Raw genomic sequence first — 234,713 nt, forward strand, 5'->3', positions numbered from 1 at the left:
CTGTTGGGAAGAAAGGGTTAAAACCAGAGGATTGGCAAAGAGGACGGAATAGCTTCTCAAACTCACCTTGCAGCTGAGAATGCCAGTGTGGGAAAGCTCTGTATTTTATTGCTAGTATTGTTCTTCCTCTGCCTGCTTTGAGAGGTGGAATTCCTGTGTGGAGATAATTCTTGGGCTAAGCTTGAGCTTCCTGCTGGGGGAGAGAATAAGAGAGAGCAAGAGAGGGATCCTAAAGGCACAGCCTTGTAATAAATTGTGTGCATGAGAAGCCCTTTGGAGCAGGCAGTGCCCACCTGTCTTGGTTTGAAAAGACAGGTGTCTGCTAAGGAGAGGCAGGCCTCTCCAGGAAATGAGGAATTCAAATCCTTCCCTCCGTGTTATTATAATGTGAAAAGTGCATATTATATGGCTCTACGCAAGATATTTATTATATGTGTTATGTTGTGCTAATTGTTAATGTGGTATTAATATTTTGATAGTATGGTAAATGTAGTTTTGTAGTTAAAATGTAGTTTTTATGTACCAACCACAGGAAAATGTAAATCTTTCAAAGAAGAAAGAATTTACTACTTTCTTATCAGAAGAGACCAGCTCCTCCTGCTTCTCTCAGCCTGGTGGACGCCATAGAGATTAAAGGAAAAAAGTGATACTAACCAGAGACAATTCTTAGTTAGAATGGAATTTATGCATTATATATGAATTGTATGAATATTCAACAGGCGATTGCTTTTAAGAGATAATCCTTTGTTAACAGGGGTCCTTCTTCAGAGCTTGTGGCTCGGGAGAGGCACCCAGACGTCTGTAACTTTGTTTTTATTGTCTTGTATTGTCCTAACTCTAAAACTGTTCAATTTTTTTACTCTAATTCTATTTTTATAACCATCTTATTTACTATTAAACTTTTAAAATTTTAAAACAAGTGATTGGCGTTTATCACAATAATTTGGAAGATTAAAAAAAAACTTTTTAGTCAGAGCTATGGGGAAAAGGAACAACAGTCCTTTACTAGTAAATATAACAGGACAGAAAAAAAACAACAGCAATTATAACAATAGTAGAACAGAACCAAGAACCCCGAGGGCACACGGTGGAAGCTCCGGCGCTGATGGCTGGAAGCCAGGCGTGGCAGACTGTCCTCCGCAGGCAGGGGGTGTCCTCGGCAGGCAGAGGTGGCAGTGCCGGAGAAGCCGCAGCGGCGGGACCCGGGCTCACCCAAAATCCAGCAGGACAGCGAAGAAAACTCCAAATTCCTGGGCGCTCTAACAGATGGTAGAATTCCCAGGACCAGATTCCTCCGTTAACCGTGGACTCCAGCAGCCAGCAGCCCCTGATCCCTGCTCCCCGGAAGACTGAGAGCCGCGAGACCCCCACCCTCAGCTCTGTCTCCAGGAGCTTTTCTCCCTCCCCCAAACTAAGTGATCAGCTTCTTTTTGTCCAGGTTAAGCACTCAGCATTTAGTCTCCTAGCAACTTGGGGGGGGGGGGCGGAAATTCTACAGGAAACTTAACCCTCAACACCACCCCACTGCTCCGCTGCTGTGTGCAAGGATGAACTGAACCTAAGAGAGCCCGTGTCCCCATGTGTCTGCTGTCCAACATTGGTAGCCAGGTAATGAAAAATCCCAGTCTTTGTATCTCAGCTGTGGTTTGGTGGTCACCGTGGTTACCTCTATGTGTTGATTCACACAGTCACGCTGGTAACTGTGTGCCCATTAAAATACTCTCAAGATATTTTCACTAGTGTACACTCTCAAGGGAAAATAATTTTAATTTGTTGTTATTTTTTGTCTTAATTTGCTTTCTTAATTGTTTTTTGTTAGGACAGGTCAGTTTGGGATAGCACCAATAGGTTCTTTACTCTAGCTAGACAACTGCTGTCGAAGAAAGTGTTACTTTTTTGACAAACCATAAGGCTAGGGTGAAGCTCCTGCTAGTTTGAGGGGTGTGCATATTACACACCCGTGGTCAAAGTGTTCTGGCTCTTACAAGTGCTGCCAAACAAGAGCAATATGCAGCTGCAGAGATGCTTGTGTGATGCTCTTCATTACAGCCCACACCCCAAAAGCCAAACTCCTCTTGCTGAATCTCTGCCATGGAGGTATTAGGGGTAATGATAAGATAATTTTTCCTTTGGCTAATATCCTTCCACCTTCCTGAGATATTTCTGATCAGGGATGGTATGTAGGAGGAATAAGAGGAGGAAGCTCAGGAAGTCTTTTTGTACAAAGCGCCACTAGAAAAACACTTGCAGAAGATAATCTAGAAATAATGATTTGCGGTGCAGAGTGTGCATATAGTTATGCAGAGAGAAAATTTTACAAATGAAGGAATGAAACTCTACTACTGTGGGATTAATGGAAAACTCCAAGGAGACATTAACTTTGCCTGCAAGAGGTGGTAGACACTTAGCATGCTGAAAAGCATTTCTATATTATTTTCAAGGAGCAGCAAAAAATATTGAAAAAATAAGCAAAGGGAATTGAAGATTAAGTTTGATATGTAATATTCATAGTTAGAGAAATAGTTAGAGAAAATGGCTATTATTATTTATGTAAGAAAGATAGACAATATAGGACTCTTGTGGACATCCAGCAATTTGTCTAATATTGAGAACTAATTTCAATCTTCTTCTAATCATAGAGAAAATAATCTCAAACATTTCTAATACTCAGATGAAAAATAATGAGCAAACAACAGAACAACCTATTTCATACATATACACCTCCTTCTGTATCCTTGTCTCCAAAGACTGAAAAGGTTTTGGTTTGTGACCCAGCAATCCAGCTGTATTTGGAGTTGTCCCTAGAGACAGCCTGAGCAGCTTGGGGTCACCCTTGGCCACCCCAGGCTGAGCACTTCATCCTGCCAGTCTCCTCTTGTGCACTGTGGAGCCAGCAGGTTGGAGATCAGTGCTGGAGGGGCACGGTTCAGCCAAGGAGTCTGGATCACAGAGAAGCAGCAGAAAGAAGACGTATAGAATCTAGATCCTAGGTCATCCTGTTTCAATGTCCACACTCTTTTTTCCTTTTCTTTTCTTAAGAATTTGGAATTGAAATTTGATTTTTGGCTGAAGAATAATTTGCATTATTCTTTTTTTTTTATTTATTTATTTTTTTCCCAACATCAGCACTTTCATCTGGAGAAAAATCTTTACCTGGTGAGCCCTAATTAAATGTGAAAGTTTGTTTATTTGGATGAGTAACCAATATGGTTGCAGAAATCTGGGAGTGGTGCAGATGGTCACACCATGAGGCATCTTCAGGAATTCCAGCTGCTCAGGACGATGTAGTTTTAGGATAGCACTAATCCTGTGATCAACAGTTCCAATCTTTGTGCAATTTGCATACCCCTAAAAATCAATATTGTCATTGAGGGACATTGTTTCCTTGAGGGAGACATGCCAGGTATGTGGCTGAGATGCTAAAAGGTGTTGGAGTTTTGCATCTGGGTGACACAGATGCACGCTGCAGCACTCATGTAGGCAAAGAGATATCAAAGGTGAAAAACTTAGGGCTGGATGAGCTGCTGTCAGAAAGTTGAGTTGTACCTGAAACTGTGTTTCCCACTCTTCCATGGAAATACTCGTTGACAAGCATAGTTTGGACAGCAGAAGGAGTACAAAATGTGGAGAGATCAGACAGATATCAATATTAAATATATGTCTTCTGTATATCAGGGATTGAAAGGAACTGACTCTGCTTACATGGAGGGAATAAATCACCATTTCTATCTTTGGGGTTTTATTAAATGCAATTTAAGCCCACAATGAAAACTACTTAACATCAGAAATGAAGACGGGCAAAGGCACAGTTCTTGGTTAAAGACCGTCCCTGCTGCACTCACACTGGCCCTTTGGAATTCTTCTGAGAGTGAAGCCTGTGTGAAAATCAAGTCACTTCATTGAGTGCTTGAAATAAAGTTTTCCTTTCAAATCTTCATTTTACGCCTAAGTCTGTGATAGATGAGAATATGGCTAAATATCCTTCCCATATAAGAACTCTCTGACAGCTTGTGGGAAGGGTTCAGGCAATTTTTAATAGATTGGTATCTATATCACAAAAACCACAAAAAAGTTTGATCATTTGACTTGCTTAGAGCAACATGACTGCAAAGTTAAATGGCTCCATCTGAAACCATTTGTTACTAGAGAAGGCCATCTATCCTAAAATGAAAAAATAATGCGAGAATGAATAAGGAATAGAGTTTATAAAACGTACAGAAAAAATCTAATTAAAAATGCATGGTATTTTATAATAAAAATCATAGATTATAGCATTTTATGCCAAACAAAAAACCATTTATATTAAACCCTGAGAAAACAGTGTCTTAGTAAGCCCTTTAGTCATATATGCTACAAAATTAAACACTGACTATGTACAATGAACTAGAACAGGCTTATAGCAGAAGCAGGACTAGAAAAGTTCTCTAAAATTAGTGACATTTTGACTATAAAAGGACAACAATGCAAGGCTATGGTTAAGCCAGAATATCTTTGGGAAAATCTCTATGGTAGAGGAAACACTACAAATATAGGATAAGAAAGGATAAGGTATTTCCTTTGAAAAGAAACCTTTAAACAACAGTATCAATTACGTTATTTACAAAACAATAAGTGAAATAACTAATAGTGCAAATTGTATAAAATTCTTGAATTTCCCAACATCAGTTGATTGGAAACTGCTAGCAGCAAAGGTAAGAGTAGGGTAGCACTGTGATTTCTTTACTAATTGTTCGATGAAGGACCAGGAAGCAGTAGTGATTTCGACTCTGTTTCAGTGGGTCTGAAGTTCTTGTAGAAAAAGTGGCTGTAAAAATAACTATGGATATGTTGAGTTCTTCATGTTGAATTGCAATATGAACAACGTCAAATCCATAACTAAATTAGAGAACTAGGGTTTCCGATGGAAAAAAACCCCACACCTTAGACCATATGATGTAATAAAATTTAGGATGTAGGAAATTCCTCTTCCACACCATTAAAAGAACTGGAATGTGAACTGGCAAGTCCAGTAGAAGGCACTTGGTGAAACCATAAATGTTGCCTGAAAGGCTGCAAATGTAGCACGTATCTTCAGAGAAGGACCAAAACATAATTCTGAGCCACACCAGGCCTTTCAATGCAACTTTTACTCTGCAAAATTTTAGAACAGATTTTGGAGGAATGCATAAATAAAAGCAGATAGGCAATACAAAGTAGACTAAATTGCAGCATGATTTTGTTAAAGATAACTCAAAACAGACTAATTTATTTTTCATTTAATGTCAAATTGGTGAGTTACTATCTAGAAGCATACAGCAGATATAATCTAGATAGATTTAAGCATTTTTACAACACTTCATATAAAATCAGTATTTAAGTTGAAGATATGAGGGTTTAATGCAAAATGGATAAAGAACAGTTAAAGGGAAATAAAAAAAGCTGCACTAAATCATATTTTGGAAAGACTTATTGGGCTGACAGTGGTTACTACCTCAATGCTCAGTATTTGGAACTATGCTCTTCATATGAGTGGCCAAGGAGACAGAATCAAATTATTTGCTAAGGGAATTTACAGATGGCACAAAGTTGGGAGATATGAACAGCAAGAAAGTGGAGTCACACAAGAAAACTTTTCTGCATAAGATACTGAAATACTTTGGAATATAATGTTCTATTCTTACCAATGTAAAAGAAAAGTAAAGCAAAACAAAACTAAATTGGAATAAGAACATAGGAGGCTTTGGAAAATGGAGTTTTAATTTCATAGGGAAAAATGAAAAGATTAGGGTTTATTTACCTCAGGCAAATAAAAATTTGAAGAGGTTTGACAGTTCCTTATATTCAGAGGAAATTGTTAAAAAGGGAGAAGAATTGCTTACGTGAATTAAAAATTCTGGTCTAATATCAAATGCTATAAAACAATCATGAGTATTTATTAGCCTGGAAATTTAAAAAATGACTTCTAAACACCCCAAAAATTAAATTCAGGAGGAGTTTTCAAAAAAAAAAAAAAAAAAAAAAAGGGTGATGAGAACCAGAGTCTGAATTTATTTTAAGATGGAACCTGACAAATTAATGGAACTGCTGTTTGGCAACATAAGATGCCTCACTGAAAACTGAAGTCTTTGATACTTGGTATCTTTGATATTAGTCTTTGGTACTTGGTATTTTGGGATCTTCAAGAGACTATGAAGGATGGCTTGCTGGTTGTTTGCATCATATTTACACTGTATCTACATGATATACATGTTATTCTATATTTAGATTCAGGTTATATAAATTTAGATTTATTCATATTTAGATTTATTTATGAGGGTCATTCTTAGTAGAAGAAAGGAAAATGTTGTTATCCTTGATAAATATCCTCCAACCTCTGCAGTGGAATGAATGGAAAAGGAGATAATTTCACGTTTTCAGGCAACTCTGGATGTTGAACAACTTAAGAGAATGTAAATGGAAGACAGTGGTGGTTCTAGCATCATTAAATTCTTAGGTGATTGATTGATCTATCCTGTTCTAATTCTCAATGATAAAACAAACATCAGATTTGGAGTCATACTGGTGGTTTGGGGAAATTGAAGTACTGCTCTTTCTTTTGTCTACTCTGCAACATATGGCAATAGGCCACTTCCTAGCATAACATTAGAGTTTTATTTAATATTTACCTTCCAGGGACACTGGTGAGTTCCTGAAATTCTTCCATTTTTCCTATGGTCCATTATAATGGAGCTTGTTCTTTATCTAACATAGGCTTAAAATTTAGGATGCTGGGATGCATTTGTATACTGCCTGATGCAGATTAGGAATTTCACAAATTAACAGCTGTTCCATGGTTTTCTTAACTGGACAAAACAGAACTAAGTGACCCCTGTGGGTCATCATTGTTACTATTTATTCTTATTCTTTGTGATTATTATTATTATTATTATTATTATTATTATTATTATTATTATTTATGTTCAATCAGTAGTAAGGAGAACAAGTAGGTGGGTTAATCACCTTTGTTGCCCTCTGCCGGACTTGCTCCAAGAGCTCTTTTTCTCTTGAGTCCTGAGAAAACGAGAGCTGGACACAGCTCTCAGATGTGCCTCACCAGGGCTGAATAGAGGGGCAGGACCAGCTCCCCTGACCAGCTGGCATTGCTCATCCCGATGCATCCCAGGACATCATTGGCTGGCTCATGGACAGCTTGTTGTCCACCAGGACCCCCAGGTCCTTCTCCTCAGAGCTGCTTTCCAGCAGATCCATCTTTGAGCTGTACTGGTGCCTGGGGTTATTCCTCCCAGCGGCAGCACCCTGAAATTGTATTTGTTGAATTTCAGACAGTTCTTCTCTGCCCATCTCCCCAGCCTGTCAAGGTCCAGCTGAAGGGTTCACAGCACTCTGGGGTATCGGCCACTCCGCCCTGCTTTGTGTCATCAGTGTCCTTGCTGAGGAATCATCTGCCCCTTTCACCAAAGTCATTGATAAATAAGTTAAAGGATACTAGGCCCAGTATTGAACTCTAGGAGAAAACACTTGTGAGAGGCCTCCAAGTAGACCCTGTGCCACTGATTAAAATTGAAACTAAGTAAAAGATGAAAATAATGATGATGATGATAATAATAATACCAGTAGTAATGATAATACTACTAACAATAATTGTGATTAAAAGGAGATGGAGATTGGGAGAAAAGCCTCAAGAAATGTAAGTAATGCACAATATGGTTGCTCACTCCTCCTCTCACCTGATGCCCAGCCTGTCCCTCAGCAGCATTTGGCCCCTTCCAGGTAATTCCCCCAGTTTATACAGTGGGCAAGATATTCTGCAGTATGGAATATTCCTTTGGTCAGTACAGGTCAGCAGTTCCAGCCATGCTCCCTCCCAGCTTCTGGTGCAGCTCCTCACAGTCAGCACATGTGACACAAAAATCCTCGACTCAGGGTAAGCACAGCTTAGCAACAACCAGAACATCGGTGTGTTATCAACATTACTCTCACACTCAATCCAAAAAACAACCCTGTACCAGCTACTGCAAAAAATTATCCAGGGACCAGGACAGCTTGCCACACTAGGCACTTTCCATTCTGTATTTTGAGATATAGACTCCAGTTGTTCTTTTTATCCAAATCTGTAATCATCAATTCTCTTAGCATGAGACCCACAGCCATATGCCAGATGGGTGTGGTGAGATGGGTACCATTTAGGCTAGTTGCAAATCTCTTCACAGCTTTAATTACTACTGTAGGCTATATCCATGCAGATATTTGCTGATATTATTAGTGAGAGAAACAATAGTAGAAAGGTTAACAAATCTGGTCATGATGCTCATGGAATTATTATTGAAGCAGACAATTGAGAGAACAGATTACCCAGTCCTACTTATCTTAGAAATTGTTAAAATGTATTGGCAATATTTCAGGACCAACCAGCTGACAAAATTCATTATCTTTGCTCTCCTATCATATTTTATGCTCCTAAATATTTGTTCCAGTAAATGAATTATTGGGTTTTACACACATTTATTTTATAGAATATAGGTCGTCTTCTACCCACAGAAGAAGGAGGTGAACTTTGTGTTTCCCTAAGAGTCCATGCAGATTTTTGCTGGAGAACTCAGGAGCATAGTTTCTCTGAATCTTAGATTCTTTTTATCATCAGGAGGCAATAATGCTCTGCCAATCCCATATTTATGAAAATCCAAAAGCCTAAAGGGGGAGATTTACAGATTTCCTTGTCTGGTTCTGTACTTCATTAGCTTCTGCAGGAAATGCAGCTCATAGTTACTGCAGTATTAAAAATTCTGCAGGAAATGCAGCTCAGTTACTGCAGTATTAAACTAAATAATGGACTTAATAACATAGCAAAGTATATACAGAGCCCTACGATGTAAAATATATGTGATTATTTCAAAGACAGGACAATCTGAGTCTCTGGAGAAAACCAAATGTAATTAAAATTATTTCTACTCCAAAAATTCACTCCTCATTACAAATGTTGTCATGGAGTATTCCCAAAGTAATTTTTATTCAGAATTAGAGACAGAGATATTAGCCTTCCTGGAAACTGTGTTATCTAGAATAAAATACTGTGTGCCTTGCCTTGAGTGAAAGACAAACAGGAAGTAGATGCTAGATTGCGTCAGATGTCTTTCAGTCTTCACATTTACGTGATCTTGGCAGAAAACTGTAGTCTTTGCTGATGCAGAGATGAGAGACAATCCCATGTGTCTTCAGAGCACAATTATATACTGTTAAAGGAAGTAATTGAACATATATGGAAAACACTGTGTAAGAAACGAAGGAATCTGGTCATAAAAGTAATATCTGCTAAACAAAATCCTCAACTTATTACCTGACTGAGAATACTTTATGATGTGGAATCAGGGCCAGCAGCAGCAGGTTTTTTGTTGTTGTTGTTTTGTTTGTTTGTTTTTGTTTGTTTGTTTTGTTTTATTTTTTTCTTTCATTCACTTACATTTTATTTTCTTAATTTAAATGTTCAGAGAAAATGAGAATGAATTAAAGATATTCATAGGGACTGTGAATATAAAACATATGCTTTTCACTATTATAACAAAAGAGCTTGCTGAGGAAGAAATGTGCATATACCTTTTACTTGGATGGGATATTTAGACAGCAGTCAGTAGAAGAACCACATGAAAATATACCTTAACAAACACTTGTTCCTCTGCATATAATACATTGAAAATTCTTCCTCTGTGTGACAGGAACAAGATCATGATTTCTCTAAAGAGAGACTAGAAAAGGAGATGTTGATACAGCAAGGAAGAGCTACAAGGCAATAATTACAAAACAGTTGATACAACTATAATTGATACAGTTAAAAATACTTTGCCTGTGGGAACTCTGAATAAGCTTGAGTTAGACAGATGGCTGTCTCTGAAAAACAAAACAAAAAAGCCAACTCTGCCATTTCTAGATAAGGCAACAGGTTTAGATTTTTGGTGCATAGCTGAAAAGTGAACTACGTACTAGTCCAAATGCATTAAAAATACAGTATTTTGATGCAGTGATGTCACAGAGCTCCTCGATGGCAACTCACTGAAGGACTGGCAACAATCCAGCAGCAAATATAAATATAGATATTAGCAAAAAGATTTGGCAGAGGTCAAATGGGATTTCTATTCTCTTGTTCCCCAGCCAATCTTGTCCCGTCAACCACCTACTCTCAAATTCTGCATTTTCTGACCATTGTAATTTCGCTGCTAAGTAATGAGTAAGCACTGTCTGCAACCACCTGTACAATTTTTCAATGAAACGCACACAATTGTTTCCCCCTTCCCACTTCTCCCTTATTCTCCAGGGAACAAGATGAAAAGACACTCCATCACCTGTACTGGCAAGTGACTCGCACAGATATTGCAGCCCAATACGCACTTTGTGCTTCTACACTCTCAGTATTTCCATCCTCTTATTTTTGGAGGAAGAATGTGAGTGTGAAAGAAGAGCAAATGAGAGCCCTCGACTGTGATTAGAATCAGCTGCCTTCACCACAAGCAACGTCCTTCAGATCAAAAGGATGGAAGTAAATGTTGTCTAGACTCATTCAGCTTCTTGTAGAGAGACAAACATCCTCTTGCAGAAGGATCAAAGCCTATGTTACTTTGTGTTTTACTGTAGCCTTCTAATAGCTGCCACCAGACATATAAATCAGATCATTTAGGAAAAGAAGATAGCCCAGAAGTTCCAGCACTATGTGGTGGAAAATACTCATCTACCAAAAAAAGATGCAGTTGGTGTTTCCCTTGAGAAGCACATTGATCAGGCACCCCTGGGCAGTAGGGGAAGGACAGACCTTTTCTCCTGACTGCCCTGTCTCTGTGTCCTTATCGTAAGACTTTCTGTCATGCAATTGCTGTGGCCCTGTTACATCAGTACTTTTAAACATTTAGAAGAAACACACTAAAACCTGGATTTACCTTCAGTCAAGATGCCTGCAAAACCAGCACAATGCCCAATGATTTAGAAAAAAAGAACATCAGTGCACATGCACCATTTCTCCAAAGTCTGAGAAATTCTTGAATTTGTGAACATTTGAAAAATAGATACTTACAATACATACCATTAATCTTTCAACAAAGACACATTCTCTTTGTTCATTAAGCTGGAATGCAGGAAAGAAACTTCAATCTCTTTTCTTGGTGATAAATGTTATATGGTATTGGGGCTGTTGGAGAACCTGCTGCTTCATGCATTGCTGCTTTTATGGCAAGTGGTGGTTACAGGTATGCTTGAAGAAGTCTTAACTTTGCTGCAGAGAGCTCAAACTGCCTGAAGATGTGACATGAAAGAAGAGTATCATCATTACCATCCAGAGCAAACTGACGACAGCACAACTAAGTGGGCAGGTGATTCACAGCTCACTCTGTTCCAGCTGTAAGAGCAGTACGTACATGGCTTACAGCATGGCCAAGAAAAACTCACAATACTGCAGACACAACCCCCAAGCTCTGGGAAAAACAGAAGCACAGCAAGAACCAGAGTGCTGCCAGCATCTCAGAAAATCTTCTTCATATGACTTCACATTTTTGTGAAGAAAATTGGATGAGAGAACTGCAAAAAACCAGTACTGACATGTTTAGGTGACCCCCATCAGATAATGTTTGACATTAGCACAGAAGCAAACTCAAATGAAATGAAGACACAACACGATGTCAATGCTTCTGTTGTGTCATCAGGCAGACAAGAATTCTATTTAATTAACATTGGATGTTGATTATTTACTTCCTGTAACATGAAACCCTTTACTTTGTATATTTAAGACTTGCCCAGTTTATGTGTAGCTTGTTACCTAAAGACGAAATTCCTGAGTGTGTTTATTTGCATGTAGATATGCTGGTAGGTGTGATTTGTGTGCCTGCTGAATTCTCTACTAGAAAAGCACATAGGTCCAAGACTATCATGATAAATATGCAAATATGCAATGGGAACTGCACTTCTTTACCATGAGATGTTAATGCAATGCAGAGCCCAGTTATTATGAGTCACAGATGAAGGAAATTCTGCTGAAGGATTTGTTCATAGATGTAAAATTTAGCCTAATTAAATCCCATGTGATAGAAGTTACTTTAACAATAGGTTACAGCAAGCAATGATCAATCAGAAAAACTTGTGTTGTGTTTTCGGAGAAATTGAATCTTGTGAATGACAAAATATGATCTGTAATGACCACAAAGTCACTGAGCACCAGATGAGTCCTCTGCGACCAACAGGGTTCCGGTCTGTAGAGCTAGCAGGGCTGGGAGGGTTATTTCGGAAACTCTATGGTATAAAAGTAAATTTCAGACTGAATGAGTAAAACCAAGATATAATGGTGTTCATGGCAATGGACTCCAGATGACCTTGCTTCACTATACACTCTCACAAGCACCAGACAGAACCCAGGATTTTGAGAGACAGTGGTAGGGTAACACCAGGAAAAGAGTAGGAACTGGAAAATGTCTATATAACAATTTAACGGTACAAAATCATCATCATCATCATCATCACTATTATTACTATTATCACCACTATCACTATTGACAATTCCTTTCTGTGTAAAATATGACTTTTTGTAAGTATTTCTTTCTTTTTCCGCAATACTTAAATCTGGGACAATAATGATTCTTAAATTAACCTATTGAGATTTCTATTGTTTGAACGTAAATTCCTGATTTTACATGTTTCCTCTTTGTCCATAGACAAGCATTTAAATTTAAATCATTGTGTAGCCTTCTGGGACAATTGTTTCAATGCTTCTCAGAAACAGTGTCTATGTTTTTCACTAAATTATCTAAAATCCAGTACTGCTGGGTTGCAATTTTGATTTAATTTTATTTTATTTCTTTACTTTAATTTACTCAGAGGCAATACAGAAGAAAAAGCAGTAGAGGCACCAATCATTTTATCCTGCACCAACTCAGCATTACAGAAGCTGAACTTTGTTGGATAACACTTCAGATGGAGAGAGCCATCTTTTCTTAGGAATGTAATTTTTCCAGAAGGACAAGAATCTAACCTTGACATTACAAACAAATAGCTTGCAAGTATCAAAGTTTAGAACTGCCAGAAAAATAGCAGGCATACTGTTTTTCAGGCTTATTTTTTGCATGTTGTTAAATAAACTTTGTCCTTAACTCTACTTGAGGTGTAGATCAGAACCACTTCAGAGAATTTCAAGCCCGCCCTGGGCATACTCACAGAAACAGTGAAATCTTGGATCATAAGTAGCACAACGCTTACCTTATTTCATTTTGTGCTACTGCAGCTCTGATTCCTGATGTCTCACACTATGAAGTCAGAGCTCTGCTTACTTAAGCCCTTTGGGATAATAGTAAGGCCACCATATTTGATGCAAGAACACTTAATAAAACCAAGAGAGAGTATATTGCTCTTGAAAGACTTCTGCACATAAAAATAGAGAAACTACCCCTCAAGCCACAGATACGAACAGCATACAGATTATTTTCTTCTGTGAACAATAGAGGGATTCAAAAGAACAGAGGTAAAAAATAGCTAATGGTCAGTGAGATAACTTGAATTTACAGGCATAAATTCAGATCTTCACTGATATAAAAAGCCCATCATAAACTGAACACAGGAAAAATGTTTCACTCATCTTTATTTTCACTAGGTGTCTGAATAATGAAAGCTAATTGTTGACAGTACTGGAATTGCTACGGCAATTATTTGAAATAGAGTCCTTAGCACATCTGATTCCCCAGAAGTCAAGTGGCTTTTTGGGAATAAGGTGGCTTAACAACCCAAACCACCTTAATTTAAGATTGCAAATGGATTTGCCCCAAATGCAGTGGAGTAGTGTTACTCACTATCTTGTTATTTCATTAAATTGATACACAATATCTGCAATTGGCTCATGCTACACATCAACACATTTTCAGGAGAAAAAACTGACAGTGGAGTGTGTATTGCATGCTCCATTTGAATTAATATGAAATATTTAATTACTTAGAGAGTTCCTAAGAAGCCAACAGTGACCAATATGTCCCTCTTATGGCCTCACTAACTTAAAATGTTCGTCAAGGCACGGTTGACATGATGGGCCTTGTGAGCTGATGCACCACTTAAATGCTGCTCTGCTCTCCTCTGGGAAGGAACTTACTAGAAATGGCTCTAAGATCACAAGACACACATGCTACTATAGCTCACTTTTCTTTCTGCTGGTTTCAGCCAGGAAGAAAATCTCAGAGAATCAACATCTGACCAAGAATCACAAGTCACCATCTTAGGATGTGAATTTCTCCTTAAGGAAGGAAAGCATGATGCTGGGGCACCATTGGAAGCTTATCTTCAGGAAACCAGAGAACCTGAAAATATCAGTAGAATTTTGAAAGAAATTATTTTCAGGAAAGCAGGAAGGTCTTCACTGGAGATTTTCTATAAGCTTTTTATGGCATAATGGTAAGAGGCATGTTAAGATGTGGCTTGCCAAACATTTTTGAAAGATCTATTCAGCCCTCAGTCAGGGAAAGAGTCCTTGCTTCTGACATGGGGTGAACTCACCATGGGGCTGAAGGTCACCACAAGGCAACAGTGATACCTCTTTTGGAGGCCTTCTTAATGGCATGGCTTGCACAACAAAAGAGTAGTTTCAATTTTGTGGAAGATACCATGTATTTCCTCACTGGTGACAGTGGCACTACTTTTCTCACACCATATTGCTGTGCACTACATTGTCTTTCTGATACAGCGTCATCAGATAAGAAAAGAAATTTGTAAAACAGATACACCAGTGAGCATCATCCATGTTGTGGTAGGAATCTTGCATCTACATTCTGCAGCTAATAGGTATTTAGCTCTAAAGGCTTTTTAGTGTAGTTCTGGTACAGGCAGAGGTGAAATACAGAATAAAGGCCTTGAAACTTAAATTACAAAGACTTAAGAGTTCACTTGGAGTATAAACCGCAGCAGCAACAGAGGAGCAGTTCAGAGCACAAAGGAAAAATGAAGCCGTCTTATGAGAGAAACTGAAGGAGGCAGATGGCAACTAGATGTCAGTAAGTTCTCATTAAAAGTGGATGGTTTCCAGACTCAGTTATAAGAAAACTCTTTGAAAACATCTTTTGGAATAGCAGAAAGAAAAAAGAAACATTAAACTCCTTACAAGGTGGTTGTGTATTATAAAATATATATATTTTCACTTTTATTTGGGAAAAGAGCGGAAAAGTTATATGTGGAGTCTGTACTTCTGTCACATAACTCAGATTTCTGCTGCTATAGGCTTGCAAAACAGATGTGTTCAAACTAGTAGAAAAAAAGCAATAAAGTGGAAAAATAAAAGCATAACTAAAAGATTGTTCTTTGCTTTCTTCCTGTGTGCTAAAAATAATGAAGTCATTATAACCGACATTCCTAAAAATAACCTGCAGTAACAATCTTGGGGAGAAAACAGATTCCTCACCTGTAAGACACAAAGTTAAAGGCTCGTTTTGCATACCATCCTCAACAAATAATGCTGTGAAAGCCATTAGGCTCAGACCATGGTTGCTTAGTGTAAGTCCTAAAAAAATCGTATCAGTAATGTAAGACCAGCTCAGGCTACTATTCCTTCAGCTACATGAGTTGAACCAAGAGCATCCACATGGATGACTGAAGTTTGTTCCTGGTCTACACACAGAATGTGTTCATCAGGGCTGAGCACGGGTCAGGACTGTGTCCCTGTGCACTGTGACTTCCAGTGGGTCTGGCTGTGGCCCCACACTGAACGCAAGCTGGACATGCGAATGGCCTTCAGCTCCTCTGTTGTGCATGCTGCGAGGAGCACAGGGTGACTGGCTGAAGGCTACCAGAACCCTCTGAAGGCTACCAGCACCTTCCACATGGGGTCAAGGAGGAGAGAAGTGAGCAGTTCCCAGCTCTCCGTTGTTCCTGGCAGGCATTTCTGTGTAGCTGGGACAACAAATGGTAAGTACAGAACTGCTGGGCATAGCCTCCGCCCCAGGGCCAAGAGGACAGTCCCACAGCTTCTGCTGCTCAGTAGGATGCTGGCATGTGATGGAAAAATCTACCACAACGACTGTCATAGATGTCACTGAAAGAATCTCAAAGGACACCAAACACTTGTGATTAGAGAGATGAATTGATGCTGGAACCTCTACACATCAGTCACAAACACCACTTGTATTTCTGGGCTTACTGCATGTTTCAGAGCTTCTCCATTGCAATGTGTCAGAGAAGGGCACTTGGGAACACCTTCACCGGCTTTGGTACAGCTGCATAATGTCTGCAAGGGCACTTCAGTAATGTACTCAGCCTGAAATGCTGCTTGGCACTGCTGTCTTCCATGATCTCCTCTCCCATCCTCTCCCCCAAGACTTTTCAGCAGCTCACACAACGCCACTTGCCAAGATGGGCACAAAACAACCTACAACTTATTTTGTGCTTATCTTTAAGACGGCATAATCCAGCTTTACAATAGAATGGAGTTTTGCAGTTATGATAAAATGGGCTGGGCTAAAGAAGCAAAATGTCAGGGGATTGAGGGAGGTTTCACAGTCATACAGACGGAAATGGAAGAACTTCATGTTCTCTTACTAACAACAATGAAGGAACCCCCTCCCTTGTCCCCAAATAGACCATGTTCACCTTCACATAACACTAGGGGCAGAGAGAGACAGCAGGCACCTTTGGGCACAGGGATCTTGAAAAGGGGCCAGAGGCACAGCTCCAAAGGGCCTTGGTGAGCTGGGGTTGTTGCTTCTGCTGCTGGGCAGTAATGAGAAAGGTGCACTTCCTCCCCAGAAACCAACACCTCTCACATCCCAATTCCTGCTCAGATAGCAGCAGTGCCTAAGCTGCTCACATGTGCTGCTCCCCAAGCCAGTCTTTTCTCCTGTTAGGACAGGAAAAGAAGTATCACAGGGCATTATTTGGGTTTTTTACATCACCCCAGCAGTCTGTGACCTATCCCTGGAACTGACAGCAAGACCCATGTACAGCCAATTCAACCAGTGTGAACAGAGATTTCTGTTCTCCTGAGCTGTGGGTCAACTAACCTGTGCTAGATACTGCCCTTGAATCCTCCTCTACCTTCTATGCCAACCTAATCTAAATCAACTCCATCTACTTTCCTGGGATGTTGCTTTGTGGGTGTGAAAAAGTAGGAACTGAGGGCTTGGCACTCTCAAAGCTTGTTTTCATTTGTAATCATTAGTTTAACTTAATACACCTGAATGACTTTATTTGTACTTAGCCTAGGTTTAGGGAGCACTGGCATTCAGGAAGCACTACTCCAGCTACTGGAGTGATTTGATTAGCAGTGCTGAGTGATTAGATTAGCAGAGTGGCCGAACAGACTGTTAATTACTTATTGTCATTCCAGCTGATGTGTCCCCACAGCAAGAGCAGCTCGAGCTATTCATTTGCATAGACAAAACCCGTGCATGCTTATACTCGATGGTTTGTAATTCATAGCCTTGCCTGCAGCCAGTGCTTCTGGTCCCCTAGCTTACATATCAGAGGTCTACACCAGCTGGAAACTCCATTATTAGGCTGGACTGGGATCATTGCATGGTGCTGAAAATGTCAGTGAGAGAAGCTATTGGTTCTTTGTCATCACTCCGGCAGAGACCTATTTCAGTTTCTCTGGGTAATGCTGTTTCTGGAGTGATGTTTCTTGGCATGCAAAAGTGCCTCATTGCAGAATACTATCATTTTTAATGCTGTTACAAATAGCAGCAGTTTTCACCATCTCTGAAGACCTCCTGTGTTCCAATTATGGCAAAAAAGCTTCCTAGGAAATAACACTGGTTTTAAGTCTGGGGCTCCAGAGAAGTATGTGTTCACATTCTATTTGTGATCATTTCTGTTCAAGGACAAACAAAAATAAAGTGAGTAGGAAGTGAAAGTAAGATTTCTCTCTGCGAATCCAGTCCCCTGTGAGCTACATGTTTAAGCTCATTGGTCACCTGGGCTGCTGAAGGAAAGCAGATTCAAAACACAGCATTCAAAAAATGCTGCTTTTCCTCCCTTTGGTGACTTCTAGGAAATGCAGCTTTATTGAGTGCTTGATGCTTTGGTAGATAAAGTTCAGTGAGATGAATCCTACCCTTCCTGCTCTCTGCCAAGAGGAAACAGACCTACGCTGCTGCTCCTCTGCCAAGAAATAGCAGACATTATGTTTCCCCATATGGAGCAGCGCTCTGGATTATTGTGGAATTCCCTTTCTATTACAAAGCAAACCAAAATAACCTGTTCAGAAATAATTGAAAGATTTTTAGGAACGCGGAAGAGGTGTTTTTTCCAGGTTACCAGAGACAATTTAATGTTCTGTTAGATTGTTATAAATTCCCTTGTCCCTACATGTAGTAAAATCATGAAATGTACAAAGGAAAAACAAAAAGTAATGCTCTCAAAATATAAAACTAATATGGAAAAGTGGCATGAGAAAGAGGATAGGGATGTGATGCTTCGCACTACTCCTAGCAGTTGATTTTTGCACAGTTAAAGCGTAAAATCCTGCAATACTCGACTTACACCTCCTCTGCACTGGAAATTTCACTATATGAGGCAATGAAAAATCAGGGCCATAATATCCTACTGAACTTCTGAGTCATCTTATTGCACTGAAGTAAAAGCACTTTAGAAAATACAAGCCATCTGTGATGTTAAATGCAATTATCTGATTTGCCTTAATAAAAGCTCACAAATCACTGCCAACCACTTCAGTTTTTCAACACTGTTCTGAGTCATTCATAAGCAGGTAAAGGTCATTGTGCTCAGACCTTATCAACTCTGATCATTATCAAGTTATTATTTTCTGCAATAACACAACTGCTTCCCTCCAAATCCAGCACATAAAAGACCTTAAAAGGAGATGCAATTTTTTTTTAGCTCTGTCTTGGTTTCAGCTTCAACCATGACAGCTCTGACATTCAGAGGATCACATTAGGTATATTACATCAAAATCAACATGGTATTGGCTATTACTTATAGCTTCTTCCTCACTGGCATCAAGGTAAGTGACAAATATTACTATTGTTAAAGGTCAGATCCCAAGCTCTGCATTTCAGATTCCTCATGACTGGAGCTTCTGCACATCAGGAATTATCCAGATATGTGTCTCTTCTATTTGCACAGTAATTCTGCCCAAGTGTGAAAGGGGCACTGTGTTTGTACAAATTATATGTTCTGGTTGTAAGTGCACTATGCTTGGGATGTGGCAGAGCCATTGGGCATACACAGATCATGTTCTAGGCAGGGTCTGTACAGATGCACAAGTCTCACACTGCACACGTTCATGTATTTCTTGCCAGGGAGACCTAGAAGAGCTATGGTGCTACCTAAAGCTTTACTTCTCAGAAGTTATTTACACCTGTAACAAAAGCTACAAGTATGAACTTCAAATCTGTGTTGCATAGGTGTAAAAGTTTGCAGCAGATCATCAAGAAAAGCCACATGCATTACCCAAATCTGAGCACGCTGAGCACAAATATCAGTGCACACACTAGCCAGTGTCTAATGGGTGAGTGTAGCAGGAGTGGTTTGAACATTCAATCAGTAAAAATACAGTGAAGTAGCTCCACTGCAGACCTGGTCCAGGTTCCTCAAAACAGCAGAGAAGAAAATTGCTATTAGCAGCAGAAGACACTGTCCAGGCATGTAGAAGTGGTGTTAGGAATGCCAAAGCCCACCTGGGGATGTATCTGCATAAAGGACAAGAAGAACTCTACATCTATGTCAAGAGGAAAACTGGGGAAAAATATGGGCCTGGTACTGAATGGGTAACAGACTGTGTGACCAAGTACATTAAAAAAAGCCAATGTACTCAATGTCTTCTTCACTTCATCTTTACTTGTAGGACCAGCCTTCAGGAATTACAGGCCCTAGGAGCAGTGAGAACACATACCCTGGGGTGGATGAGGATTAAGTCAGGGAACATTTAAACATACTGGAATAAACTCACAGGGCTTGATGGTTTGCATCTGTCAGGTGGTGAGGGAGTTGGCAAACCCTACTGCAAGATGACATAAGTATCTTTGAAACTTCATGGCAATTTGGGAAGATTCCTGATGACCGGAACAGAGCAAATCTGGACAACTACAGGTCAGTTGGTCTGGCCTTCATTCCTGTGAAGGTGATGGAGAAACTAATCTGGGAAACCATTTCCTGTAATTAGGATAGGAATGCCACTGTACTAGAATCCATGGCCAAAAATAGATTTGCACTGGGGAAATCAAGCCTGACTTGAGACGCCTGACCTGACAACCTCCTATGATGAAATGACTGGCTTTCAATTCTGTGTGCAATAATAACATTGTCTTGGAAAACTGATAAAGTACAGACTAGCTAAGTGGTTGGTGAGGTGGATCAAAACTGGCTGATACACTGAGTGCAAAGGATTGTGATCAACAGTATAAAGTCCATTTGGAAGCCAGACATTAGGTGGTCTACTTCAGGGGTTCGTACTGGAGCCAATACACTTCTGTCATTAATAAACTAGGATGATGGAACAGTGGGCACCTTCACCAAGTGTGTTGATAATTTCAAACTGGGAAGAGTGGCTGATACACAGGATGGTTATACTGCCATTCAGAGGAGCCTGGACATGCTGGAGTGTGTCTATTGAGGACCATGAAGATGATTAGGTAGTACCATCTTCAGGAGTATCTCTTATTCAAGAAGAGGCTAAGAGAGATGGCCTGCTCCGCTTATAGAAGAAAAGTCTTAGGGGGCATCTTATTAATGTGTATAAATATCAGATGGTGGGGAGTAAGAACATGAAATCAGATTCCTCTCAACAGCGTCTCAAAAACAAGGCAATGGCCACAAACTGAAATACAGAATATTCCATTTAAATGAAAAAAGAAACCGAGGAGAGATCACACACCAGAGCAAGTCGCCCAGAAAGGCTGTTCAGTATACACCCCTGGCAATACTCAAACCGAAATAGACATGACCCTGAGCAATGTGCTCTAGTTGACCCTGCTCTGAGCACTGGTTTAAACTAGATGATCCTTAGAGCTGCCTTCCACCCCCAATAGCTCTGTTATTTAGTACTTGCAGTGACTTACAGCACTGAATTGTTCCAGTCCATATCAAGTTGCAGTTCAGCAAACAACAGCATTAGTCAGGATTGTTTAAACAAGTTACCCAACTGTTTGCCAACTGGTCACATGGACCTGCTATAGTAGACTTCTCTAGTTCTGTTTAAATACACATCCTCTATTAGGTATGGTTCTTCCATTTTTATGAGAAATGCTTATGTGATTTCAGTGATTCACACTCTCCAATCCCAAGCAAGGAAGGCACGCAGTGTGTTACTTTTCTCTGCAGGAAAGGGACACAAACACTTTTCAGGACAGCACAAATCTCATTCATTGCTCTCAGATCCCCATTACAAACAAATGTATCTGACACTATCAACAAAACAGCCAAATTCTGCATCAGCGACACTATGCTCACATGTTCCCACCTCACAGCATCCAATTCCCTGTTCTATCACACTGTTTGGCCAGTCACCAGTAAATGAGAGCAGGTAACTCATGGGTGTAGCACTCACCAGGCTTTGTACCAGATTTCAGAAGAAAGGAAGGCTGTTTGAAGTTAATGGCAGCAGGAAGGTAATCCACCACTTTATATAGGAGTTCTAGTCCAGGGCAGCTAAAGGCATTCATGAGACCACAGGATGATTTGGGGTGAAAGGAACCACAATGGGTTTGTCATCCAGTCTCCTGCTCCAAGCAGAATCAGCTGCAAGATCTGAGCAGGTTGCTTATGGCTTTGTGCCAGTGGAGGCATGGGAATCACCAAGGATGGTGGCTGCAAAACTTCTCTGAGCATCAACATGTTCCTATAAATGACTGCCCACCAGGTGAAAAAGGGTTTCCTTATACACAGTCTGAACCTCTCTTTTTTTCAGTCTATGCCCAGTTTGTCCCAGCATCGCCTCATAAACGAGTGGAAAAGCCTGACTCAAAAAGCTGCCATGCAAAGCAGCCACAGCTGTGGTCTCTGCCTGCAGCCCTCTTGCTCCTTTTAGACTGTATTCCTGGGAGAGTTGTCACAAACTTGCTTTGGGAGGAAAATCTGTGGCATGTTTCCACATTTGTGTAAAAAGTATCTTTCATTTACCACAAAGCAATGAATGGAATAACCCATCAAAATATTTGATGATGGCAAAAGTCAGTACCATTCTTTGTGCATAAGACAGAGGTATAACTGGAAAGTGGAATTAACCTCACACTTATAACAAGTGACATTTTTATATAGTTCTGTCTGCCTCAGACACGTACAGATCATATTAACCCACCTATTTCCCTTCCCCGATCTTCTATCAAATGAAGTAAAACACAAAAAATTCTATGAATCTTCTGGGTATTTTAACACTCACATACCATTTTTTCCTTGAAACTGAGAGCAGGAAACATAATTATTTAAGAATATTTTAATTTATTCTTAAAAATAAATAAATAAATAAAAATAGAGAAAACACCAGATAATGCCACAGTAATGATAAAATACACCTTTCAGACATCTTGTGATTGTTCTTGAGTTTCCTACAAATCCCTAAATGCACTTGCTTTAGTATTATGGATTACCATGCAAAATATTTTTGACAATTAGGAAATGTTGGTGTGTAATATAAGCAATACTCCAAGTATATTTCAGCAACAGTATAAACAAAGAATATTAATTACATAATTAGACTATTACACTAGTAAAACCCAAATTTCATTGCCTTAGTGACATTTAAAATCCTATTAAATGTTACTTAAAATCCTGTTATTTTATAGGACATTATTTTTAATATTTATAGGCTATTATTTTAAGTACATTTATCTATATTTTCCTTGCCTAATAGCTCTTCTGAAGTCATTCTCAGACCGCAGAACACTACTTCTGAACATTAGCACTTACACTTTGACACATATCATACCTTGGGTCATTCTGTGATAGTAAGCCTGGATCCACATTAGTATAAGAATCTGTTTCCATGGATCAGAGCATGTGACTTATACCAAAAGTGTGTTTTTCCCCTTTTCTCAGTATATGCTTACATGGGTTAAAAATTTAATTAAACAAACAAAAAACCCCCAACCAACCAAAACAAAAAACAAACAAACAAAACAAACAAAACAAACAACCCCCCCCCACAAAACACCCACAAAAAAAAAAAAAAAAAAAAAACAAACCCAAAAAAACCCCCCCAAAACCAACCAACCAACCAAAAACCCCACAAAACAAAAACCAAAAAACCATCCCAACCATGCATTTTCTCACTGTGCCTTTCATGTATCTGCATGAGCCTCAGCAGGTTTCTTAGGAAATGCCACTTCCTAGAGAAAAAAAAAGGGAATGCAGAGAAACTCCACACCTCCCTCCTCTCACTCCAGGTCTGGCACCCACTATTCCTCCGGCTTTTTTTTTTTTTTTTTTTTTTTTTAGCTATGTGGCTGATTCTTACAAAGGCAGGGGAATTCAAAGGAAATTTTCTACTCACTGCTTCCACACCTGAATTTCCACCTACCTCCTTCACTGCAGTCTCCACAAAACTTTCTTGTTTTTCATTAGAAAACAAGTGCTGCTCCTGGCTTAGGGTGTGTGCTGAGAGTACGTGTGGACCACTACAGCCCTTTTCTTCTTCCAGCCCTCTGTACTGGCAGAGGCCTGCAGTGGAAAGCCCTACTTATCATTCCCCATCACTATCAAATCTGTATAGTCCTACACATGCTCCTCCCATACCTTTTCCCAATTTCAACATACTTATCATCAGTTAGCTTTGAAATACACACTCATTTCCACATATTCTTTCCCAGGAATATGCAAAGCAATGTAAGAGTCCAGATACCAAAATTTTAGGCATATGGTGCGGTCCTGTTTCTGTCATACTTGAGTTTGACAACAAACTTTGAATGGCTTTAATCTCACTGTCACAGTTCAGGCCCACTCAGCTAAGCAAATCACAGCCAAAAATACTCAGACACGGCTGTGCTGCTCTTTACTGCCAGAGACACGTGGTGTCTGACTTGAGGTCAACGATTTTCACATGTTTCTTCACCTGTCCCTGAAAACTGCTCCTGTGCATGTGGTTTGGGCACCCAAAATAAAATAATCATGTTTGAAAATCTTGGGTCACAATGATATAGCAGAAGTACCTTGTTAATAAGATCATCAGATCAGTGAGGTATCATCTCAGGTAAGCGAGAATTTCACTGTTTTACAGAAGAGATTTAGGAGCACAAGGGGTTGCTTAAAGCTTAATGACTGTTGAATTTCTCTAAGGTGAAAGGGGAATAAAAAGAGAAAAAATATGATGGGTGATAGTGTAGTAAAGTATATTAAGTCTAGAATCTTGTTTAGACTTTAGAACTCTTGCAGTAGAGCAATGTTGTTGATGGACATTCATCAACTGTACTTTCATCTGTCCTATTCAGACATAATTAGAATGGCTAAGGAGCCTCTGGTCAGAATTGCCTTTTCATCTGGTGACCTAGGGCAAATCACACAGCAAACTGACTGTGGCTGTGACAAACCAAGTCTGTTTAAAGGAGTTTTGCTACACTTTTAAGAGAAAGTTTAGAAGAAAGCTCTCTGAAGTGAGGCAAGGTAAAATGGGGAGCAAGAAAGCAAGGCAGAGAAAGCAAGAAATTGCTCCATCTGAGCAGAGAAAGACGGTTGCTTTCTACATTATAATTTAGCAGGGTATTTTAAGAAAGTTAGCTCACTCTCACCTGATGCTTCTGAAAGCTCTTCTCAAAACAGATTGTACTTTACCATAAATTAATTGAAGCAATTCACACAACACCCTTAATCAATTCACAGCCCCTTTTCTCTAACAAACAACATATATTAAATTACAGTTTGTCTAGTTTTGACCACAATTTCTTAAATTTCTGATGGTTTTAGATACTGTTAATATTAGGTTTCACTAGCTATTAGGTATCACACGCTACACCTTTTAACATCTGTCATGCCCTATTTGCTATCGAGTCACAGCCATAATTTTGCTGTTCTTCTGCAGGCAGGAAGTTGTAATTAAAAACTACAGGGCTGTTTAAAGGGCTTAGTAAAACTGTACTCACCGGGGATGTCCTCAGGGTCCAGAGCTGAAATGTAGCTACCAGTCAGAAATTCAGCATACTAAGGGGGATAGGACTCCAGCTATCCATGTCCATGCTGCTTCAACTTTGAGCCTTGATTTACTCCCTGTATGGCTCCCAACTTATTCCAAACAAGAAAGCACTGCTTCACATATGCATTACCCAGGTAATTACTCCAACATACCTCCAAATATTGTCACTGCCAAATAAATGATTAATATTTGAATACATAAGCTTAATACAAAATGTCATCAAAATCACAGAAGCTTATTATGTATTGAAGGCTGTATGTGTGTACTAAATATACTTGAAAACTGTGATATTTACAAACATCCTATTTTCTCAACAGAAATCATGTGAACATCAGTCCATTCTGCCAGCATACAGGATCAGGTGTGTGACTTGTATTGTACTTGGGAGGACCAGCATAGCCTCTCAATTTTTTTTACTTACAATGCACTGTGAGTATGCCTACCACTTTGCAAACACACAAACAACAAGGCTGCTGCTCTGGGAAACTTGTATCTGGACTCATGTCGAACAAAAGCTAATAGTTCAAGTGCTTATGAGAGCAAACAACGAGTCAGGTTTTCAAGGCAAAGTTGATTATTAGAAGGCTTAATAAAAGAGTTGGGTTTCAAGACATTTCTTATAGGCTCTGAGTTTCCTTCATGAAATAAATAATGAAGACCCAATTTTTAATTAATTTAGATATTTCAAGGATGCCAAAATTCCTAGGATTTGTGAAGACCATATTCACTTGCATATTGTATTATCTTGACTCTAATTCAAGTTTGTATTGCAAAAATAATGTCACAAATAACACGTATTAGCCACAACAGCCACTACTGACAAACAGAAAGAGCATGTGGCAATATTTTCATGCCCTGTCTGAGTTTGCTTTTGTATACTCAATCCCTTTGCTGTTATCCTCTTGATTTTAATAATGTCATAACTTCTGTGAGTAGAGTTACTCATAGACTCTTTCTGGGTAGTTAATATTTACTGATACACTTAAAATTAAACAATGCCTACTTCTGAAATGGGAAAAAAAAAATCTTCAAAATCTTTCTGATATCTCAAAAAAACCCTGAAAAAGTGCACAAGCCCACAGCTGTTTTCCAGGACAGATCTCGAGGGTGCCAGGCTGTTTGGTGTAAGATTTCTGGGGACCTGAAACAAGGGCCCCGCTACTGTGTCCCGTTCTCCGTTTTCTGGATTTGTTGTAGGACCGGTCAGAGCGGGTAAGATGGACCAAACCCGAGGGCCTCACTCGGGGGTGAGGTGCTGAGGCAGCTCCCGGTGCTTCCTGTGCCGCCTTCTTTCCCTTCGGACAAAGTCTTCCCGCCGGCCAGGGAGTGCGGTGAGGCGGGACAAGGACAGGACGGGCTTATCCTGGAGCCGTCAGCCTGCATGTCTGAGACGACTGAAATCCTGGAGAGAAATATCCCAGAGCCGTGAAATGAAGCTTCCTGGGGCAGGGGGCCCGCGCAGTCCTTCTCCCACACGCCTCCTGGGGGTTCCCAGCCCTGCCGCCTCTCACAGCGCACGGCCGCGCCCGTGCTGCTCTCCCTGCTCGGCGGACACGCGGAGGCGCCCCGGGGCCCCGCCGGCGGCAGGGAGCGCCGGTGCCTGGCCGGGCTCCCGTTTCCCGGGACTACGTTTCCCAGGGATCCGCGGCGCGGCCCCGCCCGCTGTCAGCGAGCGCTGCAGGTTGATCGCCGCGGCTGCAGATGAGCGGAGCCCGCGCGGGCGGGGGGGCGGCCGGGGCAGCGCCGCCGGGGCCGGGTCGGCGGCCGGCGCACTATGCGAGGCCGGGAGGATGGCGGTGGAAGGTAAGGGCTTCGCGTCCCCCTGCCCGCCGCCCCCGGGGTCCCTCCCCTGTCTCCTCCCCCGGGCACTCACCTGCGCCGTGGCGGGGCCGCCCCGGCCCGGCGGGAGAGCGGCGTCCGCCAGCGGGGCCGCTCTGCCGCCTGCCGCCCCGGCCTCGCCCGCGGGGCGACCCCGGCCCCCGAGCACCTCGGCCCGGCCGCCCGCCCGCGGCACCGCGGCTGCCCCGGACCAGGTGCGGTGGAGCCGGGCCGCGGCTGCCGCCCCCGCCCGCGGCGAGGTAGGCGGTAGGGGCTGCCCGGAGGCTTCGATCGGCAACTTCCCGGCGGGCCCGGAGGTGCCGCCTCTCCCGGCGAGGGTGACCGACCTGCGCCGCCTCCCTCCGGCGCGGCCCCGGCGCCCGCGCTCAGCCCCGGGCGCCTCCCCCGCCCCGCTGCCGGTCGGGCTCCCGCGGGCGCCGAGACGCCGCCGTCCCTCGCTGCTGCCCGGATCCCCGAAGTGCCCCGAGGCCGCGGTGCCCACGAAGCTCCAGCGTCCCCCACATGGGCGCTGAGCTGTGCTCGGCCCTTCCTTCCCTCAGAGGGATGGAGAAGCCAAAGGGCCGAGATGCTGAGCTCCTGGGCAGCCGGGAGCTGCGAGCTGTTCATAAGGCGCTCCTGGGGAAAGTACCCCGGTATCTCAGGCGATAGCCACCAAGACCTGGACAGGTGGATGCTTTGGGTCTTCCAGTAAATGCTGGGCTCCCTTTAGCCATCTACCATTGGCTGTGTGTTCCGTTTCCATTGGGTCTTTTGGGCAGTTGGAGGAGAGAAGTGTATGAAGAAAAGGCAAATCTGCATTCCTGCTATCTGCTTCCAAAATTCCCTCGGTTTTATAGTGCTTTAGACTGAGGCAGTGACAGTCCTGGGATTTGTGCCTCATCTTGCTTTATTTGGGGCCCTTAGGAAAATTTAAGAATCCTGTGTAAACCAGCCATCTGACCCCTTCTCCTGTGCTTAATTTAGCATACGTCAATATTTTTGTGTGCTCATCTTGTGACTACCATGAGTTTTGTTTCTCAGTTATGCTGAAATCTACAGTTCTATCAGAGACACTTGCTTTATTGCTGAAAATCATGCTGAAGCTGTCTTTTGCTAAGTACCCAAGTGAACAGTGCAAATGATAGTCCAGCAAAAAGTTAAACGTCCTGGAGGCAGTGGGGAGCTTAACATCCCCGAAAACCAGCTTCCTGTGCAAATTCAATAAAGGTAAAGAACACCACTGTGTCTCAAAAGGTGTCTGTCAACATCTGAACAATGAAGTTGTTCATTTTAAGTGTAAGCCTCTCCATGAGGCAGATATTTCTTAGGCATAGGCTGCTTTACCAAATTGCAGTTTTGAAGACTGAAATGATATAAAGAAGGAAGGTAGTGGTCCTGAATAAAAGCATTACTTCTTCAGTGGCAAAAGCATAATGACATGAACTGGGCATGCGTGCCTGGTGGTGGGTAAGTAAATGAAATGGACTGCTGTGCACCAGATGGTTCATATGCCAGCAGCAACCCCTGTTTCAGTGTCCTCACTAATGTCATCTTCCTTTATTTACTTGAAGTCCTTCTCAGTCTGTTTGCTAGTTCTTTACAGGTCTGTAATAATTCGTGTCATATCTGCAGTGCCCTCCATCTGAGAATCTCTAAAAGCTTTGTAAATATTAATGAAGGAAAGCTCTGCTAAAGCTTTGGGAAGCAGTGCCTTTCCCTTTTCCGGAGATGGAGTATTTTTCTTTAACTCCTTCTTCCCATTTCCTTCCCCCAGTATGCATCCTACCAGTGTGTCAGAACAGGCATTCCTGTCTGTGTGTTCTGCATTCCTCCCATTTTGCTTTTTCTCCCTCAACTTTCTTGCCTTGACATAATTCTGTTGCCCTCACACTAACACAGCAATGTGACTATTTCAGCACAAGCAGCCATGTGGCCCTGACTCCTTTGTGTGTTTGTAGTTAGTGCATTCACATTTCAAGCCTTTTATTATTAATTATTTCCTACTGGAGTATTGTTTCTTTGTGTTTAAAAGCTTGTGCTTAAAAGCTTGCTTTCTCTCTTAATGCATCTTCTGCCATATTGGAGCCCAGGGTGTGAACTGCTCTGTTCCTGAAGTGTGACTTTTAGCAAAGAACACGTGGCATTATGGCTTCTGTTTGTAAGGCAGAGAGGTTACTTGTTCCTCATGACTCCGATCATCACAGTGTACAGACCCTGCTTTAGTCTAAAGCAGAGTTGCCATTGAATCTTCTAAATATATAGTTTTGTAGGAAAATGTCCTGGACTCAGCAAGAACAGACAGTTGGAATGTTTTTGTCTTCCATTTGAATTGTTTGTTTTCTTTGGAAACAATGCTTTCTTGGTTTGCAGCTTGGGATCTTGAGAGCATAACCTGCTGTACAACAGTTCTGGAAGCCTAGAAATAAGGTTTAAACTGAGGTTGTCTGGCCTTCCAGTCTCAGCAGTAGTCAGCTGGGAGCTTGGCTAGGATGGGCTTCCTGGGCTTTATTTTATAGAGTGATGCAAGGCCTTTGAATGGTTGGGCCAACTGGCTTCTTGTTCAGACTTGCAAGTGTCTGGCTCTGGGATGCAACTGGTGGGGAATGGCAAAGTCCCTGGGGCACAAGGGAGGCATGGATTCTGCAGCACAGGAGTTCCTGACCGGAGCCAACATCCGCTGCCCCACCAGCTCCAGCAGGGCTATTGTTCTATGGAAACTGCCTGTTTGTCAGCTTCAGCCATGAACCCAGAGTCTTTGTTTTGTTTTGCCTTTCAGAAATGCTCTTTGTGGCTAAGGTGAAGATATTTTGTAGCTTATACTCTTTGGAAAATCTTTGAAAATTTTATTTATTTTATCTAACAAATTGCTGAAATTTTCCTCAAATCTGATAATTTTAAAGCTGTCATAGCATGGTGTTCTTGGGTTTAGCTATGGCAACCAATGTACATCACTTTACTTAAGGAAAATATCCAAACATTTTTACTGGGATAGCTGACAGTGGTAGACTTGCAAATATGAAGTGGGAATTTGGAGACTACTGCAGTTCTTTGCCAGTTATATATAATACATACTTTAGTGTCCCAAAAGAGTTTGTGTGGACTGGGAGGTCCTTTGGACGGTATAGTGCCAGGGCTTCCAGACTGATGAAAGGATTGGTGTATGTGTGTATGAGGAAAGTGAGTTTGCACTCCTTAATATGAGCCCATTGAGATGGGAGCACTGCCAAGGTAAGTCTATTTTTAGACTCAGCAGTTTTGACAATGTTCCTTTAAGTGTTTTTTCTCCTTCTAGTAAGAATGAAAGAACTAGGTCAGAGCAAGTAGAAAAAGGCTTTTGATCTCTGCGACAGATTTTTTTTTTTTTTTCTTTTTTTTTTTCTTTTTCTTTTTCTTTTCAGTTTGCTCTTGTGCTGCAGAGGTAAAGGGGAAAAGAAAGAAGTGGTGATTTCTTTCCCTCCCACCCCCAGTGTTTATTGCACAGGAAAGTGAGAGACTGACAGCACCCAGCACATGATGTCTGCATGCAGGTGATCCCACACAGTTCTGTTGGATCCCCTACATCTCTGATCTATGGTGTTTTTTTGAGATTCCTTCTCAAAGAAAAGTGCTAATTATATCAGGGAGTTCTTTCATGGTAAGTGTTTAATGAAGTTCGGACTAACACCTTTCTTGCTGTGTATAGGCTTTGGAAAGTGCCACATTTGTTGCAGGTCTCCACCTGGAAGTTTATGTAAACTTCCAGTCTTCTATTGCTCTTCTTAGAGGGCTTATGCTATTGAGACTCTGGATCGTCCTACAGGGTAGTTTTTTTTACTAAGAAGTAGAGCCTTGCTGGCATAAAATGACAATTACCCCTTGTTAATCCTTGGAAACCAAGACTCAGAGGAGGTTAGGTCATTCTGTGGGGTGGCATCCAGGTTAACTGCTGCAAGACTGATGTTATTTGCAGCTTCTAACCGACTTCTATCAGAGTGAATTTTCAGCTGTGTGATGTACCTTGGTTGAACGCCTTCTGTGCCTAGCAACTCCATGGATATTGAATGCTGCCATGTGTTTCTTCAGAGACTTGAGATATGGTGAGCTCATAGATGTGCTATGCTAACTCTGCCAAGAATGTCAAAGCAAGTTCAGGATCACCCAGAGGACAGCTCTGAAGCAGCTTTCAGTGTAGGTACCTATCATGCTGTGCCAGGGTGTGCCCAAAAGTACAGCTCTTCTGACAGGTACTCAGATATTCAACTTCATCTTATTTCTACACCCACTTTGAGCTCAGACTGGATATGTCTCCATATATAGGTTTCCAGGGATTGTGATCCAGTAGATGTAGTTTCTGCACACTTACTTGCCCATGGAGCAAAGAAGTAACAAGCCCTGTGATTCAAAAATAGCACATGCTTCCATCATGTTTTTGGTTTTTTCAGTAATTTCTGACCACTTCTTAGCTTGACGGATTCAGATGCGTGGCTTGGGAATAGCTGCCAGTCGGAAGCAGGGCTGAGAGACACATCTCATTTCAACTCTCCAGTTGAAACAGTCATATTGGGTCATAGCAGAGGAGATGGATAAGACCAATGTGAAGGTGTATTGGACGTTGAAGCGTAAGATTTGAACTTCAATCTATCAGGCTTTGGTCTTGTGTTCTGTGTATTACTTTCTGGCTATTTATTGCAAAAATGCATCAGCAATTATGGGATTCCACAGGAACATAGATCTTCCCCTATCCTCATTCATGTCACAGCATTCATGTTGGGCTGTAACATCTGCCCCCTTACTTCGTGCTCAACAGCAGCTCAACATCCCCCCCACCCCCACATTTTGCATACAGCCTGGTGGTTGTGTGTGCTTTTCTGCTTTGAACTGCTCGCTGCCCAGACATTTCCAGTCTATGTTGCTACATTTGAAAGGGACACTGGGAGCTGAAGTTCATAAACTGTACTCCATTCTGGGAATTGGAGACCCCAAAATGAAGCTGGGGCAACAAAGAATTGCCCTGCAATGGGGTGTCTTTAGGTGTATTCGTCTTGAGTAGAGGGTGGATAATATGGAAGTTATGTGGTCATTTTACCATCCCTGCTTTTACAAATGAACCTATATTAAGCAGGAATCAAGGCACCAAGTGTAGACTTGTTGTGACATTGTGTTTCTTTTGGATGAAATTTCGTTGTAGGATAAGTGTGTTTCTGGAAACTCGGAAGTACTTCAATGTCAGCCAGTTTAGATACAGTTCCTTGAGTGTTTGACCTTACCCTTTAAAATACTTGGAAGACCTAGAAGTTCAAGCAGGATGCTGATTAATATAAATTTACTGGTTCAGTACAATTGAATCCCATCATAAGGTTAAAACTTGTCAGGTAGTGGTGATATATGGGCAAAGGGAAGGAGTAATGCTTTGAAAGTTTATGTGCTTTCTCCACCAAGAAGGGAATCTGAGTGAGCAAATGACAAGTTAGACTTTGGATGCATTTCCTAACATGCTATTGGAAAATATTGGCAAAACTTGTAGTGACACTGTAAGAGCTCATGTTTACTGCTTAAATGGAAACTATAAAATAGAACTGTTCTCAAGGGGTTTTGAAGGGTTTTTTTGTTCTTCTGTTATGTCCAAGCATGGCAGGCAAGGAGGTTGTGTAGCTTTGTTCCTCTTGTGTACAGCTGAGTGTATGAGGTCAGGGCAAGCTGCTTAGAGCCAGTCTCTAGTGCTTCCCAGTATTGCTCTGTCACAAGGGCTGTGGCAGGAGAACAGCAGTGACGGGCTCAGAGCAAGGCACAGTAGCTGAATGGTGTCAAACTTGGCAGGCTGGTGCTGGTTGTTGAGGTGATAAGCGTGGAGAGGTTTCTGTCCAAAACATCTTCTGTGCAGGCTTGCTGGTGGGTGCAGAGCTAGGCATCTGTGGAGCACTGTGAGTTTTTGTTTTGTGCATTGGTCTCTGAAAGTAATCCAGCTAGTTTGCAGAGGTAGCAGTGCTGTTAAAAGGCTGCTTTTCAGTTCACTGGGTATTGAGTCTGTGGGTCTCTCAAGATACTGTGCCTGGTTTTGGAGCCAGTTCTCTCTGTTGTCCTGGCTGAGACAACTTTATCCTCTTGTGCTCTGTTTTGCCTCTTGACTCCCTCTCTTTTTGTCCAGACTGTGTGATCTCTAATGCAATGCTCCTTTCTGTGAACAAGAGATACTCAGAGTTTAAAACTGAGCAGTCCTGTTGTGGGTTATTTCTTATGAAAGCTGTTGCCTTTGAATGGGTACAGGTATTTACCCTTGCAAATTAACAAATGAACGGCTCGGCCCTCAATTATCTGCTCAAAACATCCAGAGAATGTAGAGGGAGTAGTTCTGGAAGGTGCCAAAGGCAAAGGTGGAGAAAAGGGTTGAAAAATGGAGTAATTTTTGAAGTCTTCTAAAACTGGTCAAAATAGCAAATAAGATTCCAAGAACCATGAGGAGAACTCCGAATGAGGCAAGGGAGGTCTTTGTTTCTATATCATTGCGTATTGCTCCTGTGTTGTGAACACTCTGGGTGGCTTTTGCTTGCCACACCCTGAAAGAAGGAAGGGACTGGAAGGAATACAGATAAGAACAGTCAGCTGGTCAGAGACATGGTGTGTTCTCTGAATGCAGGTTACAGATATAATTCTTTAGCTTGGAAAAGAGATGGGCAGGTTACAAAGATTATGATTCTTTAGCTTGGAAAAGGGATGACCATGGACAGAATCCTTAGGCCGTGATGAACGGTATGGAGAAGGTGGAAAAAGGAACTAGGTCACAAGGCAGAACAATGAAGCTGTGGGGTTTTGTGCTTTAAATTAAAAAAGGAAATAGTTTTTCATACAACACAAGACTTCCCCAGGTGCACTTTTAACCTTGGGGTTCATTCCTAATATGCCAAGGCTGGCTCAATTCATGTACGCCTTGCTCTCACACTGTTTCTTAAGTGGTGGAATAAAGGGCTAGACTTCTAGTCTGACCCAGCTTGATAACTTTTATGACAAAGTCTAGCTCATCTGCTGTGTTTCCAGAACAATTCCACTCAAAAAAAATTGATTTACATTGAGTAGCTGAGAGGAAAGTTTGGTCAGGACAACTCAGAAACAGAGAGGAGATGGGGAATTAGGCACTGAGCTATAAAAATATTAACAGGCAGGGTCATGATGCATAAGATACGCAGCTTTCTTTTCTGTAAGAACTGATAATGCTCTGTAAGAGGAACTGTGTGCTATGTCTGGTCAGTGGGATTTGGGGAAGCAGGAGCCCCGCATTAGGTTGCAGCTGTAGAAATTCCATCCTGGAAAATGCTGATTCTCCACAGCAGGTAGGGTTGGAAACACCTGTACAAACCTCTGTAAATGAGGTGAACTATGGTGTGAGAGAGACGTTCAGGAAAACCTGAAGCAGATTAGATCTACAGATGTCAGCCTTAGTGGCTTCTGCTTTGAGTAGGTTTTATGTTCCCTCACCTTTGTGTAGGGTCCTCCTTCTCTCTCCAGAAGTGTCCTGTTGCAAAAGGACTACAGAAAGAGTGAGGTAGTTGCTGTGAATAGCAGCATGAGCTCAACTTGGCGTTAAAGAGCAACTTAATTACTTGAAACAATAAGAATTCACCCTAGTTTGTGCTCCTCCTGGATGAAGCAAGGAGGTGTGCAGGGGTCTGAACTACGAACTCTTAATTCGCTTACAGGATCTAATCTGCTTGCAGGGAGTATGTGATTGAAAAAAACAAGGGTGTGAGGAAGACTGTGGAATTTAACTGGTCTTTAGTGCAGCCCTATCCATCTTTATATAATGTGCTAGCTTCTGTTCTTCATCTGAACATTCAGACTATTATTTCCCTCCATTCACCCACTCATTTGCTCTCCTTTGCTCTGTCATTGTCGCTCTTTTTTTTGTCTTTATATTTTATTTTCTTCCCCCAGAGGGGATTTTTCTTGAGTTGATTTGTTTCTCTGCAAATAACCTAGTAAAAGCAAGAAAGAGACTTTTAATAATGATGTTTCATAAACATAAAGAAAGAGAATTGTAATGTGCATCAATAGAAGCTTTCTCTCAGATTGTCCTCTGCGTGCTCTCAACTGACGCTTTGTTGCTACACAAATCATCTGGGGTACTAGAGTGAGTAGGGTACAGTGGTATGAGCAAGCAGTAGGAGGTGAAGAATTTTACTGGGGGAGGGAAAGAAGGTGTTTCCAGACTCTTCAGTTAAGTGTACAAGGGAAGGGGTAGCCTTGAACAGTGATAAAGGAGGTAACTTTTAGGCAGTTGAGAGAAAGCCAGGGCTGAAAACAGAAGTCAACTGTCAGATTTCAAACTAGTTATGCTAGTGAGAATGAATAAAGATATTTTCCTTTGCATTTTGATGACTGTGCTTCATTCATGGGACAAGAAATAAAGCCCAGATCCACAGCTGAATCGCAGCCATTCCTGTGCCACACGTTCAGCAGACACCAGCTTTCATGAGTAGGGCAAAGGCAGAGATCTGTGATGCATGTGTGGGACAGAGCACCTTTGATGCCATAATAATGACTTAACTTGTTTGTGTCTGAGCTGTTCTTTGTGTGCTGGATAGGTATGTTAGCATTTAAAAAAGGTTTTTGATGTAATGTTGGCTGATTATAGAATTGAATAATAGTGTTAGGACTTGAGAAGAGGCATTCTCAGAAATATAACTTGTGGTGAAGCATGACTATCCAACTTCCTAATCAGTGACTGCAAGACAAGTTTCTTCCAAGATCAGTGTAACTGATAAGGACTCATTGCATACCCATGTGTGTTACTACTCCTTTTTATCTCCATTTTCTCTATGAAATCCTTAGGGCAACAGTGGTACCTAGTTTGGACTTAGTGCCTAAGTTGGTTGGTGAATGACAGTTGTAATATATGGTGAATACCTTTCCTTGTGACAAAGAGTTATTTTAGGTCTCTGCCTCTCTACCAATTGATTTTCTTTGTTTTTCATAGTTATAATTCTTATCTCTTGTAGCACCCTCTTTGTGTGCAACTTCGTGCAACTCACAATCTTGAAATCCAGAGCTCCTCACTGAGATTCAAGAGAATCTCTGTAGATGCTTGTACAAGCCTTCTTACTGACTTACTAGTTTGCAAAACAAGTGACCAACTATTTTGTACTTTAATCCATTGCTTAAATTGTTTTCTCGTGTGCAGGTGATGTGTGTTACTTACTGACCTTTACTATTTTGTTCACTAAGATCTATTTTGCTCTAAGTTAATTGCATAGCTCACTTGATCCCCTTATGTATCAATATTTTCCTGATCATCTATGCCTGTACAGGATTTGTGGTAACCTGGCCTTATTTATTCAATGAATAGGTTCATTTTTCAATGAGCCTCTGTTGCTAGCGTGAATTCAAGAGCTGCCTGTACCTAGTGTATTTTTATTAGAACAGAATGAGAAAATGCTTTAGAAATAATTTGGCTCTCCAATCACTGCATCTACTTTTTATAATGAAATCTTGTTGCTGTTATAAAGGCTGAACTTGCATTACTGAGGCACCAAGGTCTATCTAGTGTTGTAATGACATGCAGTCTGTCTCCTGAAGAGCAGGTGTAAAAGAAACTGTTTACAGCATTTGCTAAAGTCTGTGAGAAAAGAAATTTTAAATGGACATTCCCATACATAAAATAAACAGTTTCCAGTAGGAAAACTGTAAAAAATGCATAAGGAGATTTTTTAGGTGAAGGAACTTAAAATTACGTACATATTGAGGTGGGATGAAGGTCTTAGAAAGCAAACTCAACCCATAGAAGAAGAGAATTTCTTATTCTCGTCTTAGTGTTTCTGTTCTGTAAAAAACTAAGGCATCTCTTCTCTCTACATTCAAGATTTGTTTAGCCTTCAACCAAATTATGAGTTTAGTTTGATTCCAGATATGGAAGTGCTAAGTTACTCATTCTGATTTCTTGATATATTTCTGTTGCTGTGCAAGACTTTATACCATCTTGCAGCTCAAGTTTGTTAGAGAGATGTATGTGAAGTGTAGTAGCTTGTCTCAAAACATACTTTTTCTGTGTTCTTCTTTGGCTTTAGTTTTGGGTAGTTTTTCATTGTTTCTGCTGAGAGTGAATGGCTTATAGTAGTAATTGGCTTGAAACCATGGGATGACTAGTCCATTGTCTAGCTAGAGATGTTCAGTGATAGTTGTATCAGGAATGCCATTACCTTAAAATTTCTTGCTAATAATACTTCTAAGGAGGTAAAAAAGGATAAAGCCCCACGAGTCACAGTTACAAATTAAATTGGATGCTCCTCCTCTGAACAGTTTACCCCTTCTGCCTCTATCCACTTCCTACACCTGTGTCCCCTTTGCTCTGCCCTTTCTGCCCTCTTGACCTGGTTCAGTGTCCACTTTCTTGCTGCTGAGCTGTCACTTATCTTGCCCTTCAAGGTACTGCCTAGCTGTTGGGCATGTCCCACTGCTTTAACAAAGACTTGGTTGCAAAATTCATGTCTTGTAAGAAGCCTTTTTTTTTTTTTTAATTGATTAATGATTAGTAGTCATTATAACAAGAGGCTAGAAGGACAAGCAACTCACTGGAGGGGCCTGCAGGTACAGGTGTGTGTCTGTGTGCCAAGCCTTGCTGCCTGTGTCTGTCTGAGCTTTGTACTCAAGGCTACGCTCACAGCTCGTAGCAGTTTACAGTGCACAGCTCAAGACTGGCCTGCCTTTTGGCACAGCATGTTTGGATTTGCTTAATGCTGCTTTTTGATGCTGACCAACAGAAGCAGATAGCTAGACACCAATATTACTTCAGTTAAGTACTTTGGGATTTCAGCCTTATAGGAGGTTTGTGATAAAATCATGTGGCTTGTACTGAAGTAGAAAAGATCCTGACTAATTTGCTGGGCTTCGTTGCTCTTTGTGAGTGCTGCTGATTTTGTGGCCATTAGACAGACAGGTTTGAGGAACAGAGTGGGCAAAATCTTGAATTTACTTGCTCAGTAGGTTGCCAGCAGTATTTACTAGGTTGCAACAGAAGCAGCAGATTGTGTTCATGTGAAACTTTGGCTGCATTTTCAGCTGGCTCCAAGTGATGTGTTGGGGAACTGTGCAAATTTACATAAGATGGAGAGAGGACTGTATGGAGAAGGAGTTCTGGTAGGGGAAAGCCAGACAGTTTCTCAAAACTAGAAGCTGATTGTAAGGCAGAGGGACCATCCATAGGAGTTACAGAAACTCATTACTGTGGAAGAAATTTCTGCCAGACAAAGGAGTCAAAATAGTCCTAAATTTTATAGTACACATTCAAGCCATCTTTATTTGCTGTTTTTAATCTTGTTTTTTACTGTTGCAGAAGTGGTACTAACTGCTCAGGTCAGATACCTTTGAAATAATCCCATGTTTTTCTAGGGATGTGCGGAACTACTAATGAAGTATAAGCTTCTTGAAATATGAGAAGGACTTTGCAGTGCAGATCTGTCTTGCTCATTTGGTCAGTGTGAGGAGGCATCTCAATCTGAACAAGACTTCGGTGTTTTCAGTGTGAATGACTCCTCTCTGATCAACCTAGGTAAAGCAGGTTGTGAATAAAGGCAAACAAAAAGCCTGTCAGACTACTCTGGATTGAAGTGCAGCATCTGGAAGTGTATCGAACTCTCATTGAAAATGCTGACTGTAAAATTTGGTGTGGTTGGAGGTTTGATTTGCTTTTGACGAAGAAATGGGCAGAGATGGAAGGAACCAGTTCAGTGCGAGCTGCTGTCCAAAGGTCTTTTTCCCTAGAAATACTTGATAAATCTTTGTAGCTACTTGTCTTGGTTTTGAAAAGACAAGTGTCTGCTATGGAGAGGCAGGCCTCTCTAGGAATGAGGAATTTGAATCCTTCCCTCCATGTTATTATAATTTGGAAGATTAAAAAAAACCTTTTCAGTCAGAGCTATGGGGAAAAGGAATAACAGTCCTTTACTAGTAAATATAACAGGACAGACAAAAAACCAACAGCAATTATAACAATAGTAGAACAGAACCAAGAACCCCGAGGGCACACGGTGGAAGCTCCGGCGCTGATGACTGGAAGCCGGGCGCGGTGGGCTGTCCTCCGCAGGCACGGGGTGTCCTCGGCAGGCAGAGGTGGCAGTGCCGGAGAAGCCGCAGCGGCGGGACCCGGGCTGACCCAAAATCCAGCAGGACAGCGAAGAAACTCCGAATTCCTGGATACTCCAACAGATGGTAGAATTCCCAGGACCAGACTCCTTCGTTAACCGTGGACTCCAGCAGCCAGCAGCCCCTGATCCCTGCTCCCCGGAAGACCAAAGACACCCGACCCCCACCCTCAGCTCTCTCTCCCCGAGCTTTTTTTTTCCCTCCCCCAAACTAAGTGATCAGCTTCTTTTTGTCTGGGTTAAGTACTCAGTATTTAGTCTCCTAGCAACTTGGGGGGGGAAAAATTCTACAGGAGACTTAACCCTCAACACTACTGAAATGATTGCAAAGATATTTGGACCCTTTTTATAAGGTCCCTGCTATGTCCAACCTGAGTTTGTTACTGTTCAGGTTATATGAATGAACTTTTATCTGTCCTTTTCAATGATGTGGCGTTTCATGGTAGGAGTAGCAGGTGGATTGCATGGACTTATCTCTTAGCATTGTGCAGCTAAGTCTGTGGAATGAGTACATAAAATGGAGCTTACAAGGTTGCTAGTATTCGGCACATGAAAGTTTTGTAAGGATTGTTAGAGGTTGGGTGGGTATCTCCTGTGCCTGCTTTTTGTCTCTGAATAGCAAAAGCTAGCATATGACTATGATGCACACAGAACAGGGCACATGAGTAAGAAGATGCTATTTTTACTCGATCACTTTTTAGAATAGAACAATTGTTATTGCATGTAACTCGAGTACTTGCCAAATATGCTTTAATGTAGCCTTAATTGATCTGCTTAAAGTTTTAAGCAGCCAGCAGTATTCCCACTGAAACACATAGTTATGAAATGTTTGACACAGTAGGCGGTGAGTGCACAGAGGTAGCGATTGATCATAGATTTATCTGCTAAGCCTTGAGCCTACAGATGGAGAGACAAAGACTTCCATCTGTCCATGTAAAACTTTGGATATATCAAGGCTGTGTTTTGAAGAGCGCCTTCAGGCTTTTTTCCAGACAGGATTCACAGAGTACCCTCTAGGAAGACAAGGCTTGCCCCAGATGCCACTAACTTACGATGGCTCTTGGTGACTTCTGTGTACTGTCAAGCATGCTCAGACAAGCTGTCTCTTGGCTGCTTGCCATCTGGGAGGCAGGCATGCATGGGAGGAAGGTAGCCAGCGGGCCGGGGCAGGCAGAGCATTCTTGTTGCCCTGCGAACTCTTCTTTGAAACTGCATATGCACCCTGGAAAGAGCTGTGTGGGCATGGAACTGGCTCACGTTTATGGGCCAGCTCCTGCAGGGCAACGACTCATCTTGCTCTGTATTCATGGAAAGTTTGTGTTTAAACCATATATAAAATATATACAGTGTATTGCATCCTAGTTTTTTAGGACAGATGTGGGGTCATTTTTCCATTTTGGATACTCCGCTTACTATTTTTCTCACAGAGCTTTTCACTCTCATAACTTTGCAGATCTCAGCAGTCTTTTTAGGTTCTGGAAAAGTGGGTATTTTCCATTAGATTCAGCTTCACCATTAGGTTAGGAGTACAAGAGCACTTAAGTACCTTTGTTTTAAAGAATAGTTTGTTTCATAAATGTAATCTGTGGATCTATGTTATTATGTCAGCCAGCACCATTCATTATGTGCTTGTTGCTGTGCAGTCAGAGCTCTACAGAACATCCACCCTCCTTCCTCAAGAGGAAACAAGTTCCCAGCACAGAAAGCTCTCAATACAAGTTGAACAGCAGTTGTTGGGGGGAACATGAAGAGAGATTACTCAACTGAGGTGGGGTTTTCAGCAGACAAAGGAGAATGTAAATGATCTGAATTTGGATGAAGGGTTGTATTACTGAGATGTGGATGATATATGAATATTGAGATTGTATGGAAGAATACTGGAAGAGGATCTATTTCAAAATCTAATGATACTGCTGATAGTGGTATCAGGCTGATACGGTGAGCTGATTTGGAGGGTGTTTGTTGTCTTGATGTACTGTTAAAATTTGGGACTGATGAGGTCGACACAGTTTGGTAGAATAAGGAGGTGCTGAGGCAGTAGGGATATTGTCAAAGGGACTGTGGGAAAATGATCCGAATGCAGAGGGCAGGATGAGTTAGCATTAACCAATACCAGGGTAAGGAGGAGTAATGGTCTGAACAATATTTTAGCCAGAAACTACTTTGTCTGGAGAAAGATATTTTTTTCCAGATGAATGCCATTAAGTCCTAAAAGAAATTTAATATGTGTCAGCTAAGAGAGTCAGAGCTCTTGGGCTGTGGTGCAGTTAGTGATTTGTGATTATTTTCTAAGAGCTGTTTAGACTCAATTCTATGGGGTGTTAGCCCTGGCTGCTGTCAGCCCAGGTTTAATTGTTGATCCTGGGTTTAGAGCTGACCTTATGTAGTTAAAATTATATAAGATGTAGATTTAAGACGAGAATAAATTATTGACCAAACATTGACCTCTTCTGCTGCCTTTAACAGACCTTGAAAGGGAATAATTTTGGTTTGTATTGACATTTAAAAGGAGGCAAGAGGTCCACCTCTGTCTGCCACAAAGATGGACCTTTGTATTCTGTGTGGTAATAGGAAATAACAGACCCATGCAAGAAAATATTTCTTGCTCCTATTCTGTGTGTACCTGAGGGTTGGAAATAGCACTAGAAGAAAATAATGGAGCTGGCTGCCTAAAGATGTGTCATGACAAAGAGGGATAAGCTTTGCCAAGTGGTTAAGATACTTATTCTTCTTAGGAGATTAATATTCCTAGAAAATAAAAAAGTTCTCTCTCCCACTTCACCCCCCTTCCCCCCTTCAATATTAGCAGCTCTGGAAAAGTCCCCTAAGGCTGCCTGTGTTTCTTTTAACCACTCACCTGTTTTCAATTAAAAGGCAGGGGGCATCTGTATAATTGCAAGCAACCTTTTCCATTTTTTTCTCTTTTGTGTCCTGAAGGAGCCAGTAAAAGGCATTGCTGAAAAAGCACTAGCATTCATTGCTCTTGAATGCATGATGGGCTAAGAGTCAAGCAGCATCTTGCCAAGTGACTTACTTAATTTTTAAGCCATCCAGGTGCTTATAGATTTACAAAACCATTGAAGTTGGAAAAGAGCTTTAAAATTAAGTCCTACCCTTAACACAGCACTGACAAGTCCACCACTAAACCATGTCCTGAAGTGCCATGTCTGCATGATTTTTTAAATACTTCCAGGGATGGTAACTCCCCCACTTCCCTGGGCAGCCTGTTCCAATGCCTGACAACCCTTTCCATGAAGAATTTTTTCCTAATATCCAACCTAAACTTCCCCTTGCACAACTTGAGACCTTTTCCTCTGATCCTGCCACTTGTTACCTGTGGAAAGAGACTGACCCTCAGCTGGCTACAGCCTCCTTTCAGGGAGTTGTAGAGTGATAAGGTCTTCCCTGAGCCTCCTTTTCTCCAGGCTAAACACCTTCAGCTCCCTCAGCTGCTCCTCATCAGACTTGCGCTCCAGACCCTTTCCCAGCTCTGTTGCCCTTCTCTGGACACACTCCAGCCCCTCAATGTCCTTCTTGTAGTGAGGGGCCCAGAACTGGACACAGCACTCGAGGTGTGGCCTCACCAGTGCTGACTACAGGGGACAGTCACTGTCCTGGTCCTGCTGGCCACACTGTTTGTGATCCAGGCCAGGATGCCATTGGCCTTCTTGGCCACCTGGGCACATGCTGGCTCAGTTCAGTCACTGTCGACCAGCACGCTCAGGTCCTTTTCCAAGGGCAGCTTTCCAGCCACTTTTCCCCAGCCTGTAGGATTGTATGGGGTTGTTGTGACCCAAGTGCAGGACTTGAACCTCATACCACTGGCCTTGGGCCATCAATCGCTACTGTTCAGATTCCTCTGTGGAGCTCTCCGACCTTCCAGCAGATCAACACTCCCAACTAACTTGATATCATCTGCAACCTTTCTGAGGGTACCCTTGATCCCCTCATCCTGACTGTTCATAGCTATTAAATATAACTGGCCTGGGGTACATCACTTGTGATCTGTCACCAGCTTGATGTAACTCTGTTCACCACCACTCTCTGGGGCTGGCCAGAGAGCCAGGTTTTTACCCAGTGAACAGTATGCCAGTCCAAGCCATGAAAAGCCATTTCTCCAGGAGAAGGTTGTGGGAGACAGTATCAAAGGCTTTACTAAACTCCAGGCAGACAACAGCCACAGCCTTTCCCTCATCCACCAAGTGTGTAATGTGGTTATACATAGAAGGAGATAGGGTTAAGTCATCATGCTGCCATGTTACTGAAACCTGTATCGCTTGCTCCCTCTAATGCATGGTAAATTAGTGCTCGTTGTACTTCCCATGCCACCCTTCTCCCTGATTTCTGTTGTTTGGGGGTGCTGGGAGGGAAAGAGTTGCAATTCACAGGAAACTTGCTGCTCGCAGTGTTCGTCCAGGCAGTTTTAAGTCCCACTGTGCTATGTAATTTCTCTTTGGTGAGCACTGGAACTGGGCTGACAGCCAAAAACTGCTTGTTTCTGAACGTTGCTGTCATGTGTTAGGGTTTCAAAGGTGTCTCTAGGAGTCTTCCTGTTCAGCTAGGAAAGATCCTTGCAAAAGACAGTTGGAGGGGTTTTTATGGCTCGCATTCGATACCAAATGTCTTTTCACTGCTGATCAGCCCTTGCTGGAGCAAGCAGGGTGTGCTAGGAGTACTTTCACAGGTTGGTTAAAACACACATTTTTTGTACGGGGGGAATTAATTAGGTTACTAACAGAACAGATTTCATTCTCATTGTGCTGTGAAAATAGTCATTCTTGGTGGATCACATCTATCTGTGATCTGGAGGATAGGCAAAGGAGTTGTTAGTAGTTGTTTTTTTGGGGTAGGTAAATATCTAGAGGAGCTACATAATGGTAGGTGGATGTAATCTAGGAGAAAGAGAATTTTTTTTTGCTGTCTTGAAGCACACTGATGTAAATATAAACCACAGAATCAAATTTCTTTTTAAGTTCCCGTAGGAGGTGTTCCTGTCCCTGGCTTGTAGATGTAGGTATTGTAGTGGTTGCAGAGATCACTTATCTTTTAGAAGCATTTGAATGTTTTTAAAGATCCCAAGGGAAAATTGTCAACATTTTCACCTCTGATTTAATTCTGTATCAAGGAATTGCTGTAACTTAGGCTCAAAGTTTTCAACTAATACTCTAGGATTTAAGCTGAATAGATTTTCAAAAGGTGCTATAGTTAAAGAACCTTTTGCTTTCACTGGAAGCCTGAGCCAGTTTCCTGTGAGAGGCTTTTGAGGGCTGATCTGTAGCTGGTAGAAACTGGTAGTTCTGATTCCTTCCCCAGCTCCCCACCCTTTGCTTCTAAACCAAGCAAGCGTTAAAGGGCAGCTTTTATTTTGGCTGTACATTGTAGTTTAGGTTTCTATTCAGATCTGTCAAACATTGCATCACAGTATCTGAGCAAAGTTCTTTTGTACGCAGGGGAAGTTGGAGCCATTAATTACAAGTAGTGCTAAAAGTAGCCCAGTTATGCAGGAACATAAATGCAAAAGTCAGTCACATAAAGGGGAAGTTGCCTCAGGATCCACACAATTTTAAAATCACTACTATCTGTGTGAGTGCTGAAACTGAAAATTTGGGTAGAAATCAAGCTACTGCCATAGTTCTAAATCGGCTTTTCTGTTGTATGGTTTGCATTAGTTTTATTTTTTTTCTCTGGATGCTTTCCTTATTCTGCTGTCATTAGTGCCTATCTCATTATATACTCCCAGGGAGTACATCTCTCTTGCTTGTTAGGATGGTGTAGGTGGTAACTTGCAGTGGTACAAAGGACTGAAGGAGAGATAATCAGCTGGATAAGTCATTACTCTGTGCAGAGACTGACTTGCTGATTTTTTTTGTGCTCGGCTTACTTATCCCGCATTCTTTAAGACCTAGAATATTGTAGGAATTGAAAATGTAATAGAAAACCTTCCATTTGTTTGCCTAGAAAGGGGAAAGAGGTAGAGTTGGGTGATGAACATTTAATAAAAGCTCTGAGTTGAGGGTCTTGGATGCTTCAGTGAATCCAGCAGAGCACAATTCCACATGAGAGCCTGCACTAAGTAAATTTATACAGTGCTGCATTCCTCTCATTTTCTTTCTCAAATATTTCACCTTGAATCCATATCAAGGTACAGATGGTTCATTTGCTTTGGTCTGACATAGCTCTGGTTACCACATGGCATTTCTCAGTAGTTCATGCTAAATGTTTGAACCATTGGGTTCTTCTTTCCTAAAGCAATGTTTCTCATATTTTGTTCCCAGCTATCCATTGCAATCTGAATCCAAATGGTATTGATCACCCTGTCCCCACAGAAGGTATTAATCTGCAGCTTGAAGGCGAAGGAATTGATTCGCCTGCCGTTAAGAACACTGGTACTCCAAAAGGGCCTGAGTCAAAAGACACACCCAAGAGACAAGTGGAACCGGAAATATCTAAGGTAGGTAGGATTGTCTTCTTATTTATTTTAGTGAGTCTTTAAGAATCCAGGCTTCTTGAAACCCTGGCTTCTGCTTAAAAAGTATTTATTATCCTGTTGAAGACATAAAAATGTGTAAAAATAGCAGTCTGTGAAGTGGATGTTACAGAAGCAAGGTACTGCCGTGGAGTTGTAGCATACACACATCTCAGATGTTGCGCTATTCTATTTTTCTCTAAGTGAAGATAATTAAAATAATGGGATCTCTTTTTTTCAGGCACTTTGGAGACTCTTTTTTCCAAATGACTGGGTAACAGGCAGAATGGGCACAGATATGTTTTTCTTGAGCATTTATTTATTTACTTATTTTTTTTTCCTTAGGGCAGGTAAAAGAGGAGAAAAGTTCTATGGATATATGAATATGTGGATTTTTTTAATGCGTGACTGATTTTTATAATCTGCTAACTCATTTTAGGTAAAATACCAGGCCAGTTCTTCCATGTCTGATATGACAGTGGGCAAACATAGTTCAGACTTGAGTTCCTTAAAACAAATGTTTTTACTCATAAGCTTCTACTTCTTGTATGAGTGCAGCAGATATGACCACTAACTGCAAGTGAATGTGTGTACTCCAGATACTTTGGTATAGGGCAGTAATTTGTCATATTAGATATGTTTTTAATTGGAATCACAGAATATTCTGAGTTGGGAGGGACTCCACAAGGATCATCAAATCCAGCTCCCAAATGAATGACCGGTATAGAGACTGAATCCACAAGCTTGGTACTACTAGCACCAGGATACTAGTGCCTCTACCCAAGGATGCTGGTCTCAGGGTCCAAGAAATGATAAGGGAATGTTATAAAATAATTAGGAAACATTCTTTAAAAGCCTTATCAGACTTTTTGATTCTTAAAGGCCTAAAAACAGGAGTTTGGGATTAATTTCTACAGTGTGGAAAATTGATTTTTTACTGAATCTGACACTTTGAGAGTTATTAGAGCAAATAAAATTAGTGCCTTTTTTTTTACAGGTTCAAAAAGGCAGTAGAAATTATTTCAATGACTGAAGTATTCAATGACTAGAGTATTTCCTACATCCAATAGTACAATAAACCTAAAAAATAATCCACATAGGGGTGTGATGTGTTTCACTTTTAGGATAAAATAGTATAAAATGTTTTGAGCAGTTGCCTCGATAATAGAGGCTTGGTATGAATTCTCTATTCTAATTTTTATCTAAAATATCTAGTTTAAAATTAATACAGTTTAGCTCATGTCATTCTGACTTAACACATAAAACTAGATCCCACATTACAGGCTTGCAGCACTTAAAATTACAATTACTTGCAATCTGTTTGGTGCCCAGTTATCAAGCACCTTGCTGATTTGTCATGAACTCTTGGAGGACAGGTTTGTGGTTACTGCTTTGGAATATCCATTTGGTCACAAGACCATCACATTTTGAATGGGTTTTGAGCTCAGCTAGTAAGGCATTTGCCCAGCTTTTCACAAAGGCAAGCTAACCTTGCTCATGTTTCAACATCAGCAGAAGAAAATCTGCCCCTCATTGAAAGCTGAGGAAGTGTGTTAAACTCAGAGATGTTACGAGCTTGGGAGTGAAGGACCCAAATGGTGCAATAGGGCTCCCAATTGAGAATGGGCTTGTGCATAGTTGATATGGAATACAGTCACATCAAACTTGTCTTTGCTTGCAAAAGACTTATCCTAATGAGAAATCAGAGTGAAATACATCAGTGATTTAATGTAAGTGAGCCTGTTTTCACTGTCTGAGCCATGATTGTTGGACTGATGAATATAAAGCAGGCTGTCCTTGCTGGAGATAGCTGGGGAAGAGGGGAAGTGTGGTGCTCTCAAAGTACTGAAATCAACTATTGAATTTCCACATCTGATTGCAGTGGCTTTATTTAGAAAACTGGGCACGCTTCAGATTTAAAAACAAACAAACTGAATTTTTGCTTAATGGAATAAGCTTAGCCTAATAGCATCCAGCAAGTGGAATGGACTATTATTCTAAATTTATTGCTCTCTTGTTAATAACTTTTTCTTTTATATATGTATTAATTTAGTGATGTTTTTCATCTGGATTCATGCTGTAGCCTGAGATGGCCTGTCTTTTCTGGCTTGCTCTGCCTTAAATTTCAATATTTTTTTGCTTTGTCCTCTAAGTGTAAATATGGAGTGTGACTTTAGCTTGTGTAGGTTTAAGAGTTAAATTAAGCTACCATTAGGAAACTTCATCCATGCAATCATATATGTACAGTGGAAAGATGAACAGGAATTCAGGAAAGTTTTGTAAATAAAACATTGTGAGCAAAGCCATTTGCTTTGTATTTCCATTGCACAGTTGTTTTTAAAAGGATTTCTTTGCAGTCCTATGTATTAAACTAATATTAACACATACCTCACAGTAGTGAGACCTGTGTTGCACAAAGCAGTGCAGTATATTGACTATAATTTAAGATGCCTCCTAGGCTCTTGTTCCTGCTTTCAGCTTTTTAATTTGTCATCAAAATCACTTCCAGCACTTTAAACATCTGGTTTTGCTGTTCAAAGAAACAAACAAAATCTCCTTTCTAATGAAATGTGTCCTTTCTTTTCTGTCCTCAGCTGTGGGATTAAAGAACAGTAGTAACTCATGGGTTACAGGCAGATTTAAAGTTCCTTTTTATGCAGCTACTGTAATGTAAATATGGGAGTACAAGTGTTTGTTTCTATATTTGGGATGCAGACAACAGAAAGTGTAGCTCCAGTGAAGGATTACTCATTTTTAAGTTCCTGATGAATATGGAATCTAGTATTTATAGGCTGACTGAGGTAGAATTATAATGGAAAATGGAACAATGATCTTAGTCTCCCTCAGTTGGTTCCCCGAGGAACCACCCTGTTACAAATATGAGCAAGTCCAAACCACCAAGATTAATCATAGCTAAACTGATGTCCATAATCTAGTCAGACTCTGATAATGTACAGGATAGAATACAAATTAAGGAAAATATATGCAGTGTAAAAATGCTTTATTTTTTATTTATGTATACCAATATACACATTTTCTTGATCAGCAACTGATTTTTCAGAATTCCTGGTATATAAAAACAATTCAGGCAGTTGAGCAGTCACTTTTACACAGCAGTAAAAGTCACTGGAGAAAGCAAGGATGGTTTTTTAATATACATTTTAAAAATATAAATTATTTCTTTAACACCACCTCTATTTAACCACTGTTATGTGTGTTTTCTGGAATTCTTATCTTTTTTCATTGAAATGCTACTTCTGGCTCTTATGTCTGATCTGTTTGGTTTGAATACCATAGTCACAGAGTAGAGTTCAATTAAAAACAAGCTTACAAAAGTTTTGCTGTACTTTTGGAGTCCTGTGCTTCTCTGAGCATAGGCTTCAAGAGAAGGCAGCTTTTCTAAGGAGATTCAGGAAATGATCTCTTACAGCAGTATTGACTTTTATCAAGTCCTCCCACATGATGCACTCACAAAGCCTTGTTGATGGTGAGTGTGAGACCCAAATCTAGGCTGTCACTCATTAGGAGGTTATTTATTCAGGGAGTTTTCTTTCCTAAGTAAGGTGTGCATATCTAGTGACGTATTTTGTCTCATTATGTGGTAGCAGCAATAGCAAATAATAAAGGCTTTTTAATGGCAACTACTGCTGTTAAGCTTTTTATGTTGTGCTAGCAATTGCAGTGTTTTTTATCCAACTTGAGAGAAATTAACAGTCCTTTAAAATGTTCACACAAACTATGAAAAGAAACTGGTAAAAGAAGTGAGAAGCTTTTGTCTTGTTTTCTGTTGATAAGTGTTATATAGATACCACTAGACTGTGTTTTGTTGCAGTGTAGCTCATTAGTTCTTTTGGTTGCTTTTGATTTCTTAAAAAAACCCTTTTTTCAAAATTATATTGAACAACACTGAAGGGCTGACTGAATTCGGTACCAAGAGGATGAGAATTCATCTCAGCTTACTGGGCTTAGTGCAGGACTGACTGGGGTGGAAACAGCTCCCCTGGCTTCCCTGGGAGGGATCTGCTCTGATCATAAAGTATTTGGGAAGGGTGAAAGGTGTCAAGAGGGTGGTGAAAAGTCCAAGCACAGAAGAGTAAGGCTTTGAGTAATAAAGGTGTTATAGAATTCCTAGAAATACTAAAATTTTGTCAGTTATTTAGATTAAAAAAATGTCCTGGTAGTGTTCTCTAACAAGAGAGTAGGAAAAGTAGTTTTCTAGAAGAAATCTGCAGTGTTTTAATCAGTGGCTTCTGCTTCACGGTGTTTATCCTTTTTGGTCAAGCTTATCAGATGGATTGGATGAGAATGACAGTATTAGGCCAGTCTGGGTGAGACTCTAAGCAATCTGATCCCATGGCAGGGGTCTAGAACTAGATGACCATTATGGTCCCTTCCAACCCAAACCATTCTATATCCCCCCACCATGCACCCACTTTTTTTTTTTTTTAACCTTTTTTTGCAGTTGAGAAACACCAGTGTCCTCTGAACTGGGGCAATGAGGTTTTACCATTTTGTGTTGTCTTCCTGTTATCTTCCTTTTATGAGACTTCTGGTGGCCACAGGATATGGCAAAAAGAGCCCAGATTGGACTCAGTAAATTAAGAAACATTTTTGTGTTGAAGTGCAGGTTCAGCAAAACCCCACCTGGGCTGTTCAGCTCCTTCCAGATTTTGCTTTAAAGTTGTGTGTCAGGGTGCTTGAATGGCAGATCTCTCTCTGTTTCTGAGTGAGGTGCTGACCCTAGATGGGGAAGTGTTACTTTACTGGTAGATAATTTGCTTTTCTTAGCTTGTTTTTCTGGAGAAGCAGTTAACAGATTACTGATGTCCACATCAAATCACCACGGTGAAAGTCAGTAGATACGGTGTGAATGTGATTTTTTTCCTCCTCTCCCAAATCTGACTGTGATAGTGACAAAACACCAGTTACTGCATTGGGTCTTCTTTATGACTAACAAAAATGGGAACAGAATCTCAGTGTCTGAATGTGGGTTTAAAAATATTTGGTAAATGTTACTATCACATAGCTGAAATAATTGCATTTCAGGACAATGTGCATTTCTAGTGTCTCATTCTGTGATTATTAGTAGTACACAATAATTAGTGTGCCTGCTTTTATCTTCATATTCAATGCACTTTTTCATGTGTTGCATAGTTATAAATATCCATGTAAATTGGGCTGAAATGTTTGATGTGTATGTATCCCTTCTTCTCTCAGCCTGTCATTCAAAACTGTGACCTCTGGCTGAAGCCTGAAGTTTCAGAGCCTATCAGTAAACAAACCTCTTATCCTGAGCTGTGAAACCCAACAGTGCTGGGTGACTTTGTGCATTTCAAGCCACTGAGAGTGATGTTTCGTTTATCATTCTGGGTTTTTACGGGAGTGAATGAAGTGCTGAAGTAACCCTACCTGTAGTGCAAAATACAGCTGCTTAGTTCAGAATCCACACTCTCACAACCAAGAAAAACAAGAAACATCTCTCTGTTGGGGTCCTGTAAGCCAGTTTACTACTGGAGGACAAATTCTGATTCAAAATCCAAGTATATTCCTGCTGTAGCATGATTTTTGCCATTGCTGTATCATCCATTCTTGCTATAAATAGTTTAATATGAAGGCTCACATTTTTATAGCAAGGTTTCTCTGTTCAGCATAAAAGATCTGTCTTCTCCTGTTCATTCTGTTCACAATGACTGGGTGCCTGGGGATCCTGAAAAATGTCATCTCCCCTGACAGCATCCATTTGGAAGCGGGAGATCTTGACAAATTAGTGTGTTGTGCTCTGTCCAGGACAGTGAAGGAAAGGAAGGGCAGGTGGAAAGGACCATTTGTTTCCTTCTCCTTTGCCCCTCATCTCAAAGTAGGATTATTTTCCTATTGGTTTTCTCCCCGCAGGAAATCAAAGTAATGAACTCAGATTAATTCTTAGCTCTTTAGGTGGTATAAGTAGAACAGGTGAAATATATTCACAAAGACACTATTGACTGACCTTCCAAACAAGAGGCCTTTGTGACATTCACCTGTACAAGCAAGCTCTATTTATGACTTCAGTCCATCAGGTGATATTAGGAAGAGGAATTTATTAGGCTTTTTACAGCTGGGTTTTTCAACAGTTGGACTGTGGCTTTCAGAAAAAAAGGCAAGGATGAAAACATTTTCAGTACTTGCATGCATGCAAGTGCTTGCGTGTGGAGGACATCAAGGTGTTGGCCTCTGGGAGGGGGTGCAGTCTGTGACCTTGAGGTGTGCTTGTGGCTGCACAAATGCACTGAGGTGGCTTCTGCTGCAGAGACAGGCCTGGTATAGGGCTGCCTTGAGCAGATGGTTACAAAGAGGCAGCTGAGAGAGCATAAGGAGGGAACTGTAGTCTGATCTGGCTCCTGTTGTCCTGTGAAAACTATCAATGTGAAATTTGTGTTCTTTCCCATTACACTAGTGTGAAAAGGAGCAGCAATTGCAGTACATATTAGCAAACATAAGCAGTAAAAGGCTGTGGTATTCTGGAAATAAGTGGGATGTCTAATACTATAGGCACATGTAGACACAGACATCTTATTTAAAACAACTTCACTTCAGGGGAAAAGAAATGTAGATAAAAAGATGGAGTGGCTTTTAGAGGAAAAAGCAATTCCATACAGCATGTGGATGCATAATGTACTTACAGTGCCAGTTTTGCTGCTTGCCTCATTGTGAAGCTGTTTCACAAAGCCATCCAAACTCTCTGCTTCCACTTTGGAGCTACTTTAAGGGCTTCAAAATAAAGCAGTATTTTAACGATGCAGCTGCCTTGTTGCAGATGGAAAATATAGAATTCCCTGGTCAAGAAAATAATAGCATTATGATTAGAGGGATTACAAAATGTACTACGGAACCAATTTAGCCTTTAAAATGGAAAATGCTCCACTGCTGACACCACCGGTCTGTGAATGGTGTATTTCACTTGAGTTATAACTCATCAATAATAAAATAAGTTATTTTATTAATTGGCCTCATGTGTTTGCTGACAGTTGCTGTAGTCACTATAGAATCATAGAACAGTTTTGGAAGCAGCCATAAAGATGATCTTGTTCCAGCCACCCTGGCATGGGCAGGGACACCTTTCACTAGAACAGATTGCTCAGAGCTCCATCCAGCCTGGCCTTGAACACTTCCAGGGACGGGGCATCCCCAGCTTCTCTGAGCAACCTGTTCCGGTGCCTCACCACCCTTACAGTAAAGAATTTTTTCCAATATCTAATCTAAAACTATTGTCTTTCAATTTGAGGCCCTTTTCCCTTGTCCTGTCACTACATGTCTTTGTAAAAAGTCTCTTCCATATTCCTTGTAGGCTCTTTTCAGGTACTAAAAGGCTGCAATTAAGTCATCCAGAGCCTTCAGGCTGAATAATCCCAATTCTCCCAGCCTTTCCTCACAGGAGAGGTGCTCCTTCCTGCTAATCATCTTGATGACCTCCTCTAGGCTCACTTCAACAGGTCCAGGTCCTTCTCTGCTGGGAACCCCAGCCCTGGATGCAGCACTGCAGGTGGGGCCTTGCCAGAGCAGAGAGGCAGAATCACCTCCACCTTTCTCTACAAGTGGGAATTTTTGTCCTTTCCATTTTGAAAAATAGCATCATTGTGGAGAACTGGGAGTGAGAAGTGTCATAGTCATGAAAGGAGTGTGGGACTGTGGTAGCCTTGATAATGTGTTGTCCTAGGTTATAATGTAAGATGTGCCCAAAGTATGTATTCTATCACTATCTACATGAGATGTTGAAGCTAGGTTGGGCAGTGTTTCCCGTGCCCCCTCCCTCCAGACTATATTCTGTTAATGGCCCATCAATGCCCTGCTGCATGACTCATAGATAACTCCCTCCAGGAGCTATCTCTGATTAATGGGCAATCAAGGACCCATTGCAAGACTCATAGAATGATATCAGCCCATTGTGAGATGCTCTGCCCAGGGGGAGGAGCCAAGCATTCCCACCTGGATATAATCTGGGATTTGGGACAGCACAGGCAGCCTTACCCACTGGATTCCCAGAGGATAAGAGCTGCCAGACCTTCCTGCAGGAACACTGCTTCAACAAGACCACTTCATCTGGACTGCTACCACCACGGTGTCAGGTTGTATTCTGACTCTGTCAGTGATCTTTTGTACTATTGCATGTGTTTTATTTTATTTTTTTCTCTCCTATTAAGTTGTTTTTTCTGACTTGGAGTCTCTTGCTGGTTTTGCCTTCAAGCCAGCACATGTGTGGAAGGAGTTTCTTGGGTTATCAGCCCTAAGAAGGGAAGGAATTTCATTAGAAGAATCTGGAAAAGGATGGCTTGGGGCAGAGTGAGGTCTGTCTTTCCCTGAGTTTCTATGGGTAGAGTTCAGTTTGCCATGAGAGCAACTTAAAGTACATGTCTGTGTGTAAGCTAGGTATATAAAATCCTCTTACATTTGGTGGAATCTAGTCAGCATGCTCAGAGGAGCACAGAGAGGGATCAGGCTCAGTCTGAAGTGAGCACTGCTCACCCGAAGCTGTCTATGTTTTCAGGGTTATTTTGACATTTGGGTTTAGTGTTTAGATGTTTGGTGTTTGTCCTCTACCTTACCAGCTAACCAGCCTCTGTGTTTGATATTGAAATGGTTATTCATGTCTGATGGAGGTGAAACCTTGCATTAGAAGGCTGTTTCAGAAGCTGCATTTACCTCAAAAATTATACTTGGAACAGTTGGGATAGACTATTCACATATATATGCTTATGTTCAAAATTATATTCTGGCAAGCAAATGCTGTGTAATCTGAAAAAAAGAGTCTTACCTCTTGAATTAAAAGCAAATTATTGCAGTGTGTGTTTCATTTTCACCCTGTTCTATGACTTTTAGAAGCCTGGTGCTCCTCTCTGGAAGTGAAGCTTTTGCTGTCTGGCTCAGTTTACCCTAATATAGAAGAATGTTGATAACTAGGACCAGTTAAAACTATTGTTTCAGTAGAAATCTGAGATATGGAATAAATTTGCAAACAAAATTTTGTCTCTTGCATGTTTGTGTACGTTTTATTGATTGTTCAGGTCAGGCTGTCAGAGTAACAAATGCAGGAGCATGTTTGCTGCTGCTCCCATTCATCTCCATGGGACTGATTCTCTAGCTGTTTTCCATGGTGGGTAGTGGTAGAGGCTTATGCTGTGTTTTGTCATGCCTCTGGTTTTGATTGGAAGTATTTGTTGGATGGAGACTGAAGTAAACTGGTGTTTAGCTCTGAGGGGCCTCTAGGCGCTGCAGAAATGCCAGCATTAATGATCTCTGATGTCAGGGAAGATTTTCAGTATTTTCTCATGCCATGCTTTGCAAATACCAGTTCTTGTTAGCTGTTTCTGAATGTGGACTTGAGTCAGAAGTGTTTTGGTTTTTTCTAAATTCTACAGTCAGCTGCAGATTATTGTGTTGCTGAGTACCACTGCAGGAAGCAGGGAAACAACTCTCAAGTATTAAAGCATACTTTTTCTATGATGCTATGTATCATCCATGGGGCAAGCAAAAGATAAGGCAAGTGTTGTGTTTAATGAGAGAAAATTCTTCCCTTTTCCTTTTTTAGTTTTTTTGACCAACTCATTTTTAAGTAACATGGAGTTTCTTTGGCTGTACTGGCATTAAGTGAAACGTTGATATAGTAATTCAGCCTGGGGAGGGCTGCAAGTGCCTGTGTCCTACTTCTAGTACTTCTGTTCTTCTCGTAACATTGATGGTGTGCTTTTATATTGTCATTTGCTGCTCCTGGGATTCACAGAGTTAGTTCAGAAATGAGAATGATGTCCAAGTATGACAGACTCGTAAACTGAAAGAAGCATTGCAAGTGCACAGTGAGAGGGCAGATGGAGTGAGGAAGCAGTACAATAGCATGTTTCTTTGAATTTGGGAGGCACTGATGTGCAGCTGAGGCCTTTGGCTCTTGTGGTGAGGAAACTTTCCTATCTAACCATCCAGGAGCCACTCTGGGAGTCACACTAGCATGACCTGAGCTGGGACGTAGCCCCTTCACAGTCACACCCCCCACACTGAGATGGTCAGGCGAGGTTTCTTACTGTCTCGACCTTGGCTTTTCTATAGCAGAGTCTCAGACATCCGGATGCTTAAAATAATTTCATCGTGGTGCAACAAGAAAATAACAACTCGAGCTGCTGCCTCTTAGGAAGGAGCCCAAACAAAGGAAACCCTGGGCTTTTGTATCCTTATGGTCTAAGCCCTGGAAAGTCTGGGCTTTTCCTGCTGAGTCACTGGCTCCTGCCGTATCTCTGAGTCACCTGGCTGGTGCCACAGATCCATGGGCCCTTTGCTGTGCAAAGGTTTGGTTCCAGTTCTCAGCCTCATGCTCCTGCCAGCCAGAGCTCAGTCTGCAGCTGCTCACTGAGCTATCTGTACTAAATGCATTCCTGAGCACTTGGAAATGACAAATACTATTAGTGATAGTGGCGTGAAACATCACAAGTAAATTCCCTTTTAGAGATTAGGGCGTGTGTATCAAATTCTATCAACAAACCAACAGTTAAAGAAAAGAGATTACATCTTAGGTTTTCTACTTACTTTAGCTCTTGAACTGTCTCTCGTTCTGTTTGTGCAAACTTGTGATGCTTTCCTATTCTCTAAATATTCCAGCTGCTGTCTTCAGTGTGCCGTCACTGTCAGACTCTTACAGATTGACACATAGCCATCTCTTGCCTGTCTGTTCAGTCCTTACTTTACTTGCCAAGCTGATTCTGTCACCCCTAAAGCCTAGATGAGGAGTGTCTTTCTTCATCTACACCCCCATGGAGAGCAAAGAGTTCACTTGCATCAGGAATATCTACAACAGTTAAGACCAATGTAATACTCAATCTTGCTTTGCAAACTGTTGCCTGAAATGGGAGATGCTGATCCTCATCCTTGTGGTGCTACTAAACCCCACCACCTATTGCCTGATTCAGAATGAATAACCAGCAGAATGTGCTTAGGGCTTCCCACCAGTCTGACTGCGAGTGTGCAGTGGGAGAAGCTCAGCATGGGTTTCGAGAGGCAGCTGTGCCCATCTCGTGTCCCTCAGCAGCTCACAGATGTGGCTCTTCCTGCAACCTCAAAAGCTGCAGCAATAGAAGCAAGGAGAGTGTGCAGCCCTGGCTGCTGGGGAGAGGGGCAACTCTTTGGGTTACAGGAAGCTGTTATATTGGCCATTTTTGCTAATGTAAACATGGTATTTCTGTTTACACAGCTGCTAGCAGTCACAAAATGGTCTGGAGCATCAATTCTTCCATGTCCCTTACCTTCTAGTTCCTTCGCCAGAGATCATAGTTATTACTGGTAAGGGCTATGTCCAGAAGATTTACTTGATAGAATGAATATTTCTAATTCTACCAATGTCTAGGAATTAATATTGTGATGATGCATCAAGCTGCACTTCTAGGGTTAAATGTATCAACATGCATATCTAAAAATAGAAAACCTTCAGCACTGAATAAGGTAGAGTTACTGCATATCCTGAGGCCTTTTTTCTATCTTTAACAAAGAAAATCTCATAAATGGGTATTATGTTCTGCCAATTTTCCTTTGTCTTCTAATGTCTGTAAGTGCATCCATCAACTACTGATGCCTTTGCTGACCTAGACACCATCTGCTTTTTTTGCATTTTTTTCCTTGCTTTAAACAAAAGTATGACAATAGGGTCTGTACCTAATGGTTTTAGATCTGCTATGAATCTGTCTTTCATTCAAGGCTGATTGCTTTCAATCTTAGCAGTACGCTTTATATTGTGAAAGATGTTGTGAATGTCTTTTCATTATTAAAGGGTAGATGTGACTGAACTTCAGCACACCTATGCTGAAAATACAGTCTTCCCACTAAATAAAGCTTGTGATAGGTTTGAAGATGTATTTTAAAATAATCAATAGAAAAAAAAATTCTGGAGGTAAAGGCTATCACAATAGTATGTTCTCCTTCAGATATGACTGTCTCAAACTTACTTCTCTTATAGTAAGTTGGAACTTCTGCTTTTTTTTTTTTTTTTTTAGGTTTGTCCTGAAGAGCAAATAGCTTAATTGTTAACATTTCAGCACTAGGTGGTAATGTGTGAAGTTGATGAGGAAAACTGAGATTGTTATTCAGTGTACTAAGCTTTCTTGAAGCCTTTATTTTTGACTGTAGAAGAAGAATCTGAAGTGCTTGTTAAGGTTCATGCTTATTTAACTGTCACCATGTTTTTTGTTTGTTTTTTTTTTTTTCTGTAGGGAAGGCTACTTTGTGGCTTGCAAACTGTAGTTAATGGTCCATAGTGACTGTTTGCAGATTATTTTGGAAAAGTTTTTTGCCTGAATAATTATCAGCTTTGTTTATCATAGCTGCTGTTTCATGTTCCCTTACTCTCTGTTGAAATAATGTAGTATTGGAGGGTCTCAGGTTTTAAAGAGTATTTTTTTAAGGGAAAAAAAAAAAAAGAACAATGCCAGATAAAATGCTTAGGTCAGGTAAGTGTTCAGCCTGTTGATTAAACTGTCAAATTCGGATGAAATTCAATTAGTTGAGTATGTCCATTGTATGTACAGCGCCTTCTGCCTTTTGCTGTGAAGAAAACCTTTTAAGGCACTACCTATCTGTTTGATTTTGGTTGGGTTTTATTTGTTTTGTTTTGGGTTTTTTCATGTTGACCTTTTATTTCGCGCTCTGATTTCCAGATTCCGAAGGACACAAGAATGCTGATATAAGCCAAAAAGAAGTATAATTGAAAAGGAAGTTGTCTTAGCTGTTGATTCAAATAGAATACTGTACAGTGTAGTCAGGTTATGTGAGCAGGACTGACTTTTGGGGGGCAAAAAATCCCACACTAAGAGTGCATGCTGTTATGGTGCTCTACAATATTTTATGTGAAATGTGATTTCTAAAACCATGAAATAAACTGAACAGATGAAATTGAATTTGAAAATTAATAAAACTGGGTCATTCTTGATGAAATTCTTACTTAACTCTTTTCTACATCACCTTCTTCCTCCCAGAACCCTCTTCCATGGTTAGGTTTTTGTTCTGGATTTGTAGATTGTTGTGTTGTCATGTCCCAAAGGCTTCTACAAGACTGGAGAGGAGATGGGATGCAGTGGAAGTGTGTCCTAGCTAATGATGATGATGGAGCACCCCATTTAATGATGTAGTACATTTCTGCCCCAAACCCCTACTTGCTCTCGTTTTACTGAGTTGGCAGCTCAGCTCTGACTTCAGTGAGTTGGTCAATTTTTCATCCACCTGAATGATTTCATTTTGGCTTTTATTAACAATAGGGTACTCTGAACTGGTGGGTCAAGCAACCAGTGAGAGCTGTCCTCTTTGGCAACATTTCCTTGTAAATTTGGCTTGTTTTAATCACTTTGCCATGCTGGCAGTAGTTAAGGAGAGTACTGGTTTGCTGCTTTTGCTTTTGAGAGGAAGCTCTCTGGAACTGCAATCTGAATAGAGCTAGTGGATGGCTGAATTAGATTTGGAGGATGAACAGAGGATATCAGTCTTAAGAGAAGTAACATTAATAACTAAATATATTTTGGTTTTACACCATTTCACCATCTTTACCAAATGCTTCAGTTTGTCCTAATGCAGAAGAGATGAGAAATGGATGATCTTACAATGAAACTTTGCAAGTATTTTTTTATTCAGAGAGTTGTAGCAGCCCTCTGCATCCATTGTTACAATTATGTGAACAATATAATGGGAAACAGTGTAATTATCCATCTCATACACTTCAATATATGATTGAGCTCAAAGTATCAAAAGAAAAAGGAAAGCATAGGCTGCCTGCAGGGATAGTGGGTGCATGATGGAGATGGGACAAGGCAAGAGGTTATGGGCAGCAAGAGGGAATTTGACTGCAGAGAATGAAATAGAGTACAAAGGAAGAATAATTTCTAGGATGAGTCTGAATACCCCACGGTATTTATAAATCTTAGAATTGAAGAGGAGATGACAACACAAAATTGTTGCTGCTGCATGCAAATACACAGGAAAATTAAAGCTGCTGTGTGGACATAAGCAAGTAGGACTATGAAACAAGGCAGAACTTGAAACTTTCCTAGCTATTAGGAAGTTCCTCTCATGGTTTTGTTAATTGCTATTGATGTGCCACATATATAAACAGATTGCAAACAAAGCAGAACTTAGCAACCTTAGCAAAAGAACCCTTGGCACAACTCCTATCAGTTGTTTTTCTTTTAGTCCTGGTCTAAATATTCTAAGGATTATTTTGTAAGAGCAGTAAATTGAGTTTCATTGACCTTTGGGAGCAGCATGAAATCTAAGAACGTAAGTGATAAGCTTGAGGTGTGTTATTGATGTTTTAATCAGTGAAGTAACACAAAGCAAAAACCATACGCAAATATTTCTTCCTCTACTTTCACTTTTGAGATTGACTGTCACACATGGTTTTTATGATTATTAGTGAAAGTCTTTAAAACCAGTGGATTTTGTTAGAAAAGCTACTCTGATTTCCTATTTTATGCTCTTGAAGCGTATATATATAAAGGATTTAGCTGCAATGCAAATCTCACATAAGTAATTGCAATAGTGCTAGCAAGTGCTTTCAAATGATGTGCCAGACTGTTTCAGTACATCTTTACTGTGTTTTATGCCTATGTTTAGAAGTGATCAAGATGCTAGATAGCATTCCTATAGGTTATTTCTGATGATACTGACCAAGAGAAATTGTAGATATTGATAATATTTTCTTGTCTGTCAGGAAAAAGCCTTTTCTTATGTGCATCTGCTAATAATTTTGTGTAGTAAAATAATAAAAGATTATAGTACTGTGTTCAAAGAAATAAAACAGCAGGATAAAGGTGAGGAAGAAATATCCATCTCCATGTAATCTTCTCCATGAGAACATAGCAGGATGTTTCGTTGCATGAAGTAAGCCTTCAAAGGAGGTGATTGCTTCTCCTCTAGGGACAGTTCAAATGTGTTTGAATAATATGTGGAAAACCTTTGTTGACTAAGGTGGTTTTGGAAATGTCCTCATAAACAGCTGGTAATAACATGTTAATTTATAATTGTAAGATGGTAGCATAGCAGCTGTGTACAAGACATTATCATCTCCATATGGGAAACTTCAACCACAAAGTGAAATGGGAAGGTGGAAGGGCTGACTGTGCTACTGTATCTCAGAGCAGCTGGGCTCTGGCAAGCCACGAGCAGAACAGCTGAAATGTATTAGGTGAGACAGGGCAGGTGAGAAAGAAAATGTGAAAAGTACTGCACACCTCTTAGAGAAAGTTGAATTCCTAAAAGCTGAAAGATACTGGAATGCAGTGCTGTGCAAAACTACCTGGGGCTGTCAAAGTGCTGCCTGTCAGTAGATGGTGCTCTTTCTATCAAATATTTACTGTTGCTGCATGCGTTTGGCCATGCTTTCATCTAAAAGGTCTGGTAACATTCCTGAACAGTTAATTTCTCTGAATTCTGATGTAAGGGAGATTAGAAAATTGAGTCTTTTGAGGGACTGCCCAAACAAACAAAAATAAAGAAAAAAAGTGTTTTCTAGGTGCCTTTGAAATATCCTCCACCCTTGAATTTTTTCAATGACCTTTGCTTGTGTTTGTGTAGTGTTTTGAATTTGGACAAATTCAGAAGCTTCCAGCATAAAACCCTTGAACAGACATTGTGGGTTGGAGAATATATAGCAGACTAATTCGATTTGGCAACTGACCTCTAAAATACTGCAATAACGTGGTCTAAAAAAAAATTGCAAAGCAGATTTGTTAAGCCATTTGCGATTTTTAAGTCTTCTTTTGCATGTTTATTTTGTAGTTCTACCTGCTGTTTCTGGATAGATAGGAATAAGTTTATTTTTAAATGTAATGCTTCTTAGAAAGACTTAAATGAATCAGTGCAACTGTGAGTTTTACCTGGAGTCATTTATGCATCAGTAATTGGATGGATATAAAAACCTGCATAAAAATGAAGATTTCCTTATTAATGCGGTTGGAGTATTATTGGACCTGTCTGTATATTTTATTATTCAGAAAATATGCCATCTCTGAAGGAAAATATGTTAAATATGTTAATTGTTTAAAGATATCACTTGCCAAAGGCTGCTGTTGAAACAAAAGCCCTGATCTGGGCAGCAAAACAGCATGGCAGACCTAATGGGAGATTTGAGATGTTTATAAAGTTATGTGTGTCTTTATACTGTGGTCTTACAGAACATCAGCTAATTAGCCAAGAGTTAAATTTTGGCTTGTGAGATGGATTTGCCCCTGGAGTGAATCTTGAAAACTGCCTGCTCTTCACTGCCTGAGCTACTGGTCTTTCTGCAAACAGAAACTGAAGAATTAGTGTGAATTTTTCATGCAATCGTAAACTGCAATCAAATGGTCCAGGAAAGAGAAGGGAACTGAGTTTCTTTCAGAAATCTAATTAAAATACTTCTACTTCTTGTTCAGGGCCAGTTTGTCTTCCCTGGACATTAATTAAGTTATCCCTTCGCAGGTCTCTCTCCAGAAAAGATACAGGTGCAGTCAACGCATTACAGCAGATGAATATTGTTCCTTATTATGCTTAATTTACCTTCCTTTAGCCCTTGTCTCACTTTTATCTCCTTACAATGTAAGTTCCTTATGTTATGGTCAGGTGTGCATAATATTTATTGAAAACCTCAATGCCACATTTCTGTGTTGTCACATCCCACAGGTGCCTTCTCCAGGAAGATGTTGCTGGGACATTTTGGTCTTATTTGGGCTTTATTTTTTAATGATACTTGGAACTGAAGTTGCAAATCTTTGCTGGCATTACTGCCCCTCTTACCCTCCCTGTGGTGCCTGCTGGGTGTTCCTGGGAATGTCCCGTTTTCCCACGTGTGCTGGCTTTAACACCACAGGAAATCAAACTCCAAATGAGCCATTCCCCATCCAGTAAAAGAGGGGCAAAAAAGGAAGAGACTATGGGTCTCCTATAACAATTTGCTAAAAGCCCAAAGCAATGGAATAAGACACACACAGTAACAACAGTATTTGTAGCAAAAGGGCCTGGCTTTTATGGATTCCAGTGTGGGAGATAAAAGGTCTTTGTAGTGCTCAAGTTCTTTTTATGAATATAGGACTTCATAAGGATGATAAGTGAATACAGGAATTCCCTTATTAGGGAGAGAAGATTAGTTTCTCAAAAGTAATTAGCAATAAATTACATTGACATCAGAAGTGCTCTGCTTGTTTTGAAAAATAAGTGATGAATCTGCCTTCTAGATAATTTATTTGAGAAATCCATTATGACCTTCTATACACAGGCATTGCAATGCTGTTGCATGAATCAGATGAGCTAATCTGACTTTTCTGTCAACATCTGCCTTTTGTTCTCTGGTTTTTGCTGGATGTCTTCTTGGGGAAGAAAGAGATTGACCTGTCAGGTCAGGCTCAGATGTTTTCTTATTTGTACTTACATACTATAAAGTTGTTCTCTTCAAAATGTATTTGGCTCAAGAAAACATAGTTAAGAGTCAACTGGCAAAGATATCTGGAAAACTTTGATTGCTGCTGGGCTCTAAAATGCCTTGGCTGCTGCACCTGCCTTTTGCATATGAATGAGCCTATCCATAAAGACTGAAAGTTGGCATGGAAAGGTTATGCTGTGTCTTACAATGCAAGCCTCTTAATTGGCACATCTGCTGGAAACAAAGGTGCCAAAAATGTGATTTCATTCGGAAGGAGTAGACCTTGTAAGAAAGCCTGTCATTTAAGAGGGATTAAGATCCTCTCAGGATGTTGGATGTTCTCCTTGTACAAATGTACCATTGTTGAGCTAATGGCGGAATTAACCTCACTGCTTGCTAACACTGAAGTAACAGCTTTTACAGCTCTTCTCATATAGAAATGCTTCACTATTTGTGGTTTAACCTGAAGAAATGAATCTTCTACCTCTGATATACAGCAGCTATTAAAAAATACACAGCAAGTACTGAAAGCCTAGTGTTGAGTATCTTCTCAACAGAATACCGTAATTATAAACGGAAGGAATGGGGCGTGGTCTGTGCTGCACAGATTATTATGCTAGGGAAATTCCATTAGTAAATCCCAAAAATAAAAAATAATAAAAATTGACTGTATTATTAATGACAGCTCCCCAGAGAAAGGTAATACCACTGTGGCAAAAGGAATATTCTGCCATTGATGTGTATTTCTTTAAAAATCATGTCACCAAAAACTACACAACACCCACTGACACTCTTAAGTACATGTTTCTGAGGTCAGGGTTAGCCTGTATTTGAACAACCTTTTGATTAGAATACCGTGAGCATTTTGTTTGCTACCAATGTCGCCTGAAATCTCTGGAAAGACTATGGTACTGCTCTGTACAACTTTTTTTTTTTTTTTTTTTCCCCTATTAAAGACCTATTTGTATTGTAGTTGAATCGTTAAATCCCTGGTAAAGAAAATTCATTTTGTAAGCCTTAAAAAATTCTGCTATTAATCTACACATTATAATTTTTAATGGCCACATTTTAGTTTGTGGCCATGTTAATACAGATAATGTGAATATGAAACAAGTTCATTTAAAACTGTCATTGCTGTGTCTAGTTCTTCTCATTTCAGGGCAGCTTGTTTTGTGATTCGTACTAACAATTGGTAATTGAGCTGTACTTGAAAGGATACAGTTAAGTGACTGAAGAACTGTAGATAAGGTATCATCAAATACATGTACTTGAGTCAGGTGCAGTCTCATGGTTTACAAACAAATACAAGCTGACCAACTTCCTTTAGCTCTTTTTACTAAATTTGCAAGTGTAAATTCAAGACTTTGTTCTGTCCTTCAGATCTCTACATTTTTAGCTCTTGGTTTTGGCTGATCATTTTTCTATAAGGAAAGGGCGACAAGATTTTAGTGTGTTATTTCTAATTTTGTGCAAATTAAGCATTTTTACAATCTAGTTTGGCCAGTGGGTTTTGTTGCTCTACAGGATGTATTTTAGGTAATAAATTCTTCTGTGTGACCGTTTTTAAATAAGTGAGAAGTTCCAAGAAAATCACTGTACCTACTTATATTATCTGTTTTGTATTTATTTTAATGGAATTCCTGATAAGCAGTTAATTTAGTTCAACTGTAGATGCAGCTGCCTAAGCTGTAACTTGCAGAGGTGCCAGAATTGGTTTACAAAAAAGAAAAAGTGAGAATGGAGGCTTATTTGTGATTGTCAGTTTTGTAGTACAGGTAAGTTTTGGGTGTTATAATTTTTTAAATTTTTATTTTAATCTAGACATGGAGAAAATATTTTTTACAAATACTGAACTTCCTCAGAATTGGAATTTCAGTTGCTGTAAAAGTATTTCAGAGTTCAGGAGAATCTGCTGCGAAATGGGGAGCTACATTTCATCAACATCTTAATTATTACATATTCATGTTTGCTTCCCTGTATGTATCTGAATAAATTTGACCTTACAGCCTCATCAAGATGGGGCACTCTCCTGTGGCTATTCCATGTCTGAGCTGAATATTCTGTGATGGAAACTTATGCCATGCGTCTTCTTCATAGTGGGTGTAGTTCTTAGTCCTTGAGACAGGATAAAAGACAAGCTAACCTGCAAGTTGTGTGTGCCATGTCAAGGATGAATGTCTCAAATTTTCATTTTTGCTGAGGTGGATGGTTAAGTGCAGTAAAAAAACATGTGCTAGTAGTAAAGTTTAGTTAATTACTTGTTGTAAATTAATTAATGGTGCTGAATTAATAGTAAAATGCATTCTGTTTCTTCTTTGGCTCTGAAGAGTGGAAGCAAGCAGGCTAGAGAAGGTCAAGGAGGAACCTTTTCTCTTCATAGCTGTACAAGGCAGGTTACACCTGCTGTGTAAGCAGAAATTGTCTGTTCTCCAGACGTATGCAGGATACAGAGTAAATTTCTGTTTGTAAAACAAGAAGGATTTGTATCCATTTGTGAAGACTGTGATCTGTGATACGAGATAGTGGTGGTCAGTCAGGTTTGGACAGGTTTGAATTGTCTGAGGTAGCGAAGGGGAATCGGAACCATATGAATGAAGAAGTGTCAAACACTGACATACTTTGTGAGGTAGCAACCCTGACCCCAACAGAGCAAATCTACCTCTCTTCCTTTTCTGTTTTCTCAGCAAATATCCAAAAGCAAATATTTAATTTTTGGACTGGAGGGAATCCACTGAGGTGAGTGAAAAGGCTCTTAAATGTGGCAAGATTAAATATACAGTTTTTTTACATGACGTGAATTTTAAAACATTATATGCTTTGATTTGGATTTGGGGGTCAAAATCTAAAATTGGTAGTACTCCTGGTCCTACTTGTGATTTTATTGTTAGCCTGTCTGTCCCAGTTGTGGCTTTCAGGATTTTTGATAGCAATGAGAATGATGATAGCCTTTTGACAATGCTGAGGAGTGCTCCGTCTTCCCCTTTTTCATTCTGACATTTCTGTTCTTCACAGTTTGCTGATAGTGCCACTGCCATTTATATCAACACCTGCATCTGCCAGTCATGATTCTTGCTTTCAGAGTTGGATATTTCATGGAAAGACAGAGCTCTTACGGCAAGCATGTCACCTTATTTATCTTGGCCTGTTGTTATGGTTCTGTTTTTATCCTGATCAGGATAATGCTCAGTGATATTTTTGGACATCTTTAGCCTTTCCTGTTGATGGTTATGCTTGCAACAGCCTTCAGAGGGGCTTAACTTCCTCTACCAACTTCCTACTTTTCAGATGAGTCTCGTATTTCATAATTTGTTCCACCTCCCTCCCTTGCAGTCTGTAGTACACCTGTTTGTGGCACTGGTACAGAAGGTGCTGGATTGGGTCAGTCCTGCTGTTGCTTAAAAGCCAGGGAAAGCCTCCCTCTTTGTTCAGTCTTTGAACAAGTGGCGCTACACGGATTTGGGACCCTGGGGTGGAAGTTTCTGCTTGTGCAGAGCTGGCTTTAAACACCACCAGAGCATTGTCTTGGCAGGGACAGCCCTTTATAGTCCACTGGAGGGAACAAAAAGCAGCCAGTGAGTGAGTTGTGCCTTGGTGATGTGAAAAGATGGAGACACTCAGGAAGAGACAGGGGGCAGGAACCACTGCTGCTAATGGAGGAGGGAGCCCTGTAGCAGTGGCATTTTTTTCTCTCCGTTTTCTTTAGGAAGAGGAAGGATAGGAACAGAAAATCTACTTCACAGTACTTTTTTCACTTCTCTCCTACCTTCCATGACTTCCCTGCCAGTCTCCAATCTTTCACCTACCTGGTCCTTTCTGAAGAGGGCTGTCCTGGTCCTGTTCATTGAGTGCTCAGAGCCCTGAGCTGGTACTGCCCCAGCATCCTCATTTCCTTCTCTTTCTTCTTTCCCCCCAATACCAGAAGACTGTCACCATCTGTTCAGTGGCTGGATTTCTGATCCAATTCAAGTTTTAAAAATTCAATCATTTATCAACAATCTTTTTAACATTAAATCTTACAAAAGTTAAGTGATCTTACAGTATTTTCCGTATTTGTTTTTTTTTTTTTGTTTTGTAATAAACACATTTCCTTTGGTTTGTTGTTTCCATGTCTTCTTAGTATTAAAATTCTCAACAATGCAGATGGGAACCCAATACAAGGGAAGTTTCAGTGGTTTTATGGCATGTCTTCTTATTACTGTAATTTTCTTCTGTCTTTCCTGGAAAAATCTATAAGTATAAACTATCTGACTACAGGAGAAAATGTATTTCTAAACCAAAATGTGCCCTTTCCAGATTTTTCAATATTTTAAGATAATACATTCACAAATGTGGTTCATTTTTTTTTTTTTTTTCCAAAATGCAAAGCCACGTTTATGTTAGCCGTCGATTCTGAATTCTGTATAAGCAGTTTAATGTTGGAGAAGTAATTTGGAATATATGATATTTTCTCAGCTTCAGAAATATAACTCAAGCATGTTTTAAAAAAAAATCATGCTTTTGAAATTCTTACTTGGCACTGCTACTCCTGCTGCTTCTTGTCATAAAATGATGAAGATGATGCTGTTAGCCTTGCTTCTGGAGCAGCCTGAAAGATTTCAGAACTTAGATGGCTCCTGGAACTGTGTAGTTAAGTTCCCTGCTTTATGTATCTGTGTCAGATACACATAAAATTTTATTTTAATAATTTATATATATATCATTGACCATTTGTCATTTGCTTGCAGGAAGCATTATGTTTTGATTTAAGATCTCAACTTGATGTATGAAACAATCGCAGTTCTTTCCTTCCAGTCTCTTCCTCTGAGCACAGGCGTGTCAGTGGTTTTCCGACCCATTTTGGTGTTTGCTGCCCCAGCTGACTCTGTATTATTCTTGTGACAGCCACCCATATGGCTCTCTCTCCATCCCTGCTAGGTCACAATGATCTTACTGGTTCTTTCCTTCGCTTGTCTCATATCACCCCTCGCAACTGTGAGTCCCCTTTTCCCTCAAACTGCCTGACTGGGTTAACATAATGGCTCAGCACTGAGCAGTTGTGTCTGAAGCACAGCTGGAAGAACCTATGCTGCTGGTCTAATAAATTGTGGTATTTCTTGCAGCCTTGCCTTGCTTGTGTTCTGTCCTATTTTCAGCTGGGATAGACTTGGTTTTCTTTTTAGTCACTGGTACAGTGCTGTGTTTTAGATTCAGTAAGAGAATAATGTTTGTAACACATGGATGTTTTGGTTGTTGCTAAGCTGTGCTTGCCCTGAGTTAAGGACTTTTCAGTGTCTCATACTTTGCATATGAGAAGACATAGCAGAAGCTGGGAGGGAGCATGGCCAGGACAGGTGACCCAAACTGGGCAAAGGGATATTCCATTTCATAGGATATCATTTTTAGTATGAAAACCTTGGGTGGGTGTTGGCCAGTGTGGTGGTTTCATCTGGGGTAAGAGTTAATTTTCTTCACAGTGGCTAGTTTGGGGCTCTGCTTTGGATTTGTGCTGAACACAAAGTTGACAATATAGAGATGTTTTTGTTATTGCTGAGCAGGCTTGCACAGAGCCAAGGCCTTTTCTGCTTTTCATATGGCCACGGTGGGGAGGAGACTGGGGGTACCTGGGAGGCTGGGAGGAGACACAGCCAGGACAGGTGACCCAAACTAATTAAAGGGATATTCCAAACCGTATGGTATCATGCTCAGGAGGGTATAAAGTGAGGGGAAGAAAGCACAAGGGAGGATGTTTGGAGTGATGGTGTTTGTCTTCCAAAGTCACTGCTGCATGTGATAGGGCCCTGCTCTCCTGATGATGGCTGAACACTTGCCTGCCTGTGGGAAGCAGTAAATTATTTTTATTTTCCTTTGCTTGTGTGTGTGGCTTTTGTTTTCCCTTTTAAACTGTCCTTATCTCAACCCATGAGTGTTCTGGCTTTTACTCTTCTGATTGTCTCCCTGACCCCACTGGTGGGAGAGGGAGTGAGCAGCTGCCTGGGGCTTGGCTGCTGGCTGGGGTTAAACTACAACAGCCAGAAGGAGCCAAGCACTGGGGATGAGATGGGTATTGTTGGGCAACTGGTGAACAACTGTATTGGCCATCACTTGTTTTACTGGGGGGTTATTTCTTTCTTCCCTTCCTTTTAATCACTATTATTATTATCATCATCATTATTTTCATTGTTACTATGGATGTTAATATTACTATATATTACTTTGTTTCACTTATTAAACTCTTCTTATATCAGTCCATAAGTTTAAATTTTTTAATCTGATTCTTCTCCCCATCCCACTGGGAGATTGAGTGAGCAGCTGTTTGGTATTTACTTGCTAGCAGAGTCTAAACCGTGACAGTCCTTTGACCAACACAGCTGTAACACAATTGGTTCTGCTTTGTCTTTCTAGTTAAGCTGAAAACCCCAGAGCAGAGTCTCTCAAGATGTATGTTGAAGCAGAATCTGCCTTAATGCTTTCAGCCTTTTTTATCCATCTGTTTCATACATGGAACTGTAGGGTCTGACTTTGGGTAAATTTGAATGTAACTATGTGTTGACTACGCTTACAAGTCAGGATCAGTATGCTGGCAAACTGGATGTTACAAACAGTACAAGACAGCCTTATTCCAGCAAACCTGTAGCCCTGTTTGAGCACCCTCATCTCCACAATCCCTGACTTTCGTAATCTGTGCTGGTTTGTAAGTACACAAAATGTTACAGTTGGAGAAGCACTTTGAAATAGCTTGTCTCAAAGTATGTAGCGTAGTTTAAATTATGAGGTTAAATCCTTTGTCACTCAAAAATACAGAGGCCCTTTCTTTCTGGAGTAAAATATAATAAAGACAAATTCTGGTGAATAAATTGACCTTCAAAGCTGGCAGACTTGGTGAATTGCACCTGGAAGGTTAGAGATAACATCATTGCTTAGGAAGAGCAGGGCTTGGTACCTGATGCTAATCTGAATACTGAAATATGTTCTCTAGGAATGCATAGGCTGTAAGTTTGGCTTGTTTATTTATTTATTCTTGAGTTAGTGATGTTGAGTACTATCTTCCCTGCACCATGGAACAAAGAGCATGAAATTTTATCGTACAGTAAATATGATAGTTATGTTATGTAGTTTTTCTTCTTCTTGGCAGTAGTTTTTATATTTTTAGATATACATGACAAAAGCCGGGGTTGGGCAATCTAGAAAAAAGTTTGTCACAAAATCCTGAAGAAACAGGTTTTCCTTCAAATGTACAAGAAAATACCAGAATACTGTAGACTTTTATTCTCATTAGATATACATCTGGCACAAGACTTGGCATAGCATTTCGCAAGATTAAAACTATTACAGAGTTGCCAGCAAAGGGTGATCTTAGGATAAATTTACGTCAGGAAAATTAAAAGGAAGGCCAGACCAAAGGTATTTTTTTAATACATTGTTTTATTTTAATCATTTTGGGCCTATTCTTTGACTGAGCTGAGAAACTGAAATCAAGTAAAACATAACGTTTTTCACCTGTCTAGGTAGTTAATGGCAGGGGTGTCTTTTAGTAGGTATGTTTAGGATACAGGTAATTTTCTTTGGTTTACTGGGAGATTTTTTTGTATGAGATCTAGCCTTCAGTGCACGGAAGAAACTAAGAAATGAGGTTTGTGGGAGGAAAGCATATTTTTAAGAGCCTTTCATTTGGAGCATCTGGTTGGAAAATATTTTGGGTAAGATGTTCCAAAAAAGGAAGGTGAATACATACTTTGGAACCAATTGCTTTAAACCCCCTTTATTCCTCTAACTCATCAAGTCCTTAGGAATAAGAAAATTAAACCTAACATTTGATGTCATCAATGTAAAAATGTCCTCTTTGGACTGCAGTTACAAGCTTAAATGTTTCTATCATAATTTTAAACATTGAAGAAGTCAGCATGTGTGTTATATATTACACGGCATAAAAGCTATATTTGAGACCATCTTTCAGTTCTGTAGGCACAGAGGGATGTGCTAAATTTGTACTGTAATTGCTAATAAACTTGTACTTCAGATATTTAACATGATGGTGCTTAAACCTTTAAAGAGGACAATAGTTGCTTAGAACAGCCTCTGTTGAAAAGAACAGCCTCTTGGTTTAAACAAACATTGGCACTGCTTGTGTACTTTCAGCTAGGAATAAATGGATTGTTAGTCTATTGCTAGCTGTGTATATTTGTATACAAATATTTATAATTCAAGTATTTTTGAGATGTACAGGAAAAAACATTAACCCTTTATTTTTTGAAGGCTGACAGGCTTTTCTCTAGTCTTCAAAAATTCCAATGCAAAAACCCCTACCCCTTTAAACTTAAGCAGTAATGCTTACAAAGGTAGACAGTGAAGTCTTGAGCCTGTTGTTCGGGGATTTCTATGGAATCAGAGTGGCTGCTTGTGTCACTTGGCTGTTTTCACTTGTTTATTTCTTCGATGTAATTTGAGAAGGACATGCATTTATATCTGTGTGTAACAAAAAATCAGCTAGCTGATAGCATAATATCGGACTCTTCACTGAAATTCAGTTTCTTCGACTTAAATAGGAGTAACAAGACCAGGAAATTTGAGGGCCCTTTGATCTTTTGAGTTGCAGGAGGGAGTTGCTCTCTTTACAGAGGTTGTACCTTCTCCAGACCAATGTGGGATTGGTCTGTGTGTGTAGAAGACTGATGAGGTGCTCAGAAAGGGTAGTACTAGGGCAAGTGCTATCCTGGTTTTTGTGCACCCTCAACACCTCTGAAAGTTTCTTTTTCTGTGCAGACCAAGTCTGTCAGTCAAGCTTCTGTATTTTGGTGGGTGGCTGCAGCAGATGAGACTGATTCTTTGTGGTGGTTTTGTGCATTATTATGATACTTCTAAATATGAATGATGCCTATTAGCGTGTTTGAAACAGGATTCCTGTTTCTGATGAGTCTGTTTTTCTTCAAATCAAAAAAGGCTGAGCTAGGGGATGTGCATTGTATTATATATTCAACCATCATTTTCCTATTGTTTATTTAACTTCTACACAGGCAATAAAAAAAGAGATAGGGACAAGTGAATGTGGGAAATTCAAGACACATTTACCTGCTGGATTTTTAGGTCTGCTGTAATCCCTAACTTACTGTCTTTGCATGACATACTTTATGGATTTAATGGGACAGGCAATGCACTAGCTTAAAACTACTTTGGTCTTTAAGGCTTCTAGTAATGAAAGATTTTGAAGCAACTTTGTAAAAGTCTGTATGACAAAGTACATCTGAGTAAATGCTGAAATAAGCCCTGGCTAGTGACACTGAGGGAGTCTGCCAGGAGTCCTAATGGAGAACGTGGGTTGAGATGACATTCCCCTTCACCTCAAATTTGTGCAGAGAAACTTCTCTTGAAACTTTTACACCACAAGGGAGCTGGAGGACAGTATTCTGCATAGCATTGAAACACTTTGATTTTATTCCCTAGACTCATTCCTTGACAAAATATGAAGTATACATTGATGTTAACACCCACTTACATCAGCAATGTCCAATGTGAAACATTTATTGTTGGTAATAAATGCCCATCTGTTTGAAGTTTCTTTAGTCTTCTGGGCAGGTTGTGTTGCAGAAGAAAAAAATTATTAAATCACTTACTTTTTTTGGTTTTTTTGCCTACTTTGACAAGAGGCTTTAAATTCCTGCAGTTGAGGTAGCTTAGAATTCAGTATTCCTACACAGTTAAAAACAGTGTATGTGCAATGGTGAATTGTTTGATTAAATGAAATGTGACTTTATTCATATAATAAGGCAATCAATTTCTGAATATTTATTTATAAAATGCTAATCTATTCTAAAACTGAATTCTAGGGAAAGTACTGAACAGTGTTCTTTTTAAAAATTATTACTCAGTTATAAAGGTTCAACTGATTTAACTGGGAGTCCTACTTATTTCATGTAAAGGTGATTGTAAGAAAAAGGTAGAAAGGAAGCAGAAAAATTATAGCTGCTTGTAGGCATAATCTGAATTAGGAGTTTTGTCAGCTTAAGTGTTCAGTATGAATCCATATCACCAGCTTCCTGTCCATTGGTGTGTCTCCTTTTCCCAGGCAAGACCAGTCTTCAGGCTTCTTGGCACCAAAGGCTTTTGTTGCAAGATCTTTTGCCATGCCTGGCCTGAGGGTACTCCTGGTCTTCTGTGATAATATACAAACTGGGGCAAAATGTACATCTCTCCTCTGAGTCTGAAGTACTCAAAGTGTGCATTTATTATCCTTTGGCTGTAGTCATTAGTCACTCTTAAAACTAATTATTCAAGTGCAGTATGGTTCTGTGATGCAAGGAACATGAATGCAATGGAAAATTATGTTAAAGAATCTTTCACTGTGTGTGATTCCTGTGTGATGTATTTGAACAGCAGGGTCTTGTGTAATGGGCTGGCTATTACTGGACATCTGTCAGAGCAGCTCCTGTTTTGCATCTGGTACTTCAATATCGTATATTATCGTATATGGAAGTCACAGATTGATATTTCTGAAATTTGTGTACAGACTAAACATAATTTCTGTTCTTCATTCTGTGTTCCTAGTCTGGGACTGTGAAGCTGACTAAGCCTGTGGCGTTATGGACCCAGCAGGATGTCTGCAAATGGCTGAAGAAACATTGCCCTAATCAGTATCAAATCTACAGTGAGTCATTCAAACAGCATGACATAACTGGTAAAGTATGCACTATCAGAAATATTTTACTTACTTAAAATGTGGTGAATTGTTTTACTTTGTTGTTAATAGATTGTGACTGTGTACTGAGGGCTTTTTGTTGAATGTGTGACTAGAGAATTGCAAGGTTTAGAGCAGAGGGAGTGTTCCGCCTTTCATAGGATGGGGTAAGTGATATCCTCATTTCTTGAAAAATTTCAGATAGTTCAGGGTGAATATAATAAGGAAAGAAGTCAGTCTGTATGTGGGTAAAGGCCTCACCCTGTTCATTCCAAATAAAAAAAAATCCCTAACCATTAAGAATGAGGAAAATGTAATTATGTTAATTATCTCTTTCATTGAAGTATTTGACCTTGAATTCATATTATTTTTTTGTGCCTCTCCCCACTCTTCAAAAAAAAAAAAAAAATCTTCATGTTCTTAACATGTAGGATGGGAAGTGATCCCAACTGAGCCCTTCCCTTAGCCTGAAACAGGATCAGTACAGCAAGTTCATTTCTGACGGATGTTTGTCTAGCTTTGTTCTGGAAAACTTGCAATGAAGCAGATTTTTGCATCTCTCTATTCCAGTATTTTATGGTTCTTGAAGTTGGTATTTTCCTAGGATCAGTCTAAAATCAATCTAAGCTATTATTTCCAGCCAACAAAACTGATTTCTGTCCCAAATGTAGCTTGAGTACAACCAGCCACTCTTTCTTATGGCCTTTCCTTCACTGTACAGGGTGTGCCTTCTCAGTTGCACGTATTTTCCTTGCCTAGTCTAAAAATTACTTCTTTTTTCTATCATGGTTACTCCACAAATACACACAAGACCTCCAGACCTTCAAAACTGGGTCTCTTTTCTTAAAATAGTATATCGAAAGCAAAATTGTATTGTTTTCTTACTTACTTTAGAAAATGATATTGATTCTGTTGATCTGCTTGACTTGTTAACTCCTACTCAGTTTGCTATAGTTGTCTTTTGGCTGATCACTTTGACTTGGCATGAGTTTAGCAAATATAACTTGGGAGTTAAATAGCATTTTTGTTCATATACCGAACAGTAATTAATCTGCAAAAAGTTGAATATGGAACACTGATTCTTTCTCTGCAGTGGTGGTATACAAAACTGGAAATTGGCATTCAGTTAAGCAGGAATTTGAGTTTCACATACACAGCTCAGTCTTAACATTAATGTGTTGTTAATTAATGTGTGTTTCAGTCAGTGTCTGAGCATGTATACATGTACTTGTGTTGTTTCCAATTTTGCCTTCATTCCTGTTGCTGTTTTCTTTCTGATCATATGTGAATGATTGCAAACATGACAAACTGCCCATATTTGTTTACTATGTAGCCATGAGTACATGTACACACATGTAAAAGGTGGTTTGTATTGTTTTGCTAAGGTTTAGTACATAGCCATTGTGCCCCTTTCCTCTCAGTCGCCATCTGCTGAATGCAGTCTGTGTCTCCACCCATGTGTACAGAGCTGACTGTAACCTGAGCACTACCATAAGAAAAAAAAAAGCTATTTTAAGATATTTTCTAGTACTGCTTTACTATATTATCTTTCTAGAATTAAGGCACTGTGAGATGAAGTTGAAAGGAAGGGCATTTTCATTTCAGCATAAGCACTGATGGAAACCTTGGAGTTTTCATTGCAGATGTGCTAAACTTTGAACTTTATAGACGTCTATGGAAAAGAAGAATTGAAGTCAATCTTTCTTACTTTACACAAAAGGTATAGGGAAAATATTGGTATGAGTGTTAGAAAGTAAATCTGCAGAAAAGAAAAGAAATTCAGTTCAGCAGCTACCGAATAAGAAACACAATCAATATCTGTACAGATTTTACAAAAGTATAAAGTGATAATACTGGGAGTGGAATCATTAACTCAGGAGGATATTTCCCGTACTGTTGGTCCCCATGACTCTGATTTTTGAAATCTAATAAAGGGAAAGAACAGTGGATTTGTGGCTCAGAAAAAACTAGAGCATGGAAGGAGCATGGAAACTGATGTAAAGATTAAGCCAAAGTAGTGTAACTATTCCCAGATATGGCTGTGAAAAACTAATGTGATTCCTGAAAATTTCTCAGGAATTAATGTGACTTTATAGGCTGTTTTGTTATGTAAAAATATGATGGAAAAGTTCTTAAAGAAAGTGTTAGGAAAAGTATATTCAAACTTTATTTGAAGATAAAATCTAGGGCATGGTCATAAGCCAGGAAAATAATCTTGAGCAAACATATCTAACTGTCGGTAACTATAAGTGTTGAGAAGTGTGGCTTTTACTTGAGACTCTTACTGATTACAGTTTATTGAGCTGTGGACAAAGATGCAGCCAAAACTATCCTTTTCTTTGTAGAGATTTATACTTTTTTACTACTTCTGACAAAGAACAGCTGCAGATGTATAAGAAAAAATTCTTCATCTGGAAACCTACCTAATAAGAAAAAAGATCTTCATATTAACAGTGATCTTGAGAATGTCACAGGTTGGGCAGAGTGTACTCTCATCAGATTTTCAAATGACAGTAAAATTGTGGCTATCAGCCTATAGATCAAGTCTGTAGGGACAATCCATAGGGATCTAGGCATGGGGACGAGACACAGGCAGGAATGCATCAATAGGATACTTACGAAATTCAGCAAGGACAGTTGCCAAGTTGTGCCTCTGGGAAGGGCAAGGCTCTTGCACTCCACTGAGACGGGGGCTGACTGGCTGGGAAGTGGCTCTGGTGAAGAGGACCTTAATAGTCAGGAAGACAAAATGAGCCAGTGTTGTGCCTTGCAGCAAAGAATGCACTAGCAGCAGCCCCCACTATATGGAAGGAGGTTGTCCAAAAGATGGAACCTGACCCTTCACAGTGGTGTATGAGAGACATGAGGCTGAGGCTGAAAATAAGGAGGAACTTTCATCCCCCGTGAGGACTTTTGAGCTGTGGAATGGGTTGCTCAGTTTCTGTTCTAGGAAGGTTTCAAGCTGCAGCTAGATAAAACCTTGAGAAACCTGAGCTGATCTCTTAGCTGACCTTGTTTTAGGCTGGAGGTTGGACTAGAATCTGCTGAAGTCCCTTCCAATCTGAATTCTTCTATGGTCCTATGATTTGCTGAGTACTTATTGAGTACCTCAGAACCAGCCAATGAAATGCATTTTGCAGACAGTTAGGGAGAATTAAATATGGAATATTGTAATAAGAAATAAGATTTTTAAATACATTAAATCCTTGGATTCAAGGAGTGGAGCATGTGGTTGACTTATTCAGTGACAGGTGAGAAGTATTTTTAAGGCGTTGTACCCGGAGACAGAACAGAAAGAATTTGAAGGAATAATAATAGTGAGCAAGATCTAAGGGCACCTGACAGAAATTAGCAGTGGCCGGAAAAATAAGAAAAGGGAGGAAAAAAAGTGGCAGTGTCCTGTGCAACAAAGAAGACAATGCCATGGTAGGGTTATGTCACTGGAGGCTCTACCAACAGGTGTTGGTATTTACAGCAGTAGGAGGAGACATAAAAAGTTGCGTTTACCTGCCAGTTTTTGCCACTCATTTTATACTGGTATATTCCTGGTGATTCTCAGGTGATAAACCTGAGAAATGGACCTTGCTCTGTGTGCATTTGTCACTTTGAATTTGCTGGGCAAGTACTTTTAGATGACTGGGGAGTTCCAGAGAGATGACTTCTTTGATGGTCTTGTCCTGTACCACTGAAGCACATGAAGATCGTTCCAATGTCTCAGCATTAATAGGAGCAAGACTGGGCATAGAATGACTATGGAATAGCTATTTTGGGGAAAATGGTCCATTGACAAAGAAAGCAGATGTCTATGTAATCGTTTATGGCTGTATGATTTAGAGGGAGGAAGCCAGGAAGGAAGGCAGGAAGGAAACCGTGCCTCCCTGCTTTATGTTTTGTTTTTACACAGTGTTCCCCAGTGTGCTACTGCGTGTCTTCAGAGCAAGAGGTTTTAATGCTATGATCATTAAACAAACCTCATTCTGTCAAAGTAATACCCAAGAGGTACCTTGGTCCAATTGAAGGAATTTGATAGGAAGTACTTGAAAGGACTCAAGCCTTTTTAAATTAAACTTTTAAGAAGGAAAGGAACAGAACTCACTGAAATCTCATTTTAATTTTAGAAGGGACCAGAATTTCTGAATATTCATTAAGTACCAAACAGCACCTTAGAAAATGAAATACGAACTGCTACTGAAAACCTGCTGCAAATAGTCTTAAAGTCTGGCTAATTCTAGGTCTTCTACAGATGCTTGCATTAAATAAACTTTATTGACATAAATAAGCTTTATGACATGAAATTCATATAAAATCATGCTTTCAAAATCAGCATTGAATAATTTTTTTGCTTCAGTAATGTATTTATAGATGTTAGGGTTTATCATATCAGATGAAATGCTCAAGTATTTGAGCATTTTAGTGAAGAGATAGTCTCATGGTTTAAGATACTACACTGGAATCTTGTCTGTATTCCAGTTTATTCTGCAAGTACACTGGAAGTTTACTTTGGAAGCATACTGAATCCTCAGGGTCTAAGTTATTCTCTCTATACAGAGAAAGTTTTTTTTTTTTAAATCAAAGTGTTGACAGATATCTTTCCAATTTTTAGAACATATATAATTTAATTCTGCCCTTTGTTTCATGGACCTCAGGTGAGTTTTGTGATGCAAGCAGTGCAGTGACTTGGGGATGAACGGTGTGCAGTGGACTGCAGGGGCCTGTGTTTCATTCCTGGCTCCATTACAGGAATGGTGACAAAAACCAGGTGGGTTTATTCACTGTGGTGGGACCTCCTGAACATATTCATCCTTTGCCATATGTTTTCGTTGATGTGCAACAGAGATAGAGATTCCAGTGTTGTTAAATGTGTTGTGATATGTGTATAAAAGATACTGTTTGAGTCAACCAAGCCTTCCTGTTAACAGGTCTGTTTCGTTTGGAACAACTTCTGCTCACTTCCTGACCCTTCCCTTGGCAACTGATTCCAACATTATCTTTCATCCTTCCATTATTGATGAATATTACACTGAATCAAAATATCTCTTGTGCCAATGACATAACACACCTAATGTGAGGCTTGATGCAAGAAGCAAAATGTGGTCTTCTGTAAAGTGGCCTTTGTAGGTGTTCCCCAACTGTTTCCTGACACTTGTCCCTCGAGTCTTCTCACAAATCCTATTGTTATTACATTGCAGAAGACTACATAAACTGGCACCTTTTCTTAGGTTATCTTATTGGACATCTTACTATCCCTTAAAAACTGGTCACAGCCTACCCTTTAGGTTGTTATTGGTAGAGGTGTGTTTATGATCAGGTGTAGGGCTGATGCCAAGCAAAGAAGGTCCTGAGTCAGGGCAACGTGTTGTAGGAAAAGTACTTAAGCCTCCTTTAAAACTTTATTAAAGCTTCTCTTTGCTTGGTCCCAAACTGTGGCAAGTTTTGAGCATTCTTCAGAACTGTCATATATCTCAGAAAGCACCTTCATTGTGTCTAAATTGAGGGTATTTCCAATAAAGTACTGGTTACCTTCCTTGTTTTGTATGTGACAATGCTCTTTGGCACAGCAGTGCCAAAAGCAGTGTTAGTCTGATAGTGGAGAGCAGAAGCAACTTTCATCTCCAGCCATCTCTGCAAAGCCCTTCCCTTCTCTGTGATGCAAAGCTTTAACCAGCCTTACCCTCAGGCCTTATTTATGCTGCCTTTCCATGCTCCTTCTGTGAGGTCTTAACAGCAATGTTGGTTGGTGGGCTGTCAGATCAATCCTGACTACATCCATCTGCAGTTTAAAAAATAAAATAATATCACTGCTTCACCCTGGAAAGAGCTTTTACTCTGCTGTCTGGATAAGGTCAGGCCTATTTGCAGCATTCTTTGTGGAGCTGTGATGCTTGTTTTGGAAAATGTGAGGGACTGAAGAGTTTTCCCTGTTTCATCCTTGGCTGCTCTCAAATTTTTAACATGTGGAGCACATCAAAGAATGGTGAGTGTTGGGATAAGGCTTCTGTTTGCATAATATGTGGCAACTGTTCTTTTTGCGTAGAAGAATATCAGAAATATATTAAATAATATAGCATAGAATTGAAAGAAATTGGAAAAGTAGAAATCCTTTTTCAATATTCAGCCTCCTACTGACATAGAAAATTTTGTTTTAAAGTAATCTTCTCTCATATCTCAACAGTGCTTTCTGGGTCTGTCTTTTCAGTCAGATGATAGCTCATAAAATACATGGCAAAATTCCACAGCATGAGACAAAGCTGTGATGGCTACCGAGAGATCTGGCTTGACCAGGAAGGCTCATCTGCAGTCGAGAAAGGGTCAGTGAGGCATTCAAACACTTCATGGGAGTTGTAACTTAAGTTTTAACAGAATTGGTTATTTTCTGATCAGTTATCTTTTCTGTGATAATCTGTGGAGTTCGTCAGTTTGTAATGAAATAGATATTTTTTTCTCCTCTGTGCAGAAACCACTGGGGAATGTTTGGTGCTCTTATTTGTTTCATAAAATTCTGTGTGGAAGAAATAATAATATAATCTGTTCTGTTTGGTAGAAAAAGGAACTTGATAAAGGGCAATGGAGGAATTTTGGTCTTGCTTGTCAGTGATGTTAAATTCCATGTCTGCTAAATTCAGAATGAAGTTTCCATGCTCCTAATCCATTATCAACTGTGAGATCTACTGTTCAAGTATCTGAACATTTTGCATGGTTTCCTGTCTTAGTGGATATTTTTTTGAATCAAGCAGCTTTTCCTTGGTACACTGTATCCGTTTTACCTGGGAAGATCTCTCATGGTCTCAGTAAACAGTTGCTCTACAGCATACTCAAAAATGAATTGTGTATTAGCTGCCTCTTTTTCTTTCTTTCAGTATTCAGTAGAGCTGTGGTAGCCAGATTTGTTGTAGCTGTTACTCCTGCCTGATGCAGAACACATAATCCAAAAAATCTTTGAACTGAAAAGTCCAGTCCTTTAGCTTTAGATCTGAAATTCCCTGTCAACTTAGTGTGGATGAGTTCTTCTGTACTCTTAGAGTGTGAGCATTTAGAGGAGAGGAGAAAAAGGTATATTGTTCTTCATTTGAAGCAGCATTTAATTGTTCCTTGGAACTTACTCTTCATGTGCTGTCAGATGGGGAATTAATGTTTCATAATTATACATGCAATGATAATTGGATTATTCCTTCCCTCTAACACAAGGTTGTGGTGTTGGGTTTTTTTTTTCTTTTTTTTTTAATTATTCTTGTTATATTTATTTTAGTAAATTTTTTCCTAACTAGAGATCATATCATGTTTTACTGTACTCCTTGGAAAGATCTTTGTTGTACAGTCCTTGTAAACCTGATCCACTATATTCTCTATAGAACGCTAATTCACATCAATATTGTGGACAATGCACTGCCAGAAACTCTCACCATGGCAGCCAGTTTCAAAATCAATTTCTCTTTCTTGCTCAGAAGAGATCTAAAAATGTGAACTAGAGTAAGATATGGAAAAGTGTATCAAATGTCTTAGCAAAGCCTATTTCAGGAATTCTCAAACTATATTTGTGATACTTCCTATTTTGTTGATAAGGCTGCACAGTGTATCTACAAGAAGAACTGAACACTGGTTGTGAGCCACTGACAGAGCCAAAAAGCTTAAGAGCCACTGGTGTAGCCTTTGGGTGCTTATCCATCTATCTTAGGTAACCCAGGCATCCACCTTCAGTGGGATTTCTAAAAGCAAGGGTAAGAGGGTAAATTACTGAAGTAGTAAGTGGAGAGGAAAGGATTGCCTCCAAACAGGTGAATTTAGTGGACTTAATAGAGCCAAGAGAAGATGTTATGGAAATATCCCTTTTATGTTTGCCCTATTTCCTTTGTCCACCTTTTGTTTTGTGACCCTTCTTATGTTCTTGATGATGCGTGCTTTTTTATCAACTATTTTGTCTTTAGCTGCTTTACAGGGATATTGATTACTTTATTAAAAGTTCTAACATTTTGGCCAATATCAAAGCTCTTCCCTCTCATTATATTTCTTTGGAGTTTTTTTCTATACATTTTTGAATCTATCACTAACCGTTAGTGATTACATTATTACTTTACCATGTTCCTTAATCAGTAAAGGCTGGGGGAGAGCCCTTTATCTAGAAGCTGGGAAAGGTGAATCTCTGTTACTTGGAAGACCTCCAAGAAATAGCCTGAAGCCATGGAAAGCAGCATTTTTAACTCTGCTGGCACTTCTTTATTTCCCTTTGTTCTTAATTTCCCCACTTGATTAATACTGATGAACTTCGAGATGATGTATAATAGAGTTTGGAGTCTCTCCACTCAAAGGATGGGGTCCTTAGTTTACAACTGCCCACTGAATATATGGACCTTTGCTTGAATTGTGTTGTGCCCTGACTGAAATCTAATTAAGCTCTTACTCTGTGTTGGTTTTTTCCAAACTCCTGCTGTATTTGTGGAGTCTGGAAATTATTTTTCCAGCTTGGTTAAACTGATGGTTAGCACTACTGAGTTCTCACTTCCCATCAAGTCAGGATCCTCTGCAACACTTCAGAAGTTTTGGATCCCATTCTGGTATACCAGGAAGAGAAATGGGAGATATTGCAAGATCTCCTTTCAGGTAATTGGTTGGGAAGAAATATTTGTTGCCTTTGCTTTGCAGCTACAACATCAATTTTATGGCTCAGTTGTAGGTAAGGTAAACTTAAATGAGGAAAACTAGACTGATTAAGTGGAGGAGTTGTTAGAGAACCATACAGTTATTCATTTTGAAAAAGTGAATTAATTTGTTGTTTAGTGGGTGTGTGTTTGTGATATCAATGAGCAGCTAGAGCTGATTCTTTCTTTCAGCTTGTTACTTGCCAGCATATGCTATTCATGACACAGGGATTTAGTCTTAGTGTAATCTTTAAATTATTTGGCAGTGTTCCTCAGTCTAATACATCCAGCCTCATGGTGAAGTGCAGAAGGAAGCTTTTGATGTCTGAACCTGGATGAAGCCATGGCTGAGAGTTTGACTTCTATTTTGAAAAACGGGAAGAATTTCCTCAATGAAAGAAGGTGGTCAGGCATTGGGAATGAGCTGTTCAAGGAGGTGTTATAGAGTCCACATCCCCAGAAACGTTCCACATACCCAGAAAAGTTCAAGAAATGTCTGGAAGTGACATTTAGTGCTACATGGTTTAGTTGACATGTGGTGTTGCTTGGTCAGACTGGACTTGATCTTGGAAGTCTTCTCCAACAATTCTAAGTGTGTATTTCATCTCTCTCATCCAGCTGGTCTGCAATATCCTGTGTTCCTTCTCTCACCTCTGACTTGCTGTTGCTTCCAGATACTCTCCACCAATTATGCTGTGATTCCAGCTTCTTCATGGTCTCTGGTTTATAATATATATTAGACAACGACTGCAGTCTTGCACCGAGACTCTGACAACTGGGTTTACCACATCTGTCACAGCCCTACGTTCTCAGCTATGTTCTGGTTCCTCTGCCGAGACTCTAGGCACAGCCCACCGGAATTGGTCTGGCTTCTGCAGCTGCCCCCTCCCGAATTCCCCGGCTGCCGCTGGGCAAACAGGCTCCTGCGGCGCTCAGGACTTCCCTGCAGCGCTTCAGCACCTCAGCGGCTCCGGGCTGGTGTTGGATGGGGCCGGGGCTGCCCTGGGCAAAGCTGCGGCTTTCGCCTCTCCTCTGGCGCGGTCCCGGCCCCGCGCGTGCGGCCCCGCGCGCCGCCTGCAGGGGGCGCCGCCGCACCGGGAACGTGCGGGAGCCGCGGCCCCGGCGCCGTCCCGGAGGAATCCGGGAGGAATCCCGGCGGAATCCCGGCGGAATCCCGGCGTTCCTGCAGCCCCGCGCAGTCCTGCCCACTGCGCTCGGCAGGGCCGTGCTCACCCGAAGCCTCCCCGCTCCGCTAATGGGCTTGTCAGCGCCTCGTTTGTCATGTCCTTCCTTTATTCTGTTTTTGGAAAGAACAGTGCAGCCGGCTGAGACTTGTGGAGAGCAAAGAGACTGGGGAGAAAGGATTTCACCCTTCTCTACTTCCCCCATATTACGATAATAAAATCCAAAGTGGTTTCTTTCTTTTTTTTTTTTTTTTTTTTTTCTTCTTGGTTGCTGACATGCTAAAGCAGCTGCCCTCTACTAGTCAGGGTTTGCCAAAGGAATAGCTTTCGCTAAAAAGAAATGTCTCTTGGTGCTCCAGTAGAAATTGTTTGATTTGATATAGTTAATTGAACAGGTTGAAGGTCTAACAGGGTCCAGGGCAGTGCACCTGACCCCAAGCTTCATCCTTGTTATAGCAGAATGCACAGTGCAGGGAGGTCACAAATACCTGGCTCTTCTGCAAACATGTAAGGATCCAGCTCCAGAATTTTCCTGTGGATTCTGTGAAAGGAGCTCTTGGAATGAAAAAACTATAATAAAAGGCTGGATTCCATCCAACCCCTTACTGCATTGAGGAACTGATTTTCATCCCTTCACCCAGCAAGGTTCTACACATCCTGAGAAGTGTTTCTCTGATTCCTTAGATCCTAGTGGTGGCCAGCGCTGAACTGATGCAGAAGAAGGCTTCCTGTCCTTCTGCGGGCATCTAGACAAGTGCTTGCTGCTTGGAAAGAGGAATCGACTGCAAGAAACTTGTATCTTTTAATTGCTTCTGTTACCTGTGAACCAAAACCCCACACTTACAAATGTGAGTCTACTGACACAAAACCATACGATTGGTCTGAAGCATGTACATGTGGATTTATCTGTGAACTTTTTTAACAAGGTGGACTAAGGACGTGGCTTCTTAAAAAACCCCATGACAGAATACAGTCTTCCCTCTCCTGAGGTTTCATTATTGTTACTGAACCCCAAAGTACTTATTAGAAGCAAATACTTGTTATATTCTTAGCAATCAACACTAAGTGTTTGACCTCAGATGAAACTTGATAGCTTCTTGTTAAGTACAGCTGCTATCTAATGTAATCTAATATATGAGTGCTCATATTTGATAGCTGTGTTGCTGCTGAAAATCAGGTGGTCTCTGTTCTTCGGTGATTGCAGCGTGCTGTGGATTTTAGTCTTTCTTTGGTGTGGATTTTAATCTTTTAACCCTGCTGAAAGGGATGGGAGAAAAAAATGCCACAAAGAAATCCAAATTAAAAAAAAAAAAAAAAACACCACAAAGAAAACTAAAAATCATGTCAAAACATGAACTGTCCCACAGAAGTTTTCAGAATCTCAAGAGACTGCAACCCGTCAGCTATGCAAACCTTACCCTGCTTCCCAGTATTTCTGCTTGAAGCATGAGAAATTCATGCCTGCCAGGTTGATAAGAGAAGCCTCCAAGTTTCAGAGACAAAAGTATTGCTTCTTAATCACTGAATAAAAAACCCAAATGCTCTCCCAAGGGGAATTTGAGGTTTTGGTGTGTTTTGTGAAATGCCGAACAATGATGCCCTTGAGGAAATGTGTATCTTTTGTCAGTATGCCATGTGTTTGAGACAAGCTGTCACTGTAATCCCAGTTCTGTCAGCTGTTCTGACAGGGCACCTGCATTGCACAGGGCCTGGTGACACTGTGCTGTGATTACAGGGAGGTCTTTTACTTAAATGTTTGATCCTCCAAACAAGTCTATGTGTATAAACCCCAGTCAGTCTCTGCAGGTTCTGTTGGGTGCAGGGAATTGCTGAGTTGAGATTATTTACCTGTTTGCAGGTCAAAATTACCAGATCCTGTAACTATTTTGGTTAGAAGTGTCCTTTTGAAACCATCTAGTCCAATGCCCTTTCTCAAGCAGGTTCAACTAGAACAGATTGTCCAGGAGTTTGTCCAGTTGGGTTTTGGATGTCAGCACAGTTGTTCTATTTAGTCAAGGTTTTCCTTTACTACAACTTTGAAGGTATAAATTTTAATGTTTGTTTTGCATAGGTTATGTAGATTTTATCTTACAGGACTTGTTCTTGATCTAAATATAACATCTCAGAACCTGAAGATGGATTAATAAGGTTATTCAAAAAACAGTGCTAAATATACAATGATCCCAAATAGCCTATAAGGAAATGTGTGTTGCATCTTCCAAATTTTTGTTGCTGTTTTAAGGTATAAACACTGTCTGGAGAAATGCCAGGAATGTGACAATCTGTTATGAACATATCAAATCTATGAAGTACTGCAATCCAATCTGCTGTCAAGCTCTAGTTGAATCGCCATGTGAAATTGCTCGTGTCCATTGGTTTATGGTTGTTCTATGGCTGTAGATAAAGCTTGTCATATATTGGCTTATCAAAAACAAACAAAAGACAGCTTGATTGTGATGAATGTCACCTGTAACCATTATCCTAGGCTAATCTACTGCTGAATTTGCCATCTCCAGATGTGTGCAGTCCTTTTTTATGTCCTATTAAGCCATATGCAGAACCACATTGTAGTGACTCATTCTAAGTCTGTCTCATGGAGAAAGCTTCTTTCTGTTAATAAATGATAGTCTGCGATTTTTTTATTACTCTCAACACAAGGAGCTTACAGACCTGTTAGCCTCTCGCCAGTCCTGCCGAAAGAATGGAACAGTTAATTTGGGCTTCTGTCAACAAAGAATTCCATTGTATAGGTAATACCAGTTATCTTGATGCTCAGCCTGTCAAACTAACCTAGTACATTTTTCATTCTTTCTTTTGCTTTTTTTTTTTTCCCATTGGCAAGGGTACAAGGTTAGTATTTAACAGCTACCATGCAGAATACATGCCTTTTATTGCCCCGAAAGCATACAGCTTAGGATCACGTGACATCTTAATTAAACATGTGCCTTTTAATTCTGTTTGCCTTATGCTGGAATGAGGCTGGTTCATTGACAGATGCCTGTACGCAGTAGGGAGACACTAATGAAAAGGGCCTTTATTGGTGTCCCCTGGTTTAGCTGGTTGTGCAGCATCATTCAGCCTTTCTGTGTTGGTTGCTTAAGTGTAGCAGTTGATGTGGTAGCAAACAATTAGCAGGGTGTGTTAATGGTACAGCTGTGGTATAAATAATCCAACTAAATTGTTCTGAGAAGATTGGTTTTATTGAGCCAAATGTGGCGCGGTATATGAGAAAACCTTTCATCCCACAGGTACAGCCTCTTCTCCCTTGGAAATCAAGCTGTCAAGGAAAAAAATGAGTTGGGAGTTAGTGTAGGTAGACACATTACATGCACTCTAAATGAAAAGCTAATTGGACTAATGTAATCTCTTGTTATAAAAGTTGAATTGAATTGCAGGGATTGTTGTAATGTACACAGGTCAGGCTGCTTAAATACTACAAAGATGCTGTGTCCAGTTGTGATGTTTTCATTCTAAGAGTAGTGTAGAAATAGATAGAAAGCAGAGCACATCCTTTTCCCAAGCCTGGAAGATGAACCTTGTGTTGTCGTGTTACAGGAGATGAAGCTGCTGAAGGGAAGGTTGATAGGTGACTTGATACCTGGATATCGGACTTAGCAGGACAACAGCGTGTGTTCAAAAGCTGAAATGGGAAGCTTGAGTGATTCAGTAATCGGAAAATGAATCCTGGCTTTGCAGGTCATTCAGCAGTGGAAGTACTTACTAGGAAAAAGGGTGGACTTTGACAAATTTGAGTTTTCAAAAGGTGAGAAAGGTGGGTGGAAAAATACATAGTAAGCATGTGTACATGCAATTCCAAGGCTGCCTGGTCACAGGGATCCTTCAGCAGAATTATCAGCAATCTCTAGATTCCAGTACACTCTGCAACTTCATTTTGTGAATTTGTGTAGGGGATGATTTATATTTGCAGTTTTATTTTTCTCCTTTTTCAGAGTCTATGCCTTGAGAAGCAAACACCTCTCAGAAGCTCACGTGAGCTTTGAATTAGGTGCCCAGCATAGCAGGAGAAACTTGTTAGCAAAATTACAGGTAAAATGATCTACCAGTTTTGGGTTTTTTCTGTGCTCTACACGTCTTTTTTCCTACTTGTTCAACCAGTATGTCATATTAGGTCTAGGGTAAAAGTGATGCGCAGGCATTCTCACTTCAGGCTGAATGTGAGCAGTCCTGCGTCCTGGATGTAGCCCTCTTGTAACCATCACCTTTGGGGCAAGTACTTGTACTTAGGGAACTATATGGTATTTTCCCAACAGCTCTCTCCAATGATTCAAATCTCATCTTTTCCTGTGTTTGACCAAAGAGAAAGCTAGGTTAGATACACATAATACTGAAAATCTAAATCTGAGATTGGAAGTTCTTGTGTGTCTTCTCTTGGAATTTCCCTGTGACTTGCATTTTGCAAACGTGATATGCAAAGACAATGTCTGTAAGCAATCTATTACACATTTCTTACGAACCCGGTTGGATGCTGATGCATGTTCACATACCTGCCATTCCTTTAATTCTCTTATTAGGCATCATTTCTGTAAAAGCCTGTTAATACCATCTGTTTTCAGTGTTTATGTACACATTATTCTTAGAGCAGATAAACATTTGTTGCTGAAGTTGCATGTGATGCTCTTTTGCTAGGACAAAGTATCAGAACTTGCAGTCTGGTAGGAGACTCTGACTTCTTGAGCTGTCGCCTGGGAATCTCTTTACTTTTGTTACTTCAGAAGGGGCTCTTGCACTGTCCTAAAAATTATAATGAAAAATAACTTTTGAAGACCATTTCTTCTGAACGTACAACACTTTGAGTGTGTTTTGTGATTCAGAAATGTGTGGCCATCCACTAATGTAGCCTGGATCAGATCAACAGAAGGATTTTAGCCATGGAACTGTCTCTAGCCTCTATACATTACATGTGGTATTGCCATAAGGTTTGCTGATCTAACTGTGTTGCTGGGATGGGACTTAGAGCTGCAAAGTGCAGACATCACATCAATCTGACAGAAAACAAGGTTCATACTGGCGGTGTTTGTTACATTTTTAGGCAAGAGTATATTCTTGTGCAAGTGCCCTTGCTTTTTTTTCTGGTTTATGGCTTCTTTGGGTTTAAATAGACTACATAATCCCAGGGTTGGAGTTTTTGCAAAAGCTCTTGAGGGATTCAGATTGTGAAGTTCAGGTGTCTCTGTTGTCCGTTCAGAATAGCTCAGTGACTGTAGGCTTCCAGGAAGTTTTACTTCAGTGCGCAAATTTTCTTTAACAAAAGCAGGAACAGTTACCTACTCTTCTTGTTTTGTTTGTTTGTTTGTTTTCTTTTTTTTTCTTGATAAGGCTAAATCTTAAACTACTGCATAAATGATTCAAAGAGAAACTGAATCATCTGAGAGTCTGATTTCCTGGAGCTTGTCATTTTTACATCTGCACTACTGCACCATGGTACAGCTTTATGTGAGCACAGCTCTCAGACTAGTGAAGGATCCCATGGAGTATTCATGAGCAGCCTTCTCTCTGGGCCGTGAGCGCAGTGGAGCTTTGAGGCAATGATCTGTGATACTGTAGTGGAGGAATATGCATGTGCACCTACACCTACAGACTGCAGCTTCAACTCAAAATGTTGAACTGCATTGATTCCCACATTGCTTTATATCAGAGCTGAAAGCAGTGGAGCTGTCCCTGACTGGTTACAGTGATTACAGATGTAGGTAATGGTTGCCAGTCTTCAGGGACCAGTCAGTGGAGGACAATGAGGTCTTTATTTTGCCAGTGAATTTCACAGCAACTGGCTGACAGTAGAGGAAGTGTTAAGTCTTCTGTTTCAGGTACGGATTAATGCCCATTCAAAGGATTGCAAATTCAGGACCTAACTGGGACCTTCCAGTGTCCTAGACTTAGTTTCTTTTTTCTTTTTTGAGACTTTTTGTCCTTTTGTTGAACAATCTTCATTTCCAGCAGTGGAAACCTTTCGAAGTACAGGCACGACAGTTCTCTCATTGTATCCTGCCCCACAAAGGCACTACCAGGCTTGGATGACTGTCCCTAAGCCTGGGGTTGGAGCATGCACAGTCTCTTGAACTGACTCTTTGAGTGGGTCTGTTGAGTGGTTGCGGACTGAAATGCTTTGAAGGTTCTAACATGAACAAATTTAAATTGATCTTCAGGGAAACAGCACATTGGCACAAAGACTTACTATCACGTTGTACTTTCCAGGTAGAAAATGTGGGGTATTTTTCTTCTTCCCAACAGCTACTTAATTCTTTTAACTGAACTGCAAGTATTTTCCCTGGCCTTGTATTGAAAATCATTGAAATTTTGGTAACAAAAATTAAGTCTAAAAATCAGTCTGGTACAAATAACTGACATGGAAACTTTCAGCCTCAGTGGTTGAAGTTCAGCAACACTTGATGATTATGAAAAGTGTCAAGCAGCTATAATCATAGTCATTGACACGTGTGCTGTATGTGTGTACCAAAATATGTTTTTGATCACGTTCGTAAGGCATGTAGGTAATGGCTCATTCTGTCCGTAAATGGAATGTGTGTTTAGAGGGACTGTTGCAATTCTGTGGATCAAGTTGTATACTTTTATGGAAGCTTTCATTTTCTTCTCATATTGCTTTATTTAACAATGAATTTTTCAAACTAGAAATGCATTATCATTCCTTATGTAGAAAATAATTAGCAGTAAATTGTACTTCTTATGCATAATATGTTGTATATGCAGTTTCTGAGTGTAATGATTTTCATGGATTCTCTCTAAAAACTAAGTATAGGTGGTTTTCACATTTGTTTTATATGTGTCTATAAGCAGTGACGTAGCTCTAGTTATGAGTGTGCTACGTCAGGCTGAGGATGCACCTAGAGTAGAATCCTCTCTGTCCAAAGGTAATGCTTAGGAGGGAGTGTGAATACGGGACAAGCATATTCCCTCCTAGTACCCTCCTGCCTTCCAACAGTTTGAACACATTATTATTTGAACACATAGCCCAAATCTCTGTGGTAATGTGTATGGATAAAGGACGTGGAACCTGAAAGCTGACATTTCCTGATTGCTGAGATCTGAGCAGTGCGGCTTTAACACTGACTTTGCATGTGGTGGTGGTGGTGGTGTGTATTGTACTAGAAGAGAGGAATATTTAAAGAAGGGAGTAATAAGAGTATTAAAAAAACCTCAAAACACAAAAACAAACAAACACCCAGGCTGATGAATTAGAAAACTGTGTGCCCCTTGAGCTTGTTGTTTTTCTTGCTATTTAGTTATTATTTTATTTTAAATATTTATTTTCTGGGTTAGCTGATGGCACATATACTCTAATGTCCAGAAAATTCCCTAAATGAGCAGAAAATGCAACCAAAATGCTCCTGTGAGCCTCTTTCACTTCTCATACATGATACAGGTTTGTGATGCTTGATTCATACAATAGTTTTGATTGTAAGAGTCCCTTTAAGGTCATCCCATAAGGATCTCAGAAGTCGAACCCCCCCTGCCATGGCCAGGGACATCTTTGACTAGATCAGGTTGCTCAAAATCCTGTCCAGCCTTGACCTTGAATGTTTCCAGGAATGGGGCATCTACAGCCTCTCTGTTCCTTCTGTTTCACCATCCTCACTGAAAAAATGTCTTCCTTATATCTAGTCTGAATCTATCCTCCTTTAGGTTAAAAAACAGGCCTTACTAAAAAGTTTGACCCCGTCTTTCTTATATGCTCCTTTTAAGTACTGAAAGGCTGCAATGAGGTCTCCCTGGAGCCTTCTCTTCTACAGGCTGAACAACCACAGATTGAGATATTTCTGTCAACATTGATGGAAGTTAGCTTTGAAGAGCATGCAGTATTTACTTACAGATTCCTACTGTTGCAATACAGTTCTGACCTTCAGAGACACCACTTCTGAAGAGCTCACAGAGCCTTTTTATTTTGTTGAATTTGATGAATGATGCCTGGCTTTCATTTCCCTGACAGACTGTTTATTTTCACCAGGTGTGCTTCAGGGCTGACTCTCTGTTTGTTTGTTTTTCTCCTTATTAGAGAGATAGTTAGTTGTCAGTAAAATAACAATTACAGTATCTGAACATTTATTGCTTGTTCTGGAATGCCAGATGTGAGAATACATCTTACAGAAAAAAGACGGAAACTTTATTTCTTTTTAGTCATAGTAGTCTTGAAAATGTAAGGCAAAGTAGAATATGGCTTTTTTACATTTCGTCTGAGTGAATCCTTCAGTAGTAAGCAACTATTTGCATACTCTTTATGTAAGCAAGCTCTAGCTAAACAACATCCACTAAATCTTGTGCAGTCTATTGCTGACTTGCAAGAATTGCCGGGAATTGTTACACCAATATGATCATCCATCTGGCAGAAAAACGCTGTAAACTGCAGTGCCATTAACACTTTTGTGTAGCAAAAGCTTTGATGTGCTGGATCCATTCTGTACCTCAATGAATAACCCCCAGTAAAAGAACAGTATGAACAACTGTAGTCTGAAATACTTGCTTATACAAACCTGCAGTTGTAATTGGTAGTGAGAGACTGTGGGAAACAGTATCTTTCGATACTATCTCTCAAAAATATATCAAAATGATTGAACAGATTTCCCAAAGAATTTGAGGACTTGCTAATACTAGACCAATATGTGATTTTAAAAAAGACAAGCATGTAGCTAGCTGATTTTCAATAATTAATGGCTTTCTTGAGTGCAGAAAAGTGAAGTTGCCAAATTTGATCTTGGACCAAAATCATGGCTGTAATATTGAACTTGTTTTGTTTAATGTAAACCACAGTGACGAGTCATGTAATTGTCCTCTGTATTGAGAAGTCGTTAAATTGATTGCAACTACAGTGGCCCAACATGGATAACAAATTAGTTTAACTAAATTTCAAATTGTGTTGCACTAACAAGCCCTGGGACTAAACTTTGCGTGTCATCTGGTTGTCAGACCACATTGGAAGTGGATTAACTTGGACATGGGTTGGATTTGCCCTCTACAAAGTAAGCGTCTTGCAAGCATACTAAGTGTTCTAAGTAGTTCCTTATAACCCATGCAGCCAATAATGCAGTAGCTCAGTGCAGACTGACGTGTTCTCTCCTGCTCCAGCGGCATCCAGGCAGGAATTCATCTCCAGTTTTAAGTATTTGTGTGCAACTGTGACCATCCCATGCGATTTAAGTTTGTGGGGAGATCACATATCTTTGTGCTGATTGGTCCCAGTCATGCCTCAGGCAACTGTATTGTGGTCATGTACTGGAAGTGCTCAGTGTAATTGACCCCTGGAGAGGGGAGCTTTATCTTTGCCAGGTGTCAGGCAGAAGTTTAACAGAGCTATAAAGTTAGCAGTCAGGCAGGTTCCGAGCAAGGCAGCCAGGGCTCTTTGCCTTTGTAAGTGGAATAACTGTGGTCACAGTATATTGACTATTGTCTCTCAACAGTACAGTGAGAGGTGTCATGCTCCAACTTAAAAATCTTCTGCATCTTATGTTAGAGGTGCCATATTGCTTTCAAACCTTGTGGTAGTGTGAATAATGTAACTCTTACCCAAACCCGTGTGCTGCTGAAGCATGTGGAGTCAATAGACATCTTTAGTGAGCCCAAGTTAGAACAAGAAAAACCTGGACTGCGTCTCTCTGCCTCAACCAATAATGTTTCCAATTCCTGTAAGTATTGAAGGCTATGTAGAAATAGAACTTAATGGAAGGAGAAATTACGTACTTAGAGCCTTCCTGCCACACTGAATGTAGCATTTAGATGTGATGCAAATTCTTTTTGTGATAAGAAAGCTGAGAAAAGTTATACTTGTCTTACCACTGTGTGAGTTTTTACCACAATCCAAAAATGATAATAAAAGATAAAAAAATAACAGTATCACCTGGTTGAAAGATCCTCAGGAAAGGTACTGGCAACAGCTCATGTGCTTTTTTTCATTGCAGAATCAGTCTGAGGAGATAGAAATGTAACTGATAGAGAAATAATTTACCCTCCTTAAGCAAATGCTGTTCTAGCTTTGGACAGCCTTAGGACTCTTCAATAAAAATGGTTTAATGTGAACAACTATTGAGGTTTTATTATTAAAAATGATAAATAATATCCTGACATGTCATTGTATTTGTCATTTGATGGTTTTATAATCCGCTCTTTCTGTTTTGAAGCACAACTGTCATAATATCCAAGCAGGTCCTATAAGAAACAGAAGAAGAATTATGTGGAAATAATTTGTACGTAACAGTTCATTAAAATGGAAGCAGTACAACATAAATGAGAGCGTGAATGCCTCAGTTATGTGTTACACTTTGTATGAGTTTACACTCATGTAGGTAAGTGTTGTCCTGGTTTTGGCTGGGATAAAGTTAATTTCCTTTTTCATCACTGGTACGTTGCTGTGATTTGGTTTCAGTGGGAGGGTAATGTTGGTAACACACAATATTTTGGTTGTTGCTTAGCAATGCTTGCCCAGAGTCAAGGACTTGGAGTGTCTCAAGCTCTGCCCCTGAGGGTTTGTACAAGAAGATGGGAGGGAGCATGGCCAGGACAACCATGAACTGGCCATAGGGATATTCCATATCATACAGAAACATCATGCCCATTATATAAACTGGGGAAACTGACCAGGAGGGGCCAGTTGCTGCTGGGGAATGAGGTGGGTGTCAGTCAGCGAGTGGTGAGCAACTGTACTGAGTATCACCTGTTGTCCTGGGTTTTATTTTTTCTTGTTACAATTATTATCATCAGTAGCAGTAGTAGTATATTTTGCTATGACTAGTATTATTATACTTTACTTTGTTTCAATTATTAAACCATTCCTGTCTCAACCTACAAGGCTTTTTCCTTCTCTCGTTCTTCTTGCCATCCCACAGGTGCTGAGCTGCCAGCTGGGGTTAGATCACCACAGCATACAGGAGCAACATTTTACTTTATCACACAATTAAAATTTCTTGTCTAAGAACATAGATTTCCCATTAACCCCTCCTGAGTCTGTCTCTCTCTCTCTCTTTTTAAAATCACTGCATTTCATAGTGCCTGTTTCATGTAACTGAGATGATCTGATACTGCATGTTGAAGTGCAGGTGTCTTGCTTTCAGAAGACTCTTTTTTGCATTGCAGAAGTCAGTCATAGCAAGAAACATTTCTATGTTAAGAGCCTGGTTAGCTGCTCTCTGAAAAAACATTTTCCTTGATTGTTCTGGGACTTGTTAAGGCAGATTTGAATTGATTCTCTTTTCTGGGCAAGGGTTCAGTGAATGGTTTTGCAAACTTGGGGAGTGCATTGAATGATTGACAGTCCCAAAATGCTGAAAATCCAGTGTGATCTCAGGAGATGCTTCTCTCTCTGTAGATGCAAATGTTCTTGTTGTCAGCATGTCTGTGGGTGTAAGTCAGGACCTTTATAAAGTCCCAGCAGTGTGGTACTTCTTAACCTCTTTCATCACCTTTCCAGATGATCAGAGTGGTGCTTTAAAGCTTGATGAAAATATCTGTGGTGAATCTAAAAACTTAAAGTGGGAAGTGGCAACGTTTCTTATTAACAGATTTGTACCATTCAGGAACACTGAGAGAACAAATCATTAGGAGCTGTCTTTGTATTGACCACTTTTTTGACAGCAGAGTAGTGTTCTTGTCTCTTACAGCAGTCCTGTAGCAGGTCTTCTGTTACCCAGCCACTCTGTAACAGGAGGAGGCTCTTAGCTAGCAAGGAGGAGATGCTTACCTCCTCTTTTCCAGTACTGCTGGGGAAGTTATTTTGTAGGTGTTCTGCGGAGTTGTAGGAAGGTGATTTACTTTGACCACATAGTGTTTACCCCAAGTCTAGAATGATGTCCCAATAATTACTGTGCTTAGGTAAAGACCAAAACCTGGTGCATATCTCTAGAAACAACAGATTTTTGTCAGTGTTCTTTTCCAGGATCTTTTATTGTCCTTGCTGTAAAGCTGTTCCTGTGGAGACTGTGCCAGTGCTCTAATTGTACTTGCGGGTGGGAGGAAGCCAATGGCATTTTTTCCATGTGTCCTGACAGTGCTTGAGAAACAGTACTGGCTTAGAGGTCAGGATTGCAGAAGACATTAAGGATGCTCCAAGAATTACAAGTGAACTGACATAGGCACACCCTACAACTATAATTAATGGTCCCTGTGGATCAGGCAGAATATATGTGTAAAAATCCTTGACAGCTCTTCTGACTTGTACAATGTGATATGCAGCATGTTGCCCTTCAGAAGTAATCCAAAATTGGACTTGACATTACTGCTTTTTGGGCTCTTTTTCACACATTGTCTCTTACAGGACTTCACAGAAGTAGCATTCCTTGAAGAAATGTGTTGCTTTCCTCAAACACAGTATCCCAGTCATTTACACCTCTTCTCTTTCTCCTTCTCATTTCTGGTGAAATATATTGGAAAATGTTGGAACAACTTGCTCATAAGACCTGAGACAAGGCCTAAAGCCTTATCATCAGAATCCTTAAAATGCCTAGAAGTGAAAATTAAATAAAATTGCCATAGTCATTAAAAGCTTTACTAGATATCTCTTTTCCATTGCTTTTCATAATTTTCACTGTTGAGAGAACCAAGTAATTTAAAAGTTTAGAACAGGTAAAAAACAGAAGAGGAAATACTTTCCAGCTGCTCTGGCTTGTGCCAATGGACACATAGAATTCACTAGGAAGGAGGTAATTTTTCTTTCCTCTCACCTCTGATTTCTGAGAAACCAGCTTATACTTTCACTTTTCAGTAAGAGTGAATGAATCCTGGAAGTCTTCTTGTCTTTTAAGATTGAACAAACCCTTATGCAGCAGATGTACTGTGTTAATAGAGCTGGCTGGGTTTTGACAAGAGAACTTCTGGCTCTGTAATGTTGCTGTGTTGATGTCAGTGATGTTTCTCAAACAGCATTTGACATTGAGGCTAATTAGAAAGCAATTACGACAACTTGTGCCCATGCTGCTAGGGGTTCTTACTTCTAAGGACAGGATGGCTGTGTTACGCCATCTGTGGGAAATAGCCCCCATTCCTGAAATATACCTGGAAGTTTCTGAGGAACTGTTAGGTGGTCCACGTCAGTACCATCATCATGAAATCTAAGGGATAATTTGGTAGTACAAACATCTGAGTCCCAGTGGCTAGACCTTGATGGCAGTAGTTAATTTAATGGGGTGGGCAGCAGTGGAGAATGGATGTTCTTGGAACCAGATGCAGTCTTCTTTTTCAGAATGGGCGACATCAGGTGAGGTTCAAAGGCCTGAAAAATCCTTCATGTTTTACAAGTCCGCCCTTCTAGCCTTTCTACTTACTGCATTTTCTGTAGAGAAATCCGATATCTGGGTGCTGCTACTGCTGAGGGATACTGCAGGTGGTGTACATGTGTATCTAAACAATTTTGAGGGAGTTTCCATGTAGGCAGGTATTTTTTCACCTGACTCCTGGTTTTGCACATTTCAGTTAGATACTTCAGTATAATTACTTAAGACTTTTGTATTCAGTACCTGCTAGTTGTGACTTTGCCAAGTCTGTTGAAGTTCAGGCCACCTGATTTGCTGCTCCGTACCTTCATGGAATAGAATCACAGTCACTGTGGTTAGAAGGGACCTCTGAGAGGGTCATTTTGTCCAACCTCCTGCTCAAAGCAGGGCCCACTAGAACAGATTGTCCAGGGCTGTGTCCCGTCTGTTGTATCTCCAAGAATGGAAACTCAGCAACTTTTCTGAACATTTGTTTCAGTGTTAAAGCACACTCAAAAAAGCTTCTTCATATTTAAATGGAATCTCCTTTGTTTCAGTTTGTGGCCATTATCTCTTTATTCCTTCTGTCAGGTGTTTACACATGTTGGAAAACTCCACCTGAGCCTTCTCTTCTCCTGGCTGAGCAATCTCAACTCTCTCAGCCTTTCCTTACCTTACAAATGCCCCAATCTATTAATCATCTTTGTGGTCTTTTGTTGGACTTGCTCCAGTATGTCTATGTTTCTCTTGTACTGGAGATTCTGGAACAGGATGAAGTATTCCAGATGTGGCCTCACCAGGGTCAAGCAGAAGCAAAGGATCACCTCCTCGGACCTGCTGGAAATGCTGTGTCCTACTGCAGCCCAGGAAACTGCTGACCTTTGCTGAAAGGGGACATTGCTGGCTTACATTCAGCTTGGTATTCACCAGGATCCCAGGTCTTGCTCACTGAATAACAAAAATGTTTCTTACATCATTATGAACAGATCTTATGTGATCTTATCCAGATCATTTAAGTAGAATGTGGCTGCTGAGAGCAGATACAATGGCCTGAGGCCATGACTGGGAGTACCCACGTCTTGCTGTATGTTGCAGGAAGAATCTTGGTTTGCCCATCTTCAAAGGTCATCAGAAAATTGCTTGGGAGCCGGCTGGAAATAACTTGATTTAGATCATCTTCTTATGCAACTGTGCCAAAGGATTTGTAATTGATACTTCGATCTATAGACAGCTGTGATCCTACATATCATCCAGCTGATTTAATTCAGGAGTATTGACACGAATTCATACTGTCAGTGCTCACATATAGCTTAACCAGGGAAGCTTTTTAGTTTGAGAAAACTGCAGAAAAGGACTTGTTCCAGTGGGAAGAAAACAGAAAAAAGCTGGTGAGGAAAACCAAATAAAATGTGTGTCGCAAAGATGACTCAAAGGAGAACATTACAAAGAAATATAAAGGAATTGAGTGAAGAGTATTTGCTGGATATCTGTATGTCTGGATATTTGATTTAGAATTTTAATTATACACTGGAAGATGAAGTAAATAATTTCATAATATCTGTTGTCACTTTTTTTTTTTGTTTGTAATGCTGCTATTCAGCTCTTGCTGTGTCAACATTGTTACTTTGTGGAGTTTCACAAGACATGCGTCTACAACCCAGGAAAGAGAGTTAAGCCTAATGTTTATTTATAACATAGAAACAAGAAATGGTCTTTTGTGCATAGCCAAGATAATATTTGAAACTAACCCTAAAATGATTTGGCTTTTGTATTGAAGACTGAGTGCAAGCTAATGAATGGAGATGATAAACAATTTAGTACTTGACTGAAGATTCAGTTTGGGGCTCAGTACTCAGAAAACATTCTCTAAACTCTTGTGGTTTAAGAAAGTTTTGCCAGGCTGAAAATGATGTTTTCTTCTCTGTTTTCTTTGTACATGTGTGTGTGTAAACCAGTGGAAAAATAATTTTGCATATTTTTGTTTGAACACTGAAATGAGTGAGAGCACCTTCATTCAGCCTGTCAGAATAGTCTCTCTCTGCATCAGTAAAGTATCTTGCTCTGCACTTAACCAGTGTGTCACTGGTTCCTAATGCATATTCTGTGGGTAAAAGCACTGTGCTTAAACAGTGTGACATCTGCTCACTGGGTGAGTGTTAGTCTGCAGTATTACTGTAGGAAATTTCCGTGATGATAGTTTCCAGTCTTTTCCTCTATATAAATTATTACAGGCAAATTGTTGATAGGGGTTATAATACATTCACTTGCCACAGTTGTTACTTTTTTCTTTAATCTGATTTTACTGGTTGATTAGTGTTTGTTCAACTCAGTGCTTCTTTAAAGAAAGACTTAAAGGTGGGTCATATCATGCATTCAAATGTGTTCTCTCCATATATTCTTTCTTAAAAACAAGGTGCAACTGAAGATTCATACATAATACAATGATTTAATGTTTGCTGTTCTCTCTGAAAGGAAAATTTTAATTTATAGTGGAAACAAACCCCACTGAAGCTATCAGGAAGGCAATATAATATAAAGCTAAAAAAACCACTGCATATTACCTGAGGTTTGGGAGTTTACTGGTACTTGTTTGATTTATATAAATTTCCTTTTCTTTCTTTTACTCTTTCCCCACACTTTTTTTTCCCAAGGCCTTTTCAAATGGTAGATCTCATGCAGAGATAAAGAGCCCTCGAGTACTGCTGCCTTCCTCTTGTACAGACCCCAACAACCTGAGTTCCTCTGAACAGTTTCTTCCAAACCTTCATTTCAAGACCACAGGGATTCTGAGAATCAGAATCATTTCGCTGCTAGGTGGCTCTGATTGTGAATTAACCTCGTTATTTAACTAGTGTTTCTTTTTAATTAGTTTGGGTTTACCTTGCAGCACTTTTTTCTTGTTTTGCCCCTTCCTGCTAAATCAAATCACATCAGAAATGGCAGAATTATTCTGCCATTTTAAAACGTTGGTGAGATTCCTCTCACAGGCAGCTCCAAGTATTGCAATAGTCACTGGAAGCCATCCACTAACCTTAGACTCAGCTGTAGCTAAAATTAGCCAACTTTGTTTTTGTTAATTAGTTGCTAAATTACAAGCTTTTGAAGAATAAGAGAGTATTTTGTCCCAAGCTCTTTTTCAGACATCTGCTGCTGAGCAGCCAGAGTGAATGACACACACAGATCCCATTATGCCTAACTCGGTATCTAGGTGTGATGCTCTGGATTGAAAAGTGAACTCCTAAATTATCATCCAGAATAGTCCCTTTTGTGGTTTTTGAAAAAGCCTGGAGGCACCTGAACATCCTGTTTCCCTTTTTATTTCAGCCATGAATTTACCTCAGTGCCTACCCAAAATTGTCCCAATCTGAGCAGAAAAGCAGAAGGGAAAAAAAGTCTGGCTTCCCCTTCAGCCTGAGGACTTTCAGATCCTGCTTTCATATCCCCCATATTGCCCCTGCCTGGGCAATTGGCCCGTTCCCTAGTAGGAAAGGGAGGGCTGGAGTGGGTTCTCTGTGTCTGGTCTTGGAAAGAGGCTGGCAGCTGACAGAGTTTGGAGCCCAAGCACCCTGCACAGAGATTGCCAAGTGCGTCACAGCGAGGTCCGTGCAGCCTCACCTCGGCCTGGAGCAGGAGCTGGGCCTGGGCGCGTTCTGCAGGGAGTTTGATGATGAGCTCGAGAGCTTCCCTCTCTTTGGAAGAGCTTCCTTGCTCCTAGCTATAGCAGTTATTTTTATAAAAAAGGTCACACCGTGTTTTCCTGCACTTTGTAATGGAAAACAAGCTTTTGTTTTTGCTTGGGAGAATGAGACCCAAGCGAGCCAGGAGCTGGACTGTACGTTCTGTTTGGGCCGCAGCGCTAGGCTGCAGCCTCTGGTAAGGCTCCTGCACATTAGTTTTGTATCATAATTATTAATACTATTGTTGAGCCAAATGCTTGGGGTATAGAATACAGAATTTTAAAAAATCAAGTCTAGATTCTGTTACAGGGATGAGTTGCGTGAAAACTAGGTACAGTAATTTGTTGCTTAGGTATCTGGGGTTTTTTTCTGATCCAAAATGACTGTCTCACAGTGTTTTACAGGTCAAGTGTAACAATTAAATAGAAGGAAGAGGGCAGCCAAATAAAATCCTTATGTCCCAATTCTCCTCACAGCTGCAGTAAATAAAGGCTGGAAGAAATGCAGAGGAGTTCTGCAAAGTTTGGTGTACTACCGAGCCAGCAGTGCAGCAACAGATTAGTGCCTGTAAGACGTTTAAGTGCATATAATTGAGTAGAGGTAACTTTTACAACAGGAAAATGATCTTTCCCTAGATTATAAAATGGGCAGCATAGACAGTAAGTTCAAGGCCTATCAAAGGTGATGTGTGCCACTTGATAGGTGCTAGGCTTCTAATTAAAGCCCCCAAGGTGAAATGCTAGAGCAAAACATGCATCTGGAGACATGTAGCTGGTTCCTCCTTCAGGTTAGGAGAGTTGAAGAAGTCTATAGTGCTTAACCTATGAGCATGTTGCTTTTAATTTTCCATTTTTATTAGTATGAATTATTAACTTCATGAATATTAACAAAAAACCTTTCTCAATTTCATTTTGTTAAAAAAAATGAAGTATTAAGCTGGCATGGGTGTGGAAGAAAGCATCACTGCAAGCTGCTTGGAGATAACAATGTGGAACAGGAGAGAGCTGGGGATACAGGCTGGGGAGTGTTTTAATACTGTATGTACCTCAGCATTGTGATATGAAATCTTCTTTTAATATTTAATAAAATTTTAATTTATTAATATTTTTCTTTTAAACAAAACAATGATCAGAAAATCTTATTAGAAAAGGTAAGTTCTCAGATTCTGTTGTCTTGGAGCTTTGATGGCCCACAAACCTTCTGCAATGCAGTACAGTAGGCTGTCTGCTCACATTCTGTTGGTCCTCCTTGCTTCCCACAAGTTTGGCATTAAAAGAAACTCAGAAAATGAATTAAATGTGTTTCGAATACTTCTTTGTGTAGGTTTTTGCCTAAATGCTGTGTGGCAGAGTAATCAGGAGGAAAAAGGGATGGCTTTCCCCAGCAGAATGAGTCAGATGGCCCCCAAGATCTCCTTCTGAGGTGTGACTGTGGTGGGTTGATCTTCACTTGACACCTGGTGCTCCCCGAAGTCTCTATCACTCCTCTCCTCAGCAAGGCGGGGGAAGAAAATAAGATGGAAAAAACCTTGTAGGCTGAGATACAGGCAGTTTACTGAAATAAAATGTGATGCTTAAGCAAAGGAAAAACTCCAAAGATTTTATTCTCTACATCCCATTAGGAAGTGATGTCTGGTGACTTCCTGGGAAGCAGTACTTCAGCATATGTAGTGGTTGCTCTGGAAGGCAAACACTGTAAAATAATGAATGTTCTCTCCTCCTCTTCCCATTTCTTAGCTTTTATATCTGAGCATATGTCATATGGTATGGAATATCACTTTGCTCAGCTTGTGTTAGCTGTCCTGGTTATGTCTTCTCCCAAACTTTTGCCCATCCCAAACCTGCTGGTGTGGGGAGGAGTGTTGGAAAGATAGCCTGGATGCTGTGGAGCACTGCTCAGCAGTAGCCAAAACACTGTTCTCAGTGGCTTCCCAGCTACTGCTACAAAGCACAGGCTCTGTGGGCTGCTGGGGGGAAAATGAGCTCTGCCTCAGCCTGACCCAGTGCTTGAAAACAATGAAAGATTTTGCTTATAAATGTGTGATTTCAGGGATTTCCCAGTTCCACTTGGGTTGGTCACTTCAATTAATGAGTGTTGGGGTCTTCTGGTGTGCATGTTTGTATGGTTATTTTTCTTGTGGTAATAAATGATCCCTTTTTTCTGCAAGAAATCTGATTTTTGTAAGCTCCACCATTAGGAGTTGCAGAAAATGTTCTTGTTTGAGACTTCAGTCAGTTCTAATGCTTTCCAAATTATCTTTCCCTTTCCTAATCTGTTCTGTGTAGAAGCTGTACATTATAATATATGAATGTATGTTTACTCCTTAATAAATTAACAAGACTCTAGCCAGCAAGAATGATCTAATGTGATTTTTTAAAAAATTAATAAAGAAATGGGATATATAGTGCATAATGTGTTGTGCAGGGAGAAACATTATATTAACTAGGAATTGAAGAATTGTGTGTCCTGCTGATGGTGAAAAAAATCAAATGTGTTGACAGATTCACTCACTCCATCATGAACAGGAAAGACCTTGAGGATGTTTTTTTGAATAAGGGGGCCATAAATCTAGCACACAGGTACCCACAAACAATAGTCCTAAGGTTTTTTCTTTAAAAATATGATGTGCAATATAATAAAAGCACATTATTATATGTCTGTATTATCTTTATATATAGCTGTAGATAATATATAATTTTGTATGTCCAGGAAGTAGGTTGGCAGATGTATACACAACAAACAATGTGGATTTATAGACTGCCTGCTAAAGGTATCCATTTATGTTTAATTTACTTTGTGGGTCCTATTGGGTCCTTCCTGAGAGCACTAAAAATGGTTGTCTCACATTTTACAGTACGCTTAAAAAGTACTATAATATGATTTGTGTCTGAATTTATATTTCAGAAGGGAATTCAAGTTATTACTATTTCCTCCTATTAAAATCATCAGGTGCTGAATATGTTCATCTGAAAAACAGAATCATCTAACAGTCTTTTACTCAAGACTTGTAAGAAATCAATATCGTTCCCATCAGTACAGTAAATTACCTACTGAACCACTTCCAGTAAACATGGTGCATAGTCTCTCATTAACCCCTTCCCTTCTCTGTATTAAGACTGATATTCTAATATCGTCTTAGAATGAAGATATTTTTGAATACAGCTGTAAATCATTTGACACTAGAGTAATTAATTCAAAATTTTATAACTAAGGCTCTTATGTATCTATAGCAGTTCTGTTTAAAACCTTTATTGATGATCTGGACAAAATCACTGAGGGCATTCTTGGTAAGTGTGCAGACAATACCAAGTTGTGTGGGAGTGTTGATCTGCTGGGGGGCAGGAAGGCTCTACAAAGAGATCTGAACAGGCTGGATTGATAGTCCAAGGTCAAATGTATGTTTCAACAAAGTGTAATGCCAGGTCCTGCACATGGGTCACAGCAGCCCTACCAGCGAAAATTTATATTGGATATTAGGAAAAATTTCTTCCCAAAAAGGTTTGTCAAGCACTGGAATAGGTTGCCTAGGGAGGTGGTGGAGTCACCATGCCTGGAGGTGTTTACAAGGTGTGTGGCTGTGCCTCTTAGGGCGCGGTTTAGCGGTGGTCTTGGCAGTGCTGGGTTAACGGTTGATCTGAGAGGTCTTTTCCAGCCTAAATGATTGTATGGTGTAAGGATGTGTGGTGCTCCCACACCAAGTATACAATTAAATACTTCCTTGGAAATGTGTGGGTAAGTCAAGGAGCAGGAATTGCTTGCATTATTTATGAGATGAGTTAGGATTTTCATCTTCAGTGTTAATTTTCAAGGTACCTGGACTCTTTTTAGCTACTTGGCCGGAAGTATCTACCAGGGGTAAATAAGCATACTTTTAAGTTGCAGTTCCTAAATTGTATATTCCAGATCCATGCTCTATTAACTCACTGTCTTTCAGTATTTTTACATGACTTCACCATTACCGCAGGTTTTTTCGTTTTGTTCAATGGCATAAATCCAACATGGTTGTGACTGGGCTGATGGACATGCTTGAGCCTGTGTAAGCCTCCAAGAGAGTGGCCTGGGGAGAAAGAGTTGGGGGTAGCTAGCTGGGAGACATCCTTGGGAAGAGGCAAGGAAAACTGAGTGTCAGAAAGATATCTCCTAACTTGAAATTTCAGAGACCATCACTGAACAGGAGATATATAGCTCACAGGACTGTAACAGAATTAAGAGAATAGAAAATGACAGGAGGTATGAGACGAAATATAGAGGAAATTGGGAAAGGCAGCACTAAGGTGAGAGCAAGTTACATCAAACTAAGTAATCTGAGTTTAAAAGCTTCGCAGATGCAACACTGACATCCTACTAAGTTTGTCAGAAACAAATTTAGAAACAAAGCCGTGTTTTCGTTGTTCCTGGTTTTATATTTGGTAATGCAGTTAAGTTAAAGATTCTGTTGAGTTATTTTTCTTTCATATTCTGTTCATGCTTCTGGTTCAGAAGTGTGGAGGAAGGACAGGATGGTGTGACCTGGGAGGGGTTTTATGGAAATAAAATTGTTTTATTGTAGATTTATTGGCAGAAGTAAAAATAGTAAATTTCCTCTTGTCAGAAGTATAAACAGACATGATGTTGAGACAAGGGCTGCAGATAATATTCAGAAAGTGCCTTTGTTTATATAGCTGCTTTTTCAAGTTTGATCAGACATTTATTGACCAGTATCACAGTGCTTTCTTTGAGAAACTCTGTTAACAGAGTGGATGTGTCATCCAGATCCAGCAAATAATGAATGAGAAGGAGACAGAGAATCATGTTTGATGGTGCTAACAAATAAAAGCATGTCCAAAGCTAATTTGATACATGAACAAACTGATACATGAGCCTTCCTATGCTTTCCTATGCTTTCACTGGAGACATACTGGGGTCATTGGCTTCTTCCTTTCATGTGTCTTACCATAAGGTAATTCCTATGGCCTCATGGAGGTTTACTGCTTTTGTTAACAGGATGAGAAAGTACAAAAATGCTGTCTCAGATGTTGGAGAACTTCATCAGCTGGAGATCTTTAATGTTCTTCAAGGTTAAATAGCCTTCTTTGCTCCTCCTGGTCTAAATCATTAGAAACTTGTTCCTTCTTCTTTATTTCTGTACCAGTATCCCTTGTGTCTCCTATCTATTTAAGCTGGTCCCCAGCTGATATTTGTTCATCACATCAGAAGTACCAGGCAGGTGCTAATAGCAATTTTGGGAGCTAATCTCCCAGACTGGCAGCTACCCTTGTGCAGGTAGATCAATAAGGTGTTTGCTGCTATGGTAAGTCTGATGAAAAATGAATCCATTTTTACTTTTAAAGCAAGTAAGTCGTCCCTGATTAGCGACATATTAGGAATCTGAAGGGGGACAAAGACGATGGTAATGCCAGCTGCAGTTTACCAAGAGTCTGCATTAGTCTTAGGGCTAAAATGATTAGTAAGACAAAACAGATCTAACTGCTTTTGCAAGAAAAGCTGTAGATTTGCCACAAGTCATTGATGACAAAGTGACTGATGTGTCTGGTTGACTAGTGATGAGACTGGGATGAGAAGGAGAGACTGGCTCTTAAATTCTCTTTGGAAAAGCAGAAAATGTAGGATTGTAGGAGATTTGATAGGTAATCCAGAGAAGCATCATGAAGTCATACCAAGTTTTCTCTGAAAATTGAATTGATTTCTGGTTTGTGCTGTTTCTTTTAAAATATATTTCTGAACTCAGCATCCTCAATTGTGTAATATCCATTTGTTCTCTTTTCAAATCAGTTCCCTAGTTTAATAGTTCTTCTCTTTGCCCTGTCTTCATCTCCCCTGACCGCCATCATGAGGCTATTCTCATTCTGCAGGGGACTATCCTTTTCCTTGCCTCCTCTCATAATTTTGCTGTTCCTCACTATGAAATCATAGCCTCTTTCTCTGCCCATTCTTGTTTGCATTCTTGCCTGAGTATATGATGAGAGTTTTATAATTGTGTCTCACTAGCACCTAAACGATGATATTTATGTCTGTGTCTCTGTCATGGAAATTTCTTATGTGGTATGTCCAAGGAGGCTTGCTTTTAAGCACTGCAGTCAAGAGAAGCCAACAATCAGCCTGTTTAAGCAAGAGAAAAGCTGTGATCAGACTATTTCAAGTAAACACAAAATCACCACATTTGAAAAACTGGAGAAGCATACTATTATCTATTAACTAAGAATGAAATGGCATTTGCAGCATTTAAGTATAAACTTGAAAATTTTTTCATCTTACATCATTTAGGGGCTTAGTGACTCTCATTTTCCCATTTTTTCAGGTTTTGAAGGTAAGTAAACTGAACATCTTTTCTTGATAATCAGATATACCTTTCATATTGTACTCAGAAGACAATGTCACCTGTCTTGGCCATATTTCACACCATCATTTGTTCCCACTAGTGGTTTATCATTTTCATCAGTTTTAAATTACTCAGTTTTCTTCAGGGTTTTGTATCAGATCAGCCTCTTACTAGCTATGTGTTCTTGTTTCCCTGTATTTCTTCAGTTCTTTCCCCATGTTAAATAAGCCATTTCTTACCTGTCCCTTTGTCTGCATCACAAGTGTTCTTTCAAGGCTTCTTGTGACGTGTCCCTCTGTGTCTGTGGACTGGCAGTTGGGGGAAGAGCAGCAGGATGTACCAGTGCAGGAAGGTCTGAGCATTTCTGATTAGGTAGAGCAGACTGTGCTGCCTTCCTTGCTCAAGGGCCAATGCCAGCCTCATTCAACTAATGCTTATACTCATGCTAATATTCTGTGGCATGCAGTGTTTCTCCCTCCATTCAAATTTTCATCTAATCCTGACTTGATTCAGTGAGATCTGCAGCAGCTAAGTCATATTAGAAAAAATTAGGCCATCGATCTATTATTAAGATGGAAAGTGTTTTATATTTTGTGTTTGCCCTCAGGGTGTCTCAGAGCATTCCATGGCTGATCTGCCCTGAGTATGAGTGGACTGTGCTTTAGGTGCTAAAAGATGTGTAAAATTACTGAGGGAGTTGTGGAGTTTTGTTTAAAACATTTGGTTTCCAGCCTTACAACTAGCCTGAACCAAGGCCTAGGTGTTTGTCACTGGGACCTTTATGGTTCTCTTAGTTTAGGTGCTTTTGAAAAAAAGTCCTGTTCTCTCCTAGGCAGGTAGTTCTATACCCAAGAGGTAGTGTCAGTCTGTAGTGCTGGGAAATTTTCCTGCAATGGTAGTTCAGTTTATTCTACTTGTGTCTTAGCAAAGATCAGTGTATACTCCTAGAAAATGTTACTTTTATCACATATTCTGCATTTGATAATATATTATATCTGTACTCTCTGAAAATTAAAAGTCTCCCCCCAATTTTTACTACATAGCTGTCTTTCTGTTTAACCATGTTGCTTGGTAAAGTGGCCATCTTTTGTGTAGCCTTAATAATTTCCTTTGTAAATCTTAGCTTTTTAAAAGAAAATAGATCCTTAGATCAAGATCCTTCTTGCAGTTATTTCACAGAATAATGTTGAAAGACACCTCTGGCAATCATCTACTCAAAGCAGGGACAAGTGCAGCTCAGCTCTTCCAAAGACAGAGAATCCACAAATTCTCTGGACAGTTGGTTTTGATGTTCAATAACAGAGTTCTTAGCACAAAATGATTACTCTTTCAGATATGCATAATACAGGAGGTAATAGAAAATCATTAGCTGATTGTCAGGATCTTGGCCTTAGTGTCTAATTGGCTTTAGTGACTGGTCCAGGCACTAAAAATATCTTTCCAAAGGCATGATTTAGTATCAGAATGAAAATTATTCCAGTTGTGGCTTGGATGTTGTTGTTCTAAGTGTTGAGGGGGAAGAAAGTATGGGGAGGATTGAATTTTCACATTCAGATCCCTTAGTGCATTCTTGAAATGCCACATTTAGATGTTTGCTTTCTCACCTCATCACTGCCTCAACATGTCACTTTGGATTTGGTGCAAGAAAGAGTTAATTTAAGGCAATTTGTGCAAGCTGCTACAGAGAGTATGAGTCAATAACATCGTGCTTTGAGCCTAAGTTGCTGAGGAACTTGCATGCCAAGAGTTGAAAAGAGACATCTCTGTTTTGTGCACACTCAACTTCCAAAGGCAGTAGCTGGGGTAGAAAAACTATTTCAGTATGAGCTAAGGAGTTGCTCAGAGGAAGGAAAGTGTAGTGACTTTATCTGTGGCCAAAAGGAGGTGGAGGGCACTGGATGAGATGCATGGCCTCTGTCTGTCCTTTCACATTACTGCTGCTGACTCCCTGCCCTAAGATAACACGTATGTTAGCATGTATCTTTAAACTGGTATCTTGTATTTTTTTTTGCTTTCAGTTTCTAATTTGACGTTACCAACCGTACTCATGAAGTGTTGTACATCCTTTATAAATTGCTTTAAGATGTTTCAGTGTGATAAGACAATGTAAAAATTGAAGTCATTATTGCTGCCTTTATCAGCAGGGGAATTGGGCAGCTGGCATTGATCTGCAAGAGACTTAATTTCCATAGTTTGTTATTACATTAACCCTTGGAATTCTTCTTGTTTGTGATTTCAAAGAAAGGTTTCCTAATCAAAAGGTTATGCTTTGTAGCATGTAGTGTTTGAGAGACACAAAAGGGCAGAAAATCTGTGAATACTGTTGTTTTTATCTGATCAATAACATTTTGCTTTATTAATACTGATATCTCAGTATTTTACATTGTGTCATATCAAGATCCTACGGAACTGCTTGTGAATGAAATCTAGTGAAAGGCATGTTTGTGAAAGGCATGCTGCTAACTCCTTGGTTTCGGGCAGATATTCTGTGTCCCTTTAAATTTTTGGCATTTATTTTAAGTTTTTAAATTAAAATAATTATAAAAATTCTCCTTGCTATTTTGTAAGGAAAGGGTTGAATAAGGGCCTTACCTTGCTGTTTTGAGTAACACTTTTTAATGAGCTAATTGTACCATTCATCCAAAAGCCACAGTAATGGTAACACAGGGTTTGCTGCGTTGCAGAGGGAATGACTTGCTCTTTGCTATCTTCTTCTGGTTTCAGAATAAGGCCTGAGAAGTCAAAGAAGGGACTTTTAACAATTAAAAAACAGAGGAGGTAAAAAGTTGAACCTGTTTAAAAAAGTGAACCAAACTTGTCATTTTCAAGGTAGTACCAATGTAGGCCCAGTTTGATTTGTTTTTATTGGCCAGGGCGCCTTTAGATAGCAAATGTATATAGTGGGAATCAAGAGTCAGTAGAGGGCTGCACAACACTCCTCCCAGTACTACCCCACGGCAGTGGGGAAGACCAAAGAAAGTAAGTTTTGGTTTCCTTCCTACGGTAAAATTCTGCTTGATGCTTTGGTTCTCTGCTTGGTTCAAACACTTCCTTACTGTTGGCTCAGCCAGTGTACAGCTTTGCTCCAGTTTATTTATAGCATAGCCATGCCCAAAAGATGGAGTCAGAGTTCCACTAGCAAAGTTGGGAGAACGTAGACTGATTGATTTTTTTTTAGCAGCTACAATCTGCCTGGGACTCTGTTTCAACATTAACCTAATAATAAATATAGGTCACAAACTGGGAGTAAATGCCTGCAGAGACCATGAGATCCTTATACTTGGGCAGAAGTCTTTTTATAGTTGGACAAAATATTTTTTGGGAATGATTTAGATATAATTGATAGAAATCTCTGGGGTCTGTTTTCCAATTTTGCTGTGATAGATTGATGTTAAGAGGGTTTTGGAAGGCTGAACCAAGAAGTCCAGAACCATCCTGGGAAATGGTGCTGCTAAACTACAGACATATCTGAATTGCAACAATATTCATCCTTGGTGTATCTTAAATTGATTTAATTTGTAAAACCCATGGTCATTGGTTTTCACTCATTTCTTAAGATGATATTTGAAAATAGGTGAGAGTCTATTTAGGCACCTTTGTCAGTTGTAGACTTACGGGTGTTGTCCTATCCATGAAAGACCAACTGGCCCTTAAGAACAGCAACTGGTTGTTTAAAATGGCACAAGATACCTGTTTTACCTGCCTGTATCTCACAAAGCACCAAAATAGTACGGAAAAACAACAGAAATGGGAGGAGTAGCACATAAATCTCTAACAGTAGGGGAGTACGTAACAGATGGAACCATATCTTCTCAGAATGAGGTATTTCAGGGCTGAGATTTTTTTTCTGTAGCAAATTATCGTGTCAGAGTGAGCCTATTGCACTAATGGAAGTCATTGGGTGATTTTTTTCTTTGGCTTTTGCTTCCAGGCCGTGCTTTGCTGAGACTTACTGACAAAAAGCTTGAACGAATGGGCATTGCCCAGGAAAGCCTGCGACAGCACATTCTGCAGCAAGTCCTTCAGCTGAAGGTGAGAGAAGAAGTCCGAAACCTCCAGCTGCTTACACAAGGTATGAGAAATAATTTTGATACAGACAGTTATTGAGATCAGATAGGAGAAGTTTGCCTGAGGGCATAGGAGGTGACTTGATGTTCTAGAGGAAATGATGCATGAAAATGTCTCATAGACTCCACATGCTTTCCAAGGGGGGAACAAAAGGTAAAATAATGCATAAATAAATAGAGATGTTCAGCTGCCTGTTTTGTGTGACGAATAGGCTCCATCTACAATTTGACGGTAGTCTTTCTTGTCTGCTTACTAAGATGAAAATAATTATGTATAAAGGGCACAGATGGAGGACCTGTCTTTAAAAGCATTGTCCATTTTGCGTTAATTGTTTACTTTCAGTGTTAGATAAAACATAGTGTTAGATAAACACGGTGTTGGTTTCTGTACCCATTTTATGGTAAGAGCTGTCTGTGGAAAATTACCTGTTAGACTGTTTTTTGCAGATGGCTGATTCCTTCTTCGTGTTGCAATAATTTTATTGACTTGAATAGAGTTACTTCTAATTTTTTGCTGCTAAGAAAATACAAAACTGGGGTCAATATGAAGTCTAGATTAAAAGACAGAGAAGAAGAAATAATTAAAAAGGTAATATATATTTTCCAAATGAGGTTTAGAAGTTTGATTATGACTTTTGTTGCTAGCTCTCTAGTAATGGCTGCAGTAGCATGGAAGAAAAGCAGTCATTGTGGCAATACTGCAAAGGAGCATTTAGATATCCTCTACTATAGATCTGCAGTACTTTCTCAATGTTAAATGTTGTTTGGTAGTCCAGTTGGATAGCATAAACCACATGCTTCTGTGGTGTTTTGGTTCAGTGCTTGTTGTATGTCACACTGTATGAAAAATCAGACTTCCTCAGCATATGCAGTGTATTTTTAACAAAATGTTGTTCATATATTACATTATGTTCCTAATTAAGCCTTGCTCACTGTGTTTGAGGGAAAATTCTGATTAGTTGAGTAAGCTGCACTTTACGTGAAAGAGCTGAAGCCTCAACTGATTTATTTCTTCAGGCTTGTTTCTTATGGATTGTGATGAGGAGTTTTAAGATTCCTTTGTTTTTCCATAAGCTGTTAATAGAAGCTCGCTTCATCTTGTTTCATATCCAAGGTAGTGCACATGCTGAAGCATGAATGTCTTCCCCAGATGTTTAGAACTCTTCTTTTTCCATTTATCCATTTTCCATCATTCCTACATCCTTTTCTCAGTGTTGGACAGGTTCTCTCTTTCACTGCATCTGAAATGTTACTTGAGAGTTTGATGGACTGTGAAGTTCTGGGCATCCAGCATCACTGTTATAGGCCTGCTTATGAAAGTTGGGATTTAATTGAGACGATGAAGACACATTAGCTATAAATTTGGATCAGTTGATCACTGCTGTCTAGGTATATTCCTGCACAGACTTTGGCTCTCTCTCTCTCATTTGGCTTTGAGTACTATGTATTTCCTGTGTTCTGTATTGTTTCTCTCTGGTTCCCCTCTGGACACATCCACTGGTGTATGACTTATCCTCAGTCAGGCAGCAGTGACTGCCATTCCAAGGAATTCAGGGCAGCACCTCTTGAGATTTATTCTTTTCCCATGTAGTTGAGGATACAAGTTTGGACTTTGGTGAGAGAATGAATAAACACATGCAGGACTGCGAAGGACAGATTAGCACTGGATGCATGGATGTGTGTTTAATGTAGTCTCTCTCTGCCGTGTAGGGGGGACGTTGTGTACTCTGATCCCGTAAAGGCAAGACATCGTGTGCTTTATGAAAGGCAGCACATGCTTGACAAAAAGCTGGAGGTCTGCAGCTCCAGCTATCTTCACCCACGGTGGTGTTGGCCATTATGCTGCCCTTCAGAGCCACTTCAATATATCCTTGGGGAAATGGCTCAGTATGAGAACTTCTGTCAAAGTAATTTATTTCTCTCTTTGCTGGGGTCTGTTACAATGTGGCCACGAGAGCCAGTACCCACCGCTGGTGGTACACTGGGTACAGTGGGTCAGCTCGGAGAGACAAAACACACTGCATTCAAAGCTATGGTTTTCAGGGTTGGGTGGCATGACCACCAGCCACAAGAGCTTGTGGTTGCCCTGTGTTCCAGAGCTAAGCTGGGAATGGCTGTGTGAGGGAGCAAGAGCTCTCTGTCCTTGTGGGGAATGAAACAGTGCCTCTAATCCAAACTGATATCAGTAAAACAATACAAATACCGTTTTAATAAACAAATCCGTGAATGGACCTGATGGAGTCTAAAACCTCTTGTCTGAAAGCCAATAATCTTCATGTGTTGTTGGTCCACTAAGGATAGTATGAAAGCAGGCATCTCCCAGGTGAATAAAAAGAGTGCTTAAGCAGATTCTTTCTTTTAAAAAGCTAGAGGAATCAAAACTCTGTTTACTTTCATCTTCTTAAATAGACCTGAAGTTATGGGCAGAACACAGTTTATAAGAACATTCCCCTGTGCAGCTAAGCAGTATTAATTGTATGATTCCAGGGTGAGGGGACAGTGAGTGACAGGATGACAGCAGTACTCCTGTCCCTTATCACCTTATTTATACCAAGCTGGAATGTGTGTCCATTCAAAGTGCTTGATGGAAGTACTGAAGTTAGATATTATTTCTTAAGCACAGTACAACCTGTAAAGTTCTTTGTATGTCAGTTGTTGTCCAAAACTGCTTCTGTCCCCTTTCCCAGTTTCTCCAAACCGTGTACACTCATATTCTTATTATGATTTATATGTTCCTAATCCAGGTTGTTACTGGAATAGCTTTCTGTAATTGTTTTTGTTTGTGTGTTTTGGAGAAAACTTTGAGAACATTTTTTCTCTGAAAAGCTGTTTCTGCCTTTTGGAAATTCCACTCACAAAGTCCAGTTCATGCTGTAGCCATTGCTATGCCATGCCTTACTGTTCTCCAAAAAGAGGATAAAAAAGCCCTCTGTGTCTCAGTGCACAGCTCAGGAGACTGTTAGGTGAAAGAAACTGTTAAAACCCATTTCTGTATTAATGTAGCACACAAGCTGGGTTGCAAGCAATGAGATCCTAATTCAGAACCCATTGATGTCAGCAAAAAGACTTCCACTGACTTCAGTACATACCCCAGTTGAAGCTGGATCGAACAGGGAAAGTTTTAAAAAAGCATTATATAAGTTACCAGATATTTTAAGTGGCTTTGTGTTCTGTTGTCTGCAGAGGAAGTTAACCTCATTTTTAAAACTCAATAGCATTCTTTTCTACTCCTGTTCAGAAAATGGCTTAAAACCATTTCATTCTTCTTCATTCAAGACGCACCATCTAGACTCTTAAAGCCAAAATCATACGTGATTGTGTAATTGAAGTCTTGTCTAGAGTTTGAGGAAGACTTTTCTTTTGAGCAAGAACTGCCTGATTGAGGCTATTATTGGTAGAAATGCTATTCCAGCCTCCACTAGGATAGAAGGGCACAGGCCCAACTACTGATCTGTGCTTTTTTCCCAGACTTAGGTATGTTGAGGAACTAATTTGACAAAATATCTTCCAATGTCTCTTGGGGAGAGCTGCACACTGTTGGAAACACCGTTATTATACTATTATCACTGTAAGCCTGAGTTGAAAGATCATTTTTTAATAAAAAGCCTTACATAACTACACAGAGAAGGAAGAAGTTATTCTGAGATTTTTCAGTATGAGCCCTGCTTTGGGCTAGCATAGAAGAGACTGTCCTCAAAGTGGTAGAACAGTGCTGTGTGTTTCTCAGCAAAGTATCCACAGACAGCAATCTGCTCATAAGGCTGATCGTGAGAAGCATTTTTTGATCAAATGATAACCTTTATTTAGGATGATGTTAGGCCCCCTTCTAAGTTCCTCTGTGAGTTTCATATAGAGCAAAGTGATACTTGAATATACTGCCAGGACAGTATTTCTCCTAGCAAAACATGTTAGAATAAAGCTTTGTGCTTCATTAAAAATCATCTCTGCAGTTGATACCTGTTAAAATTAGTTTTTCACTGAGTTTTCTGCTCATCCTGCACCTATTCTCAGTTACTGAGTTACTATGTGCCCATGCAAGTTGCATCTTCATCCAAATCAGGAGTGATGCATCCTAACAATAAAGAAATCAGACAAAAGATCCCATAAGGCGTTCCCGGACAAATGAGGAGCTCCTGGGCAAACTCAAACACAAAAAGGAAGCCTTACAGAGAGTGGAAGCAAGGACAGTCTAGGAGAAGTGCAGAGAAAGTGAGCAGCAGGAATCACGTTAGGAAAGCTCTGATAGAATTAAAGCTGACCAAAGATATCAGCAGCAATGGGAAAATCTTCTACAGGTACACCAGTGATAAAAGGAAGACTAGGATGAATATGAGTCTTCTCTGGGAGAAAATGGGAGATACAGTTACCCAGGACATGGAGAAAGCTGAGGTACTCAACAAGTTTTTTGCCTCAGTTTTCACTGGCAAGTTCTCCCAGACACAGAAGGCAAAGGCAAGGGCTGGGAGAATGAAGAACCAGTTGTAGGAGATCAGGATGAAGTATATCTAAGGAACCCAAAGGTGCACAAGTCTGTGGGACCTGATGCGGTGTACTCACAGGTCCCGAAGGACAGATGAAGTTGCTATGCCACTACCCATCATATTTGAGAAGTTGTGGCAGTCCAATCAAGTTCCAGTGATGGGAACCCTAAATTTTTAAAACTGACGAAAGGAGGACCGGGGAAACTACTGGCTGGTCAGTCTCACCTCTGTGCCCAGCAAGATCGTGGAGCAGATGTTAAGGGAACTTTTCTGTCTGACCATCCTTGGGCAGTCACACTCTTGCTACCAGAGATTTCAGTGCTGAAAGCAAAGCCCTTCCACAGTGGGTGGCTCCAAGCTGATGTGTGCACAGCTTGACTCCCTATGCACACACCACTCGCACTGGCAAGCAAGGTTTCCTTACCAGCTCAGCCCCGGGTTTCCAGTAGCAGAATCTCAGACCTCTGAATTCTTTAAATAGCTTTGTCATGGTACAGCTACAAAATAACAGCTCGAGCTGCTGCTTCAGAACAAAGGAAACCCTGGGATTTTGTATCCTTGTGGTCTAAGCTGTGGAGAGTCTGGACTCTTCCTGCTGAGTCACTGGCTCCTGCTGTGTCTCTGCGTGTCTGGTCACCTGGCTGGTGCCACAGGCCCCTGGGCCCTTTGCTGTGCAAAGGTTCGGTTCCAGTTCTCAGCCTCTTGCCTCAGGCTCCTGCCAGCCAGAGCTCAGTCTGCAGCTCTCACTGCAGCTGCTCACCAAGCTACCCATACTGAGTGTATTCCTTAACTCAGACCCTCCTGGAAACTATGCTAAGGCACATAGGAAGTAAGGAGGTGATTTGTGTCAGCCAACACAGCATCAATAAGGGCAAATTGTGCCTGACAAATTGGGTGGCCTTCTATGACGGGGTTGCAGGGCTAATGGGTGAGGAAAGAACTACTGGTATGATCGGAATTAGACTTGTGCAAAGCATTTGGGACGGTCCCACATGGCATCCTTTCCTTTAAATTGGAGAGACATGGTTTTGATGGATGGATTACTCAGTGGATAAGGAATTGGCTGGATGGTCACACTGAAAGAGATGTGGTCAATGGCTCGATGTCCCAAGTGGAGACAAGTGATGAGTGTCATTTGTCAGAGCTTGCCATTGGGACTGGCACTGTTAAACATTTTTGTCAGTGGTATGGACACTGGGATCCAGTGCACCCTCAGCAAGTTTGCCATAGACACCAAGCCGTGTGGTGCTGTTGACACTCTGAGGGAAGGGATGCCATCCAGAGGGGCCAAGGTCAGGGTGGAAAGGTGGAGCCTCATGATGTTCAGCAAGGCCAAGTGCAAGGTGCTGCACCTGGATTGGGACAATCCAAAGCATAAATACAGGTTGGGTGGAGCATGGATTGAAAGCAGCCCGGGGAAGAAGAACCCTTGGAGTGTTGGTTAATGAGATGCCCAGCATGAGGTGGCAATGAGCACTTGTGGCCCAGAAAGCCAAACGTGTCATGGGCTTCATCAAAAGCAGTGTGACCGGCAGGTCAAGGAAGGTGATTCTGTCCTCTGCTTTGCTCTCATGAGATCACACCTGGAGTGCTGCATCCAGCTCTGGGGCCCCAAAGAAGAAGGACATGGCCCTGTTAGAGTGAGTACAGAGGAGAACCATGAAGATGATCAGAGGGATGAAGCACCTTTTCTGTGGAGACAGGCTGTGAGAGTTGGGATTGCTCAGCCTGGAAAAGGCTCTGGAGAGACAAGACCTTACAGCAGCCTTCTATAGTACCTAAAGGTGACCTACAAGGGAGCTGGAGAGGGACTTTTCAAGAGTGAGGACAGGACAAGGAGTAGTGGCTTCAAACTGAAATAGGATAGGTTCAGATAGGATATAAGGAAGAAATTCTTTACTGTGAATGTGGTGAGGTACTGGAACAGGTTTCCCCGAGAAGCTGTGGCTGCCTCATCCCTGGAGATGTTAAATGCCTGATTGGAACCTGGTCTAGTGCAAGTTGTCCCTGCCTGTGTCAGGGGTGTTGGAAGCAGATGACCTTTATGGTCGCTTTGGACCCAAAATATTCTATGATTTTATAACTGAGCAAAGAACAAGTGAGTGAAGAACAAGTTGTGTTCTAGTGATGGATCATTCACTGGGTTTTAGAGGAACTTTGTAACAGAAAAATTGCCTTCAGTGCATGTGTGGTGAGTAAGTCAGGACCATGAAACCCTCCTTAACAGAAGTGTTTTACAAGGATTTTGGCAGTATTATCAGCCTGTTAGTACTAAAGGTGGGTTTGATGAAAATTTGGCATGGAGCCCTCCCAGTCTATCAGAAACATGATGCTACTTTCCTGTTTGCCCTATCTGCTTTGTCCATACGGATATTAAAGCTGGGAGGAACCTGAGCACTGTTGTACCAGGTTTCATCACTACATGTGAGATTTGTTGTCATTTTCCATAATCAAAACTTTAAAGTACTAGACTCAGTCGTATCTTCTGATTTCCCACATAATAAGACATTTGCTGCTGTGGTGGCTCCAGTACATAGCATGAATGATTTGGAGTTACACACCTGGCTGAAAAGGGAATTAGTGGTCAGAAATTTTGAGAATACAGGAACTTGCCAAGCACAAGCCTGGAAGGTCAATGAGTTAAGAGAAAGCAATTGCAGCTTGCTGTCCCGCTGCTGTAGACTTTGCATCCTGTGGTATCTGAACTGTTTTTGCCTCCTGTTCTTCATGTTCCTTGAAGAAATGTTGCTTGAGATCAGTACATTTCTTTGTTACCCCTGCAAAGAAGTACATTCTGTGTGCATTCTGAACTCAAGGTTTTGGCATCCAAGGAGTCTTGGTTTCATATACCTGTGGTGTTTCAAGGTCTGCAGCATTTGAAATCTTGACTGTCTTCTTACCAGACATCACTTATTTTGTTTTCAATTTTTTGATCTTACCTTTTTCTTTCACCTAATCCTGAAGCTTCCAGCTACTCAGGAAGGGCCTTTCTTCCCAAAGTACAGAGTACTATGTAACTCTTTTTGCATATGTTGCATACATCTATCCAAGGCACAGAAAAAAATACTTGCTCCTTCAGAAGAGCTCCAGCACGCTTAATTCCCCACTGGTTTCCTTTGCTCTATGCTCCTGTTATGCTCCAAAATCTCTGAGAGATCTTGTGAGTTGAACACGAAGTGTATTATGAAAGCACTGTTAGAAATTACCCAATAACAGTAGTTTATCCCTTATCATAGCATGAAAATTGTGTTCCAGAACTCAGCATGCTAAATTGCCTGATTACAGGTAAAGAACTCTTAACCTTCTTCGCAATACAGGTTTATTTTCACTAAATGTCCATATCCCTTTTACTCCTTTCTATTGTATGTCCTTTTTTCCTGTACAACTGCAGGAATCTTTGCACTTGTTCTTAACACTGCTTTCCAAGACAGTAAAATGACTTTGCTGCCACCCATTAGACTACAAAAGAGCAGTCTTTGTTGTATTTTTCCCATTCCAGTCAAGGACAGTTTCAGCACTTAACAGAGGATGTAGCTCTGGAATCAGAAGCCTTGGTTGTTTGTGAGAGGCTTTTCAGACTACTGTTAAGATGTCTGAAATTTTTTTTTTTTTTTTTTTCAGGTTACAAGTATGCACTTAGGGGTTCTGTATGGTTTTAATTTGTTTTAGCTGAAACACAATATTGTATGTGGAGTGTGTATCTGAGCAAAGATAAAATATCTAATATACATGCATCAGTGATGATAAATATCAAATTCCATCTGTGCCTTCAGTTATTTGAATTTCATGTGTCTGGTTTCTAACCTGAAGAATATACTTTGCAATGCAGTCAGTGGTCCCTGGCAGACCATTGCATTGCTGTGGGACTGTTAGTTACCTTTAAGCTATTGCTGTGATTCTAATACATATTCATATCAAATAACCAAGTGATTCATCTGACAGGTGAAATAAGTTCCAATACACTGGACAATACATTGTAATGCACTCTGGATAGGTTTAGCACAGAATTGTCCTTCAATATATGTAGTATATCAGTTTGGAATATGAATAAGGAAACACAGGACCTATGAAATTTGTATTGATGAACTTCTCTGGCAAGATTTTAGCTGTATAATACTATGATGATCTTGCATTTTTATGTGTTTCTATAAATAGCATTGCAACTCAGTCTACTGGTAATATAGTATTAGCTGTTTTGTATGACTGCAAGATCATGATTGCAGTTGTCTGATTTTCTCATTATTTTATTAATGTTGATTTTTTTTTTTCTTTTTTTTTTCATTCCTGCTTTTCAAGTTACTCAGAAGTTACCCTACTGTCAGTTTAATCTGGAATGTTTCGTCCTTCTGAACTAATGCATATCCAATACTGTCTTACATGTTTGGTTAATATATACTATATATATATATATATCAAACCACACATATATGTGTATGTATTTTCTCACTCCTGTAAATTGGAAAGAGAAAAAACAATTTTTCTCAAAGTTTAATTAAAAAAAGAGGCTTTTGCTGTTTGTGGTACAGCCAGTCATGAGAGATTTTTAGCTAAATAGGAAAGCTTTCAGCAGTCAGTCTGTTATTTAACAACAGCTGTTTGTGATCAGTGTCACTTGTTTTCACCCATTCGCATAGAACAGGCTGGTAAAAGGGATTCCAGGAATAGGTACACAGAGTTTAAATAAATCATATTGTAATATGGTGCCATTTACAGTGTAACATAATTGTGATTTCTGATGAGATTTTTCCAGAAATCAGACATAGAATAAAATTAAGATTGATCCTAGAACGGTCTGGGTTGGAAGGGACGTTAAGATTATCTAGGTCCAACTCTCCTGCCTTACAGGCACACCCAGCCACCTTCCTGTAACCCAGGAATGTGGCCTTGAATAATTCCAGAGATGGGGCATTCACAGCTTCTCTGAGGAACCAGTTCCAGTGCCTCACCACCCTCATCGTAAAGAATTTCTCCCTTATGTTCAATCTAAAGCTGCCCTCTTTCAGTCTGTAGCCACTACTCCTTGTCCTGTTGCTACATGCCTTGATAGTTGTTTTTATAAAAGAACTGAGGAAATCAGAGCCTTAACTATACTTCTGCTGACCCCTTAGAAAGTACATGGAAATTTCCACTGCTCTGCTTCTCTTTCAATCCTCACTGTTTTCATCAAATAACACTTTTTGTTTGTTTGTTTGTTGGGTTTTTTGTTTGTTTTTGTTTTTGTCAAACTGAGTGTTTAGCATTGGGAATAAGAAGATAAGGAATGCCATTCTCAGTTGGATTCAGTCTTACTGCTTGGCCTCTAACAGTAGCAGATGATGTTTAGGCAGATCCCTGGATCATGTTCCCTCTTTGTGGTCCCATTCCCTTGGGCTCTCCAGCATTCAGAATTGGTGCATTTGGAACAGTATTGCCCTGCCTAATTCTTTAGTATCCATTGAGAATTTGTCTGACAGTCTTAACAAACAAGTCATTCACAGGAAGTTTTTTACAAACTCAAATATCATCACTGGCAGCCTCAGTGGTGACAGAAGTGCCAAAGCCTAACTTGGCATGCCTCTAGTTGGGTACTTCTGCCTTCCACAGAGACTTTAAGCAATCCTACTATCATATGCATGCAGTAGTAGCTGCACATCCTCTGTATTGCAGATCCTCAAATGCATCAGATGAACTATACCTGTTGTTCTCCATTGATTATTACAGACACTTGGAATGGTTGGCAGATATATTTGTCTACACAGTAGATGACTAAATGTGGATCAGATAAATTCTCACTTGCTAAGCCTAGATGTAAACTCCTACGCTAAAAAAAAAAATTGGTCTGAAAGCTGGATGAATTGCCCTCTTCACTCAGATGAGTTTTGGTAACATCATCTTGCTGATTTTATGAAACTGGTATTGCTATGCCTACATGAATGTGTCCTGTTTGTAAAGTGTTTCACAATATTGGCAGTTCTAACAGACATGAAAGCCACTTAAAGCTTATTTGAAAATGTAGAATAAAGGTTTGCTGTTTTGAATCCCTGAAGATGAGTGTTGCCAAAGAGTTCAAAAGCATTTTTCTTCCTGTTGTTACTAGCATTTATGTCCTGTGCAATAAAAATTTCTAATTACTGGAAAGATTCAAGGAAGGCAGGAAAAAAACCTTCTCCTTTTTATGCCTTTGTGAAGTTGCTTTTCTGTGTCGTGTAAAAAGAACCTGTTTTATTTAAAAGCTTCTCTTTTTCTTCATTCACATTCTTTAAAAGCTTTTCTGTATTGTAATTTTAAAAATGAATGTGGTTCTATTCAAATAAAAGTTTACTCTTAATGGCATTTATACTTCATATGATAGAGCACCTTCACTTAGTTATACATAGGCAGTCAGCAGTGTTATGAACTGGGTTTTTTTACTCAGCAGTATGCAGATCTCTGGCATGTTCCACAAAGGAAAGGGTGGGTCATTTTAAAGCCTTTATGTGACTTGATCATAAAGCCAGGGTACTAGCCTAGTGTTTTATTACGTGCTCAAGTATGATTAATAATTTTAACTATGCTGGTTCCCCCATAAGATCAATATTATAGAATTTTTCCAGTCACAATTTCAATGTATTTTAATTGAAATTGATTTCCTATGAAATAATAAATTGAAGTGTATTAACAATGGGCTTGTGGTCCTTGACATGCAAGTTCTGACTTCTACAAAATTCTGAACAGGTTTTGAAAAATACATGATTTACATCTGTACAACATACATACTCGTGAAGCACCTGTAATTTTTTTGTGTTAATTCTAGTAGATGACAGCATAAATTCAGCAGCCTTAATTTGAAACAGGAATGTGAATAAAAATGTGGCAGAGAACTGTTGTTTTTAGAACAATTTATTTCTCTGTTGGCAGTTCGGCTACAGCTCTATTGTATGATCTTAAAACTGAAAAATATTTTTATCAGTAAAAGTCCATGCCAGTCACATTAATTATTAGAAGTTACCTGTACAAAGAAAAGATACATTGAGAAAATCTGCAGTGGGCAGCTCTATAAGAACTTCAGTTTTTCCAAAGGTGAAACTGGAGGGCATTGAGTCAATCTTTGACTATTTTTCTCAGGGTTGGAGTAATAAGTTCAGTTTTAGGCAGTTTGTACTTGGCAATACCACAGTTCTGAAGCTCCTCACTCCCACTAAGTTTTAGTCCACATCTTAGACCTTATTCTTGGTTAAAGTTTATCTACATTGTTGGAATAGTTCGTTTACGTACATTTAGCTTAATCAATGGCTTCCACCTGAAGACAACCTGATTAGAAAATAACCAGGCTCAGGAATGGCACAGTGGGTTATATCCAGCCATCCTGGTATAATGTGTCAGGACTCCAACTTGGCATATTTGTTCAGCTACACAAGAGGGCTGGTTCTCTTTTCTCAGGAACTGTAGAGATAAGCAAATGAGAGACTTTTGTATGTGAGCAAAAAGGCATTTTAAAGTTCCCCTGCCAGCTTGAGCACAGTCTGAAGGCATGTATATTGACATGGTCTTGGAGTTTTGAGTCCTCTCCACTAGAAAGAGGATTCACATCTTCCCAGTCCATTTGTCTGGCACACCCAGCTGCCATCAGCTGGCAGTTAATGAAATAAGATGAAATTGAAGCAGCCTCAACACCTAGACCTGGAAACAAGTAATTTTGTCATATTCTTTCTTTAGTGAGACCAATTAAGAGGTTTATTTCTGGTAGCATCAGTCAGCTAGACCAGAAGTAAGTCAGCTCCTCTTGTTTTTCCACACTGAGAGGGTACTGCTGCGTAGGACTTTCAGAAGCTGGATTTTGAGAAAAAGATCTGGAAGAAATCAAGGTCTGGCACAGCAAAAGGAGGAGATTCTTACTCACTGATTTTGCCTTCTTGAGAGATGCAAAGCTTCTGTTCTTAAAGTTTACTCTCCAAAGTTGTATTCTTTCCACTTTGGCATATGTCAGAGGTAGACATGGACAGGGAATGGTAATCTATTTCCTTCATTCTTTAAAGTGTTGGGTAATTCCGGTTCTCCTTAGGAAAAGAGGAAAGCCTTCTTTCTTACTCTGTTTCTTTTGGTTTTCATTCCTTTAAGAATTCCTGAGGAACTGAGGATTGTTGTTAAAGTTGGACCTAGAGATTACTATCTACTGCTGCAGTTTTATTTTATTTATTTCTCTATAGTCTAAATATTTAGAGGGTTGATTAGACTACAGTTGTCCGCTGAAGAACTTCTTTACTTTGTTCCAGAGTGTAGCTATGTGAAACACTTTTCAGCAGTTTCTTGTAATTTTCTGTCATAAGGTGCCAAGATGGTCCATCTGTATTTAATGAGTATTTAGAGAATACTGGATTGTGGAAGGAACAATCATCTTAGACAATGGACCAGTTTTTAAAAGTATCGGGCATTGAGGATGCAGATAAAGCTTTGAAAATTCCCTACACTGATCATTCCCAGTATCACAACGGTCATAATTCTCAGTCTAAACTTGAAGACTTTGAAGCAAACAAACTGTATTTCAGATGAAAGAGATAGGAAAGAGGAAGGGAAGGATACTTCTCTCTCTAAAGCTCCACTGATAAATCAGTTGTCACCTGGATAGGTTCTGAACAGATCTTTCTCTAGATTCCAGAGTTGCTTTAATGCCCATCTGCGTGGCTGCCATCCTTTCTGTTACAGCCGTTGTCTGTGACACGAACCACTGACATGACTTTTGTATGTCTCTGCTTAAACCTGGAGAGTTCTGAGGGTCATTGAAAGGCAGCCAGCCCTTACAGCCCATTAAGGTAATGAATGCCTTTTTTCTGGGAGGTATCTTCCTACATTGAGACACCTCTGAGATTTTTAGTCTTCTAGAAACGTTTCCTTTAGGTCTGGAGATTTAGCTCAGCATAATCAAAATGGTGGTTTATTTTCTTCTCATCCTAATAAGCTCTTTCCCAGTGAATTTTTTTTTTTTTTTTTTTTTTTGTATTTGTGTGCTAGATTTGTTTGTTGATAAGTTATCTTTCTCCCTTCTTAAATATCAGCTGCTGTGATAAGCACTGCAATGTGTGACCATTGCTTTGTCAGCAACTCATGTTTTCCTTTGTTACACTGTTATTGCTGTTCTTGACAACTTTTTTGTTTTCTCTTGTAATGGAAATGTCACTGTGGGAATTTTACTTTACTTCTACATGGCTTATCTGATCACAGGATAATTCTGGTATGAGAATATGTGTTTTACTGATTTCTTTACCATTTTCTTTTGATCCAGATGATCAGAACCCAGGCTGTTTAAGTGAGGAATGGAAATAGATGCTGGGACAGAAGAAAACTCCTTTTATCAGGGATGTCTCTAGAAATTAGGAGCACCTAAAGATAGTTTCTTCCTTAAGTTTCTGCTGCTTATAATTAATTTGTCTAGAGTCTTTGGGAAAGTCTTTAGCTGACTTAAAACTGATCCTTACTCTTTGTGCACACATTCTGCACAGTAAACAAATATCAAGAGTAGCTACTCTGCTAAGAAGCATCTAAATTTATGTCTACCACCAGCGGTGATTTGCTTTTATCCCAATTATCTCCCTTTGAAAACTGGAGACCTCAACTTTGCTCTTGGTTCTGTGTGGGCAAATGAAAGAGTAATGCTCCATTGCTTGCAGAGAAATTTAAACTAGTAAAAATGGGAACAGGATCAACCCCATTTTTCCTGTACAGCATGGGACTATAAAGCCCATTCAAATCAATGAAAGGTACCAATGCTTTGTTGACCTTTGGATCAAATCCATAAACCTTTTTATAACTTAAAACCACAAATACAGAAACATAAGGGTTCTATTCTCTAACACAGCGTAGGTATTTGTCAAATTGAAAAATATGATCTCTTGACATTTTTATTGTATCAAAAGTATAATTTTGATTTTTTAAATTATATTTAGAAGTTTTTTCTTAACTATATACGACCTATTTTTCACTTGGTCTCAAAATGTCCTTTGACAATGTGCACTGCCTGTGTTATTTGCAATCCAATTCCATAATCACTGCTGGAAATGAAAGTAAAAGCTACACTTCTATCTTATTCTTCATAGTCATGCTCTGTACTAAAATGGCATAATTAAAGATAAAAACAATTATCCTGCCTTTTAGCTTAAGCAGCTTGAAGAATCTTTGTCACATCTTGCTTTATCCAGCTAAAATTTTGGTGTCCAATTGAACTCATTGTTCGCATTCCTCAAATAATCAACAAAGAACAAAACCCACCTCCAGAGATAATCTGTGCCCTTCTAAAGCAAGTGCCCATGATAGGTGCAATATATTGCCCTCTGGAACTTTGTGCTTCTGTCAGGTGAAGGACTTGCCATTTGATTTGGGACACCTAAATTTAATAGAGGAAAAGTAGGCTTTTCCTAATTTTTGCTTTTCAGCATCAAGCATGTAACAAGTGATGTTACCAACTGCTAATTCGACAGCAAACTTGCACTGCCTTAGTATAGTAATTTTATTTCTTCATTTGTATCTGTTAGCAAAATGTGGTTGTGCTATGCCTTTAAATGGTACCTTTTTTTCTGCAAATGATAACATATTATTTCATACTCTTACTTTTTATTAACTTTTTTTTTTTAATTGAGCCTAATTACTATTCGCTGGTAGTAGAATTAAAGCAATATTTAGGTGTTCATAGGTGAACATTTAAGGAGTTGCATGTTCTGCGTTAAGGGTTTTGGGGTTGTTTCCTTAGCTTTAATTTAAATAATCCTTTAGTCTGAAGCAGATGTGGATGCATTTCATATGTTGTCTTGGGATAGGTTTATAACTTACCCTCACTTCTGCAATTTTTCTCAGACATGAATGCTTTAATAACTGCAGTTAGATCTTCGTCCTCTGAGTTCTTCTTTCATCTGGATATGATTGAGCCTGTTGCAAATATTATTTTTATAAATATTTTTTATCATTTTTTTATGATTGTGGATTTGTTGTCTCTGTGGAACTGGGTCCAGTCTTAGACAGGAAGGCCAGGACCAGGCCGAGAGCCTTAGATGGAATGCCCACTAGGAGCTGAACTTTTACCTTATAATTCAGAAAACTTACTGAAAACTTTTTCTGTTCCATAGAATTAGTGCATAGTTTCAATTAAATAGAAAAACCAGCAAAACCTATCAAAAATGGAATAATGATATAGAAGGGTGACTGAACAAAACTTCTTCATATGTCTTTTGTTTGGGCTTTTTGTGTCTCCTTTAAAGCTCTTTTGCATTCTCATGCAGCTCATTCTTTTTATTGAATACTAAAGCCTTTACAGTCTGCCAAAAGGTTTTATTTTGGGGTTTCCTCTTATGTGGGAGGGTGATTTCCTCCTTCCCTTCTTGCTAGTTTCATTGCTATCTTTAGGACTCAGAGCCTACTGGAGACCTTCCTGTCTCCTTTTTATTACACAGTCTCCTCCTTCCGTGCTGCAAGTTCCTGCTGCCAGGGGCAAAGAAGAAAACAAGAGCTGAAGCTGTCTTTTTGAACTGCTTGTCTGGTGCCAACAGCTTTTGTTTTAAACACAGGAGTCCAGTTCCTGGAGCTCAGGACTGCACACACTCCTCACCAACATTCCCGGGGTGGGTGTTTTTAGGAGCAGTTCCTGTGCAAAGGCTGTGTGCAGCCTCCCTGTGCTTTGGCTGCAGAGTGCAGTGGCTTCTGAAAAAGGGTGCTGTAATCTGTAGCATTTAATCTAAAAGCAGTTTGTCCCTCTCTATTTGTTAGTCTTTTACCTCAGCACATTAATCCAACCTGTTCTGCCATTGTTAAGACATCTATAGCCATAGCCCCGTCGTTTCTTCCTCTTATGGGAACTTTAGATGTTTATTTTTTCTATGAACATATCGATTTCCAATCTTTACCTTCCTTGTGCTGCAGAGAAAAAGAAGTGAAATTGAAGGTAGTATATTTGCAGAGGGGATAGAATTGGATCTTTTTTTTTTTTTAATTCCTGAGAGCAAAATAAAGCAGATGGCAGTCTGGGTTTTTCAGTGTAGCTCTCGAGGCTGCAAGGAATACAGCTGTTGTGGGATGTGAGTATCCAGTTGTTGAGCCATGAACACAGCAGGAGAAGGCTGTGAGCCCTGGTCATGTACCTCCATTTAAACCTTTGCTGTGAAGCTCTGCCGTTATCTCTTCTTGAAGTAGATGCTACATGGGAGGAACAAAGGCTCCTGCCTTTTCCCTTCAGCCTCTGCCTACTGGGAGTGAGAGCAGTCTCTGTGTGAGGATTGTGCAGTCCTGTTGCTGCCTGTCCTAATTTGCTGTACAGCTGAGCCTGTGACCGGAGGCAGTGTGAATGTGGAAGGCACAGGGAGTTGTGCTGGGTGTCAGATCACCTCCTGAGGGCTCTGCCAGGATCCATATCAACCAAATTATACCTCTGTTGAGTGCATTTCTAGCACTCCTTTTTTGATACTTTATTTGATCACTGGCATTACACCAAACAGTGTGTCAGGTAGTAATAGGAATGTAATATTATTTTAGTTGTGATTAGCTCATCTCTTGGGCTCTGAGATGTTCTAATCTCTGTCCTTCCATCATCACCCATTTTTCTTTGGAGCTCTATCGTTTGGTTTATTTACTCTCCCTCTGTAATTGAAAACTTACTGTTGATCACCATGAAAAATTTTCAGTGCTTCCGAATAAATGGTCCATTTTCCATCCCTTCAGTGCATCTAGTTTTTCTGACTGCAGGAATCTAATATAAGGTTGAAATATGGATGAGGAGGATGAGGGTGACCCAGGCTGTTACCTAAATACCTGATCTACAGATAAAAAGCAATGCTGGGATTTCTGTTCAGGAAAGTGCCAGAAAAACTGCCTAGTTCTTAGCACTGCCTATTTTAATGACATTCCGTTCCGAACTCCAGGTACAGCATTGCACAGAGAGGTCAGTGGTGCCCATTTCTAACAGCAGAATGGTGCAACATAACAGCCTGAGATGACATTCTCCTGGAAAATAAGAGGGTTGTATAAAAAAATTTCAAGCAGGAGACACATGTATCTCGTCATTTAGAGAGGAAGGCTTTGTGCTTCTGTTTAAATGCAGTTTTCCATGTTCTCCCTGTCACAGATGCACACACATGCACATACTCTAATTGGATAAAACTGTAAACAGTAAATTAGGGATGTGATTAAAAATTAAACAGCCACTGCAGAAACCATCAGTAGTAAATGCTTATTAACTTACACGTAACAGCATGCTGGTGTGATAGCTTCAAATTGCCTGCTGAAACTGATTTGCAGCAAATAAGGTCAGCTTTCTAAAAGGATATTTCTGGGTTTCAGTAATCAGACCCTCAGCTCTGATTGCTTGGTTTTTTCCTTCACAATTTTTGCCAGCCTTTTTTAAGTAACTGATAATGTGCATGACTTTCTTTAACTACAGAAGGTGATGTACTTAATCCTTTGCTTCTGCTGTTTAACGGACTGAGTCAGTATGGCTCTGATCCAGCTTTGTCCTCTCTCATCCATTGCAAGACTTATGTGGTTTGCCTGTGTTTTTAAAGGGCTTCACCAGAGCCCCTGTCCATTCTGGGACCAATCTTCTTGCTGTTTATGTATACACTGCATGATAAGCTGGAGGGCAAAGCTGATTTATACAAATTCATTTGCCCTTCTGTACTAGTTTGAAAACAAACCAGCGGGAGAGTCCAAGTCAGAACAACAAAATTAAAATAAAGGCAGAAAATACTGGCTTAAATTTACAGGCTCTGGATACACCTGACACCTTGTTCATTAGGGTGGTGGTAGCCATCCAATTAAATGATGGCTGCAATCCTGTTGAAGTGATAGGTATGGTTCTGTTGAAGCAATGATCCTGTAGAAGGGTCTGGTCTTCCTCTGAAGGTCCTGTGGTGGTTATGTAGTTCTTATCCTCTGGAAATCCAGTAGGTAAGGCTGCTCATAGTGTTCCAAACCATAGATTATGTCCAGGTAGGAATGCTTGGTTCGTCCCCATGGGTGGAGCATTTCACAATGGGATGATATAATTTTATGGGTCATGCAGTGAGACATGATGGCCCATTAGCCAAGGGAGTTATCAGGGATGAGTCATGGAAGAGATAAAGAACACTGCCCCACCTGGTTTTAACAGCTTACGAAGATGATGGTAGAATACAAACATTTGGTTGCATCTTACATTGTAACCTAAGACAAGTGCCATATCCGCACCTACACACCTGGGATCTCCAGACCAGCTCTGCCTGGCAATGTGTGTCAGAGGCTGCAGTTTCTGGAAGGGGCATCCATGGGTCCTTTCCATCTCATCTCATCTCATCTCAAACATCTATAGCCTACTCTTGTGTATCCTGAATGTCGAGTCCAGTGCATTGGAGGACAGGTTGTTTGGCCAGAGCAAGGGATTCTCATGAGAACTTTTACAGCCCCCATTGAACACCAGCAGCTCAATGCTAGTTTTAAGTGTTTAGAGGAAAGTTGAAACAAAGTTTAAAAACCTGTGAAAATTGTGACTAATCTGGAGGGGCGGAGCAAAGCAGAATCTTTTCTAGTGAGCTGTGACTTTTTGGGTATTTGGTTTTCAGGTGGGTTCTGTAATATGGATATTTGACCAGTATATGGTATAAAGGAGCTTTTGCATATTTATTTCTTACATTCATATTGGCCAAAACTGAGGGTTGTTCCCTCCAGAAAGCAGCTGGACTTTTTGCATGTTATCTGGGGTTCCTGTGTTCATTTAGGCTGGAGATCTCCTTCCCTCTTTTCTCCTGCCAGTCAAAGTAAGAAATGAGTAGGTGTTTCTTGAGTGAAAGATATAGTCCACCCAGTATCAGAGGGTTGTATATATCCTGTTAAAAAAACTTTAATTCTGCCTTCCTATGAGAAAGTAGCACATCCCCTGAATTGCTGCCAAACCCCTTGAATGTGGCTGCAGGTGGCTGAAGTGTGGCTTTTGTTGAAGCACTGCTGGAAGATGATTTCTGTCATTAACACCTCAGCCCTCTCAGCTGTTTCTGCGCTTGTTCTGCTCTAGCTGGTGTGGTCCATATTGGAGCCGTGCAGTGGTAGCTGGTAGCTGTTGTAGTTCAGCACTGGCTGCAGGCACACTCTGGTGAGCTAGGCAAATGGTGGCATACTCTGGAGCAGCTGTGGTCTGCTCAGGGTCGCCTACAGTTGTTTAGACCACTGCCTATGTTTTGAGGGATATACGGGCTGCCCTGACTGGTGTATTTACAATGGGTGTTTCTGCAAGTAGAAGGGAAATAGTATGGGAAGGGATTCTATGGCTCTGTGAAAGGAGAGGACACAAGGGGTACAAACCAGGTCTGAGATGCAGAGTGAGGTGCCTGCAGCTGCTGAGTGCCACAGCAGGAGCCAGGATCCTTGGCGAGGTAGATTCAGTATTGGCTTCACTCTCATTTTCTGGGTTCTGTTTCTTGACTTTGCAAGGCCTTTCCAGTATAGTTACATCCCTGTCCCAGCAACCAATTCTCGTGAGGGAGAGTAAGCCACAGGTACACAATGTGCCCAGGTGAAAGACAGGGGGCAAGGTTGGAAACCCACTGCTTAGGCTCCTAGAGCTGAGACAGAGTGGTCTCAAGTGTACAGAATACCACAGGGAGCCATCCTTTTTCTTCTCATTGTCCTGAAGAACAGATGGATCTGACATGTTTATTGCTGTAAGCTGTCTTGTTTTATCAGCACATCAAGTCTAGGTACTTGACAGATGTGCCAAACAGAAAATAAAATCCATCCATGCCCAGAGTTATGTATTTTAGCATGTGTGTTTTCTATTTGGAACTGTTCTTTTTATTGTCTGACTTAGCCTATGCAAAATTAGGAGGAATTTTCATTTATAACTAAGGGAAGATAGAGACAAATAAACTGTCACAAGTGCACACCTATTTGTGAGCTTTAAAAGCATTGTTTGACACATTCAGCTTTTTGGTTCAAAGCTGTGTCTGAGATAGCAAAAATACCAGATTTGATGCAACAAGGCCAGGTTGAACCATATTGGCAGTAGTGAAGCAAGATGTATATGTTATAGATTGAATAGCTTGATATTTTAAAACCTATGTAACGATTTCAAAAACAGGAAATAAAAGCTTTTTGAAGCCAACATCAGTTTGCTCAAAAATTATTTCAACACAGTTCTAAATATTGAAAGATGATTTTATTTTATTCAGCTACCCCATTAGTGTTTCTTGCCTTCAGCATGCACTTGGATTCTTTGGGGGATGAGGCAGCAAGTGCTTCTCTGTCTTTTTTCACAGCAAGTTCTCTGTCCATGGTTAGTTTTCTCTTCCTCTTAAAAAGAAAAAAAAAAGCCTAAGAATTGTATTAACATACTGTGGTATTTCCAGCAGTTGCACACTGTGCAGTGCAAAGTGGGTATGGAATATTTAATGTGATTTTAAATTAAAACTGTGCTACATATTTACTTTTTTAAGGAAAAGTACATTGGATTTATTTGAACTTCAGACAGCAAAGTTAGATCATACAGGTTCTTGTAATTACTTAAATTTCTATTTATCCATGTATAGCAGTGGCTGCTTCTGAAACACAATTGAAGTCAGACAACAGACTTGGAGAAAGTCGTTGGTTAAACACCTGTTGTTGAACTAAACTTCTTCTGCTTCTGCAGGTGCAGAGATAATATCTTTTTCATGTTTGTTCAGCTATTTCAGTTCAGTGACTGGTTCATTCAAAAAAACAAAAAGAAACCACTTGGGAAGAGAAAAAAAAGCTGAAAAGCTTGTTTTCCTCTTTGAATCTATAAACAAAATCTGTGTGGTAGAGGATGAGATCTGCCTGTTCTACACTCTTGAAAAATATGGCAACCAGAACTGACATGCAGTTCACCAAGATAATTCTTCCTTGCTTAATGAGACTGGTTACCTAAAAGTTTAATGATAAGCTTATTTTTGCTTTGATTTTGTAGCTTATTTGGAAAATACTGTTCTTTAGCATTTTTGCATTTTACTTTAACATCTATTTTATAACTAGAACTTAGCATAAATCCCAAGTAATAAAACATATTACCTAGAATAATCTGTCATTACTCATGTCCAAATATAATGAAATGTAAGGAATGGAAATCAATCAAGAGTTGTGTGTGAAACTGCAAATCATGTAAATAAATATGTGTAGATTGTATTAACTGAATAAGAAATGCCATACTTATTTATACATGCTGTCTTTAAGTTTATGTCAACAAGCTGAAACATTCATTAACATTTTTTTCTGCTGCCCACAAGCTTAGGATAAGTCAGTCACAGTCAGCATGGCTTCTTGAGAGGAAAGTCCTGCTTGTCAAACCTGATTTCCTTCTAGGGCAGGAATGCACTTAGCAGATCTGGAAAAGCCAGTAAAACGTAGGGGTTTTTTTAAAGGCAAAGCTTTTGGATACTGTCTCTCACAGAGTCCTTCTGGACAAAATGTTCAGCACACATCAGAACAATTGTGTTATATGATGGGTGGGCAACTGTCTCACAGGTCAGGCACGAAGGGTTACAAGTGAATGGGGTCACATCAGACTGGCAACCTGTCACTAGTGGGTTTCCACAGGGCTCCTTCCTTGGTCTTGTGCTCTTCAACATCTTCATTAATGACCTGGACGTAGGACTGGGAAGAATAGTAAGTAAGTTTATTGAAAATATTGAATTGGGAGAAGCTGTCAACCCTCTCAAGGGTAGAGAGGCCCTGCAGAGAAACCTCAACAAATTAAGGGACTGGGCAGTCACCAGCTGTGAAGTTTCACAAGGGCAGGTGCTGGATTCTGCACTGGGATGGGGCAGCCCTGGCTGCGTGCATGAGAGGCTGGAGAGCAGCGCTACAGAAAGGGCTCTGGGAGTCCTGGTGGATGGAAGGATAAACATGAGTCAGCAGTGCCCTGGGAGCCGGGAGGGTGAAGCGTGTCCTGAGGGGGGCATCGGGCCAGGCAAGGGAGGGCATTGTCCTGCTCTGCTCTGCACTGGGATGGCCTCACCTCGAGTCCTGGCTACAGTTTTGGTCACCACAATATAAAACGGGCATTAGGCTATTGGGTAACACTTTGCTGAAAAATACCTTGGGGTCTTGATAAACAATTTAAATACAGACAAGCAGTGTCCTCACTGCGAAAGGGGACAAGAATGTTCCAGGCTGTACAAGCAGCAGTGTAGTCAGCAGGTCAGGGGAACTGATCATTCCCTTCCATTTGGCACTAACATGTTGACATCTTGAGCAGTCTGTGAAGTTCTGTGCTCAGCACAGGAAAGACAATGACAAACTGGAGTGGGTCCGTGGAATAGGTCCCCAAGGCAATCAGGGTCTGGAGCACATGATGAAGGAAAAGATGGTGAGGGCTGGATTTGTTCAGTCTGAAGGCAAGGTTCTAGGGGGGGTCTCACATCTGCAGCAGCCTGTTGGGAGAGTGGAGAAAAGGCAGAACCAGACTCTTCCCAGGTGCACACAGGACCAGAACAAGACGTAATGGACCCAACCTGAAATGCAGAAAATTCTAACTAAGTGTAAGGTGGGGAGTGTGATGAAACAATGGAACCGGCCCAGGGAAGGTGTGGATCTCCATCCTTGTTGATATTCCAAACTCAAATGGACACAGCCCTGGCACTGCTCCTGCTCTCAGGAACTTGGACTGGAGAGCTCCACAGCTCCCTTCCATCCAGCACAGTTCTATGATTGATAGGTGCCAATGTGTGGGCTAATTGCCCACTGTGGGTCACTCTAGGAAAAATATGAACCATTAGAGATGTTTCATGTGATTTTCTTTAGGCGTTCACTACATTGTAAGTTGAATCTCAGTCTGGGAAAGCCTGATCTCTTCTCTGGGGTGATAAGCTGAATACAGGCCTACCCTTGGTGAATCTTGTCCAGGCTGTCTAACAAGAGTTAAAATCTAAAGAGGGATTACTTTTGTTTCTGAGGGCAAAGGAAATTAGTGAAAGAATTTACTTTATGCTTTATTCTGAGTCATAAGAAGAAAGTGGTTGCGAATTTGAAGACGGAATACAATGTGAGTGAAAATGATCACAAGAGAGTTTCTGATCTGGAGGAGAGGAAGGAATGAGTAAAAGCAGCTGAATAATGTCAAAGGACTTTAAAAGAGCTTCTTTGAACTTTGGAATTGATAGGTAAGGGCTAGGAAGGTAGGAGAAAAGAAAGTTCAAGGGAACCTGGCAGGTTTTTAGAAGGCAAGATTCCACAGACATGTCTGCAGACTCTTCCACTGAAGAAAGAAAACACAAAATACCACTTCAGGCCCTCTGCAATTACTTGAAAATCAGAATTCTGTAAGTAATGACAACAAGATCATGCACTGGTAAAGGACAAATTTAAAAAGTAACACTAACAGCTAGTTCAATGAGTGACAGCTACAATGGGTATTAAAATTCAGGTTTTTCAATGCTGTAGAAATAAGGGAAAGATGTAGGAAGTTGGAGTGCTGTTACTTTGTGGACAGTGAGAGAAAAGCTGGTCACGAAGAAGAGGATGAACACCAGACTTTCCTGGATTTAGTTTTCCCAAACAGTCTATGTGATGGGGTGCTTGGAGCAGCTTGAGTTAACTTATATTGAGGGAAAAGAGCACAAGCTAGAATGGGGGACAGATATGAAATAATGGAGGGAAGCTGGACACAGTCAGATCATCAGGGTCTTTTGAAAAGGTCCCTTGTGTGTCTCAGATAAGACCATCCCTGAACTTTAGCTTTTAAGAACTTGTGAAGGATGAAGAGGGGCAAATTTAGACATGAAAATGAGGAGGCATGTCAGCTTAACTTTGATACATGGTGAAATGCTCCTGAAATTTATTAATCAATTTGTAAACACCTAGAGGGTAATAAACTGATGGAAAAACAGCCAGTGTGGATTTATTAGGGAAAAAAAAAGTGTCAAACCTTTCTAATTTCCTTTTTGAGTAGAAGAAGAGGCATAGGAGGTAGAAATAGTAGGTATGTCTTTAGTACAACTTTTGGCAATGTTGTGGAAAGCTATGTAGCCTTCTTACAAGTAAACAGGTTAAAAAATAATGTAGGTGAAATTATTGTGAGGCAGGTGAAGGACTTCTTGAAGTAGTGTGTCCAGGGAACAGTTATTGTTCACTTGGCAGATGGGGAGGCAGCCTGAAGTGCAGTGCTGCTGTTTACATTCTGCCCCAGGTTGGTGCTGCTCATGGCTTGCATTTGTGTTTTGAACAATGGGCTGGACAGAGCAGTGTGCAAGGGACTAAAAACTTCAGGAGGGTTTGGATATTGTGAAGGTCAGGTTTAGAGTCCTAAGTGGTTTTCATAAAATGCAGAAATGGTTAAAATTAGTAAGATGGGAATTCAGCAAATATAAGTACGACCTTCAATGAGGTATTTTCCCCAGGAAGAGAAAACAAATGTGTGTATGCAGACAAGGGATATCTGAGTAAGTAACAGTGAGAGAGCATGTGATGTTGGGATATCGCAAGCTGAATATGAGTCACGCGATGATATGGCTGGCAGAGAAAATGGGGAGGAAACCAAACTCTAATCTAAGTCAGACTCTTGTGTGTAAACCATAGGGCATCCTTCAGTCTTTTCTGCTGGCTGTCACTCTGCTGGGATAGTGTCCAGAGCTGGCTTCACACCATGGAACAGTATAGACAAACTGGAGAATGCCAGAAAAAGAGCTGTAGGAGTGAGCAGAGATTTAGAAAAGACCAGTGAGAAAATATTGAAAGAATTGGGTCCAGGATGCAAGTACAAAGATGGAGAGAGAGACAATCTTTGAAGATATTAAAAGTTTTTTAATACTAAATCATAGGGTGTTTTGCCATACCATCTCCACCTAACCAAAGGTAAGAAGAAAAGGAATTAGTTCAGTTTGCACCTAAGGAGGTTTAGTTTGGGTATTAGAAACATAGCATAAGCATATTGTAATGGAGTAATTGAAGGAACTGGAGTAGAATGGTAGGTGTGAGGACTAAGTAAGTAAGTCATCTCTGTGGATATTTGTCTTTGCCTGGAGTGAAGGGGTAGACTGGGTGATTATTTTTGAAGTCCGTTTCAGTTCTCTTGTGGTTCAGTCCATTAAAGACATACACAGATTAAAAGTGTAAAACAAGAGTAGAATTCTTTAGACCAAGGATTTAAACCGAGGGTTCCTTCATGTTAATTTGAACTGTGATTATATTGAGCATTTCAAATATACCTGGTTTAAATTAATTCTTATGTTGCAGTGTTAGTATCATCTGTTCATGGAGGACTTTTACAATGCCTTTTTATTTATTAAAAAAATCACTCCTAAGGTGTGATAATCTCTTTGAGTATGAGTTATGCAAGTAATGATGAAGAGACTGCAATTTTCTTAAAATTGTTCTCAGGTATTTGGTGAATGCCCTAGTATTTCAGTAAATTGGCTGAATCCATACTGTAAGAACTAGACAACTTGTGAGACAATATGTCCAAATAAATGCCACTTTCTTAAATATGTAACACTTGTGTAAAGAAGTATCTGCCCTCTAAAAATGAGCTGCTCTCCAAACACACACCTCATTCCGACAGTAGCCTTGTATATCTTACTTTATCCAGTGTTGTACTGGTGACATTAGTTCAATGAGGAGACCAAAATGGAAGCATCATAGTTATTTTTCATGTTTGATTTTCTTCTCTGTGAATTTAATAGAAAGATGTTTATGTTAAGCTAATTATGCCTTGGCTTTTTGTTTTCTGCTGCTGGCTGAAATCATGTAGAACGATTATTTTTTTGCCTTTTCCCTGAAGAATGGAACATTCGATCAGAGATGCCATTTTTTACATTGGATACAGAGCCTTGCTGTCTATTACTGCAAGTGATTTATGAGTACCTAGGTCACACTGAGGAACAGTGACTACCTAACAGGACACAGAAATCACACCACACTATACCCACAGAACCAAATTATGTTTCATGTTTAATATTAACTCAAACTGTAAAATAAGACTTGAACAAACAAAAATCCTCAAAAAAGAAAAGCCCGAAAGAAAACAGAAACCTGAGAATTTCTGGGTTAAATTTTCTTCTCACAGGAAATCTATGCTGAGCAGAGCATCCAAAGCAAGGAAGAGCTGCTTTTTGCCCTTCTGCATTCTGCTGCGCCCAGCTGTCCTGCTTCCTCTGTCTCCCTCTCTGCACATATGTGCCACCCACCTAAGAAAACAAATAGAAATGACTGATCCCAGTGTGGCACTTCAGTCCTTCAAGTTGATTCTGGTCAGGAAGATTTCTTGTGTGTAATAATAGTTTATTCACACCCCCAAAACCTGTGCTTCTCTCAGTGTGGGGGGCACATGCTCACCTGCTAGCACAGGAGCCCTGTCATCCACTGAGCACCGTTTAGCCAGATGACAAGCACCTTTCATCTGGGAAAAAAGGATCCTTAACAGCCACAGCTAAGAATGTTTCTGACTCAGATAATGTATTAACAGCAGGGATGAAAGAGTTAATTCATTTTTTCCATCCATAATTTTTTTCTTTGTAGAAGTGATTTGACATAGTCTAGAAGGGTGCTGTTACTGAAAAATTGAAGCACCAGGTGTGATTAAATAAGACCAAATGTCTCATTCCCTCTTTAATTTCACATCATCCTTCAGCAGCTGTACCCTTTGCTTTCTGATACTTGGAGAGCGCACTGCTTTTACAGCAGGCAGCTTGCTGTGTTGGTAGTGTGCACCATTGGGCTGTTGTGAATCAAATCTATTTGTTTGCACAAATTATTTACTGTTTGATGGACCAAACCTATTAATCTGTTTATTTCTCAAGCTGAAAATACAGAGTGCATTTGGGTAATGGAGAAAAACCTAGCTTGGCTTCTTGGTATTTCCTGAAGGCTCATCCATGCAGCAGAATATGTGTCATTCCACTGTAAAGAGAGTAAAAAGGTAAAATGTAAAGACAGTGGTAGACTTGAGATCGTTCTTCTGTTCCTAGGAGTCATAGCTCTATAGGATCTGATGAAGTCGCCTGCTTTGCTGGGATTCTGTGGCCTGCCACTGACACAAGGAGACTGAATCACTGCTATCCTGACCACTGCAGGGCAGTAGTACTGGCACAGTGCAGAGATTGTACCCTTGTCCCTTTGCTGGTGCATCAGAAAGGTGGCATGGAGGCCACAATGCCTATTAGTGGTTAGAATATGATGCCACAAAAAGAAAACAATCATGTTTTTACCTGTCTTTTGCTTTGGAATAGCGTTCCTATGTAAAACTGAATTGGATCCTTAGCATATTGCTGGTAGTTAATCTGGGCAATGTTTCCCCTTGCAAACTTTGGCTGCCCTTGCTTGTCAGCCAAGAGCAGCTCAAAACAAAAACACGTATCTTTTAATTTTTTTTAATTCCTCAGAGAAATAGGGATTTTTCTGCAATACTGTGACACTGTTGTCTGCAGTAAAAAAAAAGTTGTGCATAAGTGACAGTGGCCTGGTCTGAGATGTTCCAGTGCAGCTCTGCCATAACTAATCCAAAGAGCAGAGGTCTGTGCTGTGTTGTTCATCAGTTGAATCTGATGTATTGTTGTCCTGCGGTGTCAGCTCCAAGGCATACAGTTCACAGGAGCACAGGACTGGGTGTTTCTGAAGAGGCCTGCTGCTCTAGCTTTGGCTCTGTGTTCTTCTCCTGCATCTCTGGGGCTGCACTCCATTTATTTCCTGCTGCACTCAGTGGTGATATTTATACAGCTATGTAACTATGGTGTTCCTGGTACAAGGTGCTGACCCTTCTCAGCAATTTTGAGCAGCATTTGGCTGTTGCCTATTTATAAATGTGACTGCAGCAGTCTTGCCTGTCCTCCAGCACCCTTAGTCCCCTGTGTAAACCAGCCAGTTTTGCTTTCCTAGGACTTGTCAAAAATGCATCCATCAAAATTAAACAGTTGAATTAAACAAGTTAAAGAGTACCTGAATACTACAGCCCAAGTAAACAGGGGTTTGTGTGCTGTAACATTATTCCAACAGAAAAGAAAAAAGATGTCAGGGGACAGTGATAGAAGAGGTTTGGAGGTTTTAGAGATGCATCTGGGCCTGTGTTTCAGTATAAATAATGCCTATGAACACCTGTCTCTTCTTAAGTTTGATCTTGGAAGCAGCATTGGAACCAGCTGATTAGATGTCTCCTTTTTTAAAAACTGACCTATGCAGATAAAACTGACTCTCTGTAAACACACAGTTGTCCTTAAAAGTGATCTGGCATTTATGCAAACTTGACTTAAGTAATGCAGGAGAATATACTCTTTAATCTGTGAGAGAATGAAAATTAAAACTCCATTGAACTCCAAAGGAAATTATATTTTTTTCTTTTAATTTATAGACCAGTCTTCATGGAGATGGAGAAAGCTGCTCTGACATTTGTTCCCTGGTGTGATAGAGCATCACTGTTTCATCTTGAGTCTGAGTTGTCTAAGATTTACTGGTGTTAATACAAACCTTGTTATTTTTTTCATTCTGTATTCACACATATACAAAACAAGTGTTTCAAAAGGTGAAATTATATTTATATAATTGTTTCTTGTTATACTGAGGAATATTTAAAATTATTTTTTGAGGTCACAATAAAGGGCTTAGGGAATCTTTCAAATTGTGAAAATTGCCCATTTATGTCAACCTAAAGTATTTAAAAATACAGTGTTGACCCCCTTCAGAAATAATGAGGTTTAAAAGAAACCCACATTTTGCTCTGGATGTTTTGGGAGGTGGAGTCTGTAGCCTATTCTTGGTTTGAGGCTGAAGCATTAAACCTTTTATAAACCCTAAGTAAACATTTTCATGCCATTCCCTGTTTTGCAGAGCTGTTGCTTTGAGGGAAATGCTAGATTAATACTGGGAAAGTTGGCAGTAGCCCTTGCTCCTCCTGCCAATGCAAAGCAAGGTGTTATTTTCCCTACTGCTTTCCCCATATCCCTTCTTTTCTTTAGGGGAATGAACTTCTTTTTCTACCTCAAAAAACTGAATGCTTTTGCCATCAGTGCTGCTTTTCCATCAAAGTCCTTTAATGCAGCTCTTTTCCTCTCCACATGCAAAGCAGCTTTCACTTACACCTGCTCTGTGATAGGATCCTTCTCCCTGAGGGGAGCACAACATCTGTTTTGTTTCCTCCATGGAGAAAGAGAGATACACTCTCAAGAAATTCTTCTCCTTTCCTGCTTGACAACAACAAAAGAGATTTTTAAAGCATTTGGTGTTTGTGGAAAGAGGAAAAGCCAGTAGAATACTAGATAGGAAAAAAAACAACCATGGAAAAATAAATTGAACATAATTTGAGCTATAATTAAAGGTCTTTAAAAGAAGTCAAACTTCCAAGCTGAAAAGAAAAATGTGCATCTTGAAATAAAATACCCTTATGGAAGGGTGTTCTTGGGATTATAGTGTAGGACTGCTCTTTGAGACATCTTGGCTCTAAATCTGCTCTGAGCTTCTTGGGTGATACGAGACCAGAAACCTAACCCTTATTTGCTTTGATGGTCCATTTGTAAAATGTGGTGGTGTTGTGAGTTCTGGTGTTTTGTAGTGCTTGAAAGCACAAGGAAATGAAGTTTCCTAAACAGAAGCAGCTGTGCCATTGCAGTGATGGCCGTTTTTTGTGTATGATACTAAAAAGAGTTTGTATCCTTTAAAGTATGGGAAGCATTGTGAAACAGTGTATAACTGCATCCCTGGGGAATCAGTTTGTTGTTAGCATAGTGGAACCTGCAGCTTCAGTAAGAAGCCTACTTGAGAACGAGTTAAAAGGTGTAAAATGAAAGAGAGCTTCCTAGAACAACCCTCTGCTCTGCCTGCTGACGCTGTCCATGCACGTTACACAGATTTTGAAAGCAGCAGGTTTTGTTGCATACAATCCACTTGCTAGTTAGAAGCCAAACTGAAAGGCTCTGAGCTGTTTGTGGTCTGGATGGGGGAAGATTTCACATCTCTGCGGGTGCTTCTGCTGTGGCACATAATAAGAAGCTGTGATCAGTGGGAGATAGGGCACTCTGGCTGCTGCCTGGAAAATCCACTTGTGCAGCTTTAAGCTACTAAATAAACATTGCAACCTACCAAAGCTCACATTTGTGATATGGTTAGATCTGGTGTCATGCAGATTCATGTCATCATTCATAAATTCTTAAACCCATATGAATAAATTCAAAGATTTTTATTTTTTAAAGTTGACCCACAACTCCTTAAACTCTCTTTTATATTTACAGTTTAATAGTTCAGCCACTGACAACATTACCAGTTTGAACACAGCACATCTGGATTTTTTAAGACTAATGAAAAGTCTGTCATGTGCTGCAACTTCCTCCTGTAGTACCAATCACTATAAACCAAAGATATTCTGTTTTTACTACTGATATCAAAACTGTCTCCAAATCAGTATGGAAATGTGTTTGGAGGAAAAGTAAGATGTGGATTTCAATGGCAACTTGGTTTAATCTTTTTATTCATTAGCAAAAATGCCCATTCCTTGGTGGTTATTGTGTGTTGGAAGGGCCAGTACAAATAATATTTTCCGAGGTGTCAAAGTAGGAGATAGTTGTTAGTAGTGTTTCAGGACCCTCTTAATCCATCAAGCATATTCTTTGTATGTGTTTCTGCAGATCAGTTAGAATAGTCTTCTGTGTTTAAAAATTCACCTACCAATATCACAACTTAGAAGCAATCTTGCAACATGGTATTTGTCCTAATCTGATGAATTTGGGACACATGCTGGGGTTTAAAATAGTCAAGCTTAGGTCCATTTGCTGTAACATTTCCACGGTGTAACATTCGGGCCACTGGTGGCAGTTCTGTCCTCTCTCCAATGCTCATTGTGATGGCTGTATACATTACCCAAACCTGCCATTCACTTCCACTGTTAGTTGCGTTTGTTACTAGAGGAAGCCACCAAATTTCCATCATCACCATGTGCATGTCCTTTGCTGAGGACGGTATAGCTTGTGAATAAGCAACAACTGGGGAGCAGAAACACTTGAAAAAAAAAGTAACCAGCAAAGAAACTCTTGACTGCTGGAAAGAGAACATTGGTTGAGTTGTAGCAGAAGTAATGAAGTGTGAAATGTGCTGTTCCCAACCAGTATGCCATGCTGCTTTAATTTACAGAATATATAATTATACAATATTAACATTCTGGTACGTCAGTCTTTGACAAAAATTGAAATGAAAACAGCAAAACGCATAAGTCTATTTCTAAGGCAATTATTGTAATAATGGTGGATAAAAAACTTAAATAATTTTCATTTTAAGATTATGTCTTTAATATTCTTTGATTTTGTGCCCCGGTAAATCTTTGCATACTGTTGCAAAGAAAAAAACACTTTACTGAATACTTGTGGAAATCCTTCCAGCATACATCAAACCTCCCCCGCAAGAAGATATGTTTTAAAAATCAGATTAGCTTTTATCTTTCTAGTACTCAATAATGATTTGTACTAAGCCCATAGATAACCTAGAGGATACAGAGTGCATGTGCACAGACCTGGCTGGGTCAAGAGATGACCTTTCTGAGTTGCTGCCTCCAGAGGAAGGAGTGTTGTTTAGTCACTGAGATGCTAACAAGGCAGTGCTGAGAGACAAACTAATTTTGGTAGCTTCATGCAGAAAAAAAAGCCCCTCTGAAACTTAATGACCTTCTGTAGGGGAAAAAGGCTTAAGGCATGAAGATACAAGCAGAAATCAACAAGGCTGTCATCTGGGAGAGAATACAGAAAAAGAAACAACTGGAATACACTGTATGTTCTAGTTAACTAAAAGTTACTTTTTTGACATAGGAGCACAGTTGACAGAGTAGGCAAGGTACAAAAACATCACTGTATTTAAAGCACAACTCTTGATCCTTCACAAGGAATAAAGCGGCATTTTTTATTAACGAATGCCCGGTGTCTAAATGTGTTTCATGCACATCATCAAAGGCACTGAATCAATGCAGCACTAAATTCTCAGAATCATGAAATAGTATGTTATATGCAGGAGGAACCTGGGGAGCTTTGTTAGAGGTTGTACTGAATTTGGGGAAGAGGGATACATTTCTGACAGGAACAAGAAACTCCTGTTATTGAGTTTATTTTGAGTCAGCTATCCAGACTTCTGTGGTTGAGTATAATAATACTCAAAGAGGCGGATGGTTTAGAACAACTGTTCTAAAACTGTTTAGAATATTTTTATGAAGAAATAGTTTTCTTACATATTCAGATTATGTCAGCGCTCATACAAGAGTGGATGGCAGCATGGCATGGGAATGTTTCTTAGGAAAAAACATCTAGAAAGCAAATATTGAGGTTTTATGGACCATGTAGTCCATTCCCTTTGCTGTGAAACAAAATCAGTGCATAGAATTTGTAATTCTGTCTGGAAAATGGATAGAATTACTTTTAGTTGGCAATATTAATAATTTGATAGGGTATCACAAATATGAGTTATACAATTACAATACTAAGTGATCATGTCATGCAGCAACCATACAGTTGTTGAAGGACCTGATAATAGGATGGTAACTTAAATTCATTTGCATATCACTGACCCCTGGCCATACACTTTAGTGGCAACCAATACAAATAAATTCATTCTTACAGCAATGACAACACTGCAGATCTTCAAGAATACAAGCTTTTGTACTGATCCTGAGTATGTCACTCAATGGCATTTTTCCTATACCACTGGGGGACTCTGAATATTGGAAGCTGTCGTAATGCAGAGACTGGGATATTGTGCCAAAGCTGTGAATCAGAGAATGAGTTGCTGTGGGATGTCTCTAGCTGGAATTCCACATTAGACAGGTAGTGCTGGTCTCGCTGAAACTCCCACTGTGCAAAAGCCTGACAAATGCTTTGGACTGGCACAACAATAATACCAACTTTTTGTGGTACGTGTACCAAAGGCATTCAACATATCCATGAACTAGCTCAGGTCTTTCTGTGGTCTATTTAAGGAATATTGACAAAACGGGCCACATTATCACTCAAGTGATTAATATGTAAGCTATAAAAGGACCTGGACAAAAAGAATAAAAAAAGGAAAAACTCTAAACCAAACCTATTTTCTGCTCCTATGCTCCTGTTGCTGGTTTTGCAGAAGCAGTAAACAAGCCCTATTCCCAAAGCTGTGCTGACAGCACTCATGATGGTAGCGCACAAATTAGGAGGTAAACAAAAAGCCGTGTTAATTTCAAGCTCCATTAGAAACACAGGCGGTAAAAAAAATCAATGACTCCCAAACAGAAAAGGTCAAAATTGGTAGGGAAAGAAAGCTGGTTTTCCAGTAGGTGTAAGACTTTTAAATTATTATTATTTATTTTGAATTGTGTGTAAGCAAGAAGAAACTACTGCTCAGTGTCACATTAGTAACTAAAACACTGAAAATAAACATTTAGCAAAATTTTTATTTAAAAAAATTATACTCATCTTTGACTCAGGTTGAAATTCTTGTATTTAGAGGCTGGTTTCTATTTTAAATCATGCCTGTAGGTTCTGTGGATATTCAGTTACATTTATAATCTTGGCATGACACATTTGAGGGATCATTCTTTTGAAAAGTGTAATCATCAGATTTCACTGTTTTCTCTTGGCATAGTATATTCTTGGATCCAAATCCTTGGGCCTGTTAATTTAAATTTTAGGTTCTGTTGTGCAACCAGATTAAGTCTGGAAATACATGTGTGTCATTTTGTTATCAAGTTGTCTAGCAGAGGATGACAGGAAGAACAAATACTGCTTTATGTTTTTGTTTTATGGTAGTGTGTCACCTTCAACTCCACTCACATTAAATCTTTATCACTTCATGTGATCTTTGCTTTGCATATTAAACTAAGTTTCATATGGCCATATTAAATTATGTATGGAGATGGAGTTCTGTGGTATGGTGTTGGGAACCATTGCTTCAAGCACCAATGCATATGTAAAGATCTTGGAATATTAACAGAATGGAGTTTGACTTTACAGAGCCAAGTTACTCACTTAAGTATTTGAGGAGCTGGTGGTCTTACCGTGACCACAGATTCTCTGAAAATTTTTATCATTACACTTATTGCTTATAGAACTGCTATAGTTACATGTATTTAGTGTAACCTCTTTTGATCAAGAGCAATGTTCTAAACAAGGCTCCTAATTCTTCATCCTTCTGCAGTACCAGCTAGTCACAACATTTTACTAACACATGTGTCCCTGTGCAGTGGGCACTAATCTGCTCTACAGAATAGGATCAAGATGGAGGGAGTTCAAAGACCATGGTTTATGTATAAAAATGTATTTGTGTGGTAGATACTTAGATTTGTTTTAAACCACCTTCCACTACAGTACAGTCAATATTTTTGTAGTAGAGTCAGGATCTCTGTCATAGAACCTGCAGATAAGATTCCAACTCAACAGTTTCCTTCCAAACAGCTGCATCTCCTCATTGTCTTTTCAGCTCATCCTTAAGACACAGCTTGCTCTTCTAATTGTTATTCCCTTCAGTGAACATTAGCATACTTGTTAAATTGGCCATTTGTGTCCCAGAAATCCCCTGCCTGTCCAGTGACTCACTCAGACCTGCATTTTGCACACCCTGGGGAGGCATGGAACAAGTCATCTCAGTGGTTTCAGCTCCAGGTCCTAAAACTGTTGAGCATCAAATTCAGTCCTTCCTTGCTGCTTCATTAACTGTCATTGTTGCTAGGAAAAAAGAGGTTTTTAAAGACGAAGAAGTGTTCTCTCTGAAAGGAAGTGTTCTCTCCTATGGATTGTTTCAACATCTTAGGGCTTTTTTGTTTTTACAAGTTGCCAAGTGCCTTCTTGCTCCCTGGCTGTGCTGTCCTGCCAACCTTACCTGCCTGCCTCATGTTTCTTAACATAATCACCACCAAAAGAGACCTGCTCTATCTGGCAGTGTTGCAATTCAGGCATGAAGGTAGCATATAGAGGTCGGTTTGCCCTACCATGGCTGCCCTGGGAATGTATCTCTTACAGCAGTCAAATCTTGTTTGGCCAGGGAAGGAAGTAGTAGTGATTTGAGGCTGTGTAGAGAGCCAGTATGATCAGTGCCAGCTTTTAAAAGTTGCAGTGACCTGTTTGCTTTCATGTTCATTTTAGCTCCTCAGGTTGACGATCGCTCGTTTTGACAATGCAACATTTTTATTTATTCCAGAAAATTATGCATTTGTTTTTCTAGAGACAGTGTTGTCTTCCATCAAAACTTGAGTTACACACAGCCTCCCATCCATGTCTAAGGCCAAATACTGCCCCTTGAAATCATCAGAAGCTAATGTCAGTGAGTCTTGGGGTTGCTGGCTGGTTTTTGTGTCTGTCTCAAAATAAATTAACATCATGTTGAAGACTTCGTAAAACTATCCTTCATGACGTCTAATGACTTCAGTGAAGCTTGAGGGCGAAGTGCTCACTGTTTACTACTGCAGTAAATCTTTCACAAGGCTTTCCTCTCTTGCAGCATAATTAATTTTACATTTCATTTACTGACACTGGCATGCACTTAGCTTTATAATATTAGTTAAAATTGGTTTATGATGTCCATTTTATTTTTAGCACATTGAAAGCAGGAGAATAATTGAAGTGTGCTGTTGTACAATTTAGAGCTTGTGGTGGACTTAGAGAGATGAGGATTGCCATTCCTGCTTCAACTGACCTAGAGGGAATAACTCCTTAACATTTCATTGTAATCTTTCTGATGATACCTCAAAAATGTCAGCTTGTGCCTCCTAGCTTAAGTTAAGGTCTCCAAATAACTTCTGATGGACCTCAGAAGTTTAAAAATTAAGTCTTGGTGATATACACCAATAATATTTTAATATGAAAGGCAGTTGAAATTCAGTATATAATTTATTTTTATATAATATAATAATATTTCTTTCTTATATAATATATTTCTTTCAGTTCAAAGTTGTCTCTTGGAACTTAAGTTATAAGTTGTCTCCTGTATGTTAATACCAACGAGTTGGCTTTATGGTTTGTCACAGGATACTCTGCTGGCCAAGCTAAAAAGCTTTACCAGACTGTATTCTAATGAGGTCTTAGTAACTTTCTGGGATGAAAGGGAATTAAAACGTATTTGGTCTGGAGTTTTCTTGCTTGCTTTACAGCATAGTTCTTTGGTTCTAAAATGCCATTTTTTTTTAATTCAAGTAATTTTAGGGTTTTCTGTGAAGAAATTAATGCATTAGGAGGTCAGTCAAGTACTGATTAAAATCTGGTTTGGGGCTTACACTGACTTCTACAACCTTCCTTAATTCTTGACCTGGAAAAGGGACATTCATAAATGTTTCCTGTCAGGAGTGATGTTTCATCAGGAGTTTGAAGGAGGAAGAATACCCTGAGACATCTCCACATGAGTGGCATCCTACTTGAGTTGCCTTCAAGGAAAATATAATGTATAGATCATAAGTCTGGCCCTGTGTTTGGAGTTTATGGAACATTTGCCACTGTGTTTGCTTCTCCCTATGAGATAAAGCAACCACTGGAAAGCATTGAAACTCAGTGTGTTGCACACAGAGCTCAAAGGACAGCAAGACCTTCATGAGCCGAGCAAGGCAGTCCACGTGCTGGCCTCGCCTTACTCCCACTTTTTCTGTTAGGAGAGCAGGTTATTTGCCAGTCATTCTGAACTCTCACTGTGAAACAGTTTTTCTGCTGTGCTTGTATCTAAAAGCTATCCACTTTTATTGCTGTCCCCATCTGAAATATTTCAGGCTAATGAAACAATATGATTGTTTTTATCTCCAAAGTACTTCATTTCTAGTGACGAATGTCATACACAAGAACTCAAATCTAAATCTGAGTGGTTATCTCTGCTAAGCTGCTTTTAAAAAATGAATTAGCTTAGTAAAAAGCTGGCAAATACATGCCAAACGTTTTGTGAGGATCGCTGATGGTGAAGTTTTGTTAAACTATGCTTTTTCCGAGCAAGTACAAAAATAGCGACTTTGGAAAACATGAAGCTGAGTCTTTTGCACAACTGACGCTATTATGAGACTGCATATAGCATTCTTTTTCCCTCTTTTCCCCTTTAAAAGCTGAACATCATCTCAGGAGTGTGAGGGAGAAGTAAGGTTGATGCTTAATGTGACTGACTGCTCAAGAAATAGGTACTATTTGCTATTTTAAGCATTAGCCAGTAATTAGGATCTGCAGCACTGTTTCATTCTCTTGTCATTAATGAGGTCATTAACAAAGATATGATACAGTCTTTTCCTTCTGTTAGCCATGTAACTGAAATAAGTGAAAACTTCAAATATTTTGAGGCCAATGTTACACTATTTATGAACCTGCTTCTGTGATGCCTGTCAGCACAAGCAAAGTGAACTTCTGCAGTGTTTGGGAAACTGCCCCCCAGAGCCAGTGGGAATCCTTTTCATACCTGACGCTTGAGCATGTATTAAACACAAGATGCTTCTCTTTTATTCCAGCCCTTCTTGCACTCCCTCCCTAGCAGCTTTCTGAATTATGGAGGTCATTCCCCATTGCTACAATGCCACCACCCCCCAGACATGTCTAAATGATGATATCACCTGTGCTCTTCCTTGGGAAGAACTCCCTACCACAAAGTAGGGAGTAGCACGTGCTCTCCTCAGGCCCCACCCCTGATGACTGTGTCTTGCTGGCTGGAAGTTTGCTGGCATTTGAGGTCCTGAAGCATAAAAAGTAATCAAATGCTGACTACTCACTGCCTTGCTGACCTGTGGCTCACTGCTTTCGTGTGTCTCTGCATTTGCTGTTTGTCTTGTTTTTGGGTATATCTGTACTGCCTTCTACAATACGTCATTGGAGAAAGATTACCCAGCCAGGCAGCTTGGAGGAGCCTACCTGCAAGAGGAAGAGCTTTGTGCTCTGCCATTGTAGCTCCTTTTCTTGAGCCAGCTTGTTTAGATTTGCATCACTCTACTGTACACGAAACTCTAGTGCACAGACTCTGTTTTGCATTGGGGATACACTTGACATAAGGAATAGGGTAACAGTTCCATTATTAATAGATAAATATATTTTCACATTAATTGGGCAAGCAATGTATTTCTATAAATTGCAGATATGTGCTATAATGATAGGAAAAACAAAACCATAGAATCAAGAATAACGGGTTGGAAGAGACCTCAAGGACCACCTGGTCTAACCTTTCTTGGCAAAAGCATGGTCTAGACAAAATGACCCAGCAGCCTGCTCAGCTGAGTCTTAAATGTGTCTGATGTTGCAGAATTCACTATTTCCCTGGAGAGATTATTCCAACAGCTGTTGGTTCTCACTGTGAAATATTTTCCTCTTGTGTCCAGTTGGAATGTCCCCAGGAGTAACATGTATCCATTACCTTCCCTGTTTTCCCTGTGACTCCCTGTAAAAAGGTAGTCTCCATCTTCTTTATAGCCATCCTTTAAATACTGAGACACAGTAGTAAGGTTTCCTCTAAGCCTTCTTATCTCAACGCTTATCTCAGCCTTTCCTTTTTTGTGGCCCTTCTCTGGACCCTTTCCAGCCTGTCCACATCTTGTTTGCATAGCAGGGACTGAAAGTGAAAACAGAATTCCAAATGTGGCCTGAAAAGCACTGAGTAGAGCAGGATAGTGACTTCCTCATCTCTACTGGGGATGCGTTTGTTGACGCAGGCCAGCATTCTGTGAGCCCTCTTTGTCACAGCAGCACACTGTTCACTCATATTGAGCTTGTTGTCCACCAGGACACCCAGGTCCCTTTCCACAGAGCTGCTCCCCAGACAGACCTGTCCTTGTTTATAACTGCCTAAGGTTCTTGTTAGCCCACTCTTCCAGCCTATCTAGTCTTCCTGAAGGGTGGCTCTCCCTTTCAAAGTGTTTACCTCCCACTCAGTTTGGTATCATCAGCAAACTTCATTGGGGCACAGCTTATCCCATCATCCAGATCTCTTATGAAGATATTAAACATTGAAATGCCCTTTTTTTTTTCTCCCACTGTTGTGCTTCGTGTGCCTCATCTTCAGGACACAATAGTGTATTGTAACTGTAGCTTTCTGTCATCCTTGCATATCTTACAATAATACATTTATTAAAAGCATGATGTAAAAAAAATTAATTTCTGATGTTGCTGCCCAAAGAACATTACAGAATGAACTCTTAAGGAAACTGCTGGTTTGGCAGTTCCCTGTCTCTTGTGTGTTTTAATAAATGTGTTATTTTAGAGTACATTTCCACTTTTTTTCCCCTTGATGATGTCCATGTTGGACCTAAGAAATTCCAAACTGATAGAAAAGCAAGGGGAAGAGACAGAATACAAAAACTTGACATTTGAAGGTATTTTCCAGCTCTTTTAGCTATTATTTTGTATTGCTGTTATACTTGCCACCCCCTGGTGAGAATGGCTGCATATGGTAGGAGGCAGTAGCTGTCCTGCAGAGCTTACCTACTATCCAGGGCAATGGTAGGAAGTGTCACCTGAGGGTTGCTCTGTGGAGGGTGAGGCATAGACTAGGCACTGAACCAAAGGCTGGAACCAGAACAGAATGGCAGCTCAAGGTTCCTCCAATCTCCATTCCTGAGGAAAAATCCTCCTTTTGATGGTTTTCAAAACCCCATCAGCAAAACCAATTCTCTGAGAGTCTGTACGGGCAAAAGCAGTGCCAAGTCCGGGGGGTTCCTTCTTACCACTGCGCTGCTTGCAGAAGCCCTGATGAGACCTACCAGCCTTTTTCATCCAAGCTATACACTGAAGATTAGAGGAAGATGTGATTTATTAGCTAGGACCAGGATGGATAGCATCATAAATCTCCTCTCGACAGCGACAATTAAAGTTGCCAGGGTACTCTGTGTTGCCACGTGGAGTCCAGGCAACTCTGACCAGATTTGACTGGCTTATTTTGCTAAATGAGGGTGTTGAAACAACCGTCTGGATTTTATTAATAAGTGTATAAATCTGAAATATAAGGGGAAAGAAGATGAACTGGTGCTAGTATATCTGTGACATATACTTAATAATAAAACTTAAACTCTTATACAGCCTGATACAAATTACTTGCTCTACTGCGCCAGTTCTGCCACAGCTACACATTTCATTTTTGTGATATGCTCTGCGACTGCTCCACTAGTAAGTGCTGAGAAGGGAGAGAAATAGATAGATAGATGCATCTGGTATTTATAGAGGACTGTTTTAATGGAGCTAAAAAACTGATGTGCTCAGCATTTCTTGCAGCTGCAGTTGTGTTCGTGTCAGTAATCCTATCAGGAGGGTTGCTGGTTTCCAGGGTAATTAGAACCCTGAAGCAAATAAACAGCAAATGAATTATCTTCTTTTGAAGTTATCTTCTTTTTTCCCCTCTTTTAAATAGCCCTTCTCTGGGATAATTATGTACTAGTCATTATAACATTAAAAATAATTTTAAGTGAATGAATGCTATTTTTATTGTTGTTGTTCATTGCTAATTATTATGAACTAATTGTAATAGGATAGTCTTCTAAAAATCTCATTTCATTAGAGAATGGCTACTGACTTAAATTGTTTCCTGCCTTGATCCCAGGGAGAGGCAGGAGCTCCAAGCTGGGTTCATCTAAGCTGTGCTGGTGGTTTACAGCATGTGTGAGTAGAACACAAGTTGTTTCTCAAAGCCTTTTTGATAAACTTCTGCTCTCCTAGTGCTTAAGCCATAGTTTCAATATAAATTCAGAACACTGTATGTTTGCCACCAGGGAAGAGATGACAGAGATACTACATGATAATACAGGGAGGTAATAGCCTTCCTACCTGGCTTTTTGTGACTTTGGGATAATACATTGTGCCCCATGCACTTGTTCCTGAAAAGATGCTGGCAGGAGTTCAGAGGACACTAACAACCCATGCAGTTGTCTAGGGAGGGTTTGACTCTAAACAGTGGTGTCTTCACCATTTATCTGGGTTATTAATTTTGCAACATTTGTGGCTTTAGTCAGATGTTTTCGATTTGTGCTCACGTATGCCGAGTTATGGAGTATGGGCACTGGGTTGTTGCGTAAACTCTGCAGTCTGGTTTGCATTTTTTGACTCTTGATTTCTAACCAGTTTCAAGATTAAAGCCAGAATAAAAAGGATTACTTACAGCTGCATAAGCAAGTATATATTAATTGATGTTTCCTGGTAATGAGGTATGAAAATGAAAAGCCCACCCCACCTCTCAGATCCCAGCTTGAATTTTTAAGATCGGCTTTTAGAAGAAAAATGTCTTTGTACTCAAAAATTGCACACGTTCAGCCCAGAGTTACTAGCACGTAATAAACATGGAAACATCTAGTGACGCTTTCTTTAATGCACTCATTCTTTAGACTAGAACCACAGCTTTTATAACTCAGATTCTTAAAATGCCTTTTATAACATTGTATCTTAAACAGCCTTAGCTTCTGTTGTCCTGTAATGGCAATTCTTTCCTACCAAGAGGACCAAGACAGCACAGCGCTCTGACTGTAGCCTGTCATGTTCACAGAAGTACCTGAGAAAGACGCTGTGAAAACTAAAGCTTCAAGGGCTTCAAATATTTCTAAACTTCAGTTCAAAGTGGAGTTCAGGAGATCACAGAATCACAGAATTTTTAGGTTGGAAGAGACCTTCAAGATCATCGAGTCCAACCCAAATAGATATTTCTATAGCATTGACTGTGCTTTGGACTTCCCTCCTTTCCTCACCAGTTATTTTTGGGTGAGAGATTTATAGCAACAGAGCAAATTGCCATGTTAAATCTGAGCTCAACTTTCAAATCAGTTGTCTCTGAGCAGGACCATATATACCCAAATACATAGGGGAAAGACAAGCCAAATCTGGTAATCCTTTTAGTCAATGCATCTGTGATAGAGCTCATAAAATTCTCTAAGCAGAATTACAATGTTGAGAGTTACGAGTACTCTGTGCTTGAATGAAAGCATTCCCTTGTCGGTTTGAGGGAAACAACCTCCTACACAGTGACTTCATTCTTTAGGGTGATTTATCTTAATTTTCCTCAGTGTTTCCATATTTTGAATTGGAGTTCATGTGTGCTGAATTACAGTATATAGACCTTGGGTCATCTTTATCTGAACCCTCTATTTTATCATACCTTTTTTACCTTTTGGCTTTGAAAGGCATTGCCGGGGGAAAGAATGTAGTTTTGTGCTTGTGATACGTCTCAGAGGCTATTTAGATAACGGTTTCTTGACAAGGAGGTGCTTATGGGGTTTTTTTGCTAAGTCTTTTTTTTCCAATTGTGATAAACTTGTGATGTATAGAAGTGAAAATAAACCCCCCGTAGTTTCTTTTGAAATGAGCTTAGGAGTGTGCCATCCAAAGGCCTCATGCTGTCAGAGAAACCCTTAACACCTACTGTTGCAGACACTTCTGCTGATCCAGGGGTTTCTAAGCAAGGAAAGCAAGATTCTTCATAGATGTGTCTCAGCCCCAAAAGGAATTTAGAAGGGAAAATTTTCTTTCAAAGGAAAAATGAAATTACTGCAGAAAGTCTTAAAATCTTTGCCAGGCAGCAAATCCCAGAAAGATATCTGATCACAAATGGCACTGTATGTCTGGTACAGGCTTCTGACTGATATTACAGTCAACTAGACAGAAGTGAAGATAGAAGTGAAGCAGAGGTAAGGAATCTAATCATTCAAAAAATACACGCTCACACAACATTATCTCTCTTCTGAGGGAAAATGAACAGAGCAGCTCACTTAGACCCATGGCAGGCATGAGTAAGTAGTTTCCTAGTTCAGAGAAAAGTTAACAGTGTAGACAAATATACTCTTAATTAATTTTTACTCTTAACAACACATTAGAATTTGAACAATTTAGATGCAATTAATGGGACAAGAAAATAATTGTTAAAAACATAAGGAGGCTGTGATATTGTGCTCTTTGCAATTATTTTTAATACTAAATAAACACAGTGGTGAGAAAATGTAATTTCTAGTTATTGCACAGTACTAAAAAGAGCAGTGTGACAGCCAGTGCCAGATAAGCCCTCAATGAATAAACCAGGTTTTTATTGCATTGTGCAATGCTGCAATCTGACAGTGTATAAAAGGAGCGAATTTCAGTGGCGATGTAGGTTCAGTAGAAGACAGTCATGCCAACCTGTTCTGTACTGGTTTTTGGAAGACGGAGAAAGGGGAGAGGAGGGATATCAATGTCTGTCACAGAGAAAAAAGGCAATGAAATGTGACCCTCTTTTAATTAAAGGGTCCCACAAAGTAATTTCCCCCTTTAACTTGTGATAATATAGTTTTGGCAGGAAGAGTAATGTGAACAAAACACTCTTCTTTATAAGCAAAATCAAGGAGGGCAGGCAAATTGTATTTAGTAGCAGTTTGTTGGGGAATTTGTCATCTGTTTTTGAAGAGTGCTTGGAAATGGACGGCAGGAGTGGGGTATTTTGCTTGTGCCTTGTGAATGGCAGCAGCAGTGGGGTTTGAAAAGCTTTTAGAGGAGTCAGGGGATATTTTCCCATGGGAAATTACAGAAAATACCTGTCAGTTTTAATGGCAACTCATCATTCCAAAAGGAGACTAATGTGCTCTTCAGAAGGATATTTTATCAGCTCAAAGTCCTCTTTGTAGTAACATAAAATAGGGTAAATATAGTCAAGGCAGTGAAATGTTATGAAGATCTCTTCAGCTTGGCGAATTTAAAGAAAGAACAACATAGGTTCCCTCTGGATTTTTTGAACAGGGTGTAAATAAGTACAAAAATTGTCTTTTTTTTCCTCCTATTTTGGTAATGTCTGATATAGCTATGCCTTATTTTCTGCCCATTTATGACCAGACTGAATCAATATGTTTTATTTCCTATTTCCCAGCCTAACAGTGCTTTTCTTGTGAAACGACTATTAAGGACATATGGCCAGAAGAGGTGGAGGCTCTTTCTTTTCCCCCACTTGTTAGCTATGCTTTGGTCTGTATCCTTAGAGCTTTTAGAGAAGTGCACCATTCTTTTATATGGGATGTAAGAAAAAATACAGCTGATACAACCTAATTAGTGTATCATGTCTCTCATTGTAGGATCTGGCCTAGGAAGGTTTTTTATTAAGGCGAAATGCAGCATCTTGTTGAGCAGAGAGCCTGAATGACCCTGAAGTGGGTCTGCAATTAGTGAGCCATAGACAGGAGAAATTGTGCTGCCTCTGACACACAACACAGTGTTTTCCAGCCAGAAGAGACACATGCACAGTGCTAGGGAACAGCTGACAGCAAGCCTTTCTGGAAGAACAAGCTGTAACACAGCAAAACTTAATCAGTGCTGTCCTCCCTCTTTCCTGCTCTGTATGTCTTTATTTCTGCCTTGTGCATCTGCTGCTTCTATTGAAGACATTATTTTAGACATTAATGTCTAAACCAGGAATCCTACAGAGGAGTCTTGCAGGGTGATGGGTTTAGGTGGAGGCAGTAGGCTTTAGGAAATGGCCAGAGGTTAGAGATGCAGTAGTTGTTGTTACTGACAAATCCGTTAAAACCAGAGGGAAGTGGAAATGTAAAGACATGGAGAAAGGCTAAGTGCTCATCCCAGATTTTACTATCATGATGATGATGGTAGGGTTATGTTCAAATAGCTTACCTTGAAATAAGTGGCAGCAGAGTCCTTTCCTTTGATCTGCAGATCCATTTTGGCCCATTTTCTTGAGTAATCTCACCATTAAAACAAAAATAAAATATAAGCATCCTGCTCTTAATCTAGCCATTCCAAAGCAGGTGAGTTGCTGTTGTTGAGTTTGTCCTGCAGCCGGGTCAGAGTAGCAGCACATACTCACACATGCAAAGAGGGGCAGAGGAGGGCTGGTTCTGTCAGCAACTGTAGTTAAACCACATCATCTTCCCGAGCCATAGCTCCAGCAATAACTAAGCAGTGGATGTGTTCCACAATAACACCAGCTGGGCTTTTCTCTAGCGCTCTAGACAGATTTTCACTGCAGTGATGTTCTTCTCTGGCATAGCTCAAGTGACAAAACCTGAGCTGTTTGTGTCCATATTCTGATTGGGGTCACACAAAGACATCTTTCATGCTACTTACTGAGCAAATACTCAGATAACCCTGATGGAAGATGTACAGCACTGTCTAGTTGTTTGCATGTGTCACAAGATGATTGTAGGGATTGTGTCACATTTTAAGGGACTGCTGCAGTTCAGAAGTCTCCAGTGTCTGGCCTTTTGTTTCCAGAGGACACTCAGTCACACTGCCAGACTGAACTGTGAAAAGGGCGCTAAGGCAGAGGATGATGTCCTTTTTTAGAGATTCTCCCTCTTCCTGGCCCCCCAAATACACTTAGTCTGGCAGTGAGGTGGCTGCATATTTGGAGTGTGAACCAACCCCAAAGAACCTCTTCAGGCAGCAGCTGCTGCTGCTTTCTGTGCTGCCCTGAGCCTGATGATACCTTTGTGATTCTTTAATACTGATCCACAGTACTTAGGGTTGTTTGGGTTTTCTTCTGTTGCATCAAGCCATATTATGACCCTCCTTCCCTTTCAAGGGAAGAGAGGACAGGCAGCAGCTATCCCATCTGAACCTTATTCCCATTTGCTGCCTGTAGCTCTTTCACCCTACTACAACATCTGGACTTCTGGCCCGGTGCCTTTGACTTCCTGCCCATCTGAAGCTGTTACCTGATTCTAAGTCAGGATTACCATGTCCATCAGCCAGCATCTCCCACGTTTTTCTCCACTTTAAGGATGTTTGATTTGAATCTGCCTTTATGAAAGATGTTTCTGTTCTGCCATTTATTCCTATTTGAAATGTTCCTGGGACTGTTTTCTCTTCACAAGTCCACTGGTTCCTTTGACAAGGGCAGAGGCATTTCTGGCCATCTACGAGAAATACCAGAGGAGGAAGGTGCACAGTATCTTCACCACCTGAACATCATCTTGCAAATTCTAAAATTTAATAGCAGGTCTTCCTTTATTATTATTTTCATTGTTATTATTGTTATTATGTTGGCTATGTTTGCTATGTTTATTATGTTTATTATGTTTATTTAGTTAGTTTGTTAGTTATTTTATTTTATGAGTCTCATTACACCTAATTTGTTCTGTTTTTCGTGAGCCACCATATGGCATAAGCGGAAACCTGGTGAAAATGTATTTATCATCTCAGAAAACGTATATAAAGATGTCAAACACATAATTTAATTAGAAGAAGTCATTCTCTTCAAGATATAGTCTTACCAATTAGTCATTGGGAGCTTCTGGACCAAGTTTTAGCTGTCTGGCAGGGGATATCATGAAGATATGTGTCACGAGTCAGGATGAGGTATAAAGGAAGCGTAAAAGTAGTGCTATTTCAGATATCACAAACCAATTCTGAGTTTTTGAAGATCTTAAGTGAAGTATTTCATTCTTATAACTTAGGAAAATCTCTCTTGGAAGAGAGGAGCAAATGAGGCAAGATGGAGAACTTGGTGCTGAAACTGCACAGCCATGGCATAGTACAGCCTTGGGATTTTCCCACCAGGCTTGAATTTTACATCTGGAGTTGGGAGTCCAGAAACTGCTTTTAATCCACTGATTCGGATAGGCTTCCAGAGGGCAGTTCACATTTGAGGCAATATTATTCCTCCAGTAAATATAAAGTAATCAGGTTCTAAATTTATGAAGTCATTTATTTAAATGCTTTCAGTTTTGTGGGCTGAAGCAAGCCTGTGAGATCTATCTCTGCAGCTTGGCTGAATTTGCTTGGACAAGAATTTGGCTTCCAGAGAATGAAGAGTTTATGGACAAGCCAGGCAGAGCCCTTTTTAGAAGAGGAGAGCTTGCTCCACAGCTCTCAGTTTATGGAAGTGTTTGGTACCACTACTCCTTTGCCCAATACTTAGGTCAGTCGTTTCTCTGGTTAAACACTTTTCCTAAAAGTCAATTGCATCATTCATTCTCCATGCATTAAATGGGAAATGAATAGATTTCTTTTTTGTTTCTTTTGCTGTGAATGTTACATAAATTCATCTGTGAAGCCAAGCTTGGAGCAGGTCTAGTCAGCATCTGCTTTCAAGTGCTGTGCCCCTGTTGCCTTAGACATGTCTATGGTGGCAGCAAGATTCCCATCCAACACAATAATGGGAATATTTAGTAGGTTGGTTCCATTTTTGAGATGTTTCTTTAACAGTTTAATGTCATCTGGTGGATGCTGCTGCAGCTTGTCCATCCCATCTTCTTGCAAGTTTCTAACTCCTCTTTTGGAACTTATGCAGCAGTGTAGAGAACTGATTTAATGAGTTGATCTAGGCAGAAAATAGTCACTATAAACACTAATGGCTACTAAAACATTAGGGAGTTTGTGTACTGAAACATTCATCGCTAGCAAGCTTTGCATCATTCAAGTGTGTTCTCACCTCCTGCATGCACACAGGCTTGTTCGTGCTCCATTTGGAGTGTGGAACTGTAGGGTTTCTGGTGCGTGTTCCCACCTTCCTCTGAGAGACAGTACTGCCAAAAGCAGAAGGACCTGTACTTTTTGAAAGGTGACACCTTTTGTATTTGAGCTTGCAGGAATAGCTGCAAAAATTCCAGCTCTCTTTCCAGACCATCCTGCTATATGTGGAGTGTATTTGTGTGGGAATGGTGCGTGCTGGAATGGCCTTCTTTGAAAATCTCTGCTAAAATACTTGCTGTCAAACTGATCCAGACTCTAGTGGTGGAGTTACTTACCCCTGTAACACCAGCAGCACTGTCAATTCAGTTTTCTTCCCGAGGGTCCACAGTATCCTGTTGTTCTGGAAACAGACAGAGTAGATCAGCTGCAGGTTCTGTCCGAGGTGAAACAGAGGAAGGGTGGGGAGTTCAGTGGTTCCCTCCATCCACAGAGGGCTCTGTCAGGTGGTGTGAATGATAAATGGGCAAGTGGGCAGGAGTGATGGGATAACCCTGGGGCAGGTCACCAGACATCACAGACCTCACGTTCATGTGGCCCTCTTTTTTTTTTTTTTTTTTTTCCGGAAGGCAAATAGGCAAAAGTTCTTCCTTTGTATATTTAGCAGTTGTTTGGTGGTGGTAGAAGGACAGTTTAGGGAGGGGACTGCTTTCCCATACCCACCCCTCTTATACCAAAACTCTCCCCCATGACTTTAGTAATGGCTATTCACTGTTAGAAAATGCCTTTCCTCTTTTGTGTTGTTATTTTGCACAGGCTTCAATTAAAACAAGCCCAGGGAAAATAGGGGGTGGTTGCCTAGTAACCAATTGCCTTGGGATCTGGAAAGATAAAGCAGAAATAAGGGTTAATTTTTGCAGGTGAAAGTAGGAATGTCCAGGGATGTGGGTGGTGGAGATTTTAAGCTAAAAAGATCTAGGACATGGTTCAGAGAGGCAGAGTTCCCGCTGGGTTCTCTCTCCAGATAACAACACAAGATAAACAGTGTTTGTTTAGTTATAATCCACACCCATGGAAAGTTAGAGAGAATACAAGATCACTGTTTGAGGGTGCTTCCTTATGTGTCTTATTTACATAATTTGCCACAGTGTTGCAGGGTTTTCTATCTCTGCATCTCATTCACAATTCAAATCTTGCCTTAAATAAGCAGCTGCACATGGCCACATAGCTTACAAAAAGTAGTGACTGCTTTTGTACATGCATTCCCTGGGGTAGCCTGGTTTCCTCAAGGTACCCACAGGTGTCAAAAGATCAGTATTAAATACTTTAAGGTTTGTTTTGAGAGAGTCGAGCACTGCAAAGAGCTTCTGGGGGCTTTGTACCTCAGAAAATCAAGCAGCAACCCATGCTTCTTCAAAATTTCCTAGTCTGGCTTATCAAGTGCATATTTTTGCTTCTTTAATATATTTTAGGTAGTTTTAGAATAGGGTAAATGGAGAAGAGAAATGGTTTGTGTGATGGTGCATGCCATTCTTAAAAATATCCTTGACCTGTGCTTCTAAACAATCTTGAACTGAAGAGCATGAATCCAAATGTGGAGCTGAGTGACCTTTTGGGATACCTGTGTCCCCACCCCCAGTGGAGAGAGCTGCAGTGAAGGAGCCAAGAATGTGACATATCAGACGTGAAGGTACCTAACTGCGTTTCAGCTTGGACTCTTCTATGGTGTCATCATGAAGTGTGAACCTCCTTTGCAGATATGCAGCTGATTCCCTGTGAAGGTAATCAGATATCCTGTGAAATCCTTTGCACATTAACTGGTACGTGTAGCCTGTGTGCGATATGCAGCGGCTATTTTGTCTGGATATTAGAATCCTCTTTTTCTCACTGATGAAACCAGAGGATAAAATCAGTCCTTTCCACATGCTGTTGTTATGTCTTTGTTCTTATTTATATTATGACAACATTTCAGAAGCCCTCCTTATGGGCCCTCCCTGCCACACTCAGTGCTTTATGGGTATGTACTGCAAAGACGGCAAAAGACTGAATGCTAACTATGTCAGAAATCAGCAGGTAAATGCAAGAAATAGATATGGGAGAAAAATAAGACTGTCGTTTGCTCTTAAAGTAAACCATCATCCCAACAAATCTGCCAAGTTTCTTTGTAGACATCATGCTAAAGGGAAATCTTCCTAGATTTCTTCCAAGATTTTTCAAGAAGACAGTAAGCTGTGGCCTTGCACATGTTATGAACAAACTCTGCCCAGAAGTGGGCACCTCTTGGTAGAAAATCTGATTGTCTGATTGAGATTTCTTTGACTGGGTAGTAGAGGTAGGTATCTCTCTCAGAGTTAGAATCAATAGCTTGGTAAGAAATAAGAAATTATGGGTAAAGATAGGTTCCACTCAGAGGGACCTTGAGAGTCTTCAGACATTTCTGAGTCTGCTCTTGCAAATATGAATCCATTATCATCAAAGCAAGGAAACAGAAAATAGTCTCCAAGGCAGTATTTTGAACGGAGGGAAAGCAGGACCAGGAGAATATGTGAAGTGCTGCAACACAGTTGATAGACCCTGTTTCTCAAGATAGCCATAAGCTTTGACAAATTTTCATTTGGAAATGAAAAATGTTGTAAGGCTAAGAGGGAAATACTGCCAAGACTTAAATACGTTTTTAATCTGCACAAGATTGCCCAAGTTTTTGGCAGAACACTGTTTAAACTGTTAAACTGATGACTGGATTGTTGTTCATCAAGTTTTACATCCTTTGGGCCTCGTACAGGTATCTTAAGACATTCTAATGCTACCAGCTTCATGTTAGGTGCACCCTGGAGAAGAGGAATGTATGTGTTTGGGATTTTTTCCATGTTTTATAGTAAAATCCTTTGGAGTGTGATTCAAAGTACTATACACCTTCACTCCTTCTCAGAGAAGGAAATGTATGCTGGGCTTTCATGTGGTATCCCACTTACACCACAGCAGCCACTCTGTAGAGAAGAGCTGTCCCGTGGGACAATGTATTTTGCATTGAAATTTACCAATGGCAAAGCATTTCCCTGTTCCGCCATTTCCAGTAATTGAGGTGTATAAGTAATCAGCTTGTTCCTGAGTGAGGAAGCAACTTCGTTGATGATCACATGAGCTTCTGAACACAGGGTGTGCTCAATGCTGTTTATGAAGGATCTACAGGCAATAAGATTTTTTAATTAAATTACTTTGACCTAAAATGAGTTTTAATTAAATACTATATTAAACAGACTTAAACAAAAAGACATTTAGTAAACCACTATGCAAATTTAAAGGTAATTAAAATTTGAAATCTGTTGACTTTACATTATCTCTGTAATTGATGCTAAATATGAACAGATCAAATACATTTTTTTATTATTGTTTCTTCTTTCATTTTTTGTGCAAGCTAAGATCGCTGATGATTCCTTTGAATTATTTCTGTATTTATCTGATCTGTTGGATTCATCATTAGAATGGGTGTCTTTGGGGTTGGTAGTTACTGGTTGGTTTGGATGCACCAAAGAAGTCTTCCATAATACAGAGGCGACAGGGCACTCGTTAGAGAAAATAAGCTCAAGTATTAACTGAAGGCAGTAATGAAGAAAGTACTTCTAACCAGAAATTTTGACGACCGACTCTCCTAGTTAGGCTGAAAAGAGAGGCTCAAATGTATAAAGTACATGAAACCAATAAAATAGAAAAGCATCCTCCAAGAGTTTCTAGAGTTGGAACTGGACCAACTCCACTAGAGCAGGACTGTATTCAGTCAGACAAGACAGCTGACTAACTTTATTCTTGAGACTAAGGTCAAGAAAGTATTGAGTAATATTCATAATTTTCTAGCCAAGAATGACCAGCCCTTGCTCTGAGTGATAAATAAGCAGTATGCATACATCAAAAACCTTTAATAAATGCCTGCAGTTAGGCAATATGGTCCCAGATGTTGAGAAACCTGGTTCTGCTGTTTAAACCCATAGATAAAATGAGTGGTGAAGAGAGTCCCTCTCCACTCAAACCTCACAGGGAGTCAAAAATGAGCACGATGTGTGGGACCAGTCTGTGTCTGCCTCTGCAAAAGCCGAGGCTTAACAAAGCCAACATATTTCTGTGCTGGTGACATCTGTTACTTCTGCTCCTGCTCTGCAGCAGCTGATGTGACCCAGCTGTGGATCAGCATTTGTAGGAGTGAAGGAGCTGAGGATTATGCGCTCAATATCTTTTCAGTACATCCTGCTGCAAACTCCACTGATTTCCAGGGCAACCTCTGGAGAGCAATCCAAATGTTCAGAAAGCTGCCAGCTCTCTCTCTCTTCTTGTCCTCTGCACTGTCCTCCTCTCCTGCTCCCCCATCTGGCCCCCCTTACCTTGGGAATTCATCCATCCCCAACCACCTCAAGAAATGATTGTGGTTTTTGCTTTCAAAATTGCAGTCTGTGTCTCAGAAAATCATAAAATACCCACAGCCAGTTGAACAGGCAGGATTTAAGATGACCTGCAAAAATCTGGAGAGAATAGAATATAACCATAGATAAAAATTACAATTAAACTTCCATTTTCTGAAAGAGAAAAACCACGTGAAAACAATGGGCTCTCCCATTTATCCTCCAGACTAGAAAGTAACAGAAATCAGTTCTTATTGTATTGAGTTCTTAAAAAAGATCTGCCTTTCTCAGCGAATTTATAAATTAGTCTGACTTTGAAATTGTGGCATGTGGATGATTTCAGAGGTGAAAAGATGAGCATTATTTGCATAATAAAATCACAAAAGGAGTGAGTATGCAAAATGTAATTCATTTAAAATTCACCCATCCAACATGCTGGGCACAGGTGCAGAAGATTAATAACAAAAATAGTTACCCTCTGCATATAAATTAATGGCAATGTCCATAACTAAGAGCTACCTTTCCCACACTGAGAAAAGCCTTTGGAGAAGGGGTATTCTGCATGATCTGACTGTGACAGATCCTATTAGAGCAGGGAGGGTGAGGGCAGGCAGTCCCATGCTCCCCTGTGCCAGTAGCAGATGTTCTGAATACTCTGTGGAGTCCTGGGTATGAGCTGCTGTGGGCCAGAGTGGCTGAACAAGCAGGTCTGAGTGGCAGCAGTGCCTCTGTCAAATGAAGTACATTATAAGTGTTTTAAAGGATCTGCTCTTGTGTTCCAGAGACATAAGTTTGTCACTTTTTTTTTCCTTAATCAACATCTGTGCAGTTGGTTGACACAAAATGGATGACTGGAGGGTATTTGGTAATTCCAGGACCTTGTAAAAATAAGTTCTTTTTTCTGCGACAAGCAAAGGTGACTGTAATGGTTGCAACAATGCCACTACATTTCTGACAAAAACTTGATGAAGAGATTGGATTTTATTACAGTTTTGTGTTATGTGGTTAGTGATGCATTACACTTGAAAAGCCCAGACAGAGACATGTCCTGTATTTTCTAGTAAATGGTTTCTGAAGCTCTTACCCCTAGGGCCATCTTGGTTAAGGCACAGAGAGGAACATTTGAGCTTGGATTTGATAAAGAATAAGTTGGGGTTCTTCTCTCCTAAACTGTAGACCTAACGATGTGACCTACATCATGCCTGCTTTAAATGTCTACCTCTGTTGGAGTCCAGGACATTCCCTTGTCTGCCCTGGGAGGTCAGAGACCTGGACAGGGGGCTCTGGGACCCTGGCCCAGATCCCACAGGGACATTGGCTTTGATCCCAGTCCATGGGAAAGGCTTCCTGCACTGCAGGATGGATTGCAGGCGACAAGAGTGTGAAAGATAGTAGTTTAGCTTATCACAGGGTGAAAAAACAGTAGGTTTGGGTTTTTAATATGGAAGTGAATGGGAGCAAGATGGAAGATTTGGGGCGTTGTCTCCTGCTTCTTCTTTCTTCTTCCCTCACTCCATTTTCTGCAGTGACGGTGGCACAAAATAGTTTAAGGAGATTGGGTCAAAGTAGGGATGATCTGTTTAGTATAAGTGATAGGTATTGGCAAATGATAAATGAAGAACATGTAACAATTAGTATAAAAGAAAACGCCACAGCCCAGTGGGGAGGAGTCACCAGATGCCCGAGCAGCTGCACAGACCTTATTTGGGCGCTGAGAAAATTGTAAGATAAGAAACAATAAACAAAGCATGCAACCTTGAAAAATCAGAACCTGAAGACTCCGTCTCTTTCTTGCGTCTGGCTCAGGGCTTTGCAGAAGGCAAAAGACTCTAAAACCACCTGAATCTCAGAAAAGAAACCGAGGTACCTCCAGATGGAATGAGATGAACCACACACCAGAAATGTCTGTTGCTCTCTATTGTGGAAGAAAGGAAGGTAGGCACTGACCTCTTGGCTGTTCTGCTCTGTGGAGAGCTGCTGTTGGCTAAATGAAACATTTCCTAAGGGGATTCAATGGTGGCCTGGAAATGGTCAGTAAATAACTGTTCATGGTATTGAAAATAAATCTGAAAGGGCACGTCCTAGGAGGCTTCACAGCAGAGATTAAAGCATCTGAATATCAAAGTGTGTGGGAAGGACAAAGACTGCTGTTAGGTTTTAAATGGGTGTATGGTTTGAGTATATGATTTGCAAATATTACTGGATTTATTTCCGCTGAGTTTTTTAAATCAAGCCCATGCCGAAAAGCACATTTGAAAACTCCACAAGCAGCTTGAAATAAACAGGAGTTGTCTGTTAATTACTGTTTTGCTTATTTTACTGCTATGTGATCCATTGATATGAACTTCTCTGCCCACTAATAATATTGGTGGTATCCATACTGCATCTGTACTGTGAGATCTGGTGCTGCTTTCCAGCACTTGGGTCTAGGTACTTCTCACCTCCACAGTGGTGGAAGGCTCTCATTTCCTTCTTTCAGTAGAACCAAAAACTTCAGTTTATATATAAAGGAAGCCCAAATAGCAGAGCATCCCAGGACGCTCCAGTGGGCCCTTCAGGTTGGCCATCAGAGGGGAATAATTATAGAATCATAGGATTATTTAGGTTGGAAAAAAATTTTAAGGCTGTCAAGTCCTACACTTTTACCCAGTACTGCCCTGTCCACCACTAAACCATGTCCCTAGGTGCCACATTTGCACATCTTTGAACACCTCTAGGGATGGTCACTTCACCACTGCCCTGAAAAGCTTGTTCCAATGCTTGAGAACCCTTTCTCAGTAGAAACTTTTCCAAACATCCAGTCTAGACCTCCCCTGGTGCAATTTGAGATTGTTTCTTCTTGCTCCATCACTTGCGGCTTGGAAGGAGAGACTCACCCTACCTGGCTACAGCCTCCATTCAGGTGGTTTTATACAGGGGTGAGGTCACCCCTGAGCCTTCTTTCTCCAGGCTGAACACCCCCAGCTCACACAGCTGCTCCACATAAAACTTGTGCTCCAGCCCCCTCACCAGCTCTGTTGTTCTCCTCTGGACAAGCTCTAACCCATCAATGTCTTTCTGGTAGTAAGGGGCCCAAAACTGAACACAGGATAATTGTGGGCCAGGTGCATTTTCTAACATGTCTCTGCCCTATATTATAAACTGAGCCATGGTGATACAGTTCATCTCAGGCATAGATCAAGACAAAGGATAGGACTAATTTATCGCTTGGCTTTGCTCCCAAAGTCTATTGTTCAAGGGTTTATAGAACAAATCAGCTATTTTGTTACGATACATAACATGATAAATTTTCTTCCTGCTTTGCTTTCTTCACCTTTCCATTTCTTGTCCCTCTTCTGAACTGGTCCATATTGCCTTTTTCTGCTTCCAGTTCTCCCCACAGTGCACAAATGCCACCTAGGTGTCAGCTGTCCTTTCCTTCTATAGTAGAGTTAGCTGCTACACAGGTGTCTGCAGCACCAGTCCAGGGGCTCTCAGCTTCAGTGACTGACAAATCAGTAGATTGCAGCTGAAGCAAGTCTGCAGCTTGAAGAGAAACAGGTGAATGAGAACTGGGGAAAGAAGAGTTGTACCTTGGGCATGGAGTTGCTCCACCCATGGACATACTCAGAAGCAGCCAGAGCAGTTGGCAGTTACCATTCTGCCTGGCTATTATTAAATGATATTGATCATCAGGATTGATGGCTAATGCTAAAAAAAGCCCTGGCATTAGACAGCTGTAGGTGCTCTCTTCATTCAGACCAATGAGTTTCTAACTGGGGGACAAGCAGGCCAGGACAAAATGATTCTGTTGAAGTTGGAAGGTCTCTTCTAGGCACATTTTGCCTAGGTCAGAAGGGCATCTCCATGTGGGAAAGTCAGAGATAGGCAGAGGTGCTGAGCATAAGAGGGTGGAGCTGTCAGAGGTATATAAAGATGATGGCCCCCACGGCAACATTTGGAGTGCAGAAGGAAATCACTGGGAAGTAGGAGTATAAGAGGAGCAGGTGGCAGGCAGAAAATGCATGATGTGGTCAGAGAGTGAAGGATAAATTTCAGTGTTGACAGCATATGGATTAATAGATCAGCAGGATCTGCTCTGATAAAGCTGACACCAGATGCTGTCGCTGAGAGAGCTGCACAACTAAACAGGAATTTAAAGAAGGGAGGCAGCAGTAGGAAGAACTGACAGAGCAGCACACAGGTAAAATGAGGAAGAGAGAGATCATTCAGCTTAATTCCTCTGCCTTTGCTACCTTCCTTCTACACCCAGCAAAAAAACCCCTTGAGGAATGGGACAAGAACAAAAACAATTACCATAATTTGCTATAAATCTCCTTCTGGCCCTACTTTCTCTTTCCTGTGCCAATGGCATAATGGGAGGTCATCTCCTGAGAGCCTTTCCTCTACCAGCTTTTTAGAACATGCAGAACAAATATGTTTACTGTGAAGTGTGAAATGTGGCTGATGCCCTTTATAGGGGGAAATTGTTAAGGGTAGATTGGAGCTTTAGTAGTGCTGGTAATGTGATGCTGTCCAGATGTGGAGAATGGCTTCTTATTTATTCTTGATCTGGAAAAAGTATGAACGATAGTAAATACTGCCTGCTTCTGAAGAGATTTATGTCATGGGCTTAGTGTGGGCTTCTCAAGAAGGTATGAGAGGAGAATATAAAATGAAACATGGCTGTTTATAATTGAAGAACATTCTCCCCAGGGGATCATATAACTTTTTTTTTTTTAATGAAAATTCAGTCAACTAGATATTTAGTTAGCCCAAGGAAATGTTTTCAGTTATCAATTAAAGGAAGTATGGGTGTTCTGTTGCTTGAAGATGCCATATCTTAAAATGAATCAGGATGTTGGATAATTATCATTTTACTCCTTATTAAATTGCTTTTTTTCTCCAGCAATGGCTGTAGCAGCTGTTTAGCCACATTCATTACACATGTAGAGTAAAAGTTTTTATTTTAACTACAAATACTAGGACTAACATTAGTTTTTTGAAGTTAGTTTTTCAGCTGAGAGTTGAATACTGAATCAGTAGGAATTTAATCCATTTACTGTTTTAGTATCATTTAACAGAAAGGCAAATTTCTAAATGTGACTTAATTTTGGAAAGGACTTGATTATGAAGTTGCTTTTTGTGGTATTGTAAAGATCTGCATTTTTGAGAGTTTACATTAAACATGCAAAATTATTTGCTTGCTTTTTAAAGAAAGTGAATTAGAAAAAAGGATTTGTACATGAAAGATGCTTTTTCCTGAATATTAATAAGGCACGGATTAAAAAAAAAAAATTATTGCGCATTCACTCAGAATTTAAGCCAAAGTACAATTCTACTGTAAACGAGAAGATGTCTCAATGCATTGTCAAACTGGGATTTCATTGATATTCACATTTGCAGGATGTTTCAAAACTCGGTCGTCATGGAGTAAGCACAGAAATAGTGCTGCGGAACTGTGAGGGGCTGCATAACATGCACAAGAAAAAGCACTTAACTGTAGCATTTGTGATTATCTGTGAGATAAGGATGAAAACAAATTTGTATACACAGCTTTTGCAGGGCCTGGGTTGTAATTTCAGTCATGTCTTCCACATTCTCTTGCTGACTCTTGGCCTTCTTCGTCTTGGGTCTCCTATGGGTCTCAGGGTTTGTAAGTTCTCTTTCTGAATTTTATCTGAAGATATTTCTAAGCAGTTTCAGATCTGTGTATTGAGGACAAGATGTTGAATTGGATGACTACACACCCTAGATGATGAAGTTGAAGGATGATACGCAAAGAATAAGGACTTGAGGAAACCATGCAACCGTAAGCGCACAATAGGGTACCTTATGAGTTGAGTTTGCATTAAATGCATTTCTGCTTTAGTCCTAAAGTATCACACTGTTTTACTTATAAAATTAGAGGCTTTTAAGTACAGCTACAAATCTTAATTTGCATTGTTGGAAAAACCAATTGCAAACGAGACTAGCTGAGGTGGGAAGGGATCTCTTGAGATTGTCCATTCCAAGTCCCCTACATAAAACATGGTCCACTAGAGCAGGGTACTCAGGACTATCCCCATTCAGATGTTAAATCTTTCCAACCATACAGGCTGCATAAGCACTTCAGACAATCTGTTCCAATTTTTGATTACCAACACAGTGAAAAGGTCTCTTCTTATGTTTAAGTAGAATCTCCCCTCTGTCAGATTCATGCCCATTGCCTTTTGACCTGTCACTGGGTGCTGCCTAAATGAGCCTGGCTTCTTCTTCTTTCCTTCTTCCATCAGATGTTTACGCACAGGCGCATGTTCCCTCAAGCCTTCTCTTCACCAGAGCTGAACAGGCAGAGTTCTTGGTCTCTCCTTGTATGACAGAAGCTCCAGTCCCTTCATCATCTTTGTAGCCTTTTGCTGGACTTGCTCCACAAAGTCCCTGTCTCCCTTGTACTGGGGAGCCCAGGACTGGACACAGCATTCCTGACCTTGGTGTGTCACTGATGCTAAGCAAAGAGAAAGATGATCTCCCTTGCCCTGCTGGCAATGCTGCCCTATGCAGCCTGGGAGGCTGCTGGCCACCTTCACTGCAAGGGCCCAATGCTGGCTCATGGTCAGCTTGCTGTCCACCAGGACTCCCTGGGCCATTTTTGGAAAGCTGCTTTGCTGACATTTGCCTGAGTTGCGTCATGGTGCCTGGGGTTATTCCTGCATGGAGGCAGGATTTCATGCTTTCCTTTGCTGTAGTTCATGGGACAGACATTAAAACAAGTTGTGAGACTCACTGGAACTAGTATGTTTCCTAAGGAAAGGTAGACATAATACATTGAATATTAGATCCACTTGTTTCCCATGATAAGGTTAAACCTTGTCATTCTTTAGACTGGCAGACCAGGAACTCATTTGCTGAACCACCAACATTTGGCTCTCATAGTCAGATGGAGGTTTCTGATTAAGAAGCCTAAGCCTCCAAATGCTGGAAGTCTGTGGGTGCCATTCCATGAGGTGGAATGTGGGAGTGATCCATCCTTGTTAGTGCTGGGTCATTTTTAGATGCAAAAATAGTGTGGTTGGGTACCTAGCTTTCACCTCCTCTTTCTGCAAGCTTTTTCTTTCAAAAAACTTAAGGAACACTTTTTGGCTGATATATGTTCATATCCAGATAAGCCAAATGTACTGCAGCTTTCCCAAAAACTGCAATCTCGGTGTTACAGCTTTCCTGGCATTCACAGCCAGTGCTTGAAGGCAGTCTGACATGTTCAGTCCAAGTGAAGGTGTTGTGCATACAATGAAGGCCTCTCATTGTTTTTATCCTTAACAGCAAAATAGTATCGAGCAAGTACAGGCAGGTTCTTCTTTGTGTGTTTTCAGCTTAACTGTATTTCGAAAACAGATGAACTGAATTGCAATGTAGAGGAGAAGGAAAAAAAAAAAAAAAAAAAAAAAAAAAGAGAGAGAGAGAAAAGTAGTCAAAAGGGTCATGAATAAGCATCTGCCCAATGTTATAGATAGTTATTATCAAATATAGTAAGATACATAGGCATTGTATGCTATTAAAGATTTAAATACGTTAGTATTTTTCTGAGAATATTTGCTCTTCAAGAAAACTGTTTGGCAGGACTGAAAGGTGTCCCTTCTTGAGACTTGCCCAAATGTACTCAGTAGTTTGCCTTCTGAAAGTGTGATGAAGGAGTGTCTACTTCTTAAAGAGGCTCTCATGATGAAATGGCTCAAAATCACTCACACTCCCAGTAAGCCTTCATTTTAGCTAAAAGTTAATCTAGGACGATGGCATGATGCATAATGAAGAGCTTACTTTTGCCTGTCCTGAAAAATTTCAGTTAAAATCAGGTTTCTATCTTATGTTACCTTCTGTTTACAATTCTCCCAAAAATTGCACCGCGAGTCCATTGCTGTGTTGACAAGCCAGTTGTATTTTCTGTTGGGTCTCCTTGAAACAAAAACTGTGATGAATCTTCATGTGTCAGGTCTGTTGTAAATGAAAGAATGCATGTACTGCTCACTGTCCCAGGACCAGTGTTGCTGTATATTGTTTTGGAAGGTAATACAAAGCCCAAAGAATCAAGATTTCTTGGCATGATAATCTATATTAAAGAAAAAAAAGTTGCCTGGTGTCAGGACTTGTTTTTAACTGTTTGGAAGGGGCTCGGGGAAGGAGACGGGGAGCATACGGGGGATGGCTATCTTTTCCAGACAGTTGACTGATGCTGTGAAAAACCCAGTTCACGCACAGGAGGCACGACTTCACAGCTCGGCTTTTCACATGTTGCTGTCAGCAAGTCTTTCAGAAAGGATCAGTACAGAAATAGGCAGGTTTGGTGCCCGCCACCGATCCCACCCTAACACCATCTGGTGAAAACAAGAAACCCTGGGAGCGGTTTGTGCAAGTGGGTTTGGCAAATGGCAAATAGCAAATAACCTCACCTGCAGTGCCTGTGAAATGCTGCCTGGTGTCATTTTGTCAAACGATAATGAAGAAAGGGAAAATATCTTGATACTACAAAAAGTAAACTCTTGTGCAAATGTGCAGCCTCATATTTAGATCAAGCTCTTCTTATGCTATGAGTTTTTAATTAAATGAGTTACGCAATCCCTAGGCAAAAGCAACTGAGTATTTTCTTTTAAGTTTCAAAATTTTATGTGGTTTAGCATTTATTTTGTTTAACTTTATTTCTGATCACTGAAAAACAGGGAATAATTTAGATTCTACTAGGAAGAAATTCTTGACTGTGAGGGTGATGAGACACTGGAATAGGTTGTCCAGGGAAGTTGTGGATTCTCCAACCCTGGAAGTGTCCAAGGCCAGGCTGGATGTGACCATCAGCAACCTGGTCTAGTGGGAGATTCCCTGCTGTGGCAGGAGGTTGAAACAAGATGATCTTTTAAAGTCCTTTCCAACTCAAACCGTTCAATGATTCTATGATTCTCATAGGTTGAGATCAATATAGTTCAGACATCTCTTGGCCTTTTTGGCCAGACCTGGCACAGGCTGTGGAGAATTGAATGGGTCTGAAATTCTTTATTGAATGGTTTTTGGTTATCTCTGAAATTGCAGTCTGCAGAGCAGGTGTTTGAATGCATTATTTCCTGTGTAAAAGAATGTAAAGCCATTGGTGCATTTTGGGTAACAGGGCCTTTATACCATCATAAAATAGGTTTAGCAAGAACTTTTTAATAATTAGATATTTTGTATTTTCTAAAATTTTATCATATTCATAATTAATTTTGCTTAACAGAGCAAAGTGTTATAGTATAGTGTATATATATGTATAGTGTATATATATGTATATAGCATATACACATACACTGTATACATGTATAGTGTACAAACACTTTCACACATATATAGTGAAATTCTTTTACTTTTTCTCTGAGAAGTTAATCTTTGGAAATTAGTTGTGGTTTTATTTTTCTGCTTTCAGATCCACTGCTTAATCCAAGCCTAGCTATAAATGAACATATGACTCCTTCTCTAGACAGCGGTTTTGAAGGGGAGTCTTTGCATGTCTAGATTGTTATTGTTTCACTTCCTTTTCAATATTGTAAATTCTGCCTTCAATATTAAAATAGTCTGTCAGAGAAACATGGTACTTTTCCACAACCAGTCTTGACCCTAAAAGTCATTTTTGTAAACAGAAGCGTCTGCTGATATTTCAGAAGTATTGACATTTTTTGTAAATTTTGTATTGCATAATCATAGGAATGGCTCTTTCTGTTTTCATATTGCAAATCTTTTGTCCAAATTGTCCCTTTATGAGAGGAAATTTTAAAAGGCTCAAGAACGTCACTAGGCTGGAGAACAGTAGAAAAAGCCCTAGAGGGCAAATAGAAGGGGTTTAATATTTTGTTTAGTTCTAAATACCTGGTATTCCTGTGTTACTTCTCTGAATCAGTCATGTATTACAGTGGAAGAAAAATTAAGCCAGGCACTTTTGAAAGTAACCCTCCTACTCAAAATTTAAACTCTCTAATCAGAACAGCAGTTTAAATATTGTAAAGTTTAATGACTTAATCATAAAATGTTACAATACAGTAGCAAATGCAATCAAGATGCAGGAACTACATCTGATTCCATGGAAGAGCATGGGGTATCAGATGCATTACTTCCTCCAAGAGAAATCTCCTACCTGAAAATATTTCTACATGTACTGAGTTAAAGCAGGTGAATTTGAAAAGAAATTGCAATTGCTGCATTCCCTGCAGAAAACTTTATAAAATATCCGTGCAGTATTGAAGTTCTTTATAGAATAGCAATATTCTCTCTTTTCTCTTATGAAAAAGATATTTTCCAGATTTTTTTTACATCTCTTGACTTGCTTAAAAGTCTGTCTGCATGACTTGCTGCTGAAGGTAGCACTTCAGCCCTCAAAATCTTAAAACTGTGACCAATCGTATGGTTTATCATGACTGTGACAATATTTGTTATTTCTCTTTGAGCCACTGCTTCTGAAGTCATGTGAAATTACGAGTTTTCAGCTTTCATTAAGCAATAAAAAAGAAGTTTCTGGCCCTTCATGGTCTGGAGAGAACAGCTTGGAAACTGACTGGTAACAACTGAAAAATCAGAGAGCGGGTCAATCTCTCAGATTGATTTTTTACCCAGCCTTATGGTTTTGTGGAGAGGAGTCTGATTTTCATCTTCTGCCAAGACTGACAATATTGTCAATATTCTGTGATCTATGGCAGTGCACTTTATCATGTGTATCATCAAGATCAGAGTTTCAAATTTTATACAAAGATAAAACTGTTGATAGACAAAGTGATGGTAGAAATATGGGAAAAAGTGAATACTTTTCAAAGTAATTTTGTGTGTTTGCAAGAGCTTCCATTTTTGAATGTACTCTGAAAGTTCCTTTTCTGCTGGGTTACTTTTCTCTGCATGTGTAATTGTAGGTGTACATATAAGCATGCATTATATATATAATACATACAGTACATACACATACACACATACATATACGTGTGTGTGTGTATGCATGTGCAAGGCAACTGGTCTTGTAAGAGACAAACCTTCACAGTCCTGGATAAGGCTGTATGGAGTTTAACTCAAGATCTTTGATTGCTCAGACACTTTAACATTCCTGCTTAGTTTCACATAATACATCCAAACTTGTCTCCTCTGGCGAGGAGAGAAAAGTACAGGGCAAAGTTTTACTATAATGATAGATGTAATAAACCATTTTTATATTTCTTCAGGAGCAGTTAACTGAGAACACCCAAAAACTTACATCCAGCAATTTACTATTTTAAGATTGCCCGGAACAAGTTAATGTTAGGTTTAGTGCTTTGTAATTTAACTATAGAAGTGCACCTAAAATGTTGAGTTTTGCAGACCTTAAGAAGATTTGCTTCTCAATTTGTATTTGTAGTTGAAGTGTGTTTAATAATTTACTGTTAGGTGCACAAAACTACTGCTGCAATCCCAGGTTAGCTAATAGTAGTTGACAGTATCTTTGGTTTTTCTCTAGGCTGTTTTAGAGATTCTGTACTGCAATCTTAGCCTGATCTTAATGAGATCCAGCTGGGAGTTAAAAGAGCACTATCCCCTGCATGCTCACACACACACACTCCAGAAATATTGATGTGGCTCTTTTATTGCTCAAAGCAGGGATTTGGGAAGCAGCTGCAGCCTCTGGGAGCTGGGGTTTGTTGTGGGGGGCTGGTGAGAGGTAACCAAGACAAGACTGACTGTGGCCACCAGGCTGTGGGCTACAAACCAATGCAGGCTGAAAAACGGAGCTTTCAGCTAAAGCTGGAGGAAAACATCTGTCCATGGTGCAAGACTGATCTGATAGTCCCCACTAGTAACAACCCTGATTCAGCCCTGGTTTAAGACGATTCAGTCCTGCTCCTAGAGGAAGGATCCCACCTGTGGAAGCCCTGATGCATCCAGAGCTGTCTCACATTATACAACAGAAGTGTAAGTTATCTAGTAAATAGTCACTGCATTGCATTTATTTGCACATGAGAAGAGAGCAGAGGAACATTAACTGTTAGGTTTTTTTGTTGTAAATGGACAGAAATGTGAGTCACTCCTGAGCAGCTCCTTCATGAGGCTGTTCACAGTTTGATGTGGACATCTGACAGGTTTGAACTAAGGGCTATCACACAGCCACCACCAGCTGTTAAATTTAACTCTCCTGCTTGGAAGCCTGCTTATTCTGAAAGTTTCTTTCTACACAAGAGGATCGGGCTGGATGGCGTGCCTGGCATAAACTTGCTTCACCTGCCTGTGGGTGCCCTTCAGACAGGTAACATTGAAGAGGAAGCTGGTTAAATTTCCACAGATCCAGGGAGGCAGAAAAAAATGGAAAGAATTAATGAACTCGGGATGAAGGCTTGAGTCTTTAACTGCATCTTACTATATTAACTAGAGATGCAAAAAAAGCCAACCCAAAATCAAAACTTTAAAAAAAATCCCAAAAGCAAACAAACAGCACCAAAACAACAACAACCAAAAAAAAACCACAAAAAAAACAAAAAAACAAACCAAAAAACCACACACAAAAAAAACCACCAACCCCCCCCCCCCAAAAAAAAAAACAAAAAAAAACCCCCCAAAAAAAACCAAAAAAAAACCAAACCACCCAAAGAAAAAATAGAAGACATGTTTGAACAGCTAAAGGTGAGTCAGCACACTGGAAACTAATGCACGTGACTGATGAGATTATCTGTAAATCTCTTTTTCCACTTTCCCCTCTTCCCCTAAATTACAGTTTAATGACTGCTTTTTAAAGCTTGTTGCTTTCCTGAAGCCCAAAATCTCCCTCTGTCCTGCAGAGAGGTCAGCACTCTTCTCCTGCGAGGCACAGAGCTTCATGCCCATAGGCTGGGGGTAGATCTTAAAGCCCCAAACAAATGTTAAAGCTCATTTGCTAATTATTAGCTCCAGGAGAGAATAACTTTGATTTCACAGTAAGTATTTTCAAGGACCATTTTTTTAACCTTTCGCAGAAAGGATATTCAGTAGCTTCAATCATGAGTGTGTGTAAGTGAGAAGATAATACTGCAGGGCCTAGATTTGCAGCATCTGCTGAGGCACCAAATGCCACCCTTCTAATTGAGAAGCACCATCATTAATTCAGGTATCTCATGTCATTAAGGGCAATTAATAATCATCATTAGTTAAGGTGTAAATTAGGTGGTGTGATTGCAACAGTAAGGTTAGACTCTGGTGGATCTGATTTCTCTGTGTAAGGGAGGAAAAGAATCTCAGGTTCTCCAGCTCCCTTCCAAAAATCTCCTGTAATGTCCCTTGCGCAGTTACCAATGCCTAAACCCCTCACAAACCCCACACATCCCTAATTCAGGCTGTCAGTCCAGCATCTTTCACATTTGTTTATCTTTTACTAGGGTGGTGGCGAGCTGGGGTTTTGGCTTTTTTTTTCCTTGATTCTTCAGAATAGCAAGAATGCTAGAATGGCTGGAAGCACATGCACTGGCAAGCCTGCTGCGCTAATCCTCATGGGATGCCCAACTCCCTCGTTTCCTGAGTACATGGTGTTCATAAGCGTAGGTTGGCTGTGAGGCAACTCCAGCCAACACCCTCAGTGTTTCACAGTCTTGACATAACTTGATTTCAGGAATGACTAGAGCCAAGTCTGCTTTAATTTTTCTCCTTCCTCATGTGCACTTACTTCTATTTTGTGCCTGTGATCCACGTTTGTAAATTTAAACCACTGCTCAGGAGAGGAAGGTGTGGCTTTCTGCTTTGCTCCTTCAGATAGCCTTGAAATAGGAACAGGGAGAAGGCAAAATTTCTCTTCCTTCAAAGAAATGCACTAGGTACTTGGTAATGTTCAAGCAAAGCTCCTGACTGCTTTCAGGTATAGAACCTGGTCCCTGGGCACGAATGAAAATTTCCAGTAAGGGAAATTAGCATATTATTAAGCCTTTAAGTAAGATGCTTAAATAAGTGGCCACACTTCTGTGAACACTTCACAAGCTTCAGTATAAATGTTTGAAACAGTGGTAGCTGCTGTAGGTTTAGCAATTGTTAAACGAAAATAACCAAAACCCAAGAACCACCACGACTGCCCTTTTCTAAAACCCTGTTTGTGCCTGCAAGGCACAAAATGCTGGTTTCTGTTCACCTCCAAGCGAAAGGTAGTAGCGGATGTTGTGTTACTCTAATCTCACTGATGACTATTTTTACGAAACAGGCTACAGTCTACAGTGCATTTATTAGTACATGATGGAAGGGCATAAATAATTTAAATAACAGTTGTCAAAATAAATGAGCAAAGTGCATTTTGTGATAAATTACCCTTGCTTTTTTAAAGTGTTTCTCACTTAGTAGGAAAATTCAGTCATTTGCAGTGGATCTCCCTATCCTTAAAGTGAATTAGCAAGCTTCTAGTCTCTTAGCCATAATTTTAACCTTAACTAAAAAGGAATTATTTTGTGTTACTTTGGCAAAGGTTCCTCCTTAATATTCTTTTACAGCCATAGCCCTACAGTGTAATGTAAGTTATGTATGTATCCTAGGGACTTGGATTTTAGAGCGGAAAGCTGACTATGGACAGTAAAGAATTTCAGCTAGCATAAATATATAATTGTTCTAAACAGAATTTTAACAATAATTCATATCACTGACTACTTCATTCCTTCCATTTGCATGCAGATGCCAACCAAATTCATAGTGGCTTGAGGAGTGTGTAATGGGAAGTTATTTTGTAGGTGTGCAATACCAACATTAATGTGTACACAGAGCATACATCTACTTAATTTGTCTACTTGTGTGTTTTAAGGTAAAGATAAATAATGGAAGTTTGTTGTCACCAGTCTATTTTGTAACATTTATACGCAACTGTGCTTGGTCTCCTTTATCTTTGGGGTTGTTTTTTTCACTTCCTCTCTCCTGAAACTAAAGAGGCTGCCACAGTTAAGCATCTCTGCAAATCAGAAATTAAATCCTTTTTCACTACCATTCTGTGGGTGCCTATGATGGATTTTGTTTTGTTTTGAGACTGGCTTACTTATAAAACATGGCAGACAACCTAAAAAATGGCAGTAGGTTTCAGGTGCACTAGTAACAACCAAGGTATTTTTTACAGCATTTAGCTTGCATGGGCTAGTTATGGAGATGAGAGTATGCTTTTAAATAAATCATCCCTGGTTAAGTATTACTGTGAGTCCATTTTAGTCTTACCTTGAAATCAAAGAGCAAATTTCCTATGTGTTGCTCAGACAAAACAGAAGGCTTTAAATACAGACTTTCAGAGGTAAGTCTGGCATGCATCGTGACACACCAAGGATAAGCTGGAAGAGTGAAAAATATTTTTGTTTTGAGCTAACAGGGTGGTTGTATACAGTAATCAGTGCCAACACAGAGAGGCAAGATAAAAATCTGATATCCAGATAGATAGACAGGCATCAATAAGAGGCAGATTTTGATTGTCTCTACAAAGTGCAGTCTTCATGCCAAGAGGCCCAGATGTCATATTCTTGTCCATCTTCTGGCCGTTCCATCTTGGCCATCAGTGACTCTAATTGTGGAAAATCCACAATTAGACCTTTGTTTTGGGGAATAAACCTCTAGAAGTTGGAATCTTCACCAGTCTAGATACCCTACCTTGAAACTGAATTTAATATTTCTACTGGAATGAGACTGGCTGTTTACATAATTTGATTTCACATTCAGTATTAAGTTTGCAGACAGCTTCAAGTATGTAATGCGGGGAAAGGGTGTCAGATGACATTAGAAACATTCTGGCTGTTCTCTGATGCAGCAGGGTTACAGGGGATGCTTTCAGTTCTCCCAGAGCTGTTGGAGAATTTGCTATATCCTCACTCATAGTGTCTGCATATGTACAAACACAGTTTCTGTGTGTTCATTTTGTCCCTTTCTTACATTAAACAAGTGCTATGACATGGGGAGATTGTAAGTCCAAGATTAAAAAGTCCAAGAAAACTAAGAGGATTGAGAGCTACTCTATTTAGGATGGATGTGATTCTGGGTGAAGAGAGCTCCATCAGTGCCAGTCTGACTAGAACTAGGTAATTTGCTGTGCAGTCACAGCAGGATATTTAACTGCTGGCAGATAGCTGGTATCACACCTTCACAGATTTTTATTTAGAGAAAAGAAAGGTCCAACAATCAAGGAACCTGTATGGAATTAACAGGGAAACTGGTCAACAGGGCACAACTTCTATTCCAGTCTTCCAAATCCTTTGTCTGGTCCTTAAAATCTCAAATAAAATGTTAGCAGCCAGCCCTAGAGTTAACAGTGATTTATTGTAACTTGGTATTCAGGCAGGGAGTCTTGGTCATTCCCAACAAAGTCTGTAGTTCTACTGCCATGCAGAGATACGAGCACCAGGCAAGCTACTATCAGAAACCTCCATTTCAGTGAGACTGTTTTTCACCTTTGTAGTGGTTGTCATGGTCTTCAAAAGGCAAAGTTCCCAAATTAATTCTGTCTCTCACAATAACTCCTGTAAAACATTCTTAGAGTATGCTATTACACATCAGTATGTAAGAATGGCACTGCGTTACTCAAAAAAATCTATTCCATGTGTCTTCAGATCCTCGCATTAAGCCTTAGTTAACTAGAATAGTTTTGTTACGTTTTTTCCCCCTCAGCTCTGTAGATGAAGCACAACTCACAATTCATTTTCTCACATGATAACTGAGATTATGGTTGGACAGGTCAGGCCATTGGATTAGATGATCACTGTAGGTCCCCTCCAACTGAACTATGCTTTCAGTGAAAACCCTGCTCTTCTGCATCACTAAATCAAATTTTGAGGTCCGATTTACCTGCAGGTATGTCCCAGATTTCTTGGTGTTCCCACTGTAACCGGCAATAAGGATGTCCTGAGACCAATCAGGTTTGGTGCTGGGGACCAGAGGCAGGGCCTAGCTCTGCACTGTGTAGACAGTCTGCAGACATAAATAGTTAACAGCAGTAGGTGTCTAAAAATAGCTGAATGAATCTGGGACACACTTTCATTTGCAAGACCTTTGCTGGTACAGCGGCCCAAAAATACCAAGTGTGGAAGGTAGACTTTGGGTTGCATGTGTTACATAAGGAGCTAATGTATGTGTAATGTAAAGTTGTGTAATGCGGAACAGATATTTCAAACAATCAGCTGCTGTCGCCTTTAGTGGTGCTTCTGTCCTGGGCTTTGGTTTCAGAATTGATCCAGATCCCTACCATAGATTTTAAGACCATTTGGAGAGATCCAGTTAAATTTTTGGCTGTCAGAACGCCTTAGTTTTAGTGGAAAACGTTATCAAGCTTTCCAAAAACCTCATAGAGCCTGCTGCAGATGTTTTGGAAGCCAAGTGTTGGAATAGGGGGCAAAAACATGGTCTTGAAACAGTTTTTCATGTTGTATCAGGTGAACTGGAGTTGTGTAAAGATATTAGCCACTCAATCATGAGCTAATACCTAGTCACTTGTCCTGCGGGCAGTCTGCTCTCAGGGAATAGGGGTCATCTTCTTTAAAGGTCATTGCAAATGATATCTTGGTGTGGTGGTATGGATGAGCCGCTGGATTTGTAGAATGTAGGTATTTAGTCCTAATCACTTCTGGTTTTTTATATATATAGTCATGACCAGTAGATGTTGTGTGATATATATATATATGTGTGTATATATATGTGTTACTCATGACATTTTAGCTAGAGATACTGTAGACACATAGCCTGTCTAGATTCTAGACACAGAATGTGTCTATATTTTGCATTTATTTTGCACAAGTGTCTTTCAAGTGCTGTGCATGCTTCTGAGCACCTCATGCTGTCACAGCAGAGATGATGGCTGTCTAGTGACAGACACAGTGAACTCCTTTGTTCATGTGCAGTTGGTTTGTAAAGCACACCTGGATGAACAGCACTCGATAGAAGCAAGATAATCACTGTTCATTAAAATTTGTTTTAAGGTCATGTACTTATATAGACTTGAATTTCTGTGTATTCTATTCCAAATCAGTATCATTAATGAAACTGAATAATTTGCTGTTAGCTGGCAATGTGTTTTCTCAGCAGCTAATTTTAAGTATCAGGACTCTAACCACAGTGCCTATTTTTCCCACGTAGATTCTTTAGAAATGGCATATGCCCCATTTGTCTGATCTCTACTTCTGTGGTTACAAAATAGCCAGGTTACATAAAAACAACTAAATTACATATTTGCATACAATACTGCTGTGGCCCTGCAGAAGCCATTTTGGGTTGTTCAATGCTTACAGTTTCTTTCATTGAAAGGGCTTGTTATTTCACCAGCAGCACTGCAGAGTTGTTCCAGGCTTTTGCCTGGAAACCTTTTTTCCATCATTCTACTCCAACTGCTGTAAACGAAGTAAATAATATTTAGTAAAATAAGTAATAAAAGACAATAAACCAAAGTACTGCTAATGTAGTTCTTTCTGCCATTTAAACCTATGGGATTTTTGTAAGTTGGATTTCAGAGTCTTTGGGCAGAAACCAGCCTTTATTTAAGTGTTTGAATAGCACAGTGGGACCCCAATTCATGGCTGGGCATTGACAAAGTAACACTACTAAAAATAGTTTGCAGAGTTGGGCCCTCCAGTAGCAAAAGAAAAGTCAGAGAATGCATAATTTGAAGAAATGCTCTGGCTGTTGCCAGTGGGTCTGCTGTCCCTATTGTTATTTAAAAACAGAATTAGCTGTGCTTGTTATCTACAGCACAGTCTATCCATTTGCAGCCTGCTGGCTTCATTCTTTATTACCTTTCTAAATCTAGTTAAACATCTATGTTCTTTGAGAGACCATAGTCAGCATTTGGGGAGACACAAGCCAGACTCCACGTTGTGAATACTCCGATTGCGGAGCTGGCTGAAGAGGCTCCTGCTGCTGCCTGTGGCCATTCCTCCCACTCCCTGCCAGGACTGCTGTAGCCGTGGTGGAGCTCTGAGGCAGATCTGCGGAATAAATTGGTTTAAAGCCTTGGTCTAGCTTTTCTCATGGGCTTATTTCACAGGTCCATTGTAGTGTGCAGCAGCATTGGACCAGCAGCAGGGCAGCGGAAGAAGGGGAGGAAAGACTGGAGAACCATCTCCACCACTGAGTGATTCATCACATGGAACTGTGCTCCCAGTACTGTGTGCATGCTGGAAGCACAGCCATGGCCTTCAGCCCACAGGCAGAAGGCAAATCTCTTTCCATTGCTTGAAGGTGGAAAAAGAAAGCTGGTTTAGCAGTGAACAGAATGACTCCCATCAGGCACCCTCAAGGAACATTGAATGTGCACACTCTTAACAGCAGAGACACCAAAATGCCGTGAGAAATTTGCATAGGTAGGGATATTCCCAGTCTCAACATTGCACAAACCATGTGCTTTAGCATAAAAAGCTAGAACACACATAAAAACTTGTTTTCTAGGAGAGAAGGATAGCTATTGGATTACCTTCTTTAAATACCAGATTCAGAAATCGTATCTGTTTACCAGTGATTTCACAAGTTGTTTCCTGGTGAAATTCTTGAGACTGAATCAGTAGCAAAAAGGCTTTCTTAAAAGCTTTTTCTTTCTTTCTTTCTTTCTTTCTTTCTTTCTTTCTTTCTTTCTTTCTTTCTTTCTTTCTTTCTTTCTTTCTTTCTTTCTACATAAAGCTGTTAGTATCTGCAAGAGGAAAATCTGGGGTGTATTTATAGCAGTGGATTTAGAACTGCTTACTGGAGTGGCCTAGTCTGTGTAATAGCAATGAACAATAGTCAGAAGCAATGAAGAAATGCCTTTCATCTCTGTCAGAAGATGTAATTTCCTGAGACATTAGAATGAATTTCTCATTTGGAATCTGGGCCCAGAGGTTAGACAAAAGTTCTTGTTGGCAGGCGGTGCCCAGTGAACACAGAGATGTCTCCAGGATGCTCCATTAAGGCCACAGATACAGTAATCTCATGGGATTCTCTAACCAGAGAAAACTGGAAAAAACAGGGAGACCTGAGCTGCAGCAGCATGTTGTAGTTACACCCTGCTGAGGTGAGATCATTTCTCTTTGAATTCTCAGAATGGAAAGTAGAAGTTGAATGATAATGTAATTAAAAAGTTGATTTTTAACACATTTACAGCTCTACCAGTTCCCATACCCTTCAGGGCCAAACTCCAGAATTCTCAAATCTGTGACTTTTCCAGAAAAAGCCTTTTCATTAGTACAGCAAACAGACTGGCTATTCCTGAACATCTTGCACTGCTTTTCTGATAAGGCTGCTGCTCAGGTTTGCCGTCTCTGCAACATCACAGCTTGCTATTTTATATCCATTTAGACATTTTTTGTGTACAATGTTTAAATCCTGGCTCTTCAGGAACCTAGGGCATGGATCCTCCTAGCTAACCTCTTAGCCAGCCAGTCCCAGCATCTCTTTCTTCATGTTTCCCCCAAGCCTGGTCCAGCCTAAGTAGGGATGAGCATCAAATACAAAATCCTTGAAGAGGGTGTTGGAGGTGGTGGAGGACAAGTTTAAAAATGGCTTAGCAAAAGATGTCCTGGGTGTGTTTATTCTTGGCCGTGTGTGATGGTGGCTGGGCTTGTAAAACAAATCTGACAGTGTGGCTATCTGAGCCAGGTGACAGTGAGGCCATGGAAGGTGGAGTGTGAGTGCTGAGCACGTGTTGCTTGCTCCTCTCTTCGCTGGCAGTGCTTGGCAGTATGCTGTGTTTGCCACGGGGCGAGAGCACACGGGCGCTTACAGCAGAGCATCTGTTCTGCTGCACGTCCAGACGCCCGTTCCCTGGCAGTACTGTGTTCACAGAGGCATGCCCTTAATTATCCTAAATAGACAAATGCATGATGCAAACTGAAAATTCCAGACATATGGACATGCCAGAAGTTTTGTGTCTCTTGTGGGTGAGGCTTTAGAAATGTCTTGGGGGGTTACCAAAACTTGTTGCTACCCCAGATCTGCTTTTGAATGATGTGTCAGCACTTGTTTAAGATAAATATTGAAAGACTCGTAGGCATCATCAGAGAAAATTTTCACAAGTAACTTGGAAATCAAAGTCTTGTTGACTTTAATGAGACTTTGGTGTGCAAATTACTTGGGGGTTTTTGAATATCTTGTCCATCTTCTTTCTAGCCAAAATCTGTTTTATGCTCCAGTGGTAGAAATCCTTCCTTCCTTTCTTCCTTCCTTGAAGCAAAAATTTAATTAGGATGCTTACTGTTCTGGCACTGGGGGAGAGCTACCACAGCCCATTACATATTTTTCCCTGATTTTTGAGGCATGAAAGTTTGTCTGTACATGAATTGTGATAAACTGTTTGGCCTGAGATAAAATGGTAGAACTTTTCCAGTTACAAGTTCTTACCAACCTGATTTCCTACCACAGCTAAAATATTAAATGTATTTAATAAAAAACAAACCACTATGTTTTTTACTTAAATTTTATTTACCTGTGTGAATTTCTTTTCATTTGTTCATATATTCCAAGTGGAAATGAAAAGAAATCAGTAGCAAATCAAAACAATTTGGCAGCACAGGCACAATAAGCTATCCAGCTACAAAATTATACCAACAGTGCTGAGTAAATAATTCCTCTACAAAACTTTAGTACTATGTGGATTTTTTGCAGAAAACATCTCATTATCTCAGTTATGTGTATGAATTTTTAAGAAGATTATTTGGTGTGTAATTTCCTTGTCAAATTCCAATATCCAAGGCCTCAAAGGAATTTAGGTCTCTTATCCCTCACTGGAATCTGTAACATTCTTGATATCAGTAGAAATGTAAGCATTAAACATGCTAATCCTGATCATTGTGGTACCTACACTTTACATGCTAATTGGAAATTGTAACAATCAAATTAAGCATGAAGTTGCAATTCCTGTCACCCCTTGTTTGCCATTTAATTGGTGGATAACTGCTCTGAGCTCCTCAGTCAGCTTCCTTGGTAATCAGAGAAGAGAGGAGCTGCCAAGGACTTGTTTATCCAATATGACAGGTAGGTAGGTGGGTCACTCTTCGAAGGGCCCTGTCTTTCTCCACTGCTTGTGGAAGAAGCCCAGATAACAGTGTAGGCTGGTTCCTTGTCTAGGATGGGTGAAATGAGTCTGTTCAGCCACAGCACAAACTACAGAGCCAAGTGAGCTGGTGCTCTGCACAGCAAATTGCTTCTCATAGCTCTGCACAAGCAGGGATGGATTCTCCGATCCCACTCCTGTCTGTGTTTCGTATTTATCTGGGATTCAAGTCTGCAGTTATGCGTGGAAATACCCAGCTGGCTTTAATCAGGCTATCTGCAAAAATTAAAGTGAATTATCTCAGAAATCCACACAAGCTTTATTTATTTACATCTCTAACCTTTAAGAAAAGCTTCCAGGTGGGAGAGAGATATGGTGTATGTCTTTTTTTTTAATGCTGTTCCAGTTTGTGCAGAACAATTATGTATTTATTTAACTAGACAGCAAAGGGAAATCTAGTGATCTATGATATGGCAGATCAGGCCTTCGCCTTGCCCACTGAGATGCTGCTCTGCTGCATATTTCACTTTCTTTCATCCATCAGTCCATACTGTTATGTTCTGCAAGTAAGGAAATGATGAATGGAAGTCTTTTTCCTGATATGACATTTAGCCCCAAACCCTTCTCTTCAAAATGTAGCAGTGCCCTTCCATCTGACTTTTAAAGGTCAATTTCTACCTGGTATTGAATTATTTTCTAGCACAAACTACATTGGTCCCATCCTTGATTTACACTGGGTATGCCTCTGCTACAGCACCTGAGAGCGTGTCCCAGCCCTGGGTGCTGGATGCCCAGCCTGGCCAGCGATGGCACAGGATGGTGAGGATGGGGAGAGCATCATCATCCTGGACCTTGGTTTCTTGGGAAGAAAAACTGGACTTGGAGGCAAATGGGGCAATGTGGAGAATTCCAGCAGGTCCTGTAAACTGTCCCACAGGACATGGTTGATACCACTTACCAAACTTGGGCAAAGGGAGAGATTACACAGCATTTTGTTTGGGATGGCAGCAACCGCAGACAGCATCACCTCCACAGCATATGGTGTGGTCTGTCACCATTTGTATACATTTCTGTGCAGTCATCTTTTCAGGAACATGTGCAGGATTCAAAAAGAGACAGAAGAATATGCAGGTGCTTTGGATAGCCTCCAAATTAAAATGTTAGGAAACAGGCAAATCAGAGTAAAGCACAATTTGCAACCAGTCAGAGAATCCCTGTGCTGAGCAGGAACTCCCCAAAACCCTGAATGACTGATTAGCTCATGCATTCTGAACACTGGCTTTCTTTGTTTCATTCTTGTCAGGTTTTCATTACTGACTTCTTTGCTTGTCTCTGTGGTCAATACAGCCCACATAATTTCAGTACTTAGACTTCATGCATGACTTAAGAACTCTGATGCAAACTACCCATCCTTTGTTTATCAAGCCCTTCTGCCAAGGCAACATTATTGGTATTTAAGGTCTCCTTTAGGAATACATCCAGATACGGTCTTAGTAATCACCATGGGGACTCTTCAGATCTGGTAACTCATTTTGATCACTGTAATTCACTTTCCAGCTGTTTAGACAGTGACATGAAGCCCGATGTGCAGAGGGTGAGCCCACTTTGCTGCCTTGACACAGCATCAGTTGTGGGGTGGAACAGGAGCCCTGCCTTGGATAGGACCTGCCCTCACTGCAGCTCTCCCTGAGCTTGGTCCTGCACTGGGAGAAGTGGTCCAGGGGCCTTCTATTTGATTTTATTCTTAAAACAGTAGCGGTATATGCAACATGCTAATTGTTGTGTAGACCTTTCTGAGGATGTCTGGGAAGACTTGGTCACAATCAGATTGATGAGCTAAAATAATGGCTGCTTTTTTTCCTATACACCCCGGTGGCTGTGGAGCGCTATGATGGATTGTTAACATTGATGGCCCAGCAAATTCACTTTCAGATGACAATCAGTAAAGTACAATTTTGAGATAAAAATCAGACTTTGGGCCAGATTAGGAGAAGGCATCGTTGGCATTCTGGAGTATGTATTCCAGAAGCTTCCTCAAACCTCCTTTCCTCAGGAGCCCAACATGGCTCTGACAGCTTGAAGCACTTGTTGCTGGAGATGGGAGCTGGACAGACAGCATCAGCCTTGTAACTCTATTTGTGCTTAACTAGGAGCTGAAAAATAAGGCCATGTCGTCTCACTGAGGTATTTTGAAATTAAGGCCTTTTTTGATTACATGTTTAGACACTGTGTCCGTGAGAATAGCAATAATTATTTTCCAGATGAAGGTTGGACATTGTGCATTAAATGATTTGGTGGGGCACACGCTGAACTTGTAAGAATAAAGCAAGTACCAAATGGTATCAAAATGCTCTTTGTCTACGTTCTGTCTGTTTGGTGCTCAGAGCAGTGCAGGGGTTCTGGAGAAACCAGTGATAACGTGATGTGATAATACAGGTAAAAGGTATATATTAATTAATTCCTGCAAAAAGTAAACAAATTTGCTTGTTCAGCTAACTAAGGGGTGGGGACTGGTTTTGTAGGTTTCATGATGCATTTCTGTTTTGTTGTGTGGTAAATATGTGTGTGCATGTGAGCAGTCTTTTAGATGGTTTTAGTAGGTATAATTTCCCTTTTTTCTTGGTTAATCACAGAATGGAAATTTTGATTTCAAGGAATCTCACAGTGAATATCTTCCTGAAGGTGGATAGTTTGTTCCATTTATTAATCCGGCATAAGCTCTGCATAACCAGTGAGGGAGTTGTAGCTTCAGAGAGTTTCCAAACCCTTTTGCTATAATACTTTAAATTTTCCAGTGAAATTTTTAGTTTCATCTGATTGTGTTTCTTAACTTAATTCATATTTCATTGAGAATCCTAAGCAAGTAATAGGATGATATAATGCACAGAACTTACAATGCACAGAATAATTCCCAAATGGTGCTGCATGCTTCTGAGTGGGGTAGACTTGAAAGTGTCCTGCAGAATCTGCAGAATAAATGCAAATACAGGTTCTAGGTGGTGATCAGAGCAGCCACCAAACCAGTGGGGACTGTGCGCTTAAGCACATTACATGCATGCTGAAGATACCACCGAAGGCTATGTCTTCTTTGAGTTCACTCAGTTTGTACAGTTCCTGGAGCTTCATTTTAAAACCCAGTCTCTCGAGGTGAAAGCAATAGATATGCAAAGGGTCACAATGCAGTGCAAATGGCTGTACAGAGCCACAGTGTGGGGAAAGCCATTCATCAGTGACAACCTTTTTCACATCCTGCAGAGCACCCCAGAAGAGCTTGGGAGACCAAGAACTGATTACAACCAGGCAGTGAGAAAGGTGCATGACAAGGCATAAAGTCAGCAATCTCATATGCATTTTCAGTTTCAGACAGCACCAGATGAGACTGTCAAACTCCTTAGCATCACATTCCTTTAAATCTGTGCGTGCTACAATTTGAGTTTCTTGAGCAGAATGCTTCAGGACAGCCAGTTCACTGTTCACAGTGATAGGTAAGTATGCAGTATATCAAGAGACTTCTTTGAAAGAACCCATTAGCATCAAGGAAGCAGTTGCATATAATTTTTCAAAATATTTTAACTGCTTGTTAGTTCAAGGATATCATCCTTATCTGTTGAATGCAAGTGTTTTTCAGTTTTCTTTGAACGTTTGCAGCAGCAGGTGGGTGGTGGGATGTATCAAGCATCTTGAGTTGAGATGAATGAACGCTTTGAAAGAAAAAAAAATCTCTCCTAGGATTTTTCCTGGTTTTTGAACCAAACTTCTAAGCTTGGGAAATTTTCACAAGCTGGTTAGGCACAGACATAGAAAGGACATAATTTCTTGGGACAGATTTTAGTCCTGAGGTTTTCAGATTACACTGTAAAATCAAGTTCAGAAGATGTAAAAGCCTTTTGAGATATTTTTCAAAACAAGGCTAGAGTGTGAGCTCAAGCGCTTCAGACAGTTGTGCACCAAGAACTCTGATTTCTGAAGAAAAGGGCAAAGAACCAAAATTCCTGCATAAATAATCTGTACACAGAATCAGTATGTGTCCTTATTTTGTTTAACTCAGTAAAGTTGCTGAGAGATTTGCTTTGGTAAAGCTGGGGTTGTGTGTAAAGAGACTCTTGGCTAATCTGACTATTTGATGGCTTTGAATAGCTTAGCAAAACACATTTTGGACAACTACATTTCTACCCATTCTGTGTGAACCAACTGTGTTCCACAGAGCAGCTGCAATAACCTCTGACTAATTGTCTTTTCAGAAGGTTACCTACTGAGAGCATCTGCCACAACATCCATTCTCCCAGAAATGTTTCATCTCAGAATTGCCTGATGCAGGCTGGAGAGTCCAGCATCACAGGCAAGAAGGGAGATATCTCTTGAGGCAGCTGACCTTGTTGAATGTTCATCATCTGTCTTAAAATTGAGCATCCTGTCTAAACTGCCTTTAGAAGGCACTCTGAAGCCTTCCTTGAGATGAGAGGTGGCATTGATCTGGACAGCACACCTGGGAGTGAGCCGGGATCCCACATACCCACGTACTTGCCGGGGCAGATCACGGCCTCCATGCAGCGCCTGCCCAGCACCGTGCCCAAGCGGGCTGAGCCAAGCTGTGTGCCACTGCCCCCTCAAAGCCCTTCTCTGAGACACTCAGTGTAGCAACGCATAAATAACACCAAGGAGTTTATTGCTTGTAGCGTCATTCTTTTCTCTAGATCTCATGCAGGAATATTTATTCAGGAGTGTATTTATGGTGATATTAAAACTCTATCCAGGAGGATTAAGAGTACCTGCTTATGGGAGCAAGTTGTCCAGAAGAAGAAAAATAAACCTTGAATTTGTCCTTGGAGAAATAGCAATTAATATGTCAGCTGCTGTTTGTTTTAAAGACTCTGCTCTTGGAGTCTTTTGATGGTACATCAATGTCCCTGATCATTTCAACAAAAAATGTCTTGTTTCATGGTTGGGTTTTATAGTTAATGACAAATATGTCCTAACTGTCCCCTAAAAAGTAGGTGTGATGGGAAGACAACATTTGATTCTACGTATTTTGGGGTTTTATAGTTATTTTGCATGGACTCATTAAAGAATATCAAATGCTTTGGATTAGGATTATCGTGTTATATGATCTAGGTGTTGTGCTCACAGACCCACCTTTTCTGTCAAGTTACTCCAAAACCCAAATCTTGGTTTCCTGCTTGGCAACCAAATTAAAAAATCAAAGTAAAAAGAGACTTCCTTCCTCTCCCCTTTGGAATTTTTCTACCATGCTGACAACTTCATTTGACAAACAACAATTACACTTCAAGACTGTATCAGCTACGAGTTTTTAGTAATGGAGGGAAATCAGGCAAGTCAGACCAAGACATGACTGGTTGGGTATCAAAATTGGCAGGTTTATCAAAAAGCATCCACATGTCTGTATTCTCTTGGCTGCTGGGTGTTGCATTCAGTCCCTAGATGAAATGTGTCACTGTTACACACAGGCTCTGGGCTGTGGCACTGTCTCTGCTCAGCCCTGGGCTTGACTTGCAGCCTGTGCAAGCCAGAGCTGCTCCCATGAGAGGAGGGGTGGGTGGGTGGATGGAGCGGGCTGGGGGGCGGTGATTTGCCACCCACTCCGTGCTGGCTCCAGCTGGCTCCACGCATGCAATTGTTTGAGGTAACCTTGGATCTCTGGCATTGTTGACTCGGGTTATCAGCGACCTGTTACGTAATGAGGATGTGCAGCAATAACTGCGTTTACCTACAGGTTAAAAGAACTATACTTTTGAGCAGTTCTCCACCCAGAGCAGGAATGGGATGGCTTTGTGATAGAGTGAAACCAAATGCAGGTACAATTTCATTTGTAAAGTACATGGGTAAATGGTTCCTGTCCCTGCCAAGGCTGCCCCATGGCAGCACTTCCCAGCCACTGCCAATTCTCCTTCCACCATAGTGACTGATTGGGATCAGTAGCTCCCCAAGAAGGTACTTCCTTTTTACATACACTTCCGTGAGCCTTGCAGAGACACCTCATCCTCTCACTCCTCAGTGTTAATAATAATTCAGTGCTGTGCTGGCTTGAAAGCAAAACCAGCGAGAGACTCCAAGTCAGAAAAAACAACTTAATAGGAGAGAAAAAAAAAGTAAAATAAAACAAAACACATGCAATAGTACAAAAGATCACTGACAGAGTCAGAATACAACCTGGCACTGTGGTGGTAGCAGTCCAGATGAAGTGGTATTGTTGAAGCAGTGATCCCGTAGAAAGGTCTGGTAGCTCTTGTCCTGGGAATCCAGTGGGTAAGGCTGCTTGTGCTGTCCCAAATCCCAGATTATATCCAGGTGGGAATGCTTGGCTCCTCCCCCTGGGCAGAGCATCTCACAATGGGCTGATATCATTCTATGAGTCTTGCAGTGGGTCCTTGATTGCCCCTTCAACAGAGATAGCTCCTGGAGGGAGTTATCTATGAGTCATGCAGCAGGGCATTGATGGGCCATTAACAGAAGATAGTCTGGAGGGAGGGGGCAAGGGAAACACTGCCCAACCTAGTTTCAACAGCTCACGTAGATGGTGATAGAATACATACTTTGGGCACATCTTACATTGTAACCTAGGACAAATACACAATAAAGAAAAGGGTAAATCTATGAATGGGCTGCCAGGCATTTTCTTTTATCAGTGTCCAAAACTCTTCAATGGTAATAGTATCTGTTGGGGGCCCCAGTGCTGAACACATCTGGAGTACTGTGTCCAGCTGTGGAGTCCTCAGTACGAGAACATGGACCTGTTGGAATGAGTCCAGTGGCGTCCAGAATCACTAAATTGATCATGGGGCTGAATCACCTTCCCATGAAGACAGGCTGAGCTGGGGCTGTTCAGCCTGAAAAAGAAGAGGCTCCAGGGAGACCTTATAGCACCTTTCGTTACCTTAAAGGGGGCTGCAATGAGGTTAGAGAGAGACTTTCCACAAGGGTGTGACCAGACAAGGAGCCTTAAACTGGTTTTAGGAAGACCTTCTGTACTGTAGGGGTGGTGAGGCACTGGCACAAGTTGCCCAAAGAAGTTGTGGATGCCCCATCCTTGGCAGTGTCCAAGGCCAGGCTGGATGGGGCTCTGAGTAACCTGGTCTAGTGGAAAGTTCCCTGCCCATGGCAGGGGAGTTGGAACTAGATGATCTTTAAGGTCCCTCCCAACCCCACTCATTCAACCATGAACTCTAGTTAATAGCAAGGTGCAACAAATCCACAATAATATACAGTATATTATAATGTCTCAAGTGACATGAGACACGTGAAGTGAGATACCTATGGCGTTTCTAGCACAGGAAAAATACTGCTAAATATAGCTGAGTGCAGTTTTTCACAGACTCCAAGGAACAGATGGTAGAAGAATGTTTGGAAATAGGCATTTTTCATTATAATCCTGTGTTTGAAATGTGCTGACTTCAAAAATATAGTATAAAATTAGTTCCAGGAGAGTAAACTAAGGAAAGATAATAGATGCTTGTTTTCTTTATCAGAATCCCTCAATTATGGAAATGCAGCAAATAGGTAATACCTCTAGGCTGAGTTGATTTAACATGTGTTTAAAATGAATGTAAAATATGTCCCTTTCTCAGACAAAAATCACACAGCACAGATATTCAAAAACTGAAATACATCTCTGGCTTTGAAATGATAGTTGTCTTTCTACATCAGCTTCTTGAAAATGTCATGTGAGATTAGATCTGTTCAGTGTTGTGTTGGTAAGTATATACACCCCCTGTAAAGGGCTGTTTTTATTTCGAGAGCTTACTGTCTCAGGCAGGGTTTTCAAAGGCAACTGCTCATTTGTGATAACTTTTATAAAGATCTTTACTTTCAGTAAACACTGGATATGTTCTGTTACAAAACCAGGGTCCTTAGAGGAGCCTCCAGCTGGGCACGAAAAATTATGCAGATAATGAGGAAGAATAGGTGCTTCTAAAACACTGTCCTCAAAAGACAAAGTGAGAAGAGAAGAAACAGGCTAGATGACCACTAAAGCCTCAGTTTGCTTGCTCTAAGTGCCAAGCTTGACAGAACTACTACTGTCTGCTTGTTCAGTGTTGCCAGTTGTATCCAGACACCTCTGCATGGCTCAGAGTGGTTGTGCTCCCTCTGTGGTGTGGATGGAGCTCGGGTTCCATTTCTCCTTACTTTCATGGGTTTCTGTCTGAAGGGCCAGCTGGCTCATTTCAAACTTAAGTACAAGTTAATGGCTGAGACAATGGGGATGATTGGGGAATTTCAGCTTGAGTGCAGTCATGAGACTTGACCTGATATAATTAGCCAGTTTACCCATCTTATTTTAGTCCTCCAACTCTGAGGCTAGACTAGGTATTTTCCATTGCTTGGGAGAGCTTTTGAAATTTTCCCTACTTTGCAGCAGATGAGCTCAAAGAAAGACAGGCCTTTTGTGAGACAGGCCTGTCTCTACTGATGCAACACAGATGGGAGATATCCTCTGATTCACCTGAAATCAAATACTTTTGAGGTTAAGTACCTGTTTGCTGCTCTCCAGGTTAAACCTCCCCACAGATTTGCCCTTTGCCTTCAAAATTGCTTATGTTACCACTGCTTTCTTTTCTGTCTTGGGGGATGCAGTCAGTTATCTGTCTAGACCACCTGAAGTATGTTCTTCTATGAGTATATGTTCTGTATGTTCTTCTGTATGGAGTGAAACCAGTTGCTGGGTCTGAAATGTGCATTTTTCTCAGGCCAGTACTGCTGTGGGCATCTCATGTAGTAGATGACAGTAGGTGGTGTTGGGAAAGTTGCCCCAGCGAACCTGAAGGATAGAAGCAAAGCAGCTATAAAAACAGAAATCAGGAGTAGCACCATAATCAGGTATATAAGCCCACATAAGGAGGGAAATAATTAAGGAAACTGTTTTTTACTGTTCCTCTATTTCATAGGGCATATTTATACCCAGGGGTCAACTGCTCATGTCAGGGAGTAGGTGGTTTTTTTAGTCTTGTGCAATACCTACTGATTTACTATCCCATCCTTTCTCTGCTCAATCAGATCTTCATGTCCATTGCTACAGGAGTTTAGGGTAAGAAGAGGCAAATATGGGCAAAAGTAACAGCTTGGCAGAGCCACCCCACAGAGAAGAGCCTACCAGGAATGATTTTGAAGGAGTGAGAAGCAGAAATCCACTGCCAGCCTGAGTTTCAGCTGATGTGAATGCTGCCTTGGCAGTATCAGTATACTGTTATCTTCACAGTTAGGAATCTGGCCCAAAACCCCAACAATCCAGCTCTTCCCACACATACAGATACATATATTCATGAAAGAAGTAGGATATCAGCTGGAAAGGGTACAAAGCCCATTCTGACGAGTCCCATCCCAGCACTGCCCTGGTCCATAGGACAGGTGATGGGTGAGGGCTGTGTGATAAACAAAACTGCCTCCCAAACATTTTAGTGGTGGTCTCAGCAGTGCTGGGTTAACGCTTGGACTCAATGATCATAAAGGTCTTTTCCAGCCTAAATGATTCTATGATTCCATGAAATAATATGATGAACTTGTCTCTGCATGGTTTCTCAGTCCCAGGAGCTTGAGCCTGTGATGGGTTTACAAGCATTTATGTGCTCCACACTGGATTAACAACTGAATGTGTTTCAGCGGAGTAGTTCTGCACAGGCACTCGTCTCCTGTTCAGAAAGGCAGAACAAGGAGCACAAATCCCCATCAGAAAATGTATGAGCTTAAAAATACTTAGATTGGAAGAGGCTTCAGGAGATGGTTCCAGTAAGCTATGCTCAAACCAGGAGCCACATCAGGTTGTGTGGGGACTCATCTGGTTGAGCTGCAGATATCTGTGTAGGTGGAGGTCCCATGGCTTGGTCAGGCAACTTGGTTCAAAAGGTAACCATCCTCGCCTGGAAGATTTTTTTCCTTGCATCTAACTGGAATATCTCTTGTTGCTTCTTGTTTCCATTGCCTCTTGTTCTTTTGCTGTGCTTCTCAAAGAAAAGTTTGGGTGAAGGGGAGGAGAAGTTACAAGTAAGCTCCACGTTCTCTTTCTTTATGGTGTGATGGCTGTACACCCCTTCAAGGGCTTTCAGGCACGGAACAGGAGCCACCAACACTGAGTGGGCTGTACTGCTTAGCAGGGGAAAGAGAAACTCTGCAATCTCCTCATTATCTTACAGGCTCTGATGGGGGGAAGGATATGGGTGTGTTGTTTTCATATCTATGCACCAGTGGCCAGTTCTTACCATCTTAGCCAGAAGAATGGGTGCAGGAACATCAAAGACTACTTGGGCATTTGGCGGAGCATTTGGCTATCAAGGCTTCAGAAGTTAATGCAAATCCAACCAAACGAAAGAGCCCTGCTCTCAGAGACTCAGACTACAGGAAGAATAAGCACTGCTTTCACATGAGGCAATAAAATTCAAGTAGGATTTGTTAAATCATGCAAATGATTGCTGGTCTGCACTTTATATTTATCGAAGGAATTGATTAAGAGTTTTTTGGTTGGTGAGTAAAGTTGATTAAAAAAGTATTAGGGTCACAATATATATTATAGGAGTACATTTACTAAGCTCAAACCTGACTTCTTAAATTTTAGTTGAAATGCATGATAATTGCTCTGCTCTGTTCTGTACTCACAGTCTGGTTTTGAATTTCTATTTTGTTTCTCACAGCCCCAGCAGAGAGCTCTCCATAAACATTTCCAACCTCTAAAGCTGCTGTCCTGCCACTTGATATGAAAGTGAACTTTCCTTCATGAAAAAACCCACAATAAATGGCGTTGCCAGAGGATGACCATGGAGGATTGAAGACAAACTTGAAGTAAAATCAGCCCACTCAGCTGATACATTCTGGGGAGACCTGGTTTGCTGTGGTGGTAATATGTGGTGCAAAATATCCAAAATATCTAATTTGTTGAGAATGGTCACTGACAGACCTTCAGCTGGAAAATTTGTTCCAGTCTTCATCACTGTGCATAACTTTTGAGTTCCCTTTAGGGGACTGTCTATGCCCTTCACTAGAAGTCCTGTTTTAGCATGGCAACTACTGGATTCTTTTATTATGTATGCAGATGGCATGATGTTTTAGGAAAAACTTGCAACAATTCTCCAATCTCAGTGGATATGTTCACAATATTACACCCTGATAGGAATGTAAACGTCTTGTATGTGTTAGTTTTGCAGTCTAATGGTATTCTGTTCAACAATATCAGCACTTCATATGTGCTTTTCTCACAGAATTAGCACAGTCCATATATATAATAGTCATTTTTTTAAAATACTGAGGCTATGTTTCAGTGTTTGTGCTGAGACTGCATCCAAACTGAAGCCCAGTACTGTCATCCCTTCCTTCACTGATTCACAGTAGGTTGTATAGATAGATTTGCACGTGGCAGAGATGTGACTTCTTTTATCAAGACTTAGAGAACAGATGTCACAGAGGTAGCCCAGAACAGGGCAGTTTGAATGAGCTGTAGGATACTGTGTCTGCTCTCCCTCTCACCCACCAAATATCAAAAGGTCTCGTTTCTGGTGTGCCAGTGTGTTTTCTAACTCAGCGAGGGAGAGGCAAGGGAGAGAGCCTTTCTCAGACATGTATGTGACCCTGGATTTGATCTGCAATAAAACCAGAATAAACTGAAGAATTCAGGTTTTTTATGCTGGCCACCATTTATGTTTTGGGCAGGGCTGGGAAATTGTAGTCCAAACCAAACTCTCTAAAAAGGTAAAGTGTAAGACTATACTTCTAAGGAGCAAGACACTCCCTTTGGAGAGGGCAGATTTCTTCATTAACTTTTTCCACTTTCTACTCAAAACAGTATTTTGGTAGGAACTGGGAATAAGCAAATTGTTCCAATAAGCCTTTCAATATACTGTAGCAGGCTCAAGACTGTTGCATTCAATATGAACGTTGTTTTATGTTCAGTCTCTGAATGGCTGACCTCATCACTGGTTGTACCACAGCTGGCTGTGGTACTGTTTCTTCCATGAGGACTCAGTGGAATTAATGTCTGTCCCTTACATCAGGACCTTCTCAGCACACTCCTTATAATGAACTGATGTCATCAACATATTGAGGGGGCTTCCCTCTTTATTCCTTCTTTCTTTAAAATCAAAGGTAGCTTTTTTGTGTACTTAAAGACTGTCACTCTCTCCAGCCTGAAAAAAAAGATACTGTAGAGTTGCTGTTCACGTTTATTCCAGACACCGAGTGAGACAATGCTGTGTGAGGTTGCAGTGATGGAGAGAATGTGCAGCTAGAGTAAGTCACAGGCACCTTTCTGAAGGAAGCTCCTGTGTTGTAATTCTTAAAAATTATTGTGCAGTTCATTGCCAGAGAATGGAAGGTCAACCACTGAGGGTGCCTGTACAAGAAACAGATAATTATCTTCAGGGTTTAATTTTTTTAGGTGGTTATGGGCTTAGGTTTCAGCTCTCCACCCATCTCAGATTCAGCTTAGTGGATACTTCTATAGTATTCAGTCCAAAAGCAAATTATTTTTACTGGTGACAAAGATTTTCAGAAGTTGCTAGTGATTTTTAATGGTTTGAGTCTTTCCATGGATTCTCAAATGGAGCTCCCAAGAATTACAGAGCAGTAAGCTTCTACATTCTCTTTCTGAAAATCCTCGTCCCTAATTTCAAATTAATTGGTGTAAAAATTCTCCCTAAAACATAAGGTTCTTTGCCAATGGCAACATTTGCACTTTTTAGAGCTTTTCATAGGGTTGCAGGTTGGAATCTGATACCAATAGAGCCGGCCATGCACATGGCACAGGTCCACTGTAAGCTTCAGCAAATTTTACAGCTCTTTCTGCTACAGGTTTTAAAAATGCACTCTGACAACTGACATCAATTTCATGTTGGTAAAGCAATTAAAAACAAACTACTTTGATTGATATGTTAAATTAAAAGGAGAATGCTATACTTCTACAGTAGGAGTTCTCTTATTTTACTACCCGGTGAAAAAAAAATCCACAATAATCAGATTGATAAAAGAAGAGTTTATCAGAGAGTTATCTTAAAAGGGTGTATGACAAGAAGTTTCGTTAGGCAGAGAGCCACTAGAAGCTTTTTTTGTATCAATGTTAGTTTTGAACATCTTCCAGTATATGGGCATGAATTTAGATGTGTGCACTTCTCCTGTTAAAAGAGTTTGCTTTAAAAGCGTCCCAGGATTTTAGCTATGGTGACCTAGAAAAGCAGTGTTATAGGCCCTGAGAAATGTGAAAATTGAGTCCAGACCCTTGAGTAGCCAGACTCAGAGAGAAGTCTGCTGTAGGTGCCTATCAGCCAAACCTCCCTTGGAGCTGGTGTAGGTCTCCATCCTGCAGCCAGCCTATGCATGTGGATAACTGCAAGCATAGCTCCCCCGAGCCCCATGACACTTCTCACGTGTATAGCTGTCTGCCAGAGCCATAAGGAAATAACTGTACTTTTTGGCTTGTATTTACCTATTCATTGTGTTTAGATTTTTTTAATCTGTTATTCTCCCAAAGTAGGCCATGCTTCCTCAGGGATATTTATGAAATTGTTCTACAACTCCTGAACAACTGTCTGGATCCCAGCGTATTCTTCTGAAAACTTTTTAATATAAATAAACATGTGGGAGAGATTTTTGTTCTTATGAATGGGGGCAGGTACTGTGTTCTCGGAAAGGCTGTTGAGTGCAGACAATCAAGTCTATTGCATTTTTTATGCCGAACACCTTATTAATAGCAGACATATCCGCTTTTGCCTGGGTTGCAGGAACAGTTCAGGGGAAAGAATGCTTTATCTCTAGTCAATAAATCATTTGTGTCGAGAGTGCCAAAGACCAAGCCAACTTGAAAGGGAGCAAATAAGTTATTCCGGCAAAGGAAGTGAATTTAAATATGCTCAGAGCCATTAGTTCACTGCAAAAGAGTGGAAGACTAATGTTATTTTCATAAAGCAGCCATTATCAGCGTGTGGAGATAGATAAATTCATAAAGGCCAGGCTGCTGTTACATTGATCACCAGTTTTTCTCTCTGAGACAAGGCAGGGCTGTGACCAGGACCGTGTTCCCTGTGCGGACCTGCAGCCTTCCTCCCAGCCCAGAGCCTTCCCCTGCTGCCACTCTCACCTGGTTTCTCTGTGTCCAGTTTGCAGCATCAGACCCCGCTAAGAATCCATCAGAAACTCAGCCATTCCGAATGCTTCACACTGTGACAAGTGTTCCTCTAGAAACCTGAAGGAATTTCTCACCCCAGAGAGCATGCTGCACCGGAGATCATCCTTTGCACTGTTTTGTTCCCCGTTTTTTGTTTTTTTTTTTCATCTGGGTGGCTTTCTGTGCCTGAACACCTGCCATTTATTCTGTTAAGGGAAAGGCAGCCTTCTGGGAGTGGAGTTTGAAAAAGCTCCAAGAGCTCTTTGGTTTTGCTTGTCCAGATGCATGACAATGCTGTATGAGTGAGTCCACCGCTCCCCGTCTCTTCCTTAGGGTAAGTGTTGTCACTCACCTGCAGCTGCAATGTCATTGAGGAAATGAAACCATTAAAAATTACACAATTCTGGGTTTGCCCTGAATTTTCAGAAGATCCTGTGCCAGACCCTGGCAGACCTCCGTTGGCACTACTCCATTGAAGTCTACAGAGATGTGTTGATTCGTGTCAGCCAAGGAGCCAGCATGAAGGTGGCATTTTTTTGTGATCACTAGAATCAACCTCCCTCCACCTGCCACAAAGCCAAAAGATCTGCATTATTCAAAATAAAGCAAAGTAAAACCCTGCATCTTTCACGTTGGTCCTCTTTTAACCGTTACCATCTCTGCCATCAGTCTCCTTGACTGCAGGAGTGCAGTTGACCCTGGTATATATAGGCTGTCAATAAGATTTTAATTTAAAAAGAGAAGGTCCTTTGGTATAATTAAAATTGATGGGTGAGGGGAAAATATTACCAGCATTACCTGCAACCTCCTATAGTAAAATTCAGGAAAGTAATTTGGAGTGCAAAGAAAGCCACCAACATAACGTATGGGTGATTAGGCAGGCTCATGAGGATAAATCAGCAAGTAAGAAAAGTAGATGCTTAATGAAGGAAGCCAAAAATGTATGGGAAATCAGTGGCAAATAGGTTAGGGCTGGTTACACCAAAGACTTTACATATATCCTAATAAATACCGTCATAGCAAAGCTAAGTGTGATGTTAGACAGATCCAGCACAAAGATTGCTCACACTATATTGGAAACACAACAAATAGTTTGTTTTGTATTTGAAAGCAGTGGAAGGAGGGAGTCAAATTACACATTAAAATGTAATTCGGTAATATTAAGCAGTAACTATCCAAACATAATTTTAAATTTGTAGAACCATTAACTGAATCCAGAAGTGAAGGAAAAACTTGCCTAGGATTCCTCAGAACCAGAAAGCATAAAGGAAGTTTTAAATGACAGCAAACCCTCAATAATTCAAAAGAATGAGTGGTTTGATCCAGAAAACTGTAGACTCATTAACTTCCTATCAGGCAAAATCATGGAAAAGTGGAAATGGTGTAATCATTAGAGCAATTAAAAATTGATAAAAGCCCTCCATATTGTTTTTATAGAACTGTATAATGCCAAATAAACTTGCTACTATTTTTGTGATATCAAAGGATTGTTGAGAAAAAAAAAAGGTCTGCTGGCGTAGTATACTTTGCCTCCTGTAGAGCATTTGATTCTGATAAAGAGCAAAATAGCACAATGCAAAATCAGTGTTACCCATATTAAATGGATTAAAAATGGATTACAGGCTAGATCACAAAAAATAGCTGTAAATAAGAATTATCCTCAGTGAGGCTATTTCTGATGAGCTCCTCCCAAGGTATGCTCTATTTTCAATATACCCCCAGGGAAGGAGAAAATTACTGTTGGCAGCAGCCAGAGATGACAAAAACAGGAGCATAATAAATAATGATCTGAGCAGATCAGTAGTGGAGAATAACCTGGAAGACAGAAAAGTTAAAAATCCAGGAGAGATGGCAGCAAGTCCAAGTTAGAAGCATGGAGAGTATGTCTGCAATAGTACAGTGGCTGTGAAGGTCATAAATTATCTCTTCAGCATCAGCCCCAGAGATGCTCTTGCCAGCTGGGATGTAGGACCTGGCAATAGTGATGCCATCCAGTTTGTTTGGTCACTTGTCAGTCTTTCAAAAAAGGTATCAGCAACTAGGAAAGATTATTTTCAATAGTTCCCAGTGTCAGTCAAGGGCAAGAAAACAGTTCTTATTATAGTGTCTGACTAACGAAGCTCAAGCTATTAATTTATCACAGGCAATTTGAAGAAGTGACTTGATCTCTGTCTGCAATCACAGTCTTCTACCTGGGCAGGGAAGTGCTGTCTGAAGGCAGGTAGCTCTTCTGTTTAGAAGAAAAGGGAATGATGTGCTTTACTGTTTGGAAACTGATTTCAGGCTAGAAATTAAGTGCAAATACTTAACAGGGAGGATGATTACCCATGGAGACAACTTACTCAGTTAGCTGGTATATTCTCCATCACATGACGTTTTTAAATGTGTGCAGAGTATTTTTCTAAGTCAATAAGCTCTACCTCAAACTGAAATACAGGCTCATTTTAGCAATTACTGGATGAAGTTATTAGGCATGTGTTATGCAGGGATTAGAATAGATCATCAAATGTAAACTTCTGAATTAAAAATATCCTGAAGTTGCCAATATTACAGGAAGGCAGGGCAATCTATATCCTTCCCCCCCCCTCAAATGGTGTTAATTTAAACAGCTTCTGTGGAAACCTGTGCATTTGGTATGAGCATCAGTAGGTCTGCTCACAGTTGTAAGGTTCTACTGCACATGATTAAAGGAAGAGAACTGGACAAAAAAGGACAACGAAACCCTTGGACATACCAAGTGTCTGTAGCCTTTCATTGATAGCAGCCAGGGACAAAATGATGAGGCCGTGTGGCTGTGTAGACAAAGCAAGGAATAACAGCTATGGGTTTTCCTCTTAAGGAGGTAGCATCTTGCTGGCAAGAAACAGATTTTCATGCCTGTGACAACTGGCAGAGAAGCTGCAGTGCTGATGGTGAGGATGATTGTATCACTGTGCAGCTGAGCACAGTACACAAGTTTCTTGCTTCAAAGACAGCAAACTTCTCCTCTCATGATGAGCCCCATTGGGTTAATAAAGCCCTGGAAGCGAAATTACCTCAATGGGATTACCCAGAGAAATAACAGCTGCTCCCAGCAGTGGTTTTTTGCCAGATTGGGTCCTGTTACCATTGGCCGGTTTGAATGTTGTACTTCAGAAGTAAGCAAAGGAGCACTCAGTGTCTGATCCAGATTTCACAAAACCACTGTTGATGTGCACAAGGCAAGTATGAACCATTGGAGTCATTTTCCATGTGCTTCATCAAGTCGTGGGGAAAGCACAAACTGGGATGTACGGTCTAAAGAGTACACAGTTTACGCAAACAATGGAAACTATAAAAGCAATACTTACTGCAGATTGGTGTTAGTCACCGTGCAGCTCTGGAGGAGAGCATTCTGTGGCAGGCATGGCTGAGGCCACCTGGGCAGGGGTGAAGCTGAACTGGCACATTACTGTAACATCTGCTTCTGCCATGAGAGTAGGACTGGCAGCATTATCACAGCTCGGGCTCAGACCAGGCTCAGTCTAAGAAGGGAATGAAAAGCTCCTTTCCGATGCTAATTCCAAATACATCTAAATAGTTTCTTGGGAAAAAAAATTCTCTGTAGCTGTTACACCTCTAATCACATTCCTTGTATTAAGCATTTGCCTTGAATTTATCTATTTAATATCATAAGTCACCAAATTAAATAGCAAAACACAGGAGTTTTTTGAAGCAGGGAGATTGGTATTGCAGCAAAATTGCCTGTAAGCAATAAGAAGCTGTGCAGGGAAGGGGGGAAAAAAACCTTCAAATTGTCCCTTCAGATGCTTAGGGGACTTGCTCAGTTGCTTGGGGTTTTTTCAATGTTGAGAGGGTGGCTTTACGTCTAGGCAGAAGCTTTCCTTACTGAGCCAGATAGTCTCAAGATCAGATAGATAAAGAAATGATGGAGTCCATTTGGCACTTTGTCTGCTTCCATTGTATGTAAGAGGCTCCTTCTCTGCATTTCTGAGAAAGGTGGAAAAGAGATTAAGTGACGGTAGAAAAAGGAGGGGCAGGAGCTTCCAGTCTATGCAAAGCATCTCAGCATGAGACTCACGTCTCATCCTTCTCTCCTGAATCCAACACCACCAACCAAGGGGAGGAATGGGGCTGTGCTGGGCTAACCCACAGGCAGAGTGCAGTGTTCTGTTGGTGCTGAGTGGCTCCTATAGGCATGGCAGGAGACATTTCCTACCAGGACTGGAAGTACCCTGGCAATGTGAATGACCAGCATTTCTACAAAGAGGCTGTGACTGCTAAGAAGAGTCCTTTGCTTTGCACTAAGCTGCAGGGATGCTTGGTAAAGCTAAGATGTATTTTTAAATTTCTTACAGATATTGCAGAATCTCAAACTAGCAGGGCAGTACTTTGGGATATGCTGGGCTTTGTTTTCAGTTCTTTGTAGGGACTGCCTCAACCTGGACCTGCTTTGAAATGAAACTATTGCCTGGGTGTCTTGGTTTGGAAAGACAGGTATCTGCCAGGGAAAAGCTGGAGCCTCCCTTGGAATGGAGAATATAAACATTCTCCCGCCAAATTATTATAATTTTGAAATTAAGGGGCTTTCAGACAAAGATACAGGAATAGGAATAACAGTTCTTTACTAGTATTATTAAAAATAAAAATGTAGTAGTACCAAAAAAAAAAAGAAAACGCTGACAGAGTCAAAATACAACCTGATGCCCTGTTGGTCAGGGTGTTGGTAGCAGTCCAATTAAGTCCTCCTGGAGTGACAGTTGTGGTTCTGTTGGAGCAGAGAGGGTCTTATAGAAGGGTGTAGTTTCTCTCTGAAGGTCCAGTGGTGGTGAGATGGGTCCGGTCTTCCTCTGGCAATCCAGTGGAAACAGGCTCCCCTGGTGTTCAGAATCTCAGCTTTTATCCAGGTAGGAATGCTTGGCTCCTCCCACTGGGTGGAGCATCTCACAATGGAATGATGTAATTTTATCAGTCAAGCAGTGAGCCTTAATGGCCCATTAACAGCAGATATCCTCCGGAGGGAGGATGGGTCCTGGAAGAGATAAAAAACACCGCCCCAGCTGGTTTTAACAGCTCTCCCATTAACAGAAGACACCCACCCCCTCCCTCCCAGGGTCACAAGGAATGGGTCATAGAAGAGAAAAAACATTTCCCCAACTGGGTTAAACACTTAGTAATAGAATACATATTTTTGGTTACATCTTGCACTGCAACCCAAGACATTATCCACCCCTTATTCTATTACTATCTGCATCATATCCAAATCAATAAACTCTACTTTTTTTATATATATACATATACAATGAAACCTTACACACAACTCTCACTCAAGATTATGTTTCCCTGTGGTACACAACTGGTTTCTCCATCTTTCTGCATTACCCACCAAGTGTAACCAGGTCCTTGAGCAAAACCAATCCCATAGATGGCTTTGCCTTTGCCTGAGGTGGATGTAACTCAAACAGTCTTTCCTAGAATACGTTTCATGTGTACCAGAGGCAGTTTATCTTCATCCACTGTGTGCAAGGTTTCAGACTGGGCAGGACCGGCTGGATTGAACAACCCTCAGGTGTTAACCGTCCAGGTGACCTTTGCTAAATTAATTTCCCAGCTTTTGAAGGTCTTCCTGGTAAGTGCCTTCAGGGTAGTCTTAAGTAGTCCATTGCGCATTCAACTTTCCCAGCAGCTGGTGCATGATAAGGGGTGTGATATATCCATTCAATGCCATGTTCCCTGGCCCAGGTGTTTATAAGGCCGGTCTTGAAATGTGTCCCACTGTCCAACTCAATTCTTTCAGGGGTGCCATGTCTCTACAGGGCCTGCTTTTCAAGGCCCAGGATGGTGTTCCGGGCAGTAGCATGGGGCACAGGGTAGGTCTCCAACCATCCAGTGGTGGCTTCCACCATGGTCAGCACATAGCGCTTGCCTTGGTGGGTTTGGGGAAGGGTGATGTAGTCAACCTGCCAGGCTTCCACTTATACTTGGACCATTGTCCACCATACCATAGCGGCTTCACCCGTTTGGCCTGCTTGATTGCAGCACATGTCTCACAGTCATGGATAACCTGAGAAATACTGTCCATGGTTAGATCCACCCCTCAGTCTCATGCCCACTTATAGGTGGCATCTCTGCCCTGATGGCCTGAGGCATCATGGGCCCATCGAGCTAGGAACAACTCTCCCTTGTGTTGTTAATCTATCTTTGACACCTCTGTCTTTGCAGCTTGATCTACCTGCTCGTTGTTTCGGTGCTCCTCATTAGTCCGACTCTTGGGGACATGGGCATCTACATGATGGACTTTTACAGGTAGCTTCTCTACCCGAGTGGCAATGTCCTTCCACTCATCTGCAGCCCAGACTGGTTTTCCCCTACGCTGTCAATTGGCCTTTTTACACCTGTCCAGCCAACCCCACAGAGCACTGGCTACTATCCACAAAACAGTGTAGAGGTAGAGCTTTGGCCATTTCTTTCTTTCAGCAATGTCCAGGAATTGAACGGCTTTGAGTTCAACAAGTTGACTTGGTTCACTTTTTTCCTTCAATAGCTTGTGCGACTTGTTGTGTGGGGCTCCATATGACTGCTTTCCATTTCTGGTTCATCCCTACAATGCGCCAGGAACTGTCAGTGAAAAGACTTTAGCATGTTTCTTCCGCTGGTTATTGGCTGTACGGTGGAGCTTCTTCAGCCTGTGTCTCTTGGCTCTTGTTCCTCTTCATCCGTGAGGCCAAAGTTTTCACCTTCTGGCCAGTTTTTAGTTATTTGCAAAATCCCTGGGCAGTTCTAAAATCCCAGGGAATCAGTGGCATGGTGGGTAGAGGGAACCTTTCCTTTAAACATCCACCCCAGCACCAGTAGTCGGGGTGCCAGGAGGAGTTGTGCTTCTGTGCCAATCACCTCCGAGGTGGCTTGAACTCCTTCACAGGTGGCCAAGATTTCCTTCTCTGTGGGAGTGTAGCTGGCTTCAGACCCTACGTAACTTTGACTCCAGAATCCCAGTGGTTGGCCCCGAGTCTCCCCAGGCACCTTCTGCCAAAGGCTCCAGGACAGGCCATTGTTCCCGGCTGCTGAGTAGAGCACGTTCTTCACATCTGGTCCCGTCCTGACTGGGCCAAGGGCTACCGCATGAGCGATCTCCTGCTTGATCTGGGCAAAGGCTTGCTGCTGTTCAGGGCCCCAGTGGAAATCTTGCGGGTAACCAGGTAGAGAGGTGTAACATTGCATTGCTATGAAGTTCATTGTGTCCAGGGAAGTTACAGCTGCTGGCATGGGAACACACGAGAGGAGTCTCTGTTTCGTTAAGCTTGAGAATACATTTATTTCCCCCAGGGCTGGAGAGGGGGGTGAAGATGAAGAGAGCTCACAGGGGCAGGGTCATGGGGTTTTATAGGGTATTGCAGGGGAAGAGTTTTAGGGTTTGTGTCAAGGGAAGAGTTAGCACCAGGAGAGATCAGAGTCCAGCCTCCTTAAAATGGGAGGACTCCATAGAGAAGGCTCACAATGTGGCTGTACTCAGGAATGTGCATTCTCCAAAAACCTGTTGTGCCTAGGAAAGCTTGTGTTTCATTCTTGCTGGTCGATAGAGACATCTCGTTGATCTTATTGATGACCTCACTGGGAATCTGACATGGTCCATCTTGCCATTTTACCCCCAGGAAATGGATCTCTCGAGCAGGTCCCTTGACTTTGGTTTTCTTGATGAACTGGTTTCCAGGAGAATCTGGATGATCTTCTCTCCTTTCTCAAACAATTCTACTGCTGTGTTCCCTCACACAATGATGTCATCGATGTTCCATCAAAGTAGATGTTCCAGAGCCTCACCCTTTTCCAGTGCAGCCTGGATAAATCCACAGCAGATGGTGGGGCTGTGGGGCAGGAGTGGCCATGGGGCCATGGCCAGGCTCAGTCCATGGACTCCAGCATGGACTCGCTGAGCGCCAGGTCCCAGTAGTGCTCAGTGCTGTGCTTCTTGAAGTGTTCCCGTGCCATGTTCTCTGTGGGGCAGTGCTGAAACTTCACCTTGCCAAAACTGCGATCCTTTGCCATGCCCTCCCAAATGAGAGAGCATTTGTTTGTTTTCTTAATGGACTCCCCATCAAACTTACCATCCTCTGCCTTCATGTTTGATGTCTGCTCATCCCACTTTATTCAATGCAGCATAAGATGTTTGAATTTCTTCTGTGCTTTCGGGCCTCCTTCTACCACCACCACATTGACATCTTTGTGCAGGACCACCACACCTGTGAGGTACAGCTGCCCAGCATTCACCTCAATTTTGGAATTTTTTTGCTGGATTGCTCAAGTTTTGGACCCTGTACACAGCTATGTGAACTCCCTGCGAAACATCTTCTTTTAGCTTTTTCACTTTCTTGGCATTCTGCTGCTCTGCTGTGAGCTTCCTTGCTGTGTTTACTTCCTCCTGAGCCTTCTGTCCCTTGTTCATCTGCGCTTGGATGTGAGTTTCCACCTTTGTGGGGTCCTGGACAGCTTCCATACCCAGCACCTGCATCAAGCTGGAAATCCTCACTTTGGGCTCTGGTGGTGGCATCAGGCCCAGCCTCACCTTCTCCTGCAGCTCCTTCTGGGCTTCTCGCCGTGTCCGGCACTGTAATGTCTTCTGTTCTTTCTTTGTTAAATACACAGCCAGGGTCACTGGCATGTCCCTGTCCACTGGGGGGCTGAGCTGGGCTGGGTGTTCCACCAGGTTTGTGATCCCAAAGTACTCATCTTTCTCTGAGGTCATTTCATCTTTTAAATCCAGGTCGTTGGGGATGATGTTAGAGTCCCACCACTCGATCTCTGGGATCTCCCCCTCCTTCAGCTCCTTAGGGGTGATCAGTGTCAACTTGGTGGAAGTGTGAATCCCAGTTTTCCTGGCAACCTGGGAGATCTCTGCAGCTTTGCTAGCTGAGCATTTGTTTGCAACCTCTGGGCAATTTTCTCAAATTTGCCTTTTTCATGGAACCTAAAGGTGCATTTCTGCCACTGGGCTGGGGTTATGGAGACCTGGGGATCAAAGTACGTGTTTGACTCCATGTCTTCCAACGGCTTTTCCTTAAGCTGCTGTTTGTACTGCCCTCTCTTCATTGCTCGGATGTTGGCCTTTAGGGTGGGCATGCAGTGGGTCGGCTCAATCTCGTTCCTGTTTCCATCCACTGTCCGGCCCTGCTCATCCAGGATCAGAGGCTTCGCCTTGGTGTTATCCTTCAGCTCCACTTTCGGTGGTGCAATGCCCATGGTGTGCACGTTGCACAGCCCCACTATGTTGGCATTGCTGATGAGCCCTGGTTTCAGGGCCAGCTGAGCCTGGATCCAGGCCTGCATCTCCGCAGATTTTCTGGCCTTCTCTATGGCGTCATTCATGAACATGGCTGCCTGCGAGGGCTGGATCATGTTGCTGATGGGGAGCCGTTCTGATTGGGATGAAGAAGAAATTTTGGGCTGTGGTGTAAGAGGACTGATGAAATGCAGCTGCTTTTTCCTTTCTTCGATCTGTCGGTGGCTGCCTCCATCATCTGTTTGATCTGCAACTTAGTCAGCATCCCTGGGCTCTCCAGCAGCGTGTCTGGAATGACTTCAAGTTTATCCTCAACCTCCTCAAACTGTGGGATGCACCACTTCTTGATGCCAGCGGATTCTTTGGACACCTCAGAGCCATCACCAAACACATCCTCTACTCCTGTTTCTGGTCAATGTTGGATTTGGAGTGCTGGGAGCTTCATCCTTCTTCTACTGCCTCAAAGAGCTTGTCTACAAAGCACAGGGTAGAATCATCCAGGAAGGGTTTAAGGTGGTCAGCCACTTTTTTCTTGTCCATGCCCTTCCCAACGCAGTTGAGCACTGTGGTGACCACAGCGGGCTCCAAGAAACCCAGCACACACTTCACCGTCTTCTCGATCCATGGCTTCAGCTCGTCCAGCTCCCGCTTGGACAGCGACATCTCTGCTCAGGCTGAGTGGAGCCACCTGGCTCAGAGTGACCAACCCTCACACCAGTCCTGTTCCAGCGGCCCCTGAAACAAATCGGTCTTTGGAAAACAGGTGTCTGCCAGGGAAAAGCCAGACCCTCCATTGGAATGGAGAATGTAAACCCCCTCCCTCTGAATTATTATAATTTTGAAATTCGGGGGCTTTCAGGCAAGGATATGGGAATAGGAATAACTACTTTACTAGTAATATTAAAAATAAAAGTGTAGTAGTACAAAAACAGTAGTACACACACACACACACACACACACGCACACACAAAAAAAAAAACCACCAAAAAAAACCAAAAAAAACAAAAAAAACCAAAAAAACACCAACACTGACAGAGTCAAAATACAACCTGATGCCCTGTTGGTCAGGGTGTTGGTAGCAGTCCAATTAACTCCTCCTGGAGTGACAGATGTGGTTCTGTTGGAGCAGAGACGGTCCTGTAGAAGGCTGTAGTTTCTCTCTGAAGGTCCAGTGGTAGTGAGATGGGTCCAGTCTTCCTCTGGGAATCCAGTGGAAACAGGCTCCCCTGGTGTTCAGAATCTCAGCTTTTATCCAGGTAGGAATGCTTGGCTCCTCCCACTGGGTGGAGCATCTCACAATGGAATGATGTAATTTTTATCAGTCATGCAGTGAGCCTTAATGGCCCATTAACAGCAGATATCCTCCGGAGGGAGGATGGGTCCTGGAAGAGATAAAAAACACCGCCCCAGCTGGTTTTAACAGCTGGCCCATTAACAGAGGACACCTGCCCCTCCCCCCCAGAGCAATGAGGAATGGGTTACACAAGCGATAAAGAAAACATCTCCCCAATCGGTTTCAACAGATGGCAGTGGAATACTTTAGGTTACCTCGAGTTGCAGCTCAAGACACTGGGTAAGATAGGAGGAATGCCTGCCAGGCTCTGCACACCATAAACCAGCCAAGGGGGCTCTAAATTTGGGGTCTCCTGTTTTGGGGAGTTGAATTTAAGGTTGTTTGAACGTGACCCTGAGGAAAGCAAGCAGTTGACAGCTGGGATTGCTGTTCCACCTGAGTTGTCTCCAAAGGTTGTTTCCCACAAAGGAGCGCATGGACAGAATCATGTGCTGGTGCACCCATATCAGCTGCGGGTAATGGACATGAGCTGCAGAGAGTGAGAGGGAGGCTGGGATCAAGGTCCTGGGAGATCTGGTCACCTGATGCAGGACAGCTGGATGCAGAAAGGCTGACTGCAAGCCCTTGGCCATGGTCAAAAAAGTCACCTGAAGCCAGCAAGTTGTGTCTTGTCCTGCTGCCTTTGGACTCCATTCTGGTTTATATTCGCTAAGGAAATACTCTAAGCCAGTGATCTCCTTTAAATGTTAACTTCGTTGATAATCTAGGAAGATGCCAGCACTCTAATGCTTATAAAGTGACTGTTATTCCCAGTATATCTATGGCTGAGCTTTTTAATGATGGAGCAAAATGACGTGGCATGAGACAAAAGTGTGCCTTTTTGTTTGATGTACACTGCATTTCCCCAGGCATCCAAGGTGTTCACCTGCACAGCAGTGCTTTTTTTTCCAAAAGAGAAATTATCAGGCAAACTAATTTTTAGTATACAAAGTGGCCATCACTTAATTCCACCTTACAGTTTTTATATTAAATCTTTACTTCTTTCTGTTTTCAAAAATTAACAAAAAGCCCAGGCAGGAGAAGGAGTTCTTTTAAACAGTAAAATTAAAACCAATATCAAGTTTTTGGTATCTTTGGGCATGATCTCTGGAAGCTTTGGGTATCTGCTTTTTCATTTTGTATATTTGACAATTTTGTACTCTGCATTGTTTGACTTCATTTCTGCATGGCAATGTATTAAAACATGGAATTTTTATTATACAGTAAAAGTATTTTGTTTGATTTAAATAAGGTCACGCTTGATGCAGGTCATGAAGGGGGGCGGGGGGGGAAAACTGAGTTTTTTCCAGCAAGGATTCTGACCTGTCAGTCTGAGCATTCTCATTCAGGTAGTTTCCAGCACCTGAAGGTGGGCAGAGCTTTTTACCCACCCGCAAGTCTCCTTCCCCGGCCGCGGTCCCTGGGTCTGTGCAGTGATTTGCCTAAATGCTGCCCATCACAGCTGTTACCTGAGCAAAGGGCTCTGCTCTGCTGGGCAGGGTTTGGGTGTGAGTCCAGACCAGCTCTTCTGATTTTGCTTTAGTGCAGTGCAGCAGTGAGCAGACATTGCACACGGTGAGGAAGAATTCTCCTTTCACTGCCCTTATTTCTCAAGACTTGGGGGATGCCCTTGTCAGCAGTGAAGCATCCTCTAAGGGGACCAAACCGCAAAAGAAGCAGGTACCAGACTGTTTATCCTGCGAGGCATTTCACTTCCATCCCACCAGCCCCATTTATTCTCAGTATTTATGGCATGCAAGCAATTTAAAAGTCAATGGATTAGGTAGTTTTCACAAAAATGCTGAAAAGCTGAAATTCCAGCATGATATTATGCTCTTCCATATATGTGGTTTTTTCTTTTCAGCTATAATTCTGAGTAGTCTCACATTTTTAAGGTAGAGACTGATGACATGTTTTGGTCAAACACAAAACACTGGATTAATACAAAATAGTAGAACAAAATTATACCGTGTAAGCTATAACTGACAAAGTCAAGATAATTTGTCATCTAAAAAAAAATTATAAATAATGTTTTTTATTTTAACATCTCATGATGGGACTGCAATTTACTGAATTCTGCTTATACCTTTAAAAAGCTTTTTACTCCATAAACCTTGTCAGCAAGAAGACTATTTTAGCAGGGAAAGCTCTGTTTTTGAACAGATCTGTGCACATTACTTCTTGGGCTGAGGGAAATTAGAACAATAATACAAGTAAAGAAAAAGTTGCTGTGTCACATACCCTTTTCACCATCAGGGTCTCCCTAGGGGTTACAGTAGTGCCATATTATTACAACTCTCTGTGCTGCACACTAGGACTATTTCCATTATAAACAATATGCCACCTAAACCAGATCTCCTTTATAATGAAACAGCAGCTGTCATGATCATGAAATATTTCTCCCTGGTGACAGAGAAAATAGTTATTTGAAGCTGTGGACAAGGCGTTTCCATTTGTGCTCATATGGGTTTAGCGTTACAAATCTTGGGGATGGGGTTGCAGTTTCTTTACACACTGTTATTCAGAAGCCATCAATGGAGCAACCAGTTGTACAATTTGTTTTTCCTGGTCATTTTCCTTCCAGTGACAATCGGTCCTTGATGAAACTTGCCATGACTTCGTGTTATACCCATGTACATCCCGTGGATCCATCAAAGCAAATCTCTGAGCATCTATCCAGGGGCTACAAGCCCAAGTTGTGCTGCTTGGACCCTTTGGCTCAATGCCATGTCCCTGTCCAAAAATTGTATTATTGAACTAAGATCATGTTAGCTGAGCAGATCTGTGCTCATTTGAGCAAAGCCTTCTGATGTGAGCACATATAGTTATGTCCATAGTGAAGTCCAGTGACTGAAGAGCAACCCTAGAAACACACGGGATGTTCTCAGTCCCACTGTTGACCTGTTGCTTGTGAAAGGACACATTCCCTCACATCATCTCTTCATGTCCCATCTCCTTACTGTAGAACTGGAACTGCATTTACCTGTCACTGTTAAACCTTGAAAGTCAACAGAGAAACTGCAAGTCTTCTAAGAAGACTGTGTTATGAGTCAGATTGATTTAAACAGGCCAGGCCCTGTGGTACAAAAGAGACACCTGATCTGGGAGACAAAAGCTGCCATCCACAGCTCCTGCTTCTCCAATGTGCACCTCTCCCTGCCCCCAGGTGCCGACCTGTGCATGCAGTGGCACTTCCACGGGTGAGATGTCACATCATCACATCATCACATCATCCCACTCTCGGTGTGTCTGAGGCCTGTTTCTGTGTTATGCACTCCTTTGTCTCATTCATGTCACTGCCTTGTCATTGCTTTCTTGCTTCTCTGCACCTGATGTGATTTCTTGCCTTCTACTGTTATTAGCATCACATGGGAAATACACTGAATTACTGCATGTGAGAAACACACTGTCAAAAAGAAGAGTTTTTCATTTAATAAATGGTGCTGAGGCATTGGCCTTGGGAGGAGATAAAGCAGAGAACAAATTGCTACAGGGTTTTTTTTGAGAAACACAAGGGTTAACCTCATCTCCTTGTCAGTGATGGAACAACAGGCTAAAACAGCAGCAAGGATGCACACTGGACGCTTTCTAGGAACAAGAACAAAAAATCCTTTTAGGAACAGGGATGCTGAAGCAGCTGCTTAAAAGAGATGGAGAATAGCTTTGAAGAGCATCCCTCAGCAATCCTGACCCTGTGGTACGACAGGACCAAGTTGTCTGCCAAGATCTCTTTCTCAGTTCAGTTTTCCTGCAGGTAAGACTTGAATGGGAAGAAAAGAGTTACCTCTGTTAATTAGCATTGCTTTACATTTCAAAAGGAACTGCCTCTTCATTTTCTACCTCTTCCAGGTAGAAGCCTGCTGCTAGGTAGCTATGACTAATTCTAGAGTCATTTAAGTCAATACCTCCGGCTGTCGGTTGAGAAACTGGGACACGTCCCCTGCCGTGGCCAGTTCAGATGCAGAGCCTGAGCCTGGGGTGACAGCAAGGGCTGGGCCCATCTTCCCATCCAAAGTCCCCGGGTGAGTGAGAGCCCAGTTCCTGTGCTGTACCGGACAAACACAGCACTCCGTGAGACCTGCGAACACAAAGCGGGTGGCACCCTGCAGGACCAGGGTCAGCCCAGCTCCTTACAGCCAGGCTTTCATCTGGTCTTTACTAGGCGCCATCAGAAAATTAGGGATAGGTAGAGAAAAGCCATGGAACTAGGGGTTAAAACAAACAAAAATTATATTGAGCCCAATTATGAGCTGAAGAGAGGCAATATTTTATAGCCAGCTGGCTGAAGCCTCGAGAGCTTCAGCCATTCATTACAGAGGGCAGGCTGAGGGAGTGTGCGTGGCCACCTCCAGCCTCCACCAGCAGCTCCGGGTGGGTTAGGAAAACTGCTTTTCCTTCACTGGGGAGTTTTACTGCAGAGAAATGAAGCACTTCAGGGCACGTCATAAGTCTCAGCTTGAACACTCTGCTCTGGCACTTCCCAGGCGAGATGGGAGAGCCTGGTTGGTGCTGAGCGCCGGATGCTCAGCCTGAGGGGTGCTTTGGCACTCCTCTGCACTGTGAAATGGGACAGAGCAGACTATGTGGGAGGCAAATTGTTTTATGGAAAATAGTGGAAACCATTGTACTAAGCTGATTAACTCATTTTAACAATTTTACTTAGCTGCAACAGTTGCCCCACTTGAAAAGTGCAGCTGCAAGGATTTGCACAACAGAAATGCTCCCACGTGCAGGAAAGCCAGATAAGCCCCTGCCTGTCGTCAATACAGCAAGAAATTTTAGTACTTTGGGGACATTGCATGGTTGTTTCTGCCTCTGTTTAAGTTTTTATCCAGATCATGGAGAGTACTGTTATGCTGACTGGTTTTGTCCACGTCCCTTAGGTCCCAGACTCAGCCTGGTTTTGGCAATTCTTGGCAAGTAAAACTTTTGTCAGGAACATGAGAAATTGTGGGATTCAGGGCTCCCACTGTCTAATTCCACCTGGGGACAACAGCTGCTTGTTTTACCCTGAGGCAGTATCTCTTCTGCCCTCCTCCACTTCCATGAGTCGTACAGTATTATGCAGGGGAAATCAGGCTTTCTTCATGCTTCCCCTCTTTCTCCATGTTATTAGTCCCATAACAAGCTGCCTCTTAATCTCAAAATATGAACCTTTTGGACAGTGTTCTGCTAATCCCATGAGGGACTTGGCAACCAACAGGAAAACCAACATTGTCTGGAATATTATCCAAAGATGTCGGGCCAAGGACCACCCTCAGGCTTCAGCATTTCTCTTGGGTCACCAATCACACACCCCTCCCTGCTAAATTAAAACCACTCTAAAACCAGTGTGGTTTTAAGCACTAGCAGCAGGGCATTTATATGGGATTTTCAGACTGATACTTCTCCACGGGCCAGTTTGGGACCTCCTGAGAGTAGGATATTGTCTCAAAATGTTCCCTGAAAACCATCAAGAAGCACTGGTATCTAAACACATTAGTAACAGTTCTGCCATCTCTGCAAGCATTAGCTGGAAATCCATTTTACCCTCTCTAGATGTTTCAGAGCTCATGGCTGGTGTTTTTGCTCCAATTTTCTATGCTTCCAATTATAGATTTGAAGCAGCAGCAGACCTCCACCAGAGACAGGAGCTGGGGTGGCCGCATGCTCCGTCACTGCCAGCCAAGACACTGTAGGGAACCAGAAGCTGTGGGCATGCATCTCCATGGAAATAGGTCCTTGGAAAGATCAGAGCAATGCTGGGCGTTGCATTCTGCTATTCAGTTTGTTCTGAATGGTAGCACTGTAAAAATCAATATGGCGTTTTTAAAATGGATTATGAGGCAGTTAAATGACAAGTCTCCAAAGAGAAGTTGCAAATGAAGAGCCATCCCATGGGAGGTTTTGTAGAGGGAATATTCAGGAAGCTGTTCTTGGCTATTTACCTAAGAGGTCACAACAGATAAGCAATTGAATATGAGTTCCATGTGTGATGCTCTTGTTAAAGGGGCTAATATGACCCTAGGATGCATAAATGGGAATATTGAGTGGGTAGGGGAGACATATTAGCCCTATACATGACAGTAATGAGACAAAAGAAGTCCAGGTCAGCTGTCAACACTTAAAAATCATGTTGCAACATTGAGGAAGATTGGGTGACAACCTGTAAGGCTGATTGAAAGTATATCTTACAATGACCCAAAGGAGCACAATCCATTTATATTATCCAAGAGGAATTGATCTATAAGTATCTATGCATGGAGGAGGAATACGGTACTAGAGACTATTTAACCTAGCAGACAAAGGCATATAAACCAGGAATAGTGGAGTTAAAAAAAAATCCAGTTGAAAGTGAGGCACATTTTTCTCCTTAATGGTCTTGTAATTAACCACTGGAGGAGCTGACATGGGATATGGTAGGTTCTCCATCGCCCCAAAAGATACTTAAATTAAGTGTGGATGTCTTTGTACATGATGTAGCTCATGTATCGGTGTGGGAATTGCTGGGCAAAACTCCATGGTCTGCATTATGCAGGAGGGCAGAGGAAAGCACCATGGTGCCTTCTGGCTGTGAAATCTTTGAAACTATCAAAGTGATGACATCTGTATATCGCATCCCAGCAGCATCCTGCCTATTTATACAACACATGTTATGAAAAGACTCTTTTAAGGATATTTAGAGGGCTTTAAATATTTTATTAGAGGGTTTTTTTAATATACTCTGCCTGTAAAACCAGGTAAGAACGAAATAAACCTTAAAAAATATTTTTAAAAAGTCCTTAAATAGATATTCTATACTCCCAAATCCCAGTCTTAAAGCCAATGTCTCAGGATACTCTGGGCTTTCAATATGATGCTCCAATGACTCAGGCCTTTATCATGATTAAAGCTTCTGTTTCACAGATTTATAGATGCTAAACTCAGGAGGGACTACTGTGAATATCTAATCTGACCTTGTACGAAACAGAGGCCACAGGGCATCCCTCAATTGTTTCCAGGCCACACTGAAGCCTTCCAGATTCTTCCTTTAGACCATAGCCAGGACACAGCCTTCCCCTCCATCCTCACAGATAAACTTCAGATCATCTCGCATCTCACCACAGCATCCTTCCTTCTGCCCCTGACAAACAAAATCTTTCCTGGCACATGTCCATTCAAATTGCTGCTGCAAAGATCATTTGCCATTCCTATGTCTCCTTGCTGGCTCTCCCTTGTGACTTTTCACCAACACACCTCCTGTTCCTCCTAGTCCCTACCTCTGCCTCTTCATCCCATCTGGTATCAGCTCACTCCAGCCTCTCATGGCCCCCTTTGCTACCTCTTTTTTTTCATATCCCTTTCCTTTTTCTTGAACAAGCCTCCTGTGGTGTGGCACCAATTCATGTGGAAGGACCCTAAGTCTCATCAGTGCTGCTAAATGAAAAGATTCTCAAAGCATTCACACCCATCAGGAGGACAAGGAATGGGGTTTGTGGTCAGTTCATCGCTCATTGTCTTTGCTGCTCTTTCCTCTTCAGGAGGACAGATCACCCATGTAGGATAGTTCCCATGGGAGACAGTTCTCCACAAACTTCTCCATGAGTAGTCCTTCCCTTGGGTTTCAGTTTTACAGAAACTGCTCCAGCATGGGTCCCTCCATGGGGTGCAGTACTTTAGGACCAAATTTCTCCAATGTGGGTCCCTCACAGGCTCACAAGTCCTGCCAGGAGCCTGCTCCAGCATGGGCTTCCCATGGAGTCACAGCCTCCTTTGGGCACCCACCTGGTACAGTGTGAGGCCCTCCACGGGCTGCAGGTGAATCTCTGCTCTGGTGCCTGAAGGCCTCCTCCTCCTCCTTCCTCACTGACCCTGTAGTCTGCAGGACAGTTTTGCTCACATATTCTCACTCCTCTCCCCATTGCTGTTATTCTGAAGAGGTTTTTTTTCCCCCTTAAATACCTTATCACAGAGGTATTACTGACACTGCTGATAGATTTGGCCTTGACCATCCTGGAGCTGGCTGGCATTGGCTCTGTCAGACGTGGGGGAAGCTTCTGGCAGCTTCTCACAGAAGCCACTCCTGTAGTGCCCTGCTACTAAAACCCTGCCACTCAAACCCAACACAGTGTATCAGTGACAGATTCTTGTCACCGGATTCTTGTGCAGGGAGAAATCATTCATGTGAATTATTAAATGTCTGTATATCATTCCAAGGCATACAACAGTGTGCATCTAGACAAAGTCTGTATTTTAATGCTCTTCTGAAAGAACCCAGCTTGCTAAAGTTCAGTGCAGGAGACCGACATCATGGGACTGTGGTCAGGAGAGAGCTGGGGCAAGGAACAGGAGGTGCCACTGCAGGGGAGCAGGCTGGAAAAGTCAGATCATCCCAGACTTTGCTTTCTAGAGAAGAGCTCCTTGTCCTCTGTGTGTGAGGGGTGCTCTGCCTGGGGTAACAGGTAAATGAGGAGAAAGGATGCACAGGAGGATCTACTGACTTCACTGCTTCTGCTCCATGAAAACTGACAAGCATCCTCTTTTACAAAGCATGAGTGCACAGATTTTTTTTTTTTTTTTTTTTTTAATTTAATACTGTTCTAAACAATTGCACAAGGTTACCTTATTTTATGTTACAGCTGAGTTTAATCCTTCCGGAGCCAGACTGCATAAAATTGCCAAAAACTGACTCTCTCTCCGCTCAGTGCTGCCTACTGACATGCAGGCACCTCTGGCCAAGCTGAGAGGAAAACATCTGTCAGAGGGTGTTAACGATGCCATCACATGTAGCAGGCAAGACCCAACCAGCTCAGCAATATCTGACAGAGTTCATGTTCTCATCAGGTGATCACAGATATCTATGGTTCCACTCAGCTGTCAGGGAATCATTCACACATATCCTTCCTTACACGGATAATTTTATGAATTTTAGAGTTAGCAGAATGCAAATCTGCCCTTTGAGGATTGTCTGGCAAATGCTTTGGCCAGAACCTTTCAGGGCCTTCTGCAGGAAAACAAAGCCCTAAAATGTCCATCTCTCTGAGCCAGCACAGTTGAAGCCTGGGGGCAGGAAGTACTTTTTTTTAGCAGAGATGTGAAGTTAAATGTCCCATTGTTTGCAACTAGTCCTGATGCCACGTTATTTTTGCAGGAAGTCATGCGCAGCTTCAATCTTTATGCCTGCCAGCAGTCCTGAAGGAAGCACTGCTGTTGGAGAAGGTGTGTGGCATGTTTTTAGGTTGTCAGACAATGGCATCATGGCTTTAAACACTGATGAGTTAAAGCAGAAGTCGGGGGAAAGGGAGAGAGAGGATGCAGCAGTTCACAGAGAAAATTTTCATTTAATTAACTGATAATTTGCATCTCACTGTACAAATCAGAGCTAAGCATATCTGTCCCAGCCAATGTATATGACTCACTGTTTGTCAGACAGATATTCTGGAAGTGAGAAGTTACAGAAATAAAAGTCATGAATTATCAGTTGTTTTTCTATTCTTGTGGACAGCATCTTTTATTACACATAAATTCCATGTATAGCCATTGCAAACAGGAAAAATAGCTAAAGTCAAGTTTGCATGGGTAGAAAAGTGACAAAACAAGAAACTGAATCTAAGGATGGATTTCACCCTGTTGTGCTAGAAGATCCACCTGACCAACACAAAACATCTGCAAAGTCTGTTTCCAGGCTCTGCTTGAGGGTTCCCCATCCCAGTCTGCAGCCGACAGCTGCAGCACTGACACACCTCCTAAAAGCTGCCATTTCCCTCTGTTGACCACCTGGGAAAGCTCACATAAAGACTGTGGTTTACTAAAGTTAACAAACCACAGATGAGCCCTACTTGCTATTGCTTCTTGAAGACAAATTCACAGACAAGTCTCAAAAATCTTTAAAAATTTCCAATGAGACACCTGGTTTGATATATGAGCCTTTCTCTGGAGTATGCTGAGACCCTGCCACCTCATCTACAAAGATAAAAACAGCAAATGCCTCTTCACACACATTTAAAAGTCATGTCACCAAATCTGAGCTAAACATCCAAAAAAGAAATGGATCATTTTTAATGCAAGGTCCATGAAAGATTCACTGTGGGCATAACTCAGCCCTGCCCTGCTCTTGAGAGCCAACACGGGCTTTTGCCATGGCTTGTTGGGAGGACACACGTGGTTTGTCTGCAGAGGGTGGTAAGCTCATTTCTCAATGTTTCTTTAACACGTCAAGAAATGCCAAGGGTTTGCACAGTGTGAGGAAGAGCCCCCACACCAAAACATCTCAGGTGAGACACCCCTTTCAAGGCAGCTCCTGCCCCATGTGTCTCTTCTAAAGATATGCCAAGCAGAAGAACTACACTGTGTATTTTTTTTTCCCCTCCAGAGTCCATCTATTGAGTCAACAAACAGGTGGATAATTTAGCTGTTTAATGGACTCAACTGTTTAGAAATTTAACAAAAAAATGTACATACCAGTAGGTATCTGGAAACCAGTGTTTTCTGTCTGAGACAGCAAAATGAATGCAGAGCAATATTCAAACCCTGAAAGTTAGCAGACTAGGTACAAAAATATACCAGTTGCTAGGAGATGGCATTTAATCTGGAATTTTAGGCAGCAAGTAAAAATTAAGTTATAAGAAGAAATATTGTTTAGGGCAGAAATCAGGCCAAAACAAGTGGCTGTTTATGAAAGAGAGCATAGCATGGATGCTGCCCGGTCACATACTGTAGGGCCAGAGGTGAACAGGAAGGTTATTGACTTGACCATGGGAACAAAAGCCCAGCCGGTGAAAGACAGCGAGGACAAAACTCTTTCCTGGTTGAATTTGCTGAGAGATGTGCTACTAAAGTAAATAAGGGCTGTACTTCAACCTGCAAATATCACCTTTGCTTGTGATGGAATTCTACCAGAAGCTAAAATGTTGTGAAAATCAGCTCATTCCCTCCACTTGTGAAAATCATAGAAAAAACACAGCGAAGTTCATTGCTTGTGAAGTTGGGTCCCCAAACCAGATTCTGCTTGTTTCTTTCACCACTGAAAATCCTACTTTCTTAATAGCATTAGAATTGATAAATGCTGGGGTTTAAGACTAGACTATCTTGTGAAACCATATGGGTTCAACAGCAAGGCCAGTAGGGAATGACTGGGACTAGCTGCTCCTTACAGCAGCCCAGTCGTTGGTGAGAATTGTCCAAGTGGGGTTTTAGTCCTGTTGAAATAAAGGACAAAATTGCAATAGATCTCAAGAGGTCACTTTCTCCCCCCTCACACAGGTAAAGGGTTGTGTGTAATCTAGTCCAGCACATGGTAAAATCACCTACACACACAGAGGACAAATTCCCTTTCTGGTTCGTATAGGTACACACAGGTATTAGAAGCAGTGTTTGCCTTCAGCACCACCCCTGGGTAATTTCCATCTCATACATCCCTTTGAGCAAGGCTAAGCATTTCTACAGTGTTTGGTCACAGTGATTATATTCATTAGTTGGATCAAACTATTGGGGTGTCAAGGCCAAAACAGAAATTCCGCCCTTTTACAGCTTTGATATTTCCTGTAATCCTGATGCTAGAGCACTATTTGTTTAGACCTCTTTTGGATAGTGCTTGTCAAAGTGATTAATAACCTTCTCTGGGCAGCAGCCAAAGATCAGAGTCCATGCTGACATCTGCAATCTGCCAGAAGGCTTTGATGTTATCAACAGGGCTATGGTGAAGCCTGAATAACCACTGGTCAAGGGGATTTGCTCCCCTTGCTCAGATATCCAAAGGACTGTCCTCTCTTCTGACCCAGCTTGTCTTCCAAAAGATGACTACTGATTGCAGATATTGCTGGCTGCTTCACTGGCCTCTGCAGAATAAAGTTTCTGGTAGAAAGGTAATAATGTGTGTGCTGTTACATCAGTGCTGATGGTGGCACTGGCATCTCCTGTTCATGCAACCTGGACAGCAGAGTTGGTACCATCTGGATCTGCACCCTTGCCAGGGTTCCCTGCAGTGAGGAGGAGCTGGACAAGGACTGGTTGTTGTTCAATCCCTCTGACTGATTCCACTGGTTGGGTGGCAGAGTATCAGCCAATGAGGGTTGGCTGGATTTTTGTCATTGCTTATGGTTAAGAGCCCAACCACTGCAGTCACTGTCTGCCTCTCTCATATTTTTTCATCTCTAGATGAACCTGCTTCAGTGGGAGGGTTGGACCAGATGACCTCCAGAGGTTCTTTTCAACCTCAATCATTCTGTGATTCTCTGATGCTTATGCAAGCAATACTCGCTGAACTTACAGAGCTCATTGTAAAGCTTAGTATAAGATCTCACCTTTGGGAACCTGCTCTTCCACCCCTGGTGAGAGGCCCAGCCTGTGCTGCAAGGCTTTCCAGTTGCACCAGGAGGTACCTGGAGGATGCTTTGAGGAAGGATGATAATGGTTATGTTGACTTAGTGCAGGAAAGCAAGGGCCCTTGCAGAAGCACAGGGGTCACAACGCTTGGGTCACAACAACCCCATGCAACATTCCAGGCTTGGGGCAGAGTGCCTGGAAAGCAGCACTGTGGAAAAGGACCTGGAAGTGTTGGCCAACAGTGATTGCGCATGAATCACCATGTGCCTAGATGGCAAGAAGGCCGTGGCCTGTATCAGAAATTGTGGCCAGCAGGACCAGGGCAGTGATTGTCCTCCTGTACTTTGCACTGGTGAGGCCACACCTCAAATCCAGTATCCAGTTTTCGGCCTCTCACTACAAGGAGGGCATTGAGATGTTGGAGTGTGTCCAGAGAAGGGCAATGGAGTCGGTGAAGGGTCTGGAGCACAAGTCTAATGAGGAATAGCTGAGGGAGCTGGGGGTCTTTAGCCTGGAGAAAAGGAGACTCATGGGAGACCTTATCCCTCTCTGCAATCCCCTGAAAGGAAGCTATAGCTAGCTGAGGATCAGGCTCTTTTCCTAGGTAATAATTGACAGAAAAGGGGAAATGGGCTCAGGTTTCACCACGGGAGGTTTAGATTGGATACTGGGAGCAATGTCTTCACAGAAAGGGTGGCCAGGCACTGGAATAAGCTGCCCAGGGAAGTGATGGAGTCACCATCCCTGGACATATTTAAAAGATGTGTAGGTGTGCCACTTAGGGACATGGTTTAGTGGTGAATTTGGCAGTGCTGGGTTAGCAGTTGGACTTGATCTAAGATGTCTTTTCCAACCTAAATGATTCTACAATTCCATGATGGCATGGCCACTCTGGGCTGCAGCCAGCTTTTCTCCCAGAATGACTGGAACTGCCGTTGCTTCTGCTGGCAGCAAGCACAGATTTATCAGTGGGTGATGGAGGCAGTAACCTTCATCCCTGCCATGTCAGGTGCAAGGGGCCAACTGCCCACACTGTCCATCTGTCCACACTGTGGCCTAGCCTATGGCTCTCTTTAGCCCAACATGGGGTTTGAATGAAAAAGAAAGAGAATTGTAAAAAAGAAGCATGTGGGAGGTGTTAAGATTTTTTCAGCTTATTTTTAAGAGTGTGTTTCTGGGCTTTCAAGGGACAGAAGAAGGGGTTTGTCCCTACAAAGTGGATCACAAAGTGAAAAAAATCCCAGACTATCCTTACTCCTCAGTTTGTAATTGTTTGTAGTGATTTCAACCTGGAATATGGTGCTAAAGCAAATCCTATCCTGGGCTGCATTAGAAGCATGGCCAGCAAGTGATGCAGGAGCTGATGCTCCCCTTCTATTCTGCTCTTGCAAGACCTCACCTGGAGTACTGCATCCAGCTCGGACACCTCAAGTAATGGAAAAGCATGGGCCTGTTGGAGCAGGTCCAGAGGAAGGCCACAAAGATGATGTCTCGGGTAACAATGCAAGATGTATTCTATTCCCATCTGTTGAAACCAGTGGAGGAGGTGGGTTTTTTTTACCTCATAACTCTGGGGGAGGAGGGGGCGGGTCCCTCTGTTAATGGACAAGCTGTTAAAACCAGCTGGGGCAGTGTCCTTTATCTCTTCCAGGACCCATCCTCCCTCCGGGGGATATCTGCTGTTAATGGGCCACTAAGGCTCACTGCATGACTGATAAAAATTACATTATCCCATTGTGAGATGCTCCACCCAGTGGGAGGAACCAAGCATTCCTACCTGGATAAAAGCTGAGATTCCAAACACCAGGGGAGCCTGTTTTCCACTGATCTCCAGAGGAACACTGGACCCTTCTACAGGATCATCTCTACTTCAACAGAACCACATCTGTCACTCCAGGAGGACTTAATTGGACTGCTACCAACACCCTGACCAACAGGGTGTTAGGTCATGTTCTGACTCTGACAATGTTTTCTTTTTTTGTTAATTTGGGTTTTTTTGTACTACTACATTTTTTATATTCCCAGTAAAGAACAGTTATTCTTTGTCCCAAATCTTATCCTGAAAGCCCCTTAATTTTAAAATTCTAATAATTCAGAGGGAGGGGGTTTATATTCTTCATTCCAAGGAAGGCTCCGACTTTTCCCTGGCAGACACTCGTCTTTACGAAATAAAACAGATGAACAGAGGGATGGAGCATCTCTCCTATGAAGGCAGGCTGAGAGCTTGGTGCTGTTCAGCCTGGAGAAGGCTCCAGAGAGGCCTTTAGCAGCCTTCTAGTACCTAAAGGGGGTTCACAAGAGACTTTTTAATAGGGCCTGTAGTGACAGAACAAGGTGTAATGGTTTTACACTGAAAATTTGATAGATTTAGATTAGATGTGTGGTTATTTGACCTGGGCTGGATCCCAGGTCCCTACCAAGGCCAATCTATCACTCTCCTCCTCAGATGGACAGGGCAATAAGAACAGGGAGAGGTCACTCAGCAATTACCATCACTGTAAAAACAGACTTAACTTGGGAGTATTTTTTGACTTTATTACAAATCAAAATAAGAGCAGGATAATGAGAAGCAAACCTAATCTTGAAAACACTTTCCCCCACCCCTTTCTCGTTCCCAGGCTTAACTTCATTCATTATTCTCAATCTCCTCCCCTACAGCAGTGCAGGGCAACAGGGAACGTGGGTTATGGTCAATTCATCTCATCTCAAATTAATCTGTTTCTGCCTCTTCTTCCCCCATCAGGAAGAGCCCTTCCCACAGGAGCCCATGAACATCTTAAATGTGTGTCTTTCCCATGGGCTGCAGTTCTCCACAATATGCTCTTTCCGTCGGGTGCAGTCCATCAGGAACAGACTGCTCCAATGTGGGTCCCTTGTAGGGTCACAAGTCCTGCCAGCAAACCTGCTCTCCAGTGTGGGCTCCTCTCCCTGGGTCCACAGTCCTGCCCGGAGCATGCTCCATGCAGGCTTCCCATGGTATCACAGCCTCCTTGGGCATCCACCTGCTCCAGCATGGGCTCCTCCCTGGGCTGCAGGTGCACCTCTGCATCCCTGTGATCCTCCGTGGGCTGCAGTTGCATCTCTGCATCCCTGTGATCCTCCCTGGGCTGCAGGTGCACCCCTGCATCCCTGTGATCCTCCATGGGCTGCAGGGGCACCTCTGCATCCCTGTGATCCTCCCTGGGCTGCAGGTGCACCTCTGCATCCCTGTGATCCTCCATGGGCTGCAGGTGCACCTCTGCATCCCTGTGATCCTCCATGGGCTGCAGTTGCATCTCTGCATCCCTGTGATCCTCCCTGGGCTGCAGGGGCACCTCTGCATCCCTGTGATCCTCCCTGGGCTGCAGGTGCACCTCTGCATCCCTGTGATCCTCCATGGGCTGCAGGTGCACCCCTGCATCCCTGTGATCCTCCATGGGCTGCAGGGGCACCTCTGCATCCCTGTGATCCTCCATGGGCTGCAGGGGCACGGCTGCCTCACCATGGGCTGTACCATGGGCTGCAGAGGAATCTCTGCTCTGGCACCTGGAACACCTCCTGCACCTCCTTCCTCACTGACCTGGGTGTCTGCAGGGCTGATTCTCTCACATATTCTCACTCCAATCTTCTCTGCCTGCAATTACCACTGTGCTGTAACTTTTCTGTTTGCCTTCTAAAATATCACATAGGCATTGCTGCCACAGCTGATGGGCTCAGCTTTGGCCAGCAGCAGATTCATCCTGGACTTGGCTGGGATTAGCTCTGCTGGACATAGGAGAGCTTCTAGCAGTTTCTCCCACAAGCCACCTCTATAGCCCCCCTGCTACCAGTCTTGCCATGCAAATCCAATACAGATATTAGAAGAAATTCTTTACTATGGGGGTTTCCCAGAGATGTGGGTGCACCATACCTGGAAATGTTTGCCATTTTGGATGGGGTTTTGAGCTTTTGAGCAACCAGATCTATTGCAAGATGGGAGGGGGTGGACTAATTATTTGTTGAAGGTGGCTTCTAACCATTCTGTGGTTCCATGATTTTGCCATGTGTTGATCTGGGGACTCTTTGCAAACCTTTAAGTCAGCAACACAGCTCCTGAGAGGTCTGGGAAGAGACTTCTGTTTCTTCTCTGGCATCTAGAGCTGAAAGTAAGTAACTGTTTGGTGAGATAAGTACCCTCCGAATCCAGGGACTCGTGCACAGACCAGTCAGTGAAACCAGCAGCTACAGGGCTTCTTGCTTCCTGGTGAACAGCAGCTTCCAGACATTAGCAGGATGTACGTCTGTCCGTCTGCCTTCAGCAAAGCTCACCCCCCACATGCATGGGCTGTGGGCTGGTCGGGCCTGCTGGTCTCTGCTACCATTGATCCACAAAGCCTGGTACAGTCTGGTGCCCTGTGCCAGCTTAGCAAAGCCAAAGTGAGTGCTGCTATTCCAGTAGAAGCTGAAGAAGGAAGCAAAAGCACAAGGCACTGGCAAGGTCCAATGCAGCACCATGTGAATTTTAAGAAATATGACAGGGGGATAGAATTTGTTACCACTTTCCCTTGAGTTTCCTATTTCTCTTCTTTTAAAATTGAAGTTGAAATGTGTTAATTTTGAGGGTCCTGCTGTAACCCCAACTGTAACTCGATGTGGATAGGGAGAGAGGAAGAGGTTGGTGTGCTTTTCATGTGGGGAAAAGAAGAGAATCCAGGACGAAGTATTTCTGAGGTCTACTCAAGGCTCAGTGAGGATCCCAAACACCACCTTTCTAACTGGTTTAAAGCCACAGGAGCCAGCTGTGCACACCCTGAAGGGACCGAAGTCATGCCAGTGAATAGTGGTGACTGCTAAAGGTTCCCTTTCTGCAGCAGCATGGCTCACTGGACCTGGGGAGTATGGAGAGCCGAGCTGGGCTCAGCCAAGCCCAGCCCAGGGACTCTCCAGTTCCCTGTCTGAGTTTGAGGAGCCTTCTTATTTCCTCAGCAGCTTCTTTGGGTTTATACTCACCACCTACCTATGGAAATGGGGATGGGGGCTCACACCCACTTTGTGCAGCAGAGCAGGCTGTGTGGAGAAGATGGATTACTTTCATCTTGGTGACTGTGTTTTACCTTTTGATGCCCTGGATGTTTATTCCTTTATCATGTATTAATTATTGGCATTCTCTAGGCTTCCTTCTGTCTTAATCTGATTTAAAACAGACATTTGCATTTGAAAAGTAGCTAGCATGTATAGCAAATCCTTTCCCTTGGTTTGCTATTAATGTAGCCAGCTTTGATGTATTATATTAATGCTGTTTGCCAGGGGTGAAATCAGCACACCACCTATGGAGAGGCACTTCCTTGGTGAACCTTCTGCTTTTACCCACAGGCAAAGCATCTACATACCCTGGTGAAAACCCCAGGTGCTGACTGCAGCAGCATGGTCACACACCTGTTCCTCTCCCTGCTGCCTTCCACCTGGTTTTGGGAGGCTCAGAGGCTCTGCACTGTGCCCATGATGACCCAGCCTGAGGACGTGCCACCAGTGAAGGGTGGATTTACAGAAGAAGGGTTAGACATCCATGGCAATGGAGGAAGCGAGAGTTAAACACATGACAGGACACCAAACCAGTAGCTGTGGGCTGTGCAGGGAATGAGGCAGGCAAGTGCAGGGGAACTCCTGGCCAGAAGAGGACTGGGTGAGATCAGGATTTCCCTGATGGTCTTCCTGAGGGTTGTGTGCACTGAGGCTGAAATGCATGTGTGCTTGAAAATGATCCAACTTTTATGTAGCAATATCTCAGCCAGTTGAGGACTAGACTAAATCAATCCTTTGGTGAGTTCAGTACCAGTATTTCCTTTATTTCCTTTAATTTTTTTTTTTTTTTTTTCTGTATTGCTTGTATAATTTAAGGCTTTTGGGAAGTTGTCCTGAGCCTGACTGATCAGTCTGATCTGGTGCTAAGGGCATAGGGAGGCACTGCTGTAACCCCCTCGGGCTGGGTTAACTGTACTGGTGAGGGGTGGGCACAGGACAAGTGACCAAAGGAGCTGTGCCCGGCCTGCTCGTGTGACAGAAGCAGAGGTGGCTCAAGTCATCAGCCTCAATCCACCATGGCTGCTTGTGCAGGCTTTCCCTCTGCTCTCTTGAGGTCTGACAGCCAAACTGCCTGGAGCAGCCTTTCCTCACCCTGCTCTGGCACAATATTCCGGATCAGCTGTGACTCCTTGAATGGGAGGGTTTGCTCACCTGGCTCCTGCTGTCAGGGCTGGGTGAGAAGCTGTATTTCTGTGTGGCAGAGCTGGGGAGGAGATGGGCTTTGGCAAGAAGCAGTGCCAAGCAGTAGGGTCTGGAAACCAGGCTCTCCTAGAACAGCCTCTATGATCATGGCATTAGTTGAATAGAAACAGCTCAAAGTAAATCTATTTCTTCTTAAATGCTCACACAGAGTTTTGCATCACATTGACTTGGTTTGAAAAGCATTTTCATTAAATTACAACTTCTGCCTCTGGACAAAACTTAAAGAGTTTCCAGAGCTCATTTACCAAAGGGGTTGGAAAAGTTATTTCAAGTTAACAGCCTACATTACAGTAGTAGTTATTTGAACAGGTGGGGACTGGGGGAAGTAGGGACATTAGCCAAATCATGAATCATAAGCTAATCAGATTGCCACCCATGTTTGCACCAAAAGAAAAAACATGTATAAAAATACACACATCACCAGCTACAGAACTGACTCAGCAAGGACCCAAACTTTTGTTGGGGTTTATTGGGCTAAATGGCTACACTTCAACTTGGTAGGGGCAGGAGATCTCTCTGGAAGCCACCAGGGAGCCTGGCTCCTCTCTGACAACTCTGAGGGTGTGGGACTTCTTTGTACTGTTTGCTTCCCACTGCATTTCCGCCCCATCCAAGCAGGGAGAAGCGTGGGGCCTTGCACCCTTTATCTTTAACAGGGTCATTTCTGCCTGCCCTTGGATTTGAGGCTCTTTCTTCAGGTGAGCAGGAAAAGCAAAGGGCTCAAGTTCAGATATCCCAGAAGGACACCTCAGGACATTCATAGCTTCTATCTCCTGCAGGGAAGCTCTTCTTTCTGGTGCAGTAGGATGTATTTGGCTGTCCAGTAAGAAGTGGGTCACAGAGCTGTTCCTTGACCCATCCAAAACGCAGGCAAAGGGCTGTGTAGAATGTTGCCATATTCATGCGATGGCCCCGCTATGCTGGGAAGCAAGGGCTGCAGCAGCTCTGCACTGGCTCTGCACTGGGGTGGGGGCTCATCTCCTACAGGAGCATAGTCACTAAGAAGTCCCTAGAGTGAAAAAAATATGGAGATTTAACTGGATTTAGAATAAAGTAAAATAAAACTACACTATTGAAACTCTGTTGATTTTAGTGAAATTCCTTGTGTCTTACACCAGCAGGCAGAAAATCAGATCTCAAGTGCTGAAGCTGCTTGCAGATACTTTCCTGTTTGTGTGTGCAGTGGAGAAAAGTGCTTGTTTGGTGCTGATTGCAGATTATGGAATAAGAGCAATTTCTCATCCCACCTCCACAGAAGCTATTTAAATAGTTCTACACCCACTTTGAAAGATGCTCAGTTAGAAAGGAGTAAATCTGGAAGTTATTACTCCTCAAAGAAAGAAGTGCCAATAAATAGGCTGTGCTAGGGCTGCCGGTGCTCTCGGGGACAGCAGCCGCCCAGGAGCTTTCCCTTCGCCAGCCTGCCTTCGCCGTGGAGCAGTTATTATTAGGCAGCCTGCAGAGCAAACACGCTGCGGGAAAGAGCCCTGCGGCTCGAGTCCGAGGAGCCCTTGGAGCTGACCTTTGTCCCACTGAGGCTCGGGGCCAAAGCCCAGCTGGCTACACGCAGGCTCCTCCTAGGCTGCACAGCCCCCACGTGCAGCGCAGGAGCGGAGGGAACAACCCGCAAAACGCAAGGACGAGCCACGAGAAGCAATAGGCAGAGTGCTAATTTAAAAAGCCCTTATGAAATACTGGGGACAGACTGGTGCAGTCATTCAATGCCTCCCTTTCCCCTCCTTGGGGATCGCCGGCCACAAACTCACTCACAAAGTGAAAGCGTTTGCCCAAAACTGGAGGTGGAAGATTTAACCCATGGCACATCTGCAGGGCTTCTGGCAGGATGCTTCCACCGCCCAGCCGCTCTCCTGCTGCCCTCGTTCTCCTCTGCCAGACCTCCTGCCGGGGAGGACAGAGAAGGGAAGGCCCTCCCAAACTCAGGTGGGGAGCTGGGCCACCAGCTCTGTGCAGGGAGAGCCAGGTAGGAGCCAGGAGCCTTGACGCTGGTTGCCCCCAGGTCACCTCCATCCTGATCACACCTGAGAGCAGGCTTTCAAGCAGCCCGGGAGCTTTTCCACCCACCCCCCCCCCCCACCCCGCCATCAGATGTTCATGGATTTAAGTTGCTTCCAAATTAGGTTGGACCCAAAGAGAGGCTTTTATGAATTGATGCACGCAAAATAGCCACAGAGCGCTGAGTCCTCAAATGAATCTCATGCAATGCTACTGTCAGAGCCGGCCCCTTGTATTCAGACCCTCAGCACTGCCATCCTGCTCCATAACCACCACAACAGGGCCCTACCCTACAGCAAGTTTCAGGCAATGCCTTGTATATCTCTGGCTTTTTCCCAGCAGAGCTCTGCTTTGAGATTAAGTTCTTAATATTTATGAGCTTCTGGTTTTACTATCTGTTTAATATCATAGTAAATCAGGTGTCTACTCTGCTATCCCTCCAACTCACCTGAGAATCTCACCTTCTTAACCAAGGGCAGTTACATTTTTCCTTAAAAGTAAACTACTTATTAAGTCACTGTGATTTTCTCACTTTTAAACAGCCAGTTATTTCTGAGGACATGAGAAACAGCTGTTGCAATGTTGAAACTCAGTTACATCTCTGCTATTTTAATGGGTGAGAGTCGATATTTTTATCCCCATGTGATATTACCAAGACATGATAAGCAACCATAGCACTAATATTAATTTGTGGAGCAAAGATCACTTCAATTTGCCTCAATGAGGAATAATTTTAACAGAAAATTAGCATTCCACAAACAACTCTTTGAAAACCTTTGTGGTTTTCTTCCCTTTTTTCCTCCTCTTCCCTTTTTTTTTTTTTTTTTTTTTTTTTTTTTTTTTAATAAAGCACCACAACCCTGGGTAAGGGCAATTTGAAGGCAGAGACAGTGTTTAAGGCAGCCTTAACTCTTTCCAGACAGGGGAGTGGACTTCCCAAAATTTAACTTGCATTGTCGAACACTGAATAAAGGCAGATCACTGACTTTGCCTCCAATCTGAAGGTGAACAAATATCAAATAGGAGTTGGTTCCTCTTCCACAGCCTTCAGGTGAAGACTTCTGCTAAAAGCTTTGCCCTTCAATCTGTGAATGATTACCCAAACCAAAGTGGCATCTGCAGGTATTTGGCATCTGTGGAAACCAGGCTTATAAATGCAGAGCCAAAGCTGGAGCTCCAGGCTGCTGGTTCTGCAAGGCTTTGTTTTATTATTTGGAAATCCTTGTTGCACTTAACCAGGGAAAAGCATGTGTGTAGCACAAAGAATGGTGATTTGAGCTAAGCATAGAACAGGGTAACAATTTTTAACTGCACATGTGTCTGTCAATAAGCCCTTTCAAACATCTTAGCTCCATTGTATTTTTATCCTTTTCCCCCAGTATCATGACATACTTGACAGTGGTGATAAATCAGCTCTCATGTTGTCCTGTTAGCCAGGAAAATATTATCTTTCCCATTTAGCTGGAAATGTGAGACCCACAGGTAGTCTAGTGGAGTGATGACCCCAGGTAATTACCTGTAACAAGCCAGTCTCAGCAGGAGAGTCCCATTCCACCCCCTCAGAGAAGATGTTCTCCTGGAAATTGTGGGGGTGATTTTAAGTCTCCTACTCGAGAAAACACTTTAAGCACAGAGTTACCAGATTTAAAAAAAGGGGGATGGAGACGGGTGAGAGAGAGCATTTTCCTCCTATGTTTTGAGTGGATTTCAGTGCAAGAAGCAAGTTTCTAGGTTCAGGTTTGAACTCCGTAGACAGAGAAACGTCTAATGCCCAGTGAATCAGTCAAGGACATTACTCAACAGCATCAAAACTAACATGCGAAGTGTGCGAAATAGTAGGAAATTTTTCACATTAAAAAAGTGGAAGGTACCTCCAGATTTAAATGACAGCTGAGCCAGGAACTCTGAGGAATTAAATTTTGAAGACATCTAAAGCTATAGGTGGACACCAAGAAAGACCCAAAAATGAGGAGCCCACACTAATCAACCTCTCTAAGAATTTGGCCCCAAGTGACTTGCCACAGATTGGGCAGGTGTTAAGTTACAAAGACAGAAATAGAAAACCAATCCCCTCTCCTGGCCTTTCATTTAAAGGCTTGGACAGATTCCCAGACAACTGTCAGCCACATGAAGATATAAATTATTTGGAAGAGTGCAAACGGTAATGAATCAAAAGGGGGGTTCAAAGTGGCTCCCACCACCCTTTTTTTTTTTTTTTTTTTTTTTTTTTTTTTTCCCCCACAGGGTCAAAAGCCACCTGCAAACTTGCAAACCCTTAACAGGCAGCAGTGGCCAGAGCATACCTGGGGTTGGTAACTCACATTCTTGCCACATGGATACACTGAAATACCCTCTCACCACTGATCCTTCCTCATCTTCAGGCAGAATTTCTATTATGCAATGGTTTCTGCTCCATCATCTATCTGCCAGGTGGCAAATGCAGGCAGAGAAAGGTAGGCTTCCTTTTCTGGAGCACTCAGCCTCCAGTGCCTGCCCAGGCTGTGGACAACTCTCCAGCCAAAGAGCTGAAAGTTGGCTGTGTGATTCCTGCCATGCTGCCCACAGGGCCTGAGAAGCAGCAATGAAGTGGGCTCAGGAATCCTACAGATAAAACCTGCTAGCAGTGATCTGTAGAGGTTTGTTTCTCTGTGGTCTAAAATGACCACCTCATTGCCTTTTTCCACATGCAAATATTCAAACCTGAAGTATTCACTGGTGCTATGAAGTTGGCAACGATGTGGGTACCTCTAGTGCAGGGCAGTTCAACTGGAAACCCAATAGCTTTCACTTCTCTCCTACACTTCCCTGTTGCAGGGAGCAGCACCATGGTACCACAGGCTCACCAGCACACCAGCCTCAAAATCTAATTGCAACAGCTACTATCCTTGGCACAGGCAGCAAAGCTCACAGCCTTCCTTTTTTGTTTGAAACTGGTCCCCAGAGGCTTAATTTGCAGAGCAAATTTGCAGTAATGGGATTCCACCTTCCTGTGCCTGACAGAAGGTGTCTCTGCGAGCTGCCTTGGTTCACCTTTCAAGAAGCTGACCTCTTTTTTCCTGAACAGCATCTCAGTTCTGGAATGCGGGCTGTGACAAATGTTTCAGAGAAGGACTACAGGGCTAACAGATTAATATTTAAACATGCTTCCCCACTATTGGGTCATTGTCCAAAATTTCTGACCCCTGTACCTAAATCTACACTGGCCACAAATATGACTTTGTTCTCAGAATGTGACTTTTCTTATTATTCCCAACTTCTTCCTGCAACAGTCCTCCCCATAGTCAAATTATTTTTGAAGGACATTATCTTCTCTTGGCTCCAACTACAGGATTGACTGACATTTTCTATCAGTAATGCACCTTCCCATAGTAAGCTTTCACACATTTCCTGAAGAGACACTATCTTTACATGCATTATGGTGTATTTCTCCTCCTCGACTCAGCATCGAGTGCAGGGAGAAGAGGAAAGGCCACAGCAGCTTCAGCTCATCCTGGGACATGCATGGAAGAGTGCAAGAATAAGGAAGCTTTTGGCCGATATGAAGTTTCTGTCCCTCAGGTGGTCTAAGACCCCACTATATCTGGCAGCTGGAGAGGGGGACTGCAATCCAGGGAAGGCAAATCCCTTACAATTTTAATGTAGGATATGAGCAACAAGGAAAGCAGGTTGAGACAAACTTTAGCATTGGATAGTTACTTGACATCCAGAGTCTTGTGCAAGCACCTTGAAGCCCATCCTAGGTAATTTCCCCCACTATTATTTGCTGAGCTAGCAGGACTGAAACAGATACATTCATTGGCACTGCAATCATCCCTTCCAGCACTTTGGGTGCCAAAGCAAGTTGGGGCTCCCAGCTGTGTTCCTGCCGTCCCCTCCAGCCTGGGTTCACCATACAGCCCATCCTGCCTGAGTGATGAGGGCTCTCTCAGAACACAGGCTGCTGGCAACAGAACTGAATGCCAAGGAGCATATGAGGTTAAGCTCAACTATGTAGCTGCAGGGATGGCTGGGTGCTTAGGCAGCTCCCCACTCGTTTATGCTGTCTGCCAGTCCCGAGGAGCCGCCCCAGTGGTACGGAGGGCCTGCTCCCAGGGAACGCCGACCACACCGCATCCCCGCCGGGTGCCCGGGGTGTGGGGGCAGCCCCAACGCTGGGAACGAAGCCGCGACCCCGCCAGGGAGAGGCCGCGATCACGGTCCCCAGCCCTGCCCGTCCGCCACAGAACGCCTGTTACCAGCCGCCTCGTAACTGGGTATTTGGGTCTCAGCCCCGGTTTGGGCTCAGTACCCCCGGGGCCGCTCCGGCATAGCGGCGCTGCACTCGGCAGGGGGCGGCAGCGGCGGCGCCGGCACCGCGGGCGGACAGCCGGGTCGGGGCACGCTCGGCCGGAGGCTGAGGGCTGCATTGGCAGGAGAGCGGAGCGGGCAGGGAGCGAAGGAGCCCCCGAGGCGGGGCTGACTGGATGTCACCCCGCGGGGCAGCCCCGAGCCCCAGACAGCGCCGGCCGGGAACCCCCGACACCGCCCCAGCAGCGGCGGCCCCGCCCGCCGGGTTATGAATGGGCGCGGCGGAAGCCCCGCCCCCCCGGACGTGACGCCCGCCAATGGGGGCGCGGGGTGCGCGGCGGGGTGAGGTCAGCGCGCGGGGCCGGGGCGGGGGCGGCGCGGGCCGGGTGCGGCGGGCGGGGGTCGCGGCCCCGGGCGGGCGGGGTGGGCGAGCGGGGCTCGGGGCTCGGAGGGCGCTGCTGCCGCGGCCCGGGGGAGGCGGGGAAGGAGGGAGGGGCGAGCAGGAGAGGGAGGAGGAGAAAGAGAGGGAGGAGGAGAAGCAGAGGGAGGAGGGTCCTCGCCGCCGCTGCTCCGTCCTGGGGGCCATTCGGCGGGAGCCCGGCGAGGAGCGAGCGACGCCGGGGCCAGGCGTGGGTCGCCGGGCGATGCGGGGCTTCGTCAGGCTGCGGCGCGGCGGCCGCGGGCTGTGAGCCGGCGGGGCTGGG

At 41.3% G+C, this 234,713-nt stretch overlaps 1 protein-coding gene, 1 long non-coding RNA gene and 1 pseudogene across 4 annotated transcripts; 1 reads left to right on the forward strand and 2 right to left on the reverse strand.

Annotated features, from left to right (window-relative positions):
* The first annotated feature begins 26,723 nt into the window (after positions 1–26,723).
* SAMD12 (sterile alpha motif domain containing 12) lies at positions 26,724–196,106 on the forward strand. 3 transcript variants are annotated; one of them, XM_040066961.2, is made up of 6 exons: positions 26,785–26,857; positions 45,255–45,430; positions 73,356–73,485; positions 110,438–110,578; positions 164,403–164,531; positions 195,141–196,106. In XM_040066961.2, the coding sequence occupies exons 1-6, from the start codon at positions 26,845–26,847 to the stop codon at positions 195,161–195,163; spliced, it is 612 nt and encodes a 203-aa protein (XP_039922895.1). In that variant the 5' UTR covers positions 26,785–26,844; the 3' UTR covers positions 195,164–196,106. The 3 variants fall into 3 exon arrangements, with proteins under 3 accessions (XP_039922922.1, XP_039922895.1, XP_039922911.1); XM_040066977.2 differs by having other exon boundaries at positions 73,356–73,455; XM_040066988.1 differs by lacking the exon at positions 164,403–164,531 and having other exon boundaries at positions 26,724–26,857.
* Positions 196,107–206,399: 10,293 nt separating this feature from the next.
* Positions 206,400–208,514, reverse strand: LOC120763699 (U4/U6 small nuclear ribonucleoprotein Prp3-like; annotated as a pseudogene).
* A 19,345-nt stretch (positions 208,515–227,859) lies between these two features.
* Positions 227,860–230,219, reverse strand: LOC120758768 (uncharacterized). Its single transcript, XR_005703005.1, has 2 exons — positions 230,171–230,219; positions 227,860–228,718 (listed from the first exon to the last, which is right to left on the reverse strand). It is a non-coding gene; the product is annotated as an uncharacterized LOC120758768 (long non-coding RNA).
* Positions 230,220–234,713: the final 4,494 nt, after the last annotated feature.

The sequence above is a fragment of the Hirundo rustica genome, chromosome 1, assembly GCF_015227805.2.
Source record: "Hirundo rustica isolate bHirRus1 chromosome 1, bHirRus1.pri.v3, whole genome shotgun sequence".
NCBI lineage: Eukaryota > Metazoa > Chordata > Aves > Passeriformes > Hirundinidae > Hirundo > Hirundo rustica.

Bases quoted from the DNA above. Each gene is read 5' to 3' on its own strand.
- SAMD12 (XM_040066961.2), top strand. The intron at 73,486-110,437 runs GTAAAGTATGCA...TTTTGCTTCCAG, and splicing joins CAAACAGCATGACATAACTG to GCCGTGCTTTGCTGAGACTT. The intron at 110,579-164,402 runs GTATGAGAAATA...CGTCTGGCTCAG, and splicing joins CCTCCAGCTGCTTACACAAG to GGCTTTGCAGAAGGCAAAAG.